Below are 288358 nucleotides of genomic sequence, written 5' to 3' on the forward strand. Positions count from 1 at the left end.
GTTGAAGACGAAATGACGAAACATCAAAATGAGTCGCTTCAAAAGAATCAGATTTGAACGCTGCCTATAGTTGTCGAAATCTGACAGTTAGAAACGTAATAAACTTATAAAAGGTTGCTTCCTTTAGTAAGAATTTTATGCTCTTAATTTTTGCTTTGGTTTCCTTTAGACATCGGATTCACATTTAAATAATTTCTATGACTTTTGAGTAAATATTTTATTAATGTCACCTTTTTTAATTCCTTCAGGAGTAAATAACAATTTTGTAAGATTTTAAAGTAAAATGTCGCTTCCCTTTAGCTGTCAATTATTGAGAATAAAAAGATTTGAATTCGTTGGTTCCTACTGAGAATTTTATATTATAATTTTTTTAAAGGTTCTTGTTAATACATTTTTGTTTCCCAAGAAATCATTTCAAATCTAAAATTCATAAAAAATAAAAACATTTCTGATGTAGATCATCAACTCATATGTCAGTATACCAAAGTGTTTGCTGTCATTTCTTACGTTGACAGATTCGTTAAGTGTCATTGCATTTTGATTATACAATTCTTATATAAAAATATCAACGTTTAAGAATCAGTATCGATATTTGTCTCTATAGTTTTTGAATTTGAATTTAAAAGAAATTTATAGTTAAAATTTGTTTGGCTTCATTCTCAACTACTTATGCATATTTTAACACCAATTGTTAACTCATTTGGAAAACCATCATCATCATGTGATGATGAACATTATTTTGTTTTTTTATTAGACACCAAATGCTTTCAAAAAATTGTAACATTTTGTTTTTTTTTTCTGAATACGTATTGTTTGACTTTTCAGTTTGTTTCTAATTCGTCTCCCCCATCTGAGAGATACGAGATTCCATCATTTTATAGAGGTTCTATTGTTTGACTTTATGTAGATACTAGTTATACAATGAAAGTCTAGTTTAGGCGATGAGAGAAGGTAAAAACAACCACAATAACAACAAACATAACTTTAAAAAAAAATCAAAAGAAAAAAATTGAAATTATTCTTTTGTCATTCAAATAAAAAAAAGACGTAGAAAAATAGAAAAAGATATGTAATCAAAATGAGAAGAAAACTCAAAGAAAAGCGAACATACATCGCGCAATGCGCGCTTCTTTTTATTTTCATTCTTCAACTTCAAACAGCTAACCATCATGGTTGCCACTCGAAACTCTATCGAGATAAGATATCATACTCAAAAACCCTACAGTATCAAGACTTATAACAGAACATACTATTTTAGTTTAAATTTATTTTACGAGTTTATAACCTACATAACTGCTTGTGTCCTTCAGATTAATCCCACTTCTGATCCATTGTAGACTGACGTTTAAATCTTGTTGATCGCTCAATAAATATATAACTGAACTTAAAACCTCAACCAATTCCTAAGCAATTCCTTACTTTAAGCCATACATTTGACTTTTGAAACTTTTAACTTAAAAATTACTTTTAAATTAATTTTTAAGTTAGAAATTATGTTTTAACTTATGGCAACCATACTTTACACCATCCCACTATCAGCAAATATGGTGTTCTAGATATTTTCCACCTCTTTGTCCACGTTACATATTTATACATATTTTTACAGAAGAAAAAAAAATGTTTCATTCTTAAGAATTTTGTTGAAATATCTTCTATAATATTTTCTTTCAAATAAACTTTTGAGTAAAATTCACATGATAAGAAACCAAAAGGAGAATTTCACAAAAATTTAAAATAGAGGTACTAATATAAATTTGTTTGGAACTTTAAGGATTTTTACTAAAAATGTATATTTTGTGAGGGAAAAGTTATAGTACTTTTTTAAGGAATCTAATATTTTAAATATTGACATTTCCGGAGGTTGCAAAGTAACTTAAACCTGAAAATGTTTCTGTTCGAATGTACCATATATCGTCCATAACTCAACCAGCAGTTATTTCGGCAGGAAATACATTTTGTTACACGAACTTGCTTCTGTATTCAAAGAGTGTTTAATATTTGAACCTCTATTTTAAGATTTAAAAACATACAGGCAAAATAAGATTATCTTCAAAAGAAAATGCCATTCAATTTTCTAAAAACAACCTTAATTTACAGTTATTCGGTTAAAAATAATTTTAATATTTAAGGTGATTCCAGGAGAGATGCTGCATTGGGAGAGAAGTCGCACTCAACCAAATTCCTACTTCTGATCATACAGACAAAACCTTTTGTTTGGTAAGTATTCAACCAAACAGACAAGGCTTAAACTAAGTTATATAGGATAATATGTTCCTATGTATTTGTTTTGTGTTTAGTTTTTTATATTACTACTAGCTGACCCGATAAACGTTGTTTTGTCATATTAAAAATTTCTAGAAATAAATAACTTATTGTAAATGTGTAAGAATGTGGTATATAAGTGGAAAAGGTACATATCACTGTAAACGGTGACAAAATATTAAATTAACAAATCACCAAACAAATTTTTTAATTTATTAAAATTAATATACTACAAAATAAACAATATCAATCCCTTAATGCAACAGAGTATACAATATTTTTTGTGATCCCATTTTTCACCAATACAAACAAATTAGATGCTTTGCCCACTCCAGAGCACTAATTGTCCGTGTTAAAAACTTTAAGTGCTCAAATCTAAGCCGCAGACAGACATCGTTTGGCCTTGAGACATATTGAAGGTTAGCGGGATTTGCGGAAATAACATATTTTCCCCTCGGTAGTAGCCATTTGGAATGTTTCATAGATTTTTTAATTACTAATCGCGTGCCGTTGCACAACCGTGGTAGGGCTAAATTACCGGAGATCCAACCTTCAATTGTAAATTATGCGGGGGCATTCCTGATAAATTAAAGAGTTCAAAAACTCATTTTAATAATTTACAGCTTCGGTAGCATCACAAACTTTATCAATAGATTTGTATGACACCAAAGTCTTCTGATAAAAAAATGTTGTATGTTGAGATTTAATTCGTTGACATTTACATTTTTTGCTGGTAATATTGCTCTTTCTGCCGGCCACTCATGATTGTCTGTGTACATCGGGAAATATCCAGTCAATGAGAGCATCTTGTGAATCAATAAATGTGCAGGAATCGACCGGTAATTCGAAGCATCTAGTTTCATCTGTAGTAACTTTTCCGTCGCCGATTTCTAAAAGTTGTTAGAGAATGTTTCAAATGATGGATCTTGAAGCATTTAAACACGCATATTTACTTTCAGTTCTACTTTTTCAATATTACGCCCCAACATAAAGTCCACGCGAAAAATCGTTAAAGAGTGTTTTGTCCACGTTCAGATTATATTTAATTCTAATTAGCTTCCCATAGGAAGTTATTGTAATGGGTCCGGTATGTCAAATTGAAAATTTTGACATTTCTCGACGTTTCAACTTTCAAGGTACCTAGAGTCGAAATAAAAGATTTTTAGAAAGATGTCTGTGCGTGCGTGTGTACGTACGTTCGAACGTGCGTACATCCGTAAAATCGCGACGTTTTTTTCGTCGTGCAAAGCTCAAGAACCAGAAGTGATATTGATTTCAAATAAATTTAGTTATACAGATAATAAGGCAGAAAGATGCAAAAAGGGCTCTCAAGACAATTGCGTCGGTATTTTTTTACCATAGCAGTCTGAAAAAAGGTGAAAATTTTGGTTAACCCTTAATATCTTACGAACCAAAAACGCTAGAGGCTTGAATGAAGTTTTATGTAATATATTGTAACGTGATATCAAAGAAGTATATTTTTTGAAAAAAATCCATTAAACGGTTTTTTTTATAAATCAAAAAAACTGAAAAAATAATGTTTTGACATCTGATAAAATTTTGAGAAAAATCGAATTGTAGTTTTATTTTATAAAAAATTAAAATCTAAGAAAAACATTACTCAAAGTTAGTAAAAATTGAATATCGATTTGAATATCTTTTCAAAAACTCGAAATTTAGGCTTCAAATTTATTTTGTTTTATAAGAAATATTGTTTTCAACATTCTGTAAAATGTTGAGAAAAATCGAATTGATAGTTTTTTACAAAAAATAAAAACGTAAAAAAAAATTAATAAAAGTTGGTAAAAATTGATTTTCGACTCAAATATCTTTTCAAAAATTTGAGATACAAGCTTTTTAATAATTTTTACTTATAAGAAATATTGTTTTTATCATTAGGACAAATTTTGAGAGAAATCGAATGGAAATTTTTTACAAAAAATAAAAACCTAAAAAAAATATGAATAAAAGTTGGTAAAAATTGATTTTCGACTCAAATATCTTTTCAAAAATTAAAAATATTGGCTTTAAACTTATTTTATTTCACAGAAAATATTGTTTTCGATATTCAGTAATTATTATATAAAAATCCAACAGTCCGTTTTTTCATAAATAATAAAAACTACAAAAAATAGTACGCAAATTTGGTAAAACTTGATACGAGTACATATAGACAAACTTTTAAGCAAGACAAATTGACCGACTTTTAAATTGTAATGCGGCATTTCCCCCTCATATTGTGGAAAGTTTTTCATAAAAACACATACAATTCAGAAAAATGCATGAAATCTTTATTTGAATCGATAGTACGGTCCACATGGTCTAATGTTTGATGATTATTTCATGCAAATGTTGACCTTGACTGCGTCTTAAATGGTCCATCCGCTTAGTCAAATTTTGGTATATTTTCTCCAACATTTCGGCCGGTATCTCACGAATAAATGCTTCAGTGTTGTCTTTAAATGCGTCAATTGAAGCGGGCTTTTCTGTATATTCATGACCTTTTACATAGCCTTACAAAACATGGTCTAAAGGCGTTAAATTACACGATCTAGGCAGCCGGTCCCGAACGTGAAATAAAATGTTCACCAAACTCGCCTCTCAATAAGGCCATTGTTGAGCTGTGTGGCATGTTAAAGCGTTTTGTTGAAACCATATGTCATGCAAGTCAAGCTCTTGCATTTTGGGCGAAAAATTGGATATCATTTCACGGAAGCGTTCACAATAATTAACAGTTACGTTAGGATTCGCATCATCATTGAAGAAGTACGGTCCAATGATGCCACCAGCCCATAAACCGCACCATACTGTGACTTTTTGTGGATGCATTGGTAGTTCTTTCAATACTTCTGGCTGATATTCACTCCAAAATCGACAATGCTGCTTATTAACGACACAAAAATGAGCTTCGTCGCTGAACGGAAGACCACGAATTTGATAATAAAATTGAAACATTTGCAAGCATTGTCCGTTTGTATGACGATGGTTAAATTATAGATCAAACTGAAGATGTTTGGCAGTGAAACAAAACACGAAACGTGCGCAGCTGTTTAAACCAGCGTTGTCAAAAAGATAATAGCTAGAAAATCACCCTTTATTTAAATTCAATGCATTTAATATGCGGCATTTCTCCCACACATTCTTGTTTACTTTACTTCTGTATAAAAAACAAAATTGAATTTTGAAAAAGCGTGGCATCTCCCCTGCAAGCACCCTACAATTTCGTTGGTAAGTGCTTATAAATATAAGTTTAAAATATGAATTTTGCTATAAATGTTGATTTGTTTTTAAAGCAACAAAAATAAGCACTTTTGATCAAAAAATGTTACCAACCACAATATGAAATATTTGAATTCTGGGAAAAGGTAAAATTAAAATAAAGGTTCTCTTTGGGGTACCCTTAAACACAAAAATGTGTTTTATATTGGAGAAACCAAGTTTTGAACAAAAACTTAGAGAAAATATCATAAAACTTTATGGGGCTGTATTTGAGAAGATTTAGATAAAAAATAGTTTGGAGGCTACTTTCAGTTTTGTTCCATAACAGCACGAAAAAAAGCCTAGCGTGAATTTGCTTTAAAACTAAATTCCCAAATTTGAAACCAAAGGTTAAAGCTGTATGGACGACAATAGACAGATAAACAGAAAAAAATCGCTCAACCTTTTCTTTTCGACTTTTCTACCATCATCTTTACATGTTGTGCATGAAATCTATTTTTGAATCGATACTACGAGTATGGTCGATATATTTCAATTTTTTAATATTGTCGAATAAAATCAAATTTACTGTTTTGTTTATAAATCAAAAAAACTGGAATACAAATTTTTAAGCTCGAATATTTTACGAACAAAGAACAATGTTACGAACATTACGTTTTTGAAATCTTGTAGAATTTTGAGAAAAATCGAATTGAAAGGTTTTTTTATAAAAAATAAAAACCTAAAAAAAAAATTTCTAAAAGTTAATAAAAACTGATTTCTGACACAAATATCTTTTAAAAAATTTTGAGATTATGGCTTCAAACTTATTTTGCCTTATAAGAAATGCAGTTTTCAACATTCGGTAAAATTTTGGAGAAAAATCGAATTTACAATTTTCTTACAAAAAATAAAAACCCAAAAAAAAACAAAACTAAAACTTGGTAAAAATTTATTTTGACTCAAATTTCTTTTTAAAAATTTAATTTGGCTTCAAACTAATTTTGTCTTACGGAAAATATAGTTTTCGACACTCAGTACAGTTTTTATAGGAATCCGAGAGTCCGTTTTTTTCATAAAAAAACTAAATCTGCAAAAAATTTGGTAAAAATTGATGTTCGGTTCTTGATATCTCTTGAACAATAGAATATATACTTCAAATTACTTTCATCCATGAAATTCGTTTTTTGTTTAAAAGAAATAAAAACTTTTGAGGAAAGGTTCTAAAATTCGTAAAAATTGGTTTTTGCCTAAAAATTTTGTTAACAAAAATAGATTTTGGAATCAAACTATTTCAATATATGCAAAATATTGTTGACAATTTGTAAAATTTTAAGAATAATTCAATTGACAACTTTTTTTAACAAAACACGAAAACCTACGAACTCTTAAGCAAGACAAATCGACAGACCGGATTTGAAGGCATAAGTGTGGGTCGAATCCCACCCTCTTTTTTTTATTGTGAATTGTCCTAATTTGTATGTTGTCTGTAGTAAACTTTAGTATATTTTGAGATTTTTTTAAAATTTAAGTAATTATGTTTTCATAAAACCATATTTATTTTTCTATTTTTATTTTCAATTCCAGGATTTATGATTTTGAGAGGGTTGACGTCTTTGATCAAGTAAATCAGAATTCGTGATAAATTCAAAACAAACAAGAAAGATACCCTGGAGAAATTCACCTGAACTGCATTGGTACAAACAAGAACCATAATCGCTAAGGGAAATCTAGAAAAGATCACGAAGAAAGCACTCTAGGCTCATGTGACGACAACGATTCTGAATCATGATGGTAAATATTATTCGCAGCTTCATCATCCATCCACCATCACCACCACCACCGCTGCCATCGCGTCGTCGTTGTTTTTGTTGCTCTGCTGATGCCGGTCTTGAAGCCATCCCATCCACATAAAGAAAACACAAAGGTCGATAAAAAGAAGTATCTCTATCCCTATACATATTTGTATGATTGTGTATGAATCATATGGATGCTGGGATGATGCTGCCTTCAGTTGCTTTGATGTTGTGCGTTTCCAAAAAGCGCCCTCTATACAATAAGAAACTTCTTCATCATATTTTCAAACAACTGGAGCTCCACAGAGCTGAGAGAATAGGAGAAGAGTGGTTAAGGTACCTAGGAGTTCTTTTGATATTATTTTTCTGATGTTTTTGTTGCTCCATAACGTTTGAATTTCCCGAATCCGAATTTAAACTCTAACTCTTCATATTTGGATCATGAGTGATTCTTCGTTTGGCAGAGGTTGTGTTGTTTTTGTTTTTGTTTTTGTTGTTATTGTTGTCTTCGTCTTTTTGTTCTTGTTGTCTTGTATTTAAAGTTCCTTCAAATCTCCCTCGCTATGCCATGCCGGCCTTCTGCGATGTCTACTTACTATGATGTCTGGGATTGTTTGGACTTTAATTGAATTTGTAGGGTTAACATCCTATTGTAGTCGCACAGAGGAGCACCACATCAGGGCGTATTCGAGTATAATGTATTATGGTGTAGTGTTGTTTTGTTGGCGGCAAAGTTTTCACAAGATACCGAGATAATTCTCATGTAGAGAAAAATTATGGCTCATTAGATGGTCAGTGGCATTTTTATATAGAATCCAGAATCACATTCAGAATCATCAGAATCTGAATCTGAATCAGAAAAAGAAACAGAACCAAATAATCAGACATCAGACGGACAGAAAAATTTTATAAACGCGAGATGAGACAAATTTTTAGTACAATTTTTGAGGGCGTAGGTATGAGAGTGTATTAATGTGTGTGAAGGGGAGGGAGTGGTTGAGTTAATTTTATAAATTGGTTGCTGTCAAATGCCCTGAAAATTTGAATAGAGAAATCGTATTTATGTATTTTCTGTTCTTGAGTATACGAGTAGTATAATTCTTTGAACCTTTAGTTATGTACAATAAAAGTTCCTGAATCTTCTTTTTCTTTTTTTGTAGAAATGATGGAATGAAATGAGTTGTTCTTTTATTTTGGGTTTTGTTTTGTTTTTAAGTCGGGAAGTGTTTATATATTTTGTACGAGTATATGTTTATGTTAACATATACGAGAAGTGAGCGGAGAGGGTGACCACTTGAATATTTGACCCCGATAAAGGGATCAAGTGTATATTGATTGATTTGTTTTAACTGATAGAGGTTGGGATAGAATGGAACTTTAAGGCGTTGTGGATAAAATTAAAGGGATAGATGGAAGAGTGTAGAAGAAATTGATAGAGGTTTGGGTGATATACTAATTGGCATTTACCAAATAACAACAAAAATATGTATTTTAGATCAAAATAAGTATTATAATACAAAAATACACAGCAGGAACTCATTCATATTGAAAAATTTGGGTCTATTCTATATGTCGAAAAAAAAACGTATTTTATGCGATGCTCAAATGTTCCACAAATAAAAAGTGCTGGGCTTAAAATAAATAAAGAAGTTTGGGGGTAAAAATACTGGCTCCCAAATTATCCGATACAAATTTTAGGAACAGATGAAGAACAACAATAATTATGAATTTTGGGAGTATGTTTTTTTGTTGCAATATTGGAGTAATTTTAAAGCCAAGTTTCTGACCAAAAACAAAACAAAAAGTGAATGAAAAATTGTGTACATATGCCACTTTTTTGAGTCTATTCAATACGATTTTAACGAAAAATTACGGATTTATAGTAAACATTAAAAACAACGTATGCTATTATATTGGAGTTTCTATATTGAAGCAGTAGGAGGTGTAGGCCTGTCATGTCATGAAACTGGCTAATCCTCAAAGAGTAATTATTGCAATGAAAAATGCTTTCTCAATTTATTTCGGATTCGGCATAAAAACTGTAGGTCCCCTACATTCCTGAAATGATCCGAGCACAGGAATGCTTGAGAATTGTAAGTCACTCAGCTTTAGTTTTGTACGGACTTTTGCGTCGGTTTGTCAAATTGAAAATTTTACTTTGCTCGACGTTTCAAGATCCCTAGAGTCGAAATAAAAGATTTTTAGAAAGATGTCTGTGCGTGTGTGTGTACGTACGTTCGCGACGTTTTTTCGTCGTCCATAGTTCAAGAACAAGAAGAGTTATCGATTTCAAATAATTTTGTTTTACAGATACTAAGAAGGAAGAAAGATGCAGAAAGGCCTTTCAAGAAAATTGCGTTTGTGGTTTTTTTTTACCATAGCAGTTTGAAAAAAAGGTGAAAATTTTGGTTAACCCTAAATATCTTACGAACCAAAAATGCTAAAGACTTGAATTAAATTTAATATAATAAACTGTAACGTGATATCAAAGAAGTATATTTTTTGAAAAAAAAAATCCATTTAACCGTTTTTTTATAAATTAAAAAAACTGAAAAAAAAATTTGTCACCTCCAAAATTTTACGATTAAAATATGATTTCATCTCCAAAACAATTTTGTTTTTTGAATAATGTTTTTGACATCTGATACAATTTTGAGAAAAATCAAATTGAAAGTTTTTTTTTTTTATAAAAAATAAAAATCTAAAAAAAAATTACTCAAAGTTGGTAAAAATTGAATATCGATGCAAAATATCTTTTCAAAAACTTGAAATTAAGATTTCAAACTTATTTTATCTTATAAAAAATACTGTTTTCAACATTTTGAAAAATGTTGAGAAAAATCGAATTGACAGTTTTTTTACAAAAAATAAAAACTTAAAAACAAATTAATAAAAGTTGTTAAAAATTGATTTTTGACTCAAATATATTTTCAAAACTTTGAAATATTAAATTTAAACAAGTTTTATCTTTTCAAAAGTATTGTTGTCAACAATCAGTTAAGTTTTGAAAAAAAATCGAATTGACAGTTTTTTTACAAAAAATTAAAAACCGAAACAAAATTAATAAAAGTTGGTAAAAAATGATTTTCGACTCTAATATCATTTCAAAATTTTGAGATAATAGCTTCTGAAGCTGAAACTTGTTAAAAGTTTAATTACGACTCAAAAAGCTTTTAAAAATTAAAAACATTGTCTTCAAACTCTTTTTATTTCACAGAAAATATTGTTTTTTTTTTAAATCCAACAGTCCGAGAAAATAAGATTTACAAGATTTCGCAAATTTGGTAAAAATTGATGTTCGTTTCGTGATATCTCTCAAATTAATTATATTTATCCAATTTACAAAAATTTAGGAAATGCTACTAAAATTGGTAAACATTTGTTTTGGACTAAAAATCTGTTTAACAAAACTAGATTTTCAAAATAAACTATTTCTTTATATGAAAAATTATGTTGGTAATTTTAAAATTATTTAGAATAATTTAAGTGATAACTTGTTTATCAAAACACGAAAACCTACAAACTTTTAAGCAAGACAAATTGACAGACGGGATGGCAAGTTATCAGTGTGGGTTGCATCCGAGCCTCTTTTTTAATTTTTTAAATTGAACTAATTTTAAAATATCCTAAAATCAGGAATCTTTGTTCTTTGAGTTGACATTCAAAGGAATCAATTGGAAGACACGAACATTTTTCTGATAAAACTTTTCTCAAGGCCATTTTTAAGTAATATTTTAATTTTTTTTATGTTCATAAATCGAAAAAAAGAACATTCAAACAGAAAATTATTAAACAATGGATTTTTGAAATAACGTCATAAAAACACGAAACCATTATTTTTGATTTCATAATTTTATCTTATCTTTGATAGAATGGTGTTTTCGAAACGTCATGTACAGACATTCTCCGTAGAAATTTTATTTTGAGTTTCAAATTTAAAAATTGGTCAAATTTTGTCGGGGTAATGCAATAAAAAAATGTTTGAACTTTTAAAATTAATTTCTAGGGGGAAGGGATTTTTGAACTGAATCGGATAAGAGCCCTTAACTAGAATAAAATGAGCCCTAAATTATCCAATCATTAGATTTTTAAATTTTTTGTTGGTTTAGAAAGTCTCCAAAAATTTCAACATTGCAACGTGATTAAAAGGGTAAGGGCTTGAGATACCAAATTCGGTTTCACTAACTTAGGAGCAGAAAAAGAGCACTAAATTCCCTCATCATCAGTTTTTTTCAAATTACGAATTTAAAGGTGTGGTGTTTCCAGCTTGACGTCAAGCTAGGAACACAACAAGTTTAAGGGAGAAAGAAATTTTGAACCAAGTCGGGATTAGAGCATAAAATTAGCAAAAAAAGAACCCTAAATTTCTTAATCGTTAGAATTTAGAAATTCAATTGTGGTGTTTCCAGCTTTACGGGCCTAGGTACTTGATCATAACTCTTGTATCTATCACATCTTTAGACCTTAATAATAATAGTTTGTGATAGACACAGTAAGGAAACATTTCAGGAAACGGTATTTAAAAAAACGTTTTTAAATTTCTTTAATTAAAAAAACATCTCAGAAACATTTCTAAAATATTTCTCCAAACCAAAAAAACAAAACCAGTTCAGAAACAATTAAAAAAGATACGTTTCAATGTTTCTGAAACGTATATTAAATGTTTGTTCAATGATTCCTTGGTCTGGACAAACTTTAAGCAATAATTATAGTTTATTTTTATAATTACCTTGTATTTCGCTTAGATTTGAAAACGTACCGAATTAAATGCTAGGAAATCTTCAATTTAAATGGAAAATTTAATGGATTATCCAGCCAGACCAAAGACACATTTATATGTTTCTAAATTGTTTTCTTTGGTCTGGACGCTCGCGAAACATTTCTGAAATGGTTCTCTGTTTTCTATTCTGTCTGATAAAATGTATTTGTTTTCCAAGCATTTACAGAAGTTTTTAATACATCTTGATATAAAATATTGCAGAACTTGTGAAGAGTATGTTATCCAATTGATAAAAATGTTTAAAATCAAAAAAGGTTTGAGGGATCAACTTGCCGAAAATTTAAAAGAACAAATAAGAAATTTCTATAGTGCGGCTGAAATTTCCGAACAGTCCTTTTTCAAGCACAAAACTGGATACACTCAGTCCAAAAACTCTCCGTAAAGCAGCCTTATTTTTTTTTAAAGTACTAGGAGTATAGGTAAAAACCAAAGTGGTGACGTTGAAAAAAAAGTAAGTTTCCACCTTCACCGTTTTACCAAATTTAAAAAAAATTGTGATTGTGATTTTCAAAAACCCGTTTTTAATATATTGTTATAGTTAATATTTTATCTCGAATCAACAAAGAGAAAGCTGCTGTATGGAGACTTTTTGAAAAGTTCAGAAATGTTACTCGAAAAATCCTCACCAGAAAAACTGCGTTTCTTAAAAAATGTTTCCTGAAATATTTGTTTGGTGATAACCCACTTTAAAATTGTTAACAGTCAATAGTGTTACCAAAAACAAAATAGAGTAATTTTCCAAAATTCTTAGTAAATACAAGCAGCATTTTGGTACTGGTTCTTATTTTGGATACCACGGTTTTTTCAAAATTTATTTCCATATTCGTAAAAAAGTCCTTTTTTTCCTTCAAAATTAGGAAGATTAGTATAGTTTCGCCTCCGGTATTTTCTTAAGTATTCTCACTTTTTTGTTATTATGTTTTGTTGGATATAGAAACAGTTTAATATTAAAATTAAAGCAAATTGGTTTAATTACTAAATTTCGGAATGTTTTTGTTTTTGTTAATTTTTCTGAGGTTTTTCATACTATGCAGAATTTCATCAAGTTTCAGTTCGATAAATGAGATTGTGTCCATTTCTAACAGTTTTTCTTTGATAACTTTTTGAAGAGAATCCCCCTTTCAAAGTATTCTTTATTATTTAGAAACCCATCGATTAATCATGTATGTAGTTTTCTATTGATTACGATACAAGAATTCTGAAACCTAATCGTTCAAAAACTTATCGTGATGGATTGACTGGACATTTTGTTAATTTTTTTTCTGAGGGAAACCAATTGTTTATTAACATTCAATTTCCAAATATTGGTGATGTTTCCTAAGATCTTTCTATTAGATAAGCCTAAATTGTTGCATATCCGCTTCTAAATTGATATCATCGTGTAAAATCAAACCAAACCTTTTCTGTTTTCAAGACAAATTTATAAACATCTCACTAAATATGTTTATTTGTCTAAAGAACCCCCGAAAAAAACTAAACCAAATCACTTTCCCCCTATTACAATTTTATCACCAGCAAACTTCATTCGATTGACTCCCCCATCATATCATAAAAGATCATTGAACCCCTCTCTCAAACGATTTATCACTGTAACCTTGTGCTTGTATGTTTTTAACTGCATATCTTGCCTCCACCCCCACCTCATCCAAATAATTTTATTTCGAAAGTAGGTATAATAAATTTTAAAAATATCTCACAGATAAGGCGTGCGATGGGGGAATCCCCCCTAAAAGTGCACTTCTCCATTTAAACCCAAATGAATATTATGTGGCAGACATCCCCATATAGAAAAAACACAAAACTCGAAATTCCCAAAAACGTTACGCTTCTGTGCCATGAATGGTGCACTGATTTATTGATCGTTCTCCCGCTTCACCACCACCGCACTGATATTACTCCCTTTATCAACACCATGACACACATGATCGACTCCAAAGTTGAGGGACAATGGCATCTCCTAAGTCATGAGTCTGTTTGTTTGACGTTTCTCCGAGGATTGCTCTGGTGTTGCTTCTCAGACCACATTGTTTTACTGTTGCAATGTCACCACAATCGAGTCACTTTGTCGATATGACGTCTGTTGTCATCGGCGGCGGCGTGTGTTTTGCGGCTAAATTTAGGATTCAACTACAGTCAACAAATCCATGCGACACAATCGGAAGCAAGTATACGAGTCGCAGTCTCGAGTATTCGTAGTAAACATGTGCTTAACAGATTTCCTGATTTTTAAGACCGGAATTATTTTGCTGCTGTGCATTTTTGTGTACTTTGAGATTTGTTTTTCTCGGGGATTGTATTTTTGGAACTTTGGTCCTTGTGTTCCCTTTTCCACTATAGGTATCTATAGGTACGTATTTTGTCTGAGTTGGGGGAGGATGTAGTCTGCTAATTTTAGATATGTTTTTACTATTTTTAAATTTATACACAGATCCTGTCTAGGAAATGATATTTTGTGTTCCAATATTATTATAAAGACTCACCTTACCGTGCGGTGGAGTCGCTCCGAACGATAAGATGGATAATTTTAGGATGAGTTGAGTAGCTGATGCACTATGACTGTGATTATGAAATGGGGGAAATTGGAGTTAAGTGATGACGCAGACGATTGACATTGAGATGCAGCTAATTTTAGGACCAATTTTCAAATACTATAAGCAGATGTTTTATTGAAGCGAGGTATAAAATTACCGCTTACCATTAAAATTAATTTTTAATTATTGAAAAAAAAGCACGGATTTAGGAATATCTAAAAATAGAAGTACCTTCGAATAGTCATGGTGAGGAAAATTTGTTTTCAGCAAAACGAACTATTACTTAATTTTAAGTGTTCCTAATTAAACGTTTTTAAGAACGGGTATAAAAATAACATTTTAGATTTATGAACAATGATTTAATAGTAGTGATATAAAATATCTCAATCACAAAAAATTAAAGATAAATTTGAATATAATGACTTTTTATCAAATTTTGAAGAACTCTGGTAAAATGCTTGGAGGTATTAAGTTTTTGCAAAAAGAAATAAGAGCGATATGAAGAGGCATACAAATGCAAGTGAGAGCAGTTATAAACATGGCTAAGCTAATTGATAATGTTAAAAAGTTCCACCATTTAAATAAATGGGAAAGTTTATTAGGAATTCCTTAAGTTAAGTTTACATTGATGAACATTAAACAATTTGATCTTATTTTGATATGTACTTACCTAAAGTCATTTCACGTCAAAACAAAATTTCTTAACGAAATTTTAAAATATGGAACTCTTAACTGATATGTTTTTTTTTTATTTTTAACAAATTGGCGAAGTTTTGGCACGGTACTGATTGAAATGGCGCCATCCTGCAAAAAAAAGGATTATTTATTTAGTTTTTTCTTTAAATTTTAGTATAATTTTTTAACAAAAAAATATTTAAACAACTTAAAGGGAGTACACTTTCTTATAATATGGGGTTCTCAAAAAAGATGACCTTTTTTAGGGATTCTTTAGGATTCTTTTCTACGACAAGAGCTTTAAGATAATTATAATTTATTAAAAAAATATTTCGAAATTACTGATATAAATTTCTGTATAGAAAGTACCTATAAACGATTTAAAAATATCCCTGATAAATAAGTTTGTCTTCAAAGATTTAAATGACATTTGATTTGTTAAAAACCCGCGCGATTCATCTCAAGACACAACACATTATAGAAAAACTCATCCCTGAAATTAAAAATACTTGTAAGCATACTTAACGGAAACAATTGTTTGTATATTTAACTTGTTCGTTCAAAGCTTTTTTTCTTTGGATAGCTTTATTTTAATTTCATATTAGAAGAACGAGGATGGAAGGTAAATTATGTGAAGATTGGAAAGAGAAAGAACATGTATGTTTCAAATTGTAAAGCGATCGCCCTATGGTTGTGTAGTTAGAAAGGTGTCTAAAACGAATAAAGAATAGTTCATTGGCGTGGTCAGCTTTATGCAGATAGACAAATGAAGACATGTTCATCATGATAATTAAGGAATGTTATGGGTAAGAAGAATAGAATAGAATAGAAAGTACAAATACTCGTTCTGGCCCGTTTCTTTAACTTGTACTACGTATTTATTCTTTTATATAGGCGAAGGCAAATAAAATATGTGTGAAACAACCCTATTCCTAAGGAATAATATTTTAAACTCATATACAAAGGTACCAAGATAATACGTCTTGATATACACTTTAAAATAGATTGTTGATTAAACACGGCCATCGTTGGTACTAACAATAGTTATCGTCATAAAAATACATAAATAGTCATTAATTTCGATAAAAGATAGGAATGTTATCAAAATAATGCACTTTTTCGCAATCATGCATAGGGTTTGATCTGGTGAGATGGAAGGAGGTTACATTTAACACACTTAAAATAATAAAAAAGAGGCTGGGATGCGACCCACACCTATAAATTCACATTCCGTCTGACGATTTGTCTTGCTTAAACGTTTGTCTATATGTACTCGTATCAATTTTTACCAAATATGCGTACTATTTTTTGTAGATTTTATTTTTTATGAAAAAACGGACTGTTGGATTTTTATATAAAAATTACTGAATATCGAAAACAATATTTTTTGTGAAATAAAATAATTTCGAAGCCAATATTTTTAATTTTTGAAAAGCGATTTGAGTCGAAAGTAAATTTTTACCAACTTTTGTTGAGTTTTTTTAGGTTTTTAATTTTTTGTAAAAAAAATTGTCACTTCGATTTTTGTCAACATTTTTCAGAATTTTGAAAACAATATTTCTCATAAGACAAAATAAGTTTGAAGCCTAAATTTCAAGTTTTTGAAAAGATATTTGAATCGATATTCAATTTTTACCAACTTTAAGTAATATTTTTTTTAGATTTTTATTTTTTATAAAAAAAACTGTCAATTCGATTTTTCTCAAAATTTTATCAGATATTAAAAACATTATTATTCGTTGCTCAAAATTGTTTTGGAGATGGAATCATACTGTAGTAGTAAGATTTTTGAGGTGACAATTTTTTTTTTCTCAGTTTTTTTGATTTATAAAAAAACGTTAGATGGATTTTTTCAAAAAATTAATTTCTTTGATTCACGTTACAATATATTACATACAATTTAATTCAAGTCTTTATCATTTTTGGTTCGTAAGATATTAAGGGTTAGCCAAAATTTTCACCTTTTTCCAAACTGCTATGGTAAAAAAACTGCCCATGCAATTTTCTTGGGAGCCCTTTCTGCCTTATTATCTGTATAACAAAATTTATTTGAAATCGATATCTCTTCTGGTTCTTGAGCTATGCAAGAAGAAAAAAACGTCGCGAACGTACGGACGTACGGACTTACGGACATACGGACATACGGACGTACGGACGTACTAACGTACGTAAACACGCACGTACAGACTACTTTCTAAAAATCTTTTATTTCGACTCTAGAGACCTTGAAACGTCGAGAAATGTCAAAATTTTTAATTTGACAAATCGGACCCATTACAATAACTTCTTATGGGAAGTTAAAAATGTTTTTTTTGAACATTCTGAAAAAATTTGAGAAAATCGAATTGACAGTTTTTTTTACAAATTTTAGAAACCTAAACAAAAAAATTAATACAAGTTGATATTGAGTTATTGGCTTTTAACTATTTTTATCTTTTAAAAAATCATGTTGTTAACATTCATTTTTTTATACGAAAAATACAAACCTTAAAAAAAAACAATACTAAAATTTGGTAAAAACTTACTATTTACAAATAGCTTTTCAAAAATTAAAATTATTGTCTTCAAACTCTTTTTTTCTCAGAGAAATGAAAAAATTCAGTATTTTTTTTTATAAAATCCAGCAGTCTGTTTTTTTTATAAAAAAATAATATCTACAAAAAGCAGTAACCAAATTTAGTAAAATTTAATGTTCGGTTCTTGATATTTCTCAAAATTATAATATTCATCCAATTTATAAAAATTTGAAAAATGATACTAAAATTGAAAAAAATTGTTGTAGACTAAAAATTTATTAAACCAAACTAGATTTTCAAACTAAACTATTTCTTTTTAATGAAAAATATTGTTGATAATTTTAAAACTTTTAAGAATAATTCAACTAGCAACTTTTTTTATCGCAAGACGTAAACCTACAAACTTTAAAGCAAGACAAATCGACAGACGGGATGGGAAGTTATCAGTGTGGGTTGCACCTCAGCCTCTTTTTTTAAATTTAAATATCATTTAATTTCTCAAAAAAAAATTAATTTTTAAAATTTTAATTTAAAAATCGTGAGCGCCGTTTTTATAAATAAATATTTAATATATCTTTGAAAATTTCAGTTTCATTTTAAACACAATTTAAGTATAAAGTTATTTATGTATATTTCAATTTTGAAAAAAAATAACGACCTATTTTTGAGATATCGAACTTCGAAAAGAATGAACAAATTAATGGGGACTGCAGTTATTTTTGGTCTAAAAAATGAAAAAAGCTTAAATCGATTTGGCTAAAAAACTTAATTCCCAAATGTGAAGTTAATCGTGGAAAGGACAGGCAGATGGACGAACAGAATCGTAATGACGAGTTTGATTAAAATTTCTAGTAAGACATTTTTTACTAACGCAATACTTGCCATAAAGTTCCTTTATGTCGCAAATAAAAAGTAGCGAAACTTTAATCTGTCTTAATGAATATACCAACAATTTGACTTTTGGTAGAATATGGAAAAATGGACTTTTGGTAGACATTTGAAAAAAACTTGCGAACCTTATTTTTTTTAATTTTTGGAATTTTTGATTGATAAGTGTTTCATTTCATGGGTTTAAGTTCTGAGTGTATCCTATGCAAATTTTGAGTCATTCGGTCAAGTCGTTTTTGAAATACGATGGGTGAAAGTTTGAAAAACACGGTTTTGAAAAAAAGAAGTTTCAGTTCAAACTATGACTAAACTTAAACTCAATCGGCGATACGTGGTCCATAGAATTTTCTTTCCTCTTGCCCTTGAAACTCTGTTCAGATCTTAAGTCAATCTTGGCTTGTTTAACGGCATTACTTACGAGCCGCTCAGAACGTAAGATTCACTTTTCACCACGTTTCTCAACATAAGTATGAGCTTCATGGCCAATCGGGCATCCCATAACCGACATCACTTTTAAAACACCTTAAAAACCTTCACTAAAGATGATAAATGATAAGTAGCTAGAAATTTCAACTTCTTGGGAGCCAGAATGGATATGCTTATGAGCAAAAGTCCAATTTAACAAATTCAAGGGTTCGTTCTTGTTTTGTGTCTCTGCTTTTTACAACGAACTAATACTTCGTCTTCGATAAATCTTCAAAAACAGATTTGAAGGCTACTTGTACTTTTGACATTAGAATGCGGTTCATCGAGATAAAACTAGTTGATTTAATTCTTAGCTTATGCCTTACGCCCACCGCTCAGAGCAATTGTCTTTGTTTTCTAGAAAAAATTGATGTTGAAGGTTTTCATTCGAAGAAAATTTGTTTTAATAGGTTGCCCAAACTTCCTTTTACATATCTTCAGGAAATGTAGATGATTTTGTTACAACAGTATTTCCATACGGTTAAAAACCTATGATCCACTTTTAACTGCAGTATCTTTAAGAGGACTTTGAATTGTTAAAAATGAATATAGCAATGACTGAAAAAGATAGAGTGTGGTCAAGCATTCCACGTTCGCATAGTACGACTAAAGAACGAATATATGTACCTTGCAGTACCTACTATCGAAGTTGGGTTCGAGGGTAAGCACGCCTCGCCGCCGTGCCGATTCAATCTAAAGTTATAATGGTGTAAAGTTAAATTTGTATGTGGACTCAGAAAACGTTTGGTAAGATGGAAAAAGTAAATTGGAGATACTATTTTCAGTATTTATGATATTTCCATTTTCAATTTTCGGAACTTTGTGGAAGAAGACACTTTTGAATACATTTTCCTGGATTGGTATATTAAGTATTCAAATCTAGTTTGACATATTTTCATACTTATGCTATCCTCATTTTTAATTATGCTCAGTTACAAGTTAAAAATTTTCTTAATACAAACCAATTTACTAGCTATTACCATAAAATTGCCATACAAGACATAAACAGAGAAAACAACGCCAACAAACTTAATTCTGGGAAACTGCTGTATAAATATAAAATTTTAAAAACTCATAGATCATATTGGTAAGCCAAAATTATTAAAAGTTAAAGCAGATTTTAACTTAAGTTAAATGTTAATAGATAATTAAATACTTAATTCTTTTACCAAGCTTTATGATCTTGTCAAAAGATTAAAAAAATTTTAAAAAACAACAACGTTTCTCCAAAGTTTCTATATTTTTCCAAAAAAAGGAATACAAACCACAAAATTTAAAAATTGTCACTACTGGAAAATGACGCTAAGACTACTTAAAAATTCTTCCATATTTGCGCAACTAAATAAGCCGACTAACGTCTATTAGTTACCTTCTAATTTTCATCAATATTTCTGAATCCCATAATAATTTTAATACTCCTCAGTGATAATCGCCTTGTTAACTGCACTACCAAACATGACCAGCTAACATCGTACCTATACATACCCATAAATCAGATATCAATACAAAAGTAAAACATATCAAACATTCTATAAGCCTATAAGAGAGTTACTCAATTGCAGTATCCACAAATCTTGAGGTCTCTCATGCTGAAATGATATCGCGGTCGATTTCGTCACGCGAAATCATTGTCGAGCGAGCGTAACGCACACAAATTATCAGCTGCCGCGCCGCGCGTCAGTTAAGTGATTACATTTGGGCATTGGACAACAACAACAACTAAAAACAAAAATAACAGAAATACCCACCGGACTACAGTGGTGGTTTGTTGAGGTTGTACTGTCTGTTAATAGAGCTTATATGCTGTACCTTACCTATAAGAAAGATATTTGCGGCTGATGCTGCGTTCCACATCTGGGATTATGTCATAGGTAGTTAGTTTTGTTGTTGAAGTTGGATCGCTGCTCTTTACACACATAAGACATATCACCAACATTGACAGCTCCCTCGGGGCAGAAGTGAAAGTAAAAATCTCTGTCGAACTCAATCTCAATCACTTCCTCAAAATGGCGCGTACTATATACGAGTAAGTTGTGAAGTACTTATTTCTTCATTTCTTTTTTCGTGTAAATTCATTCCGCCATATACTGTGCCTGTGAATACCTTAAAGCGATTGGGAAAAAAGTAGGCAGCAGCTAATGGATTCAATTCATTGCGATCGACGATCGACGAACCCGATCGAACGCAAAAAAGTTCGATTTCAGTGTCTGGAAAATTCCAAATTTAGCTTACGAGAAAATGTAAGCATCCATGTGGTTAGGCTACCGCGCTTCACCGCTCCGCCACTCCGCGTCGCTGGTGCTGCTACTTCTGGCTGTTGGCTGATGCTGTTGCACGCACCTTAAATGGTATTCTATGTGCGCCACAAGATCAGTATAAATGCTGAAGCTGAATGCTGGCGCTGTGGCTGGGTGAGGGAATCGAAGCGACATATCGGTGACTACGAGACGACGACGACGTAACAAGGGGATAAAGAGCGAGGATCTCATTCCCTGCTTAAGTGTTGAAATTCGTGTAGTTTTCCATGTTTCCCTCGAGCAGCACAAGTCGGGCCGAGCCAAACCGATCCGATCGCTTGGTAGTTCGCTCGATCAGAGATCTTCAATGAGAAAATGTCGTCAATGTGCTCTGGCTGGGGGCTGGAACTGGGGCCGGAGCTGAAGCCGAAGCCGGGACAACCAAACCACAGCAGCACGTGATGTGAGAGTATGCGTATACACCGATCCACCGATACCGAGTGGTGTTTATATGAGGCCCTATCGGTGGAGAATATCTATGATCACTCCAGATGTGGTTGATTTTTCATGCCTGATTAGAGGGAAATGCCCTGACGTTGTTTAACGTTCAACGTTACGTTTTCATGCGATGATGCTGTGTGCTGAGGCACTCTCTGTTATCTGGAGGAAGCAGATCTTTGCCCAAAGATCAACTAACTGATGAAGATGCAACACAAATTGAATGAATCAGAGTGATTGGGGCTTAATGTATGAGCTTCACGACGATGACTCGGAAGGAATTTCTGTGAGTGCGAGCAGCAGCAAACTTGTCGGATTAAAAAAAAAATGTTGCTCGCACCAACTGACTGCTGCGCTCTCTAAGAATGAGGCGCTCAGAATCGTGGATTACAAATTGTTAATAAATTTCCTGATTACCTTTAGATGAGATTAAAATCAATCAGGCATATAAAAAGGTGTTTCCTTATTAATTAAGGATTATTTAAACTTAAGGTTTTTTGTGTTGGTTTCTTAATTTTTTGATTTGTTAATTATGTATAACTTTCAATAATTTAATCATTTATAGTATTTTTGGAAATTTTTAGATGAGTTTTTTAAAAAGTTAACAGATAATTTTTCGAATGTTATTGTTTGGAAAAATTATGCTTGCTATTTTTATGAAATTTAAAGCTAAGTCCTTTTTGGAAAAGATCAAATTTATAGGTGGATTTTTTTCAAATCCAATTATTTTCGTTAAGTTTTTTATAAAATTCTGTGAGTAATTGAAATTGACCAACAATCTAGTATTTTAAACTTAAATTTAAATTATGAGCGCATTCATATCTAAAAAAGAGACTGGGATGCGCCCAACACTGATAACTTCCCATCCTGTCGATTTGACTTGCTTAAAAGTTTGTCGGTTTTTTGTGTTTTGTTAAAAAAAATTGTCAGTTGAATAATTCTTAAAAATTTAAAAATTACCACAATATTTCGCATATAATAAAATAGTTCGATTTTGAAATTTATTTTTGTTAAAGAGATTTTTAGTTGAAAACCAATTTCTACCAACTCTAGTACCATTTCTTAAAACTTTTTCTTATATAAACAAATAATAATTGGATGAATGATATTAATTTGAAGCCAATATCTTCTTTTGTTCTAGAGATATCAAAAACCTATATTTGAGTCGAAAAACAGTTTTTAACATCTTTTATTATTTTTTTCAGGATATTATTTTTTGTAAAAAAACTGTAAATTCGATTTTCTCAAAATTTTACTGAATGCTGACAAATATAGTTTTTAAAATACGAAACTAGTTTAAAGCTAAAGCTCAAGTTTGAAAAGATATTTGAGTCGAAAATCAATTTTTACCAACTTTTGTACATTTTTTTTCAGGTTTTTTTTTTGTAGAAAAACTGTCAATTTGATTTTTCTAAAAATTTTACTGAATGTTGAAAACAATAGTTTTTAGAAAATAAAATTAGTTTAAAGCCAATATCTCAAAGTTTTGAAAAGGTATTTGAGTCAAAACTCAATTTTTACCAACTTTCAATATTTTTCTTTCTTGGGTTTGGTATTTTTGTAAGAAAACTGTCAATTCGATTTGTTTCAAAATTTTACTGAATTTTAACAACAATAATTTTAAAAAGATGAAAGTAGCTTAAAGCAACATCTTAAGTTTTTGAAAAGATATTTGAGTCGAAAATCAATTTTTACCAACTTTTATTATTTTTTTTTAGGTTTTTAATTTTTTTGTAAAATAACTGTCAATTTGAATTTTATCAAAATTTTACGGGATGTTAAAATTGTTATTTTTCGTTGCATACATTTGTTTTGAATTTGCAGTTTTTATTCGTAAAATTTTCGAGGTGACAAATTTTTTTTTTTCAGTTTTTTGCTTTATTAAAAAACCGTTAATTGGATTGTTTTCCAAAGAGCCCTTTCTGCATTTTTATCTTTATAAAAAATTTATTTGAAGTCGATATCTTTACTGGTTCTTGAGCTATAGACGACGAAAAAAACGTAGCGAACGTACGTACACACACACGCACTGCCATTTCTCTAAAAAATCTTCTATTTCGCCTCTAGGGACCTTGAAACGTCGAAAAATGTCGAAATTTTCAATTTGACAAATCGGACCCATTATAATAACTTCCTAAAGAAAGTTAACAATGGCTGTTGTCAGTTTTTGTTATTGCACAATTTCAGGGCTGAAATATACAAAAATTAGAGTAAAATCGTTTCAATCAAGAAACAAGAAGAAGAACACCGGTGACGCCTTTAACCCTTTATATTAATAAGGAACATTTAACTTTTGAAACCTGATTTACTTTAGCATTTTAATTTATTTCGAAATCATTTTAAAATCGCTTTCGTTCATACATATTATTTAGTTTCTTTAAAAATAGTTGTATAGCAAATCTAGTTTTAAAATGGTTTCGAGTTCTCCGTATTTTAGAAATTATATTTGTTGAAAACTTTAAACTCAAAATCCTTTTAATTTAGCCTTACGTAGTTTCAAAAATAAAAATATTTGTGTTAAATATGTTTGTATTGGGAATAAAGCAGAAAGTATTCTTTGCTTTTCTTATGTTTGTAAAACAACTGTTTTTGTGTTTTTAATAAATCGCAGATAAGGTTGTTCATGCATTATTATTGAATTTCTTTAAAATAACCAATGTATTGAAAACATTTGCAAAAATATTATATTTCATTTCCTTTGATTTGGGAAAATTCATGACCGAAATCTTAGAAAACATAAAAAGAATTAACACGGAAAATTTAATCTTCAAGAAAAAATTAGGGTCAAATGAATAGACCCTAAATTTCTGGGAGTTGGTTTGTAAAGTTGACATCAGTGTACCAAAAAATACTTAACAAAATAAAGTACGACCAAAAGACTCAGATTACAAATAGCCCTTATGCTTTAAAATTTAAAAATATACCTATTTAGGTCTGTCTTTATAAATTTAAATGTCATTTATTTATTTAAAAAAATACTTAATTTTTTTAAATTATTTTTCGAAAAAGTTAAGAGGGTTTTTTTTTGATGACTAATTTTCGGGAAGCAATTTTCAAAAAAAAATTGTAATATTTTTTTTAAAATCCAAAAAATAATATGTTGGGTACCCTTCTGGAGTAATACAAAAATATTTTGTAAGATAAGAAAAAAATGATTGAAAATTTAATAAAATATCTATCGGTTCGTTTTTGATAAAAATTCAAATTTTGAATTTTTTTACCATAGAAATTTAAGACTTCTGTCATTTTTAGTCTTAAAAAGATGATAAAAACGCCTAACACGAATCTGCTTAGAACCTAAGTTTTCAATTTTGGACTTAATCGGCAAATAAAAAGCTTTAAAAGTTCACAACAAATTAATTTTTTTCACAAATAATTCACGACTTACAAATATCAATTCATTAGACAGTTACATATTCGAGATATGATATAAAGTCGTATTTGGGAATTGGAATCAAATTGGAAAATAAAAAAAAAAAATAGAATGACCAATTTAGAGAATGAAATATATCAAAAAATTAGATAATGTTAAAAACGGATATTTTAAAGATTTCATTAGATAGACTGTAGATAGAACTTTGAATTTGGAATCAGCACTAAAAATTAACTCCAACAAGTATATTTTAAAACCTCGAAAGTGCAAAATTCAAGATTTCTGAAAACTTCATTTATAGATTAAAATAAAGACTCAACAATGATTTAAACTTTAGAAAACAAAAGTTTGTACTTTACATAATATTTAAAAAAAAAATAAAATAAAACCACATTTATTTAACTTGAAACTTGCATTTAATATTTTTTTAATATTTTTCTAAAAAAGTTTATTAAATTTATTATTCTATTTTAAACATGAATTGAAGAAACTTGTTCATTCTTATTTTGAAGAATTGCTTAGGTTCGTAAAAATATGTTATAGAACGAGCAAATTGTATAATGGTGGATTCTTTGAGAATTTCATTTACCAGTTTGGGGACCGATTATTACCACATATGGTATTTAAGTTTGAAGTCTTATTAAGGAGAGAAAGTGCTGTTATTGTCAGGGTTAATAAAGCAGGAACACTTCTTTGCTTAGAAGTACATGATAATCAACTGCATCATGTACGTATAGCCAATACAGCTCAAAAAGCTTAGAATAAGTTTTAAAATTACCATGAAAAAGCGATATGAGTGATAAAGTAAAAAGTTATGCCAAAAGAATGGAACTTAAGGCTTCAAGCCTTCGAATCCACACCCACAGGACAGCGCAGTAGAGGAAGATCGAGAATCAGGTGGCGCTCACAAGTGGAAAGTGACCTCATCCAACTTGGAATGCAAAACTGGCGACATCTAGATAGGGACATATCAAGATGGAGAATTTTGCTGGGTGAGGCCTTAGTTCACGCAGGACTGTAGCGCCACCTTAAATAAGTAAGAAAGTAAGTCTTTCATGGCAACATGGAAAAACATATCCTGAAAGTAGAAATCTTCTTTGAAGAATAAACTGCCTAACGTAAGGATGGACCTTTCGATAATTTGTTGATTGCCGTGTTACTAATCAGCTTAACGCAAAAAAATTACAATCTGGTAAAAGTATTACAAACTAGAAATTAATCAAATTTGACCTTAGACCTAGTTGAAAACAAATCGCTTGATGAATTCTATGTTAATAACATATATTTAATAATCTTTAAGGGACATATTTTAATCTTTAAAAAAATAGTTGTTATGTTTGACAGAAAAAGAACCTAATTTTGTCGACCACTGTTACAAACTATCAGCCTACTAACTTTTTGATAGGTGAATGTTTTTTTTTTAAAACATAGTAAGGGCAATATCAATGTCCCTCAATTATTGCAAGACAAAGAAAGGGCACCAAGTGGTTTGGATCCCACAGTGTCAACAAAACTTATTCAAGCCAAATTAAAAATTTTAGCGAAAAACCTCCTGAAGGTTGTCAACTTTAATCAAGTAACGGTTTAATCTATTTTTGTAGGTGCTTTGTTTTGCAGACAGTATTGAATTTCTGGCCCTAAAATCCTCCAACAACACCACAACGATGCCAATTCAATAACACCAACAAAAAAGAATGCAAATATTTTATTCTGTCCACAAAATGAACAACGAACGGCGAAAATAACAATAAATTATAAATTCTCCCGCTTAAAAAACCGTTCCTTCCTCAATTACCTTCACCTTCGCCTACAAATCTTTCAAGCTTTGTATAAGACCTTAAACATTACCATCAACAACAACAAAGACAACAAAAAAAGGAGGCGTCATGATTAACTCGCATTTACGCGTCGTTGTCCTCCATAAGATTTCTTTTATTTTGTTGTTGTTGTTTTTGTTGTTATTTTTGAGTGCGATGCGATGCATAATGTACGTAGGATGAAAATTGATGCAAACAAAAATAAAGCTAAAACACCCTGTGCGTCATCATACTGCACTCGCCACACATTACCCGTACACATGTACACATTTAAATAAATTTGACGGCCAACAAAACCTGATAAGGCCCGTTTCCTAAGCCGATCTAAAACAAAAAAAAAAAACAAATCCCACCAATTCTCTGCTCCGACCACTGACCGGCCATCTCCGACGACGAGCGAAGTCGACTTTGTGTGTTGTTCACAGTCTTCGGTGTAAAAGAACCATCGCGTTGACATAAAAGAGAGGACGAATTGGTAGTTCGTTCAATCTGGTCCACGGAAGATGCACAAAAGGCAAGAAGCACCTCTTGACTCGAACTCTCTTCCCGCTTACAAAAAGAAGAAGAAGAATCAGAAGCAGAGGATGAAAGAATCAAGAAGTATAAAAATGTGGAAGTTCAATCCCGTCCAACTGGATACGGCCATCGTCACATGGTGGTTCGACTTGTTCTGAATATGGCTCTTTTTCTCTCTTACAAACCTGATTCCCGGCTTACAACAGGCTCCGCGACAAGAGATCGAGAAATTCCCTTCATACAGCACTGCTTACACCACCACCGCACCATACCGCCATCTGCATCTGCATCTCCGTTGTCGTTGGTCGTCCGCCACTAACTGGTGCTGGTGCAATACCTTATAGCACCTACGCAGCAGCAACAGTAACAGCAGCAGCTTCTCTGTTGTCTGTGGTTTTTCTTGCTCGCGCATTTGCACTCCCAATTCCAACTCCCAACTCCAGTCTCCCGGTTGCATAGTCCCAGAAACTGGAAACCTGTCAGTGTGGCATTTGTTGTTGCGTCGTCGCGTCACAAGCTCCGCGCTCGTTTCATTGATGTCTTCGTCGTCGTCGTCGTAGTCATCTTGCAGGAGACTTATCCCGGCCCAGCTCCAACGAAGTGTGCACAATTTACACACCCAACCGAGTAATCGTACGACAAAACCAGAATCTGGTCACAAAGGCTCTCCCCCTTCCCATCATCGCAGCAGAGTCTCACTGCATGATGGAGCTTGGAGTTGGAGTTGAAGCTGGTGTGGTGCTGGTGCTAGTGCTGGTGATGGTAAGCAGCCTCAAAGCAGGAAGGCGAGCGAGGCTCTTGTGCGATGTTTACTGCTGATTCTGCTGCTGTTGCTCTTACTGTGTTGCTGCAATCGATGCCGTTGCGTGTATCGATAGTGATATCGATAATAATCGAGGCAGATTGGATTTCAAGTAAACAACTTTATAGTTTTTTTGTTTTGTTTTACTTCTTTCTTTTTGTTGCGTACATATTTAATTTTTGTTTCTCTTTGTTTTTTGTTTTATTTATTAACTGTTTTTTTTTTTTTGCAATTCCAGGGAAGACACTGCTACTCGGTGGAAGAAGGGCGTGCGTGAATTTAGCTTGAATTTCGAATCGACAGAGTATAATCCTCTTAAAGAGGTCTGCCTTGACAAAATGTCTATAAGCACTGATGGCGATCATATGCCTTCAGGTAATTTCAGCAAGTCAGCGGGATGGGGGTTATATTTTGACAGAATATGTCCGAATGAAATTACTCTTGAAAAATAAAAAAGAAGATGTGCGATGACAAGAAATTTTCTGCTAAAGTAAATTAAATTAAATCCTCATAGGGCTCGTATGTTCTGTGGCTCTGCTATAGAAGAAGGAGTAAGAGGAATGCGAAACGAGGTGCAGCAGAAATTTACAACCGGTTCTATCTTTTGTTTTTGTGTATACAAAAAAAAATTGACAGTTGATCAACAACGTGGGAGGTAATGAGTGTCCAACGAGAAAGACGACAGTTCTGATGAAGTTGGAAGTTTGTATTGGTTTCTTTTCACAATAAAGCTATTGTATGGGTTCCATAAAAGATATCCTGGTTGCGAAACAAAACAAATGGAACCAATTATCAAAAGCATTCAGAACGGAAGAAACCGATTTCAAGGTTACTGCAAAAAAATGCTTAGTTTATGTATTTCACGTTGGGCGCCATTTGATATTTTTTACTGTCATATCTTCTAGACAAACCAATCAAATATTTGCTGAAGATTTTTAAAAAGGATATTTTTTCAGAAAATGCTCGTTTGTTTGTTGGATGCATATGAAAGTTTACAAATTAAATGGCGCCCAACGTGAAACTTGTGATTCTTTTTGTTTTTGCTTGATAAGTCCTTAATTCGTAGAGTGTTGGAATTCCGTAGGAAATTACACATAAAATGTACATTCCTATTTTTTTTGTGATAGACTTTAGTTGATTTACCCATTACTACGGTTCTGTCCTTTCGTCTACGGAAACCAAAATTGTTTTAATTCCGAAGGATTTGTTAAGGAATTGGACCAATTTTTCTTTCCGTAGACGATATATTAAATTCATCAAACAAATATTTGCTAGTTTCAACTTATATAAAGAGAAAAACTTAAAAACATTTTTTTTTTAAATGGCGCCCAACGTGAAATTCGTAGTTCATTTTGTTTTTGCCTGATAAGTCCTTAATTCATAGAGTATTTAGATTTCGGATAATATTACAAATAAAATGTATATTCTTTTTTTTTTTTGTGTGTGAAATAGTTAGGTTGATTTACCCATTTCTGCGGTACGGTCCTATCGTCTACGAAAAGCGAAATTGTTTTAACTGCAAAGGATTTGTTAAGGACTTGGAATAATTTTGCTTTTCGCCGACGATATATTAAACTCATCAAACAAATATTGGCTAAATTGAACGGCGACGACGAACCAAATTTCGCTGTCAGGAAGGATGATTCATTCAACAAAGACGTCGAAAGCTAAGAATCCGTCCTCCCGACGTAAACGAAATAAAGATTGCCATATCTAAGCTGAAGTATAGCTCTTTGAAGCAGCTGGAGATAAGTTGGTAAGAAGCATGCACCAACTTATTTGTAAGATATGGTCAGGAGAAAACATGCCCGATGAATGGAACCTCAGTATTTTTTGCCCGATCCTGAAAAAAGGAGACCCTCTGAACTGCACCAACTATAGAGGAATCAGTCTACTTAACATCGCCTATAAAATCTTCTCTGCCCTAATATGTGAACGTCTAAAGCCCATCGTCAACAACCTGATAGGTCCTTATCAGTGTGGTTTTAGACCAGGAAAGTCCACAGTTGATCAAATATTCACATTACGGCAGATCTTAGAAGAAAACCAAAAACACCAAATCGACACCCACCATCTTTTCATCGATTTGAAGGCCGCATATGACAGCATCTACAAGGACGAGCTGTAAAGAGCTATGCTTGGTCGTGGCATCGCTGCGTAACTAGTCCGTTTGCGTAGGATAACAATTGAGAATTAACGCTGCTCCAAAAAGGTTGGAAACAACTTAACAGAGCCTTTCGACGTTAAAAAAGGTTTTAGACAAGACGATGCGCTGTCACGTGCTTTTTTTAACATCATACTTGAAAGAATAGTGCTGACCTCACACGTCAACACCAGAGGCACTTTCTTTCAAAAGTCTGTCCAATTACTAGCATATGCTGATGACATTGACATAATCGGAAGAACTCAACGTGATGTCAATGGGGCTTTTGTGAGTATTGAGGCAGAGGCGGTAAAAATGGGTTTGATGGTTAATGAATGCAAACAAAGCACATGCTGTGTTCAAGAAAGGACTTACAACCCGACGATGTCTCAGTCAAAACGTCACTATCGTCAGACGTAACTTTGAGGTAGTCAAGGACTTCGTCTAGCTAGGCTCCACTGTAAAAGCAGGAAACAGCACCGCTGAGAAGAAACGAAGAATAACTCTTGCCGTTTCTTTGGGCTAAGAAGGCAATTGAGTGGAAAAGTCCTCTCTCAGAGGACCAAAGTGTTGCTATATAAGACCCTTATTATTCCCGTTTTGCTATACGGTGCAGAAGCATGGACTATGACAAAAGCGAATGAAAGCACGTTGGGTCGTTTCGAGAGAAAAGTTCTTCGTGTGATTTAAGGTCCCGTATGAAGGGGAGTGGAGGAGAAGATGGAACGACGAGCTGTACGGGCTGTACAGCCACGTAAATTTAGCCAGAAGGGTAAGAGTCCAACGACTAAGATGGTTAGGTCACGTAGAGCGCATGGAAATCATTCAAATCCACTCCCCCAACACATAGCAGTAGAGGAAGACCGCGAATCAGGTGGAGCGCAAAAGTAGAAGGTAACTTCAACCAACTTGGAGCGCGAAACTGGAGACATCTAGTTTGTTAAGGACTTGGAAAATGTTGCTTTTTGAGAGCAAAACAAAAACAAAGCTTTTTAAAAAATGGCGCCCAACGTGAAACTTGTTTGTTTCGTCTTTTCTATATTTGTGATAAGATTTTTGAATCATTAAAATACGTCCAAAGTAAAAGAATATATAAAAGTTGATGTTACCATCCAGAAATCAGATTCTGAGTAAAGAATCCTCTAGTTTTTTTATTGTGTGGTGTTGATAGGGTTTCAATTGACATAACAATTTCTGTTCTAATTTCATGTATTATATGAATCAAATAAATATTTTAACTGAATTCCTATAAATTAAAAAAAAATCAAATGGCGCCCAACGTGCAACTAATTGGAATTACCCCTCTAGAAATAATTTCATGTGACTGTATAAATATTTCCTGATAAATGAATAAATTGTGAACAGCAAGCGGCTAACCTATGTGACATATACGTGTCAAACCCAATAAAATGTGCGACACTAATATTTCATAATATTTGTTACAAATAACATAATATGACTGAATTATATCGTTTATGTATAAATATTTAAGCACTTTCAACTTTTGAATATATAGAAAGCCTATAGGTATTTACATATCAATAAAATGTGTATAGAAGCTTCCCTCATACTCTCAAAATACGAATTTCATTCCCAACCGAAGGCATAATCATCATCATCATCGTCGTTGTTGTCCATGTCCAGTCCATGTCCATAGCCAATACCATCAGCGATAATACATCGTCCAGCAGCAGCAGCAATAGCAACTAAAGCAGAACCATCATCTGGGTATAGGAGGTACTGATATGTGTACTTCGTACCTATACCTTCCTTTCTACTTTATACTTTATTTCCAAGTTGCAATCGAACTACATAGGTATACTAACTATACAAGAAGAGTTAGGTATAGTTTTGTGTATATGACCAAAGCAGGCTAAGTTGGGATATCACTGACAGACTGGTAGCGAGATTGGGCTCAAATCCAAACGAATGCAGTGTTATTACATTCTTCTGGCGTTTATCGGCACAAAATGCCTATTCACCGCTTACCACCACCCCGAGGGTGCATGCTGCATATTCTACCAACTATATGTAACTATATAGAGGATTCCCAGCCCAGTGCCTATAGGTACCCATATTGCTTATACCTTTCGTCTCTGTACCATATAACTCTTGTGCTCCATTCTTTCTGCCATTGCACTGTCCATTGGATTTTTTTTTTTAGACTGCCTGCCTGCTTGCCTGATGCTGAAGCTGATCCCCTTATGGTGGACACGCAGATTTTCGCGTTTTGTGTTGTTTATTCATTCGTTCGTTCATCTATAAACTTATGTATATATGTGCATATAGTGTACAGTGTACACCACATGACCACAATATAACAGCAGAAGTAGCAACAGCAACAGCAGCAGGAGCAGCAACAGCAGGAACAGTGACGAAGTGAGCGCCATCAAACCTAATGTGTTCTCCCTCTGGGTTAACTCACTCTGTGGGCCAGGTTGGGAATAGTTTAATTTAAGGCCTAAATTTCACTAGATATAACTTTTAAAATTTGACTTCCTCTTAGTTTCATAAAGCTTCCTGTTCATCGTGACATCAAAGAGACTTCATATTCCGTAATGAAGTCTGACAGTTATGGTGAGCCTACACCCACAGGAAAACGTAGACTATTGATTCGTTTAGATTAAGAAATGACCATTAGATAGGATGTTATCTACCAGATTCCCACTATTGATCATCATCGATCTTCATATTCTGTAATGAAACCCTGTCTTTTTAGTTTAAATTAGAATGAGAGACGTTGACTGTTGACTGTTGATTAGTTAAGGTTCAAAAATAACCACTAGATACATTGTTATCTAATAGATTCGAATGTGTCACTTTTGTTTTTAAAAAGACTTAAAAATAGTTTAGCATGTTTTAAAAAATCTTTTAAACGTTAAAAATAAATATGGTCCAACTTTATCTGGAGGTTAACTTCGGAGAATACGTACTTATCTTGGTTAACTAAATTTCTCATAAAATTCTTTGATAATGTGACAGCTTTTGGAATTACTAAATATTTTGGAAACCCCGGTTAGTTACTTCTACTTAGAGAAGGACATATCAACAATGAAACTTAAATACTGAACTATGTGGTTCAAAAATAACCTCTAGATAGATTGATATCTGACAGATTTGCATTATTTATGTGTCACTTTTGTTTGGTTAGTGTCACTTTTGTTAGGTTAGTGACTTCTACTCAGAGACGGACATGTCAACAATGAAAGTAAAATATTGAACTATCAGGTTAAAAAAAAAAACCACTAGATAGATTGTTATCTGACAGATTAGCATTATTTATGTGCCACTTTTGTTTGGGAAAAGAAGACTTAAACATATCGAAGTATCGAAGAATCTTTCAACCGTTAAAAATAAAAATGGTCCAACTTTATCTGGAGGTTAAGTTCGGAGATACTTATCATATACTAAAGGTTAAACAAATTTCAGTCACATAAAAGCCTTTGATATTTTGACAATTTTTGGGAGTTATTGAATATTTTTGAAAACCCGGTTGGTGACTTCTACTCAGAGACGGACATGAAACCAATGAAACTAAAATACTGAACTATCTCTCCGGGCTTACTATGTTTGTTCGAAGTTTGGGCCATTTTCCAACAAAACAAGTTGCGGCCTGGAAAATCTCATGCTCTCCACTCACACAATCGCATACAATATACCTACCTGCCTGCTGTTGCTGCTGCCGCTGCTATGCTACCTGCTGTGGTAGTAAACAGGAACGAAAAATAATGCAAAGACAAAAAAAAAACTGAATGAAACAGAAAAAAAAAAAACAAAAAACAACAGAATGAGAGGTAAAATGGATTTTTGGTTTTTTGGCGGGAAAGGACGATGTTGCACATTCACTATACTGTACACTGGCTGCTCTGCGCGCTGGCTGCCTTGGCTACGAACAACAAACGAGCGACAACGACGAACAGATAGCAGCAATGCACACGAGTGCAATGAAGTACTGAATACGCAACATAATCCCATATTCCCGGGGGTTTGGGGATGAAAGTGGAGAGAGGTGATGCAATGGAGTGAACTAAGTACGTTGCAATAATAATAAATTGCAACCAAAACGGATTGACGATGGTGGTGTTAGAGGAGTGGAGGGGCGGATGACGGAGGGCGGCTATGGTAGGTGATCGAGGGAGTTTTGTTCAGGTAGTGTTGTCGACGACAGCGGCAACGACGAATTTTTCAGTATAAGCTTCAGTGTATGTGTGTTTTTGTGTGGCGAAGAGGGATGACGGGGGATGTGGTAGGAGTATTGTGTGGTACTCAATAGGAGGTAGGTATGTATGTGTATTTATATCAAAAATGTGCAACACACATGGATTTGCATATGTGGTCTGCATTTGGTCAAATCTTTTGTATGTGCGGCTCTGTTGGTGTTTTTAGAGGCTTTTATTTGTTTGTTTGTGTGTGTGTGTGTGTTTTGTCGTAGAGATGTCCTGCGTTTGCAATGGATTTTGTTTCGATTCAATTCGTGAGTGTTGTTTGATCGAATGTTTGCTAAATTTTTCATCATCCTACGTAGAAGTATATATTATACCCGATAAACATGCAAAGAGTAAAATGGCATAAAAGTATAAGGGAAGAAGGGGGAAGGGGGGTGTTTAGATTTTCAACAATAGAAAATTATTAGATTTTGTTTCCAACGTTTTATGTTATGTTTTTTTTGATGTAATATTCGAAACCAATTAGATACACATTCAAATTTTAGAGCATTCATTGTTTTGTTGGGCGCCACTTTTTGATCAGATAATATTTGTTATCATATGTTTTGTAAATTTTAATTGTATAGGAATTATTGAAAAAAAAACGTTTCCATATTTTTAACCAAAATGTTTTTGAAAACGACTGTGAATGTTATTTAATTTGGGAAAACATATTGAATCAAACAAGGAACTGAGGAATTTTTTGTAGGTTTTTAAATTAAATATCCTAAATAAAAGATTTTACAGCGTTTAAAATAGAGCATCAGGTCCTGATGTGCATGTTCTGGATGTCCTGGTTCTTCTCGTAAGTTAAGAGAGTTTAGGGTTATGAAAGGTATCTAGGTATGGAAAATTTTTGACGGACCTTTCTTTTCGGTATGCTTTAGCATTCGTTGTGAAATTATTTTACAATTTTTCATTTCTTGATTTTTGAATAAGTGCATTGTTGTTTAATAAAGCGATTTTCGAAAAATTGGAATTTAAGATAATTCATTAATCTTAAAAGTGTTATCTTATATTCATACGAAAAAAGTTCTATGAGCTTTTTTTTTCTTTAATTGATCCGCCATTTTTTATAAACTTCCCAGAGAAAGTTATTGTAATGGGTCCTATTTATCAAATTGAAAATTTTGTCATTTCTCGAATTTTCAAGGTCCCTAGATTTTTAGAAAGATGTCTGGGCGTGCGTCTGTCCGTAAGTTCGTGACGTTTTTTTCGTCGCCCATAACTCAAGAACCAGAAGAGATATCGACTTCAAATAAATTTTGTTATGCAGATAATAAGGCAGAAAGATGCAGAAAGGGCTATCAAGAAACTTACGTGGTTGTTTTTTTTTTACGAAAGCAGTTTAAAAAAAGGTGAACATTCTGGTTAAACCTAAATATCTCCCGAACCAAAAAATAATAGAGGCTTAAATTAAAATGTATATATTATGAATTTTTTGAAAAAAAAATCGAATTAAAGTTTTTTTATAAATAAAAAAAAACTGAAAAACAAAATTTCTTACCTCGCAAATTTTACGAAAAAAAATTATTTTATCTCCAAAACAATTAAGTGCAACAAAAAAAACGCATTTTTAACATCTGGTAAAATCGAATTGAAGGTTTTTTTGATTTTCCATTCAAGTAACTTTTAAAAACTTGGAGAGATTGGCTTGAAAATAATTTAGTTTTTCTCAAAATATTGTTGTTTTAGTTAAGTTCCATTTTGAGAAAAATCGAATTGACAGTTTTTTTTTACAAAAAATTGAAAACCTAAAAAAAAATTTTGAGATTTTAGCTTACATCTAATTTTATTTTAAGAGAAATATTGTTTTGAACATTCGGTAAATTTTAAAAAGTCGAATTGAAAGTTGTTTAACAAAAAATAAGAAGCTAAAAAAAGCATTTCTAAAAGTTCGGAAAAATTGATTTTCGACTCAAATATCTTTTCAAAATTTTAAAATATTGGCTTTAAAATTGAAATTGAAGTGACAGTTTGTTTGCAAAAAATAAAAACTTAAAAGAAAATTTAACAAAAGTTGGTAAAAATTGATTTTCGACTCAAATATCTTTTCAAAAATTTGAGAGTATGGCTTTTGACTTATTTTATCTTATAAAAAATATTGTGTTAAACATTCGGTAAAATTTTGAGAAAAATAGAATTCATACCTTTTTGGACAACAAATATAAAATTAATAAAACCTGGTAAAAATTTAATTTCGACTCAAATAGCTTTTCAAAAATTAAAAATATTGTCTTTAAACTTTTTTTATTACACAGAAAATATTGTTTTCGATATTCGTTAGTTTTTTTTCATATAAATCCAATAGTGCGTTTTTTTTGTTGTTAAAAATAAAATCTACAAAAACTAGTACTCAAATTTGGTAAAAATTAATGCTAATAAAATTAATTGTAAAAATTAAAGAAATGCTAATAAGATTAGTAAAAATATGTTTTCGAATAAAAATCTATTTAACAAATCTAGATTTTCAAACTGAACTATTTCTTTATATGAAAAATATTGTTGGTAATTTTAAAATTTGTAAGAATAATTCAACTGACAAGTTTTTTAACCCACGAAAACCTACAAACTTTTGAGCAAGACGGGAACTTATAAGTGTGGGCCCCTTCCGAGCCTCTTTTTTTTTATTTTGTTTTTGATTGATTCTTGTAAACTTTTCCGCTTGAATTATTGTCTTGAATTTTGAAAGTCATGTTTTGAAAGAAGATTTTATTTCCCACAGAAAAACTCTAAATTTTCAAGTTATACCAAAAATATTAAAAACTTACTATATTGTTTTTCAGAAATAACGGGTGTTTGTTGAGCATAGAACTTGAAGTTGGCAATTCTATTTTAACTGGCGCCATTTTGTCAGCTGTCAAGTGAAATTTAAATAAATGAAATAGGTGGTGCACCAGTGCGTTGAGAACTAGGGCCTAGTGACTTTCAGCTCTTAACCATTCCTTTGTGGCAGTAATGTTGTCAAGAATGTAGGGGACCTACAGTTTTTAAGCCGAATCTGAACGAATAATTTGAGAAAGCACTTTTCATGAGAATAATTACTCTTATAGATTTTGTCAATTCCCGTTTTGAGTACTTTAGATGGCCCAGGCAGGGATCGAACCCAAGACCTTTAGCATGACAGTCCAACGCACTTACAACCATGTAACGGTTTCTACAAGCAAGAGCAATGGGGGTAAGAGAACCCGTGAATTGATTTCAAGAATCGTGTGCTTTAACGCCACTTTACTATTTTTAACGGAGATGTAAAGTCTCTAGTTTTCGCCGATATCCCCAAAACTATTGGGATGTGAGTTGTCTTGTCCGTTAACTGATTTAGCTTAACTTATTGAGATAGGCATTTTTGCATAAATCAAAGCTTGAAATTTAAGCGCCAAAATGTTATTCCCACACAAAGTATTGCTCCAAGCGAATAACTGTCGCACCGAGCTGAGTTTTTGTTTCTAAAAACAAAACTGTAATTTGATTCGACTGACAATCAAGAGCACTTAAATTATTAAGGATTCAATTTTTTTCCTGGGATATTTCTTTTTTTTTTGTAATCATATGTCTGAGTAAAATGTGCGTATCCTCACATGTTATATATTTAGATAGAAGCCAAAAAATGCTTACTTAAGACGACCGACGACGATGACGTTTAACGTTGGACGTTGGTCGATGGACGAAGGAATCCGAAGTCGACGTCGAAGAAGAAAAAGAAGAAGAAGGCCTTGCAGGTGGTTTATTCTTGTGTGTGAACTATATAATAAGTTTGAATATGTCCTGATGGTCAAGGTCCACTTGCAGGCGCTGCTTCTGAGACACACAAGAAACCAACATAAGAAATATACCTAAACCGTCTTCTCTCACCGGTCGTTGGTCGTTGGTTGTCGTTCCATCAGCTTTTTGTGATGGTGGCTATTGGCCTTTCTTGGGTTGGTTGGCTCAAATAAACGTCTATAAGTAGGTATATTCCTCTTTGTTCTTGCCAGGGTGATGTTGAATACCTACAGACATACAGACATACATATATATAGACTGCCCGAACCCCACTTGGTCTGCGTAGCACCTACTGTCAATGCTTGCCCAATTCAACTTCGTTTATACAGGCAAGTGCCTTCGTTTCATTTTAAATTATTTTTAGCACGATATTCGTCATTAAATTTATATATTCGCTGTCCTTGTTGCTGTCGTCGTCTTAGTCTTCGCCTTCGTTTTCGTCTTCTTTGTAAATGTGGTTTTGTTGTCTTTGTTATTATTGTTTTATTAAAGTTCTAGAAACATTATATCCTTTTCCCCACTTGCTGCTGTGTTTTAAGTCACTTGGTGCTCCTTTAAGCAAGATTATTTGTTTGTTTGTTTTATTTACTTTCGCCCGCCTGTATGATGTCCTTTATGCCCTCTTTCTGATTTTGTTATGTGTTTGTTGTGTGTTTGAATATTTTGTTGTTTTGTTTTTGGTTTCAACTTTTGTCTATTTTCAAAACCTTTTTATCATCATATTTCTGTGTTTCGTTTTTCAGTCTTTTCCTTGATTTGTTGCAAAATCCTAAAATCATTTTAATACCTCGAAAAGACAAAGAGAACAAAAAGAGATCAATATGACCATCCAGGATCCTCCTGATCCCTGAGTGAAGAGTCTCATGATGTGTATCTCCTGGAGTTGGGGGATCGGTTCAACATACCTATAGACGTATCACCGCGCTTAACTCGTATATTAAATTGCTTCAGGGGGTGGCGGTGACGTTTGGCGTTTGGCGTTCGACGTTGGACATTGAACGTTGGTGGTGGTGGTGCTGGTGGCGTTGCTACTTTGCGGCTTTTATGCTTTATTCCATTATCTCTTGACATTTCTTTGAATTTATAATTTTGTTGTTTGTTGAAGAGTTTTGTTTCATAATGATCGCGATTTTGCTGCCGATGATGACGGGGATACGGCTGACTGCTGGAACAAAACATCAGACTGTCAGAAGTCATACCGACGACGCGACAACGACTGCGACTGCAACGGCGGCGACGGCGCGCGGCGTTGACGAGGTAAACTTTGTGTGCGAGATCTTTTGGTTTCGTTCCGATCGCTATCGATTGATGTTTTCGCTCGATCTGTTAGTATTTTATTTGAGTATTCTCGGAAAATATAATATAAACTTGTGTATTATATATTTTATTATTTTATTCCTTGCATTATTGTTTATTTTTATTGCTGTTAGTTTGTCTCTTTGGGAGGGATTTTTTTGCGGTTGTTTTTTAGCTTGAGCTTATTTATTATAGTTAAGATGCTTCTGGGGTTTTAGGGTGTGTGTTTGTTCTTTACTAATTCCGACATCCATTAAGACGACTTGACTTGACTTGACTTTGACTTGTATATAGATATGTGCTGAAAATTGTGTACGAGACTGACTAACTTATTCATACGGTTCTGATTGATGATAACTAATTTGTTTTGAGTTCATGATTTATTTATCAAGATAATTCTTTTGATAGGGAATTCGTGATAGTTTTACACAAATATTTTATTATTTTTTTCTTTAAAGAAAAAATATATTAAATTGATATTTTTCTTATGGATTATAATTTATTGCTTATATTTGTATGCATGATGATAAATTATTAAATTATAGAAATAAAAAATACCAATACAGTTTTTTTTTGGCAAATATAAAGATTTTTTGGTTGGTGTCCAATTAAGTTTCAATTGATTTATTTCTTAATAATACTCTCGCATAATAAAACCTTAAGAAGTCTCGAATTAATTCAACAGATTTGTTTTTATATTTAGTACCGAACAAAAACGAGATACCTTTTTTAAAAACTTCGAAGAATTTTTCTTAATTAAATTTGTTCAATTAATGTTTTGTGATTTTCAAATTTCCGTTTGGAAGTTATTGTAATCCGTTTGAATATTTTTGGTATTTTAAAAGAAATTTGAAAGTTTGTTGGAATAAAAACCTTTCCTTTTAAAATAAGATGCCTATGTGTGCGTGTGTTTTTTTAGGACACTATGCTAACTTTTTTAAGCGATTTATTTTCAGCTTAGTTTGGTATTTCAGAATCACAGAATCAGTTATAGATTCGATGAATAATTCGTCCATACTACTTTAAAAACAATTATGTCCAGAACGTTACGGTTAGAACTTTAATGGTGACCGAAATTGCAATGATTACTGAATTTTTCGTTCATCTGCAGAAACTGTGATTTTAACATGATGGCCAACATATCGCAAAGCTCGTTTGAAAATTGATTTATTGAAGGCAACTTTTAGTAACCGCATAGTTTCCCGATATGGATACGGATTCAGACACATGAATAGGCCACCAGCATTGTGCGGCATTTTTTGTTCTCATAAATGCTTAATATTTAATGTTTGTATTTAAATCCAATGGACATATTTTTGAGAAATTAATAAATACTCAAAAATTATCCCCAAAAAACTTAGCAAAATAACAGCTTCAATTTTTGCTAATACAATTCTTCTTCTTAAGATTATATTTTTTTGCTTTTCATAGGAAGTTATTGTAATGGGTCCGATTTGTCGAATTGAAAATTTTGACATTTTTCGAAGTTTCAAGGTCCCTAGAGTCGAAATAAAATATTTTAAGAAAGATGTATGGGTGTGAACGTACGTTCGTAAGTCCGTATGTCCGTACGTCCGTACGTTCGCGACGTTTTTTTTGCCGTCCATAGCTCAAGAACCAGTAGAGATATTGACTTCCAATAAATTTTGTTATACAGATAATAATACAGAAAGATGAAGAAAGGGCTCTCAAAACCACTGCGTTTGTGGTTTTTTTAATATAGCAGTTAAAACAAAGGTTAACATTTTTGTTAACCCTGAATATCTCACGAACCAAAAACGCTAGAGGTTTGAATTGACTGTTTTTTTAAATCAAAAATGTGTCACTTCGAAAATTTTACGAATTAACAATGATTTTATCGCCAAAATTATTTTGTGCAGCGAAAAATAACTTTTTTAACACCTGCTAAAATTTTGAGAAAAACCGAATTAAGCGTTTTTTATATGAAAAATGAAAAACTAAAAAAAATGGTAAAAATTGAATTTCGACTTGAATATCTTTTCAAAACTTTGAGATACTGGCTTTAAAATACTTTTATCTTTAAAGAAATATTGTTGTCAACATTCAATAAAATTTTGAGAAATATCGTATTGACAGTTTTTTTTACAAAAACAAAAAACATAAAAGAAAATTTAACAAAATTTTGTAAACATAGATTTTCGACTCAAATATCTTTTCAAAACTTTGAGATATTGTCTTCTAAAAAATGTTGTTGTCAACGTTCAGTAAAATTTTGAAAACCATCTAATTGAAAGTTTTTTTTTTACAAAAAATAAAAACCTTAAAAACAGAACAATACTAAAACTTTTGACTCAGGTTAGGTTAGGTTAGTTTAAAGTGGCTGTTGGTTGGGAAGTCTAACACACTTAGACCATAGTATGGGCCGTTGTGATACCACATGGATCAGCTGATCAGCTTAACTCGTCGAATCAATTGGAGCTCCGAATGAAGCGTAGGAGACAAATAATGTCAGAATTTTTTAGATAGCTGGTATCGTTGAAGTAGTAGTCTCCAAGGTGGATTTTAAGTCTTTGTGATAAGGCAGGACATATGCACAGAAGATGAGAGACTGTCTCCTCCTCCTTCTCGTCCATGCAACTCCTACAAAAATCATTTGCAGGGGCTTCATGTCGAATAGCATGCCTTCCTATCAAGCAGTGCCCAGTCAGGACACCAATAACTTAGCTAATGTGCAATCTACTCAGAGAGATTAATTGTTTTGAGCACCTGGCGCTAATAGCCAGCAAAGGTAAAGTTGAACCGCTTTTTGCAAGTTCGTCAGGTCTGCAGTTTTTTGGAATGTTTCTATGGTCCGGCACCCAGAAAAGGTGAATGTTGAACTGTGTAGCCATCTCCGTAAGAGATGATCGAAAATTTAGGGCTGTTTGTAATTTTGTGGAGACAGAGTCTAGGGACTTTAACGCAGCTAGGCTATCCAAGAAGATGCGTATATCATTAGTTGATATAACGTTTTCTCTAAGCCATGATAGGACTTCTTTTATAGCCAGGATATCAGCTTGGAACACGCTGCAATGATCGGGTGGACGAAAGGAGAGACTTAAGTTTAGTCTATGTGAGTATACGCCTCCACCAACCCCATCCTCCGTTTTTGATCCGTCTGTATAAAAGTTTTTAGGATCATGGGTCAAAAATGATGTATTCTCCCAAGAAGACCTGGGAGGTATAGTCACTTTGAAGCTATAGTATTAAACTGAGGATGGAGTATGGTGTAATCAATATTACTGTGTATAGTTGTGAACGAGTTTAAAATAGCGGTGTGGCGTGTGTGGTGATCCACAGAGAGGAGGCTTGAAGCCGTTTGCTTGCTGAAAATGTCCAGCGCTATTAGATGTAACAGAAAATCAAGTAAGGCGGAAGGGGTAGATCGAACTGCTCCCATACACAGACAGGCCGTTCGTTGGACTTTGCTGAGTTTATCGCGATTTGTAGCTATATTTAGCGCCGTCCACCATACCGCTACTCCATAAGTAAGGATCGGCCTTATGACCGAGATATATGGCCTTTTTACAGGAGAACAGGGCTACTGTGGCTTCTCTTGAATATTAGGTTTCCAACTTAATTTCTTATCCAAAATAAGACCCAAGTTTGTTGCTTGTTCAGAGAATTTAAGTGGTACACAGTTAATGAGGGAAAGGTCAATGAGTGGGACTTTGTATTTCCTTGTGAAGTGAACAAGGTCGGTTTTTTGTGGGTTAACGTCTAGTCCACACCGATTTGCCCATCTGATGAGCGTATTTAAAGCTTTTTGTAAGAGTTCTTTCAGTATATTGAGATGTTTACCCGTTACTGCAATATCAATATCGTCCGCATAATTATAATCGGAGCGGATACACTCTGTATCCCTCTCTTTCATTTATTACTAAGTTCCAGAGGAGATTGATAGGACACCACCTTGTGGGGTACCTCTGCCGACACCCCTTGGTGCAGTAAAATCGAACAGTTTTGAATTGATAATCCTGCTTATCAGCATCTGATTAATTAATCGCTGATCGACTTATCTACCTTCAGAGATGCCAATACACGTGATGATGACTTGTTATTTCCTTGTTTTATAACTAACGAAAACTTTACTTAAAACTTACAATATATTTAATTAAGTAACAAATCGTAAAATAATTTAAAAGCTTAAACGGCGGAAAATTAATCAACCAATATGCAATAAAGTTTTTTAATACTATAAAATCAAATTTTGCACTTTTTATACATGATTACCATAGTCATAAAATAAAATGCCGTTAATCTTTATGCATTATCTTACACCTTGTGCTTAGTTAAGCACTTACTTCTACTCCTACATTATAAAACCCATCGTCAAATTAGCACTATTTTTGTTTGCATTTTTTCAACTATCTCAGACATCACGCCATGCGCGCGAAAGATAATCAACCGAATCCTAAAGATTACGCCTACATTTTATTAGTTCATGAACTTTTATTGGCCAGGATTTTACAACTCACTTAACGATATTACGTCGTCCGTCGTCGTCATACCGCTCAATGTATTTGGATGCAAAACTCTCAACATCAACATCACTGACCGCGGTTTACACTTCTACCTACTTATATGCCCCGCTGCAAAATATACAAATTACCATAATTATAACCACGATTTGTTTATGTTTATAGAAGTGCACCAAGCCAAGAGTCATGCTAATAATAATTTTATTGAATTTAAAAGCATCAACAACAGCAGCAACAAAACAGAAGAAAAAAACCAGAACTACTAAAACAGGTGTGAATTAATTGCAGTTTAATCGAAATCCAAACAAGAATGTTAACCTGTGGCATACCTTCTATGTATCATCATCATCATCATCAACATGATATGCCACCTTCACGCTTTGACTAATCTATGTGTCGCTCACCTTTAGCCACTCCTGGCTTCTAAGGTGGCACATTGCGAGCATACCTTAAAGACTCAAGTATGTTATCATCGACTACCTGACCGACCAACCAACCAACCAACCAACACACCGACACACTCGCCTCCCCTTTAGGAGCGTGTTTATATTCACACAATACCATCACAGCACAGCATGCAATTTAAAAAACAGACACAAAAGTTCCAAAGCAAAGCCAAAGTCTCAGACTCTGAGCAACAAGTCCGCTAACAATCCGCGCGAAGCGCAGCGCAGTGCCGCGCATACAATAAACAAATTGGCAGTCAATAGTGCACGAAGGTGAATTGTTTTTGTTTTATTCGTTGTTTTCGAATTCGATAAGCTCAAAAGCAGAATAGCATCGTTAAATAAATTCCAATAAAAGAATTTATTTCTGAATCTGAATCTCTGAAGTGAGTATCAATATACATATTATAAAAAGTAAATAAAATAAGACCTCGATGATCAGAAATAGAGGATACAAAATTAAAGAAATAAAATAAGAAATCGGAAAGAAGATGAAGAAGAGCAAAGAACAACGAATTATCGCTAAATTTAAACACAGAATCCGATGAAGAAGAGCGTTATCCCAATTGAATTTCTTTTGACTTTATTCGAAATCAAATCGTTGAAAATGGAAACACAACAAAGGTCGATAAAAATATAATAAAGCGATTGCACGCCATCGCCATCGCATCGCCATATAACGCTGCTGCACTGGTAGCATATTACAAGGGAAGTGGAAAAATTTCAGCAGGAGACAAACAAAAATATAAAAACGCAGGAAACAAAAACGGATGACGACAATGACAAACGAAAAAGAAAAAAAAACCTGAGAATCAAAAACAAATTGCAAATTGATATTTTTGAACTTTTCTTTGTGGGTGGGTTTTCAGCGAGGGGGCTCTATATGGTAATTTGATTTAAAAAACAGAACTTTGTTGATTTGGGTCCTTTTAGAAGAACCTATGTACCTACTATTGGACTATTGAATCCTTCCAAAGAATCTGAAAATTAGCTAGCATCGGACTTTCTGTTATGAAAAACCTGCTTTAAATTTATGACTTTTAAGCTGTCAAATTCGGAATTTCCTGAGAATTTTTAATCGAGCGTACGTTTTATATATTTACTTTCACAACATGTCATGTTTCTAAAGTCGTTGTGTAATATGACACTTATAATGAGGTCCTTCAGTCTAAATTTTCTTTTTTTTTCAATATCTTAAGATATTTGGAATAAACCCATGTTTGAGGAATGCTGAGTTTCATGTGTGAAAAGTAAATAAAATATTATCAACAATAATTTAAAAGATAATTTTAAAAATGATAGGTGACTATTGACTCACTATACAATTTGTATCTTTTAAGCAATGTCTCCTTTTTACCACTATTTTTCTTTCACAAAATTCAATAATTCTTTTAGAAATACCCTAAAGTACAACTTCGACCTAAGTAGAAAAAAAGAGAGTTTTTCACAAGCCGCACTTTACGAATGTGGAATGCCTTAGTCAGGTCAATTTATTTCTTATACGCAACCTTTCGATTTCGTGCATAACGTATCTAAAAATAAACATTTAATATTGCATGAAATTTCTAACAACTTTAAAATGTACCCTTTAAAAAAATATATAACCCACGCCCCTTCAATTTTTTTGATTTTTCTTTGTTATTAGACCTTAAATTTTTTTTAAATTCTGTGTTTTTGGGAAGGGTTGCATTTAAAAGATATCTTATTCAAAAAGTCTGTTAAGTATTACAATTTTTGTGATTTCTCAATTTAGAGAAGCCCATTTACAATCAGGTACAGTTGACGTACTACAGCTTACAATTGGCGTGTTTTCTGGCTACGAAACTATATAAAACGAGGACTTCTTAATCATATAATCAAATTGATTAGAGAAATGATCATTTGAAATAAAGAGAGTAACGAATTCATTGCTGAGGCTCAATTATTTTAATTTGTATTTAATTCTCGCGTACCCGTGGCGTGTTAGTTAGTGCGTTGGACTGTGATCATTGTGGACTGGCTGCTGTAATACAGATTCCGAACGAACGCGTGAAGTTGGGGGAATACATTGCAACGCACTCTTACAATTACAGTAAGATGCATTGGCCTCATTTCACCAACGCCCTAGTGAGAGAACTGCGTTCGAGTGACATAGCCCCACCAAACAACAGAAACCTGACAAATACAGAAATTGACCAACATTTACAACAGATGGACAAAACAATAAAACGAACGATGGAACGGACATACCAAAGTACAAAGAACGCGAGTGGCTTACCGACAAGACTCAAAAACTTGTACAGACGACTTACAGACCCACTCGACTTGGAGGTTAGGACAATGAAGTCTTCAATAAAAAATGTCAATCTGTTGATTAAGGAGAAGTACAGGTTATTAATAAACAAGTACTGGGACCGCAAGAACCAGTCAGTAAATACCAGTGACCCTAGTATGTTCCCCAAAATTAACAAGATATTCAGGAAAAAAACGATAAATACCTTTTGTGTCTGAAACTCCAAAGAACCGAAGAGTACAAAGACGTACTCAGGATAGCGCAAATAGATCAAGAAAAGGCCATCTTTGACGATGACTTTTATATTATTGAAGATCCGCAGGAAAAAGTGGAGGCGGTGGGAGCTGCTTTCCAGCAAGTGTACAAGGTGAATGTTAGCATTCGCCCCAACCACGACCTGGAAAACAGAGCCCTACTTAATCACTTTTACCTTCGAAATGATATGACTCAATGGTGATCTGAGAACCGCGGATTCATGTGGTTCGTAACGATTTCTTGGCAAATGCCATAATTGCAGAGCAAACAGGATCAAGTCCCTTGTAAGTGACGAAGGTTGAGCTTCAGCTCATCTTCAATTCAAGAAAAAATAAAAAGTCAGCAGGTGTCGATGGTATATCCAACGTTGTACTAAGACATTTACCAATGGAGGCAATTGACATTTACACCACACTCTCCAATAATGGAAGACCGCTGTGGTTCATCCTCTCCCGAAAAAAGGAAATGACAACTCCAACCCGTCAAATCTTCGGTCGGTAAGTCTTCTTCCGAGTATCAGCAAAGTTTTCGAAAAGATCATCAATAGGACTCTGACTAAGTGGGCTGCGGACAACAAAATAACTTCAGATAAACAGTTCGGGTTCAAGGCGGGACATGACACAATCCATGCTGTGTCTAAACTCGTTTCTGATATCCAATGCAATAAATCAAAACAACAATACACAGGTGCTGTTCTAGTTGATTTGGAAAAGGCCTTTGACACCGTATGGTTAGAAGGTCTTTACCTAAAACTGAGCAGGCTTGGCATAAGCAAGCCATTGTTGTATATACTTTATGATATGCTTAACGGTAGAAAGTTTGTTGTCAAAAGTGGCAATGTAACTTCTACTACAACATTCTCAATTAAAAATGGCCTTCAACATGGAGCAGTGAAGTCGCCGATTCTCTTTAGCATTTACAACAGCGATCTGATAGGTAGTCTTACAAAGTCAATTGTGTACGCCAACGATCTAATTGCGTAAAGAACGGTCCGAAAGTTTGAGGTTATTAGAATTCTCTTGCAGCGTGATTTCGACAAAATTCAGAGATATTGCGACGATTGGAAACTAAAAAGAAATGTCCAGAAGTCGAAGAATTCTGTTCCGGACTCCGTTGGCTAGGGCCACGAGGGATACGATACGTGCGAGAATTGGCGCAAGATGGTCATCGTTGATCTTCACGGTCGGCGATTAGCGGGCAAAAGTGTAGTGAAGTACCTCGGTATCTGGTTAGATCAGTATTTATATTTCGACAGACATAAATGGTGCTCTGACCCGGGTCAGAGGAACCTTGTTTTACAGCAGTCAGCTTGATCCTAGAGTGAAAGTAATTTGTTTATGGTTGTCCTGTGTGGTTCAACGTTGCTCCTTTCCAGATGGAGAAGTTTCGGTTGTTCGAGCGGCAGTGTTAAGGTCGTTGTACCGGCTTATATCGAGTCTTCTTACGTGCATTACTATTCCAACGAGATCCTATACAACGGAGCTCGAATCAACAGAATTGACAATTTCGTGATAAAACTCGTTCGAGGTCACATTGCAAGAGCTATATCTTCAAACAACAGTTTAATTTTCGGAGCGTTCTATCCGAACGACAAGTATTTGGAGAGTGCACGCTTTAGCGGCTTCATTCCACCAGAATCATTCCTTTTTGTAGATAGATGCGGTCTGATACTGGATAGATTGGCAGTTCCGCTAATTTACCACGTCAGACGACGAACCGTGGATAGGCAACTCCTGTACAATCAGGACGTCATGGCACAAGGTGGAGTAGACCTCCTTCGGTTCAGTAGGGCTGTGTCCGAATGGGACCGAACTGATAGGGTGAAGCAGGAGAACCAGTTTTGGTGGCTTTAATCGGCACTTGATATTGAGTTATTGAGTAGTCGGGATGGGGTTTTAAGCCTTAGCTGGCTTACATACTTGTTTTATAAGTTTTTTGAAAGTTATGGTTATTTAGGCTAGTTTTATGAATTTTAAAATGAATTTACAAAAAAAAAGTGCGATGGACTGTCATGCGAGAGGTCTTGTGGTCGATCCCTGCCTATGCCACCTTAAGTTTTTTTTTTACGGGTATTGCCTCTTGGGAGGAATTGACAAATTCTCCAAGAGTAATTTTTGCCGTGAAAAGTGCTTTCTCAAATAAGCCGTTCGGTTTCGGCTTAAGAACTGTTGGTCTCCTCCATTCCTGACAACATTACTCACACACAGGATGTAAATCACTAGGCCCTAGTTCTCAACGAACTATTGCTCCACCTTATTTATTTATTTTCAATAAAAGAGCCATAGAACCTTATTAGTTAACCATAGAATCGTTTTTTTGTTAAAGCCAGTAAAAACCAAATTCAAACTTATTAATAAGAACAGAGTCCTATCTGATTGGCATATGCACAAAATTCAAGACCTGTTTTTGAGATGTCAAATTTTGGATCAACTTGGTCTATGTTCAAATCAAAACGTTTTTAACAATCCTTAAATTCAGTCTATCGCTTTGGAAAGGGATGGTTTACTAAATAACTCGGCGTTTCGCAGACTTCAACTTTGCGAATTTTTCGTGTTTACTTGGGCCTACACCCGTATATTATCAAACTGACCCAGGAGCTCAGGAGCTCAAAGTTCATCACTATAGACAACGCTGTTTGTTCACTGACTGGACTTCGAGTTTTTTATAAGAGGACCTCAATTTTGGCCGAAAAATCATCTTTATAGTGAACAGGTGCATTTTTGGATGAATGGCTGTGTGAAAAAGCATGATAATGACATTCGTTGGTCCCAAAATACTTGACTTTAGCCCCTGCGTAACAAAAACTTAAGTTCTTATTGTAGTGCTCTGTCAGGTTGAACTCTTCTGAGTCCATATTCAGTGGGGTTCCTTCTATTGGGTTCTGGGCGAGAGGGGGACTCTTCAGTTCTATCTTGACTCGCAGCTCACTGGTTGGTATTCCGGGTGGGTCTCTTGAGAGTTCGCAACTCCTCGAGCAATGGCCGGTAGATGGTTTGAGCGGGTGGGGCCACAGGGTCAGGCCTCAGCCTTACCTTGACCCTGGCTCTGTCAGTTGTCCTGTGACTATTGTACCTTGCTATGTTGAACGCGCCTTTTGCTCCAGGTGGGAACCTGGACAATTAGGGCAGGATCCATAGAACAAGGACAAGCAATAGAGGGAGTGTCTGACATGTGTGCTTGGATTACCTGGGGGTGCATAGTGACTGCGACTGTGCGCGAACTATCCAGTTGTAACCGGTAGTATTTGCTTTTGTGTTGTGTTTTGTTGTAGTGTTGGCCGCGAATCGTCGTTTTTGGGAACTCGCAGCATGCATGAGTGCATGCGATGTCCGTTCGCACTCCCCAACAGGGAGTTTCTGCTGCTGGTTTGAACAGCTTGGCTCGTGCTTGCTTCGAGCCCATCCGTCGAGAGTCTGGGTAAAAAAGGGTGGGAAAATTGGGGGAGGTGTGCACATTTGGTTGTGGTTTCCTCCTCGGCCTTAAGACGGTGTGTGCATGCCTGAGCCTGCTAAGCCTCGAGTCTTAAGGGACTCATCTAGAAGTGACCTTAACGGTTGCGAAAGCTCCACCGGAAGCTACATTCTGGTACCACGGGAGACAGGAGCCCCTGGGCCTGGCCGTTTCTGGTGTCTCATTTTCACTGGTCGGCCATGTCCAGCCTGTCTGAGAGGTAGGCCCCCTTGTGGGAGTATCGTGGTGGCTGTGGTTACCCAAAATCACGGGAACGAATGGTATCCAGGGTTCCTTCCAACATCTAGGAATCCTGGGTACAAGAAGCGTAAGATAGGTCTCGCTCCTCAGCAAGGGGTGTAAACATGCCTTAAAATGTTCACAGAATTGTACTAGGGGGGCGCGAGCTCCCCTGGGGCGCTGGTCGACGCTTTCCTTCGACCCGTCGGAGTGGGTAAGCCCACCGTGGAACTAAGCCATAACAGGCAGGGGTCCACGTTAAGCCTTTACTTATCTGTAGTGCGAAATCTTTGTAAGCCTAAAATCTATTGCATATACACTTATCATAAAAAAAAATTAAACTTTCTTTAACAATCACACCAATTAGTCAAATAAAGGGTGACTTCTTCGATTAATCCTCATCATCAGTTTCGTCCTTTTTTAAAAGCAAAATATTAATTACTAAGGTGTTGTTCAGGTTGATTTTTTGAATACTTTTCAAACTTCTTAAGCACTTACTCCACTTTTTCAATAGCGATTGACTTAAGTGATTCTTCGTTTGATCTCTGAAGTTTTTCAAAAAATGTTGTCTTCATTTCTTTTTCTTTTGACTTCTGAGGTTTTTTAAGGTCCTTACAGAACTTCAAAGTAATATTTTCTTATTGTTATGTCTTGTCCCCATTAACAGTCTAGATTGTACTCTAAGTATTGTCAAATTTGTCTGGGGATGAAAAAACCAAGCGACCGAAAACAAGATAAGTACAGGTGGAGTAAAGTTGTGAAAGAAAATTGCACTAACTTATGGGATGACTGTAATTTATAGACAGCTTGAATCTTAGAGATCTAAAGGCTCGCCACAGTCGCAGATGCCACACCCGGAGAGAAGAGTTTTCACCCTTAAATTTTAAGGATTAATTTTCTAAAGGCATTTTTTGTAGCGTATATTCTTGTGTTTCAGTCTTTTGAAATAAAATAGAAAAATCCAATGACTTGGGTGGTTTTGTGCGATGCTTCTGTGTGTTTATTACACAGCAACACAACAAAAGAAACACCTTTTTTAACAGCAATAAAAATGCTTAAATCAGACTTCTTATTTTCTTTATACATAATGTATGTTTGTATGTACGAGGTATATCGTCGTTGTAGCCGTTCGTCGTTGACATTGTCGTACAGAGTACCCGTACACCCTCCGTTTAAACACTTGAGTCTGTTTCTGCTGCTGCAATAATCATGTTTCTTCGTCGTAGTCAGAGTCGAAGTCATCGTCGTCGTCGTGGTGTCGTCGGAAGGGTGGTAAATTTAATGTGGGGGATGAGTGGAATGTCTAAGGAGACACACTGTTAATAATACTTCACCCGTTTAGCCGCTTAAATACGCTGTTGTGTCTTTCGTTGTCTGTTTTTTGTTTTTGTCTTATTGTTGTATATGTGTGTCGGTATTTAAAGGTTGAGGGCGGGTGTAGTGTATACAACAATTGGTATATAGAGTCTTAATTATTTTTGTTCTTCCAGTTGTTTGGTTTGATTTTTTCCTTTCCATACATTTTTGTTCAGTTTTCATTCACTTTCGGTTTGCCTTTTTTTTGACTTCTCTGACTCTGATGATGATGATGGTTTGTCGTGGCTTTTTGGGGGGTTGTTTTTTTTGGTGTTGTTGTATTCTTTTGTTAACTCATTTTTGTCTCGTCGCTTCGATCGCCTTTTTATGCGCCTGCAAGGAAAAAAAATCGTTTTGTTTCAATTTAAACTTTTTATTTAGCGTTTCCATTTCTTCATAATTTGAGCAGTGATGGGTCGATGGGTCCTTACTCTTTAGCTTATAGCATGTTTCCTTCTTGCAGCGGAAATGTTTTTATTTTTTCGGATTCAAGATGTTGAATGGTTAAAATATCTGTTTGTCATTTTTGCACGTTTTCAAAAGTAATGTCCCTAAATAGATGCCAAATATATTTCAAACCTGTCAGTTTAAAATCTATTCAAATAACATCATCAACAATCAAAGAATTGACAAAAACCAAAACATTGATTTATTGTACTAGATTAGTATCATACAAAATCCTGCCATGCATACATATTTGAATGATATGACCAAATATATAGAAGTTTAAGTCAAAATACTGACAAATTCATCAAATGTCCTTCATAACTTAAAGTGCTAATTTATTTTTGGCACATTCACACCATCTCGTGTCATAGAAACTGTCATAAGCAGTGGCAGTTGGCTGGCAGTTTGCGACACCCACATCATGCTGAGCTCAAATGATAACATCAGGGATAGCTGCTATCGTTGACTATATTTCATGTACCGTATGTACATTCATACATACAAACATAAATGTAAATGAATACATTGATTATTTCGTATTTCGTTTATCGATCTAATCACATTTTGATTTTTGTTCTCTTTTTGTGTTGATGTTGATGGGTAGGCAGTGGACTGTGGATAGGCATTTTGATTTAAATGGTGGTCACATCAATCAATGGTTAACAACAACAACAACAATGATGCACGGTAAGTATTTTGATTCAAATTTTAACAATTTAAATTCGAGTATAAAAACATTATGAAAACAAAATTTGCTCGTATTTTTATAACGATTCCGGTTAAATGACAAATCAATTTTATCATTTATGAGTTGAAATTAAAATAATTTGTTGATTTTATTTTCTATAGTCATTAACTCATAAAATTTTATGATTGCAATAGACAAAAAGTTTAAACTTTAGTAGCCAACAAAATTCCAAATTGGTTGTTTTTTACAAGCATTTCAACTTTAAACAGGATCAGAGTGGGCTTGAAGTGCAAGTTAATCATTTTAAAACTACGTTTTTTAAGGGTAGTTTTGAATTTTACGTTTAGTGAAAATAACTTACGAACGGTTGATTAATTCTTAGCAAATGTTAAGGTATTTTTATATATTTGACATATAGAAACCATATGGCAAGTTTTACATTCGTATAAAATTAATAAGTCGAGCTTTGAATCAAACATGACATTATACAATGGTAAAGAAGTCGAAAAAATTGGGTCCCCCGATTCCGTCTGTCTGTCTCACTGTCCTGGCCCCTACATCCTAAAACATTGGGTCGATAACTTCAAATTTGGAATTTAAGATTATAAGGCGATTCGCGTAAGGAGTTTTTTAAGACTTAGGTCCCGCCTAATTTTTTGGGCAAAAATCGAAAATCCGATTTTTCTCAAAAACGAACCGATTGGTTACTTCTTAAAGGAAGTTATTGTAATGGGTCTGATTCATCGATTTGAAAATTTTGAAATTTCTCGACGTTTCAAGGTCCCTATAGTCGAAATAAAAGATTTTTAGAAAGATGTCTGTGCCTGCGTGTGTACGTTCGTCCGTAAGTCCGTACGTTGTTACGTTTTTCGTTATCGATAGCTCAAGAATCAGTAGAGATATCAACTTCAAACACATTTTTTATACAGATTAGAATGCAGAAAGATGCAGAAACGACTCTCAAGAAAATTGTGTGGGTGAATGTTTTAACAAAGCAGTTTAAAAAAAGATCAATATTTTGAGAAAAAAACAATTTGACAGCTTTTTTATAAAAAGTAAAACCCTTAAAACCTTCATTTCTAAAAAAGCCTGATGGAACCTGGACAGCCTCTCCAGCCGAATCTCTTAAGCTACTGAAAAAGATGCACTTTCCGGGTTGCGAGAGTGATAACCCCAAACCACTTAAAACCACAGAGCTAAACGTAGCTCATGTGGAGCAAGTCAATTCCGTTATAACCAGAGAAAATATTTTGTGGGCCATCAATACTTTTTCTCCATATACATAAATCCCCAGGCATGGATGGAAAACTGCCAGTTATGCTTCAAAAGTCGCATTATGTGGCAGCTCCATGGGTGGAACAAATTTTCAAAGGATGCCTCCTTTTCAAACATGTGCCTATGTCGTGGAGACAGGTCAAAGTAGTTTTTATCCCGAAAGTGGGTAGGCGAGGTCACGAATCCGCGAAGGATTTCAGACCAATAAGCTTAACATCTTTTGTGCTTAAGACCTTGGAGCGTATTCTTGATTACCATATTAGAGAAATCCTAGTTGGATGACCTTTCGAAAGCTCTTATCTTAAGGGCAAATCTAGACTGCCCTCCATGAGGTAGTTTGTACTGTGGAAAAAACAATCCATGCCATGCTTATTTGCTCAACGGACGCCTTAAACGTTATTTTGGATCTTCTACCAATCGACCTTTCTATTAAATACATAGTTTCCTTGAGCGCTATTAGGATGAAGGAATCAAACAGCTTTTTGTCAAAACCTTATGGTCACATCAACACAACAAAATTGATTCCCTCAGATATTATCTCGGTATACACTGACTACTGCACTACTACTTTGAGTCTTAGTAAGGGTTTTAAAGTTATTTTCCCATCCAGAGAAGATTGGGAGGATGACACCGTGTCGATGGGTTTCGACACAACCATCTTTACTGACGATTCAAAGAGGGAGTGCGGAACTTTTCTGAGTCCCTAAATGTAGCTAAATCCTTTAGGCTTCCTGACTTTGCAAGCGTTTTTCAGGCTGAATCGCTGGCAATAAGGGAGGTATGTAAGATACTTAAACAAAGCCCAAATCAAAACCGAAATGCGGCTATCTTAACCGACAGTCAGGCAGCTGTCAAAGCCATTAACTCGGCCACATTCTCATCTAAATTGGTCCAGAAATGTCGCGATGAGCTTGCGAGAATGAATTTTAACCTCGGTGTCACCCTGATCTGGGTTCTGGCAAGGATCGGCCATTTATAGCTCACTTGGTTAACATTCCTCTTGGTGCTATGAAGGGTAAAATCTTTTCTATCTACCAAACTGAATCAAACCGAAGGTGGAGCAATTTACCCAACTACATTCTATATAGGAAGATTTGGCCACCTATAATAAGACCCGTACAAACGATCTTCTATGCAGGCCAAGGCAAGACATAGCCAGGAGTTCATGCAGAGAAGTTTGGTATCTCTTTCAACACCTTTTGCAGTAGTTGTAGTGACCAAAGAGAAAGTGAAACGATAATCCATTTCCTCTGCAAATGTCCTGCTTTGGCAAACACTAGAATGAAATACTTTGGAAAAGCATTCTTTCACGAACTTGATGAGCTATCTGAGACAAAGATTAGAGACCTAATCTTTTTTTTCAATGCGACAAAATGCTCTAACATAATCACTATGAAGTTTCTCTTTAAATCTTTTCCTTTCTATCACAGGTCAAACGAGTTTTTGGTATCAAAACGGCGCACTACAGCGCTTATTGGATCTCAGGCTAGGTTGCCCTGAGATCGCCATTTCTACTTACGTTCAAGGTGTCAAGCTCTAGCACATCAGCTAGTTGCATTCCTCTCCCGAAACATTGCAAAAAACATTTTATATCATTTAAAGTTCAACTTCGGTGGTCCTAATTCAGAGATTCATTCTTTAACCGTACTACGTGAATGTTTAATACTTAATAAAAGTCTACCTTCCCTAATATGGAATTTCAAAATTCAGTAATTTTAAACCTTTTTTTATGCTAGAACTTTGTTTGGATTTAATTTTTTTGTGTCTTAATTGTATTGGACATTTTAAGGAAGTTCAAACAATAGCATACAATTATTTTGATAGTGATACCAGCACGGACTTAAGAATTACCATATAAATGGAGACACAGATAAGTCCTTCTAGAAACACTTAAATTAGATTCTAGGTTCTTTGAAACGCCGTTAAAAAATGTCAAAATTTGTAATTGGACCAATGACAAGAATTTTCAATTTTTAATAAATTAAAACAATATTTCTTGTACTGTTTACTTAATTTTTTAGTTTTTCTATCGATTTTCAACACAAATCAATGCCTCTCACTTATTATTATAAAAAACAATTGAGTAACGTCAGCATCAAGATCGACTAAGCATCATGTTTTATTTCTATTTAATAGGAAACAATTGGAAAATGTTTTGCAGACCACTGAGGCGTATGAGTGATTTATTTTTCTTAATTTTGTAAACTTTATTTAATTATTCTAAGATAAGAAACCATACCGTCCAAATTTCCAATTTATATAAAAAGTGTCCAAAATTAAACCCTTAAATACTTTATGTACTCAAATTATGTTTCTGTAATGTTCATACATACCTCAAACACACCTAATAACTTTGAATCATGTCGAAATATCCCCTTAATACAGTCATTCCTCAAAGTCGATAAGCAAACTACACAACATACACCATTCTGTAAATATGTAGGCATAATGTATTTATACTAAACCACATTTATGGAAAACCATAACGCATTTAAGTCTGAATGGAATATGGTGATGGTGACTAATGCTGTTACCATTTACTTCAGTTTTGTTTCTGCTAATATTCTACGACATACAACACAAAAGTTTGTTTTTATCTAACTCTTGCTTTCATGTTACGTAAAAATTTACTTAAAGAAAGAGACACACCCTTCGCCCCCGCGTATTATAATGCCGCCGATTATACGATATACTGGTGCTAGTGCTCTGGCACCCAACATATCTCGTCGACCTGCCACCGCGCTATAGTACCTTGCCACCATGCCACAATCACTGTGGGCCTTACTTTAAGTTTGTTTACTTACAAAATAAATTTATTATATTTCTCAAAGTTGAGGTGAAATAATAAAAAAAAAATGGAAAAAAACGGTACCATACCCTGAAACAACCAACCAACTAACAACGTGTGCGCTTTATGCAATCACGGTTATGGTTACGGTTGGAGATGGAGTAAGTTCGACACCGAGCCGATATGAACCTAACAACGACACAACGACCGACCAACCGACCAACCGACGACTACAACGACAAGTCACCAACATGAGTGTTTGTTTCACAATTTTCGTCTCCGTTTTTCTTTTACTTTGTTAATATCAACATAGATTTTTACTCCGATTTGTGAAGAACCCTTTTTTTCTCCAGAGCCGTCAACAATCTCATGAGGTGAAATAATAACTTCGACAGCCGCGTCGTCATCGTCGGTAGAGGGAGTGAGTGCAGATTTTTCGTGACATCACCAAAATAGTAAAAATATCACCATCATTGTCACCATCACCAACTCCATAGCCATACAGCCATCGTCATGGCCGTAACGCCAGTTGGATACCATTGTTAGCGAATTTTCGTAAATGTGTTACCTTCGTTTTGTATGGCTCTTTATTCACATACATACATCCAAACCACCATCAGCCACTTGCTTCTGTCGTCTGATACAATTTAGTAGAGTTGCCTCTTTTGTTGTGATATTAATATTGATCAAGATGTCAATCAAGGAGCTAAAGAAAATAAAGCAACACGAAAAAAGAGCAAACAACAATAATAGAAAAATGACAGATATGGTTGCAACAATGTATGAAAGTGCTACTTTATGTAAATGTTTAACAAAAAAGGAGGTAAAAAGGGGAAATTTGCTTAAGTTTACTGTATATGGGTTAGGAAAAGAAGAGAACAGGTTACAAGAAAATTATAGATCCAAAGTCCTAATAATACTCGTAAATAGATGGTTCAAAAATGTCATTTCGATTAAATTAGCTTAACAGTTGGGTAACTTAATTGAATGTTTGTATATAGGCAAATGGAAGATCTATGAAAATATTTGTAGGTTCTGAGAGCTTGTTAGGGTCACTTCCTTAGAACCATTCATCGGGACTATGAAGATAAGCATATTATGCAGGGATACTAAAGGTACTCTAAAGTAATCAATTATTTTTCCGGATAGAAAAAACATGCCAATTTCTAAATACAAATCTTAATTAACTTCCCATAGGAAGTTATTGTAATCGGTCCGATTTGTCGGATTGAACATTTTAACATTTCTGAACGTTTCAAGGTCCTTAGAGTCGAAATAAAATATTTTTAGAGAGATGTCTGTGCGTGCGTGTGAACGTACGTTCGTACGTCCACACATTTACGAATGTTTTTTTCTTGGCCAGCTAAATAACCAATAGAGATATTGACTTCAAATGGATTTGGTTATACAGATAATAATGCAGAAAGATGCAGAAAAGACACTCAAAACAATTGAGGGGGTGGTTTTTTTATAATAGCAATTTGAAATTTGAAAAAAAGGTGAAAATGTGGGTTAACCCAAAATATCTCACGAACCAATATTACTAGAGACTTAAATTGAATTTTTTATTGTTGGTTGTAACGTGATGACAAACAAATATATTTTTAGAAAAAATCAAATTAATTTTTCTTTATAAATATGAACAAAAAATATATGAAAAAAAAATTTCACTTCGAATATTTTACAAACAAAAAATGATTTGATCTCCATAATAATTTTTTGCAACGAAGAATAATGTTTTAAACCTACAAGAAATCACGCCTGGTTAAATTTTGAGAACTATCGAATTGAAAGTTTTTTCTAAAAAAATTGAAACCTACACAAAAATTACGAAAACTTGGTAAAAATTGAGTTTGAATTTAATTATCTCAGTAAAAATAAGAGATATTGGCTTCAAACAAATTGTATCTTATACAAAATATTGTTTTTAACATTCAGTACAATTTTAAGAAAAATCGAATTGATACTTTTTTACAAAAAAATAAAAACCTAAACAAAACATTACTAAAAGTTGATAAAATATAATTTTCAGCTCAAATATCTTTTCAAAAATTCCAGATTAGGACATCTTAAAAGAAATATTGTTTTGAACATGCGGAAAAATGTTGAGTCAAATCAAACTGACAGTTTTTTACAAAAAATATAAACAATACTAAATCTTGGTAGAAATTTCCTTTACACTCAAATATTTTTTTTAAATATAAGGTATTGGCCTTAAACTTATTTCATCTTAAAAAAATATTGCATTCAGTGAAATTTTTATAGGAATCCGGCAGCCAGTAAAAAATAGTACGAAGAATTGGTAAAAATTGATGTTCGGCTTTTGATATCTCCTGAATAATAGAAGATATTGACTTCAAATTAATTTAATTTATCCAATTTGTATTTGTTTACATAAGAAATATAAACATTTAAGAAGTGCAACTAAAATTGGTAAAAATTGGTTTTCGTCTAAAAATCTCGTTAGCAATAATAGATTTTGAAATCAAACTATTTCATATGGAAAGCATTGGTGGTATTTTTCAAATTTCTGTGAATAATTCAACTCACAACTTTTTTAACAAAACGTAAAAACCTACAAACCATTTAAGCAAGACAAATTGGCGGACGGGATGGGAAGTTATCAGTATGGGTCGCATTCCATCCTCATTTTTTTTTTATTGCAAAACTAACTATAGGTATTGCAAGCAATCACAAACAATTCGAACACAATACTTGAATCGATTTCAATTAAATATACCATCATGATTGTGGAAAAGTTGGGTTGATTAAGTTTAAACTAAGAACTTAAGGTTTATTTTAGTTTAGTTTTATTTCCTTATAAAAATAATAATAAGTTCAAACATTCTTTGCTTATTTTAAGAAAAAGTCTATTGGTTTGGCATAAAAGCCGTCTACCAGACTGACTTACTTTAAATTCTTATTAATTAACATAGATATAAACATTTTTCTTTCTTGTTTCAAAAATTTTCGTTTACAATGCAATTTCGATATTTTAATGCTTTTCTAGTGAAATTAAAAAGTCCTTCCCAGCCACAAGATCCATTTAAAATTTTTAGGACTTTTTCTAATTGCCTTCGATTTTCCTTTAAAACGGGACAGACTGCCATAAAATTAAACACATCTTGTCTTTCATAACGGTTGCATAAGTTACATATAATTGGTAACTCTGGTCGGTGTGGTATGAAATTGAGGTTCAATAATTCACCCCTTAATCGAAAGATTGTACTTATTAATTCCGTAGAATGGTTAGCTAAAAAGTATGTTCTTTTATTTGAGTAGTGGTCCAATTTGCTCTATACTATACAACCCGTACTGCGAATTCTGCGTTTCTTCCATGAATTTATGAGACATTCGTTTTTTTTTTTTCTTTAGCAATTCATCGAATTTGGATTTTAGCGATTCCACTTGCTCTTCAACTGTAAATACCAGGTTTACTCCACTTTCGGATGCCAGTTTTTTCCACTCTTAGACACATCCTCCTTCAATCGACAATAAGTGCATAAGTGCTATTTTTGGTGTTCTCTGCTCATGCATTGCTAATACTCGTGTTATGTAGTTGAAATGAAGCTTAAGAGTATCCAAATACATAGGCGGAATACCAGTCTCCAAATGAATCATATAGTTTGGGGAACCCGCTTGTTTTTGTATTCTAAAAAATCTAATTCTAATATTTGTTCAACAGTCGAATAGCCTCTCCTGAAGCCAGCTTGGAACTCATGCAAAATATGATTCTTTTCCACCCAATGAGTAAGCCTTTTCTAGAGAACGGATGAGAATAGTTTGGCGGTTGTGTTCAAAAACGATATATCCTTATAATTAGCTGGATCTTCGAGGTCTCCTTTTTTATGAAGCGGATATATAATTTTTTTCAGAAAGTTTTCAGGAAGGTACTTCAGCTTTCTCAAAGATTCTGTTGTATGGTATTTCGAATAGGTTCTTGAACTCCGGTGTACAGTCTTCAACTGGTGCTTTATTATTTTTGGATTTGTAAATAACCTCTTTTATCTCAAGCAGTGATATTGGCGAGTCCAACTGGACAACCAATGTAAAAGGCGCTTCGTATAGAACGGCTGGTGAGAATTGTTCTGCGTTAAGCAGCAGCATGAAGTGAGTTTTGAGCTGTTCTGCAGAAAGACTAACTGCAATAGAATTTATTTTTCCTACAACCACTGTGTTTAAATGCTTTGAAATTTTCTTTGCGGAGCATAAGTTTTTAAAATGTTTACTTGCTGCTGCATAGTTTGCTTGTATAAAGCTGTTATTCATTTTCCGAAACAGTCGTAAAAATGCAAAGGAAATATCTCTTACTCTTCTGCATTAATCATTAACCTACTTTTGCTTAATTTTTTTGGTTCTGTAAGCCAGATTGTTGAACTTTGGGGCAAGTGTTTTTATCATTTCAGTTAGTTTTTCGACCTTGATATTTTCTATACACCCATTTGAAGCACTTAACAGCTCGATTTCCTTGTTTTAATTTCGTTGAAAAATCGCACGATGATCCATAATAACTATGAAATTAGTTCAAGTTGTGTTATCAGCTTGTTCTCTGCAGCCAGAAAACTCAAACAGTACTTTTAAGGGCATATGATCGGAAAAGGATTTAATCGCTAAGCGAAAATCACATAAATGTGTTAGCCATTTTAAAGATAAAAAGTAATAATCGATAACTGAACTCGCTGAACCTCTTATAAACGTATATTCACCAAGCGAGTCAGTAAAAAGCGTCTAATAGCTCTTAAATCTTTTCGCCTTTAGCATCATTTGATTCATCTTTTGATTTGCTATTATAGTGCATTGGTGTTACGGCAAAGCTATTTTGAGACAAAGCTATTTGATGATCCCAAATTGTTTAAAGAATCCCGTAGTTTATCATAATCTGGCTGCCAGTGACTACAATTAAGGTAAACTGGTGTTATATGATGAGTTATGTCATTGATTTTAAGCTCCAGAATGCACATGCCTTCGATTATAATAAAATTAACCTGTACTCCGCCTAGTTCCTTACGATATCCATAAAGCTAGCTACAACTTCCTCTTTCAAACAAGGAACTTTTCAAAGCTGGTATATACTCTAATTTATAGTTTGTAAACACATTTTTAAATCTATTAACTCCGTTGTCTAAGACATGAGTTTTAAACAGAACAAAAACATCGATTTTATTTATATAATTGAAAAAATCAACATATAAAAATTTGTTTTTAAGCTCTGCAACATTATAACTTAAAATTCTTAACGTTGAAAGCTTGGAAGTTGTCTGGTAGACGGGTACATGTCAATGTTTTGCAGCCCCGTCTAAACTTGACAACGATGCTCGAACATCCCCATCCATTACAGCGGTTGTTTCCTTTGTGTTTATTCAAACAACTTAAACCATCTTCCATTCCACATTTTAGCCCGTCCGCCAAGGTGAAACTTTAGGTGTTAAGCAGATCCGCGATAGGCATTTTTTTACGACCAAAAATAACAGTGTTGGTTAAAATCGAAAATTCGAATTTAGTCAAAAATGGCTTAATAAAGCTGTTTTAAGTTTTCTTTGAAATTCTTTTTGTTAACTTGGCTTCTTTCGATATAAAAATATATTTTTGTATTGGGTTTGGTAGAGAGTTTTTCTTTCGAGTCCTAAAACTATGAATGATCTTTTGACTCTGATATGTAACTTAAAAAAGGTATTTAAATATTTACTTCATCAATAATAATATTTATTTCTGAAAAAAATATTGCAGTTTTGTTTGTGAAATATTCGCTCTGACAAATAATTTTTTGTAGTTTAGTAAAGTTAAGTTTCTTTGCATTATAACAATTGCGCATGACGTTACAAACTTTTTAATAAAATTTAATTACAGTAAATATCATATGTGTACCTATACGTTGTTCCATCTTTTTAAAAAAAACATGGATTTAGGTTCTGAGGAACTTCAAACGTCAGATTTATTCAAAATTTGCAATTCAACAAATCGGACCGATTCTAAAAATTCCTTAGTAAAGTTAAAAAAGTAGAGATTCTTTTGTTTAAAATTACATGAGCTACGATTTATAATTCTGCGCTTCACACCCTCTCACCACTTTTAAAAAGATTTGCTCTAATCCAAATTTAAGTTATTTTTGAAATAGCTTAGGACAAAGCATAATAAAGCTTTTAACCAAATCTTGCTCCTGTCGTAATTTTGTTTGCAGTGAATGATAAGTACCTAAATTATGATTTCAAACGTCCCATAATTTTATAAAATTAAGTCCGAATTTTCCTGCAAGAAATCTCTTGAAAAAAAAGAACCTTAATTGCATAATGCGTAGTACCCAGGGCATGATGGTTCGTGCGTTGGAATGGTCATGCCAGAGGTCTTGGGTACAATCCATGCCTGTGCCATCTAACGTTTTTCTTCTTGCGAGATATTCACATATCCTTCAAGAGTTATTCTTGTCATGAAAAATGCTCGCTGAAGTTATCGTTCGCTATCGGTTTAAAACTGTAAGTCTCCTCCATCCCTGATAACAGTACTCGCACACAGAATGGTTGAGACTTGTTAGTCAATAGGTACTTAGCGGACTGTTGCGAAATCTAATTCATTTCATTCTTAATAGCAACATACTTTAACCATTTAATTTTCATTAGGAGCTTCAGTTAAATACAATCAGCCTAACTATGAGTTCGCAAGCAAAAAATATTTTCGTATGGGCTTATGTATAACTTATTCGAGGCGTGCCAAACCGTCTTTTGCTGCATTTTGTGTTCCTTTAAATTGGAATATGGGATCTTTTGAAGGTGAAAACTTAATCGTTTTGTTTGCTTTACCTGCTGCACCTTCTTGATGCACTTTATTTGCTGATGTCTTTTTTCGAACGTTGCCTTTCTGATCTGTCCAAAGAACATGCATGTTTTCATTTCAAGAGGTTACAAGCATAACAAACTTGGTTTTTATATTTGTCCACTCAAACTCAATCTTTACAGGTGCAGTGTTGCAGGACCACTATTAAACTCTAAAGTAAACTTCTTTCAAAATTCTTGTACTTTCTCCCGATTTGCTTTAATGAAATTCTTGACAATTTTAGCAGCATATTCATTTCATTTTCACAAAATATGTGAATGGTCATTGTGGAGCGTTCTGGTTACATAAAGACATACATTCTAAATAAATATAAATTATCCAACGTTAGCAGTAAAAAAAAGTTCTGTTTCAAATGTCTCCAAAGTTCTACAATTACTACAGAGTAAAATTTCTAAAATAACTTGAATGAAGTAAATCTTCAAATTTTCGAAGTTTTTCCAAAGAAATCTATATCGAAAATATAAACAGCTAAGAAAATTGACTAACAAAACTGCAAAATTTATAAAAATTGTTGTTCATGGACTAAATTGAAAGTTATTGAATTCCAAAAATGTTGAATAAAATTTTGAAAAACAACGTTTAAAATGCAATGCGTTAATATTTATTGGTACGATAATATTTTTAGAATATATTCAGAAATAAGCAAATCCGTTGAACACCCTGTTCGAAAATATTTTTAGATATTTTTTTATAGATGTAAATCATTTTTCATTTCAACCTCACCAACTTTTGAGCACATTTAAAGTTGTAAAGATAAGTAAATTACCTGAAATTACCACCCGGTAAAAACATCTAAGCCTAAACAAATAAACAGTCGTTGAAACTATTTTTCATTTTTTCTTCTTTTTTGTTGTTGTTGTGTCCAAAACTAGGCACATACCCTCATACTAAACTATGTGACCAACAAGGTATTATGTACATACATAGCTATATAAAAAGGTAGATATCATAGGTACGATTTGGAATATACTAGCTTTTCCCATGGGCAAGCCTCAGCTCAACTCAACTCAGTTCAATTTAACTCCAGTTCCAGTGTGAAGTTTGTCCAAGTTCGATCGGCTGATGGACCTGGTCCTGGTCCTGGACCTGAAGGAAGGGGTTAGCCTAGCTGTAGCACACACAACTAGGAGCATAACTTTTGTATGTTTTTTCGTTTTTGTGGATGCAACTATGCACAGATGCACTCCATCGATACAAATTCTACAGAGTAGCTGTATATAGGTAGGAAGGTAATAATAACCAGAGGCATGCCTCTCTATATGCTTGGCTAGGTGAATAATATCTGTTTGAATTGTTTTGTTTGTATCTCTCTGGCCCTGCTCTATGAACGAACAACGAGACTCTCCGAATCCGAACTATCCTCCGTTCCATGCGATTCTGTATGTTGTACTCGTATCTTGGTCCTGAGTATATGCTCCGGGGTTAGGTAGGCCAAAGCGCACATATTGAGATACATCTCATTCACTGTATATCTAGATGCGTGTACTTGTGGACGAAGGAAGGCTGTGGACTGTACAGAAACAGAACTGGTGATGATTGTGGGGGATTTTTGTTGATGCAAAGTGAAAAGTTTTTAATGTGCTCACATTTGATCATCATGTAGATTTGGGGTGTTAGGTGGGTGGATGGGTGAGATGATGATGATGACGATGATGACTATGATGGTTGGCTTCGGATTGGCATTGGCTTGGCTGACTATACATATCTGGCTGGCTGACTGGCTGGTATGGCTAGCTAACTGGTGTGGTGGTTGTGGTTTGCATCAGGCTATAAAGGAGGAATGGGTTGAGATATGAGTACTGTTGGAAGTTTTTGGAGTTTTGATATTTTGTGGAAATGGTTTCCCATTGCCCCATCAGTGAAGTTTTTGTGGATTTTGTTCGTTTTTACTTTTTGTTTTTAATTTTAGTTTTTTTTGTAATTCCTTATTTTCTTGTTTTACTTTTTTTAGAAAGAATCATACAGAGTTTCATCTTTTGCATTTGGGAAAAAGAAAAAGTATTTATATACACACAAAATATGTAATGTGTGTATGTATTTGAATGTAGTAAAAAGTTTTATATAAAATTAAACTTTATCGCTCTCTGTGTTGTCCTTGTCAGTGCAGAATATTCTACTTGTGTGGTGTAATTTTGGTACTATATTTATGATATATACTTTTTTGTGTATATAAAAGCTTTTGTAACAAAAATAAAAATAAGTAAACAAAAAAGTATGGTTTAACATTTTTAAACAAATATTCAACAAATTAGAAATAAAATGACACAAATATTTTAACTGGACTCAGAAATGATATGAATACGTTTTGTTTCTGTCAGACTTTTTGTTTATGTTTATTTGATTTTAAAGATGATGATTGCATTAGTTTTTAACTTTTTTTGTAAACATATATTTGTTCATGATAAAGGAATATATAGGTATGTTTATTAAACAAAATACAGGGTGGTCAATAAAAAAAATGATTTTCACTTTTATACTTATTTTATTATCCTAATTTGCACTTAAAATTATCCTATCCCGTCTGACGATTTGTTTTGCTTAAAAGTTTTATAGATTGTCGTCTTTTGTTAAAAAAAAGTAATCAGTTAAATTATTCTAAAAAATTTAAAATAACCAAAAATAATCTCCATATGATGAAACAGATAGATTTCATGATCTATCTGTGTAAACGAGATTTTTAGCCGTTAATCATTTTTTACCAATTTTAGTAGCATTTGCTACTGAACTAGTCCCTGAATTACTTCCAGAGCAAAATCATGTTTTCCGTCAAGTTTTACGTAAAATAGACTCCGGCAGTGGTGGACTTTTCTTTCTTTAGAATTCAGAATTATTTATTTTTGTTACGGTGAAATATATTTTAACATTTGTTGCTGCATTTTAATAAGCATATATTAAGGTGTTGAAACTTTATTGTCTGTAGTAATTTTTAGAAATTGTTGATTTCAGCCAAGCAATAAAATTTAGTAATTATATTGACTCATTTCTATTATTATACCCTTACCCTTTATCTCTAATACTTATTTAATTTCTCCACTGCGGGCGAAGGCACGGGTAAAAAGCTAGTTTTTTTATAATACAAAATTATTTTAAAGCCTATATCTCATTTTTTTTTAAAAAGATATTTGAGTCCAGAATTAATTTTTACGAAATCTTAGTAATGGTTTTTTACAGTTTTAATTTTTTGTTTAAAAAATGTGATTTCGATTATTTGCAAATTTTTTGCGAAAACAACATTTCTCATAAGATCAAATTAATTTCAAGCCAATATCTCAAATTTTTGAAAATTTTCGTTTTTTCTCAAAATTTGACTAGATGATAAAAACAATATTCTCCATTGTACAAAATTGTTTCGGAGGTAAAATCATTTTTGAGGTGACAAATATTTTGTTCAGTTTTTTGATTTATAAATAATCCTTGATTTTTTTCGTGAGATATTTTGGGATAACCACAATTTTCACCTTTTTTGAAAAAAAACTATGGTAGAAAAGCACCCAATCAACTTTTTTCAGAGTCCTTTCTGCATCTTTCTGCCTTATTATCTGTATAACAAAATTTATTTGAAGTCGATATCTCTACTGGTTCTTGAGGTACGGACGACGAAAAAACATCGCGAACACAGACATCTCTTTAAAAATCTCTTATTTCTACTCTATGTACCTTAAAACGTCGAGAAATGTCAAAATTTTCAATTCGACAAAAAGGACCGATGGCAATAACTTCCTATTTGAAGTTAATAAGAAGGAGTATTTTGTAAAGAGAAATGTATGGATGGCTATGTTACTGTAAGCTGAATGATATGCTTTTAAAAATAAGGAAGAAGATGGCTGCCGAAAAAAACAATTCGCACATTTTTGGTTGCATGTCCTCGATAACTTTTAAAGTTACACCTGGAATTGTTTTTGGAGCATTTGCTTTGATACTTATTTTACATAGATTCAAATAAAAAATGCTGAATGCGTTATATCAGAAAATTTGCAAGAATTATCACGAACAGAAAGCTTTTCTTAAAATATTGATTGCCGTTATATTAATATCCTCTCATTCCATCCATAAATAATCATTAACCATAGCTCGTAAGAAATCTAGTTCCGCAACAGTTGCACACGCCTTATTTTAAATAAGTGAGGCCCAATCACACCACCTGCCAAAAAGCTGCATGAAAAGTGACATGTTGAGAATTGAGGAGCATTGCAACAAACATTGGTAAATTTTTCGACTTTAAAATATGACAATTTTTCAAATTAAAGTGAGTTTCGAAGTGAAAATAAGTAAAATCTCTGTTTATAGTTTTTTTTATGAACAACCGCTGGAGTTCTTGGGCTAAATATAAATAAATTATGTGGAGCAACAGTCAACCATTCCTGTGTGCGAGTAATGCTCACAGGGATGGAGGGCACCTAGCGCTTAAAGCCAAACCCGAACGTCTTATTTGAGAAAGCACTTTTCGTGACAAGAATTACTCTTGGAAGATTTGTCAATTCTTCGCAAGAGGCAGTACCCGTAACAAAAAAAAACTTAAGAGCAGGGTTTGAACCCAAAACCTTTTGCGTGACAGTCCTGCGCACTAACCATCGCAGCCTTTTAACTTAATTCTTTAAGCAAAATACGGTGAATTGTAGTTTGTGGAATGCTTTATACCAAAAATCGACTAGAAATCGACACACCTGGGCTTTTGTCAACACATGGGCTAAAGTTCCAATTTCTCAGTTTTCGATTCTTCACAATACTAATTTTTTCAAACAGCAAGTTTTCAGTAGTGAATTTTAACAATTTCAAGGCGTTGTCGAAGTGTGTAGCGTAACATTTTTGGTAACGCCGTAGTTTTTATTTGTCAAATGTCATAAGATGATAGCTTCAAAAGTGACAGAAGAATCTTGTTTATAAAAATTGCATTCAATTTAAAAAAGATATTACCCTTGTTTTGTTGGAAAATCTATCCATAGCATAAAGGGATTTTACAAGAATAACAAATGTATGAATACTACCGATAAAAGTTGAAGTAAAATCTTACTACGGATGGGTTTATGACATTTATACGAGTCTCGAATGGATGTTATGTGATTTCTTTCTCAAATGTTTGTACGATTGATATTCCATTTGTATCTCGATGGCTGTGTTCGTTGAGTAGTTGTGTATTTGTTTTCCATTGGGGACAAAAATCAATCTGTTACTGTTGATATTATTTAGTTTTGTTAATGAAAATGAGCTAACGGGCTTATTTTGCAAGGGAAAACAATAGAAAAGATAATTAAGTTCTGCTATATTTAAAACAAAGGTTAATTTCAGTTTAGATTAAATAAATCTTTTTGGTGTTTCCACTACACAAGAAGAATTTAAAATGATTAAGTTTGATTCTTATGAAGTGTGAAATAGTGTGATTCGTGTTGAACAATAAAGAACTGAATAGTTCAGCAATATGTAAGAATAAGGTGCCTACTCCATTTGCAATTTTTGTGTAGTTTGATTAAAACAAAACTATATTCTTTGTGCACAGCCAAATCCTCCACACAGGTTTTCCTTCACTAATTTTGACAAGACTCCAGCTTCAAGCTCGATTCAAAACCACCTGTTAATGTAGGAGATTACGAACAAACTACCTTCCTGAAGTTTTTATTTTATGTCAAAGCTGCAATTGTTAAATTAACTTTTTTTATAGAATCTCAACTTCTAAATGTTTTCTTAGCATTTCTTTTTGAAAATTGTCCATTTTATTAGTTTTAGTTAGTTTTCAACGTTTGATTTTCACAAAACTTTCTTCTATTTGTGTGTTTTTTATTATTATTCTGACAGGTCTTCTTTCAGTTGTACTAATTTTTAAATACAAAAATCCGGCTACTGCCGATGGGTTTTCTCGGGAACTTTCTACTTTACTATTTATAGAATGCCAAAAAAACACTGGTATTAAAATATAATCTATGGTAGAAGTTTCACCTTAATATTACGATACTATTTTTTTCACCAAATTGTAAGCGTTGTAGATTAATTTTTGTTAAACCGTTCGATCTTTTTCTGAGATAATCAGCAGTTTTAAGTAAAATGGGTGCTCAAACCTTTTTTATCCCTCCAAAATTACTATATTAGAGTGGATAGCAGCTTCCTTTTATTCTGGCACTTTAAAAATACTTTTTATTAGTAACGTCATTTAAGCAACTCTATGGTAATATTTTATTTATATAAAACTTTTACAAAATGTTAAAATCCTTTTGTTTTAAAATTTTGTGTATGGTTACGTAGTTGTTTGTCTAACATCGCTCTAGAAGCCAAACTAACGAGTTTTTATGAAGACTGTCAAGTTTTTATGGTTAAAAACGTCAATTTAAGTCCTTTTTATTACAATTTGTGTTAGGTCAAGCTTATTTAGTTTCAGTCCTAATATTCGTATCAAAAGGATATTTTTGCAACAATTTGGACCAAAAATTGAATCATATCGTATTTCTAGAAGCTTAGGTTGTGTTTGAAATTCCTTAAATGTTCATCTTTCAAATCGATTCGATATAAATAACAAAAGGATCAAGGACCTATTTTTCTTGTTTCTCCTTTCATCGTTTGCTCTTCTTTCAACTTAGTTCGTTGTTTATAACTTTCTCGCAATTTTCTATTCAGAAAAGGTTCAAGTAGGAATACGAAATCAGAAAAAAAACAAAAATAATAAAATAAAAGAAAACCAATAAACTGCTCAAGAGTGTAGAAATTATCTATACAGATGCTAAAAGACTTAGACTGATGCTGAAACTGATGCTGAGGCAGCTCTCTATGTTTAAGTCCCTGCGCAATGGTGTCGTCGTGTGTATGTGCGCTTGTCTGTCCTGCCTAAGAAGCGCGGCTTATAAATGCTTAGCAAGCAATCTTTATGCATTCGTCCGTTTCTGGGCATCTATGGCTACTCCTTAGCTAGTGGCTATGACTATGACTATGACTGTGGTTGGTTATACATAGAGTCAGAGTCAGACTCAGAGCTAGAGTCAACTGCCTGCTTGGCTAGCTTATGTTAAGCGTCAATAGACAAATCGAGCATTCAGATTTACGCGATATTGTGTACGCAAAATGGTACGGCATATCGATGTGTATGAAGGTATTTATACAAAAAAAATGGTTGTGTGTTTGCTTTTGTTTCTTGCTGTGTATCCGTATCCACCTTTTTGTTGCTGTTGTTGTTTTGGTTCGACCATTCCTACTTATGGATCAGTTGGTTTAGTTTGCGCATTTCCATCTATTTTCTTTAAAAAAAAGATATTTTGTTTGCTGTTCATATAATTGCCTCTTTGCGCTTTGCTGAACGAACGTACTTATTCGTATTCATCAGCATCAAAAAAAAAAAAGATACTTACATATGGCGACCTCTATAGCGCCTTGTTTTCATTTGTATCTTTGTATCTATATATTTATCTACTATAAAATAGATACACATAGTTTCAATAATATTATAATAATGTGCTTCTTCTTCTTCTATACTTCTTCTTTATTTTATGTTTTTTTTTTTTCTTCTTATGTTGGTCGTCGACGTCTTTTGGGTGCTTCTCGGATGGATCAGGTTGGTTAATGTTTATTTTTTGTTTCTTATGTGCTTTCTTTTTTTATTTTATTAGGTATATTGTGTGCTTATAAGAAGTTCGTTTGTATCTTATAGCTGCCTTTGATTGAATTATATTTTTAGCGCAATAGATGTTTGTACAATGTATGTACATACATAAACGTGCATATGTACATAATATAATACTTTTGTCAGTGTACAAAAATTTAAAAAAAAAGAAGAAAAAAAGATGAAAACAAAATTGAATTCAGAATTTATAATGTTGAAATAATAGATAATAATTTAAGAAGTAAACAAACAAAATCAAAAATAATATCATTTTAAACTTTAAAAAAACTTTTCGGATTACCATTTTGTTTGTTTTCTAATTTAAAAATCACGTTAGCAAGTGAAAATTTTCTGGAAAATTAAATTTTAATGTTTTTCAAAAAGATCAATAAAATCAAGACAGATTTGCTTAGTTATTTAATCTTAGTGTTTATGTAAATATGTAGTACATATAGAGCCTCTGTTAAGTAAGTTTTATTCGTATTGCAATTGATTAAATTTAAATAAGTTATTAAGTCTTAAAAATCTTTTAATATTTTGTATACCCTGGTTAGTGTGTTTCAAAAACGTGAAAATCCTATATATTTTTATTGGATTTAAATTTAATTAAAAATTATAAGAAAAGAACATATTAATTGCTAACAATATTTACTCTATTGCCATTGGCAGTGTTTGACAGTCATTGTGTGCACTAGTTCCAATGCGTCGTCAAATTATCAACCAACTCCTAACCTCTGAATCACAATTCTTCTCTTCTTCAGTGCTGTAATAAATAATTAAAAAAAAACAAACAAAGCAACCTGCAAAATTGCAACAAAAAACGACAAAAATGAAATCAATAAAAAAGTACGTATACGCCTAGGTGTACAATTTAATAGTTTTCTTAAATCAGAGGATATTTTTACGGCATCTTTATTAGCTTCACAAACTATAACTACAAAAAAACGATCGAGAAGATGATAATTATATTAAATAAGTAGACGATTTTAATTCAGTCAAAAAACAGTTCTTGAATTTTTAGTTGGATACTATTTTAATTTACTCGAATTTCCTAGAATATGAATCCATCATTTTGTGCACGGGTTTGATACCTCATTCTGTCCTGCATATCTCAAGAACGACAGAAATATCAACTTTAAATCAAGTTTATTTTACAGATAGTAATATCGAGACGTGCAAAAAGTTAAACAAGATTGAATATTTTGAGAACTAAGAATATTATAACCCTCAGAATATGTCGTTGCTAAAAAATATAATGCTTTTAACATCTGGTAAAATGTTTATAAAGATTAAGTCGATAGTTTTTTATGCAAAAATTAAAGCCATTCTAATAATACTCCCAAAAAATGCTAAAAATCGTTTTGTGACTCAAATGTCTTGAGCAAAATTATTCAAACTTCTTTAATTTTATTAACTTCCCATAGGAAGTTATTGTACTGGGTCCGATTTGTCAAATTGAAAATTTTAACATTTCTCGACGTTTCAAGGTAACTAGAGTCGAAATAAAAGATTTTTAGAAAGACGTCTGTGCGTGTGTGTGTTCGTACGTCCATACGTCCGTACGTCTGCACTTTCGGACGTTTTTTTCAACGTCGATAACTCAAGAACCAGAAGAGATACCAATTTCAAATAAATTTTGTTACACAGATAAAAAGGCAGAAAGATGCAGAATGGGCTCTTAAGAAAGTTGCGTTGGTGGTTTTTTTTTACCATAGCAGGTGAACATTTTGGTTACCCCTAAATATCTTACGAACAAAAAACACTAGAGACTTGAACAAAATTTTATATAATATATTGTAACGTGATATCAAAGAAGTATATTTTTTGAACAAAATCCGACTGACGGTTTTTTTATAAATCAAAAAAACTGAAAAAAAAATTTGTCACCTCCAAAATTTTTCGACTAAAATACGATTTCATCTTCAAAACAATTTTGTGCAACAAAGAATAATGTTTTTGAAATCTGATAAAATTAATAGAAAAATCGAATTGACAGTTTTTTTTATAAAAAATAAAAATCTAAAAAAAACATTACTCAAAGTTGGTAAAAATTGAATATCGATTCAAATATCTTTTCAAAAAATTGAAATTAAAGCTTCAAACTTATTTTATCTTATAAGAAATATTGTTTTCAACATTCTGCAAAATGTTAAGAAAAATCGAATTGACAGTTTTTTTACAGAAAAATAAAAACCCAAAAAAATGAATAAAAGTTGGTAAAAATTGATTTTCTACTCAAATATCTTTTCAAAACTTAGAGATATTGGCTTTAATTTACTCCTGTTTTTCAAAAAATACTGTTTTCAATATTCAGTAAAGTTTTGAAAAAATCGAATTAACAGTTTTTGTACAAAAAATTAAAAACCGAAAAAAAATTAACAAAAGTTGGTAAAAAATGATTTTCGACTCAAATATCTTTTCAAAACTTTGAGATAATGGCTTGTTACTAATTTTTTCTTTGTTTGTTATTGTATTTTACATTCTGAACTATTTTCAGAAGAATCGAATTGACAGTTTTTTTACAAAAAAATAAAACTCTAAAAAAAACAATACTAAAACTTGGTAAAAATTTACTTTGAACTCAAATAGCTTTTCAAAAATTAAAAGTATTGGCTTCAAACTTATTTTATTTCACAGAAAACATTGTTTTCAATAGTCAGTAATTTTTATATCAAAATCCAACTGTCCGTTTTTTCATAAAAAAACAAATCGACAGACGATATGGGAAGTAATCAGCGTGGGTCGCATCTCAGCCTCTTTTTTACAACAATTTTGTTAGCTTTCTATTACTTTTTAATTATATAAAAAATAAAAAGACTTTTTAAAAAATAATTAAAGCACTATAAAAATACAACACAAATTTTAAAAATTGTAAAAACTAGAATCATTTTAATGAAAAAATACGCATATAGTTATGACTTGAGCTTCAAATCATTCTGATTTGTCAAATCGAACATTTTGAAATTACCCAGCCGAACACCGACGTTTCAAGTTCCCTCAAATTTAAATAAAAGTTTTTAGAGATATGTTTATGAGAGCCTATGTTCTTACGTTCGTGTTTCATACTGTGGAGAAGAACGTAATAGAAGACCAGAATGATATTGACTTAAAATATTTGTACCGACAAAATTAAGAGGGGTATTTTTTTTTAACAAAAGCAGTTAAAAATAAATTGCCCGACTGAATTGCACAAGCTTGCTCCGGTATCCAAAGAGTCTGTTTAGAAAAATGCCTTTAATTCAAGATTTAAAAATATAAATGCATAATAAGTTTTTCTTCAAAAATTTCAACGACATTTTATTTCTCAAAAAATTTTCAGTATTCTTTTCGAAAAACGTTAGATTGTTTTTTTTTTTAATAATTTTGTAAACATACAATTTTTGAATTGTTGTTTTAAAATAGAATATAAAAAATAAAATCTTTCATACTCAGAAAAAAGTAAAAGTCCTATATTTTTACGGATTTGAATCTATGCATTTGAATATTAAACATTTAAGCTTAAATCCACACATCAAGCACAAGATACGATAATGGATAACTATTCTTAGCGTTTTGCAATTAATTTTCGTAAAAAAAATGTCCGCCCGTTTTCGAGATATCGAATTTGGAAGACAATGTAATATTTTTATAAATCCAAAACAAATATGAGGACTTTTTTTTAGTTATCAAATATTATTTAGACATTATGAGAGCTTGTACATACAAACATTAAAATGGGTTTATGAGTTCCTGAGAAAATTAATTGAAAATGAAAAATAACGGTTCTATTAAGAGCGTCCTTTGGAAGCATTACAAAATATTTGTTTTCTATTAAAAGAAACCAGTTTAGGAAAAAATAGATTTGAGAAAATTTAATAAGGATATATTGGCTTAATTTTTAAAATCCAATTTTAGCTTTTTGACCAAAAAAAAATGTGTGGGGACTACCGTTATTTAAGATCTTAGAAACGAAGAAACGCCTAACGAAAACCTGCCTAAAACCCTGATTTCCAAGTTTGTACCCAATCGACTCAATGGGAAGTAGGGGCGTTAACAGACAGACTGATGGAATCGGGAGACACACTTTTTCGACTTCTCTACCTTTGAAATGTTATGTTTGATTAAAATCTTGAGTTTGAATTGTTTACAAATGCAGAACTTGCCATATTCACATACATATGTATGTATTTCCTGCATGCTGCAAGTAAAAGATTAATATTTCTCGAACCTATATTGCTAGCGACATCAATTAAATTGTATTCTAGAATTGTGACGTGATACCAAATTAATATAATTAATCTCGAATATGTCGCGGAAAAAAGATATTATTTACAAAATAATGCTTTTCCATCTGGTAACGTTTTTAGAAAAATCATTTTTTTTTTAAGATAAAATAAAATCCTTAAAAAAACTATTACTAAGACTTGTTAAAAATTAATTTTCAACTTGGATAAAAACTTAAGATACTTCCCTTATCTGATTTGATATTATTAAAAATATTGTTTTTAATATTAAGTATTTTTTTTTACAAAAACTATAATCGTCTGTTTTCTTATAAAAAAAATAAGAATCTACAAGAAAAACTGCACACGATTAGAACAGATCTTCGATTCGAATATCTTAAAACTAAATGAAGGGATTGACTCCAAATTTATTTAATAAGTAAAGTAAAGTAAAGTAAAGTAAAGTAAAGGTATTAAAAATTTGTTTTGTCCTTTATTGAGAAAAGTTTAAAGTTTCTGGGAAGAATAAATTTTTTTTAAAAATGATATAAAATAATTCAGTACGCACCGAAAAAATTGGAAAATGTTATATTTTTTTAATTTTCACCTAAGCTCTAAAGTCCTATTTATTTTATGTTTTAAATTTTCAGTTGATTTATTTTTCAGTAGCTACATATGTACGCAATACATGTGTACCCTATAAACATACCTACTTGCACTCTTTGCTAACATTTTTCCTAGAAACCTTACTTATGCCAGAATGCGTTGCATCAGCTTTTTCCCCTCAAACCCTTAATTCTTCGAAAAAACAGTAGTCAACGTACCTAACAAAAAAGTTTTGTACAGGAAATCAAAAACATCTCAAAATTACTCATATCTGCTACCATTCAAGTTCAGCAACAAATTCTACAGCAAAAAAAAAAAAAACAAAAATATTCTTTATTGACATTTCTCATTACGCAAGCAATAAAACAATCAAAAAGATAAGAACAAACCTACAATTTTTTGGCCCTTTATAAATATTTATCTATCTTCATAAGTAAAGTTATAGGTAAGTTTTTAGATATCTATATCGTTATTTTAACTTTTCTAGAAAAAAAATCGTGTCTCTTTTTTTCATAGCAAATATGTTTATATATGTAGGTATTTATAAACAGAAGAAAAAAATATCAAAAATTAACTCTCCTTCAAAAACATTTAACAAAAACATACAATTATCATCGCAACCTACTCTATAATAAAAACAAAAGAAAAAAAAAAAACAAATCTACATATAAGTAGATAGGTATTTAAAAGAAACAACACACAACCTATACAGTCCGTCCATTTAAAGAAATCATATAAACATTACATTCCAACGTTGCCACAGCCGAGCCGCCATATCGCCATCGCTACTCGCCGCAACTTGCTACATAGCCGCTGCTCACAACTCACAATTCGTAAATCGCCACCGCTCATACAGTCTGATCTGCTGTTGCTGCTGCCGCTATTACCCTTCGCCTCCACTCACCACCGTCACTTCAATTTAATTCCAATATATTGAGTACTTTTCTAAAAACGGAACAGCATCACACAAACGTACCTACTTAAACTATCCAAACAACAAGTTTTCTACAATTATCCCTCGCTATTACGTATGAATTTATAAATATAGCTCATCCGTGCTGAAAACATAATAAACCAGCAAATCACTTCGTTCACGTTTGTTCATACCTATCTTGGCGTCGTCGTCGTCGCCATCGTCGTAGTTGTCTCACGCGTACGCAAAAATTTAGCTCGATAGATACTAACTTATACATTTCTGTGACCCCTTCTCCACTTCTACTATCCTCATCATTCGCACCATTTTCACCCTACCTCCCACTTGCACCGTCTTCATCATCCTCATACACCGTCATCATTATTGTGTTAGCAACTGACAACTAACAATTGCGGCAAAAACAACCATGCAGTTGGCCAAAACCCACCAAGTCAGTCAAAATCAATCGTTTTAGGTAAATATCTAAGCGTCCAAAAACAAAAAACAGATACCTTCTACGAAAAACTGCAAAAGTACGAAGGAAAATCAAAACGCAAAACATAAAAAGAAATATTAAAATAATAAATAGGTATAAATAAAAAACATCCACCATATCAGTCTAATAAACCAACCAACCAACCCTCCCACGTTCTCCTGCCTCGCAGCACAACCCCCTCCCCTTGATCGCGCGTATCTTTATTTCTACACCAAATTCTCAAAAAGCCCCATATGCAGCACAGGCACACACAATCAGACCCGGCTAAGTGACTTTGCATTAAAACTGCGCGAATACGGCCGACCGATTGAACGGTCGGTTACTTGGCTAAATAAACTTTTCAAACATACAATAATTGCAGCGCGTCTTAGCACTGCACTGCACCGTGCTTCTGCTCAATCTTCCGCTCCCTATCGTCTCCCCCCTTTTGGATTCAAGCAGAGCAGGGCAGCACTTCCCCCCTTGACGATATTAATCCCCCCTCTGCCTTGAACTGAAACTTTAAAAAAAAAAACGACCTCTTTGTCTTTAATAAATTATCATGTCATTACATTTGTATTAGTTCGACTTTTCGGATCAGAGTGTGACACTCAAACTAGCCGAGTGTACAACCGCATAATTCCATACATGAAAATCACAACACACAATCACTGAAAAACAGAAACAAAGATACAAAGATACAATATCAGAAGCGGGACAAGCTACGCCGCGCCGCTCCACGCCACACACCGCACCGACCAAAGACGACGACGACGGGAGCGTGTCTTTTTTGTTTTTGTTGTACCCGTACTTTAGCTACCAACCTCACTTTTTCCCTAAACGATAAGAAAAACAAAAGCAAAACAAAACGAAATAAAATCACAAAATCAAAAACACAAGATGAAGATGAAAAATACAAAATCGAAAAAAGTGTGAAAGAGAGAATACAAATGAGAAGATATAAAAACAAGTACAAGAAAAAATGTAAATAAATCAAAGAGAACACAACAAACCGTGTGTATTATGAGCTCAAAGCAGACAAAATCATCCAAAATAAAGAGAAAATATCACCACAAAAAGGAAAACCGAAAAACAATCTTATACACACAACAGTTGTATCTACTGAATGCACACAGCTTATAGAGAAGATAGAATACAATTAAATGTTCACATCTCTGCCACCGTACTGTACCGCTCCATCTCACCACCCAAACCCCAAGCTGAGAACTAAACTCAGAGATGCCAAACGAAGCGATGCGATAGTGCGCGTAAATGAAATAAATACACGAGTGTAGTGTATCTATCTATCTATTGGATACCTAGCTTAGATACAATTGAAAGAAAAACAAAAAAAGAAAACAAATCGTAGAAAAGAACAACAACAAATACTGCTTTGGATACATATACCTACTTATGTATATCTTAACATTGGAAGCTATAATGGGTGGATGTGAGGGTGGAGATGGAGATGGTGATGGAAGTGAATAAAGTTAATAGCTGATATGAAAAAGTTAGTGTTGCCAGTTGCTCGGGAAAGTAGGAGATTTTTAAAGTGATTTTAATTGTGTGTATGCTTGAATAAACTATAAAGAGAGTCGTTTTTGATGTTTTCAATTGATTTATTATGTTTTAAACTTTGTACTATTTTGTTATTTTAACAAAAAAAAATAAAAACAATTTATATGGAGAAAAAAGTACACATACGCCACAGTGACCCAATATGAAAATTCAGCCCTAAATGTCACTTCTATTGCATTATTTATTTATAATGTCAAGAAATGTAATAAGTACATGCATTATCTCTAAATTGACATGATAAATTTTAAGAATTTACAATTAATTACGGTTAAAATGAAACAAAATACTTAAATGGATACTACAGAGTTAGATGAAAAGATACAAAATTTCAAACATTTTTTATTAAAAAAAATATATTATTTATTTGAACGTTTTAAAACTATTAATGAGTAAGAGAAGCCTAAAAGAAAAACCAAAAAAGCACTATCTTTCTTTCACTTAATCGGGTTTTATTCTTTAACGATCCCGGCTTAAGTGAAAAACATGTCATGAAAGCGGATTTATAAATGTAAAAATGTAGATTTAAAGCTAAAACCAATTTTCATTTTCATTTGAATGTTTAGAATGAAACAACAACAACTTGTGTGTGCTACCACCAAGTTCATAGACTGGAGTTATAGCTATTTCACGGGGACCAACCCGATCATCAGACTCCTTTAGTGGTGCTTAATCGCTTTATGTTCAATTTAATTTTTGAAGAACTTTTTGCCCCAGCTGGGCTTGAAAAAGCGATCTAGCGTTCATTTTCATTTTCTTTCGAAACATAGCCAAAAATTGGAATGACTAAAATTAGACTGAAAATTATAAAATTATGAATGGGAAGGTCAAATTTTTGAAATGTTCTATGAATATTAATTTTTTTTTAATTAAAACATAAAATTGTTCACTTTATCAAATTTTGGTAAATCATAGTGAAGGTAATTGTTCGGGTTTCAAATTTTGCAGGTTAATCACTAACGAGTGTTATGTTAATTTTTTTTTAGCAAATAAATTATGTATCGACAAAAGTACGTGTAATCTAATATTTATATCACTGGTACGTACTATTGAACATTCCCTCGAATACAAAGAATATAACCTAGTAGCGTTTCTAGATATTGAAGGAGCTTTCAACAACGTCAGTAACCAGGCGATCACTACAGCAATGGATAAGCTGAAATTAGAGAAGTCACTCATAGATCTTATAAGTCTCATGCTCAAAAGCAGGACGATAATTTCTAACATGAGAAGTTTTACTACCACCAGATCGGTGAATCGAGGCACTCCCCAAGGTGGAGTCCTTTCGCCTCTTTTATGGAACATGGTAGTAAACGACTTACTTACAACATTGGAAACAGAAGGTTTCAAGGTGATTGCCTACGCTGATGACGTTGCGATATCCGTATCTGGGAAGCACCCCCAAGTTCTCTCGGAACTCCTACAAAATGCCCTAAACAGGCTAACTAAATGGGCTAATCAATGTGGATTGGACGTCAACCCACACAAAACAGAATTAATACTCTTCTCGAGAAGATATAAAATTCCTCAGATTAGCCCATCCAAGATTAAAGGAATACCATTAAGCTTTTCCGACCAAGCTAAATATTTGGGCCTCATTTTAGACAAAAAACTAAATTGGAACGCAAATATTGATGAAAGAGTCAAAAAGGCTACTGTAGCGCTTTTTACTTGTAAAAAGGCCATAGGATCAAAATGGGGCTTTTCCCCAAAAATAACCCACTGGCTATACACTTCGGTAATCAGGCCGATACTTATTTATGGAGCCGTCGTATGTGGACCGCACTGGATAAGATGGTAAATCTAAATAAACTCATTAAAGTCCAGCGGTCAGCAGGTATGTGCATCACAGGAGCACTTCGCACAACACCAACCGCAGCATTGAAAGTGCTTTTAAACCTAACACCACTTGACATCTTCTCTAAAAAGGTGGTTGCCAACTCATGTGTAAGGCTTAGAGCCACTTCTTAATGGAACAGTAACAATACTGGACATACTACTATTCTAGACAGTTTCAGATCTATCCCACATCGCTTAGACTATACCCCCCCAAAAATGGTATTCGGTAAAAGCTTCCATGTGTCCATCCCTTCAAGATCCTCCTGGGAAGAAGAGAGACCCCTGGAAGACGATGCGGTACACTTCTATACAGACGGTTTAAAGACCGATCACGGAGTTTGGGGTGGTATCCAATCGAAACAACGGAATCTCAGTCTATCATATAGACTTCCCAATCAATGTAGTGTATTCCAGGCAGAAGTAATGGTGTTTAAAGAAGAACTATCCTGGCTCAAAGAAAACATTATATCTTGCAAGGATATACGAATTGTCTCGGAGAGGCAAGCCGCTCTTAAATCTCTCAAATAGTCCACGATTGTCGATCATCTCTGAATGAGATGACGGAACAATTTAATATTCACCTCATTTGGGTGCCGGGCCACAGCGACATTCCGGGAAATTGCAAAGCCGATGAGCTCGCCAAAAACGGAACACTTCTGCCTTATGTTAGACAAAAACATAACATAGGAACACCACTTGCTACATGCAAATATCTTTTTAAGCAATATGCTTTAGAAACAACATATACTAGATGGTCACAAAGTACCACCTGCCTGGCAACCAAGCAAATATGCCAAGTATTGACTTAAAACGGTCAAAAGGCTTGATATCACTAAGCAGACAAAGTATAAGCTCTACAATTGGAGTAATAACGGGACACTGCCTCATAGGTAGACATGCTCTGAGGCTAGGGGTCTACACAAATGACTTCTGTAGAAGCTGCATGGACGAGGAGGAAGAGGAAACAGTCCAACACCTTCTATGTACATGTCCAGCACTCTCCATTAGAAGGAATTACTTTCTCGGTAATCCCTTCTTCGATAATAACAGTAAACTGGCAACGATTGACACAAAACGTCTCTCTAACTTTATTAAAAGTTCAAAATGGTTTGTTTAAATTCATTACTCTCCCGAATAACCTCATTAGTGGTATCACAATGGACCCTTGAGGTCTACGTGTGTCAATGATATCTGGACAGCCACTCAAACCTAACCTAACCTAATATTTAAATTTTGTTTAAATACATTGTCTACTATCTAAAGTTTTTTTTGTCAACTAGTTATTTCGTGAATGGTAATACTTAGCTAATGTCTGATTTGACAGATAATTAGTTTTATCCTTCCGCTGAACGAATATTGTTGGTTTACGCTTGAAAAACGCTGGGAAATATTGCGACATTACTTTGAAAATTTTGGCCAAAAATCATCTTTTGAGATGAAGCTCATTTTGGTCTTAGCGGGTATGTAAACAAGAAAAACTGTCGGATTTGGGGCACAGAAAACCTACACTGAAAGGCCACTACACTCAAAACGAGGCACTGGTTGGTGCTGATTTTTGTCCAGATGCAAGTTCGTCAATTTTTTTTCGAAATTGAGAAAATAGTGGCCGTTACAGTCAATAACGATCGTTATCGGGTCATGTCGAACGAATTTGTTTTCACAAAAATTGAAGAGGACGTTATTGGCAACACTCGGTTTCAACAGGACGGCGCTACCGGTTACAAAAAAAAAGTTATGTTATGCGAAAAATTTCAAAATGAGTCCATAAAATAAATCCCAAGGAAGTACCCTCCCCCCCCTACAAAAATTAACTTGCATTCCAAAAAATATTATAAATGGGTGTTTTTTTCTTATTTCACTTTGTCAAAATGCAATACGACTAACTTTCAAAAATTCGCGTTACAAAGTATAATAAGTGTAATACTTAATATTTTTGCCGGCAGCCAGAATGCTGGGTACCAACGTCTAAAACGAGTAACAACACCGGTACTCCCTTTCCCCTCTCGACTGAAAAACGCAGTGGCAAAGAAATTTAATATTTGGGCAATTCTTAAAACGTCGGTGACTTATTTCATTATTTTAATTTTTTTTGGGAACTGATTTCATACCTCTTTGGGAATTTATTTCAATTTCGAACTTAGGTATAAATATCATTTGCAATAAAGCCTCAATTTTCGGGTTATTTCGAAGAAAGATATTTCACAGGGTCATTCAAAATAAAAAGAAACTTATAGTTGGGGTGGTACTGATATTTTTGTAAAAAGAAATATGATTATCTCAAGAACTTTTCAAATTAAGCCCAAAACCACAATGTTTTGTAGACTTTCTATGAGAGTGTGTTTTCGTTATCTAATATTATCAACATTATGGTTGATATCTCCAAGCCGCAACTTATAAACATGTGATTTTAATCAAGTTGGGAATACGACAAGTCTCACAAACTTAAGCCACCCTTGGTACAAGAAGAATTGCGTTTGTTGCGTAAAACAAGAAATAAGTCATATGAAACTTTTCTCAAAACTCTGTCTCCAATTAACTTCTTTTTTATGTTAAACTTTTTAACGAATTTAAGTCTCTTTCTAATTGTGTATATGCTATTTATGTTACTGATAAGGACACCTCTTTGAAAGAGAATCCTAAAAAATTTTGGAAACTTGTAAACTTAAAGAAAAAATCAGATGGCTTTCTAGTTAACTTCACTTGCAAGAACCTTTCGTTAGACAAAACTGTTGATACCTGTAACGCTTTCGCAACAAATTTCCGTGAGTCATTTGTTAATAGCCCTGCAAGAAGTTGATGAAGTATATTTTCATAATCTTCACAAACTAGCTGTTGTCACATCCCTGTGCTACAGAGTACGGTCCTTGATCTTTTATCCGCGTTGAATGATGACTGCTCAGCCGGTCCCGATGGCTTAATTTAACGTTCATATTCAAACTTTCTCTAAAATAAAGCAAATTTCCTAGTGTATGGAAGAAGGTAACAAGTTGGATACAAGGAACTACAGACCTCTTTGCAAATCTTTCTTGCATTCCTAAAGTGTTTAAACAAGTTTTTTATGAGAGTGTAGCATTTTTAGGAAGAATCTCATTTGTGAACAGCAACATGGTTTTGTGAAAAAAAGATCAACTGTTACATATCTCCTTACATTTTCAACCAGTGTTCAAACGCGTTAGAACAAGGTTATAAAGTTGACTGTGTATACATTGACTTTTCTAAAGCTTTTGACCAACTTAGCCACGTTATTATTTTATTTAAACTTAAAGCACTTGGTGTTCCACCATTTTTCTTAGCTTGGATCAAATCATACCTTGAAACCCTATGAGGTAAAATTTAGAAATTGTCTTTCAGAACTTTTTGTTGCTCAATCTGGTGTTCCTCAGGGAAGCCATCGTGGCCCTTTTCTGTTCATCCTGTATATTAACGACGTATCCATGTCCATGCTCATGCGAAGTTCTCAGTTTTGCTAATGACATGAAAATTTTTAAGATACTAAAGTCAATACAAGAACATATCCTTTTCCAAGCCTTACCCTCAACCCTTTAAAATGCCAGACAATTACTTTTACTAAAAAACGAATTGCTAGTGTATTTGATTATTGTATAGTACAGGAAAAACTTTTTGGTGTCTCCACATTTAAAGATTTAGGTGTACATTTCTGTTCCAACTTAGAGTTTACACATCACATTAATGTTATTGTTAATAAGGCAAGTTCTATGCTTGGTTTTATAAAACGCTGGGCAAAGGAGTTCAATGATCCCTATGTTACCCTTTCTTTGTATAATTGCCATGTTCGTCCTCATAAGCTTCGCAGGTATGCATTCCCTATTACGAAATTCATAAAAAACGCATTGAATCAATTCAACGCAATTCTAATCGCTTTGCCCTAAGGTGTTCCAGTATCGTAAAAGTTCTAATATTATTTTGTGTTCTTTAATAGTTAAATGTTAATCATGTTTTGTATTTTGTGCGTGTGTTAGGCTCGTTTCACACTACACGGTTTTGACTGTACGGCTAAAAACCGGACTGCGACATTTTGTTAGAGCCGTGAACAAGATCATATACGCATTCATATTATACTGTCACTGCAAAATGCTGGCGCCGCGCTGTGTAGCAACCGTCTACTGCTACTACGGCGGCACGATAAACTTAGTCGCATACGTGACAAAATGCATAGTTTCACAGCATACGATTTTATTCGTGCAGCAGAGTTCGATCGGCCACTTCAAGACACGATTACTAACCTGTGAAAAAGTATACTAAGCACTGGAACCCTGCATATATCGTGATTTAACGTACGGTTAAAACCTTATAATATGTAATTAGCCATCGATCCGGTTTATGCCGTCCGATTTTTTGCCACGCTGTCAAAACCGTGTAGTTTGAAACGAGCCTTAGGCTAAAATTGGATTTTTTTTACTAATAACTAAAACACGCACTTATAATGAGCCTCTGATGGTAGTTTGACGCTTGCTGTAAGCTTACTACTCTCTGAAAATTCTGAAGTTTAAGTCTTAAGGAAAATAGGTTAAAGTTCCTAACAAATTCATAGTTGCACTAGCACTTTAAAAAATTTAATAGGAGGTTAAAACTTTTGTGTCAAAAGTCATTCTAGGCAGCTTATCGTAGATGATATTTTTAGTCCAACTAACTTTTCCTAGTATAATCTTAAACTTAACAACCGTTCTTTTCAGCTTAAATATAAATGTTATGAAGCCAATAAAATCAACTTAGAATAAAGATAAGGCTAATAATGTGCTCTCAGGAATCTATGACGTGTTTTGTCTTATAAAAATCTCTTTTACTTTAAAGTTTTTGTATTATAAAACTAAATTTTTGAATGATCATGAAAAGGATTAAAAAAAAGCAACATCAACCATTCAGATAGCCAGATTTTCGTTTGTTTAAGCTTATTTCACGACTTTTAACGGACAAATTAGTTTAACTCCTGTAGACTGGTCAACATGTATTTTCAGACCTTTTAAACCACTGCAAGGTAAAGATTTTTCAACTTTAATCAATAACGATTTCCCAAAAGTAAAAATTGTCTACCTTATAATATGTCTTAAATAAGCATAAGTTTTAAGTTTTTAATTGAGTATACCTTACAAATTCACTCATTCATTAAAAACTTAAATGAGATTAAATACAGGCTTTAAAAAAATAGCCAACTTAATAGTTCTAGAATTTATTTTAATGGTTTTGAACAAATTACAAGCGATCAGTTCAATACACTATTTCTCAGGATCTATCCAGGGAATGCTCCTCATTTTGAAAAACGCATGCTTAAGGATAAACATTTTAAAAGTTTTGTGAACATACAATTTTTTCTATTTATCTACAAATTTACTATGAAATTTCACTAACTAAAATAAACTGAGGTGTTTTATAATTAATTTTAATTGAAAGTTATTAAAAATGTACAAACACAGCAACACTCTCTTAAAATTAAATTTATTCAAAAACCAAATTAAATTCCAGCATATCCTTAAAAAAAAAACATCTAAACTAAATAATCATACTATACAAAATATTTATGACACTTTAACAAAACTCTTTGCGTGTGTGTGTGTATTGATTGAAATCTATAAAACCTAAAAACAAATAAACCTAAATTATGAGAAAAACATACATTCACAAAATCATATACTGTGTGTAAGTAAGTACCTATAAATAAAGAAAATCCAATAAAGCAGAAAACAGCAAATAAAATAGAAATCAAAGAGGACAAACTTAACACAGCTAAAACAACAACAAAAAATCATATGAACTAATTCCAGCAAAGGAAAGAAAGAAATCTTCGAGAAACACAGAGAAATCATAAAAAAATACAATAAATAAAAACAAAACACACAACAAAAATAAAATAAAAGAAAAATAATAATAATAATGTATTATCCACCACACTTACTTCACATGCTTATGTTTCACCTATAAAACTAAATATTCAAACACCATGCTCAACGGATGAAGAACGTTAATACTCGTATGCGGGGCAGGAGCAGGCAGACGGCTGCTGGGGCTGGAATGGCCTGGCCTGGCTTGGTCAGGCCATTGCTTGCTACACGGCAGCAGCAGCAGCTTGAAAGCAGATGAAATCAACCAAGCGGGGACCGTTTGTGTGCACACGTACATACCGTTTGACTAAATGTCTACTGCACCCCCAGACCCAGCTCGCTGTTCAACCCCCCTGTTCCATGAAACCCCCAAAAATCGTCATCATCATCATCATCACCATCCGTTTATACCTACCAACAATTCGTCGCGTATAAATCGTTTGTTTCAGGTGGAAGTGAATTGGTGTGTCTTCCATGTCCATATATTGCTCCCTTCATCGAACTGATGATAACCACCCCCCCCCCCATATTCGACCAACATACAGAAAACGATCCGAGAAACATAGTCCGCAAATCGAAGCTGATTATTCGAAAATTATTCACATCGAACATAAATCATTCTCTCTTGCGCTGGCACATCAACACAACACACAGCATACACCGATCTGACCGACCCAACACTGGCACTGGTGGCACAACCGTGGTGAACTGGCAGGCAGGGGCAGCAGCACTCGACTTAGCGTTAGCACAACACAGGGCTTCATATCAGCTCGACATGGGCATATGGGAGGCGAAACCGAGAAATATTTAGCTGCAGAAGGATGTTGATGGCGATGGCAGTAGGGAATATGGTGGCAACAAAATACAAGGTTTCACCATTGCATCGATGGACGACGCGACGCGTCGCGGCGGTAGTGTGTAGCTTGTAGTGTGTATAGTGAGACGAATGACCAACAAGCAACAAGGACTGCAACTTGGCTCGACACGGCGCGGCCCCAACTTTGGTATTAGTATAGAAATATGGGAGCAACAGCAGGAGCATTGGTTTGGTATAATGGTGTCATAGCGCAAGGGAAGGCTACAGAGAAATTAATAAATAAAATTATTGTTACAGTGATGCATTTAAAGTGTTGCCAGATTAAAAATGATTTTTCCTCTTATTTAAGCTTGAAAGTTGCACAAAATAAAAATAGGATTTTCCTTGGCATTTTTCCTTGAAAGATTTTAACTATAAATCGGTCCCTAGATAGCTGCTTCTTAAGGCTCAAAACTTGAAAACCAAATTAAAAATATCAAAACACCCACAAAAAGATTAGTCAAATTCAACTGGTGCAAAATTTTGGTTTAATAACCTAAAAATTGAGTGTTTTGACATTTACTTAAGATGTTTTGACGTCTTAATTTTTAAACATCAGAATGTCTTGTTCTTAGAAGTAAGGCAAAAAGGACTTTGGTCAGAAACTGGTCACAAGGACTCACTAAACTTAATAATTTTAAAAGAATTCCAGCTTAAATTTTTGAACCAGCTACTAGAACTTCTACATGAGCTTTAAGTAATCATAAATTGCCTAAAAATATATGTAGGTATTTTAACTAAAAATTATAGTATTAACGTCAATATCAAAACAAATTTGTTTGTCTTATTGTTTAAAGACTGATGTAATACGATATTAAGCAGTTGTTCTAGGCTCAAGTTGTTAGTATTAAAACAAAATAGATACAAATAAATGCTGTTACAACAAACCAAAAATCTAAAACGCAGTTTTTTGACTTAAGACCATTTAACCTACAGCCAAAGAAATTTTCGAAAAATACAAATTTCAAAGCATCCAAAAACTTACACATTGACCAAAATTTTATTAAAAAAATTGACAATGCTGTAAGTAAATGTCTAAGAACAGAAGATAATTTTTAAATATGGTCCAAAACTTATCATGGCACCAAATTATTTTTAAAATTTATATGATAATAAAATAAATTCAAATTTTGTTGCGCAAAGTTTTTGTTATTTCACAATTATTGTTCTTAATTTTAAAGAGTCTTTTTTTTAAAGCTATGGAAAGTTTAAAAAACCACATGAAATTCAGAAAAATGCATGAAATCTTTATTTGAATCAATAGTACGGTCCATACAATTCAATGTTTAAAGATTATTTCATTCAAATATTGACCTTGACGGCGCCTCAAACGGTCCATTCGCTTAGTCCAATTTTGGTGTACTCTTTCCAACATTTTGGCTGCAGTCTCAAGAATAAATACTTCAATGTTGTCTTCCAATGACCAATTCGTTAATTGAAGCGGGCTTGTCTTTATAGATATAAGCTTTAACATAGCCCCAAAAAAAAGTCTAGAGACCAATCCCGAATGTGGAATAAAATGTTCACCAAACTCGACTCTTAATAAGTCCATTGTTGGGCGTGCTATGTGGCATGTGGCATCGTGTAGTTGAAACTACATGTCATGGAAGTCAAGCTATTGCATTTTGGGCAAACACAAAGTTGGATACCATCTCACAGTAGCGCTCACCATTTAGAGTTACGTTATGATTCTGCTTATTTACATACCCATTGAGCCAAACATGAGCTCCGTCGCTCGCTGGAAGCAGGGCGTGATGAACTTTTTTAACAGGGCACGCATTTTGATCATACAATTCAATAATTTGCAAAGGTTGTTCGTTTGTAGACGGAAGATATTTGACAGTGAAACAAAACATGAAACGTGCGTCAGCTGTTTAAACCAGTGTTGCCAAAAAGATAATAGCAAAAAAATCACCCATTGGTGACGATTCAGTAAGGTTTGTTTGGGACTTTCGATTGACCGATTGGTGTCACCATTTTAACTTCTAAACGTGCTATACTTACTCACTTAAATTGGCGCTACAGTCCTGTGTGAACTAAGGCCCCACCCAACAAACTTCTCTATTTAGATCGGTCTCCTGCTAAATGTCTCCAGTTTCGCGCTCCAAGTTGGGTGAGGTCACTTTGCACTTGTGCACGCCACCTGATTCGTGGTTTTCCTCTACTGGGCTGTCTTGTGGGTGTGCATTCGAAGACTTTCCGTACCGGAGCATTGGTTTCCATGCGCTTTACCTTACCCAGCAATCTTAATCGTTGGACTTTTGCCCTTCTGGTTAAGTCTACGTGTTCCTAACAGCAAGTACTTTTCCTGGTTCCATCTTCTTCTCCACTCCCTTTCTATGCATACGGGACTACAGATCACACGAAGAACTTTTCCCTCGAAGCGACTCAAAGTGCTTTCATCCTCTTTCGTCATAGGCCATGCTTCTGTACCGTATAGCAAGACGGGGATGATAGAGTCTTATATAGTGACACTTTGGTCCTTCAAGAGAGGACTTTTAAATTCAATTGCTTCTTAGCATAAAGAAACAGCGGTAAGCAAGAGTTATTCTGCGTTTGATTTCAGCGCTGGTGTTGTTTTCTGCATACATAGCAGAGCCTAGGTAGACGAAGTCATTGACTACCTCAAAGTTGCGTTTGTCGATGGTGACGTTTTGACCAAGACGTCGGCGGATCTGCCGTAATGTGAATATTTGATCAACTGTGGACTTTCCTGGTCTAAAACCACACTGATAAGGACCTATCAGGTTGTTGACGATGGGCTTTAGACGTTCACATATTACGGCAGAGAAGATTTTATAGGCGATGTTAAGTAGACTGATTCCTCTATAGTTGGTGCAGTTTAGACGGTCTCCTTTTTTTAGGATCAGGATCGGGCAAACAATACTCAGGTTCCATTCATCGGGCTTGCTTCCTTCCGACCATATCTTACAGATAAGTTGGTGCATGCTCCTAACCAACTTATCTCCAGCTGCTTTAAAGAGCTCGGCACTCAAGCCATCCGCTCCAGCGGCTTTATTAGATTAGCTTAGATATGTCAATCTTTTTTTCGTCTAAGTCGTGAGGACGGGATTGTTGGCTTTCCTCGTCTATGTTGAATGGATCATCCTGCCTGACAGCGGAATTCAGTTCGTCGTTGCCGTTATACAATCTGTCGAAGTGGTCCTTTCGTATCCTCAGCATTGACTGCGGTTCCACTATGATATTTCCACTTTCGTCTTTGCAGCCTTCGGTTTTAGGTTTATGTACCTGTGAATTTCGTTTCACCTGTTCATAAAACTTTCGAACTTCATTCCTGCTTTTAAACCTCTCATCATCTTCGACCGCTTGCTTCTAATCCCCTTTCTTTTTCCTTCTGAGAATTCGACGTTCCTCTCGTCTCTTCTGCTTATAGAGGTCATGAGCAGCTCACGTTATTTTATGCAGCGCTGCTTTGCGTGCCTGTTGTTTGGCTGCATTTGCCTGCCAACATTCCTCATCAAACCAGGGGTCTTTGTTGGTGTCTGTTTGAAACCAAACCCAGCACATCAGAGGCGGCTTCTCTGTTTGCATCTTGGCACTATTGGCACTGGTTTTCGATACATTGTGTTGGCGGCAGAGAACTTCGAGAGAGGTTACTTGTAACTCGGTTGGAAAATGATTTGGCGATCTCTGGCGATTGTAGCCGTTCGACGTTGTATCTTCTCCCAGCACCTCCCTATTTTGCCTTGGGTCTGGAAATTCGAAGTGATACCTTGGCTACAACGAGTTCGAAGTCGATGTTAGCTCCTCAGAAAGTTCGTACATCCATAATGCTGGAAGCGTGTCTGGCGTCGATCGCAATATGGTCAATCTGGTTGACGGTAGATTGATCTGGAGAAGTCCAAGTTCCTTTGTGGATGTTGAGGTGTTGAAAACGCGTACTAGCTACCATGACGTTTCACCCCGCAGCAAAATCTAAGAGCCTGAATCCGTTGTCGGAAGTGTTGTCGTGCAGGCTGTTTTTCCCGATTATTCCACCAAAGATGTCTTCCCTTCCTAGCTTGGCATTAAAATTGCCCAGGACAATTTTAATATCGTAGCTAGGGCACTGCTCATATGTTTTGTCTAAGAGCTCGCAGAACATATCTTTGATGTTGTCGCCTTTCTCTTCTGTGGGGGCGTGCGCGCATATCAGGCTAACGTTGCCGAATTTAGCCTTGATGCGTATGGTCTAGCCTTGATGCGTATGGTCATGAGGCGCTAATTGATGCACCTATAGCTCAAGATTTCTTGCCTAAGTCTGGCTCCAATGACGAAGCCGCATCCAAATAAGAGCTGTTGGTTTTCGTGGTAGCAGGCACCATAGTTTATATCGCAGTTTTTCATCCTATCGTATTTCCTGGATGGAGGTGATATCTGATTTATAGCGGTCTAGGGCCTCCGTTAATTCTTCGGCCGCACGTGGTCTGTTAAGGGACCTAACATTCGACGTGCATATCCGAAGTTCGTTGTCCTTTATTCGTTTGCGTTGGTTGTCAACAGTAAGTCCATCCGTATCAGGACCTAGTTTAGTATTGCATGAAAATAAGTTTTTTAGCAAATAGACATATTAGAATGTGTTTCATGGTTTTGGACATTTAGTCCTAACACTCGTTCCAAAAATCAGAACCTTTGTTCTTTTGTTCCAAGATACCTCAATTCTCTTATTTCTATTCAAATAGGATCAACTACCTAAGTGGATCTCATTTAATTATTAGGGGCCATTTATAGCTATGATTGGTTCTCATTATTGAAAATTTTGTTTCGAGATTTGACTCTCTTACTCGCTTTTAAGAGTCAAATTTTTAATCTTTGGTGTTGTTTTGATGCTGATGTAAATCGTGTTTAGTTAAAAAAAACACAAATTATTTAACTCCAAAAATTTCTGTTATCTTATTTTTAATTTCTTAATAATGAAATGATTTTTAATGAACAGTTGATTATTGAATTCCCATTTTTTTGTGTTTCCATCTGTTGGTTTAAGTTTCAATGATCAACCTCAAATGTTTGGTTCTAATCAGGCGTCGCTTGACAGACATAGTCAATGAAATCTGTCAAAAAATTCCAATGATTGGTTTCAGCTGGCACTTTAAAAAGCCGACAAATTTTTGTTGACTGAATTTTGGTTCAGCTTAAAACAATTAACTAAAATGTAAGCCAACTATGTCTAGCTCTGTGCAAACTCGTTAATTTTTCTAAAAAAGCATTTGTGTGCACAATTAAGAGCAATAACCCTTTTTCAGTAGCTTTTTCGATTCCATAATTGTAATCCCTAAAACAAGAATTTTTAAACCCGAATACAAACCGGGCCAAAGGCTCAATCTCCATGATTTATGGCTAAAACTTGTCCAATGGTGTGGACAGGATATTCATCGGTGTAAAATTGTCAATTATTGATCAAATAAACTGAGAATAATTTATGACTCTTTTGCCTTTGTTTATAAATTTTAACACACGGTCAAGAATTAAGCAGAGTAAGAAATTGAGTCATTGTATGTCAACAGCCTTTCGGGGTTCTTCAAAGTTCAAAAGTGGAAATTCCAAAAAAAACATAATTAATTATATAACTTTTGAAAAATCCCCAACCAACAAAATTCCCATATTAAATCTTGACAAAATCTTGATAAACAAAAATTGCTTACTTAAAACTAACAGACAGAAAAAAGTTCCATTTTGAATATGAATTTGAGCTTAAAAGAGTGAATCCAGAGCCCACCCATATCAATCTAAAGAAGAACAACAAAGCAAAGTGGCAACAAGAAAAATTGAGACCATGCGTCAGTACAAATAAGACTCCGTGAAATGGTCAATTTGGATTTGTCTTCTTTTTGGGAATCCCATTCAACATGTACACAAACATAAAAGATCTCTCTTTAGCAGTCCCGCGGCCGGCGGGTGGGACGATAGTAATGTTTCCTTTTTCCGGTCATCAATAAACTTAGGTATCATCATCGACATGGTTGTAGGGCTGCCTGAGACCCACTATGTCAACGACTTTAAACTTTTGTTATTGTTCCCCTCTCAGTCTCACATATCGTCTTTAAAGCATTCTTTTCATCCCGTTTCTAACTTAAGCTCTTATAATATGAACAAACACACGACACGCATGTCACGATGCGTGTACACAAGTCCAAGAAACCCCCGAACTATGTATCTACACTGAGCTGACCAAACCCAGTCTATAAAAAAAAATCCCCAAAAATACGTCATCTTCCCACGATTAGATCCGACAACGAAGACGATGAAAAAGAGTAACAGAAGAAAAAGATACTTTACGGTCAAGTTGAAGAAAAGATAATTTAATGGAGGTAAGATCTCACTGGAATTCGATCTTAGTGATTTTAATCTGAGACCTGAAAACTCACCAACTGCGAGGAATGTCAGATGTCACACAATCCCAAAAGACAACAAAAAAGAAACTGAATAAAAAAATAGAGACACATTTTAATTCCGTGCATTGACTCTGCAGGATCCCTATGGAGAGCGAGCCTCTAAATACCAGAAAAACCCAAGAACCCATTAAAGATCCGGAAAAGCTTGTTCTTGATTTTTTTTTCGTTCAAGTCTTCAGTTTTCTTATAGAAATACATTTTGACTATTAACTGTCAAGTCAAGTTAGGTTGATTCAGAGAAAAAGAACAAACCAAAAAAAGACCATCAAAGTTAGAACGTTCGTAAAACATATTATACTACCTTTCAGCAGCGAATTAGATTTATAGATATTGTTTGTTTAAACATTTGCGTTAATTTGTTACGGGCGTTTGTCGGCGAGGAACACATAAATTATCCACTCCGTTGGGGTTATTATAGGATTTCTATGCTATTCCGAGTCGAGTTGAGTCTCTACAATATTTTACTCAATTCATGTATTGTTGGGTATATTGTTTTTATTTCATTTTGTATTTATTATCATTTAAAAAAGATATAGAAAACAATTTTATTCTGACAGTTAGAGAGAGATATACTCGTACCTTATAGCTAACCTACCTACATTTGCACTATGCTCTGATGGGTTGTTTTTGGTGAATAATAAAGCAATAAATTATGAAACTCGGTCCAAATTAAATAAATTAGCGTCTGAGTGACACGTCATTTAATGTAATTTACACCTCGTTTCAAACCAGGTTTATTGTTTTATTAATATGTATTTATTTATTTTTTTTTAGCTAACTTTAAATTTATTTGTACATATAGAAGTTTAAAATGAACAGGAATTGTTTAAAATTATGTACATACATAAAATGACAAAGAGCATTTATCTAATATGGAAAATTTTACAAGCGTGTAATCTTTTGAAGAGAGATAAGCTTATCGTGAAAACAGGTGTTGATGGCATTTTTATCTGATAAAGTTTTTGACACGTTCGTTTGAGTATAAAATTATGTTTGTTTTAACATTTTTCGTGGTGGATTTTAGATTGTAAGACAAAATCAGAGAATTAATGGCTTTAACAAAAATATATCAAAAATATCATTTTCAATTTGCTTCAGTTAGCTTATAAGGTTACCAAAATCAATTTATTGTGTCTTTTATTCAAGGGTATATTTAGAACTATTCCTAAGCTTATTGATCTTCCGTTTTTGAATATCACTGCTTCAAATTTAAGTTTTAATGCTGAATCACTTCATTATTGTCTACATTATTGGCGTCAAAACATTATAAAAAAGAGGCTGGGATGCGACCCACACTGATAACTTCCCATCCCGTCTGTCGATTTGTCTTGCTTAAAAGTTTGTCTATATGTACTCGTGTCAATTTTTACCAAATTTGCGTACTATTTTTTGTAGATTTTATTTTTTATAAAAAAACGGACTGTTGGATTTTTATATAAAAATTACTAAATATCGAAAACAATGTTTTCTTTGAAATAAAATAAGTTTGAAGCCAATATTTTTAATTTTTGAAAAGCTATTTGAGTCGAAAGTAAATTTTCACCAAGTTTTGGTATTTGGTTTTTATTTTTTGCAAAAAACCGTCAGTTCGATTTTTCTGAAAATTTTTCCTAAAGTTAAAACAATATTTTTTATAAGACAAAATTGGTAAGAAGCCATAATCTCAAAGTTTTGAAAAGATATTTGAGTCGGATATCCATTTTTAGCAACTTTTAATTTTTGTTTGTTTGGTTTTTAATTTTTGTAAAAAAAACTGTCAATTCGATGTTTCTCAAAATTTTACAGAATGTTGAAAACAATGAGATAAAATAAGTTTTAAGCTATAACCTCAGCTTTTTCAAAAGATATTTGAGTCGAAATTCAATTTTTACCAACTTTAAGTAATTTTTTTTAAGTTCTTATTTTTTTATAAAAAAAAACTGTCAATTTGATTTGTATCAAAATTTAACCAGATGTCAAAACCGTAATTTTTCGTTGAACATAATAAGTTTGGAGAAAAATCATTTCTGTTCGTAAAATATTCGAGGTGACAAATATTTTTTTTTCAGGTTTTTTGACGGACGTACACACACAAATTCGACAAATCGGACCGACTACAATAACTTCCTTTATGAAGTTAAAAACTATTCATAATAAAATTGAAAAATATTGATATTGAATATTTGGTTGGCCATATCTAGAGAACCATCAAAGATATCGACTTCAAAATAAGATATCATTCATTTTTGAAATTTGGCAGTTTTTGTAGAAAAATCGAATTTAAATTTTTTTTGCATCGAATAAAAATCTATGCAAATGCTGTTGTTTTCGGCTGATCAACTTGACAATCATTCAGTTAAAAGTGGGATTTTTTTTTTAAAATAGAAGCCTTCACGAAAAACTTCTGAAGATAATTTAAAATTGATGCTTTACTGGAATATTTCGGGAATAAAAACGTTGCTGTTAACGTTACAAAAAAAACGAGGTGGCGCAACAGTCCGAGATCAAATCCAGAAGTCAATACCCGTAAAAAAACTTTTGATGTCACGCGCGTGGAATTATACCCAAGACTTCTGGCATGACAGTGTAACGTACTAACTATCACGCCATGGGTACTACGCTGTTAACGTTAAGTAATTTTCTTAGGAAAAATATAACTGACACCTTTCTTATAAAAAGGCCCTACCAGGATACTACTCAACGTTTTTGAAGGAATGATTTTCTACTCAAATATCTCGTTAATAAATTAAGGTGTTGAATAATTGACTAACTTTTTTTTCTTTTTACATAATTTTTGTTTTGATAACTGGAGGTGTTTTTTCTAATAAAAAATAAAAACCTCTATCTAATATCTCGGGAAAAAAATAAATTGAAGTCTAATTAACTAATTTTATCAAAATACTGTTGTTAATGTTAAATATTTTTTTTTTTTTTGAAAAATCCAATGGGCAATTTTTCTTACAAAGATCGAAAATTGACTTAAATGTCTTGAGAAAGAAAAAGATATTGACTTTAAACTAATTTCATTTTTACTTAATGTTATTATTAATAGATTGTAGAATTTTTTAAATATATTATTACAGTAAAGCAAAGCCCTTTCAAACCTCACATGTCTCATATTTAAAAATTGGAAATAGTTTACTGATTTGAGTAAAATGTTTCCCAGTTCTTAGTTTGACAGTTTCTTCTGATTTTGTCTTACAAGAAGTGAAGTAACATACACAATATTAATGATTTTTGTAAGGTGGCGTTGTATGTCAAAAATGTTTTTAAAAAAATACTAAATAGTACTCAAAATTAAATTTCGACTGTATATCTTGAGAACAAAGAATATTATTGCTTAGGTTTTGTAACTTTTCAAGACATTTGCCCATGTTTTGCATTTTACTTATTGTGAATATACTTTGCGAAAGTGAATTTGGGTGTTCCACAATTCGTAATTGTGAATTGGATTTTCGAACATTCAAATGGATGTTCTGTATTTCGGTTTGTTCCATTTTTTGAACGCATTTAACTCACATTTTTTATTCCTGTGAATTGATCTCTGATAACTTTATTTTCCTAGTAATCGTAGTTTTGCAGCAAGTTTTTGAATTAAAGGAATCGATGGAGCTATTACAAAAGGCTCTATTTCCCTCAGAACATATAAAAAAAGCGTCTTTTCTAAATTATAATAAATGCTTAAAAGAGGAAATCAAGAATTTACTTTCTTTATCAGAACATTCTACATAATTGTCACACATATAATTGCTTTATATTTTTTTCTTGAGTTCTACTTTCTTTTTTCACTTAAAATTGCATCTATGTATCTTCAAAACAGCAAAAATTTGACTTCAAAAACAAAATAAAAATGGATGATCCTTTAGTTGTAACAGTTCGCAGCAATTTCGATGTTTTCGAAACCGATCGAATTGAAGAACATGCAATTTCATTTCACGTGAAATTGTAAAGGGATTTCAATTCACTTTCGATCGAAATTCGGAACATAGGCGATTGATTTTTACAAAAACCAAAGTTCTGTCAAAAATAATATAACAAATATTGATTTAATTTCTCGAATTTTAACGATAAAAACAGACGAAATATAAATTTTTGATTCCATATTCTTTCTTTTGTATTTATTTATTTAAATAAACAAATTAACAAGCTACAAAAATTGCAATTTTCAGTTGACACTTGGAAGTTATTTTTGTGGATCGTATCTTAGCTTCGTTTTACTTTCGAAATATAGAACCTATATGACAAGTATTGCATTCGAAAAAAAATATCAAACTCAAGATTTTAATTTATCCTGATATTACGATGTTAGAGATGTCGAAAGATCGTCGATATATATGTTTGTGTGTCTGTCCTCGTCACTACCCCCCAAACTTTTTCTTCGATTAAGGTTTAAAGTAGATTCGCGTTAGGCGTTTTATTGTTTTTTTTTTTTTTAAGGGTACAAATAACAGTGGTCTCGATACAAACTTTTTGGTCAAAAATCGAAAATTCAAATTTTCTCGCAAACAAATCAATAGATTTTTATTAAATTTTCTGTAACATTTTTTTTCTTAACTTTGCTTTTTTAAATAAAAAAGAAATATGTTTGTATTGCTCTAGAAAAGTATTTCCATAGAACTATTATTTTGTTTTAAATTTTCCTCAAAAACTAAAAAACCAATTTCTCTTATACTTTCTTAAGAATATTTGATGACTAAAAATTTCCATTTTTTTTTTTTTTTTTTCGGATTCCATGAGCTGTAGGGATAAATGCTTCAAATTAGAAAAAGTAAATGAAGTCAAGTATTTGGGATTAATAATTGATTCGAGAATGAGTTTTCATAACCACACAGAGAATCTTAGACAATATTTTCGGTGCACTCTTAGAAACTTCTTCTTTTTGCGTAAAGTTTGCTCTTCCAAACTGCTACTTAAAATTTATTATAGCATTTTTCATTCGAAACTAGAATATGGAATTTCTTGTAGAGGAGGTTCATATTATAACAAAATACAACCTTTATTAGTTTTGCAAAAAAGTGTTCTAAAGAAAATATGTGGTAAGCCTCGCCTGTACCCTAGTTTTCCACTTTTTAGAGATTTGAAAATTCTTTCAGTGAGACATATGTATGTATTGTTATAAAGTTCTAAAAATTTTCTTTAAGAGATCAGGTAATCTTAATTTTAGAATAATTGATAATTATATTTTACGTGTACATTTTTTAAACCAAGTTTCTATACCGGTATATCGAACAACCGCTTTTAGAAATTTTTATAATGTTTCCTCCCCATTCTATCAGGGTGCAAACTTCTCATTTGTTATTTATGAAACAAGTTTAATATTGGCTCCTTAGTCTTGATAATGAAAGTATTGAATTTTTTGTAAATGCAGTGGCCACAAACCATAACCGCCTAAGTCAAGTTATGACGAAAATAAGTTTTGTTCATAACCCTGTTCATAATATCAAGATCTATACACTCTCAATTTTTTACGTCTGTATCTCTTTTCAAACAGAAGTTATACGCAAAAAACCTAACAACCTATGTTTCTTTTCAAAAATTTTCATTTGCCCTAACAACTTAACTCAAGAAAAAATAATGTTTTTATAACGTTGGCTTCATAACTCAACTTATGTTCTTTAAGTATCTTATGTTTGCTTTGCCATACAAACTTATCTTTAGATAGGTTAATATTACTTTCTTATTTTCTTAAAAAATGAATAAGGAATAGAAACTTAAGTCAAGATAAGAAAATTATTTTCTGCCCATAATTAAAAACTGCTGTTATTAAATTTTTCTTAAGTCAACAAAGGCTGTTATGCCCCAAATAGAAGAAAAATTAAATTTTCTTAACTTAAGATAGGCTGTTATGGAAAATCACGGTTATGATAGTTGATAGATTTAACTTGACTTAAGCTCTTTTGGCAAACCAGAACACATTTCTTTTAAAATGATAAATCGAGTTTGGCCGTTATGGCATATTTGAATTTCAAAAATCGCAAATCTAAGTTTACTTAGGCTCCTCTGCCTTTACCAATTTAATATTAATTTCGCGAAAATCCGAGTCATAAGTTGATTTGTGTTGTTGTGACTAGTCATATCTGCAGTGAAGAGTAATAAAAAGTTATTTTTAGAGTGAAAAGTTATTGTAAAAGTGCGTGTGAAATGTCTAATAGAGCAGTGAAAATGGTGCAATTAGCGAGGATGCTTTCTGAACGTGCTAAAGCCAAAGGTAAGTTCGTCCTATTTATATTTAGCTGTCATAAATTAATATTCCCGAATTCGAATTTTGTCTTGTATAAACATTTATTTCTTTATCTACTAAATTACAATTTTTTGAGCAATGTACTTTTGAACTCTATATAAATAAATCCACGTATATGTTTTTAAGCAAAATAGTAGATAATAAGAAAAAGGGCATTTATTCGTAAGATTTTTCCGGAGTGAAGAAAAAGAATAATTGGAGGCATAACTTTTCATCTGCTGTATAAAAATCGATTGCTTTCAATAATTGCAGTGGTCCTTTTCTGTTTCAATCTTTCGTTTTTACCAATTGTTCACTTTAAAGTGCATTTTTTATCATTTTTTTAATAAGCAAATGAATAAATTAACGCTTTTAAACTTCTAAGTTTACGTGAGTTTTCTGTCTAAAGTGACATTTTAGAATAAAAATAAAAATTGGAAATTTGTGAGCATGTCATTATTTTGATATTTAAATATTAAGTTAAAAAATAAAATAAAATGCGTATGCGCAGTATGTTAAATTACTTTTTCTTTGAAACAATTTATCAGAAACTTTTCTACGATTTTGTATATATTTTTATTAAAATTGTATTTGTGACTGAAAATCCAAGGTGTGGTGAATAAATCGTAGAAAACTGTGCGATAGCTATTGTAGAATAAAAAACTACCTATTACCTATTAATATGATGTTAGGTATGTATGTATGTATATAATACTTATTACGTTTATAAAATCCACAACAAATTAAACGTCTCACAAAATACCTTAAAAACGCCAGATTTTTCGTTTTTTACCTCAAATATCTTCAAATCCTGACACAAAAACAAATAAAATACACATATATATGTATATGTATTTACATAGCTGTAGGCAGATCACATTTTTTATATTATTGCTAAAATGATGAAGTTCTCACTCTTCCATAACTTTTACTACAATTTGCTGCAGAAAACGTTCGGGGTTTTGAAAATGGAAGATTCCAGGGCGAAACGGAAACGTATCGTGCAAACAAGAGTAATCAAACATCAACAGAACAATGCACAAGAAATGAAGAGTTGAATTACGACCTATTGCCAAATTTCAAACCGAGCGTACTGAACGAAACACAATCATCAATAAACGGGCTGTATTTTGATGTTGGCTTGCTCCAAAGTAAGAAAAATAGTAGTTATAGTTACCCTTATTAACGTCTTTTAAGATACGTTATTTTATAGAAGAAAAATTATTAGGTATAAAATGTTGAGATATACGTAAACATAATTATTATTTCTATTAAGGTAAATTTAAATTAACTAACAACATTGAAACTGATTCCGAATGTGATGATAATTTTTTGGATAAACCTGAATGGATGAATAATTCTGATGATTCAGTGATAGATCCAGATTTTAACTTATCTAATACGAGTAAATCAAGTGATTCGAAATCTGAGAATGATGAAGAAATTATTGTTTTGGGAGCTCAATTGGAAGAAGCTTTAGCAACACCAAAATGCAAGAATAAGAAAAAACTTCGTGTTAAACTTCGAAATAGTGGGCAGTCATATCAATCAGTCAAAGGAAAAACAGTTGAGGCCAGATCCTGCAAGGCGTTTGGTAATTGTCGGAGTAAATGCAATGAGAGAATAGATATTGAAAAAATTAAATTGCTGTTCAAACACTACTGGTCCCTAGGAACTTATGACCAAAGAATTCTATACATTGAATCTATGATAAACATAGGGGATAAGAAATGTGACACCTTGGTTAATGCAACTAACCGAAAGCGAAAACGCGAGCATACTATGAAGTATACGCTGGAAGTCGACGGAAATATTTGCAATGTATGTAAGAAACATTTTGTCCAGTGCTTTGGAGAAACTGATAGCTTCGTTAAATCTGTTATAAAGAAAAAAATTGGCTGTCCATCAATTCCATTTAAAAATAGGAGAGGAAATCATACTCCTGCTAATAAGTTTGACGTAGCTGTAGAAGAAGAAGTGAGGAATCATATTTTAAGGTTTCCAGCGTATGAAAGTCATTACAGTCGAAGGGACACCTGCAAAAAATATTTACCAGCTAGCCTCAATCTCTCATCTATGCACCGCCTCTACAAATCAGAGTCCTCAAATCCGGTAAGTCTGTCCAAATACTCCCAAATTTTCAAAACGATGGGCCTTAAATTTAAAGCACCGAAAGAAGACACGTGTTCTACTTGTGATACGTATGTTTCGAAGATCAAAGTTGCTGAATCTGAAGACGAAAAGTGCATGTTGATTCAACAAAAACAAGAAATGCCGAAATGGCATATGAAGCAAAACGCAATGATAAAATGGAGGCAATCAATTCTAATTGCATACAAACTTACGCCTTTGACCTCCAACAATGCCTGCCAACACCATTTTTAAGAAACTCAACTATGGACCTTTAATTTAACGGTGCACGATTTAGAGTCAAATTACGCAAAATGTTTCATGTGGCATGAAGCTATGGCCCGTCGTGGAGGAAACGAAATTTCATCTTGCATCTTTAAGCTACTGAAAAGTTTACCGGAAGAGACTAAATGCATAACATTCTACAGCGATTCATGCTCTGGCCAGAACAAGAATTCATTTGTCGATCACAAATTCCTGGAACCAGGACATACGCACATGGAATGCGACAGCGACCATGCCCTAATTGAGCGTATGAAAAAGAAAACAAATGTCCAAATTGAAACACCTAGAGATTGGTATCAGTTCGTCAATACAGTTGGATCCAAGATTGAAACAGTTGAGATGAGGAACGAAGATTTTTTTGATTTTTCAAAATTTTCTAAATCTAAATTTTCCTGGAAACGAGTTGATGAAGATGGTAATAGATTTGTTTGGCATGAAGTTCGGTGGCTGCGATACACAAAACGCAACAATCAAGTGGAATATAAAAATTCTTTGGATAAAAATTAGTCTTTTAAAATTTTAAAAGTAGGAAAGAGAGGAGCTTCTGTAAATGTCCAAATTTCCAACGTAATAGACTTACCAAGTATTTCTCAAGAAAAAAAAAGAGATCTTATGAGTTTAAAACAATTCATAAGTCCTGATTTTCATTCCTTTTATGATAATCTTAAAACAAATATAGACGAGCCAGATACCCATACTGATTTAACGGAGCCTGACAACGCAGATGATTCAAACGAACAGCGATTTTAATCACAAAAATGAAAAAATTTAAATAAAATTTAAAAAAGAAAATGAAATACAAATATAAATATAATAATCATATATTTTTCTCAAAATTTAATTTGTTTGTTTATTGAAATGGTACATAATAAGTAACGTTAAAAATTTGTTCCAAAAACAACTATTTCTTGACACGTAAGTACAAATCTAGGAAAAGTAACTTAAAATATGGTTCCTTATTGGTAAGTAAAAGAACTTAACTCATTATAGAAAATCATATACCACATTGTAACACAAAGATTATCGACCTGAGTTGACTTAAGAAATTTGAATTGTTCTGCCAAAATAGCCTAACTCAACTTAAGCTTTTTACTTTTTTCATCCTAAATATGCCACAAAAGCCTAACTCGAACTAAGATTTTTATTTTTTTCAAGTTCAATAAGCCATAACAGCTTAAGTGTTTTTTTCTTAAATTACTCATTAGTTGTCTTTTATAAAAATAATTTTATCTTAATTTCTAAAAAAAGAGTTAATTTTCTTCAATTTTGCATTAAATTTTTTTTGAAATTCCCATACATTTTTTGTCAAACACGATCTAAAACTTCAAACTGCTCTCCTGAAAAGTATAAAAAATTGACTTAGGCGGTTATGGCTTATGACCACTGAATGGATCTACCTGATGTTTTCTTGAAATGTTTAACTTCAATTTATAAATTTATGATATTTTAACTTTATTTTTTAAATTTTCGTTTAAGGGTCACCCCACCTATTTTAACTAATAAATGTAAAATTTTTCTTAGAGTGGCAATAACTCTATTTTTTATAAAAATATTTTTGTCACTTATTTCTTTTCATCTTATTGTTTTTATTTGGATTTTAAGAAATAAAATGTTTAATCTAATCTAGAAAAAATGATTGAAGATTGGCTTGAAACTTATCGTGAAAGGATCATCTTCTTCATAAGAACACAATGTGCTATTACAGTAACAGTTTTATTTATTATAATTTTCAATAAGGTACCATTTTTGTCCAACTGTGCTTCAACTCCGGTAAGTTTGCTTACTTCAGGCAGCCAAAGTCTATTGGTGAGCATTATAGTTGATCGTTAAAAATACTTGTATACTATTGTTACAATTATTTTATAAGAGAGATTGACAAAACACTAACAGTTGATTAAAAAATCCATTTGCTAGTTTCTCAAACACAAAATTTTCAAAATGGAATAGAATGAGTTGTGGCTCAGATAACTAAATAAAATTTTAATTTATCAGGAGATTTTTAAAAAGTCACTGTTTCATATAAAAATACAAAATAGTTGGATAACATTTTTACTAAAATTTTAATTTGAATTCTTAATATTAGTGAAATATTTTTGTATGAAGTATTTTAAGTTTTTTTTTTTAAGTAAATTTTTTTGCCAAGGCTTAATCATGCTTTAGTTCTAAGATCACAATTTAAAGTTATTTTTATTACCCGTAAAAAAATTTCAAAATTTATTCAATCGATTAAGTGCATTTTCTATAAATTTCGAAAGGAAAAGTAGTTTCAGCAATTTTTCGAAAATATAAAAGCAACAATTATAATTTTCTGATGGATGATTTTAAACATATCTAAAACCATAATTAGTCAAACCTTTTAAATTTTGTCTCTATATGTACACATAAATTATTTCAGAAAACTGCTTTCCGTTTTCTGAACCATTTTCTAGTATTTTGCTCAAATCTAGATGACGGCCTCTCAAAAGAATTTGTAGATCCTTAAAAAAAAATAACCTACACGTGTCAAAAATTAGTTCAAAAAATTGCTGTACATACTGTAAATTCGCTTTTCATCGCACAATTTTACGTTATATTTAAATGATAAATTATGATTTTTCTTTTGGCTCATTGCAAAGAGTTTGCAGCATGTAGCAAGCAAGGCACCATCATCAGAGTGATGTGTATTTGTTTTCCTCTTTCGCCCATAAATACGATGATCTGCCAAAGATACTTTCATTTCCATTTCTTTTTTATTTTTGTTTTATAAAAGAAACGATTTGGTAGTGTGATGCCTTTCTTTTTGTTGTTTTTGTTGTTGTTGCTGTTTTATGTTGTTAGACTACGCTTTCCACTATTTGATTTTCCTCATCATAGACATAGCACAAAATACCTAAAGTAAAAACCATCTATAAGAAGTCGTAGCTTGATTTCGGTGAGAGGTGTGCTGCTGCTTCTGTTGCTGATGATGATGGTTTTCGTTTTGAGTTCCAGGGGAATTGAAAAGCCAACATCGCATCGCATCACAGCCCAGCACAGCACAGCACCAGAATCAGAATCACCATCAACAGCCAGATGAAGAGAAGAAACAGCAAGCAAGAATCTTAATTTATTTTCCAAGATTTTTCATACAAAAATAAGTAAAAATTACCAACAAAAAGATATAAATGTACAAACCGTAGGTAAGCTATAGATACAGATACACAAGAATCTTTGCACGCTAAGGAGCAGATGAGATACTCCCTAATTTGTATCTGTTATTGTTGGTTGAATGTACATTCAATGAAAATGCTTTACGAAAATAGATTTCAGTTTTCCTAAACCAAAAATAAATTCTTCTTTTTTTCTTTTTCTTAAATTTTGTTTTATTTTATTTTTCTCATCAAAAAATGTGCCGTGAAAATAAATACATAGGATACAACATTCAATTCGTCGTGTTTGAATGAGGCGCACGAGGTGGGCGGGCGGTCGGTCGGTCGGTTGTTGAGAGTCAATCTTGAGGTACGAATACAAATCTAGAGCATCAGGAGGAATATTTTTGGATAAATAATTCAATATTAATGCGAGATGGAGAGGGAGAAGTTCTGGAAGTGTGTTGTGGAGGCGGTGCGGCGTTGGAGATAGGTGGGTGGGCAGTGTGCTTAACTAAGAGGCTATATTATTTTTTTTTTCATCTAGTTGTTGTTGCTTCTGATTTTAAGATACTCTTATTCACATAACATATAAGTATGTTTGTAGGTAGATAGGAAGGTATACCTATAGCTTATAGATACTTTGGAATCTATCTTTTGATTATTGATTGTTTACCCAAGTATCGAGGATGATGATGATGATAATATGCGGTTGTAGTGGTTTTGTGTGTGATGGCAACCATCAAACGACAACAACGACCATGATATAAGTATATATGTCGGTACCTACACATAATACATATATTTTATATGTAACTATCTAGAAGCTTTTCCAATCGGTGTATTTTTAATTAGATTTAAGTTTGCAACTGTAAAGTTAATTATAAGAAGGTTCATATTAACATGACTACACTTGTATAAGTACCTACATATGTACATAGACTTTATGTAAGTTGGTTGATGGTCAAATCTTTATAAGGGAGGAAAACAATATTATTCAACATCAAAAAGGTGGTTGATGTTTTTTTAATTGTTCTATAAGAACATGTTGCTAAATATCTGAAGTAAATTTAATTGTTTTTTTTTTTAGTAATTTTATTTTAATTTCATTTAACTTAGGAACTTGCAAGAAGATATATTGCCCATAGCTTAAAGGTGACTTATGGTTTTTTTGTAAGTTCTTAATGGGGGTGGTATGTTTTGTGCCATCAACTTAGGCTTTGAATTATCAAATATGTTGTTAATCATATCTATGGGAGAATCAAACGGAAGGACAACGATTTTGATATCCGATAAAGGGTAATTATTTGGTTTATAATGCAAAAATTTCATCAATAGAGAAAATGTTTCAGGCTTCAAATGAGCCTTTTTTGATTTCTTAACAAAATTTGAGAAAAAAAAACAAAGTAACGTTTTTTACAACATGTAAACTGATTTGCGACTCGAATATTTCTTTAAAACTAATTTTATCTTAAAAAACTAATATCATAAGAACTTATATACAAAATTCGAATATTTCGAGAACACATGGAGGTATTGTCTTAAAAATTATTTCATTCTATTTAAAAGTTTTTTTTTTGTCTTAACTTATGTTGCAAGAACAATCCAATCTATGTTTTTTTAAATAAGAGATCAAAACCTTTAAAAAAAGAAGCTGGGATGCAAACTACTTTGATAACTTCCCATCCAGTCTGTCGATTTGTCTTGCTTCAAAGCTCGTATAGCTTTTCGTGTTGGTTCAAAAAAGTTGTCAGTTGAATTATTCTTAAAAAAATTTGGGGAACGAAATTAGGGGTTCTCCTTCGAATCGAGGACAAGACAGCCAAGGACGTATTCCTATACATGTATGTGGGAGGGAATCCTCCTCAGAGAGCAGACTCCATCGAATGCTCTCCTAAATCCTACGAAGTCAGATAAAAATGGGCTCATTGTTTTTTGAACCCAATTCCATATTATCTTCTGGCATGAATAATCATAACAATCGTTCAGCTTTACTTAAGCAAGAACCCCGCCCATCCGACGAGCTAGGACGTACAAAGCTAGCATGCGATGCCTAAAGTAATCTGAACACCCTCCCTTCCCTGCTGGCTGAATAGCCCCGCTGATCCCATAAGAAGTAGGTCGTTACGGTGGTATAGCGAGAAAGTATTGCGTCTCTTGAAAGTTCGAAAGGCGTTCAAGAGACATATGCCGACAACACCTCGGTTCGTTATAGATTAAAAATTACCTACAGTATTTTTCATATAGGTAAAGAAATAGTTTAGTTTGAAAATCTAGTTTCAGATTTGTAGTCGAAAACAAATTTTACCAATTTTAGTAGCAATGAACTCGCCAGGAATCGTACAGTACAGCCCATCCTACCACGTTTGGCAAGTACTGGCATACCAATCGCTACTTGTAAACTGTTGCTAATGCAAGACGCTGCGAGGAGGGCAGGCACCAGGTGGAACAACATCTCCACGTGTCAAGCCACAAAAAACATCTGGCCAACACTGGATTTAAAACATTCAAGATGCTTGCTCTCTCTAAGCAGATCGCATATAAGCTCGATAATAGGTGTCATAACCGGACACTGTCTAATTGGAAAGCACGCCACGAGAATGTGCGTATTCTAAAATGACTTTTGCAGAAGCTGTACCTGCTCTAGCTCGAAAACGCAAGAATTACCTAGGAGAATTCTTCTTTAACGATCTAAACGATCTAAATCATATCGGTATAATCAGCCACTCACGTTTCGTAAGGGACTCTAGCTGGTTCCATTGACCTTAGGAGGAAGCCTCAAGATTCATGTTGTATCACAATAGGCCATTAAACTGGCCTAAGTGTGTCCGTTTAAATCTTGGACAGCCACTATAACCTAACCTAACCTAGTAGCAATATTTTTAATTTTTGAAAATCTATTTTTTTCAAAATGTTGAAAAAAATATTTCTTGTAAGGTAAAATTAGCTGAAAAGCAAAACCTCAAAGTTATCGATAGAAATTTAAGTCAAAAATTAATTTTTACTAATTTTTGTTTTTTTTTTTGTTAGGTTTTTAGTTTCTTGTAAAAACTGCAAATTATATTTTTTTTTTTTCAAAATTTTATTGAATGTTAAAAACTATAGTTTTAAAAAGATAAAAGTAGTTTAAAGCCAATATCTCAAATTTGTGAAAAGATATTTGATTCGAAAATCATTATTTAAAAACTTTTATAATTTTCTGTTTGGGTTTTGTTTTTTTTTTTTTGTAAAAAACTATTAATTCGATTTTTCTCAAAATTTTACCAGATGTTAAAAACGTTATTTTTCGTTTCACAAAATTGTTTTGGATGGAATTATTTTCATTCCTACAATTTTCGAGGCGATACATTTTTTTGTTTAGTTTTGTTTGACTTATAAAAACAACCGTAGATTGGATTTTTTTCAAAAAAAATAATTGTTTACTATTACGTTACATTACATAACATTAAATTTAGTTCAAGTCTCTAGCGTTTTTGGTTCGTGAGATATTTAGGATTAACCAAAATGTTCACCTATTTACTTGCGACATATAGGAACTTTATGGCAAGTTTTGCATCCGTGCAAAATTCAGAACTCGAGATTTTAATCAAACATGATATTGCGATGGTAGAGAAGTCGAAAAAAGTATGTCCCGCGATTCCGTGCGGTCTGTTTTGTCTGTCTGTCCACGCTCCTACAGCCTAAACCATTGGGTCGATTGAGTTCAAACTTGGAAGTTAAGCTTTTGAGCTATCTAACTACACAACCAATAGGCGATCACTTTACAATTTAAACATACATGTTCTTCCTCTTTCTTATCTTCAGATAATTTACTTTCCATCCTGGTTCTTCTAATATGAAATTAAAAAAAGGCTATCCAAAGAAAAAAGCTTGAACAAAATAGTTGAATGCACAAACAAATGTTTTCGCTAAGTACGCTTACAAGTATATTTCACTTGCGGGATGAAATGTCCTAGGATGAGTTGTGTCTTGGGATGAATTACGCGTTTTTTTTTGACAAATCAAATGGCATTTATATCTTTGAAAACAAACTTATTTGACAGGTGCATTTTAAAATCTTATAGGTACTTTCTTAAACAGACTTTTTGCATACAGGAGCAAGTTTGTGCGACCCAGTCGTGAATTTTATTTTAAACTGCTATTGTAAAAAAAACACACACGCAATTTTCTTGAAAGCCCTTTCTGCATCTTTCTGCATTATTATCAATATAGCAACATTTATTTGAACTCGATGTCTCTACTGGTTCTTGAGCTATGGACGACGAAAAAAACGTCGCAAACGTACGTACACACGCACGCACAGACATCTTTCTAAAAATCTTTTATTTCGACTCTATAGGCCTTGAAAGGTCGGACCCATTACAACATACAACTACATATGGGAAGTTAAAAATTAACAGATATTGTAAACGATATCCTTCAATGCGTACAAATATTACGGAAGTAATAATGAATGAATATACATAAGAGCTTCAAAAATATTTCTGTTAGTTCCCAGATTTTGTAAATGAAATAAATCAGGTGCAATTTTTACGCGAACCTATTATAAGTTAATATGTTGGGTCATATCAAAGTTTTTTTAGTGTGTTCAACTAATTTATGCATGTCCAAAATTTCACCATAATCGAGAATTGGCAAGGAGAAGAAGATGGTAAAATATCGTTCTTCTCTTCAAAAATTCCATTTTGGACACTTCTTTTTTAATAACAGAATTTCAATAAAAGATGTATATATTTCTGATAACCCAACTTCTTAAGAAGCTTTTTGAAACACTTTTAATGTACAGAGCAAAATTAATTCGCTATGAAAAGTTTTAAAATCTTTGACTTTCGACATTTAGCTGTCCCAAAAAGTCTGAATTCTTAAATTTTGTGCTTCGATTTTTTTCGGTATTTAGAGTAATAAATTAACAAAACCAACTAAATACATACTACCGAAGTATTAAAAATAAGCTTTGTTTTACTATGCCCCTTCTCTTTCCCCCTTATTTCCTATCTTAAATAACCTCTTACCGACAGCGAAGGCGGCGGCCGTAGCGTGCTGTGTTTATAGCGACTTTTACGGTCTTGTGTTATTTATTAAGCCAGTGTTTGTTTCAGTTTAAAAAAAATCATCTTTTTTGTGGCTGCCCACCTTACTTTCAATCACAAGCCCACAGCAGCTTTACTCAAAAGATATCTTCCTTCATTCACCTCTAAGATATCACACATTTTTATCTAACCATTTATGTTTGTGTTTACCTATAGCCTGTCTTTATTGGCCCCATCATCCGATCCGACGACACTTCATTAAACCACATTTTGATTTATCAACCAAATACCATTTAGCCATTAACTTCCATCAACCAGTTCTTGTTATGACCAAAAAATAAATCTTTAACACCAATGAGAAACTCTAAGCTTAGCTGGCCTACCTAACATATGTAGGTATATTGAAAGAAATAAAAAAACTTGCCGGGCTCGAAAATTCTCCGTTTTCCAATCCAAATTCCAGAAACCACATACTTACTCACAGACATACACTCATTCCGTCCTCTATGTATGATTGTAGGTATGTCTAAGATTTGAAACAATAAATTTAATTATTTCACTCCTCATGTCCCCACATCCCTGTTCTACCGACAGCCCTGCTGTCACCACGGCCGTAGCCGCAGCCGGCCGGTGTGTGTGCGCGGTGTTGTTGACACTCAACCAGCAACCACACTCGCCGCAGTTAAAGAATTAATTAGATATGAAAACATGGCATAATCACTCACCATTCGCGTCAAGCAAAAGACCGAAAAGTTGTAACAAACGAACATAAATACAACAACGATGGAAACTCGAACTGAAGCTCGAATTAGCAATTCAATGCGATCCGATCCGATCCGCGCTTCAATCTATCGCTATCTCTCTCGCTCTCTTTGTTACTCGTTCGGGGATACACCATAACTCGATACAGTCGCACGTTTTATGCAAATGTGCCGTCAAGTCAAGCGGTTTGCCGTTGCTTGTTAAGTTAAGGCAGCTAGGTTCGCCGCGCCGCACAGCGCGCCGGTGACCTTATCAACTATTTTTTTTTTATTTTTTGGGTGAAACAACGAAAAAAAAACATACACGAAAAATACTGCTATACGACGCGCATTTAATAGTATTGAAAAAAGTTTTAGCGTTTTATATGGTTCACAAAACTGATCGTCTGATGTTCTGTTCATTCCAATCGGTCATCGATCTTCAAAAAAAGGCCAACCTAATTGAAATGTGCTTCTTGCCTTGCTCCCCATCGACTTTAAAACTAAAAAAGAATTATTTAGTTTGTTTTTTTGTTGATTGGGGCGGCTGATTCAATGACGATCAATATTTCATTTTTAGGTAGGTTTTGAAGTTAGTTTGTTAGAAGATTTATGACCCGAACAGAAATTCCAAACATTTTAACTATAATAGAGATTGAAGTAATGTTTCATTAATTTTTGAATAAGACACATTTTATATCATCAAAAGAAGTCGATTGACGTATGACAGTCACACTAAATAGGGGATCAAATAGCTTTTAAGACTTATAAGAGTTTCGAAATCGATTAAAAAACGATTCATCTCTGAAATGAAGAGAAACAATTAAATAAACAGGTCAAGTTAATTTTTAGTTAAGCAACCAAACTAAGAGAACGTAAAATAAAGAAAGGCTTAAAATCAGAATAAGTAACATACTCATATTTGACAGATTTTACACTATCGTTTTGAAAGTGTCAAAAATCAGGTGCAGCTGTTTCATCAGCAGAAGTAATTTTTATATATGTTGGTTTCTTTCAGAAAATGTATGAGTTTTACTTAACTTACATATGTGTATTTGGCAGCATTTTTTTAGTTGAAAAACTAAATATGAACGAAACTTAACGAAAAGTAGTTCCTTTTTATTGTAAAGTGAGAACGAAAAACAGATTGACACAGAAAATGACTTTGACAACCACTCCACACTTTTTACAGCTTATGCTTTTAAATGTCTTTGTAAACATTAAAACAGCAAAATAGACTTCAACGTTAGACCCAAAACCTACATTCGATGTAGCTGTATAAATGCTTAAGTTTATCAATACTCAAATCAAAATGTAACAACCATATTCTTTTTTCGTCTATAAGGACACTTCTTATAAAATTAGTAAAACAAAATTCATTGTTGTACGACAAGAGGTGCAAGTTTTGTGAAAACGTTTACGACATTCAAACAAAATGGAAGGACGTTTTAATTTATTCAACATGACCTTAAAGACAAAGTTGTTAAAGTTGCCTTTGAAATTGTTGTGTCAATATTTGTCCCGTATAAAGGCTGTTATCTTAGAGGTATTTTTTTAAAATGGCAACACTATTGCTGTTGTTTGCACCAACTATAGATGAATCAGTTTCCCATCGCTTACAAAATATGTAAACGTCTAAAGCCCATCGTCAACAACCTCATAGGCCCTTATAAGTGTGGTTTTAGAACAGGTCCACAGTTGATCAAATATTCAGATTACGGCAGATCCTGGAAAAACCCCAAGAACACCAAATCGACACCCACCATCTTTTCATGGATCTCAGAGCCGCATATGACAGCGTATACAGGGACGAGCTGTATAGAGCTATGTTTAGTTTTGGCATCCCTGCCAAACCCGTCCGTTTGTCGGAGAATAAAGGTTTGAAACAACTTAACAGAACCTTTTGATGTCAATAAAGGTTTAAGACAAGGTGATTCGCTGTCATGTGATTTTTTTAACACCGTGCTTGAAAGAATAGTGCAGATCTCACACGTCAGCACGAGGGGCACTATCTTTCAAAAGTCTGTCCAATTAATGGCATATGCTGATGGCATTGCCATAATCGGAAGAATTCAACGTGACGTCAATGGGGCTTTTGTGAGTATTGAGGCAAAGGCGGCAGGAACAGTAGATGAGGGCAAACAAAGTAAAGGGTGATTTTTTTGAGGTTAGGATTTTCATTCATTAGTATTTGATAGATCACGCGGGATTTCAGACATGATGTCAAAGAGAAAGATGCTCAGTATGCTTTGACATTTCATCATGAATAGACTTACTAACGAGCAAATCATTGAATTTTATTACCAAAATCAGTGTTCGGTTCGAAATGTGTTTCGCGCTTTACGTCCGATTTATGGTCTACATAATCGACCAAGTGAGCAAACAATTAATGCGATTGTGACCAAGTTTCGCACTCAGTTTACTTTATTGGACATTAAACCAACCACACGAATGCGTACAGTGCGTACAGAAGAGAATATTGCGTCTGTTTCTGAGAGTGTTGCTGAAGACCGTGAAATGTCGATTCGTCGCCGTTCGCAGCAATTGGGTTTGTGTTATTCGACCACATGGAAGATTTTACGCAAAGATCTTGGTGTAGAACCGTATAAAATACAGCTCGTGCAAGAACTGAAGCCGAACGATCTGCCACAACGTCGAATTTTCAGTGAATGGGCCCTAGAAAAGTTGGCAGAAAATCCACTTTTTTATCGACAAATTTTGTTCAGCGATGAGGCTCATTTCTGGTTGAATGGCTACGTAAATAAGCAAAATTGCCGCATTTGGAGTGAAGAGCAACCAGAAGCCGTTCAAGAACAGCCCATGCATCCCGAAAAATGCACTGTTTGGTGTGGTTTGTACGCTGGTGGAATCATTGGACCGTATTTTTTCAAAGATGCTGTTGGACGCAACGTTACGGTGAATGGCGATCGCTATCGTTCAATGCTAACAAAAATGGAAGAACTGAACTTGGTTGACATGTGGTTTCATCAAGATGGCGCTACATGCCACACAGCTCGCGATTCTATGGCCATTTTGAGGGAAAACTTCGTAGAACAATTCATCTCAAGGAATGGACCGGTAAGTTGGCCACCAAGATCATGCGATTTGACGCCTTTAGACTATTTTTTGTGGGGCTACGACAAGTCTTAAGTCTACACAAATAAGCCAGCAACTATTCCAGCTTTGGAAGACAACATTTCCGAAGAAATTCGGGCTATTCCGGCCGAAATGCTCGAAAAAGTTACCCAAAATTGGACTTTCCGAATGGACCACCTAAGACGCAGCCGCGGTCAACATTTAAATGAAATTATCTTCAAAAAGTAAATGTCATGGAGCAATCTAACGTTTCAAATAAAGAATCGATGAGATTTTGCAAATGTTATGCGTTTTTTTTTTTTAAAGTTCTCAAGCTCTTAAAAAATCACCGTTTACATATGTTTTAATCAAGAAAGGATCTACAATACCGAAGTCTCGGTCAAAACGTCACCACCGACAAACGTAATTTGAAGTAGTCCAGGACTTCGTCTACCTAGGATCCGCTGTAAGCGCTGAAAACAACAGCGCTGATATCAAACATTTGCTAACCGCTGTTTCTTTGATTTGCAATTGAGTGGCAAAGCCTTCTTTCGAAGGACCAAAGTGTATATAAGACCCTTATCATTCCCGTCCTGCTCTACGGTGCGAAAGAATTGGCAAAAGCTGATGAAAGAATCTGGGTCGTTTCGAGAGAAAAGTTTTTTGTGTGATCTAAGGTCCCGTATGCATCGAAGGGGAATGGAGGAGAAGATGGATCGACGAGTTGTACGGGCTATACAGCCACGTGAAAGTCCAACGAATAAGATAATTGGATCACCTAGAGCGCATGGAAACCAATGCTCGAGCCCGGCAATTCTTCGAATCTACACCCAAAGGACAGCGCATTAGAGAAAGACCGCGATACAGGTGTCGAGCACAAGGACTGTAACGCGTCCTTAAGTTAGTACGTAACACCATTGTTGGCGGAAATTTCGTCAGCTTTCAAGTTATTAATTTTTTTTAACTTTGGTTTGACATTTCAACCCAAATAAGCTGACGCTCTAACAATGCTTCCAAACTGTCATTATTTATTTTGAAAATCATTTTACTGTTAAAGAATAAACTGCAATACTTATAGTGATGATGATTCTCAAGCGTTGGAATGTTGAAATCCCGTTACATTGGTAAAAGTTTTAGAGCTATGATTCCTGACTTTTAAGTTCATCAATTGAACAACCATAAAGCTGAGATTCTAACTATACGGTGCACAATGGAACATAAGTCGTGCTACAATTGATATATTGAAGGAAATGTTTAGAAGACCCATAATTACCATTACAGAGAACTGGCAAGATCGTGTGATTTAATGGCGCTTGAATATTTTATTTGGGAATATGTGAAATAGCACACTAGCAACGCACTATAGAATACTCCTTCCATCATGGAGAGTTCCTTAACATCGAAAGTGCTAGGACACATCTGCACTGACATCTCTAAACGTAGAGAATTCTCTTGGGTAGTTAATTCATTTAATGCTGACTAGCAGAATAATTAACTAAAAACTCGGAAATTCTTCTGCTAGAAGGTTCGTTAGTAGAGGGACAACACAAGGTGGTGTTCTTTACCCTCTTCACTGGAACCTAGTGGTAAATGACATCCTAGCTAGTCTGGATGCCGAGGGTTTCAGCGTGATTGCCTATGAGAATAACGTTGCTATAGAGGTTTCAGGAAAGCATCTTAATACCTTAAAAGAACTCTTACAAAATACCTTAGAAAGACCAATACCTTATGCTAATCCATTTGCTAACCCTCTCTATATTAAAGGCATCTAATTAAAATTTTCAGACGAGGTTAAGAACATCTGGCTCATTTTATACAAAAAACTAAATTGGAAACGCAATGTACATGAACATGTCCAAAAGCAAAATAACTATTGGTAATAAATGGGGCTTACAACTTCTAATCACGTATTGGAAACACACATCGGTAATCAGACCGAATTTAATGTACGGTGATGCAGTATGCTGGGCTGCTTTTAGAGAAAGCTATAAATAAATTAAAAGGTTTGTAAATATAAGTGGATCGCTTCGCACGACCTCTTTTTCGGAAGTGGAAACCCTACTCTACCTAACACCTCTTGATATACTTAGCAAACAAATAGCTTCAAGCTCTGCTATTCAAATCGAAGCTTCTTCGCAGTAGATTAACAACAGCATTGGCCACTCTGTAATTCTTAGGTATTTAGAATCAATTCCAAAGCACACAGACTTCACCATACCCTAACTGCAATTTGACAGAAAATTTCCAGATTTCTATGCCTTCCAGATCATACTGGGAAGATAAGGCATTCCTAGAAGACAAGTCAATCCACTTTTTACAGATGGATAAAAACAAAAGAAGGGTTTGGTGGAGTTGTGTTCTCTAAACGACGGAAATAAAATCTCTCAATCCGCCTTTCCTATCATTGTCACGTGTTCCAGGTGGCACTTTTGGCGATAGAAGAACTCTTGTCCTGGTTTAAAGAAAACGTGATATCAACATCTGATATCCGTTTTTTTCTCAGTCTCAGTCTCTTCAAGCTCTATAACAGTGCATTACTTTCGATCATCTCAATTGGAGATGGCACATCAGTTTAATATTCGGCTTTGTTGGGTCCCGGACTGTCATTCAAGGGGTCTTAGGTTCAATCCTTGCTTGTGCCACATACATTTTTTCACGGGTACTGCTTCTTGCGAGGAATTGACAAATCCTCCAAAAGTTATTCTTGTCATGAAAAAGTGCTTTCTCAAATTAGCCGTTCGGATTCCACCTCCGACAACATTACTCGCACACAGGAATGGTTGAGAGTTTTAAGTCACTAGGCCGTGGTTCTCCATGGACTGTTGCGCCACGTAATTTTTATTTATAAGTCCTGAATTCAACTTTTTTTATTTGTTATGACTTCCTGTTTAGCTCATTGATCTTTTTGTTCTTTGCTAAGGGTCACTTATTTATAATCGGTTGATTCAATTGTGAAATCAGTAAGAAATGTTATTTTTTTTTAAGTTTTTGGGGGATTTGACGTTGATAAAAATATCAAATTTTGGGAGAAAGTAGACTAATATATTCTTTACATCATTTGCTTTCCCTGTTCTAAACAGATATTCAGTCTTCTAAAAACAGTTATTTTCTTATCAGATTTTTAAATTAAAATTTAGTAATGAAATAAAGTGCACATAATCTTGGTGTAGATTTAAAACTCTTTAAGAAGATCTTTACCTTCGATTGTATGAGTGTTAAATTCAACTTCTTAAAGCTTTCAAAAGTCTATAAAATAATTATCTATGTATATTCTCTTCTTAAATTTGCATAAGAATATCAAATTTCCAAATTACCTTGAAATTATGTTATTGACAAAAGATCTATTCCTCATTTGCAAAAGTCCAAAAACCCAGTCGATATTTTTTTGTCTTTATTTTTGCCACAAAATTTTGCACAAATAAAAATAAAACAAGATTGAAAGGTATTCAGTCATTTATTTTGGCTTTAACCTGTTTCGCATGAAATTAGCAGACATTCCAAATTTTAGTTCCCACGCTATTAATATATGACGCGATCGATAGTTAAAATAATCAAAATTATTCATCGATACTTTCAGATTTTTCGGCGGAGATGTGTATAACTTATATACCGGTCCAAATATCATAACCATCACATATCGATTAATATGGCGGCCTCCAATGACAATAAATTTGTTTCTAGTTTTATAACAATAAAAATCACAATATTCGACCAAAAATTTGCTCTTTTATTTTATTGAATTCTTATTGTTATTTGTTTATACGCGCATTAATAATCTCATAAAAGAAGAACACGATTTATTGCTCAGTAGGTGGCGCTACTGGCTATTCTTATTTTATTCAATAACTAATTCTTATTTTATTCAATAACTAATTAAAAAACCAGCGTGCAGTCAAATTTTAATTATTATTATTGTGCGGCTAAAATTTAATTATATTATCTCACAACAATATAAACTTCAAAAACGCTAAATCCCTAAAATGATTACCCATCAAAAACTCCTCTAAATATACATATGGTCTCTCAACATCTCAACACCTGGATCGTTGTTTGACTTTTAACTCTTAAACAAAGCTTCGAATGTCACATAAGTCAAATGGTCGAGTAGCGACGCGAAGCGGACGCGGACGTGAAGGTGTGTATTTTTTATACCTTCGAGTATAGCAACCAAACGATCCGGTTATCGATTTGACAGAAAACAAAAATAAATATTGTTTCCCCAATCAAATTATCTCGAAATTTGAATTAAATTTCAATTTATTTAACCCCGAACATAAATACCCGGATTAGATGCCAAAGCAAAACAAACACGAACTTAAGGCGAGCTTTTGACCAAGTCCGCTGTTATAAAATTTATTGACTTTACACTTTGGATCTTTGGTCAAAAGTGTTGGTTGTTAGGCATAGTTTAGAGTGTGGATCTCTGTGTCTGCACAACATGTGGTGGTAAACATGATCGGATCGCCGCCGCAGTGGTGTGAGGCTGTGTAATGATGATTTGTTCTGCCAACAACAAAATTGATTCCGGATGGCAGCAGGGTGCTCTGGAAGAGTTAACTCTATAATAAATTGTATCTCTATTTTGGCCTGAACACATTACGAGCGCCAGGCAGCGGTTGGTACTTTGGTGTTGCTAGATTATGCGGTGGTGTTATGTTGGAGTGTTATTTTGGCGGTATATTTTTTGGGCGTTATACCACAATTAGGGGTCCGTCGGTTGAACAACTTGCGAGTTTTGTGGTGTTTATTAACGAATTGAAATTTGAAGATTTCGCTGTGAATTAAATTGAATTTAAGATAAAAGGAAAGAGTTTGTTTCGACGGCGATTGTCGTAAGGTGTCGTTAGGGTGCTTTTTGTTCTCCTTAAAAAGATCATGGCAGGTGGTTCTATATAAAAATAACTCCAAACGTCAACCAATTGATATGCCACTCAGTCAAGGAAGTTTTACTTCCGAAAAAAGGACAATTCGACGAATACGTTCTTGATTAGTCAAATTCTCCTTTAGGTTATTCGGAATTTCCTGTCCCCTTATTTTTCATCAAGGTTCTATAAAAATGTTAAATAAAAGTCTTTGTCTAATTTAAGCTCTCGAAGGCTTTCATATATACTTAACTAAGCAAATTTTGGTATTACTTCAAAGATTTCTTATACCTTTCGTTGGGCGCCATTTAAAATATAATTAAAACTTACAAAATCTAAATAAATTGAATTTGCGTGTGAGCAAAGTGTTTCAGAATTATGCGTACAATCATCAAATATTTCGTAAAGAACGGCTTCTCGAAGACACAGACTTTATGCCAAAACTAGACATTGCTCGGTAGAGCTCTTCAGTATAGGTGCTGTCATACGCGGCTTTAAAATCGATAAAGGGATGGTGGGTATCGATCTTAAGTTCCTGGGTTTTTTCCAAGATCTGCTGTTGTGTGAATATTTGGTCGATAGTGGACTTTCCTGGTCTGGGTTTTTTTTCCACTGATAAGGACCAATCAGGTTGTTGACGAATAGCTTCAGACGTTCACATAATACGGCAGAGAAGATCTTATACGCAATGTTAAGCAGACTGATGCCTCTGTAGTTGGCGCAATTTAGAGGATCTACTTTTTATGTATCGGGCATACTATGCTGAGATTTCACTCATCGGGCATGCTTTCTTCCTGCCATATTTTGCAGATAAGCTGGTGCATGCTCCCTACCAAGTCATCTGCTGCTGCTTTGAATGGCTCGGCAGCGATGCCTTCAGCTCCAGCAGCTTTGTTTGACTTAAGTTAAGATATAGCTATCTTCACTTCGTCAAGGTCGGGTAGGCGGAATTGTTGATCTGCGTCGCCGAGGTTGAGTGGTTCTATCTCCCTTCCAGCGGAATTCAGTTCATAGCCGTTATATAATTTGGAGAAGTGGTCTTTCCATATTCTCAACATCAACTGCGGTTCTACAACGATGTGCCACTTATCGTCTTTACAGGTTTCGGTTCGTGGCTGGTAACCTTGGGAGGTTCCTGTTGTGACATCCCTTTATACCCTCGATCGCGCGCTTCTCATGCTTTCATTTTGTCTATCTAAGAAGCCGGTGTTCCCCTCTAGTTTTCTGCTCGTAGCAGCTGTGGACCTTTTGTGCAGCGCCGTTTTGTTTGCCTTCTGTTTCGCTGCGTGCGCTTGCCGGCATTCGTCGTCAAACCAGGGGTTTCGCTGTGGTGGCCGTGTGAAACCTAGCACTTCAGAGGCGGCATCTCTGATGGCTGCAAGGCAATGTTGCCACTGATTTCAATGCTTAATATAGGCAGCATAGGACTCCTTAAGAGGTTGTTAGAGACTTGATCGGAAAAGGATATGACAGACTCTTGCGATTGTAGCCGTCTTAAGTCAAATCTTCTTCCTTGTTTTGGCTTGGAACGGGATATCCGTAGACGTACCTTGGCTACAACTAGGTAGTGATCCGAGTCAATGTTGGCCTCTTGGAATGTTCGGATATCCTGTATACTGGAGAAGTGTCTTGCGTCGATTGCAATGTAGTCAATCTGGTTGAAGGTTGGGGGGGAGGTGAGAGTAGGAGTTGATAGACAGAGGTGGGTTTTGAGAAAAACCTGTGGACGCTTGCATCCTCTTGAATGCACATGTCTACCATTTGTGTAGGCACAAGTAACAACCCAAAATTCGCCAAGTTCAAATCTTCGAAAGGCCGAGTCCTTGTGCACGGCGAGTAATAGACTGCATAGGGTTCTTCTGTACAGTTTCACGGACAGCGGCGATGTTCCTTAAACGTGCTGATTGTTTACTGAATGATCGTCTTAAATTTGGCCACCAAACGTTGATGAGTGGAATTTGAAGGACCACCACGTATACCTTAAAATGGGCTCAATGCGGGCAATATTTGCGTTAACGAACTCTTATTTCATAATAAAGTTTTAATATTTGAACGTGCTGTTCAATCGTGTAACTTTCCATGATGAGTTGGCATAATATTGCCAACTATATATAATATATAGTTGGCATAATAATAACTTATAAGCACAAGATTTACAAGATGTCACCAGAACAAAACGGCTACCCAAAGAGAGCCAAAATCTACCCGTGCCGATTGAAAACCCTTATAGTGAGTTTTAAGATGAATCGTTCTGTTAAGTTGATTCTCCCTTAATAATTTTCTTCAAAAAATAAAAACATATTTATTAATGAAGAAATATTTTACGTTGGGCGCCATTTAAGCAAGTTGCATTTTGTTATTAAATCCCTATAAAATTGTTCTAAGAAACAATTTGTTATTCAAATAATTTAAGATTTTTAGAAGAGATAGTCTTTAGTAGATTTGTTTAAGTTTTCCCAATTCTTAAAACAATAGAACCTCACGTTGGGCGCCATTTTTCCAAACTTTTGATATCATAAATTATTCACTGTTTGACAATAAAGTGTTCAATAATGGTCAATTATGGTTGATTGGTGAGTCCTATAATACATATAAATATATTAATTTTTGAAATTTCGCCCATGGGCCGTCTTGTCATATTAAAAACAAAAAAAAGAAGAAGCCATCATCATCCTCTTCAAAATCATTTCATCATACTTCCTGATATTTCTACTCAGACTGTTTTATGTATTCAACTTATAAATCTCTGGATGGACTTCATTGAAAAATCATTCCACTATACTATTAATCATTGATTTATGAAAACAACACAAAAAAAAGTACCTACAGTGTAAGACTTCGGTAGCTAAATTCCTTGGGGTTCGACTCCAGATCGATCACGTGGAAACATTCCTGTTTACATTGCTGTGAACACGTTTTTATTTTATCCCCCATTTAACCCTCATCAGCTTCTACATCATTATTTGCCACCACCACTCTGGCTTCACTGATGCTGTGATGCTGATTCTGCCGCCATGCATCGCATCGTCGCGTCGCGTAGCGTTGTTGGTCGCATAGAATGGCTGGATGGCTATCCTTTTCCACTCGCACACTCATGGTGCACAATCGAATCATAATCAATTAAATCATTAATCCAGCTAACCGAATCCACTTAGCGGTTTTATGCATTTTTTATCATTTTCTCTCTTTTACCCACTCAATCTCTGTCTTTTTCTCTCTCTGTTGCATTAACTACAGCTACTGCCATCTGGTGGATTCTCTTAATCAACATAAGAGCAAATAAGTTCGCAGTTCTTATGCGAGTTTATTTAAATTGTTTTCGAAGTTTTTGTTTTGTTTTATTTTTATTTTTGTTAAGAGTTTGAGCTCCTCTTGGCTTAATTTGTAAAATTAGTCGCTTCGCTTGGCGTGCGCACACACATTGAATAGAGATGGCGATGGCGTTGTTTTTTCGTTATTTTTGTCCTCTTTGGCTGTGTTTTTGCATCCATCGTCGTAGCGTCGCGTCGCGTCGGGTGCACAACTCACACTCGCAAACGCAACAAAACAACAAAAGCAAAAACAAAAATGACTAAAAACCAGATTTCTTCTTGGAATTATTGTTTTTTCTTCAAAAAAACAACGAGCAAATAAAATGAGACACAAGTCTTGTTTTTGCCTTTTTCGCTGTTTTTTCGCTAAGTTTTCGCCAAGTGTATCTAAAAGTACCGCAGATGAGGATAAGGGGACCGTTTTTGATTCACTTTGTTGGCTGGATTTGTTTTCTCCTTGTTGGGTGGATTTCATTTGTTGATTAATTTGTCTGAAGGGTATTTAGGACGTGGTCGTCGTAGTCTTCTTCGTTTACTTCGTCGCATCGCGTCGCCATCCTCACAGTCATCAGCTCGGTTTTCTTGTTTTGGATGTTGTGTCGTCTGTCGTCTCTGCGCTGCGCTGCGGAGGCTTTTGCTATATGCAAACTAAAGTAAAATGACTTCGACTTGGGCTTCTTTTGTATGCTGTGTGCTGATGGTGGTGTACCGTCGTTGTTGATTTGTTGTTGTTTGCACTTATGTTCGCGAATTATCCAGATATAGATACTGGGTACCGTACGCGCGCATACCGGTGGATAAGTGTGCGTAACGAAGCGTTCTCAATCGGTTTTAATGTTGTTTTTTTTTTTGATTTGTCGCTTGCTGAGGACGAGGGGTAGGCTGAAGGTTGGTTGGTTGCTTGTGGTTGATGATGCTCGGTTGTCGAGTTGACTCCTCTCCTCTTATATTCGTATAAAGATACGTGTATTTTGGCAGCTTATGAGGCAGGCCTGCAAAATAAGATGAGCAGGCCATTTAGATTGTCATTTATAATTTCAGTTGCTAGGTGATGTTGAGTTGTTGTTGATGTTCATTTTGTAGGATCGTTATATGGATCTGATTTTTTACTTATAGGCACTTGATTTTTTTTTTATTTTGATTTTTATGTTTGTTTCGAAAAAGAGGAATTTTTCTTTCCGTGACGTTGTGGGTCGGGCGGTGCGCGTCGAGGCAATTTAACGCACACCACGCGCTTTGCGTTTTTGATTCTTCGTAGTGCATTACATGATCGGCTGCAGCTTGTTGACAGTTTTGTCGACAAGCGATGAAAATTGCTTAAATATACGTCGCCGTCGTCGACGGATGCTGGTTTTATATATGTTTTTTTTTTTTAAGTAAGTACTTCTTGTTGCAAATGCGAGTTTGCATGCATAGTGCACATGCGAAGCTGCAAAATCATGATCTCAACATAATATTGCATATAATATTGGATGAGTTGATTAAATGGGGTTATGTTACAGTATTGGTATATGGATGTAGATATGCGCATGTTGAAATCTTTATTTAATATTGTTTTTGAAATATGAGGGTTAATAAGTACCTGCATAATTAAGATAATTAGTCAGCATAGATGGTTAGAATTTTAAGTATTGTAAAGAAGATTGTTTCTGTTTACATCGGTTTTAGAGAAATACAATACAAATTTGAAGTTTAATGTTACGTTTTTTAGTACCATTTGTAAGGTTACAATTAGCATGTCTTGAAAGACCACTTTAAGTTTAATAAAACTCACATTTCAAATTCAATGTTAAAGTTTATCCTTTTTGTATTTATGATTTGCGAAGCAGGGAAAATGTTCCACCAAATCTTATTCTCTTACTTCAGAAATTATTAATAATTGTTATATTTCGTTTAATAGATGGTTGTTTATAACCCTCATAATAATCATTGGGATTTATCTTTTTGGTACATTATCTGACTGAAATCATCTACTAATGTTATTTTTGCTTCGATATGAACGTATGTAATATTGAGTAGGGTCTAAATTAATACATTTTTTTCAGTCCTTTATATTACTTTACTTAATGCAGGATCGATAGCGCAATTGGATTCGGTTAACTATTACTTTGGGTTTACATGACTTACTTATTTACTTAAGGTGGCGCTACAGCCCTGTGTGAACTAGGGCCTCACCCAACAAACTTCTCCATCTATCTCGGTCCCTTGCTAGATGTTTCTAGTTTCGCGCTCCAAGTTGAGTAAGGTCACCTTCCACTTGTGCGCGCCACCTGATCCGCGGTCTTTCTCTACTGCGCTGTCCTGTGGGTGCGGATTCGAAGACTTTCCGAGCCGGAGAATTGGTTTCCATGCGCTCTACTTGACCCAGCCATCTTAGTTGTTGGACTTTTACCCTTCTGGTTAAGTCCACGTCGCTGCACAGCCCGTACAGCTTGTCGTTCCATCTTCTCCTCCACTCCCCTTGCATGCATACGGGACCGTAGATCACACAAAGAACTTTTCTCCCGAACCGACCAAGGTGCTTTCATCCGCTCTTGTCATAGTCCATGCTTCTGCACCGTATAGCAGGACGGGGATGATAAGGGTCTTTATAGCATCGCTTTGGTCCCTCGAGAGAGGACAGGGGTAAGAAAGAGTTATTCTGCGTTTGATCTCAGCGCTGGTGTTGTTTTCTGCGTTTACAGCGGAGCCTAGGTAGATGAAATCCTTGACTACCTCAAAGTTACGTCTGTCGATTGTAACGTTTTGACCAAGACGTCGGTGTTGTAGGTCCTTACTTGACGACATCATGTAGGTACTTTGTTTTGCTTCATTAACCGTTAAACCCATTGTTGCCGCCTCTGCCTCAATACTCACAAAAGCCTAATTGACATCACGCTGAGTTCTTCCGATTATGTCTATGTCATCAGCATATGCTAGTAATTGGACAAACTTTTGAAAGATAGTACCTCTAGTGTTGACGTATGAGCTCTGCACTATTCTTTTAAGCACGATGTTAAAAAAATCACATGTCTGCGCATCACCTTGTCTAAAACCTTTTTTGACATCGAAAGATTCTGTTAAGTTGTTTCCAACCTTAATCTAGCAGCGTTAATTCTCCATGGTCATCCTGCACAAACGGACGAGTTTGGTAGGGATGCCAAAACAAGACATGGCTCTATACAGCTTGTCCCTGTAGATGCTGTCATATGCGGCCTTGAAATCGATGAAAAGATGGTGGGTGTCAATTTGGTGTTCTTGGGTTTTTCCAGGATCTGCAGTAATGTGAACATTTGATTAACTCTGGACTTTCCTGGTCTAAAACCACACTGATAAGGACCTATCAGGTTGTTAACGATGGGCTTTAGACGTTCACATATTATGGAAGGGAAGATTTTATAGGTGATGTTAAGTTGAGAGATTCGTCTATAGTTGGTGCACTTTAGAGGGTCTCCTTTTTTTCAGGATCGAGCAAACAATACTGAGGTTCCATTCATCGGGCATGCTTTCTTCCAAACATAGCTTGCAGATAAGTTGGTGCATGCTCCTTACCAACTTAACTCTAGGCGATTTAAAGAGCTCGGCATTCAAGCCATCCGCACCACAGGCTTTATTAGACATTAGCTTAGACAAGGCAATCTTTACTTTGTCTTAGTCGGGAGGGATTGTTGGCTTTCGTCGTCTATGTTGAATGGATCTGCCTGACAGTGGAATTCAGTTCGTCGTCGCCATTATACAGTCTCAGAAGTTGTCCTTCCATATCCTCAGCATTGACTGATGTTTCCACTTTCGTCCTTGCAGCCTTCGATCGGTTCTAGGTTTATGTACCTGTGAATTTCGTTTTACCTGTTCATAAAACTTTCGAACTTCATTCCTGCTTTTAAACTTCTCAACATTTTCGACCGCACGCTTCTCATGCGCTCTCTTTTTCCTTCTGAGAATTCGGCGTTCCTCTCGCCTCTTCTGCTCAATGCTCATAGAGCTCATGAGCAGCTCTCGTCCTTTTATGCAGCAAATGTTTCATAACATTTAAAAGTCAATACGAATCTACTTCTTTTAAGATAACAAATATTAGAACTTAGTTAAATTTGGTCCTTTAAACACGAAAAAAAAACAATTAATTGTACACAGGGGCGTATACGCACTTTTTTTTTAATTTAATTGTGATTGAATTTTAAAGGCCGAGGTTGATTTTGAATAAAACACAAGTTATTTAGGAAATGATTGTCATTTTATTTTATTATGATAAAACTAGTATGGTTCAATTATGTACGGAACAAAATATTGACCAAATGGCTGTTGCGACCTCGACGTCGGCGGACCTCCGTTCGATGGTCAAAATTTTCGATGGCGATACAGCATAATTGAGCTTTTGTTTGTCAATGTACCGAATTATCTCATTCTTAAGCTCTTGAATTGTTACTGGCTTATAGACGTACACCTTTTCTTTGAAATAACCCCAAAGAAAGAAGTCCAACGGTGTCAACTCACATGATCATGGTGGCCAATTGACATCGCCACTAAGTGAGATAACATGATTGAATTTGTAGCGCAAAATAGTCATTGTTTCGTTAGCTGTATGGCACGCCACTTGGCGTCGTCCTGTTGAAACAACCCATCGTTCACATCCACATCTTCCAATTTGGGTTGTAAAAAGTTCGTTATCATCTCACGATAGCGGACACCATTCACAATAACTGCCACTGAACAGTCACTCTTTGTGGATGCAGAAAGTTTTTCGACAATCAGTCTTTGATTGACGAATTGACGAATCCAATGAGTTCAAGATATGCTTCATTACTGAAGATGATTTACTTCGAAAATCATCCACTTTTGCCATTTCTTGTCACCATTCTGACAATTGACGACGCTTGAAAAAGTTACGAGGCTTTAGTTCTAGAGTCAGTTGCATCTTGTAAGCGTGCAAAGCAAGTCCTTATGCAATAATGTTGATCAACGATAAGCATAGGAGGGGTAATTGTTGGACACGCCGACGATTTGAGGTGGACAGCACTTCAGTCACACTATCGCGAACAGCAGATATTTTTTTTTCAGTACGAGCTGTACGAGCATGTTTTCACATATCGTACAGACCCAGTTTTTTTTGTTAATTGTTTCGATTGTATGCACATTTATACGATTAAGTTGACCTTAAAATCAAGAAATGCACTATATAAATTTTGATTTGAAGTTGCTCCTGCAACTTTCTTAAGCCTCTTGGACAGTATTGAATGCATTTACATTCATTGTTGATATTACCATCATAAAATCATTTACGTCGCTTGAACATCGTCCAAATTTGTCTTATCTCACCCTCTTTATCTTCGTTATTTTAACGGTTTATGCTCTAGAGAAATAGCCCGTTACATTCTTTCCCTCAAACCATAATACTCTTGCTTCTAGGAATGATCCTCAATATACCCTCGAGCCCAACTTCGGTCGTCCTGCCAAATACAGAGATTCGTTCTTTAGCCGTACTATGTGAATGTGGAATGCCTTGCCACACTCTGTCTTACCCAGCCATTCAGTGATATTCAAGAATTCAAAACCAATGTGCACCGGCACCTCCTTCCAACCCCTCTCTTCCTTTCAAAGTGCTCACACTGTGTATACATAACAAGGGTAGTATTATCCCTTTGAGTGTGCGCTCAATATAGTGTATCTTTCCTTGGTTCAAATAGAATTAGTCTGAAATTGGGAACTGTCAAATGAAATGCAGGATTGAACTTAACGTTTGGGTCTCGTTCACATTCCACATCAGCCCTTAAAATTTAACCAGGGTTCATATTATCAGAGGAAGTTCTGTAATCGATCCAATTGATAAAATCGAAAATGTTGAAATTTTTATGTTTCCTAGAATCTAAAGTCATGAGTTTTTAGTTTTTGTCTGCCAAATCTCGAAAACGAGTAGAGATATCGATTTCAAATAAATGTTGTTTTTCAGAAAAGAATTTCAAAAGATCTCTTGTGGATGATTGATGGTACTTTCAGGAAAATCGTAGAAAATTTGAATCTAAACTTTTTTTTAATCTTGCAAAAAGTACTTTTAAATTCGTTTAAAATATCTCTGCAAAAAAAAAAAACAGTTTTTGAAATTTGAAAAATCACAAATTGTGTATTTGCTTAAAATATCAGGCTAAAGTTTTAAGTGAACTTGGAAGTGTAAAACTCATCCCTGCTTCTTTTTTTAAATATTTTTCCCAATCTTTCCGATTTTTATCGACTTGATTATATTATATTTTTAAATCAAGAACTTATACAGAGTCAAACATGGATTTCGTATGATTTTAGTTGTTTTAGAAAGTAAAAAAAATCGATTGGCATTAATAGGTGTATGAATTACCTTGGTTCAACATTTTCAAATTTATGAAGTATTTGTGATTTCTTCGCACACTATTTTGAATCTAGTTACGCTTTTTCGAATGTAAGACAGGTATTGGGTGTTTGGAATTAAATATTTCCGAAATTGAAGATGGTTTTTTGAGTTTAAATGATGACAATAAACCAGGTCCAAACGAAATTCCACCTATTGTTCTTAAAAAATGTGCTGCTTCCCTAGCTGAACCGCTTTTAATAATTTTTAATAGGTCTTTAAGGAACTGCAAATTTCTTTCAGCATGGAAGAAATCATTTTTAGACCCTTTTCACTTTCAATTTGTAAATTCTTGTGTATTCCAAAACTTTTCGAGAAATTTATGTATATATGAAACACTAAAATTTTTAGTTAGAGAACACATTTCAACGCTACAACATGGTTTCGTTGCATAAAAGATCAACAGCGACTTATCTTTCTATTTTCCCCAATTTCATTTTAAATAACCTCGAAGAAAGCCATTAAATTGATGTAATTTATACAGATTTTTCAAAGGAATTTCATAAAGTAAGTCACTTTATTTAAATGAAGAAATTAAATAACTTTGGTTTTCATTCTAAGTTTTTGAAATGTTAAAAGTTTCTTAAACCCAATTTTGCTTTCATCTGGTGTATCCCAAAGAAGTCCTCTCAGACAACTTCTTTTCCTGATTTTTATAAATGATTTATCTAGTATTTTCCTCAATTCTAGTCAACTTCTTTTCGCTGATGACTTAAAGTGTTTCGTTGTAAAAAATCTATTAATGACTATCATCTCTTACAAGACGATATTTCGAAATTATCCCAATAGTGCACCAAAAACCAATTATATTTAAATGTCGCTAAATGTATTTTTTTTTTCTTTTTGCCAAAACTTTTCTGAAATCATCTTTAAATCCAAAATTGAGAATTAAAGTTCTAGAAAGAGTAAGGCAGAAGAAAGATCTTGATGTAGTTTTTGACCCTAAACTAAACTTTGTTAAGTATATTGAATTTAGTGTATCAAAAGCAAATAATTTGTTAAACAATTCAATCCACCATAAGGAACTATATATTGAAATAAAATTATATACATATTTAAAATTTAACTGTTACAATCCAAAATCATTTAACTTCTTATAATCAAACTTCATGGAACTCGATAACTATCTTTTAACTGTAGACTGGAATACTGAATTTTTAAACCTAAACTTGAAGAACATGCTTAACCGTTTATTGATATTTTAAATACAGCTTTTAACTTATTTGCACCTAATAGGACTGAAAAGGATACCTCAAAACCTCCGTGGCATACAAAAATAATTTGCCAAGTATAAAATAAAAAACGCTTTAGATGACAAACATTCATTTTATAAACATAGTAAAGAATTCATGGTTCTCAGCAAATTCTCGCACAGGAATTAGATTTCGAATATTGAGCCTAATTTAAAAAGTGATCCGAAACGATTCTGGAATTTTATTAATTCTAAAAACAGATCAATTGGCATTCCAACTGCTATGAATTTTAGAGGGGATAATTCTACTGACATTAATAAAACTGTTGATATTTTTGCTCAATTTTTTGAATCAGTTTATTCAACTTCACAAGGTAACTTGGAATTTCTTTCAGATATTGGCTCCATACACTAAGAATTATCTAAAGTATTAAATAGTCTTCAGAATCTTAAACCAAATCACATTGCAAATTATATTCAACTTAACATTATCGTCCGGAATTCTTTCCTAATCCTAATTTATAATTTTGGTTCGAAAAATAAAAATAAATATATAAATAGGGTGGCGCAACAGTCGTTTCAAAACTAGGGCCTAGTGACTGACAACTTTTTACCATTCCTGTGTTCGAGTACTGTTGTCAGGGATGGAAGTAACCTACAGTTTTAAGCCGAATCCGAACGGCAAATTTGAGAAAGCACTTTTCATGACAAGATTTACTCTTTTAGAATTTTCCAATTCCTCGCAAGAGGCAGTACTAGTGAAAAAAACTTTAGATGGCATATGCAGGAATCGAACCCAAGACCTATCGCATGACACTCCAACGTACTTACCATCATGGCACGGCTACAACTACAGTTCGAAAAATAATGTTGAAAATTACAAAGGCATTTCTAAGCTGTCCACAATTTATAAATTCTTGGAAAGTTTAGTAAAGATCAAACTGGATTTTTTCGTGAAAGAACTTGTAAGTGATGCCCAGCATGGTTTTATATCGGGTAGATAAACTGTCTCTAATCTCGCATGTTTTTCCTCTTTCCTTATTAATTGTATGGAAAGTCAAAGTCAACTAGACGCTATTTGCACGGATTTAGGTAAGGCATTTGATTCTGTATGCCACAACATACTGCTTCGTAAGCTTCATAAATTTGGGATTCACTCTAATCTCCTTCAGTGGATTCCATCTTTTTGAACTGATAGGGTACAAAACGTAAAACTTGACAATCAAACTTCGAGATCAATTAAATGTACCTCAGGAGTTCCCCAGGGCAGTTATCTTGGACCACTTTTATTTATAATCTTTATCGATGATATTTGCAAAAACATAAAATTCAGCCAATGCCTCATTATTCTGATGACCTTTAATTATTTTTAAAATTGAATTCCATTTATGATTGCTTTAATCTCCAAATAGACCTCGATCATGTATCAAACTGGTGTTTGGTTAACTGTCTAAAACTTAATGTCAAGAAATGTTTCGCTATCCCTGTCTCTAAGAAACTTTCAACTTATGAGTTTGTACTCTATTGATCGTATCCCTCTTCAGAGAACTGCTACACTGAAGAATTTGTGTGTCTCCTTTGATTCCAAGTTTACATCTGTTCCGCACATGGATGCTGTTGTCGCTAAAGCCAACTTAATGATTGGTTTCATTAAAAGATCGATTACTGGGGACATGTTGCAACGCTTCATAATCCAATCGATCTAGCGTCCAGGGGTGTGTTTCCATCTAAATTGGAGTTATTAGAAGTTTGGTGGACCGGTCCGGAATACTTACGGCTACATTGGGATTTCGAGGTCCCGCATAAACCCATTCAAATCGACACCGAAGACGAGAAACGCACGGTAAACGTACTTACCATACAGGTACACCACAATGACTGTTTCTTGCAGGCGATTTACAACTGTTCGAGACTACTCAAAGTTGTACGAGTCATCCGTATTGCGGACGGTATATCCATAGGTCGCTGTTTCATATCCGGCTCGAAGGACCATTATGTTATGTCTAAGTTTTTTGTTATAAAAATTAGTAAAAAAAAGAACAAAGAAATAAAACATCAAGCACTTTGTAGAAATCAATTTTGAATTATATTTTTAGTCACAAGACTATGTATAATCGATTATACAACAATTCCATTAATTATTTGACATGTAGCTCATTTGTGGACTGTATTTGATAATTTTTAGAAGGTTTGTTTCCTTCAAATGTTTAACTGTCCTCTTTCCGTAAATTTATTCCTTTTTGTAATTGTGCTTTCGTACAGGGTCTGAAATCTCTCAAATCGCTAAGAAATATTCATGATATAATATTTGTGCGAGGTATTTTATGTTACCATGTAAAGTGTCCTAACCTTCTATCGTTAATTTGTTTTTATGCCCCGATTAGACTTTTCAGAGAAAGATACCATCTTTTTCAACCTAAGCATAATACAAATTTTGGAATAAATGAACTAGTTTTAAGGTCAATTAAGAAGTTCAACGAAGTAATTAGTCATATCTCGTAAAATTAAAAAAATAAATAAATGAACTCCATGCTTGTTTTTATCAAACGCAATAGCATAGACTTTAAAGTCCCTTTTACGCTCAAATCGTTTTTCACCTCATATGTAAAACCAATCTTGGAATATTGTTGTGTAATCTGCAACCTTTTTTATAACATTCAATCTAAGAGAATTGAAATGGTCCAGAAAAAGTTAACAAGAATTACTATTCAAAATTTTGGGTGCAACATCGAAACTCCATCATACAAAACTAGATACCAACTCTTAGCTATTCAATCACTTGAAAATAGACGTAAAATGTTTTCTGTGATGTTTGTAAAAGACATTTATCATATCATTTCAAATGCCCATTATGCGTGTAAGTTACACTAACCTTACCTTGTTTTGACATAAAATCTATACTAAAATCAGATACAAAAAGTTGAAACAAATCTATTTATTTTTGTAAGAACTAAAATTCCAAGAAACTTATCATAAAACAATCTTATACATCAACCTAAACAAGAATAAACAAAAATCCAAAATTTAAAATTCTATCAGTTTAAACGTAATTATTTAATGTTTTCCAATAAATTTGCGCACTATCAAATATCTTCCTATAATAAATTCACATAAAATATTTCAAAGCAAAAACCAAGAAAAAAAACCCAATGACACCTCCAGAAATACACGAAAAAACATATATATCAAAAAAACAACAAATCAAATAAAAGATTATTCATAAATACATTCGCCATCCATCATCTTCCCCATAAAAACCATGTACACAATAATTTTATTTAAATTTTATTTGAGGCCCCAAATAGTTCATCAAAATGCTTGAGATGTGTGTTCTCCTTTTTACTTATAGCCGATATAAAATATAATAGAAGCACGAAGCGCACAAACCAATTCAAAAATTAACTAAAAATTTAAAATTAAAAAATAAAAACAAGAAGAAGAAGAAGAGAAAAACAAAAATTAAACCATTTTGTTGGTTGAAATCCAACAAATTTATTATAAATAACATCCGAAATAGATTCGTTTTGTTATTTTATTCAAAGATACAATTTTTCCTATATTTACCGCTAATAATAACTCAATGAAAAATCACACAGCTAACAGAAAGGAATCCCAATTCGAATCTGAATCTGAATCCAAATCCAAATCCAATCCGCCAGATATCTCGAAGACGCAGCACTAAACGCTCCGCTCGCTTGCCAGTCCGATCGTTCCCTATAAAGTGCTATAGTTTTGGGTGTTGCTTCTGCTGCCTTGAGAATCCTCAATTCGAAAGATAGTGCGCGATGAAAATGATGATGTTGATGTTGGTTTGCTTTTCTGCCGCACGATCAAGCAAGATGAAGATGATAATGATTATGAAGGTAGGACAGGACAGCGTTTAGCGGACAGCGGACAGTAGACAGCGGACAGGCACAGGACAGTGGTATCGCATCTGAAATTGCAATCGGCTACAGTGAGAGAGAGGTGAAAATGAAAACGACAGCAGTGAGATCTCTTTAGTAGCCATCTCTCGATTGCTTTGGCAAATTTACACGACGAGGACGTTATGTTATGTGTGCACTTGAAAATTAGGCAGAGCAATATTTTGTTTACACGAAACGTCAAACGTCACAATTTGTGTGTGCCAGATGCCAAAAAAGCTAGAAAATGAAGACGATGATGGGTTGTTTGGTATTTGCCATATATTCGCTCAGGGTTTGGGGGAGAATTTTTAAAATGCGTCAAAAATTATATTAAAACTGAAAGAGGTAAAATTATCGTCCACCAACCGACCGACCCCACCGACAAAAAATTAAACCAACAAAATAGAAGCAAAAATCGCCCGTAAGTACTTGCCAAATTATTTTCGCGCGGTACAAAAATAGAGGAGATGATGATCAGAACGATCAGAAGGAAATTGTTTCATCATCAACATCATCGTGATCATTGGTTGTGGTATAAAATTGCGGTGGCAGCAGCAGCAGCATTTTTAGTGGATGTGTATATTATTTATATTTATACTGATTGGATTTTTTGTAAAATTAAAATTTGAACAAATTTAGATCAATAATTTCGAATTTTGAATCGATTTGAATAAATTTTGTAACTTGTAAGTATTTTTTGATATGAATTTGAATCTGGCGCAGGAGAGATGAAAATATTTGTCAAATGTTTTATTTTTTGAAGTGTTATTTGGCGCCCGGTCAGGGACATTAATATTATTATTATTCTTTTTTTTTTCTTAAATATAATTTTAAATTCAGATTAGCGTCAGAGAAAATATTATTTAGCTGAAGTATGTTGTGAAAATCTTATAAACGAAATATATATGTATGTGAATTGGTACAGGTAGCTTTATAGATTTTGACAGGTCGAAAATAGTTTGAAATTGAATTATTTTAAGCTAGCTAAGAATTTTTTGAGAAAAATAAAATGGTCATCTAAAAATGTAATTACACAATAAAATAAATATTAAAATATAAAAATAAAGTCAAGTATTATATTTGTACCCCTTGTAAGGCTTGATTGGTTAAAAAATATAACTAGAAGTCATTGAGAAATAAAGTGTTATGTCTTAGCTGTTTCGTTGTTACCGTATGAGATAGATATTTTTTATTACATGAGGCATTTACAAATTATAATATTAAAATTAAACTTTTAGGTACTTCTCCATACAAAGTGTTTTCCTCTAGTAAGAGAATTGTTATTTTTGTCAAATATCTTTTCAAAATTATGTTAGATCTGAACTCAATTGTTTTTTTTAAATATCCTTATTTTATTAACTTCCCATAGAAAGTTATTGTAATGGGTCCGATTTGTCAAATTGAAAATGTTGCCATTTCTCGACGTTTCAAGGTCCCTAGAGTCGAAATAAAAGATTTTTAGAAAGATGTCTGTGCGTGAGTGCGTACCTACGTTCGAACGTTCGCGACTTTTTTTTCGTCGTCCATAGCTCAAGAACCAGAAGAGATAGCGATTTCAAATAAACTTTGTTATACAGATAATAAGGCAGATAGATGCTGAAAAGGCTCTCAGGATAATTTCGTGGGTGGTTTTTTTACCATAGCAGTTTGAAAAAAAGGTGAAAATTTTGGTTAACCCTCAATATCTTTCGAACCAAAAACGCTAAAAAAAAAACTTGAATTAAATTTTATATAATATATTATAACGTGATATCAAACAAGTATATTTAAAAAAAAAATTGAACGGCCTTTTTTTAAATCTAAAAAAAATGAAAAAAAAACTGTCACCTCCAAAATTTTACGACTAAAATATGATTTCATCTCCAAAACAATTTTCTGCAACGAAGAATAATGTTTTTGACATCTTATAAAATTTTGTGAAAAATAAAATTGACAGTTTTTTTTATAAAAATCTAAAAAAACATTACTCAAAGTTTGTAAAAATTAAAAATCGATTCAAATATCTTTTCAAAAACTTGAAATTTGGGCATCAAACTTATTGTATCTTATAAGAAGTATTGTTTTCAACATTCTGAAAAATGTTGAGAAAAATCTAATTGACAGTTTTTTTATACAAAATAAAAACCTAAAAAAATTAATAAAAAGTGGTAAAAATTAATTTTCGACTCAAATATCTTTTCAAAACTTTGAGATATTGGCTCTAATTTACCTATATTCTTTTCAACATTCAGTAAAATTTTTAAAAACATCGAATTGACAGTTTTTGTTACAAAAATCTAAAAACCGAAAAAAGATTAACAAAAGTTGGTAAAAAATGACTTTCGACTCAAATATCTTTTCAAAAATTTGAGATAATAGCTTCTTGCTAGTTTTACTCATAAAAAATATTGTTTTCAACATTAGGAAAAAATTTTGAGAAAAATCGAATTGACAGTTTTTTACAAAATATAAAAACTTAAAAATAAAATTTATAAAAGTTGGTAAAAATTTATTTTCGACTCAAATATCTTTTCAAAAATTTTAGATATTGGCTTTAAACTATTTTTATCTTTAAAGAAATATTGTTTTCAACATTCAGTAAAATTGTGAAAAAAATCAAATTGACAGTTTTTTTCCAAAAAATTAAAAAGCAAACAAAATTTAACAAAAGTTGGTAAAAATTGATTTTCGACTCAAATATTTTTTTCAAAATTTAAAATATTGGCTTCAAACTAATTTTATCTTATAAGTAATATTGTTTTCAACATTCGATAAAATCTTGAAAAAAATCAAAATTGTAGTTTTTTTACCAAAAATTAAACTCTAAAAAAACAATACTAAAATTTTTTAAAAATTTACTTTCGACTAAAATAGCTTTTCAAAAATTAAAAAATTTGGCTTCAAATTTATTTTATTTCACAGAAAATATTGTTTTCGATGTTCAGTAATTTTTATATAATAATCCAACAGTTCGTTTTTTCATAAAAAAATAAAATCTACAATTTTCGCAAATTTGGTAAAAATTGATACGAGTACATGTAGACAAACTTTTAAGCAAGACAAATTGACAGATAGGATGGGTAGTTATCAGTGTGGGCGCATCCCAGCCTCTTTTTTTTAAATGCATTGGACTGTCATGCCAGAGGTCTTGGGTTGGATCTTTGCCGTTGCCATCTAAAATTTTTTGTTCACGGGTATCTTGTTAGAAATTGACAAATCCTCAAAGAGTAATTCTTGGCATGAATCATATTTTTTAAATAATTTTTGGAATGTGTATTGCTTTGTTACGTTATAATTGACTGTGACGGAGGCGCTACAGTTATTTGAGACCCAGGGGCATTGCTTCCTTGCGTGGATCAGTCATCTCTTGGGCTTTTATCCGTCTGGCTAACCAGACATCGCTGTATTGCCCGTACATTTCCTTGTTCCACCTTTTTCAAAAATTTTGCTGTCGAGTCGACCCAAGGTGCCCTTATCCGATTTTGTCATAGCCCATACTACATATGTCGCTATAGCAGAATGGAGTTTGTGAAGGTCTCTTACAACGAAACTTTGTTTGCATAGGATTCATTACTCAATTGATTTCTTAGCCCAAAAAAACAAGTTATTCTTCGTTTGATCTCAGTGCTTTATTGTTCTCTGCATTTAAGGCGGAGCAAAGTTAGACAAAGTCTTTAACTAATTCAAAGTTAGGTATATAGATAGTGACGTTTTAACCGAAACGTGTCGGTTTTGAAGTCTCTTGCTAGATGACAAAAAGTACTTTCCACCTCTTTCTCAATACTCTCAAAAGGCTCATTAATATCACCCTTCCGATTATGTCAATGTCGACATAATATGTCTTGTTGGACAGATTTTATAATGGTAGTGCCACTAGGTTTGAAAAAAATAATGTAATTGCCCTCAATCAATCACTTTTAAACACGGCCGTAGTACAATTGACTACCTACTACATATTGACGAATTTGTCACTATTTATATTCATTGATTTTGTAAAAGTCTTCGACCGTATAGGCATCCATGTTGTGTTGAACAAAATGGAAAATTGGGCCAAAGATATTCAATTTTGTAAAATCCTTTTTAACGAACAGTAAGTTTAGAGTTAAAGCAAATAACACCTTTTCAGGCATCTACAACCTGAATTACGGTATACCTGCGAAATCCTATATCCAGCCTACAGTCCAACGCACTAACCATCATGCCACGGGTACTACTTCTACTACTACTACTTCAATCAGCATATCATGCCGTAATCAGAGCCAGCCTCAAAGCTTTTAAGACAAGTGCTTTAAAAAAAATGTTAGCTGAGGGAGGTTTTTCGTCGATCAAAAAAGAAAAGAAGTCCTTACATTAAGACTTGTGGGAAAAGTACTTGAATCCTATGACTCTCCAAATCTTTAAGACTCTACGAAAATCCTAAAACGCTTGAATACACCTAAAAAACCATCAGCTCTCTGCATAATTTTAATTTATGCGAGAAATCGGCATTGAACCGAAAATAAAAAAAAAGATGTCGAGTGTAGCACCTTGGCTATGCCCGAAGGAATCCATCAATACTACACTCACTCAATTTAAAAAAGATTCAACTCCGAAATAGGTATATCTTCAACATTTTCAGAAGTTGATGAGTCCTTTCATCAGAAATGATTGGAATATTCTCTTTACCGTTGGTTCAAAATGTGACCACCTCTTTCACAATTGTTGATTCAAACAACAATCTAATTTCTACAGAAAATCTACCACCATTCTTCTCTGTTTTCTTATCTCAAGCCTTAGCGGTCTTAAAAGCCACGCAATTTGCCTACAAATCCAAGAAAAAAAACTTCAACAATCGATCATCCTACATCGGATAAATCAGAGAAAACGTCATCAAACTTGTAAAAGCGTTAAAGATCTTTTGGGTGCCAGGTCACATCGGTGTAAAAGGCAATGAGCCCGCAGTAAAAAAGGCGAACTAACTATCGTCCAATTTCACTTCCATCCCTTCTTTCCAAGGTCATGGAAACACTGATCAATTTTCAGATTAAGAAATATCTTGAACAACGGAAGCTTCTTAATGATCGGCGGTATGGCTTTTGTTGCAATAGGTCCACCGATGATCTCATGGTTATATCACCATGATATTGTTTGGCACCAAGCTCTCTGATTGAAAATGCTTTTGGTATTAATGAATCCCTTCTTCGTTGGGGTTAGAAATTACCTTTCGGAACGTTCAATTGATGTAGTATTAGACGGGTTCAAATCTAATATCCACAAAATAAACGCTGCAGTGCCCCAGGGCTCCGTTTTGTCTCCGACGCTTTTCCTTATTTTTATAAATGATCTTTTTGTCTAAAACTACTTAACCACTAAATTGTTTTGCTGATGACAGTACTCTTAGATTTTCATATTCGTTTGAAGATTGTCTTACTTGTTGTGCGGATGTGGATTACCAACTTCAGCGTAAGATCATTATATTCTCACCTTGACAGCATTGTAGAATGGGGAATAAAAATCGGGTAGAATTTGATGCTTCGAAAACTTAATGATAGGAATGCCTATCATTTTCCCCATGAGCCGAATTTAAGTCGAACTGTAAAGCACAGAGATTCCTTTTTTTAGCCGCACTGCACGAATGTGGAATGCTTTACCAGACTCAGTATTTCCCACTCAAAACAATGTGCAGGCATTCAAAACCAATCTTTCCTTCCTTATTACTCGCACTGTGTATAATCATTATAAGGGTATTCATATCCTCTTGAGTGCGCGTACAATATAAAAAAAAAACCTAAAATTGCCTTAGTTTTGTGATCTATGCTGAAAAGAGTCTATAATAATAAATATGATTTAAAATCATGAAAATAATATTTTTATTTTTAAAATCATTAAATGATAATAAAAATAAAAATGAACCAGCATAGTGTTCAAATATGCGTTTCGCCCCGGTGCAATGGTTGGGCTCATCAGAAGATGACCATTGCACTTTGTCTTGACGCATATTTTCTCGAATAAATCGAGATTCCATATAATATGAGCTACAGAGAGCTACTGCGAATTATATGGTTGCTACAAGTCTTCATAGAAGATAAATTGTAGCTGTTTTTATTTCCTTGCTAAGGGATTTAAGAAGATGAAATGTTAACAGTCGAACTGTTTGTTCCGAACACCAATTATTTTAATAAATATGATTTAAAATCATCTTGGATTGATAATTTTTTTTTTGAACAATAACAAAAATGTAAGCCTCATATTATCATCCTTAAATCCTCCTCATGAGCTTTAACATCGCCATTAAAAATGAGATTTTTTTTTATAATTAATGGACACTCAATGCGTCCATTGTGCGAGCTTTAAGAAAATAGGGAAGTATTAAAGAGGAGGTACCGATGCACATTGGTCTTGAAATTTTGAATATCAAAATGATAGGAAAAAACAAAGCTGGGTTAAGGATTCCACATTCTCCATGTGCGGTTAAAAAAGTATGTTTTTAATACTTGTGTGGAATTTTATGAATTTTCCTTTTTAAATGGAGATTTCCAATCTAAAATTGGTTAAAAATGCTTATTTTGAATAGAACGAGTTCATAAATCACATCCCAATCACACGCGTACCTAGATCACTTAAAATCCAATAAAAATTCCAAATCATTACCATTTTTTTCTCGTCTTCCTACTTCTTAATTATAACCAAAAAAACAGAAAAAAACGTCCTCTTAATCATGGTTCTAATTAATTGCGTCCATGGTTTTGATTTATTTTAATCATTTAGCCACTTTTTTAACGCCTCCTGCTGGATAGTGCCAATTTTTGTGGCTTGTTTTTATTTTTTCATAAAAAGAAAAGAGAGTAAAAGCTCCGATGGGCTGATCTGACAAATTATTGTACAAAAACACATTCATTACACCACTCTTAGTGTCTCAACTTAAAAAAGATTGATATGCCAAATGACAAATTAGTGACCAGAGTTCGCACAAAAAATTAACACCAAATGATACTTTATATACGAAGCGGTGGAAGCGGCTGGCGGCCGGCGTGGTGGCGGCGGTGGCAGCAACGGCGAGCGGCCGAGGTACAGTTCAAATAAATTATTATTATAATACAAGCATCAAGCATATTACTGGGATTGTGTTATTGTGTATTATATTTTATGACATTTCAAAACAACGCAACGTGGGTGGTATTTTTTGAAGCGATAGTGGGAGGTGGAATATTATGTTGACAATTATGGTGGTTATAGAGAAGCTTGTTAACACTGTTTTGTTATACTAATCCAGTATTTACAAAAAACCTGCGATAAAAGCACCAACTGGCTGAGAGCTCTATTTTTGAGCTTCCCAGAATTCGGCATTCATCGGAATTTGTGGATTAATTGGGAATATAATTCCATTGAAAATACTTTTGATTTAGGAAAAATTAATTTTGATAAAATAATGTTAATCAGTAGATTCGAGCTTTTGAATGTTAATTTCACTTTGACACAATTATTATTGAATTTCCTTAGAAATTTTGGTTGTTTTATGAAACAAATATTTAGATTAATATCAAAAGAGTTCAGAGGTTGAAAAATCGATTTTCTAATGTTATTCTTTAAATTAAATTTATGAACCATTATGAACGGAGTTCTTAAAAATTCCAAAATAGATTCGTATGATTTTGCCTCAACACATGGTTTTGAATTAGTTTTGATTCTGTTTAATGTTTTTGCTTATTTATTTTATTCATAAAGTTTTGTAATCATTAATATGCTCGATGTATTATTTTTTTAAGTATATTCAGATTTTCATGTTGATGTTGATAGAAGTTTACAGATTTATATAAAAAGTTTATTTTAATGTGAAAGTTCAAATGATTATTTGCATACATGAGCATTTTCATAGGTGAGGTTATTGTGTGTTAAGTTCAAAGAAATATTGAAATTATATTTTCAAAATAGCTTTTATTCCAAGAAATTTGAATATGCATGTAGGTTTAATTTAACCTCAACAGTTTATATTTAGTTAAATTACAAATGTTGAACTTTTGTTTTTAATGAGAAAACAATGTGGGATGAAAATGTAACTAATTACTTCCTACTACGTTGACCGTTAGAACTTTTAGCTGATAATTTTTGTTAATTCCAAAAAACTGCGGAAAGTTTTAAAAATCAAGGTTTAATCTGTTTTTCAATAGGAAATTCGAGAAAGACACTATTTAAAAAAAATGTTTATACACTTTTTGAATTAATTATAACAAAATTTGTTTAAATGCATGACCGATAGGTCTTAAAAACTTGCTTCTGAATTAAAAAAGTTGGTTCAAAAATGGGACATTTATCTTTAGTTATAAAAAAGCCCTGCAAAATAAGTTTATCTTCAAAAAATCAATTGCCATTTAACTTTTCGTAAACATAACCATTTTTGTGCAGAAATATCGTCGGTATGCAGTTATGAAGTGCTTACGACACTTTTTAAAATTAAAATTAAATATTGGTAGAAAATGTTGATCAGTTTTAAGAACATTGCATTTTGGAAAAAAAAGAATAATATAACTTTTTTATCATTAGCCATTACTTTGTTCAAGAATTTAAGCCAACAAAAAATATTGTAAGACAAAAAAAAGAACGTGTGAAAATGCTGTTTTTTAAAATACTGTGTGGTTTAAATTCTGTATAAAACTGTGTGTCTAATATTCTCATAATACTGTTTCCCAAAATTCGTCATCTCAAAATACTGTCAAATTGAAAAAATTGACATTTCTCCACCTTACAAGCTCCCAAGAGTCGATTTTTAGAAACGTCGCCCGTACGTTCGCGGCGTTTTTTTCGTCGTCCACAGCTCAAGAACCAGAAGAGATATCGACTTCAAATACATTTTGTTATACAGGTAATAAGGCTGAAAGATGCAGAAAGGGCTCTCAAGAAAATTGCGTGGGGGGGGTATTTTACCATAGCAGGTTCACCTCAAATATCTTACGAACTAAAAGCGCTAGAGACTTAAATTAAATTGTATATAATATATTGTAACGTGATATCAAACAAGTATATTTTTTGAAAAATTTCAATTAAGTTTTTTTTTTAAACAAAAAAACTGGAAAAAAAATGTTGTCACCTCGAAAATTTTACGAATACAAAATAATTTTATCTCCAAAACAATTTTGTGCAGCGAAAAATAACTTTTTTGAAATCTGGTAAAATTTTGAGAAAAATCGAATTGACGGTTTTTTTTATTAAAATAAAAAACCTAAACAAAACTTTACTCAAAGTTGGTAAAAATTGATATTCGACTCAAATATCTTTTCAAAAATTTGAGATTATAGCTTCCAAATAATTTTATCTTATAAGAAATATTGTTTTCAACATTCTGAAAAAATTCAAGAAAAATTATATTGACAGATTTTTTTACAAAAAATAAAAACCTAATCAATAAAATTAATAAAACTTGGTAAAAATTGATATTCAGCTCAAAAATCTTTTCGAAACTTTGGGAAGTAGTTGAAAACTATACTTTTATCTTTTAAAAAGAAAAAAAAGTGTAAATAAAATTTTGAGAAAAATCGAATTGACAGTTTTTTTACAAAAAAATAATGTTAGGTTAACAAAAAAACAATACTAAAACTTGATAAAAATTTACTTTCGACTAAAATATCAAACAATAAAAATATTGTCTTCAAACTTTTTATTTGTCAGAAAATATTGTTTTCGATATTCAGTAATTTTTTTAATAAAAATCTAACAGTCCGTTTTTTCATAAAAAAATAAAATCTACAAAAAATAGAACAAAAATTTGGTAAAAATTGATGTTCGGTTCTTGATATCTCTCAAATTAATATGAAAAAAATTCATAAACATCTATCGGTTCCTTATTGACAAATTTCTAATTTTCAATTTTTAGCCAACAAATTTGTATGGAGACTACTGTTACTTTTCATCTTTAAACAAACGAAAAAAGGCAAAATGATTTAAATCCTTAAAATCTAAGTTTGAACTTAATCGAGCAAATGCGCTTTTTTGACTTCGCTATCATCGTAATGTTCTGTTTGATCAGAATTTCAAATTCTAAATTTTTAACGAATGCATATTTTATCATATCGTTACTATATGTCACAAGTGACAAAAGTTATATAGACTCCATTGACATCGTTTTTCTTTGGATATTTGTGCAATATAAAAATTATGCGAAATTTTTAAACAAAAATCCAAAAATCAATGTTAAAAATAATAATCCATTCAATTTTTGTTGATTAAATGCTCTGCACCCTTTGTTTAAGAATATAAATGGTATCACAATGTTTATTGTGCAGAGCTACATGAGTTGAAATGTGTATGCCCACAATTTCGTTCTTAAAAAAACTTAGTTTTTGGTAAACATGTATGAACACTCCAAATTTAGGGTACTTTTGAAGAATTGTTAAGAAAGCTCGCCGCCTATGTCCAGCTTTTTAGGATTTTTTTTCGAATTGAATATCTAATACGATAGTTATTTTGGAAATACTAAAATTGTTGCTACGTTTCAAAAATCCAAAGGATAACCTGGATTCAAAGAATCAAAATAAGAACTTCATTTGGTATTTTGATTCATACAATTGATGTCGATGTACAAATGGTTTCATTTCCATCGTGTCTCATTGTGTCTCATCCCTTAGACAAACATTCTTTTGCTAAAGAAAAAGTTAAACAAAAAACACTTAACTATAGTTAATACAGCTTAACAAATTGTTCTTTATTACTTTTTAGCTTTCACGTGTTAAATACTTACACACAAGCTAAGACTCACAACTAAAACTGTGTACCACTACTTTTTCGGCAGCGTAGTCCACCAATTTTCTATTTACCCCCTAACCTCAACTCCATGATTTTTGTCAAAAAACCTCAAATAAATGTCCACTATCTCTAAACGCATAAACACTTAGTCAAGGTGACTTAAGAAATGACAAATAAATGCTATAACATCTATCTCAGCCTAATCGCATTAGACTCTTTGCCATATTATATGTACATAAGCTTTAACTTGTCGTAGGTAAAGTCGTATTGTATGTAGTATACATTTTAGTAGTAAATGCTTATGTTTCAATATACGTTATGTTATTATTGCCGTTGGCTGTTGTTTTTCTGTTTTTGGAAACCACTCTGTGTCTATTGCTCTGGACAAATGTGTTTTTGGAAAAAGGCTCAAAGCCAATTCAATACTTTATGAAGTTGGATTTCGGAAAAAATCATAGGTAAGAAAAAATTATAAAACCACTGAAAGAAATACACGTGCCAAATAAAGTCAATACACCATATTTGGCACAAAAATACATAACTTTTATTTTTGTGTTGATATTTTTTGTACCTATTGCTACTTTATTTAGTATTTTGCGGTGTTATGTTGACTTTATTGACAAAAATCAAAAAAGATTAAAAGGTTTGAAAATGTGACTAGAAAACTCTTTAATTTTAAGTAATAAATGTAAAATGCTCCACTTTTTCTTTTTTACAAATAGATAGTTTCTTTATTTTCAGATATAAATTATTAACAAAAGTTTTTTTTTTAAGAATATGGACAAGGCAATTCTGCCTGATCGACATTTCAGAACAAAAACACAATTAAAATGTAAAGAAGTTAAAATTCAAATAATGAACATAAGTTCAACTAATTACACAACAAAAAAATGAATAGTTTGTTAAAGCATGAAGTGCAAAAACAATAATTTTGAGATGAAACAAAAAATATATCAATTTTAACATGATTAGAAACACAAAATAGTAGTTAGGAAACTTTGTTTGAATCTTCAATTGTAAAAACTGGTTCTAGAGTTATGGAAAACTATTTCGGTAATTTAGACCATTTTTCAAGCATCTTTAGGCAGTTGACCTTCCAAAATCTCCATTAAGGATTTCATAGAGCCGAGTTGGGGGAAAAAAAAAATAGTTCTAAATACAGCCGTCAAATCTCTTGGAGTAGAGGACACGATGCAAAGAAGTTTACAAATAATCCTCCAACTATGCAAGGAATTGGAAAAAATTTAAAGAAATTTTAAGAGACTGAATTGATTACAGAATTTTTATTTTTTTTTATAATAAACACACACTCAAGGGGATATTACTATTATGCAAAGGCACAGTGTGAGCACTAGGTAGAGGAAATAGGGTTTAAAAGGAGATGTCGGTGCATAATGGTTTTGAATTCCTGAATATTGCAATGAGTAGGAAAGACAGAGTGTGGTAAGGCAATCCACATTCACGTAGTACGGCTAAAGAACGAATCTCTGAATTTGACAGTACGACCGAAGTTAGGCTCAAGGGCATACTGATGAGCATTCCTTAAAACGCGAGTATTACGGTTGAACTGTTTAAGGGGAGTAATGCAACTGGCTATTTCACTAGAGCATAAGCCGTTAAAATGACGGTAAAAAAGGGCCAGACAAGAGACCTTACGACGATGTTCAAGCGAAGTAAATGAACTTATGATGATATTATCATCTATCAATTTAAATGCTCTACGTTCAATACTATCCAAGAGGCTTAAGTAGGTTGCAGGAGCACCAGCCAAGAGATGGGAGTTACACTCAAGCTTTCAACGAATGTAAGTCTTGTAGATAACAGATAGATCAGAAGTGGTGAAATATTTCTTGCATCGCCTAAGGAAACACAAACACCTTGCCGCATTTTTGGCGACATCACGTATGTGATCATTTCACAAGAGGTGGTTGGTGACACACATACCGAGAATATCGAGGTGTTCAGTCTCATTGATGCAAGTGCCATCCATGGATATTGGCAATGATGGTATATCTCGCTGTAACGATACAAGGCAACATTGCGTTTTTGAAGCATTAAATTCCACGTGATTTTTCAATCCCCATTGAACAATGCTGTTTAGGTCGGAATTTAATGAGCTTATTATATTTTTTCGTTGCAGTTCCACATCCGAAGAAGACGGATGTGAGTCTGAAAACGAATATGAAAAGCTAAGAGTACTATCGTCAGCGAAACAATGTATTGGATTAGAAGTTGCAGACAGGAGATCGTTAGTAAAAATGAGAAAGAGTGTTATAAAAAAAAGGTTCCCTGGGGCACACCAGCATTTATTTTGTGGTTTTTAGACTTGAATACATCCAATACAACTTGTATTAAACGATCCGAAAGGTAAGTACTATTCCAACGAAGAAGAGATTCATCAATACAAAAAGAGCTTGGTGCCAAACTCTATTAAATGCTTTTGAAATATCAAGTGAATAATCTACCTTTCTCCAGAACTATGTAAAGATTTGTTTCACTGTTCGGTGAGATAAACCATGAGATCACCAGTGAACCTATTGCTCCGAAAGCCGTATTGCCGGTCATTAAGAAGCTTTCGATCTTCAAGATATTTCTTGAGCTGAAAATTAATCAGCGTTTCCATGACCTTGGAAAGAAGGGATCGGTAGTTAGAGGTTGAAGAAGATTCGCCTTTTTTGGGAATAGGTTGGACAAATGCCGTTTTCCATCCGCTTGGAACGAGACCTGGAGAGTAGGATAGATGAAAAAGCTTACACAGTGGTTTTCCCAGCATTGAAGAACACCTCTTCAGAACAATAGCGGGGATACCATCCGGACCAGTGGATTTATGTGTGTTTAGATCTCTTAGGACTCTTGAAACAGTACGAGTGCGAAAAAAGATTGGTCCCACTAACTCAATTGAAATCACTAACTCGCTCAAGTACAGGCGCAGTCATAACACTCACTGGCAGCGTAGAATTGACGGCGAACTTCCTAGTAAAGAGATTTGCTTTTTTTAAAGAGCTAACGAAAGGACTGTCATTGATAACGAGCGTAGGAACCGAAGAAGAGGAAGAATTCCTCATGTTTTTTACAAATGACCAAAAATTTGTACTGCCTTTGGGACATTGCATAATTTGTTGCCGTAATTTTTGGTCATGTAAAAATTTCGTTTGTCGAATATGGGTGTTGCAGGCCTTCCTGGCTTGTTTGAACTTTTTCCGTCTTTCCTCAGTACGGTTGGCTTTATAACAACGGAAACCTCTTTGGCTCTAATAACCTCCTTACAGCTAGCACCAAAACAAGCGTTTTCTTTGGGTCTGATACTTTTAACCCTGTTCGGTATGAAAGTTCTCATTCTCAGGGGAACTAAACTTGTGATCATATAAGCGCTGGCGTCAACGTCACTATCGAGGAAGCATAGTCACCAGTTAAAGATTCTGAAGTAATTATTGAGACTGTCCCAGTTGGCTTTCTCGTATTGCCAAACCGTTCTCTTAGGAGCTCTTTCTTTAACTGAACAGTTTTGACACGAGAAATTTGCTGATATAACACAATGGTCAGATGTGCCTAGAGGAGATAGAACGCTAACAGTGTACTTATCAGGATCAGAGGTAAGAAACAAGTCAAGGGTGTTTTCTCCTCGACCTTCAATGTCCGACATTCGGGTGAGCTCGTTGACTGTCGAAGTTAGGTGGTTCAACTCAGCGAAGATTTCTGCACACACTCCCTTGGGTGTTGTCTGGCCTGAATGTTGAAGCCATGAAGAATTGTGTACATTTAAAACGCCCGTAACAACGATTTCAGTGCGTGAAAAGGACGAAACAATTCTTCGTATGGAATGAAACAAAGCATCAAATTGACGAGAAGTTGATACTCTGTCTAAACTTTTGCTTCGATTAAGGAAGCAGTAGTAAATGGTACCCGTGGCATGATGGTTAGTGCGTTGGACTGTCATGCTAGAGGTCTTGGGTTCGATCCCTGCCTACGCCATCTAAAATCTTTTCACGGGTACTGCCTCTTGCGAGGAATTGACAACTTCTCCAAGAGTAACTATTGTCATGAAAAAGTGCTTTCTCAAAATTAGCCGTTCGGAGTCGGCATATAAACTGTAGGTCCCCTCCATTCCTGACAACATTACTCGCACACAGGAATGGTTGTGAGTTGTAAGTCACTAGGCCTTGGTTCTCAATGAACTGTCGCGCCACCCAATTTATTTATTTATTTTTAGTAAATGATTTGCTTATTTACGGAGAATTTAAACCACATATAATTAAAAAAGGAATTGGTGGAAAGACCATATTGTGGTAAGAGCTGATAAGCAACATCACTCCTTCTGTATATGGCGAGGCCATGGTAGGAAAAGAATAAAGAATAGCAATTTTAAACAAAGGTGACAATTTTGGTTAACCTAAAAACCTACAATATTTCACAACCCAAAACGCTAGAGACTTGAATTAAATTTTATATTATATATTGTAACGTGATACCAAGCAAGTTTTTTTCAAAAAATCCAATTAATTGTTTTTTAATAAATCAAAAAACTGAAATAAAAAATTTGTCACCTTGAATATTTTACAAAAAAAAATTATTTTATCTCCAAAATAATTGTATGCTAGGAAGAATAACGTTTTTGACATCTTTTGAGAAACATCTAATTGACATTTTTCTTATACAAAATAAAAACCTAAAAAACATTACTAACATTTTTTTTAAAATTGAATTTCGACTAGAATATCTTTTCTAAAATTTAAGATATTGACTTCAAACTAATTTTATTTTATGGGAAATATTGTTTTTAAAAGCTGTAAAGAGGTTATTAGGTTCAGAGATGAAAGTATCCGTTGCTATAAAGCCAACCCGACTGAGGAAAATTGGAATAAGTTTAAACAAACCAGTTAGACCTGTAATAGTCATATTCGACGAACCAAATTTTTGCATGATCAGAAATTGAGGTAAAAAATACTACAATATCCCAAAGGTAATACAAATTTGTGGTTATTTGTAAAAAACGTTCACATCATCCGCGGTTCCAACGCTCGTCCACAATGACACTCCCTATGTAAGCTCAATTGATAAAGCCAATTTGCTTGCAGCACATTTTGCTCTTAATTCTACGCTACCGGAAAGTGTAATTAGTCCTCCTGTTCTTGAGAGCGTAAATGATTCTATGGGACGAATCTTGTTTCGCACTCGTGCAGTCGCAAGAGTACTGAAAGACATTGACATACACAAATCCACTGGCCTCGGATAGTATTCCCCCAATTGTTCTGAAGATGTGTTCTTCAAGGCTGGCAAAACCACTGCGTTAGCTTTGTGCCCTATTCTATAGGTCTCTTCCCGAGTGGATGGAAAACTGCATTTGTCCAGCCTGTCCCTAAAAAAGGCGAATCCTCTTAACTCTCAAACTATAGTCCAATTGCACTTATGTCCCTTCTTTCTAAGGCCATGGAAACGCTGATTAATTTTCAGCTTAAGAAATATCTTAAAGAACGGAAGCTTCTTAATGACCGCAGTATGGCTTTCGTAGCAATAGGTCCACTGGTGATCTCATGGTTCATCTCACCAAACAGTGGAACAAATCTTTATATCGTTTTAGAGAAATTAAGATTATTCACTTGATATTTCAAAAGCATTTAATAGAGTTTGGCACCAAGCTCTCTTTTTGAAAATGTGTGCTTTTTGTATGAATCTCTTCTTCGTTGGATTAAAAATTACCTTTCTAACCATTCAAACACAAGTTGTATTAAATGCTGTCAAGTCCCCCAAGGCTCCGTTTTTTCTCCGACTCTCTTCCTTATATTCATAAACGATCTTTTGTCTCTCACTTCTAATCCATTAAACTGTTTCGCCGACGACAGTACCCTCAGCTTTTCATATTCGTTTCTAGATTAACATCCTTGTCCTTCGGAGGTGATCTTGACAGCATTGTCCAATGGGGAATCAAAAACCGTGTAGAATTTAATGCTTCCAAAACTCAATGCTGTCTCCTGTCGTTAAAGCGTAACTCAACCCCGAAACCAATCAACTATCAGTACTCGGTATGTGTATTACAGATCACCTCTTATGGAATGATCACATATTCGATATCGACAAAAATGCTGCCAGGTGCTTGGGATTTCTCCGACGATGTAAGAAATTGTTCACCCCTTCTGGTCTGGCTATAATCTACAAAGCTTTTATCCGTCCAAAGCTTGAATATAATTCGCATATCTGGGCAGGTGCCCCCAAAACAAGTTTAAATCTCTTGGATAGAATTCAAAAAAGGGCTTTTAAAATGATAGGCGACAGAACTATAATCGAAACATTTAGATCACTAAAACACCGTCGCGCAATGTTTCATGCCTTTCTTTATTTTATAGATATTCTTACAAAAAATGTTCTGTCGAATTAGCCAGTTGCATTCCACCCCTTAAACAATTCAGCCGTAATACTCGCACTTCTAGGAATGCTCATCAGTTTACCCATGAGCTCAATTTCGGGCGTACTGTCAAGCATAGACATTCTTTCTTAAATTGCACATCGGGAATGTGGAATGCTTTGGCCAACTCTGTTTTTTCTCATCATTTTGATGTTCAGAACTTTAAGACGAATGTGCACCGGTATCTCCTTTTAAATCCTTCCCTATTTTCCTAACGCTGGCACTGTGTTTAAATATAAACATATAAAGGGTACTAATAACCCCTTGTGTGCTTGTGAATTTAAAAAAAAAATTCTGTAATATTTTGAGAAAAATTAAATAAACTGTTTTACAATAAAAACAAATGCTTAAAAAACATTACTAAAAGTTGGTGAAAATTGATTTTGGACTCAAATATATTTTCAAAATTTTAGATATTGTTTTAAAAATAATTTTATCTTCTAAAGAAGTACAATTTTGAGAATCAAATTGACAAAAATTGATGTTCGGTTCTCGATGTCTCTTGTATAATAGAGGATATTGACTTCAAATTATTTTCAATCATCCAATTTGTATTTGTTTGTATAAGAAATTAAAACTGTTAAGAATCCCTACTAAAATTGGTGAAAACTGGTTTTCGACTAAAAATCTCGTTTAAAAAATAGATTTTGAAAAATAACTATTTCATCATATGCAAAATATTTGTGGTAATTTTGAATTTTTTCAGAATAATTCAACTGACAATTTTTTTTGAACAAAACACGAAAACCTAGAAACCTTTTAAGCAAGACAAATCGACAAACGGGATGGTAAGTTATCATCGTTGGTCCGCATTCCAGCCTGTTTTTACTTTTACTTTTGAAACCGTAAAATAGGTACCCCTGTATAAGTTGCCAAGTATGAACTCACTGACTCGACATAATTTGTCCTTAATTTGCATTTATTATTTAAAAGTTCGTCTTTATTTTCAAAGCTTAGCATTTACTAGACTTTGTACTTTTGACTCAACTTATTTATAACATTTATTTATAGTAAATAAGAAAATCAAAATTTCCTATTCATGCCCATTTTGTGTCTTTAATCCGAAAATAACATGACAGATTTTTGCAAATTATATTAAATTAGCCTAAAATTAATTTATATTGTTTTATTTCCATTTCAATTTCACTTTCATATATAAAAAAATAATACTTCCTGATGATTAAGAAGATAAAGAAACGCCTTCTATTAAAATAAATTTTATATTCATCTTTTTATAGCTTTTTTTATAGACCAAAAATTTGTTTGTCGCATATCAAAATTAATTTGCATAACAATAGGCAAAGCTATAAATTAGTCGGGGTCACATTACAAAACAGATTACCCACTCACGGCAATTAAATATATACATAATGCCCACTCCGAAAAGTCTCAAGTTTTTGCTCTTCATTAATAAAAAGACAAAAATATTACAACTTTTTTATAAAGCTCACCAGATAAACATAAATCAATTCAGTTTTCTACCCCCGTTTGTCCGGATTCTTACCGCAACTAAATTATAACACACACAAAATAAAACAACCCCCTCTCATTAGAACAGATAAACACACACACACACAGATACTTTATAAATTTTTGTTTTGTTTTTGAATTAACCAAAACTAATATTTTTTAAATTTACTTACGTATGATAAACATTTGTTTCAAAAAAAAAAAGAATGTCCCCACATAATTGTTACCTCATTGACAATATGTCAACTCATATGTCACAGTGGTTAAAACAAATTATTAAAAAATAATTAAAAGTGGAAGCTTTGATATTTATGAAGCCATCAAATCTCATCCCCTGACATTTAAATACACTGAAGCTCGGGCATCAAGGCCGCATCTACACAAAACAGGGCCTTTTGATCATCACAAACGTCACATATTTTCTGAGATTATATGAATCACTTTTTCACATTAAACTATGATTACAAAATTGACAATTGTGTCAAAAGAAGATTTTTTGTGTGAAGAGGCCTGAAGTGTGTCACTAAACACACAGAATGGACCGATACGGTCCTGAACTTAGCAGAAGATGTAGCGAGTGGCAGATTGATGGCGGTGTTGTTGGTTTAATATTAGAAGTGGACATTCATTTAGCCTCAAAGCTCCAAGCTGGTGGCAAGCGCCAACCTATAATTTGATGTACCTATATAATATTTTGACACACAAAATTACACTGCTAAACATAAATTAATGGGGATATAAGTATGTATATGAAAAAGGGTGGTCCCCTGGTGATGTGATGGTTGAGGGTTGAAAGAAGGAAAAATTAGCAGAGTGTATAATTTATAGCATATTTATGTATTCTCATACATAGATTGAGGAACAAACAAAACGATAATAAAGTATAGAAGACTTCTTTTTGAATTTTGAGATATTATATGCCACCTCCACTATTTAACGTTTATGTCATTTGTTTGTATATTAAGTGCTTGGAAGACGACAGCAACGACTACGACTTCGACGCGACGCGACGCGACGAATGGCCTCAATTTTATTTGTATACATATATAATATGTACGTTTTCCTATTTACATTATGGAATAGGCATTGGAAACTATACATATATACAAACATAACATAAGTAAATAAATGTATTTATGAATGCATTCGCATTGAATTTAATGCTCATTCAAAATGTGTACAATAAAAACAAAACAAAACGCACAGGAAAAAATATTAATTAATTTATGGAAGAAACCAATGAATTATTCTACTTGGTTTATTTAATTTATGATGTTTTTTTAGTTAATAGATACTAAATAGAAAAAAACAAATATTATTATAATTTATAAGCGTGATGACGGAAAATTGATTTATTGTATGTGAAGCAATTTTTAGAAATATAAATAATTAAGTGAAATTGGTTTTTTGCTTTTTATAAAAAAATACAATAACAATAAGTAAAATTTTTAAATTAATATTCATGCGATTTATTTAAATAAAAATATATTTTAATATATTTTTTTATCATATAGCAACGTGGAGTGCTGACATATACCCAAACGGGGATGGGTAAAAATACACAAACAAAATAATATACGGATTCAAATAGTAAACAAAATCCACATTCAAGCAACTTTTGTAAAATTTAAAATAGGGAACAGATTTGTAAAAAAAATTGTATAATATTTTCTTTAATGATTTTATGAATTATTTAAATAAGATTTTGTTCCTGACAATAAAAGGAGAATGACTTATTTCCATTCAAATTTGTAAACCTGGGTCAAATTTTACGCCCTCATCAATCATTAGACTAACTTAACTTGCCTAGGGAATACATTTAAGTGAGACCGGGTATTTAGATAGGGTATGAGAAAGCATTTATTTATTTATTCGTCTATAAGTACTAACTACTTTCTTAGACATATTTCCCTAATGATGAAATTAATAATAAAAATAGAGGCTGGGATGCGACCCACACTGATGACTTCCCATCCCGTCTATCAATTTGTCTTGCTTAAAAGGTTGTCTATATGTATGTACTCGTATCATTTTTACAAAAAACGGACTAATGGATTTTTATATAAAAATTACTGAATATCGAAAACAATATTATATATACAATTGTCAATTCGATTTTTTTCAGAATTTTACTGAATGTTCACAACAATATTTTTTGAAAGATAAAAGTCAATTAAAGCCAATATCTTAAAGTTTTGAAAAGATATTTGAGTCGAAAATGAATTTTTACCAACTTTAATTAATTTTTGTTAGGTTTTTATTTTTTGTAAAAAAAACTGTCAATTCGATTTTTCTCAAAATTTGTCCTAATGTTGAAAGCAATTATCTAAGCTATTATCTAAATTTTTGGTAAGATATTTGAGTGGAAAATCATTTTTTACGAACTTTTGTTATTTTTTTTTGTAAAAAACCTGTCAATTAGATTTTTTCAAAATTTTACTCAATGTTAACAACAATATTTTTAAAAAGACAAAAGTAAATTAAAGCCAATATCTTAAAGTTTTGAAAATATATTTGAGTTGAAAATCGTTTTTTACCAACTTTTGTTATTTTTTTTTAGGTTTTTATTTTTTGTACGAAAACTGCCAATTCGATTTTTCTCAAAATTTTTCAGAATGTTGAAAACAATATTTCTTATAAGATAAAGTAAGTTTGAAGCCTAAATTTTAAGGTTTTGAAAAGATATTCGAATCGATATTCAATTTTTACCAACTTTGAGTAATGTTTTTTTAGATTTTTATTTTTTATAAAAAAACTGTCATTTCGATTTTTCTCAAAATTTTATCAGATGTCAAAAACATTATTTTTCGTTGCACAAAATTGTTTTGGAGATAAAATCATATTTAAGTCGTACAATTTTTGAGGTGACAATTTTTTTTTCAGTTTTTTTTTGATTTATAAAAAACCGTTTAATAGATTTAAAAAAAAAAAAATATGCTTCTTTGATATCACGTTACAATATATTATATAAAATTTAATTCAAGTCTCTAGCGTTTTTGGTTAAGATATTTAGGGTTAACCTAAATGTGCACCTGTTTTTCAAGCTGCTATGGTAAAAAAACACCCACGCAATGTTTTTGAGAGCCCTTTCTGCATTTTTCTGCCTTATTATCTGTATAACGAAATTTATTTGAAATCGATATCTCTTCTGGTTCTTGAGCTATGGACGACGAAAAACGTGGGAACCGGACATACGGACGTACGAACGTACTCTTACACGCACAGACATCTTTCTCAAAATTTTTTATTTCGACTCTAGGGACCTTGAAACTTCAAGAAATGTCAAAATTTTCAATTTGACAAATCTGACCCATTACAATAACTTCCTATGGAAGTTAAAAATGATTAACCCTCAAACAACGAGTTGGAGTATGTGTGATAAATAGTTCTCGTAATTCCGTACAATCAATATGACCTGACCAATTAAAACTTCTCTTGCAAGTGAAATCAAGAAATAGGTTCTCCTAATCTCAAGATGTTTTATATCTATCAACGCTGATATAGATATAAAACATCTTGAGATAAAGGCAAGGTCCAATGAAGTTTCATAAGAGAAAACTTCTTAAACCTCTTTTGAATCTTTTCTATTCTGTTGGAAGCGTTTTTGTAGTAGGGAGACCAAACTACACAACAATATTATAGAATAGGTCGAACAAAACTGATAAAAAGAGACTTAATTGTATAAGGACATTTAAATTTGCTAGAAAATAGAAATCTAAGCATAGAATTACCTCTTGACTCAATGTAATCTACATGCATTCTAAAATCCATTTTGGAATCGAATACAACTCCCAAATCCTTATGAGTAGAAACTCTTTGCAGAACACTCGCAGATAAAGTATAGTCAAAGATAATAGGATTGAAAGATCAAGTAAGCATGAGAATACAACATTTTTTGATATTCAATCCAAAATAGTTGTTTTAAATCATTCTGGAGCTGTTTACAGTCAGAGATTGAATTTATGAGCCTGTTTATCTTCACGTTCTCTGCGAAAGTCAAACATTGTGAATCTAAAATAAATTTCGGTGAGTCGTTTTCGAAAAGTAAAAACAATAGAGGACCCAGGTGACTACCTTGGGGAACTCCGGAGTAATTTGAAATTAGCACTGATTTCATGGAACCGACTTTAATGATTTGAATTCTATTTAACAGATAACTCTTAATCCCGTCAAACACCTGAGAATGAAAACTTAGCGATTTGAATTTATTCAATAATAATTCATGGCTTACCCCATCAAATGCCTTTGAAGAGTCAGTATAAATGACACCCACTTGGCTTCTTTTTTCCAAAAATTTGTAAACAACGTAAGATTTATAGCAGTGGATTTCCCACTAACAAATCCATGATGAAAGGGTGAGATATGGTTTTTAACTGCATCATTCATTTTAGTTTTTACTAAAGATTTAAAAACTTTAGGGATCAATTGAAGTTTAAGCACTAGCCCAAAAACGTAATTCAAATAATTGATCATTTTGGATATGTTCCGGCATTGATTTCTTTTTCAAGCTTCCTATCTGGACGTGGAATTTTTTAGTTCGCTGCAAATTTCCAATTTCAAAGCTTTCTGTTTTAAATACGTGTTTTAAGAAAACTTTATTGTATTTTAAATTTATTTCCTTTTTGCTTAAGTTTTAAAATGTGGTGCAGCAACTCTCCCTTATTTCGAGAAGAGTTAGCGTAGTTTATTTTTGAGAAGATACGACATGTTAGAATTGCCACCAACAATAAAAAAAGTAAAAAAAACATCGATTTTCGATCAGTTTTTTGAGCAGCCATAACTTGACGAATGTTGGTTTTTAAGTGCTCAAGAGTTAAAGGTTTATCTGCATAAACATGGTCTTTGGCGTAGTCCCACAGATCATGAAGTGTCAAATCGGATAATCTTGGTGGCCAGTTGATATCACCACGACAAGAAATCAAGCGGTCAGGAAATGTCTCTTGCAATATTCGCTTGAGTTGTGTGCAATGTGGTACCGTCTTGTTGAAACCCCATATTTTATAAGTCGTATTCTTTAAAAGCACGCTCCAAATTGACATTGACAGTCATTGCATCTTCATCGTTTTCGAAGAAGTAAAGTCCAATCACACCTTCTGGCAGCACCAAACAGTGACTTTTCTTGGATGTAATGGCCTCTCTTCAATTGTTTGAAGATTCCTAGAAAATCACAACTGTGAAAATTGTTCTTCGCCGCTGTAGAAAATGTTGTTCGTAAACCGCCGTCTGTTGTTCAAGCACCCATTCGACGTATCAACGAAATAGTGAATTGTCAGCTGGCTTCACTTGTTGTATGAGCTGGACTTTATATGGTTGTAAGTGAAGATCCAAATGCAAAATACGCCATACGTCTTAGTTCCTAAAAACGACTGGGAATCGAAACATTCGGGTCTCAAGCAACGCTTTCACTTTCAGCAGCGATATTTTTAGTAGTATGAGCGAAACGATGATGCACAGGCCTTACAATATCTGTAACTAATCCAGTCTCTTGATTGGTTTAACAACTTGGTTTGACAGAGCATATCATTGGTACCACAAAAGTATACGAGTATTTCGTCACAAATTATTTCAAGATATCATCATATATGTAAATAAAAACTGAAATATTTGTTTTCCAGCAAAGTCTGACCTAGTAATATGAACTTATACTGAGTATATTTCAAAAAATTAATACTATCTGGAAGATATTTGTGTGATATTTCACTTAGTAGCAATATCATTCAGTCGTCTATTAGTCAAAAGATAAAAGCTGATATGGCAAAAAGCCTTGGCCTTGATTTACTACTTGAATTTAAAGCTCAAATATCAAAAAAACATGATATATTATTTGAAATCAATCTCAATGTACGCACTGGACCTAAAAATAGTTCTTGTCCTTTCAATTTTTCGACGGCTCTCATCCAAATCGGACTTCAAAATCACTTTATCACGTCAGGTTTTTAAGATACAACTATTTAAAATTTGAAACAAAAGTACTTATTTCAAGCTTTTTGAGGCAATCTAAATTTATGAATTAGTTAGTTATTGTCATGATTTTGCTTATGTATGAAGAGAGCCGGTTTAAAAACATTTTTTGTATTTTAACCTTCAAAAACATATTTGCAAAAAAAGTTTGTTTTCAAAAATTTCGATTCTGTTTGATTTTACAATAACACCTTAATTTTAAATTTGTTTTATTTGAAAATCGTTAGAGCGTTTTTTTTTAATTAACTTTTTAAATTTATGCTTAAAAATATTTTAAGTATTACGTTACTTAAAGCGTATTAATATACGATTGACACTTCAGTTTCGTTCAAAAATGAAGACTCATTTACAAAATATCGAATTTTATTATTTTTCAAAAGTCAAAAGTAAAATAAAAATAAAAAAATTCAATGACAATTAATCATAAAATATTATTGAGCTTTTGCAAAAAAAAATTATTGAAATCGGTTCCTTAGTTTTTGAGAAAACAAAGTAAAAGTTCTATGAGGGGTACGCTCCTAGAGCACTACAAAAAATAAGTTTTTTTTTTTTGTTGAAAGAAGAAAAATCAAGAAAAAATGTTTAGAGAAAAATGTAATAGAAATCTATCAGTTCATTTTGGAAAAAACTCGAATTTTCGATTTTTGGTCAAACAATTTGTATGGGGGCTATGGCTTTAAACTTAAGTTTCTAATTTCGATGGCTTGACTTACAAAAAAAAAACTGATGTGATACAAAATTATAGGGTACTGTGCTTAACATAGCACAGTTAATTTTTTTGTAAGACTTTAAAAAATGTCGAACTGGTATACTTAATCTGTAAAAACTCCTGCAAGTTGAAAATAATAATTTGTACATTTTTCGAATTAATACTTATCAAAAAGAATATTCTAGAACTTTTTTTAACAATTTATTTAAGTTATTAAATATAACTTATTGTTAAAGTTTAACCATAAAGCTAGTACAGTATGCAACAAATTAGTGTATTTTTTGGTTAAGTGTGTTCTTAATAAATTTTGGCAAAAAGCAATACCCTTAATACAGAAATAAGAACAATTTATATTGTTATTGGAAACAAAAGTACATTTTGAATGTTTTTACTATTTTTTGTATTCTTTGCCGAATTTATTAATGCCAAACTATTAATATATTGTTATATTTTATTTCATAATAGGTCCTTTTGTTTTAATCAAGAAAATCGTGTTATTGTCCCATAATTTCAACCAGCAAACTCACCTATTTCCTAAAATAATTTCAAAAATTCATGAGGAATAAAAATAAAACTCCCTCACCCTTAACGTTTTTATTGATTACGAGTAGAAAATGAAAACGTAAAACCAAACAAAAGATACAAAAAAAAATAACAAAACACTGAAAATATGCCTCCTTCGAATTGTGTGTAATAAAAAGCATAAAATCAATCGCCATCCATCATTCTACAAAACCCATAAAATATTTTGCATATTCAAACGAACACACAAACATTCACATCCAACCACCACCACCGACCGCCGCACCGCGCCGCACTGCCGACATACAACGCAAACGTATACAAATTTTATTCACTCCATCAGCGAACCTTATTAAAAAATCGAAGGATAGAATGTTCCAATTAGTCGCTAGCTTGACAAGTTGATCAACAACTGATAAACCTCCATTGTGTTCTCTGAGCTACTGGATTCATATAGAAATAAAAAAAAAAAAAAAAAATAGAAGGTACCTACTCCAAGCCAAACCGAAGCGAAGCGAACCCAATCATCACCCCCATTCCATTCAAACCTCCCCCAATATCTACCCATTAGGCAATGTTCGGTTCGTCTATAAAATTTATGCAAATTACAACGCATATTGAAGCGTTGAAAGAACAACAACAACTTTAGAAAAAAAAACAATCTGACGAAAAAATAAACATTTTTATAATTCCCATTTGAGAGTAGTCGGTCACTTAGAATTACTGAACCTATTTATAGACCAAAACCAACCAACCAACCAACCAACTAAACTAGCCAAACCCCTCACCATTCTATTCCATCATATCAAATCGACAAGCTTTAAACTCTGTGCTGCTTCCAACTACAAGCTATACCCAGCTACCAAGTGCCTTGAAACCGAGAACGAGAACTTATAAGTTAAAACTTTGAGACGTTACTTGCCGTCGCTCGTTGTAGTCGTCGACGTCGGTGGTTGTCGTAATCTGTGTTTTTACTTACTGCTTTTGACGACGACGATATTGACAACGACAACGACGCGCCACAATGTCACACTGGCTGCCATATTTAGATTGAATTGTCTGAGATTTGTTTTTTATTATTTTTGCAAATAAATATTATGTTCGTTGGTTGGAATGTATTTTTATATATTTACTTTTATAAAATAACAATATTTGTTTCTTTGTTCTTTTTTTTTTCTTCTGATGTGTCTGTAAATATCTCAGGGTTTTGCGAGTTATGAGATGACATACAAATAAATTCTAATTTTTTTTTTATTTTATTTTGAAAGGTGAACATTTTTTAAATTCTTGATTTTTTGTGTTTAGAAACAAAATACGATACTACAAACTTAAAGATCAATCGGTATTCGATTGTTAGAAGGGTTTTTGTATAGAAATCTCAAAGAGTTTTTTTTAAGGGTTGATTTAACGGTGTTTTTAACGAAATTTCGATAAAAGTCTCAGATGTAAAATATGTTCCGTTTAATTTCTGTAAACCTTATTTCTAAATATCTCTCGTCTCGTTTTGTTGTTTTATGAACATTATTAAAACTTAACAAGAAGAAAAGACCTTAAGTTCTAAGATAAGCTTGAATATTGCACATAAGGCAGCTGGATTTTCTATTAACCATTGAAGTGACAAATGATAAGAAATAAACTAGCTAAGACAGCCTAAGGCTACAATCATACAAATTTATTTGAGTTTTGTCATAACTTGAAAAGTTGGGTTCTAGTAGTTTACTTGCTTCAAAGATTTCTGGAAAAAGAAGATCTATTTGGCTAAAAAAAGATCATTTCGTTGCTAGATATAAATCAATTCTATGAAATAAGCTCTTTTTACCAGGAAGAGATAACATCTTTGCGATGGTTCAGTCCAGAACTACACCATGGAGAATGGAGAACTATTTGGGTAGGTGGTACTTTTAAAGCTGTAACTTTTTGACATTTGACAATTAAATGGTAAAAATTTGTCGACGATAGTCAAACTCATGAAAGTATTTGAGCTGATAAGTTGGAAAAATGAACATAATATAACGAATTGAAACACGGTTTCGTCGATCAAGAACAATTTATAATATTTCTGCTGTAGCCAGAATATTACACATCTTCATTTTTTTAAAAAAAGCATTCTAAAGACTAAGGTTTTAAGTCGTTTAAATGTCAGTCAATACAACAGCTCAAGCCAGTCAATTACCAGTAACGTCCCATCTTCGCTGATTTGGTCCTTGATATACATCAAAATTATCTTATTTTTCATCGAAAAATGATCTTTATTTTCTTTTAAGGGGGTAAGTTTATAAGCAGAATTGAAGCATTTTTATCTCGAAACATCTTTCAACGAATTGTTCATAAGTATCTGCATCCTGAAGTTATCACAATTCGATTTGGTTTTCAGACTTGTTCGATGCACGGTGCGATTATAGCTTATTTCTTGGAAAATTAGGCTACTGAGACAGTTACGTTGAATAAATAGAGCTGCCAAGCTCTGATACTTACTTACTTAATTGGGTCCTTAGAACTGTTAAGTCCGATGCGAACCCTTTAAGGGGCATAGGGTTTCCGGAGATATATTTCAGCTCCCTCCAACTCTTGCTTAGTGACGCTGATTCCTCTTCGATTGTACTACGCCATGTTCTTTCCAGTCGTCCAGGTCTTCTTTCTTCTTGTCTAAGCGGATTCCACTGCATTGCTTGGCCTGCAATGCAGGGTCGTTACCTTTGCGAAGCGTATGTCCAATCCATTGCCACTAATGACTTCGTATAATAGAGTCTATAGGTTCCTGAGCTGGCCTTCTATTAAAGACCTCATTGTATATTCGGTTTAATTAAAAAATCCTTAGGATGGTACGAAGACATTTATTTGAGAAGGTTTGCAGCTTCCTTGCAATGCAATTGCAATTCCTTGAAGTAACCTTCCAGGTGCTGCACCCATTAAAAAGCAAAGATTCGACATTTTTTGTGAAACAGTCGTAACAGCCAGCTTTAATTCCTTGTGGTGGGCAATGATTTGTGTATTCCTATAAAAATAAGTTAGCTAAAATTGAAAGGGAGACGTTTCCTGACTTTTCAGGATAGGCTTTGGAGATTAGAACTGAACTCCATCCCGCTTTGGAAACCGAAACGATGCCTCAGATAATTAATGATAACAAGTCTCTAATGATAATGATTTTTTATAACCGGAATTTTATGATATTGATGTGAACAGCATTTAAGCTTTAAGCATTAAGGTGTTGCAATTTTGCAAGAACAGTCTCCTTTACTTTAACTTTCCCAAAGAGTTGATCAACATTTTTCGCTGTGATATAGTTTAAAATCTTTGAACTCAAATATAAAAGGTTCATGCCGCTATTCCATAACTGATTCACAACCTTAAAGGTACAATTCGTAAGTGTGCAATTTGGTCGTTGTTATTTTATGGAAAAGATATTACCAGTGTTTTGTTGGAAAATCTTTCAATAGTAAAGTAGGATTTTACACGAATAACAAAACCAATATCGGCATTATGAATACTACCGATAAAAGTTAGAGTCGAATCTTACTACGGATGGGGTTTTGACATTTATACGAGTCTCGAATAAATCTTATCTGATTTCATTCTCAAGTGTTGGTACGATTGATATTGCATTTGTATCTCGATGGCTGTGTTCGTTGAGTAGTTGTGAATTTGGAATCAGTGCAGTTTTCCATTAGGGAAAAAAATCAATCTGTTACCGTTGATATTATTTAGTTTTGTTAATGAAAATGGACTAACTGGGCTTATTTTGCAGGAGAAAACAATAGAAAAGATAATTAAGTTTTGCTATGTTTCCACCAAAGGCTTATTACAGTTTAGATTAAATAAATATTTTTGGTGTTTCCGCCACACAAGAAGATTTAAAAATGAATTAGTTTGACAGCACTTTCTAAAATGCAAATGAAAAGCAAGTGAGATAGTTTAATTCGTGTTAAACAATGAAGAACTGAATAGGTCAGCACCATATAAGAATATGATACCTACACTATGTGCAATTTTTTTTTACTTAAACAAAATTATAATTTTTTTACACAAAAATGCAAATAACCAAACCATTATGCATTATCTGTAAAACCAACTCCTACAAACAGGTTTTTCTTCACAAATTTTGACTCGATTGTGGTTGGGGAAGCAATCTCGATTCAGGTATTTAAATAATTGAGGTTAGCTTCAAGCACGCTTTAACACCACATGTTAATGTAGTAGTCTACGAACAAACTCCCTTTTCAAGTTTTTATTAAGCGACAAAGCGACATTCCACACATCCGACCCATTACAATAACTTCCTATTTAAAGTTAATAAAATAAGTTATATATATGAGGTATCAAGAAGGTTGTATTTTTATTTGAAATCCTTTTCAATCGTAATATCGTTAAAATGGCTGCTGCTGCTTCAATGGGTGGCGCGCATTCAAAAGTTCCAGATTTCAATGACTTAGGCGTATAAATAAGCCTAAATTTGATTAATGTATCGATTATGTTGTTTTTAAGGGCCGAAGTGGTTTTCGGGCTTTTTTGCATTGACTTTTGACTTTAAAAGACCCCACAAGAAAAAGTCTAAACAAAACCAAATAACACGAACTTGATGCCAGTTAATTAACTTCACCTAGGCGCGAGGTAAAAGTGCCATGAAATCGCTCGCCCAGAACATTGATTGGGTCTTCATCTATGTGGCAGGGAGCGCCATCCTGTTCAAACCATAAGTCCTCGTTGACCATATCATCCTATTCAGGCCAGAATAACTTGTCTGTGATGGCCTGGCCAACATTACTTTCAAAGAAGTATGGTTCTATAGCGCTTTCAGCAGAAAATTGCGTGTCTCACGTGTATTGGGGGGTCTTCCCAAATCCGGTAATTTTGCTTATTCATGTACACACACATTCCCAAAATCCATCCCAACTAGAAAATCCTAAGAGAAAAATTATTTTTACTTTAATCCTCTAAAATTTTATAAATTGAATTTTTTCCCTCTAAAAAGTTCAAACATACACTCAAGCCGATTTACCTCACATATAACTAACTGTAACCGCCACTTTAAATGAAACGTGAAAAAAAATATTATTTTTTTTTCACGTATTATGCATTAACAAAAACCAAATTAATTTTATAAGTTAAAACATTTTGAAGATCTTAAGTTTATCAAACATTTTAATTTTTAAAACTTGTGAAGTTCTGCACATTTTATCACAACTTTGAATTGTCTACAAACTTCAAATAGGTACCAATTGGCAATTTATTCCAATTTTGAAACAAAAATAATAATCTGGCCAGACTTCTTCACATTCATTTATGTTTAAACGTAATTGGCTTTTGTAACTACTAAAGGTTGACACTACAATAAAATAACATTGCAGAAATGAAAGAATGACTGTTTTTTAGGCAATCGCTACTTTAGGCGCTAAATTTTATGACGCAGAAAAGATTGGCATTTTTCCTATTCTTCTTAAATATGAACAAAACCACATTGATAAAATATGGCCCAAGGATTTATAAAAGTCAATAGCTAAGAACATATAACAACCCTGCCTTTATAACAATCCTGGATGAATTCCTGTACTACATGTTTATATCAAAGGTACAATGACTCGCGTTTTCTTATCGTGGAAATTATATCCAATTACATCGCTGCAAAGCAAATGGAAACAAAACAATTATTCTTATATGATTATATACATATCTACACTGACTCACGCGCTGTCACAAATTGACTAACACTCACTCTTTTGCTCTCTCTCTCTATTAAATCTCGATGCCATTTTCCTTTCAAAACAAAAAAAAAAGATACTGACAAAACTGACAGACCAACTGACAGATATCTGTCATTAGCAATATGGGCGAAAATGGATAAATTATGTGACATTTAAGAGTACGCTGTTGCCGATGCCGTTCCATATCATTTTGTTTTTGGACTCCACGAAAAATCAACGAAAAACAAAAGCAAACTCAAAGAATGGAATCAATCATGGCATACGTATGTACATATGTACATAACGTATATATGTATGGTATATATACAAGTTGAAGTTTATAAACCGATTGATGTATTATTGTGTGAAAGACAGACGGCGCGCGTCCACCCACTCAATATATTGCAACCGAAATAACTATGCTGCCTATTTGACAGTCTTCATGACAGTTGGTTACGTTACGACGACGACTGTCCGTAATTTTGTCTCTTTTTGTTTTTCGAATTGAAGAATGGTTTTTTATCTGATTAGCTATAAAGTGTGGTTTGCATTCTTTTAATAGGTAGCTAGAAAGATAGATATTGGGATGGATTTTTTGATGAAGGCGGTGGCGGCGACGGTGGTGACAGGATGCGAAAAACGAACGAAGAGAGAGGAAAAACTTCAACCATCTATGAGCTTGAGCATAGAGATATGCATTTTAAAAAGACCTTGGTTAAAGCTTGTGATTAAAGTATTGACTCAGAAGTCTTTGGTTTTAAATTGCATTTGGTCATGAGCGAGCATTATGGTGTAATTTGTTGCAATAATAAAAAAAGCCAACAGCAGATTGAGTTGCTGCACCACCAGCATAGTGCAGCTCACAGCTTAAAATAGCTACAGTTGCAAAAAATAGTGATTGTAATCTTCGAATGTGATGAGGTCATGTGGTTTGACTATTATAGACCCAATCAACACTTTCTGATCAAATTCGTGGGAGCACTAAGTACTCGAATGTTTAAAGCAATAATACAAATAGTCCTTTCATTTTGGTGCGGCTTTTTATTTTGCAAAATGTTTTAGTCAATTTATTTAATTAAACAATTTAACATTTAAAGCCTGCAGTGTGATCACTAATGTTTCTCAAATGCTACCAAAATGTTAGATCTCATAAATTTTTGGGTTGACAAATATGTTGATTTAACAATTTGTTGATATATTGAGCATTGACAATTTTATAAAAATCACTTATAATTTTGACAAGGATAAAAAACTAGCAGTTTTTTAATAAAGTATGACAATGTTCAGCCTCATTTCACTCAACTTTGACGCCTTAAAATTGTGTTTCAAGCAAATTTGTGGTAAATTTCGTGGGAGGTTTTTTTATCATAGCAGTTTGGAAAAAAGGTGAAAATTTTGGCTTACCCCAAATATCTTACGAACCAAAAACGCTAGAGACTTGAATTAAATTTTATATAATATATTGTTACATGATATCAAAAAAGTATATTTTTTGAAAAAATCCATTTAACTTACTTATAAGGTGGCGCTACAGTCCTGTGTGAACTAGGGCCTCACCCAACAAACTTCTCCATCTAGCTCGGTCCCTAGCTAGATGTCTCCAGTTTCTCGCTCCAAGTTGGGTGAGGTCACCTTCCACTTGTGCGCACCACCTGATCCGCGGTCTTCCTCTACTGCGCTGTCCTGTGGATGCGGATTCGAAGACTTTCCGGGCCGGAGCATTGGTTTCCATGGGCTCTACGTGACCCAGCCATCTTAGTCGTTGGACTTTTACTCTTATGGCTAAGTCTACGTCGCTGTACAGCCCGTACAGTTCGTCGTTCCATCTTCTCCTCCACTAACCTTCGATGCATACGGGACCGTAGATCACACGGAGAACTTTTCTCTCGAAGCGACCCAAGGTGCTTTCATCCGCTTTTGTCATGGTCCATGCTTCTGCACCGTATAGCAGGACAGGGATGATAAGGGTCTTATATAGCAACACTTTGGTCCCTCGAGAGAGGACTTTACCACTCAATTGCTTTCTAAGTCCAAAGAAACAGCGGTTCCCAAGAGTTATTCTGCGTTTGATCTCAGCGCTGGTGTTGTTTTCTGCGTTTACAGCGGAGCCTAGGTAGACGAAGTCCTTGACTACCTCAAAGTTACGTCTGTCGATTGTGACGTTTTGACCAAAACGTCGGTGTTGTATGTCCTTTCTAGACGACAGCATGTACTTTGTTTTGCCCTCATTAACCGTTAAAACCAGTTTTTGCCGCTTCTGCCTCAATACTCACAAATGCCCCATTGACCACGCTGAGTTCTTCCGATTATGTCAATGTCATCAGCATATGCCAGTAATTAGACAGACTTTTGAAAGATAGTGCCTCTAGTGTTGACGTGTGAGCTTTGCACTATTCTTTCAAGAACGATGTTGAAAAAATCGCATGACAGTGCATCACCTTGTCTGAAGCCTTTTTTGACATCAAAAGGTTCTGTTAAGTTGTTTCCAACTTTTATGGAGCAGCGTGAATTCTCCATGGTCATCCTGCACAAACGGATAAGTTTGGCAGGGATGCCAAAACTAGACATGCTTGTCCCTGTAGATGCTGTCATATGCGGCCTTGAAATCCATGAAGAGATGGTGGGTGTCAATTTGGTGTTCTTGAGTTTTTTCCAGGATCTGCCGTAATGTGAATATTTGATCAACTGTGGACTTTCCTGGTCTAAAACCACACTGATAAGGACCTATCAGGTTGTTGACGATGGGCTTTAGACGTTCACATATTACGGCAGAGAAGATTTTATAGGCGATGTTAAGTAGACTGATTCCTCTATAGTTGGTGCAGTTTATAGGGTCTCCTTTTTTCAGGATCGGGCAAACAATACTGAGGTTCCATTCATGGGGCATGTTTTCTTGCGACAATATCTTACAGATATGTTGGTGCATGCTCCTAACCAGCTTATCCGCAGCTGCTTTAAAGAGCTCGGCATTCAAGCCATCTGCTCCAGCGGCTTTATTAGACTTCAACTTAGATATGGCAATCTTTACTTCGTCTACGTCGGGAGGACGGGATTGTTGGCTTTCGTCGTCTATATCGAATGGGTCATCCTGCCTGACAACGGAATTCTGTTCTTCATCGCCGTTATGCAGTCTGTAGAAGTGGTCCTTCCATATCCTCAGCATTGACTGCGGTTCCACTATGATGTTTCCACTTTCGTGGAGCCTTCGGTTCTAGGTTTATGTACCTGTGAATTTCGTTTCACCTGTTCATAAAACTTTCGAACCTCATTCCTGCTTTTATACCTCTCAACGTCTTCGACTGCACGCTTCTCATGCCCTCTCTTTTTCTTTCTGAGAAGTCGGCGTTCCTCTCGCCTCTTCTGCTCATAGATCTCACGAGGAGCTCTCGTCCTTTTATGCAGCGCCGCTTTGCGTGCCTCTTGTTTGGCTGCATTTGCCTGCCGACATTCCTCATCAAACCAGGGGTTCCTTGTTGGTGGCTGTTTGAAACCTAGCACATCAGAGGCAGCTTCTCTGATTGCATCCTGGCAATGTTGCCACTGGTTTTCGATACATTGTGTTGGCGGCAGAGAACTTCGAGAGAGATTTCTTGTAACTCGGTCGGAAAAAGATTTGGCGATCTCTGGCGATTGTTGCCGTTCGACGTTGTACCTTCTCCCAGCACCTCCTTGTTTTGCCTTGGGTCTGGAAATCCGAATTGCCACCTTGCTACAACGAGGTAGTGGTCCGAGTCGATGTTAGCTCCTCGGAAAGTTCGTACATCCATAATGCTGGAAGCGTGTCTGGCGTCGATAGCAATATGGTCAATCTGGTTGACGGTAGATTGATCTGGAGAAGTCCAAGTTCCTTTGTTGATGTTGAGGTGTGGAAAACGCGTACTGGCTACCATGACGTTTCGCCCCGCAGCAAAATCTATGAGCCTGAATCCATTGTCGGAAGTGTTGTCGTGCAGGCTGTTCTTCCCGATTATTCCACCAAAGATGTCTTCCCCTTCCTAGCTTGGCATTAACCTCCAACCTCCAACCTGGAGGGCCAGATCCTAAGTATAACTCCAAGGATGGGGAGCCGGATAAAAACGCTCCTTACAGGCCTGGGCTTCGAATAAGTCGAGGAAGCCCTATAAGGTGTTCACTAAGTAGTTCAACCTTACTGGAACTGTAGACGCCACCGTTGATTCCATCTCGGGAATTCCTCCGCTGCCGTCTGAATAAGGAGAGTTGCCTTAGTGGAAACACCTCTTCCCACCTCTCTCGTTTGCAGGCCTCAACAACTTTCCACTGGGGTTGGAACCCAATCTCCAGTTGAGGTACTAGGCACCCGATGTTCACCACATGGAGGTGAGAGTAGGAGTTGATAGACAAAGGTTGGTTTTAAGAAAAACCTGTGGACGCTTGTGTCCTCTTGAATGCACATGTCTACCATTTGAACATCAAATCCATTTAACGGTTTTTTTTTTTTATAAATCAAAAAAACTGAAAAAAAAAAAAATTGTCACCTCCAAAATTTTACGACTGAAATATGATTTCATCACCAAAACAATTTTGTGCAACGAGGAATAACTTTTTTGACATCTGATAAAATTTTGAGAAAAATCGAATTGACAGTTTTTTTTATAAAACATAAAAATCTAAAAAAAACATTGCTAAAAGTTGGTAACATTTGAATATCGATTCAAATATCTTCTCAAAAACTTGAAATTTGGACTTCAAACTTATTTTATCTTATAAAAAGTATTGTTTTCAACATTCTGAAAAATGTTGAGAAAAATCGAATTGACAGTTTTCTTACAAAAATTAAAAACCGATCAAAAATTCACAAAAGTTGGTAAAAAAGATTTTCAACTCAAAAATTTGAAATATTGGGTTTAAACTAATTTTATCTCACAGAAAATATTATTTTCGATATTCAGTAATTTTTATATAAAAATCCAACAGTCCGTTTTTTCATAAAAAAATTAAATCTACAAAAAATAGTACGCAAATTTGGTAAAAATTGAGACGAGTACAAATAGACAAAATAAATAGATGGGAAGTTATCAGTGTGGGTCGCATCCCAGCCTCTTTTTTAACTTTAAAATCGACCCGCCTTTAGTGGGATCCCTATATAACTCCCTCATTATTGAATTGTTTCTAAATTAGTTACGTGGGAAAACTAAATTCAAATATCGTGCTTTAAGTTTAAAGATATTCAAAAATTTTATTTAATTTTAAACTCAAAACTATTTTAAAAATAAAATTAATTTAGATTAAAAAAATAATGTGGGCATACTAAAATAAATTGTAATAAAGCAAAGTCAACTACAAGGTTTAAAAGGCTTTTTTTTTAATTGCTGAAAAGAGGCTTATGTGTACATAACATACATAGAGAATTAAATCGTCGGATTAATTGTGAACCTTTTGCTATCGGACATGGACGGCTTAGCATTCACCCCGTGCTCAATATAAAAATGTCTTCCAATAGCAAGATTACTAGTAATTTTTTGACTTAGATTATAGATTTTTTTTTGTCATTTCTAACTCTTATGATAAAGTATTTATTTAATATTTCTTTTTATTTATAAAAATTAATCGAACAAATTAATACAAAAATATGTTCTCATTTTAAATGGTTTCAAATTTCATACAACAATAATTTACTTGATTATACTCGCATCAATCGTTATTTTTTGTCAACACTGACAATTACAGTCAAATCCAGTTACTTAAATTTTATTAAAAATCATCGTTCACTCAATATGTTATGGCTGCTAACAAAAATACGTTAAGAGGATAATAAATTTTGAGGGCGTTCAAAAGTTTTAAAGTTTTGCATATACTACTAAGTATTAGAAAAAAATAAGCTCAATTTCTGACAGCTTAATTTGCATTTTATCTAATGGATCAATTTTTTGTCAGAAAAGATAAATTCAAATTTGGGTTATATGAAAAATACACTATTTGTGCTTTAAAAACAAATATGGATTATTTTCGGATTTCAGTTAATTGGAATCGACTGTATAACACGAAAAAGGCTATAGCATGTTACTTGGTGGCCAGCGGCATTGCTATCCTGTCGAAATAAGCAAATTAAAACCAATCAAGTGATTCGGTTGTGTTCATTATTTGTCCACGATTATCGGTCTTTCCATTTCTTATTGCATGTCAACGCTAAGCAATGCACGCGCTGCACTTTGTAACAATTATCATAAATTGTAAACAAAAATGCCTTAAAAATAATAATACAGTAAAAAAACAACAAACTCAAGCAAAACAAATACAGAAGAAAAGAATTACAAAAAATAATAACAAAATTATTTTTTTCTGATATACAATTTTTCAATTTTAAAGGTTTTGCCGACTCATTGCTCGGCGCTGAAGCCGCCGCCGCCGTTGCCGTTGCCGCTGCTGTTAAGCTGTGTTTTCATAGTTCGTATTCAAATAGGTTCACCTTCGATCTGATGGAATGGAAACTCAACTCAGTAACGTCCTCTACCGCCGCGCCACGCGCTATACATCGATTGCTTACGAAGGTTTATCTACTAGCGATATGAATATGAACGAACGCTTTAGAGAGCGCGCTTTCTGTGATCTTTGGGCGGAAATCTCTGATTTAACCTTCGAGTGATAAATTCGTTTTAGGCTTGTAATTGTTTTATATACTTAAACAAATAAAAAACAAAACTCAATTTATGTTAAAGTGTGCGATTGTGGTGTTATGACTTGGTTTTGGATATATTTGTATTTTTGTAGATATGTTCAAAACGGTATGGATTGTCACTGATGCCAATATGAGAATCACGTAGATAGACGACGACGGACGGACCGAAGTCAATTGGTTTTAATTTATGTCTCCCTTCATCGTCACTGGGTGTATATTGTTTGTTGTTCTCGACTTCATAATAATTTTTATTTAATTTTTGTTTTTATATTGAGGGAGGTTTATATTGGGTCTTAGTCACGACAAGGTTCAAATTGGACTTTACTTAATTTTAAATTAATCACGAATGTCAATTAAATTATGCTGAATAAAAAGAAGAACTGGCGAAAGCGCCTTTCGATGTTAGGTTAAGTTTTGATGATGTTTTATTAAATGATTGAGAAATTATACAAAATGTTTTAATTTTATCGAAGATTCAATACACCTTCTTAAAAGCACTATATTCGTGTTTCCAGTTGATTTGTCAGTGGTTTAGGATAATATACAGTTTAACAGGGTCTTATGAGTTTTAATGAACAGTGACCCAACATCAGGGAACACAACATTTTAGGATTTACAATTTTTAGGTTTATGTACAAGGTCTCTCATTAAGAGCTGACTTCATCTTAAACGGTTATTTTTTGAATTCGTAAAGTACTGAAAAATCTTAAATGAACAAGTTCGAAGTTTTCGAACCGAAATTTCCATCAACGCGATTTTAAAATAGAAAATTCACAACCTCATAGTGCAAAAAAAAATCGCCTAAGTATGGAATGATGTATATTAATCACGGGAAGGTAAGGGACATTTTTTTTCTTGACATTTCTGTCCAATATTGATTTTTGTTTTAGGAGATTTCATTTAATAAGTTACTCGTAGGTTTAATTTGGCCGAGGGTATAGTAAATTTTATTTAGTAGGGACTTCACTATATGCTGGGACCTATTTGAAAAGACCTACGAGTTTAGAAAAACTCACAAGAAAAAGTCAAATGGGGTCTATCCAAACGGTCTCTATATGGTCAGTTATTATCACCTCTCCGTGATATAACCAATCGCTCGAACTTTCTTGCACGTGGCCTTTTTCAGTTGAGACCACAGATGGTAATTGTCTTTCAATATCATGCAATTGAGGCCAAAAGAAGTAAGTAGTCATCGACATATCGAACTTCTGGTTAACGCTGATGGCTTATCATCGTTGTCGTTCTGAGAGAAAGAGTTAAAGATGATACTGAGTTGGCGGCCAAAATCAAAGGTTAAACAACCAATCTCGAAAAATATCCTAGCGGTGTGGTGACGAGGACATTTACGATATGTTAGCAGAAAGGCAAAACATTGCTGAAAAAATTAGGTCATGTGGCTATTACTACCTCGTTGGTAAAAATAAGGTATGAACCGACGTCCAGAGAAATTTTAAATTTAAAGCGTAATGGTCAGCCTAAAATGTTAAGTAATTTGATTGTTTCACGTTTTGTAAAGGAGGTTAAGGAAAATGTTCAAACCAGTAAAATAAAAATAGCAGAAAGAAGTACCTAGGATACGGAAACATTCATCAGTGCGAGTACACTACGCTGACAGCTGCGTAAACAGAGTTTCGCATCTAAACCTCTTCATTCAACATTCTTGAACCGAGTGTTTCAAAATTGAATTTGCCAAACACTTACATGCGTTTCAACAAGAAAACGATCTCAAGCATACAGCTCAAATTGTCAAAGAATGGGTGCTTAAAAGAACACCAAAACATCTAGATCCACAATCACCGTGGGGTATTTGGACGGTGGAATTTCTCAGAGGCAAATTTCTTACAATGAAATGAAGATTAGAGAAATATTAATGAAGAAAAAGGGGACGAAAAGGCGTCCTAAAATAGTTACGCTCAAAAATAAAAACGAAAAAGAGGCTGGGATGCGACCCACACTGATAACTTCGCATCCCGTCTGCTGATTTGTCTTCCTTAAAAAATTGCAGGTTTTCGTGTTGGGTTAAAAAATCTTACAAATTTTAGAATAATCAATAATATTTTTCATATCTAGAAATAGTTTAGTTTGAAAATTTTGTTTTGGAAAATAGATTTTTAGTCGAAAACAATTTTTTACCAATTTTAGTAGATTTTTTGACTTTTTACAAACTTGATAAATGAAATTAATTTGAGAGATATCAAGAACCGGAAATTAATTTTATTTTTTTTTGAAAAACGGATTCTTGAAAAAAACTACTCAATATCGAAAACAATATTTACTGTGAAATAAAAGAAAGTTTGAAGAAAATATGTTTAATTTTTGAAAGGCTATTTGAGTCGAAAGTACATTTTTACCAAATTTTAACATTATTTTCTTGTTAAGTTTTTTTTTTTTGTATTCAAAATTTGTCCAATGTTGAAAACAATATTTCTAATAAGTAAAAATTGATTCGGAGCCATAATTTCAAATTTTTCAAAAAATATTTGTGTCGAAAGTCAATTTTTAAGAACTTTCGTTAAATTTTTTTTTAAGTCTTTATTTTTTGTAAAAAAAAACTGTCAGTTCGATTTTGGTTAAAATTTAACCGTACACTGCCAATCACTAGGATGAGGCCACATATTTTACAACCGATTTTCGTTCTTTATACCTGCTGGAAATTTCGTACCAATACAAATTTACTACATTTGAGTAGGTAGATATTTTCTTTAAAAAAAGTAATAAAATTAAGGGGTTAAATAGAAAAAACAGTTGGAATTTCCCTACATTAATTAAAGAGCTACTTAAAAACAGTATGAAAAAGTGCGTCACTTGGATGAGGCCACATGAAAAATCTTATAAAATATCAAAAAAATGAAAGAAATGCTTACAGTTTTTGGTTTTCAAACATTTATTTATTAAGTTTTTCTCAATTAATAATGAGTATGCCCCCCATTTTTCGATATGACCTCTTTTAGACGGTTTGGAATGAAATCATAAAGTTTTTTTAAATAGTCAAGTGAAATCTCGTCCCAGGCATCACGGATAGCTTCAATTAAGGAGTCCTTGTCTTCAAATTGTCTACCACCTTCATAAACTTTTCGAAATAGCCATGCCCATACGTTTTCGATTATGTTCAAGTCCGGTGAATAGGGTGGCCATGGCAAAAGCTCTACGTTTTCTGATAAAATCCAGCTTTTGACAACCCTGGAAGTGTGGATGGGGGCATTGTCTTGTTGGAAAATCCAAGGCAGAGGTCCAAAAATATTTTTCATCTTCGGAAATGAGCGTTCCAGCAAGTATTTGTAGCTGTTTCCGTTCATTGTTGGAGAAAGAAACTCCAATTCGATTTTGCCATAGTAGGTGATAGCTCCCCACACCATAACACCTGATGTACGGCTGTGATGTCTTCCCAAAATTAGTTTTTTTTTTTTAAATCATGGAAATAAAAGTTGTAACCATCGGGGCCGTCAAGGCTAAACTTTTTTTCATCCGAAAAGACGACGCGTTTCCACTGACTGCTCCAAGGGACATGTTCTGTTGCAAAGTTCCTTCGCAGCTCCTTGTGTACTTGCTTTACAGGTTTCTTTTTGAGTTTTCTTCTCTGGATAGTACCATCTTTTCTTATTATCCTTCGGACTGTTCAAGTCCGGTATATACTGGCTGATACTCCGCTTTTGGACCTTATTTTAGTAGCTGATTGAGTAGAATTTGAAGCAATATGTAAAATTAACCGCTTTTCTCGGGATGTTGTTGCTTGGGCTGTGCGTCCTTTTTGGTTTTTTTCCATAGTTTTGAGGATCAGCAAGATAGTTGTTTACAACTGTCTTACTTCTGTTCAGCTTCCCTGCTATTTCTCGGCTTGAGAGTCCCATTTCCTTGAAAGCATTGATTTTTCCTCTTTTTGCTACTGTCAACGTCTTTCCGGAACCCATTTGTAGTTGAAATTTAATAAAAATAGTTATTTGTAAAACGTTCTTAAATATTGTAACCCAAATTTTGAAAAAAATTGCTGATGTGAACTTCTACAACGAAATATTCGCAATCGCCTCATCCTAGTGACTCACTTTTTTATATCCTTTTTAGGTAGCTCATTCATTATAAATAAATAAATTGGGTGGCGCGACAGTCCGTTGAGAACCAAGGCCTAGTGACTTACAACTCTCAACCATTCCTGTGTGCGAGTAATGTTGTCAGGAATGGAGGGGACCTACAGTTTATATGCCGACTCCGAACGGCTAATTTTTAGAAAGCACTTTTTCATGACAATAGTTACTCTTGGAGAATTTGTCAATTTCTCGCAAGAGGCAGTACCCGTGAAAAGACTTTAGATGGCATAGGCAGGGATCGAACCCAAGACCTCTAGCATGACAGTCCAACGCACTAACCATCATGCCACGGGTACCACTCATTCATTAATGTAGGGAAATTCCAACGGTCTTTTCTATTTAACCCTATAATTGTATCACTTTGTTTTAAGAAAATATGTACCTACTCTCATGTAGTAAAATTTTCCGGGTTAAACAAATTCCAACACGTATCGGACCGAAAATCGGTTGAAAAATATGTGGTCTCATCCTAGTGATTGGCAGTGTATGTTGAAAACAATATTTTTTATAAGATCTAATAAGTTTGTAGCCATAATCTCAACATTTTGAGAAGATATTTGAGTTGAAATTCAATTTTTACCAACTTTGAGTAATGTTTTTTAGGTTTTTATTTTTTATAAAAAAAATTGTCAATTCGATTTTTCTTAAAATTTTACCAGATGTTAAAAACGGTTTTTTTCGTTGCACAAAATAGTTTTAGAGATGAAATTAATTTTTATTCTTAGAATTTTCGAGGTGACAAATTTTTGTTTGGCTTTTTCGATTTATAAAAAAACCGTTAATTGGATTTTTTTCCAAAAATATACTTGTTTGATATCACGTTACAATATATTATATAAAATTTAATTCAAGTCTCTAGCGTTTTTGGTTCGTAAAATATTTAGGATTAACCAAAATTTTCATCTTTTTTTAAACTGCTATAGTAAAAACCAGCCACGCAATTTCCTGAGAGCCCTTTCTGCATCTTCCTGCCTTTTTATCTATATAACAAAATTAGTTTGGCGTCGATATCTCTTTTGGTTCTTGCTCTATGGACGACGAAAAAACGTTGCGAACGTACGGACCTACGGACGTACGTACACATGCACGCGCAGACATCTTTTTAAAAACTTTAATTTCGACTCTAGGGACCTTGAAACGTCGACAAAAGTCAAAATTTTCAATTTGATAAATCGGATACATTACAATAACTTCCTATGGGAAGTCAATAAGCAAAATTGTTGCAGTTGGGCCACAGAAAACTCGCAAGCATGTATTGAAAAGCCGATACACCGAAAACATGTTTTGAGCGGATTTTGGTCCACAGGCCTAATTGGGACATTTTTCGAAAATGAGCAAGGCCGTTACAGTCAATGGCGATTGTTATCAGGCCATGTTGAACGAATTTTTTTTACAAAAGTTGGAGAGGAGGATATTTGCAACATTTGGTGTCAACAGGACGGTGCTTTGTTTTCTTCGGTAACTTCTGTTTTGTTTTTAGTAAAAATTAAAAGTGAGCTCTCATTTTTGACGTCTTAATTCAGCCCTTTTAAAATTTTTATTTAATACGTAAAATTTTATACATTTCTGTCCTGCGCTTAGATTACTCTGACAAACAAAACTTGCGTGTGTTCACTTTTGGAATGAAGTGCCTTCATAACTTTGGAGCTCATCCCTTGCGATAAAGATAAGATTTAGTTTCCGAATGCTTCACAGCTCTTTGAACGGTTGCATGTCATTGTTTATGGTCGTTTACATTCACCTCTTATAAGGCTCGTTTCTTACGTCATAAACCGGATCAATGTCCAATTACACATTACACGGTTTTAGCCGTACAGTAAAATACGATATATGCAGGGTTTCTGTGCTTAGTATCATGTCTTGAAGTGGCAAATCGAACTCTGCCGGACGAATAAAATCGTATGATGTGAAAACTTGCATTTCGTCATGTACGCAACTAAGCTTATTGCGTCGTCCGGCTGCCGTATATTGTAGTGGCTGTAGGCGGTTGCTACACGGCTGGCGCGGTGCCGACATTTTGCCGTGACCGTATAATATAAAAGCGTATATGCTCTTCTTCGCGCCTCTAACAAAATGTCGCCGTCCGGTTGTTTGCCGTACGGTCTAAACCGTGTAGTGTCAAACGATCCTAAGTCTGTTGATTATTGTACAGACGCACGGCTCATTTAGTAAAGGACAAAGCTTATTGAAATTTGATTTTCCAAACATAGGCCATGATTCTTCATTGCAAGTGTTATTGAATGCTTCATTCTACCTCCATGACTTGGCAGTTAAACTGCACTGATGATGATATGACTGCCAATTTGGAGAATGTGGTCAAAATAAATAAGAAAAATTAAAGAAGTTATACACGTTACATGTTACAATATGGCTCTCAAAGAGTTCGGAAAATCCTATCAAAAGATTATATATAACAACAAGTTCATGCGACCTATTCGTCATTTTAAATTATACTTTCCTGAGAGTCTACGAACAAGACCGTAGTGCGTCGTTTGGTCCAAAAAACAATCGTAGGTATGTAAAAATTTCAATTAAAATTCCTGAGCAAACCACCCAAACATAAACTATAGCCTTTGCGTTTTCCAAACAAACATAATCAAATTCGCAATTGTCATTATTCCCAGACCAGCCCATGTAAATTCCTTAAAACCTTTCAATTTGTGTGGACTTTTGAACGTGGGTGCTCTAAACTGCGTTCCTTTAACGACATCATAAAATAATATATTTCCTTATTCGTCTGTTTATAAAAACCACCCGAAAGCCACCCCACTTCCTATACATCCAAAAAATGTAGCTATACGAAAAAATCAAAGCAAAGTCTAAGACGACTTTGGACTAAACCTGGGCTCAAAAATAACTCAGACAAAATCATTCCAATAAACAAACCTCTATACAGGTATCTATGTATCTGCATAATATGTAGACTAAGTTGTAAGCCTTATGTGTCCCTGAGTCTGAGGTGGAACTATATAACAAAAACCATACCTACCTGGAGCTATACTTATACTGGCTAGACAATGTGTCCACTCAAGCGCACAGCCATATGGCCTTTGACCAAACTATACACGACTAATTTGAAATCATTTATTTACTCACACAAAATTATAAAAATAGAAAACAAAAATGTTTAAAAAAAAGTTAAAACTTTTATTTACACGAGTTCGAGTATTTTGTACCGCTCTGGCATGCAATTCATATTGTAATTTTCCATTAGGCAAACAGCAGCAAGCACAGCAGAATATTGCCGCGATTTACGTAGATAAAGTGCGACGTTATGATGACGACGAACGCGAGCGGTGATTGTGATGGTGATGATTTGGATATAATAATTTTTACGTAGATATATTTACATAAAACGTTTGCTTTTTGTTATACGAGTACTCGGCTGCGACTGTCGTAAGCGCGCATCAATGACGACGATGACGAGTAATATTGTTTTGACAGTGGCAATGGGAGCTTACGAAGTTTGTTGTTATTCTATTGTATCTTTATAGATATTCACTTGTGGAAGGTAAAATATTATAATCATGTTGAAGGGTAAATTGCAGTGTTGCCAAATTAGTAAGGTTGGTTTTGGCCAAAATCTACAAAAGTTGAATAAAACAATAAACCTAACGAAGTAAAGATGGCTGATACTAGCTAGAAGGATTCAATATTGTGTCAAGCTTAACAATCAGTTTAAAAACATCTCTTTAATCATAACGCCCACTGACACGCCTCCTTTCTGTCAAATCGTTAGAAAATCAGTAGGTAAAATATCTCATGGATACCACCACAGAAGAAAATTTGGGGTTTATGAACTTATTTTGAGTCAAAGAGTTTAATTTCCTGTTTTGACAATTAACGATATTCAAGGCATTTTGTTCTTCTATGGTTGGTACTGTAGAATACCCTTTTTTGAGTTTTTTTTTGATCTGGCAACCCTCCTAGGTGTTAAAGTTATATCAATCCAGAATAGAGTATCACTTTTAAGTACCTACAACAACAAAAAAATACAAATAAACAATTAGGTATCTACAAACAATACGACAGGCACAAAAAAATAATAATCTGATGCGATTGGAAGCGGTGGTTTACACGCCTTTTGACTCTCCATACAAAATTTCTACATCTATATAAATTATGTATTATGAGTGGCATTTATTTGAATAAATTGCACGGTTAGTTAGATCAAATATGACGTCCATATTTATAAAGATTAAAATCTAGGTTTAAATAGGTTTAAATAAATGATTACCTACGTAGGGCTTTACAGTTGAGTTGAGAGTTTTTTTTTTATTTTTTCAAATTTGTATGAATAAACTTAAAAGTTCATTATTCATTTGGGTTGTTGTTTTTGTTGTGGTTTTTGAATTGATGATTAATTTAAAATTTTCCTTAGAAAAAAATGTAGACAAGTCTTAAAAGTGGATTTGAAAATGTGTTAAGTCGATTTGATTATGACAAGGTCAACCATCACATACTATCCTTAGCCTATTATGAGATGAGGGTTTATATGGTAGCAGACAAAATTAGTTAACTTCAAAAATTGGTTGAAGAGCTAAAACTGTTATTATCAGAGCTATTAAACGTCACTATTTTTGTTTTGTCCACAAATTATAGAAGTACGAGAAAGTAGCAGTTTCTATAATAGCAGTTGTTCTTAAGCCTATACTGCAACTTCGGCTTCGTTTTTATGAAAATTAGAAACAAAAAGGACTCACTTCGAAAAAATTCCAACAAAGTTAAATTTTAGTTTACAGAGAGAGGCCTAAAAAGTCCTTTGATTTATACAGAAGCAACAAATTTGGCAGGGGGTTAAAGGGGATTAAGTACATTTTTTGCCACTTACTTGCAAAATTTTACGTACACTTTATCAATGTAGAGCAGTTTATTATGCCAAAAAAGTGTCAAAACAAAAGTTTTACATCTGATGTGACAAAAAAGTCCAAAAGTTCCATCCTTCTTGACGAAAAAAATAAAATATTTTGCTACCGTTTTCTCGTATCAATTTTTTTCAATTTGCGTACAATTTTTTGTAGATTTAATTTTTTATGAAAAAACGGACTGTTGGATTTTTATATACAAATTACTGAATATCGAAAACAATATTTTCTGTGACATAAAATAAGTTTGAAGACAATATTTTTAATTTTTGAAAAGCTATTTGAGTCGAAAGTAAATTTTTGTCAAGTTTTAGCCTTATTGTTTTTTAGAGTCTTATTTTTTGTAAAAAAACTGTCAATTCGATTTTTTTCCAAATTTTACCGAATGTTTAAAACAATATTTCTTATAAGATAAAATTAGTTCGAAGCCAATACTTCAAATTTTTGAAAAGATATTTGAGTCGAAAATCAATTTTTACCAATTTTTATTAAATTTTTTTTAGGTTTTCAATTTTTTGTAAAAAAATTTCAATTCGATTTTTTTCAAAATTTCACTCAATATTAACAACAATATTTTTTGAAAGATAAAAATGGTTTAAAGCAAATATCTAAAGTTTTTGTAAAGACATTTGAGTTGAAAATCAATTTTTACCAACTTTTATACATTTTTTTTAGGTTTTTTTTTTGTAAAAACTGTCAATTCGATTTTTCTCAAAATTTGTCCTAATGTTAAAAACAATATTTCTTGTAAGCAAACATTTTTTAAAAGCTATTATCTCAAACTTTTGAAAAGATATTTGAGTGGAAAATCATTTGTTACCAACTTTTGTTATTTTTTTTCGGTTTCTAGTATTTTGTAAAAAAAACTGTCCATTCGATTTTTCTCAACATTTTTCAGAATGTTGAAAACAATATTTTTAATAAGATAATATAAGTTTGAAGCCTAAAGTTTATGTTTTTTAAAAGGTATTGAAATCGATATTCAATTTTTACCAACTTTCAGTCATGTTTTTTTATATTTTTAATTTTTTTAAAAAAACTGTCAATTCGATTTTTCTCAAAATTTTATCAGATGTCAAAAACATTATTTTTCGTTGCACAAAATTGTTTTGGAGATGAAATCATAATTAAGTCGTAAAATTTTGAAGGTGTTACATTGTTTTTCAGTTTTTTTTTTTTTTAAAAAAACCATTAAAAATATACTTTTTTGATATAACGTTACAATATGTTATATAAAATTTAATTCAAGTCTCTATCATTTTTGGTTCGTAAGATATTTAGGGTTAACCAAAATTTTCACCTTTTTTTCAAACTGCTATGGTAAAAAACCACATACGCAATTTTCTTGAGAGTACTTTCTGCATCTTTCTGCCTTATTATCTGTGTAACAAAATTTATTTGAAATCGATATCTCTTCTGGTTACTGAGCTATGGACGACAAAAATAACGTCACGAACGTACGGACGTAGGGACGTTCGAACGTACGTACACACGCACGCACAGACATCTTTCTAAAAATCTTTTATTCTTGGCTCTAGGGACCTTGAAACGTCGAGAAATGTCAAAATTTTCAATTTGACAAATCGGACCCATTACAATAGCTTCCTATGGGAAGTTAATAAATGAAGTTCCTCTATTACAATATAAAGTAATTAAAAAAATCTATGTAGATTTCTATTTCGCGAAACTAACTAAGATTCTAAGAGGTTTAAACTGTGTCTAAAATGAAAACATTGGTTGTTGAGAGCTCTATCAGGGGTTTTAATAGACTTAAAAATGTCAGCTTTTTATGAATTCTAAAGATTTCTTAAAAAACTTAACTGCATAATGACTTTAATGTACAAAATGCTAGGAATTCAAATACCTCCAATTATGAAACAAAAGATAACAAACAACGTTTTTTAATAACCTTGAACATTATTTTTATAAAATTTTTGATATTTAACACTTTCACAAAAAAATAAAAACAAATATTAAAAATTAAAAAATCATATTTGCATAACAAAAAACCTTTAACCAAACCGGAAGCAACTTGTTTGCAATCAATCAATTAAATTATGGCCATGATCTTAGACAGCGAGAGAGTATAACATTTCATTAAGCCACACAAAAGTCTCAAATTCCAAAAAATTCCAAAAGCCTAAGTTTCCATTTCCACCCCTTACCCACGATATTATTCACTTTAAAGTAAACAATAACACATCAAAATAGTGATCTAATACTTCACGTTAAAGTCGTTAACGTAAACATCAACTTCCGGCGGCTGAGGCGGTGGCGGTGGCGGCAGCGAGTTAAAGTACGCTAAATGGGAATCACAGAATTGGGATCGATTTTTATTATTATTCTTATCTATTATCTTTTGTTCAGTTTGATTTCATTCTATTAGCAAAATGTTATATTTTTGTTCTAACTTGACTTCACGTGCCTCATGGCACGCCACCTATTAAGGTTAAATAATGAAATTAAAATTATATTACTCGAACGACATGAGTATGAAGTACTCGTAGTTGTTGACGTTTATTTACGTAATTATTACGTATGCGACGTAGTTGCTCCATCTTCGGGTAAACAATATCATTTATTTATTGCGTCGGTCGGTCGCTTGGTCGTCGGATATATTCGCTGTCTTATCTGTCTTTGATTTCTGATAGAGAGATAGCGGAGAGTGTCATCAGACGTGTTTTTATATTATACCTGTAAACTTTACACAGAACATATGGGTAATTATTCTGTCAGAGAACAGGTGTAACAACGACGACCGACGACGCACGTTGGTGGTGGCAACGGAGTCGGTACGGTGGTGGTGGTGTCGGTAATCGTCAACGTTATGTAACATTGTAGATAGCGGCAGCTTGTTTTGTTTCAAATTGTCAATGTCAAGTTCGCCTTCGAAAAACTTTGCTTTTTTTGAACTGTGAAAATTCGCAGAAAGGTGATTCGTGATTAAACTATCAGTGGCAGTGTCTGCTAATAAAATAATTGACTCTGTCTCGCTTGTTGTGTGCCTTCTTCCATCGCATCATCTCACAGTGGCAGGCCGATCGGCTTCGCCATCCCCATTGCTTCAAGCGCTGCTGTGTCGGTGCTACAGTGCTGGTGATGGTGCTGGCTTCACTCTTCCGCTTGACACTTGTTTGTCATTTTGATAATAATTATGAAATTTGTAGTCAAGTGGCGGTGCACAATTTTTTAACGCGTGCCGAATGTTTTTTTTTCTTGGGTGTTTTGGCTTGACTTGGCGCGTTGCGTCGCGTCGAGTCGGCCACCACCACCGCCATCCACGCCACTCACCACCACCAAATGATGATTTATGATGTTGCTAGTTGCTGGTAATGGCGCTGATCTGTTGCTGCGGTCGCTGTCATGTTGTGTGTTGCTGGTGCTGCCGGGATCGGGATGTCGCTGTCGATGTCGAAAGTCTTCCAAGTCGAAGTCGCGATGGCTTGGCTCTGTATGGTGGTTGATGTGATGATGTTGCCAACAATGACGATGATGATGATGATGCCGATGATGGGAATGGGGTGTGTATGGCTAATTTGATTGAATATAGTGGCAATTTGTCAGAGACTGTAATAATATGTAGGCGCAGTATGAAAGCAACAACATTTCTTATACGTTAAGTATAAGGGCGGTAGTTTTCGAGTTGCTGCAGAACAACATCTCAGTGGTGCTGTAGGTTGGTGGTGGTGCGGTGAGTTCAGAACCCGTGCAAGTGCTTAATGGAATCGAAACAGTTAAATGGAGTGCTACTGTCAAATTTATTAATTGTCGCATTTACACACCGCAGCGATTCACTGTGTCTGGCTAATTAGCATTTGAATTGACATCTCTCAAGATGACTGTTTATGCGAAAAAGTCTCTATCCACATGGAACCATATGGAAGGTTGACCTTTAAGAAAAACACGGTTAGCAGCGGTGTGACAACACCGACGCGACATGTTGCGCGGTAGAGGCAGCGCAGCGCAGCATTACACGGTATACGTATTTCATTATTAATAGTTGGAGACATTTTTCATTGAGTTTATTAGTTTATTTCTATGCAGGAATTTGAATTGATTGCAAGTGATGATTATCAATCACTCGGCATGGGTTTGACGCAAGATGACGCGAGATTGTTTGTTGTTTTTGTTTTTTCTTTTATTATAAAAAGTTGACATTCTCTACTGACACATTGCTGCTTTGGCGTAGGTATAGTAAAATATCACGTAATGTCTGTATTTAAAATTATTGTTTAAAACTAATTGAATTTTTGTAGCTATATCATAGAATTACAATAACGTGATTTGAGAGTTACAACAAAAATGATCTAATATGGTTTTTATAGAATACTAGATCATAGTATGAGATATAAAAAGATTTGTTTGTATTTTTCAATTAGATTAATGAGAAAAGATCAATTTGATAAAAAATTGAAAAATACACCTTAACAATAAGAACTATTAGTCAGGCTAAGGTTAAGTTAAAATTTCATGATGCAAGAACGTTATCTTTTGTTCTTATTTTTTAAAAACCTACACCTCAAGAGTATTAATTGCTACTTTATTTGAGTTCATGTTTTTCTATGAGGTGCAGATAAAACAATTCCAAAAAAGGCAAGTTAGGTTTTTATTGTTATAATATTTTTTGTAAAGTAAATTTCGATTGCCTTTAAGTATTGTGACCTTAGAACTTCTGATTGTTATAAATTCAAATTCAGTTGCATTAAAATATTGTTACCTAAAGAACTATTGTTTAACAAATAAATTAAAAGTAACATAGAAACAACATTTTGTAAAAAATTTAAAGAAGTATTAACTCAAAATTGATACGTTAGTGTTATTTGAGTGTTACGTAAGCGACAAAAATATGTTTTTTAAATGTTTTTTATTAAATTCTGCAAAATGTTTTAGAATGTTTCTATAAATTATTGTATATGTAGTACGATGTTGACACTGTGGATGTTGACTGCGATGTCATTAGCAAACATCGCTATTTCGCAGTTCCATATTTCGGGGAAGTATTAACGCATGTAATACATATATAGTAAGGGACCCAACACCCATCTTTGTGGTACCCCCGAGGTTATATTTTTTAAACGGGAATGTAAATTATTAAAATTGTTTTAAAAATTTGTACTTCCCAGAAAACTTTGTTTAATTTTGATAATATAACAAAAAAACCAAGGACACTGAGTTTATGAAGAAAGCCATTACATCATGCCATATACTATCAAAAGCCTTTTTAAGATCCAAAGGACAAGACCAGTAGAATCTTTTGCAGTTAGTAATATGGTTACATATTCTGAGCACTTGATGGATGGTACTACGAGCTTCCTTTTTTTTGTATAATAAGCGCACACTCAAAGGGATAATACTACCCTTAATATCTAGAACAGTGTGAACACTAGGAAAGGGAGAGAGAGGTTGAAAGGAGATGTCGGTGCACATTGGTTTTGAATTCCTGAATATTGCAATAGCTGGGAAAGACATAGTGTGTCAAGGCATTCCACATTTGCATAGTACAGCTTAAGAACGAATCTCTGTATTTGACAGTACGACTGAAGTTGGGCTCGAGGGTATATTGATGAGCATTCCTAGAAGCGCGAGTATTACGGTTGAACTGTTTAAGGGGAGGAATGCAACTGGCTATTTCACTAGAGCATAAGACGTTACAATAACATTAAAAAAGGAACAGACACGAGACCTTACGATGATGTGCAAACGAAGTAAATGACCTTATGATGATATTATCACCTATAAATTTAAATACTCTACGTTAAATACTATCCAAAAGGGTTAAAAAAGTTGCAGGACCACCAGCCCAGAGATGGGAGTTATACTTAAGCTTTGGACGTTTATAAGTTTTGTTGATAACAGCAAGATCAGAGGGGGAGAAAAACTTCTTGCATCGCCTTAGAAAACTCAAACATCTTGCTGCATTTTTGGCGATGTGATCGTTCTACAAAAGGTGGTTGGTGATACACCTACCGAGAATATCGAGATGTTGTATTTGTATATTTCTGAAAATGAATATGAAAAGTTAAGAGGACTATCGTCAGCGAAACAATGTATTGGATTAGAAGTTGCAGACAGAAGATCATTAATAAAAATGAGAAAGAGTGTTGAAGTTAGAACAGCGCCCTGGGGCACACCAGCATTTACTTTTTAGTTTTCAGACTTGAATCCATCCAATACAAATTGTATTGAACGATCCGAAAGGTAACTACTAATCCAATGAAAGAGGGATTCATGAAAACCGAAAGCACGCATTTTTGATAAGAGAGCCTGATGCCAAATCCTATCAAATGCTTTTGAAATATCAAGTGCAATAATCTTACTTTCTCCAAAACTATGCAAAGATCTGTTCCACTGTTTGGTGAGATGGGCCATGAGATGGACGGTGAGATGCTACGAAAGCCGTATTTTCGGTCATTAAGAAGCTTTCGATCTTCGAGATAATTCTTGAGCTGATAATTAATCAGCGTTTCCATGACCTTGAAAGAAGGGACGTAAGTGCAATGGGTCGGAAATTAGAGGGTGAGGAAGATTCGCCTTTTTTGAAAATAGGCTAGACAAATGCAATTATCCATCCGCTTGGAACGAGACCTGAGGAGTAAGACAGATGAAAAAGCTTACGTGGTTTTTCCCAGCGTTAAGGAGCACCTATTTAAAACAATAATGGGGATACCATCCAGACGATTTATGTATTTTAAGATCTTTTAGGACTCTCGCTACAGTACGAGTGCGAAAAAATATTTGCACCATAGAATCATTTACTCACTTAAGCACAGGCGGATTCATAACACTCACTAGCAGTGTAGGATTGGCGGTGAACTGCCTTGCAAAGAGATTAGCTTCTTCTAAAGAGCTAACAAATGGAGTGTCAACGAGTGTAGGAAGAATTCCTCATATTTTTTTACAAATGACCAACAATTTTACTGCCTCTGGGACATTGTAGTATTTTTTGCCGTAATTTTTGGTAATGTAAAAATTTGGTACGTCGAATATTGGGTTGCAGGCCTTCCTGGCTTACTTGAACTTATTCCTGTTTTCCTCATTTGGATTGGCTTTAAAACAATGGAAACTAACCTTTTTGACCCTAATGACCTCTTTACAGCTCGCATCGAACCATGCGTTTTCCTTAGGTCTGATGTTTTTAAACCTATTCGGGATTAAAGTTCTCATTTAATGTAGAATCAAACATGTGATTATATCAGCGCTTTCTCGTATTGCCAAACGGTTCTCTTAGGAGCAGAATGACATTTGAGGTCTCAAGAAAGTCGACAAGTTTTATTTTAAAAAAATTTTCTAATATAAAAGTTTAGTGAGTGGACTTATTGGACGATAGCTCAATTCGGTTCATTTTTCGATTTTTCCATATATGTAGCTGGAAAATGTTGTACCTATAAGCATATTAAAGTAACTCCAATGAGTTCTTTAAAATACGAGTTTTTGAGAGTGTCTATTCCTGTTGCTTTATTGTTACGCATATTTTGAAATATTCACAAGATATCTGCGTTTGAAACTTAAACATTTGTTAACAAGGGCTTATTGAAAATATTGTTAGACTTATTTACTGTGTTGTTTTCTGAGTTTGCAAAAACTTCTGCCTTTACTTCAATAGTTATAAGCAAGGAATCATTATCGTGTTTTAATAGTTCATTTCATTAATTATTTTCTCTGTCTGTATCTTTTCCACTGACTTCTTAATCTTAGCCTAATTAATTTAAAAATGTACTGTGAAAGAACAGTTTGTTCTTGTCGCTTCTTATTTTTTGGAACAAACTCATAAACACTTTCAAGTAAGGAATTTGTAAAAATATCAATTTTTACATTTTAATTTCGTTAATTTGTAAGACTTCGAATTTCAAAAAAAAAAAACGAATTTATGACTTGTACCAAAAAGAAACCAAATTAAGAATAGAAGTTTAAGTGAAAATTAATAAAATAATCAATTGATTTGTGTTTGAGAAAATTCTTGTTTTTGATTAAGCATTTTGTATTATTCGCTTAAGGCGAATCGGCTCAAAACGTTATTTTCCAAATTTGAAGAAAATCGACTCATGGTTTGTGCTGAAGGTGAGATAAGGGTCCAGTAAAAAGTGGTTTTGAAACTTTAAGTTTCTGATTTAATATAATTGAAAATTTTGACATTTCTTGACGTTTCAAGGTCCCTAGAGTCGAAATAAAAGATTTTAAGAAAGATGTCTATGCGTGCGTGTGTACGTACGTTCGTACGTCCGTACTTTAAGAACCAGAAGAGATATCGATTTCAAATAACTTTTGTTATACAGATAATAAAGCAGAAATATGCAAAAACGGTTCTTAAGAAAATTGCGTGGGTGGTTTTTTTACCCTAGCAGTTTGAAAATAAGGTGAACATTTTGGTTAACCCTAAATATCTTACGAAACAAAAACGTTAGAGACTTGAATAAATTTGTATATAGTAAATTAAATTGTGATATCAAAGAAGTATATTTTTTGGAAAAAATCCATTCAAGGTTTTTTTTTTATAAATCAAAAAAAAACTAAACAAAAAAATGTCATCTCCAAAATTTTTAGACTAAAATATGATTTCATCTCCAAAACAATTTTGTGCAACGAAGAATAATGTTTTTGACATAAAATTTTGAGAAAAATCGAATTGACAATTTTTTTTATAAAAAATAAAAACCTAAAAAAACATTACTCAAAGTTGGTAAAAATTGAATATCGATTCAAACATCTTTTCAAAAACTTGAAATATTTACTTCAACCTAATTTTATCTAAAGAAATATTGTTTTCAATATTCAATACAATTTCGAAGAAAATTGAATTGACAGTTTTTTTTACAAAAAATAAAGCTCTAAAAAAAAACAATACTAAAACTTGGTAAAAATTTAATTTCGACTCAAATAGCTTTTCAAAAATTAAAAATATCCAGCAATCCACGCGTACTCCATGAATCATCATTGCATCCCGAAAAAAATACTGTTTGCTGGGCTGGCGGCTGAATGTAGATCACTACCGTTCAATGATAACCGAATATTTTTTTGGCCAATCGGATTATATGGACTTGATAGACATGTGGTTACAACAAGACGGTGCCACAAGCCATACAGCGAATGTCACAATCAAACCCAGTTTGGAGAACGTGTGTTATCTCACGAAATGATCCAGTCGCTTGGCCATCTGGGTCGTGCGATTTGACGCCGTTTAATTATTTCCTGTGAGGCTACGTTAAATATATGGCGTATGCGACAATCGATGAACTTCGTACTAATATCAAACGTATAACTCCTGCAAGCGTGCCTATGGTGGCCACGTAAAAAAATCGAGAATAAAGAATTTCATTGATATCCAAAACCGTTTTTGTTTCATTTAAAAAAAAAAACTTTTGTGGCGCTGTTATTGAAAAATCCGATGTAATTAATTATAAAAAATTCACTGTCCTTAAAACTACATATTAAAAAAAATATATTTATTGCAATCAATACGAGTACCAAAGTAAAAATAAATAAATTATGCTTCTCAACAGCTCGTAGACAACCATGACTTAGTGACTTAAGACTCTCAATAGTTCCTGTCTACGTGCAATGTTATAAAGGAAACCTACAATTTTCATGCCGAATACGAACGTCTAATTGGAGAAAGCATTTTAAATGACAAGACTAACTCTTTTATAATTTTCAATTCCTCGTAAGATGCAGTAAAGTGTAAACAAATCTTTGGGTGACACAATAACGATTGAACCCAAGACCTACAGCACGACAGTCCAACGCAATAACCATCGCGCCACGAATATTACTCTTATATCATATTATATCCACTAAAAACAGCATTTATAGGAATGTTACCCTTGTGCATATTTTCCATCCGTTAAGGTTTATTCTTGATGACGCATCTGGACGCAGGAAGAGAAGGTACGCACGATGCCATATTCTTCCAATTAGACAGAGAATTAATGCGGTACAGGAAAGATACCTTGGGGTTAAACGAAGTGCGATGGTTAGGATCGGCAAATACAAGTCACTGACACGTTACACTGTACTGCTCTACTCTGGTCATGATCCAGGAAACGCTCGAGAAGCTCCAGTAGGGTTATTCCTTACAAAAAGACAATCAGAAGCCTGATTTCGTGGGAGCCCCTTGGGGAAAGGCTTATCAAAGCTAGGCTTCAGAGTAGAGTACGACCCTTCACCATTATACAGTGTTACGCCCCGACGACGGAGCTCGTACCTGATGAAGAGAAAGAAAGCTAGGATCCGCCTACAACAACACCCCCACGCAGATATTATTTTGGTTATGGGAGACCTCAATGCTAAGGTTGGCAGTAAGAACAACGGGCTAAGGCATGTGATGGGTGTTCATGGTGAATCCAATTTGCAATGATAATGGTGAGAGGTTCATTGAATTCTGCAACGCCAATTGCCTTGTGATTGGTGGCACTATGTTTGCACACAAACAGCGTAATAATATTACCACTTAACGATACCTACCTTGAGATTACGTACAGCTACAGTACGAAGATCCAACGGAATAACACGACCCCCCACATTCAACATCGCCAGACTAAAGGATCCCTGTCTCACTAAATGAGAGCAATCAGCAGCAAAGTACATGACGAAATCGAAAAATATTGGAATGCTGTGAAAAATGTTTTCATTTCGGGTGCTGACAGAATGGTCGGTTGAAAAGATGTAAGCAACAACACTTCGCTTTTAGAAGAATCTTGGACAAGGATCAACGAACGCAAACTGTTAAGGGCTCGAATAACTGCTGCACAAGAAGAAGAAAGAAATGAGCTGGAGTCCTCGTACGACATGAAAAAAAAAAAAAAGATTCACCGCGGTGTGGGCCGTGACAAGCGTAGCTACATCAACGCATTGGCGCAAGAAGCAGAAGATGCTTTAGATGCGACAGCAGTACCTTTTACCAAAGAGCTGATCGGTGCACACAGCTCAAAGCAATAACTGGTGAGAGAATTAGACGGTGGATGAGCAAATCAGAATATGGATAGAGCACTTTTTATGGGCCTGAAACCGAGTTTTTGCAACCAACGTGCAGTCGATTCCTTCTGAACTGCCTGAACAAACTAATCCCTGAATTCGCACCGCAACTCCTATTAAAAATGGGATAGTTGGCGCAATTAAGGCACTAAGAATGGATTGGACATACGTTTCGAAAAGGTAACGACTGCTTTCAGGCCAAACAATGCAGTCGAATCCGCTCACGCAAGAAGAAAGAAGAGCGATGGCGCGTAGGCGTAGTTGAGGCCCAATGACTTAACAGGTCTGAAGACCTTAGTAAGTAAGTATTTGAACCTCTGTCACTGTTACATTATTTCTCCGAATTGTATCGTAATTCCTGTATGAATGATTTTCATTTTATGAATACGAAAAATAGTACGTATACGCCTATGTGTACCATAAGCTTTTTAAAAGAGGATAGGACTACTTAATATTAAAAGAAAATATTTGTATTGTTTGACCACGATTTAAAAGCTGCAGGACTAGGTGGAATAATACCAGCCGAATTACAAAAGACTTCTGATAAAATTGCACCAATCCTTGAGGCAATTTTTACCAGCTGTCTTTACCTGGTCCATGTTCCCTCGGCATGGAGAGAAGTTAAACTTGTTTTTATACCTAAAGCAGGTAAATGCTCCCAAGACAATCCTCTACGACCTATAAGTCTATCATCATTCCTTCTTAACACCCTGGAAAGATTGATTGATATCCATTTAAGGGCACGTATCGATACAAGACTTCAGTCTTCGTCTCAACATTATTATTGTAAAGGTAAATCGGTGGAAACAGCGTTACACACTTTAGTACGCACCATCGAACATTCCCTCCATCATAAAGAATTGCTATGGTTGCTATCCTTGACATCGAAGGTGCCTTTAACAACGTGTACACATCTGCAATCACATCTGCACTAACATCTCTAAATGTAGAAATTCGCTTCAGGAGTAAATTCATTTAATGCTTACTAGCAGAATAATTAACTCAAAGCTGTGCAACTCTTCTAGCAGACGATTCGTTAGTAGAGGGACACTGCAAGGTGGTGTTATATCCCCTCTCCTCTGGAACCTAGTGGTGAATGAAATCCTAACTAGTCTGGATGCGGAGGGTTTCAGAGTGATTGCCTATGCGGACGACGCGACGTTGCAATAGCAGTTTCAGGAAAGCATCTTAATATCCTAAAAGAGCTCTTACAAAATGTCTTGGACAGACTAATACTTTGGGCTGATCGGTGTGGACTGGATGTCAACAGACACAAAACCGTTGTGGTCTTATTTTCGAGGAGATACAAAATTCCATTAAACCCTCCTTATATTAAAGGAATCAAATTCAAATTCTCACACGAGGCTAAATACCTGGTTCTTGTTTTAGACAAAAAACTAAATTGGAAACGTACAGGAAAGAATCAAAAAAGCTACTGTAGCTCTCTTTTCTTGCAAAAAAGCTATTGGTAATTGGTATCGTAAGATGCAGTAAAGTGTAAACAAATCTTTGGGTGACACAATAACGATTGAACCCAAGACCTACAGCACGACAGTCCAACGCAATAACCATCGCGCCACGAATATTACTCTTATATCATATTATATCCACTAAAAACAGCATTTATAGGAATGTTACCCTTGTGCATATTTTCCATCCGTTAAGGTTTATTCTTGATGACGCATCTGGACGCAGGAAGAGAAGGTACGCACGATGCCATATTCTTCCAATTAGACAGAGAATTAATGCGGTACAGGAAAGATACCTTGGGGTTAAACGAAGTGCGATGGTTAGGATCGGCAAATACAAGTCACTGACACGTTACACTGTACTGCTCTACTCTGGTCATGATCCAGGAAACGCTCGAGAAGCTCCAGTAGGGTTATTCCTTACAAAAAGACAATCAGAAGCCTGATTTCGTGGGAGCCCCTTGGGGAAAGGCTTATCAAAGCTAGGCTTCAGAGTAGAGTACGACCCTTCACCATTATACAGTGTTACGCCCCGACGACGGAGCTCGTACCTGATGAAGAGAAAGAAAGCTAGGATCCGCCTACAACAACACCCCCACGCAGATATTATTTTGGTTATGGGAGACCTCAATGCTAAGGTTGGCAGTAAGAACAACGGGCTAAGGCATGTGATGGGTGTTCATGGTGAATCCAATTTGCAATGATAATGGTGAGAGGTTCATTGAATTCTGCAACGCCAATTGCCTTGTGATTGGTGGCACTATGTTTGCACACAAACAGCGTAATAATATTACCACTTAACGATACCTACCTTGAGATTACGTACAGCTACAGTACGAAGATCCAACGGAATAACACGACCCCCCACATTCAACATCGCCAGACTAAAGGATCCCTGTCTCACTAAATGAGAGCAATCAGCAGCAAAGTACATGACGAAATCGAAAAATATTGGAATGCTGTGAAAAATGTTTTCATTTCGGGTGCTGACAGAATGGTCGGTTGAAAAGATGTAAGCAACAACACTTCGCTTTTAGAAGAATCTTGGACAAGGATCAACGAACGCAAACTGTTAAGGGCTCGAATAACTGCTGCACAAGAAGAAGAAAGAAATGAGCTGGAGTCCTCGTACGACATGAAAAAAAAAAAAAAAGATTCACCGCGGTGTGGGCCGTGACAAGCGTAGCTACATCAACGCATTGGCGCAAGAAGCAGAAGATGCTTTAGATGCGACAGCAGTACCTTTTACCAAAGAGCTGATCGGTGCACACAGCTCAAAGCAATAACTGGTGAGAGAATTAGACGGTGGATGAGCAAATCAGAATATGGATAGAGCACTTTTTATGGGCCTGAAACCGAGTTTTTGCAACCAACGTGCAGTCGATTCCTTCTGAACTGCCTGAACAAACTAATCCCTGAATTCGCACCGCAACTCCTATTAAAAATGGGATAGTTGGCGCAATTAAGGCACTAAGAATGGATTGGACATACGTTTCGAAAAGGTAACGACTGCTTTCAGGCCAAACAATGCAGTCGAATCCGCTCACGCAAGAAGAAAGAAGAGCGATGGCGCGTAGGCGTAGTTGAGGCCCAATGACTTAACAGGTCTGAAGACCTTAGTAAGTAAGTATTTGAACCTCTGTCACTGTTACATTATTTCTCCGAATTGTATCGTAATTCCTGTATGAATGATTTTCATTTTATGAATACGAAAAATAGTACGTATACGCCTATGTGTACCATAAGCTTTTTAAAAGAGGATAGGACTACTTAATATTAAAAGAAAATATTTGTATTGTTTGACCACGATTTAAAAGCTGCAGGACTAGGTGGAATAATACCAGCCGAATTACAAAAGACTTCTGATAAAATTGCACCAATCCTTGAGGCAATTTTTACCAGCTGTCTTTACCTGGTCCATGTTCCCTCGGCATGGAGAGAAGTTAAACTTGTTTTTATACCTAAAGCAGGTAAATGCTCCCAAGACAATCCTCTACGACCTATAAGTCTATCATCATTCCTTCTTAACACCCTGGAAAGATTGATTGATATCCATTTAAGGGCACGTATCGATACAAGACTTCAGTCTTCGTCTCAACATTATTATTGTAAAGGTAAATCGGTGGAAACAGCGTTACACACTTTAGTACGCACCATCGAACATTCCCTCCATCATAAAGAATTGCTATGGTTGCTATCCTTGACATCGAAGGTGCCTTTAACAACGTGTACACATCTGCAATCACATCTGCACTAACATCTCTAAATGTAGAAATTCGCTTCAGGAGTAAATTCATTTAATGCTTACTAGCAGAATAATTAACTCAAAGCTGTGCAACTCTTCTAGCAGACGATTCGTTAGTAGAGGGACACTGCAAGGTGGTGTTATATCCCCTCTCCTCTGGAACCTAGTGGTGAATGAAATCCTAACTAGTCTGGATGCGGAGGGTTTCAGAGTGATTGCCTATGCGGACGACGCGACGTTGCAATAGCAGTTTCAGGAAAGCATCTTAATATCCTAAAAGAGCTCTTACAAAATGTCTTGGACAGACTAATACTTTGGGCTGATCGGTGTGGACTGGATGTCAACAGACACAAAACCGTTGTGGTCTTATTTTCGAGGAGATACAAAATTCCATTAAACCCTCCTTATATTAAAGGAATCAAATTCAAATTCTCACACGAGGCTAAATACCTGGTTCTTGTTTTAGACAAAAAACTAAATTGGAAACGTACAGGAAAGAATCAAAAAAGCTACTGTAGCTCTCTTTTCTTGCAAAAAAGCTATTGGTAATAAATGGGGTTTACAACCCAGAATCACGCATTGGCTATACACATCGGTAATCAGACCGATTTTAACGTACGGTGTGGCAGTATGGTGGGCTGCTTTAGAGAAAGGTATAAACAGAGATAAGTTAAATAAAGTCCAACGTTCAGCCTGCCTATGTATAAGCGGATCGCTTCGCACGACCCCGTCTGCGGCACTGGACACCTTGCTCTACCTTACACCTCTTCACATATTTATCAGACAAATAGCTGCAAGCTCGGTTATTCGCCTCAAAGCTTCGTTGCAGTAGACTAACAGCAACATTGGCCACTCCGTAATTCTAAGGTACTTAGAATCAATTCCAAAGCACACAGACTACACAATCCCCCAACTGCAATTCGACAAAAACTTAAAGATTTCTATACCTACCAGATCTTTTTGGGAGAAAAATACATTCTTGGAGGATGAGTCAATCCATTTTTACACAGATGGGTCAAAAACAAAAGAAGGGGTTGGTGGAGGTGTGTACTCTGAACGACTGAAATTAAGTCTCTCATTCCGCCTTCTCAATCATTGTAGCATGTTACAGACGGAACTTTTGGCGATTAAAGAAGTCTTGTCTTGGCTCAAAGAAAACGTGATATCAGATGGAACTTTTGGCGATTAAAGAAGTCTTGTCTTGGCTCAAAGAAAACGTGATATCAACATCTGATATCCAAATTTTCTCTGACAGCCAGGCCGCTATCAAATCTCTGGACTCTGTCTCTACAAACTCTATTACAGCCCACAAGTGTCGATCATCTCTAATGGAGATGGCGCAACAGTTTAATATTCACCTTTGCTGGGTGCCGGGCCATAGAGACATTCCAGGAAATTGTAAGGTAGATGAACTCACCAGGAACGGTACAGTACAGCCCATGCTACCACGTTTGGCAATTACTCGCATACCAATCGCTACTTGTAAACTGCTGCTAATGCAAGACGCTGTGAGGAAGGGAAAAACATCACCACGTGTCAAGCCACAAAAACATCTGGCCAACATTGGATTTAAAACTTTCAAGGTGCTTGCTCTCTCTAAGCAGATCGCATATAAGCTCGATAATAGGTGTCATAACCGGACACTGTCTAATAGGAAAGCACGCCACGACACTAGGCGTATTCTCAAATGACTTTAGCTGGAAAACGCAAGAATTACCTAGGAGAATTCTTCTTTAACGATCTAAATCATATCGGTATAATGAGCCTCTCACGTTTCGTAAGGCACTCAAGCTGGTTCCATTGAGCTTAGGAGGAATCCTCAAGATTCATGTGGTATCACAATGGGTCATTAAACTGGGTGTGTCCGTTTCCATCTGGGACTGCCACTTCAACCTAACCTAACCTAACCTTGACCACGATCATTACAACACTATCTACTGGAATAAGTTTTGTCGACTTCATTTTTCGAGTCAAGATATAAAATAGAATTTTCTGTTATATCGACCTAAATTAAAAAAAAAAAAAACAATAACAAACAAATAGCAATTTGCAATAAAATTATCTTGAAAAAATCAGCCTCAATCTTGAATTAATGTCCAGATTTTATTTAAAACAAAAATATTCACACACAAAAATGACACAACTCATTATTCCAAATACATGATGTATAAGTTTCGCAAGTCATACGTCAAAAGTTCACAATCTAATAAAATCAAGACGAACCCATCCCTCATCTATTCATGCGATTAAATAATTTAAAGTGACCACTTAATTAATTTAAAATTAAATATAATCCCAAAACCGCAAACCAAATTCCAAATACATACATATGTATATTTATAGTTGGATATGTTTATATGGATGTTTTTACAAATATCCCATTTATAGCAATAAATCATTTCTTCATCTTTTTTTTTAAATAATTTGTTTGCTTGCTAAGCAAAAAAAAAATTAAAAAACAATAAACAGCAAAAAAAAGGTCACATCGCGATCATAACGTGCGATCACTCTGGATATGTGCTCGTGGCATTATTTACGAGCATTTTTCCGCTGACATTCCCATACCACGCCCTGTCAAAACACAAATTAACATTAGAATTTCGCTATGATATATATTCGTACGGAATGAATGCTATAAGGTTTATATCATGGCATGACACGGACTCTGTTGGACATCATCACACCGTGTTTTTTGTCTGCAGGGAGACACCCGAAATTCCCCTAAAACATAAGGGCTATAAAATGATAAGCTCTTGGCATAGTTTGGGAAGTTGTGTTGCAGGTTGTAGAATATAATTTTTGGAAAAGGATCTCAATATATTTGTATTAAATTTAAGATGGACTAAACGTAAAATTCATGCAAATCCTGCCGAATTACATTTATAAAATTATTGTAGACTACAAGTTAGTTGTGTTCAATTTTCCCATGAAAAACTATTGTAAAATACTCAATTTATCAATAAACCGTTTTCTTTATGAACTACAACAAGAAAACTTCACTTCATGAGAAAATATGAAACTCAGTTTGCATTTTGAACGGTAAAAACTGTCAAAATAATATCAACTGTCAAACTTATTTGTAATTTACAAGTTTTCCGTGGACTATGAAATTCAACTTAACCTTGTTGACTATTACTCCCTAAGTTCATATAAAATTCATTTCAATCTCTTTTTCTTGTCAACGAAAATGTACGAAAACAAAGAAAACAACAACAACAACTGTCATTTAAAAGTCAGAATAAAAGAACAACATTGCCGACAGCGAAACGACCACAACACGACAATTTAATCGCGCCTCTGATCATCATCGCAAACTATACCAACAGAATCCCGGACCAGCCCAGCCCGGCCCGGCTTGGCCACCGCTACCGCCACCGCCATCACCATAACCACCACCGCCGCCGTCGGATAATACCGGCCGGTCTGTCTTTTCTTTTTTGGATTTTACTCTGGTTCGTGTCACAGATGATTGCCCATCACCCAAACAAATTTGTTGTCAGCCGTCATGCTAATTTAACTAAAAACTTGAAATTTTTACTCAAAAAACAACAAGAAAAAGAAAAAAATTAAATTAAATTAAAATAAATAAGCAGAAAATATGTATGTATGAATTTATATGCTTAACTATAAAATAGCGCAATAAATATTAAAACGTAATTCTGTTATCACCGAAACATATCATTTATGTCATTTAATTGTAAATGAATTATAAATTAGATGTAGTTTTTATGGTTTTAAATTTATTAATTGAGAAGTTAAGGCGGCGGCGGCGCGGCCGGCGGCGGGCGGGCCGGGCTGTCGTTTGCTCGATGGTCAATGGTTGACCGGCAGCCGGCCGGTGGATTCATTTAGTATGTTATGGTGATATTATAATATTTAATCCATAATGCCGGACGACTGACGGTATGGCTCTAGACCGGAAAGAGAGGGCGCTACTATGATGGAAAGTGGCCATTTAGCCAAGTTGATGGATTCTTTCCCGTTGTGATGTTGACGGAATGGTGCGCATTGCATTGTGCGCACTTCGCCATATGCTAATGGAATGCGCGTAAGTTAATGTCACTTGCGTTTTTTTGTTTCGTATTGTTGTTGCGTTGCGTTTTTTTTGTTTGTATTGTTTTCGTGACACTCATTCTGTGGAGCGATGGTGGTGTGATCGTGGTGTTTGCAACTTGTCACACGTGATTGGATTTATTAATTTGTAGCTTTTGTCGGCAAGACTATATTATTATATGGCGATTGCACGATTTTATTTTGTATTTAAGAGAGAATTTTTGCTGGAATATTCTCAAGGACTTTGTGTTTTTGTCTACATGGTGAAGTTCAATGATCCTTGATAATGTAAATTGCAAGTCTGCGTTTAAAATAGAAAGTGATTTACAACTGGGTTTCATAAAGAGAAGACTCAAGTTCTTAGGATTTTGGAACATTTTTTGAGTAAGAATACAAAATTTAACATCTAAAAAGACTACGAGGTTGAGGATTTTTGAAAATCACTCGGAATAATTCGGTTAAAGGAATGGAACATAGAGATCGGAAGTATTGGAAAAATATATAATTTTATTTTATATCACTAGTAAAGAAATTTAAATATTGAATTCGTTGTCCTGAATTGGAATCTAAAATAAAAATTTCTGTATTTCTTCAAATTTTTTAAATATACATACTTATCCTTTAAAACTTACAAGAATAAATAATACTGTGTTTTTAAGGCTCGAATCAAACATCACGTAGCGGTAGGTACAACATTCATGATATAGTTCTAACCATTATGGTATCTCAGTTACCTAATAGGTTATGAGATGACCTTAAGGTCTTCATTTGACTTTATTAACTTACGATAGGAAATTATTATAATCAGTCCAATTTGTCGAATTGACATTTAAAATGTTGACATTTCTCAACCTTTCAAGGTCTTTAGAGTCGAATTCAAAGATTTTCAGAGAGATGTCTTTGCGTGCGTGTGTACGAACGTTCGTACGTCCGTATTTGTATTGCTATTTATTAACTTCCCATAGGAAGTAATTGTAGTGGGTCCAATTTGTCAAACTGAAAATTTTGACATTTCTCAACATTTCAAGGTCCCTTCAGTCGAAATAAAAGATTTTTAGAAGATGTCTGTGCGTGCGTGTGTACGTGCGTCCGTACGTTCGCAACGTTTTTTTCTTCGTCCATAGCTCAAGAACCAGAAGAGATATCGATTTCAAATAAATATTGTTATACAGATAATAAGGCAGAAAGATGCAGAAAGGGCTCTCAAGAAAATTGCGTGGGTGGTTTTTTTACATAGCAGTTTGAAAAAAAAGGTGAAAATTTTGGTAAACCCTAAATATCTTACGAGCCAAAAACGCTAGAGACTTGAATTAAATTGTATATAATATATTGTAACGTGATATCAAAGAAGTATATTTTTTGAAAAAATCCATTAAACGGGTTTTTTATAAATAAAAAAAAAAACTGAAAAAAAATTTGTCATCTCAACAATTTTACGACTGAAATATGTTTTCATCTCAAAAATAACTTTGTGAACGACGAATAATATTTTTGACATCTGATAAAATTTTGAGAAAAATTGAATTGACAGTTTGTTTATAAAAAATTAAAATTTAAAAAAACATTACCCAAAGTTGGTAAAAATAGATTATCGATTCAAATATCTTTTCAAAAACTTGAAATTTACGCTTGAATCTTATTTTATCTTATAAGAAATATTGTTTCCAAACTTTTGAAAAATGTTGAGAAAAATCGTAATGACAATTTTTTAACAAAAAATAAAAACCTTAAAAAAAATAATAAAAGTTGGTAAAAATTGATTTTCAAAACATTGAGATATTGGCTTAAATTTACTTTAATCTTTCAAAAAATATTGTTGTCAACATCCAGTAAAATTTTGAATAAAATCGAATTGGCAGTTATTTTGTACAAAAAATTAAGAACCAACAAAAAAATTTACCAAAGTTGGTAAAAAATGATTTTCAACTCAAATGTCTTTTCAAAAATTTGAGATGAAAGTTTTTACTAATTTCTTCTTATAAGAAATATTGTTTTGAAAAATTGAATTGACAGTTTTCTTACAAAAAATAAAAACCTAAAACGAAATGTATAAAAGTTGGTAAAAATTGATTTTCGTCTCAAATATCTTTTCAAAAATTGTAGATATTGGCTTTAAACTACTTTTATCTTTCAAAAAATATTGTTTTCAACATTTGGTAAAATTTTGAAAAAAAAATCGAATTGACAGCTAATATACATAAAATTAAAAACCTAAACAAAATTTAACAAAAGTTGGTAAAAATTGATTTTTGACTCAAATATCTTTTCAAAAATTTGAAATATTAGCTTCAAACTAATTTTATTTCACAGAAAATATTTTTTTCAATATTCAGTAATATTTATATAAAAATCCAACAGTCCTTTTTTTCATAAAAAATAAAATCTACACAAAATAGTACACAAATTTGGTAAAACTGATACGAGTACATATAGACAAACTTTTAAGCAAAACAAATCGACAGATGTGATGGGAAGTTATTAGTGTGGGTCGCATCCCAGCCTCTTTTTTACACAAGATTTCACACCCATACAGCTCAATTGGTAGTATAAGTGCCTTAGCAAGTAGCAGTTTAGTTTTGATTGGGATGACATTTCCAGTAACTTGAAGAAGGCGGAGACTTTCATAGACTTTACCAATTGCACTATTAAGGGGTCATTCCAAGTGATAGTGCTATTGAATACTACTCCTAAGTTTTTAGTAGTGCCAACATATTCAAAGTTTTCGTCGTCAATTTTCAACGGGTTTAAACCCGATAGATCAAAGTTTTTTTCGATAGATGGGGAGGGATATTTATTTGACGGGGTTAAGGCGGAGATCGTTCTTTTTTGATCACTGTGAAATGCGGAAAAGATCCTCGTTAAGTAAACCTACGGCATCATTTTTAACCCCAAGAGGTCGATTTATCAGGAGCTGCACATCATCAGCACAAAGATGAATTAAACAGCGTTTAGCAACTTATGGTACATCAATTATGTAAAGTGAGAAGAGCATTGGTCCAAAGATAGATTCCTGGGGCACTCCACTCAATACATTGGAAAATGTGGACGAGGCATCATTGGGCATCACGCATTGTTGCCTTCCGCTGAGATACAAAAGAACAAGCTTACAAGCCTCCAAGCCTCCAAAGAAAAACCAAATTAAATTCGCAGCTTTCTACAAAGAATTGAGTGGTTAAGAGTATCAAAAGCCTTTAAATAATCTTACAGTGTTAGCAATGTAACATGATCACTGTCAATTGCCATTCTTATTTCATCAGTGACAAAAATTACGCCGGATTTGCAGCTAAGCTTAGATCGAAAATCCAGACTGCCGTGTACTTAATAAGTTATTGGTTATAAGATATTTCTGCTCAAAATAGTTTTTTCAAACACCTTCGAAAGAAATGGAAGAATGACAATCGGACGAAATTCTCTAGGAGTACCTGTTTACTTTTTGGTATGGGAATAATCTTAGCCTTCTGTCATTCTAAAGGAAACTAGAAAGTAGTCAATATTCTGTTAAATATGAAGGTTACATAGCGTACTATATAAGGAAGCAGTAGTCTCAAGAACTTAGGGTCCATTTGGTCCAGGCCACAATCATTAGATTTAGCAATCTTGTATTCTTATAAGACTCAGAAAGCTGTTGATAGCAGTTGGTTCCTCCTCAGTAAGGAAATTAACGGGTGAAGCAACGTTTAAGGGCATGGAAGTAAACTTTTTGTTGAGAGCATCAAAATCGACGTCACCAACAGGCTTTTAAGATTCTTTGTCAATACCGATTTCACGCAGGTTTTTCCATTATTTTTTTGCAAGAGGTTAAGAACCAAGTTTATTTTCATAATAAAGTCTTTTTGCCCTTCTGACCATTACGACAACTTGATTACGCAGTGTGCAATACAATTTGTGGAAGTGCTCCAGTTTGTAACGTCCCCATTGACTGTATGCGGTGTCTCGTCGTGCATTGTACAGAGATGTCGCTATTCAGCCAAGGTAGAGCCGTATGCCTAACGAGAAGGGTTTTAATAGGAACATGCCTCTCAAAAAGCTGCCGTTTGCAAATCGCACAGTGAGTTCCATTCTACGCAGTCAAAATCACGCACTTAATCCAAACATATAAAAAGTAAATCGTGCTTGGAAAAACCAGGTGCTAAAAGCTGGCTGTAAAGCAGAACCTCACCAACATTGCTGGCAAAGATACAGATCTACTAGCGGAATTGAATCAAACTTAGCAAAGTTATTCCTGAATGTTCGTTCGTGTGTCTATCTCTACAATTAAAATTACTTGATTTTCTTTTTTCCTATGACTTGATTTTAACTCTTAAGCAAAATTTTTTAGAGAAAAATTAAAATTCGACTTTAAAGAAATAAAAAATCGGTATTTTACATAGATTTGTAAAGAATCGTAAAAATATTATATCACAATATTTTGACTCAAAAATTTATAAGTTTCGTAGTTTTTTTATTAAAAAATGGAAATTAGAACATTTGAAATAATGCTGTGCATTAAAATATTTGAAATGTCTGATTTAAATCTGATACAAGAAAAATAAACGCTGGTGAGCCCCAGGGCTCTGTTTAGTCTCCGATATTATTCCATATTCTTATTAATGACCTGAAACTTTTAACCCACTAAATTGCTTCGCTGATGACAGTGCCCTCAGCTTTTTTATTCGTTTTTTAGATAATGTGAACTACTAACGGCAGCGTAATATTATATAAGCTTATTAAGTTCTGATCTTGACTGAATTTTTTAATGGGGTATCTAAAACAGTGTAGAATTTATAACTTATAAAGCTCCCCAAATGCTCGCATATAGTTCTCATATTTGGGCTGGTCCTTGAGTCTTTTGGATATAATTGAAAGAGAAGAGCTTTTAAAATTATAGCCGATCGTTTTTATTACCAGAGACATTTGCTTCTAGTGACGATCTCCGAAAGGTTTCATGCCTATCATTGTTTTATCGATATTTTTACAAACAATGCTCTGTCTTGAAACAATCCAACTTACATTTTATATTAAGAGCATGTGTGTGTCCTACAAAATAAGGGATATGATCAATATGATCAACAAAATGTTGATTAGAAAAGCTTAGCTTCTTTTGAACATATGTGAAAATGATCAGTTCACACCAATATCAGCCCAATTTCAGACGAACTGTGAAGTAAAGAGGTTCTTTCTTTAACCGCACTACACGAATATGCAAGCTTTTGCAAGGCTCAATATTTCTTACTCATTAAAATGTGTAGGGTATTCAAAACACATTAGCATCGATATCCATTTATAATCCTGTCCTCCCTACCTAAATACTCGAACTGTGTTTGGTCATTATAAGGGTATTCATAAAACCTTAAGCACTCAGTAAAATTAAAAATGACCGATTTCTTCAAAACGGTTTTGTAAATTTTCATAAAAAATGTCTCTATGCATAAATATGAACAAATTTAAAATTCAGTTTTGGTTTTTATTTTTATCTAAAACCGAATTTCGATTGATTAAGTTGTGTATTTTATTTTTATATGACTTAAAAACTCAGTTCTGAAAAAAAGTCCATATTCTTCTTCACGTGCTCTAATTTTAAACCTTTTAGCTTTTAACTAAGAATTCTTAAGAAAGAATGAATAATTAAAGCTTTTAACTTCTGTGGTATATTATGACTTTCTAACAATTAATATTCTGCTTGTATCTATTCACTTAGCATCTCTCACGTTTTTTTTTCTTGTTACTTTATGTTGTTTTTTAAATGAAAATAAAAAGAAACATCTTAGTGATTAATGACATATCCAGATCAAAACAATAAACATCTAACACATAACTATTAAACAAAAGTTTATCTTAAAACATTTTTTATTGTCCAACTAAAAATTCTTACACCTCTTCATCATTATTGTTCAATGTAGGTATATATGTATAAAATAGAATCTCAAAGCAATTTAGGGCAAACCTACAAAAATTAAAACACCTTAAATTCGAAAAACGTGCCATCCCACAAATTTTTTTATTTAAGAAAAAGAAATAAAAAATTCATTATTATTTACCAAATAAATAATAAATTGAATACAATTTGTTAAAACTGATTTGATATGAATATTTAACCCAAACCATATATCCATATATTTGAAAACAAAAAAACCCAAATGTTTTTGACCATTTCAACTCAATTTCTCATCTCGCAATACAATTATTATTGTTTTGAATATTGTTTCTTTTTTTGAAAAAAATTATATGTATATAAATAAAATCGATAAAATCAAAGCAAAAGAACTCATAAAAAATATCTTTTAAGAAATTAACGAGTTTGATTTTTTTGTTCGTTATTTTCTAATTCCTCCCGAGGGCACATTATGGAAAAATGCCTATATCGGTGTTTTTTTTTCGAGCCTCATTTGCGGTTTTGAAATGGTGTTTAGTTTGTGTATAAAAAGATATCTACTGATCGGTTACTTCGTAGGTAATGGACACCGATCCCATAACTTAATTGAAATGATATGCTCTTCACATCAATTTTGCTAAATCATAAGAAAGAAAGAAAGAACACAAAATGAATTAGAAAAGATCATAAAAAAGAATGAATCTATCATTCTGGATTGACTTAGTTTAGATTTGTAAATATTTCTTTAAGATACCAATCTATCTAAAAAGTTTGCTCCATTCAATTATGTTGAGAGTTAGGTCAACGAATTTAGTATATTTATCTTCTTATTTGCTTGTTTGTTTTTATTTCAATTTTAATAAACTTTGTTGAGTTCAATAATCTAAAACCCCTTTGAGAAGATCTATCAAGTGAAGAATCAGCATCAATTAATGTTTTAGAATGGACGATTGGTCTGCTTACTACTAATATCTCCCAAACAAGACTTTTTAGGGATGGACAAGTTTATTTTATACTTTAAATCTTAAGTTTTAAACCCTAATTATTAATTTTCAGTCTTTATCTTTTGAGTGGGTTAGGTTTCAGGTCCAGTTTCAACATTTTAACTCACAACTGCTTTAATCTTGAAATTTAAGAGGATAGTTTCGAACAATATGCATTTTCCAATCACTCCATTCATAGTTACTAAAAACACGCATAAGCGATTTGAACGTAATTTAAATTTTTCTAGGCAGCTTGCTGCCACAATTTTAAAAATATTATGCAACAATAGGCGTGTTTTTTTAGCATCGCTATCTGCAGCCAAATTCGTTTTTTTTGGGAAAACGTATCCGCAGTTGCTAATCCGCAGCTGTTTTATTTTATTTTTAAGTTGGTAGACTTGTCTAGCTGTCAGATAATAAAACAAAAAAAAGGCTGGGATGCGACCCACACTGATAACTTCCCATCCTATCTGTCGATTTGTCTTGCTTAAAAGTTTGTCTATATGTAGTCGTGTCAATTTTTACCAAATTTCCGTATTATTTTTTGTAGATTTTATTTTTATGAAAAAACGGACTGTTGGATTTTTATATAAAAATTACTGAATATCGAAAACAATATTTTCTGTGAAATAAAATAAGTTTGAAGCCAATATTTTTAAGTTTTGAAAAGCTATTTGAGTCGAAAGTAAATTTTTAATAAGTTTTAGTATTGTTTTTTTTAGAGTTTTATTTTTTGTAAAAAAAACTGTCAATTCGATTTTTTTTCAAAATTTTATCGAATGTTGAAAACAAAAAAAAAAGCAAAAATTAGTTTGAAGCTAATATTTCATATTTTTGAAAAGATATTTTACTCGAAATTCAATTTTTACCAACTTTTGTAAATTTTTTTTTTAGGTTTTTATTTTTGTAAAAAAACTGTCAATTCAATTTTTCTCAAAATATGTTCCCATGTCGAAAACAAAATTAATAATGAGCTATTATCTCAAATTTTTGAAAAGTCGAAAGTCATTTTTTACCAACTTTTGTTATTTTTTTTGTCGGTTTTTATTGAAAAAAAAAACTGTCAATTCGATTTTTTTTTTAAATGTTACTTAATGTTGACAACAATATTTTTTGAAAGATAAAAGTAAATTAAAGCCAATATCTCAAAGTTTTGCAAAGATATTCAAGTCCAAAATCAATTTTTACCAACTTTTATTAATTTTTTTTAGGTTTTTATTTTTTGTAAAAAAACTGTCAATTCGAATTTTCTCAACATTTTATCAGATGTCAAAAACATTATTCTTCGTTGCACAAACTTGTTTTGGAGATGAAATTATATTTCAGTCTTAAATTTTGGAGGTGACACATTTTTTCTCAGTTTTTTTGATTTATAAAAAAAACCGTTAAATGTATTTTTTTCAAAAAGTATACTTCTTTGATATCACGTTACATTATATTATATACAATTTAATTCAACTCTCAATTTGACAAGTCAGACCCATTACAATAACTTCCCGTGGGAAGTTAATAAAAACTTTTAAGAAATTTTACTTAAATTTGTAAAAATGGTTTAATGACTAAAAATAGATTTGAAGTTAAAATATTTTATCATACAGGATGGGAAGTTATAAGTATTTTTTTAATTAATTTTGTGTATATATTTTTTTAATATGAGCTTAAAATAATTGTTTGCGTACAGCCAAGCCAAGAAACAAAATTTTAGAGAATATTTAATAAAAATTTACTGGCTAGTTTTTTCAGAAAATTAAAATTTTTACCAACAAATTTGTTTGGGGACTACTGTTATTTTTAGTAATAAGGAATTAAAAAACCCCTAAAGCGAATCTGCTTAACACCATAATTTTAAAACAATCTAAATGTTCAGACTGTAGGGACGAGTACATCATCATCATCATCTTAATGCCATGTCGGATTAAAATCTTGAGTTCGAAATCTTTTACGTATGCAATACTCGCTTTATAAATAAAAAGTGAAATTAACACAGGTCGACAGTCCATTATGTCTAAGTTATGACTATGGGTGTTGCAACAGTCCGTTGAGAACTAGGCCCAAGTGCCTTACAACTCTTAACAATTCCTGTGGGTGAGTCGGGTCAGGGAGAGAAAGCACTTTTCATGACAAGAATTAAAAACTTTAGATGGTTCAGCCAGGGATTGAACCTTAGACCTCTAGCATTAGCACTAAACATTACTTCTAAACTTGAAGATATATACAATTATACATGTTTTTTTTCGACATAAGAATTTTATTTAAAAAAAAAATAATTTTATTTAAAGAAAATGGAGCTTAGATAATTGTTAAAATAGACTTAATTCGGGGAAATTTTCTGCTTCTTGTTCATATTTGAGGAAACAACATTTTGAGCAAACAATAGTTCCTTTTTCGGCTTTGTTTCAGTCTTGTCCTATATTTTAAAACTCTCTTCCACAAAGAAACCTGAAAACAATTTTACTCGATTCGATTTCATTTCATTTGATTTTGGGAACCTAGTAAATAGTCATTTCAATACTAAGACAAATCACACAAATTTTAATGAGACGTCAAAGAATCAATCATTTTTTGTTCAACATTAGTAAAAAAAGACTTTTAACAGAAATTAAATTCCTCTTCATTTGTGTTTTGGAAGACGCTCTACATCGCCTTTAAATATGAATAATAATCAAAATTCTCTCTTCAGCTTTGAAAACTGTGCAACTGCAATTAATACAAAAAAACAAAAAAACATTTAGATAGGTTTTGGCCGTTTTTCTATACATTTTGGTTTTATTCAATAGAAAAATCGAAAATTCAACATACGACAGATTTTTTTCAACTGTGCATTTTTGGTTCATACAATAAAAATGTCATCAAATACCAAAATCGTTTCTGAAATAAGAAATCATCCTTTTTTCATCTTAAGATAAATTATGAATTAAGTCCACATATAAAACTACACCACTGTTTCTTCCATTATCCCGACCATTTCTTCAATTCCACTTTATTGAAAACAATTTTAGAGGGCTTCCCTAGAACTGTTTAATAATGGTCCAATCATTTCCCTGTTAAAGTTAAGTACCATAACACTTCTTCAGCAAGCACATATTTGCATTTCATCATGCTCTAATCAACTAATTACTGATTTTTTTTTTTAAATTTTGTTGATCTAATTCTAACTCGCCAATCAATGAAATAGCTGTCAGCTACCTTTTAATTATTATTTCAATATCTTATTTCTTAAGTTGTAAAATGAATTAGACTCCCGAATTAACCAATTCATCGACAATCTGTTCTTATATTATTATTGAGGGAGCTCAAATTCAATAATACCAATTATATAGTAGGCAAACCATCAGCGCTGCGCTACTACTTAAAACACACTTCCAATTATCCGTTTCAAGTGCATGTTATTGCTTTGCGCTACTCCAAAGACAAGAAAATAAATCCAAACCGATGATATATTATGCCATTCGACTGAACTATGACGACTTGATAAACTTCTACAAAGCATTAGAAGTGAAAGAGCCTATTTAAGCCACCTCAAAAGAGGTCTTATACCGCGGCTTTTGGCGCGGTGGCGGCAACGAACGGCGGCGGCGCGGTGGTGGTGGTGGCGGCAGCGTGTTGCTGCTGCTTATAATACCACTCTCTTGGTCCTGAACTGAACATGAACATAGTTATTGTGTTTGGCTTCATTCTACACCTCATGGCACTCGACTCGAATTTGAACTCCATATACTCACCTCGTTCTATGTTATTATGATATCCACCATCCCACCCTGCGCCACTTCCACTGCTGCTCCCCCTTGCCCCTTCGGTAGTCTGTTCACTTCGAGTATCATCGAGAACCTCTCAAAAGCCGAAACATTTAGTATGAATGGCCTCAATGGTGTGGTGAATGAATGAATTGGCGGTGGTCTTCGGTCGTTAGTCGTTATTATGAACCATAAGAACCAACCAAGACCAACTCGACCAACATCTTGTGTACCGCTCCGATGCGATTTAATCCAATCCGACCCGACCGACCGGCCCAATGTTTGTTAGGTAGGTAAGGTATAATAGAAGAACATTTTTGACAGGTTCAACATAACTGAACCGAACCGAAAGTAGAACAATGTCAGTGAACTATGAGCGCTTGTTTCTTGTGCTAAAGCTGGAGCTTAGAGCTAGAGAATGCCTTATGCCTCGCTGTACCGTAATACGGTTTTTGATGTTGTAGTTTTTTTGTTGTTGTTGTTGTTGCCATTGGCTGCGTACGCAGTCATAGAGTCAACAATTGAAAATGGCCAAAAGGTGAGAACCGAGTGGGATAGTCGGGAAAACCTGCTTTGGCGGTTTCGAGAACACACCGCTATGGTCGGTTCGGTTCGGTGCGGCGGCGCAGCAGTGGCAGTGCGGTGGTGACAGCGACGGTGGCGGCGCGGCGCACAAGATGTGTCGGATCGAATTAGTCTCGTTTTCTGCTCACTTAGCACACAGAGGAACGAACCCATGTGAGCTTTTCTCGTTTAGATTCTTGAGTCCGAATCAGAATCCATCGTCTTGGTCGTCGAGCTATTTGCATTCCGATTGTCTTTTTCTTGTTGTTAGATATTTTTCTCTTTATATTGCTTGCTGCCCGGTTTTTCGCTTCGGATTCTTTATTTGCTTTTAATTTGGTTGCCTAGTTTATTATTGGTTGTTGTTGAATTATAATTGAATCGAATGGATTGTGGCGAGTTGTAAGAGATTTGCTCTTTCCATAGTCTTGTTTGGTCCATTTTCTAGGATGATGATGATGGATCTGGTAAATATTGTGATTCTTTACGATGATGATCATGATGAGGAGAGGTTTATTTTTGTATCAAAAAGATTCAAACTGGCTGGAAGCTGGAGACTGGCGAAGAGAGTTTGTTTTTGTTTGTTGGCATAATTATGTTGATCTGGACGTTATGGAAGGTGTAGTATACTGTAAATAATTCTTCTAAACCTATTCGCGCATCGCTCGCGCAATGATCATTCAAAGTGACCTGAATTTTGAAATTCTATGCATCAGATAGGCTTGTTTTGTGGTTGTTGTTGTTTTTTTGAGTGAGGAAAGCAGTTAAGCGAGGAATGCAATTTTTGTTGCATCTTATATGATTGTGTTGCCATTTGAAGAAAGCATACTTGAAGAGAGAAGATTATCGTAAGGCCTATATAGTTTATCTGAAATTGAGTTAGTTATGAAGCGATTATTTGTTATGATGGTTACAGAATATGTTCATCGGAAGGTTATGAGGTGAATAAGGTGAAAATTATGGGTTTGCGTACATATTTTCAGATAAAAGAGGTGTTACTGAGACTAAAACAAGTTTTATTGATATGGGTTTTCAAATACTTAAAGTTGCAGAGAACTATGGTTTCAAATGTGGCATATCAGATTTATTGTTACATTGATTTTTCGATAACTGGATAGATTAGTGTATATTATGCATCTAGGAACTTGTTTGAAAACAGGATGATTGCAAAGTTGCTTTCATTCGAAATAATAAATTAGGTCTATGGGGTGTGTTTTTGGGAGATACCCAACTTTGTATTGGCAACACTTTTTTAACTGGTGGCCATGTAGTGAAGTGATTTATTTGAAGTATTGCTCGGGATTTCTAGAATTTAAGAATTTGATGGTAATCATCAAGTGTAAACCCTTTCAGTCACAAAATCTGACTGTTCATTTACAGGTGGGTGGAATAATTGGTTCGTGCTTCTCTAAGAACAATGCTGACCAATTTCAGTTAATGATGACAGACACGAATTTTCAGGAAAAATTTCTATTTTACAGTAGAAGCTACTGGCTTGATTTTCTTTGTCAATTCTATTTTATTAATAGATAAATGTAATGTAATACCCGTGACGCGATGGTAAATGCGTAGGAGTGTTATCCTAGAGAACTTGAGTTCAATAGCTGGCACGGACCTACAATTCTTTTCTCGGATACTGCTCCTTGCAACGAATTGAAAAATCCCCCAAGAGTAATTCTTGTCATAAAAAGTGCTTTCTCAATTAAGCAGTTCGGATTTAGCATATAAACTGTAGGTCCCCTCCATTCCTGACATCCCTAGCACACAGAAATGGTGGAAAGTTGTAAGCCAATAGACCATAGTTCTCTATGGATGGTTGCTTCAACTAATTTATACTTTATAGACAAATGTGCTGAATTTCTCCAATTAATGGAATTAAGCTCATATGAAATTTAAAATCCTTAAAAAAAAGATAAGGCTAAACTTACTGGAACGAAGAAGCAAATTATTGTATTAACGATGAAAAACAGGAAGCATTATCGAGGCTATAGACTTTCAAAACTATCATCATTTAAGTATATACAATTTTGACAAGACCTTGTTACTAAACTTTCTAAAAAGTAAGCAACTTTTGAAACTGCTCCTTAGATTTCGTAACAGTTAAACCACAGGTGATCTTATGGTTTATATGGCCGAAATATTTAGCGAACCTCACCAAGATTTGTTAAAGTTTAGCATCAAGCTTTCTTATCAAAAATAAGTGCTTTTGATATTGAAAAACATCTTTTTTACTTTGTTAGAAATTACTTTTCGGACCTTTCAATTTAAGTTGTATTGAAGGGGATGAAATCTAACATTAACAAAATAAACGTCTCTATTTTGTCTCCTTATTTTTATAAATGATCCCTAGTGTGGGACTTCTAATTGATTAAATTGTTTCCTGGATGATAGTGCTCCAACCTTCTCATATTAATATCGGCAACGTATGATGTCTGTCCAATGAGAAATCAAAAACAGTGTAAAATTTAATATGTCCAAAACTCAATGCTTTCCGGCTTTAAACTACTTTTATCTTTCAAAAAATATTGTTATTAACATTCAGTAAAATTTTGAAAAAAAAAATCGAATTGACAGTTTTTGCACAAAAAATTAAAAACCTAAACAAATTTTAAAAAAGTTGGTAAAAATTGATTTTCGATTTTCACAGAAAATATTGTTTTCGATATTCAGTAATTTATATATAAAAATCCAACATTCCGTTTTTTTCATAAAAAAAAATCTACAAAAAATAGTACGCAAATTTGGTAAAAATTGATACGAGTACAAAAAGACAAACTTTTAAGCAAGATTAATTGACGGACGGGATGGTAAGTTATCAGTGTGGGTCGCATCCCAGCCTCTTTTTTCTTATACATATAAACAAATACAAATTGGATGAACGAAATTAATTTAAAGGCAAGGGTTTCTATTATTCACAAGATATCGAAAGCCGAACATCAATTTCAACCAATTTTGCATATTATTTTTTGATAATTTTATTTTTGTATTTAAAAAAAATACTAAATGTTGAAAACAATATTCTTTATGAGATAAAACTAATTGGAACCCTATATCTTAAATGTTTGAAAAGATATTTGTGTCGAAAATCAATTTTTACGAACTTTTAGTTATGTTTTTTTTAGGTTTTTAAATTTTTTAAAGTTATTTGAGTCGAAAATCAATCCTTACCGACTTTTATATATTTTGTTTAGGTTTTTATTCGATTTTTCTCAAAATTGTACCGTTTGTTTAAAACAATATTTCTTATAAGATAAGATAAGCTTAAAACCATAATCCAAAACTTTTGAAAATATGTTTGAGTCGAAATTCAATTTTTGCCAACTTTGAGCAATGTTTTTTGTTAGGTTTTTATGTTACACTGTCAATTCAATTTTTATCAACATTTTACCACATGTTAAAAACGTTATTTTTCGTTGAAAAAAATTATTTTGGAGATAATTTTTTCAGTTTTTTTATTTATAAGAAAACTGTTAGTTGGTTGTTTTTTCTCCAAAAATATATTTGTTTGGTATCCGCTACAATTCATAACATAAAATTTAATTCAAGTCTCTAGCGTTATTGTTTTTTATTTTCTGTATAACAATATTCATTTGAAGTCGATATCTCTATTTGTTCTTGAGCTAGGTTAGGTTAGGTTAGGTTATAGTGGCTGTCCAAGATGGAAACGGACACACTTAGGCCAGTTTAATGGCCCATTGTGATACCACATGAATCTTGAGGCATCCTCCTAAGCTCAATGGAACCAGCTAGAGTCCCTTACGAAACGTGAGAGGCTGATTATACCGACATGATTTAGATCGTTTAGATCGTTAAAGAAGAATTCTCCTAGGTAATTCTTGCGTTTTCGAGCTAGAGCAGGGCATGTGCAGAGAAGATGAAGAACCGTTTCTTCCTCTTCCCCGCCCATACAGCTTCTGCAAAAGTCATTTGAGAATACGCCTAGTCTCGTGGCGTGCTTTCCTATTGGACAGTGTCCGGTTATGACACCTATTATCGAGCTTATATCCGATCTGCTTAGAGAGAGCAAGCACCTTGAACGTTTTAAATTCAGTGTTGGCCAGATGTTTTTTGTGGCTTGACACGTGGTAATGTTGGTCCACCTGGTGCCTGCCCTCCTCGCAGCGTCTTGCATTAGTAGCAGTTTACAAGTAGCGATTGGTATGCCAGTACTTGCCAAACGTGGTAGGATGGGCTGTACTGAACCGTTCCTTGCGAGTTCATCTGCCTTACAGTTACCTGGAATGTCTCTATAGCCCGGCACCCAGCATGGGTGAATATTAAACTGCTGCGCCATCTCCATTAGAGATGATCGGCAGTTATGGACTGTTATAGTGTTTGTAGAGCTATGGACGACCAAAAAAAAAGTCGCGAACGTACTTTCTAAAAATCTTTTTTTTCGACACTAGGGACCTTGAAACGTCGAGAAATGTCAAAATTTTCAATTTGACAAATTGGACCCATTACAATAACTTCCTATGGGAAGTTAAAAAAAAAACGATTTTTAAATACAAATTTTAAAAAATTAAGGATTTTTCGGGAAAACAAATAACATTCTAGTTTTTGAAAACTTATTTTTTCTTTTACAAATAAATTTTAAATTTTAGAATACAGGAAATATCTTTAAACAGAGTCTTGTAAATTTTATTTTATTTCAAGTCTTATCGTAAATGAATTCAATGGTAAGGGGCTTAAGTGCACCAAGCTTCCTGCCCAAGTCACTTAGTTGCTGGTTTTTAAAAATGTTATTAATGTTATTTGATGGAGGTGCATCACAGAGTAATGTAACTTGTCTGATTTTTTAAAGTAAGAATTTTATACTTCTTAAGGACTTCCAGGTAATAGTATCAATGTATATATAGTTAATCGCAAATAAAGCCATGAACAAATAAAGCCATCTACTTAAAGTTAATTCTAATCCACTCAACACTGAAACAAAACAGAATGATTTATGTATGAATCAAGAATCCTATTAAAATGATTTCGCAAATCGAAAACTTTAAGTAAAAAATACTTTAAACGTCCGAATAGTCTTATACTACGAACTAAGGTACTTTTGATATTTCGTAAGATTTTATGAAAACTTGAATGAACAGTTTATGTTTCCAAAAAATAAGTTAAAAATTAGAAATCTTGACCTATTTTTTTCACAAAACATAATAAATACAAAAATCTAACCTATCTACAAAAATTCTTTTTCAACTCTATCATCTTAAGAAAACAGAATTTTTATAGAAACAGTTGACAGATTTGTATCCCAAACTATTAAACTTTAAAAATATTACCAAACTCTTTAAATGTCGCCAAAACCAAAACAGCTTCAATTTTGATTATTAAATTTCAAATTATGTTTATTTGTACATATTTTTAAGTTTTTTTTTTTCTCAAATGATGAACGATTTTGGTCTACTTCAAAGTTATTTCTTGGAATTAATTCCATCATCTTTTTAAAATTCAACTTAAAAAATCCTAACCCAGTCTTGTACAGTTCCAAATAAATTTGAGCAGGAAGGTAATACACACATTTAAAACCTTATATACTTATTTTAAGAATGTTATTTAATAAATATTTATTAATATTTTAGTAATATTTTAATTTTTAAACTTAAAAACTTACCTATTTTCAAATTTATCTGAAAAAAATAACGAAACAATTAGTAATATATTACTATTTGAAATTTTTCAAAATAAATATTAAATTGATAAAAAATACTTAAGAATTTAGATGATATATATACATGTAAAAATTCAAAATCTTTTTTTCATATGGAACATTTATTATATCAGACCAAATATAAAATTATGAAAAATTCTTCAAAGGTTTTACATTACAATGGATTCCTGCAACAAAAAATCAAAACTTTGGTAGAGCCAGGGGAGGATGTTTGTTTGGATTCAGTAAGAGTATAGAATCTTTGCATCAACTACACTTCGTAAATTTGTATGGAACTACAATTCTGCGCGAAACTTTTCTCGGAACTACAATCAACTTCGTGCATTGCTACCTAAACTGCAACCATTGGATTAGTGATTTTAATGGGTTAACAATTTTTTTTGATGAGCTTAGGTCGGAAAACTTCATGTTATTAGGTGATCTCAATGTCAGAACGGGTACAATTGGTTTTATAGACATCCAAGCAATATCCTAGCACCCAATTATTGATTCAAGATGTTCAAAAGATTCCACAACCGATAGAAACTGCAACACATTTCTTCAGTTCTTAGTGGCAGAAGCTTTGGTGACAAAAATGGAGAGTTTACTTTTGTGTCAAGCAGAGGATCATCTATAATAGACTACTGTTGTCCATTTTACAACTCTGTTGGAATCATAAGTGATTTTTCTGTTTTTTTTTAAGGCATCTGCAGACATCACAAGAAATTTTCCAATGCAAATGCTACCTTTACCTATGCTAAAGTTTGTTGATAGCAAGCGTTTGGATTTTGTATTTAAACGCAATGCAGCCGTAACAACGAATATTTGTCGTGAGAAACAATATAAAATTCGAAAAAATGAAACCTTGCTTTGACTTACATTGTCATATTGCTAGGTGAGATTCACTAAAAGCACTGAGAATCTTTAAAAAAGACAACCTGGAAGTGAGCAGATTAAAATATGCTGATACAAACAAAAAATACAAAGCCCTGTTAAAAGCAAAACAATATGAATATTACCAAAACATCTCACGTCAACTTGTATCTGTAACCTCATCAAAAGAATGGTTCAGAATCGCTAGAGAAATTCGTGGAGAATCAACAACAAACGGCATAGAAATATCTGCAGATGTGCTTATGGCACATTGACAATTTGCGATGCCTTTACTTAATTTTGAAACCATTTATCAACAAGAGCTAGATAATAAAATAGAACTGGATGAAGTTATCTTAGCGATAGAAACATCAAAAGATAACAAAGCACCCGGCATTGATGGTATTCCAAACGAGTTTTACAAAAACTCTAGTACTACATTTATAGAAGAGATTCACATTCTGCTCAGAGATATATTTGATACTGAAACTATACCATCATCCTTCAAGAATTCAATTATCTTCCCTCTTTACAATTAAGGTGATGCAAGTCTTCCCTCAAATCACCGAGGGCTTTCCTTTCTTGACACACTATGCTAAATATTTACAACAATTTTGGTAAATAGACTTACTAGTTGGATTGAAGAAAACCAAATACTTAATGAATACCAGGCAGCATACCGAAGTCAGTATTGTACAGTTGACCAAGTTTACAACCTATCCTGCATCATTCAGCTTCAACTGAGTCAAGGAAAAAAGCTTTATGCATTCTTCGTCGATCTGTCAGCAGCTTTTGACAACATTAATAGAAATGCACTATTTTACAAATTGCAAAATCGAGGTATCTCAACAAAAATGGTTTCCGTTTGAAGATCCCTATACAGGGACACGTCAGTAACAGTTTGAAATGGAAAGAGTACAACAAGCTTCTTCGAGACCACCAAAGGAGTCAAGCAAGGATGTGTGCCTTATTATTCATCTTATTTCTTGAGGACCTTCACTGCGAACTCCCAACTAGTCTCATCGTGAACAATTTTGAAATAAATGTAAATGGAACGGCGGCAGAAGGGTGGCAGCTGAGAAATTATACTTTAACGGTGGGGAGATACAAATATCAAACCATTATAAATATCTCGGTGTTATCTTTACTTATAACATGTCATGGTCTGAACACCTATCAAAACGTCTCGCTGCATCAAAAAACTCCATAAACTCGACATGGTCTCGAAGCTCCATGCTCAGAATGGAATCGAATGCATAAAATACTGCTACCAAAGCTTTCCGAAAAAATGTGGGTTTAGTCTACAGGAAAGGTCACGAATATTGCAACCTTCTTTGTTCTGAAGTCCCAAACTACTTTGAAGATAACAACCCCCGTGACATGATAAACCTTATCTTCAAAGCAAGATGTGATCTTCTTAACTTAAACGCAAGAGCTTTTTGTAATGATATTGTAGGCATATGCACTAACTGCAATATAGATGCTACAAAAAATACGTATCACTTCGTTGGTGTCTGTCCCATTCTAAAAGGATACCGCCAACATTATCTAGGGAGCGAAATGCTAGAATGATCAACATTCCTCAATTTCTTAAATGGCTTAAATTACCAAAATCTATACAACTAAACGGTGATTTTTTAAGAGCTTGAGAACTTTTAAAAAAAAAAAACGCATAAAATTTGCAAAATCTCATCGATTCTTTATTTGAAACGTTAGATTGGTCCATGACATTTACTTTTTTTAAGATAATTTCATTTAAATGTTGACCGCGGCTGCGTCTTAGGTGGTCCATTCGGAAAGTCCAATTTTGGGTAACTTTTTCGAGCATTTCGGCCGGAATAGCCCGAATTTCTTCGGAAATGTTGTCTTCCAAAGCTGGAATAGTTGCTGGCTTATTTGTGTAGACTTTTGACTTGACGTAGCCCCACAAAAAATAGTCTAAAGGCGTCAAATCACATGATCTTGGTGGCCAACTTACCGGTCCATTCCTTGAGATGAATTATTCTCCGAAGCATTTCCTCAAAATGGCCATAGAATCGCGAGCTGTGTGGCATGTAGCGCCATCTTGTTGAAACCACATGTCAACCAAGTTCAGTTCTTCCATTTTTGGCAACAAAAAGTTTGTTAGCATTGAACGATAGCGATCGCCATTCATCGTAACGTTGCGTCCAACAGCATTTTTGAAAAAATACGATCCAATGATTCCACCAGCGTACAAACCACACCAAAGAGTGCATTTTTCGGGATGCATGGGCAGTTCTTGAACGGCTTCTGGTTGCTCTTCACTCCAAATGCGGCAATTTTGCTTATTTACGTAGCCATTCAACCAGAAATGAGCCTCATCGCTGAACAAAATTTGTCGATAAAAAAGCGGATTTTCTGCCAACTTTTCTAGGGCCCATTCACTGAAAATTGGACGTTGTGGCAGATCGTTCGGCTTCAGTTCTTGCACGAGCTGTATTTTATACGGTTTTACACCAAGATCTTTTCGTAAAATCTTCCATGTGGTCGAATAACACAAACCCAATTGCTGCGAACGGCGACGAATCGACATTTCACGGTCTTCAGCAACACTCTCAGAAACAGACGCAATATTTTCTTCTGTACGCACTGTACGCATTCGTGTGGTTGGTTTAATGTCCAATAAATTAAACTGAGTACGAAACTTGGTCACAATCGCATTAATTGTTTGCTCACTTGGTCGATTATGTAGACCATAAATCGGACGTAAAGCGCGAAACACATTTCGAACCGAACACTGATTTTGGTAATAAAATTCAATGATTTGAATTCAATTAACTTTATTAGCTTTGCTGTATTAAAGTAAATATGTTTTTTTGAACCTGACAGACAACTTAAAACAAGTTATTGCCAAATTCAATTTTAAATACCGCATAAATATGATTTTGTTAAAATTTAATTGAAAATAAAATTACTTTATCTATCTAACTATCTATCTACATGTAATAATTGAAAATATTAAAAAAAAATTGATAAGCTCCGATTAACCTCAAACCTTATTGTACCATTTGTCTTTTGGAGGACTTTACTTCTTCATACATAAAAAAGTACGAAAAGAAACGTATCTTATCTAATAAATACCCCGTTTTCATTAAAATATTGAATAAATTAATGACTTTAGGAAATACCTTCTATATTTAATTCTGACAATTATGTACATCCCTTCATCCTAAAGTGTTAATATTTTTTACTAACAAAAACAAACATTCAAATTTTAATACAAAATTATACACTTCGACTTCGAAACAAAAAATCAAACAAAAAAAACAACAAAAACAATATTTCACCAAAATACGAAAAAAGAATTCAAATCTCATGGATAAGCTCAAACTAAACAAACAAAATACCACAATTTATCCACCTCCTTCGAATATTAGCAACGGAAAATACCAAATAAAACAAAAATTAACTACCAAATCAAATTCTAAAAATATTCAATAAAATCTTTGACTGTTGAAAGTATTTTTGTTGATTTTTATTTTCTTAAATTTTGATCTTGTTGTTGTTGTTTTATTTTCTAAATTCTATTTCTAAATTGAATTTATACACCTATTTTATAATGTATCTACATAGGTAGGTAGATACAATGTACATACATATAGACTTTACTTCAAAAACAAAAACACCAACCAAAGAAAAAAAAGTAAAAAGAATAACAAACGAATCGAAAATTATTAAAACAACAAACAAGTGAATAAATCGCAAGTGCTAAATTATGTACCAGGAAAGATGCCCACGGCAAGCAAAGTTAGAAAAATATTTTCCCTCGCGATCTGGCGCAATTACATTCCCATTGCTTGTTGCTTTGCCTTACGCTTAGCTCTGCTCTACTCTGTTCAGCTCATAGCTAGTCAAAGACGTATTCATAGGTTGAATTGAAATCTCAAGCAAATATATTTAGGTATAGGAAAATGAGATTCAAATAAGAATTATTCTAATTTCTGTTCATTTTGCTTCTTCATATTTTTTTTCAGTTTCAGTTTGTGGTGCTAAATGATATGAAGATACAAAACGGTCTTATTAAAATAATAATAATTGTTTGTATATTGAGGAGAGAAATCAATGGAATGAGGAACGAACATACAAATATACCCTGAATACATAAGATTTGGCATTTAGTCGGAAAGTCCCCCAGTTTTGGTCTTGTATTTTGGAATATTTTTTAAAATTAATTCATTTTGTAAATAATTGAAGAAAAAAAGGTTTACTTGAGTAATATTACTGGCGCCAAAAAATTTCTAAGAATAATTTCAAAAGAAAACAAAATGTTTGGTTTAACTTTTTTAGAAACGTCGCAATGTAATTTTGTTTTCATTTTTTCAATTTCTCAAGAACTAGGGCAAATGTACATACCTTGCAAATTTTGTTTAACTAGCTTTCTAAACAACTTCAAATACAGCTGGTCTTTTGATTTGAAAAGTAATAATCCTAATTGTATATGATACAGAATTGTGAAAAATTCAATAAAAAAAGTACGTATACGCCACAGTGAACTTTTTTTTTAAATATACATAATATGTAATGTACAGAGATTTTCACAGGAATATTGTTGTTAGTTACCTTAGCATGAATTCAGCAGAAAATATTCAAAAGAAAAATTAGCTTACACTTTGAATATTTCATATCTTTTTTCAGAATCTCTTCACAGTTAGTTTCCAAGAATTTAAGGTACTTCAATGTAAGCTAAAACGAGCAACTAAGTGAGAATATGTGTGAAGTTGATATATTGTGTTTCTGTTTGTTATAGATTTATGTTTTTCTGTTTTTGACATAGGAGAATATTTTCTTTTTAACTTTTATTCTGAACATCACATTTAGATATTTTTTTACTGTTAAACAAATACAGTGGACGTCCAATATAACGAATGCCCGATATAGCGAATTTTCGATATAACGAACGCTTTTGAAATTTACATTAACATCTCTAAATAACGAACGATGATAAAAATTTGCTATCCGATATAACGAACGCGTATATATATTGCCTTAAAACGATTTTTTTTCTTGCCATTGTGATTTGTGCATATATTTTTATGACAACACATAAGTTTATTCTCGTACATATGTATGTGTGTGCGCCAAAGGTTCAAAACTGTAACAAGCTTTCTGTTTTTCGTTTAGTCTTCGCATCGCCTACTAAAACATTTTTGTTAGAATTCTTTTTTTTTGGTTTGTCTATCGCTATGCAGTTTTGAATTGTATGTACGGTCTTACACACACATATTCAATGACACGACGGCAAGATAATGTTAGCAGTTAAATACTGTTTTTGTTGTTTAAAGTCTCGTCTGGTTGAAACGCTCCGTAATAATTTTGTAGATTTAGTTTTGTGTACAAAATATTAAAATGAATACAAAATCTCAACGTACTCGGCTTTCATTAAAGGACAAAGTCAAAATTATTGATGAGTGCAACAAAGGCGTTTCACTTAAGGAAATTTCAATAAAATTCCGTGTGCTAAAATTATTAATAAAATAAATAAATCAACCACTTACTTAAATTTTTTTGAATGGAAAAGTCGATCGATATAACGAACGCTCTCGATATAGAGAATGACCTCGAACATTATATCATTCGTTATACTGGACGTCCACTGTATTTAAAACTTTATTTTAAATTGACAATTTTATATTCCTGTAAAATGGCTCTAAAGGTTTAGGACCCAAAAAAATATGTACATATAAGATAATGGATAAGATCATTTGTTTTCATGCTGTTTCCTGTCAAGATATTCGAGATCGCTAGAATTTTAGTTCGTAATTCTAATGATTTTGTTTCGTAATTCAAAATGTACATACAAACTTTAGCATATCAAACCACCTTTAATGTAACTATTGATTGTAGTCTTCGTAGGTTTGGATTTCGTGTAAGAGAAAATATGTCGATTGATATTTTATATAAAATAAAAAAAGTTTGAAGGTAGTACCTTAATTCTTACTTACGAAATACATAAATATAGGAAATATATAGAAACTGTGTATTACGTTCCGTGGTAGTATCCGTGGCGTGATGGTAAGTGTGTAGGACAGTCACGCCAGAGGTCTTGAATTCGATCCCTGCCTGTGCCATCTGAAGCATGTTTCACGAGTACTGCCTCCTGCGGGGAACTGACAATTCCTACAAAAGTAATTCTTGCCATGAGAAGTACTTTCTCAAATTTGCCGTTCGGGTTCGTTTTCAAACTGTAGGTCCCCTCCATCCCTGACAACATTACTTGCACAAAGGAATGGTTGAGAATTGTATGCCAATAGTTCCTAGTTTTATTTTCGTAAAATATATCAAACTCTAGACTTAAATCCAACATGAAAAATAGGTCATGCAATTCCATCCCCATTAACTATTGGGTCTATTGAGTTAAAAATTGGCAATTAAGGAAATTTCGTTACGCGATTTTTGTTCATATTTTTAGATTATAGAAGTTCCTATACACAAGCATTCCGTTGAAACAATATTTGAGAACATTTTTCTAACTGATGAAATAATTATTATTGTTGAATTTCATTATCTCTATATAAAGGGTGATTTTTTTGAGGTTAGGATTTTCATGCATTAGTATTTGACAGATCACGCGGGATTTCAGACATGGTGTCAAAGAGAAAGATGGTCAGTATGCTTTGACATTTCATCATGAATAGACTTACTAACGAGCAACGCTTGCAAATCATTGAATTTTATTACCAAAATCAGTGTTCGGTTCGAAATGTGTTTCGTTCTTTACGTCCGATTTATGGTCTACATAATCGACCAAGTGAGCAAACAATTAATGCGATTGTGACCAAGTTTCGCACTCAGTTTACTTTATTGGACATTAAACCAACCACACGAATGCGTACAGTGAGTACAGAAGAGAATATTGCGTCTGTTTCTGAGAGTGTTGCTGAAGACCGTGAAATGTCGATTCTTAGCCGTTCGCAGCAATTGGGTTTGTGTTATTCGACCACATGGAAGATTTTACGCAAAGATCTTGTCGTAAAACCGTATAAAATACAGCTCGTGCAAGAACTGAAGCCGAACGATCTGCCACAACGTCGAATTTTCAGTGAATGGGCCCTATAAAAGTTGGGATAAAATCCGCTTTTTTATCGACAAATTTTGTTCAGTGATGAGGCTCATTTCTGGTTGAATGGCTACGTAAATAAGCAAAATTGCAGCATTTGGATTGAAGAGCAACCAGAAGCCGTTCAAGAACTGCCCATGCATTCCGAAAAATTCACTTTTTGGTGTGGTTTGTACGCTGGTGGAATCATTGGACCGTATTTTTTCAAAGATGCTGTTGGACGCAACGTTACGGTGAATGGCGATCGCTATCGTTCAATGCCAACAAACTTTTTGTTGCCAAAAATGGAAGAACTGAACTTGGTTGACATGTGGTTTCAACAAGATGGCGCTATATGCCACACAGCTCGCGATTCTATGGCCATTTTGAGGGAAAACTTCGGAGAACAATTCATCTCAAGGAATGGACCGGTAAGTTGGCCACCAAGATCATGCGATTTGACGCCTTTAGACTATTTTTTGTGGGGCTACGTCAAGTCTAAAGTCTACACAAATAAGCCAGCAACTATTCCAGCTTTGGAAGACAACATTTCCGAAGAAATTCGGGCTATTCCGGCCGAAATGCTCGAAAAAGTTACCCAAAATTGGACTTTCCGAATGGACAACCTAAGACGCAGCCGCGGTCAACATTTAAATGAAATTATCTTCAAAAAGTAAATGTCATAGACCAATCTAACGTTTCAAATAAAGAATCGATGAGATTTTGCAAATTGTATGCTTTTTTTTTTAAAAAAGTTCTCAAGCTCTTAAAAAATCACCGTTTATAAGGTTCGCCAAATAACTTCTGTTTGAAACAGGGCGCAAAACATGGTGTGTAGCTTCGGCTGTGTGCCACGTAGCGCCCTCCTCCTGTTAAACCCAAACTTTTCCAATATCCTCCTCTTCAATTTTTGTGAACAAAAACTCATTCTACGTGGCACGATAACGATCGCCATTGAGTGTAACGGTTACTACTTGCACATTTTCGAAAAATGGGCTAATTATGCATCTGGACCAAAATCCGCACCAAACAGTGACTCGTTTTGGCTGTATCAGCTTTTCAATGTATGCGGGTGGGTACTCTGTGCCCCCCAATGTGACAATTTTTTTGTTTACATACCCGCCAATACCATATTCGTTCAGTAGGAGGATACAACTAATTGTCTGTCAAATGAGACATGAGCTAAGTGTTACCATTCAAGAAATAAGCACTAGTTGAAAAAAATGTTAGACAACGGACCCTATAGAATGGTGTCCATCAATTGTTGATAGTGTATACTTCCGTGCTCATGCTTTGAGTACAATAGATGTTAGAACGGGTATTCCAGGAAGTCCAATTTATAAATAAGAATTAATTTAATTCAACATAAATTAAACAAGATATTTATAGTTCAAGAAAATAGGATCGAATAATATCAAAACTGAAAAATATCGAACTTCAATATTGTTCGATATTAAAACTATAAAAATTAATATAGCAAGTGTTTTTATAATGAATTATATATATACAAATAGTGAACCATATAACCTAACAATAGATGGAAAGCCAAATTATGTTTCAAATCAGCTAAATGGTATTAAAAATGGGAATGGAAGAATATTGGATCTTATCTATTTCTCTGATCTAACGAATATTGATGCTGCTGTTATCCCATCCAATTCAAAGCTCGTACATGAAAATTTCCACCATCCCGACCTAACTATTCCATTATATATATGTGTACGCAACGTTCTTAACAAATGTAAAAATCATATAGAGTTTGTTTTTAAAAACTGTAACCTTACTAAACTATTAAACTTATTGCTCGAAATGAACTGGGGATGCATTATTTTGAAATTTGTGTTTAGATGAAATGATCTAAACGTTTTTTTGTAGTCTCAACTGACTTCGAGTATTGAATGTGGTCTAAAAATCAAGCCCAATATGTTTTGGAGATACTTTATTAATAAATGTGTATTCTAAGGATATCCAGACAGAAGGACCTTTCAAAATTCTTCAAGAAAACTTCCAGAGTCGATTACGAACATGTACGCAGATTAATTTAAGACTACCTTAGAAGATTTTTCTTCTGCAAGTACAACTTCACCTATTTCGTCTTAAACACAAAAATATATTTTAATCAATTTTTCGATTGCTGAAGCATTAATATGTGACACTTGTTTCAAGCTAAATAAATGTTTCACTCCTAATTCTGACGGAATATCATCATTTTTGTTAAAATATAAATGTGTTTTATGTTTCTTAAATATTGTTTCTTCTTTTCAACAAGTCTCTTAAATGTTATTAGTTTATATATCTAACAAATACGAGTCCATAAAAATGGTTTTAAAAATGTAGCTACAAATTACCGTCCATATCAAATTAAAGTAAATTCTGATGTACCTCAAGGGAGACACCTTGGTCCACTGTTGTTTATTTTATTCTCTATGTTTAAAATAGTTCCTTATTGCTACTCTGTGCAGATGATGATAAAATATTTCGATTTATTAATTCCATTAAGGACTGTAAGGAGCTACACGAAGATCTGAATCAATTTTGGGAATGATGCAGTGAAAATCAAAAAAAGTAAGACAATGTGTTTCCAAATTTGATATTACAAATTATCACTATACTCGTATGTTTAATTTATCACGTTTGAATGAAAAATCATATTTTCTTGACCTTAGTGTGGGAGTAGACTAAAAATTACGTTTTGGATGTTAATTATGTTATAAAAAGCTAACAAAACCCTTGACTTCAACAAAATATTTTCCTGAGAGTTTCATGATCCAAATGTAAGAACAAATTTTGAATATTGCTCTTGTCAGGCCAATTCTTGAACACCTCTGGGTTGTATTGGTACCATATTATCCCATTCATATTAATAAAATAGATTAATAGATTTTGTCTTTGTTTTTTCTTCTAGTCTTTTAAGGGGTTATCCATTTTGCGGTTTTAAAAGTATAGGGCTGGAATCGACATCTGTCAAACTAGGTTCTTAAACCAATTTTATATTGTTAGTTGAAAGTCTGAGATTTACAAAAATGAATAGCTTAAAAATCGAGCAACGCATAATAATTGTTAAAACCACAGTTGCACAGCCTAATTTATGTATCAATTACAATTGGAATTGGTGCATATGCTAATCTGTGTTTCAGCAGAATATTTGAATTGAATTTACTGTTTTGCATCACAGGGTTGGATCGGTTCTCGTCACTGCTAAGGCATAACACTAGCATTGAAGGGTATTGATAATTATTCTGCGTTTCAATTCAGTGCATTTATTTTCTCATCTCTATCTGTATTGGTTTTAGACATTTTTTTTTATTTTGCAATGACTGGACAATTCAGAGTAGATTATTGTAATATTCGTGGGCTAAGGGCACATTTTTTGTTGGCATACCGCCATACTGTTTCATACAGCTGTTTTGGCACTTAGTGAAATCCAAGGATTCCGATACTGCTGATACTGAATTTTTTATTCATGGGTATAGCTTTTTTTTGTTCCTTTATTCTTTTCCCACCATGGCCTCGCCATACACATTAGGAATGATGTTGCTTATCAGCTCTTACCACAATATAGCCTTTGCACTAATTCCTTTTTTAATTATATGTATTTTAAATTCTCCGTAAATAAGCAAATCATTCACTACTGCTTCCATAATCGAAGCCTGAATTTAGACAGAGTATCAACTTCTCGTCAATTTGATGCTTTGTCTGATTCCATACAAAGAATTGTTTCGTCCTATCATCGCATTGAAATCGTTATTACGGGCGATTTCAATGTACACAATTCTTCATGGCTTCAACATTCAGGCCAGACAACACCCGATGGAGTGTGTACAGAAATCTTCGCTGAGTTAAAAATCCTTACTCAGCTAGTCAACGAGCCCACCCGAATATCGGACGTTGAAGGTCGAGCAGAAAACACTCTTGACTTGTTTCTTACCTCTGAACTTGGTAAGTACAATATAAGTGTTCTATCTCCTCTAGGTACATCTGACCATTGTGTCATATCAGCAAATTTCTCGTATAAAAACTCTCCAGGTAAAGAATGATCTCCTAAGAGAACCGTTTGGCAGGTTAAAAGTATCAGACCCAAAGAAAACGTTTGGTTTGATGCGAGCTGTAAAGAGGTTATTAGGGCCAAGAAGGTAAGTTTCCGTTGTTTTAAAGCCAATCCAATTGAGGAAAACCACATAAATTCGCTGGTCCGAATGGTATCAACGCTATTGTTCTGAAGAGGTGTTCTTCAACGTTGGCAAAACCACTGCTTAAGCTTTTCATCTGTCCTACTCCTCAGGTCTCGTTCCGAGCGGATGGAAAACCGCATTTGTCCAGCCTATACCCAAAAAAGGCGAATCTTCCTCACCGTCTAATTATTGACCGATTGCACTTACGTCCCTTCTTTCCAAGGTCATGGAAACACTGATTAATTATCAGCTCAAAAAATATCCCGAAGATCGAAAGCTTTTTTATGACCGGCAATACGGCTTTCATAGCAATAGGTCCACTGGTGGTCTCATAGTTCATTTCACCAAACAATGCAACAAATCTTTACATACTTTTGAAGAAAGTAACATTATTGCACTTGATATTTCAAAAGCATTTGATAGGGTTTGGCATCAGGTTCTCTAATTAAAAATGCGTGCTTTCGGTTTTCATGGATCAGTGCTTTATTGGATTAGTAATAACCTTTCGGGTCGTTTAATACAAGTAGTATTGGATGGATTTAAGTCTGAAAACCATAAAATAAATGCTGGTGTGCCCCAGGGCTCTGTTTTATCTCCAACACTCTTTCCAATTTTTATTAATGATCTTCTGTCTGCAACATCTAATCCAATACATTGTTTCGCTGACGATAGTGCTCTTAGCATTTCATATTCGTTTTCAGATCCCTCTTATTTGGATGCGGAACTGCAACGACAAAATATAATAAGCTCATTAAATTCCGACCTAAACAGCATTGTTCAATGGAGATTAAAAAACCGCGTGGAATTTAATGCTTCCAAAACCCAATGCTGTTTTGTATCGTTAAAGCGAGATATACCCCTTTTTTGCCATTATCCATTTATAGCACTTGCATCAATGAGACTGAACGCCTCCATATTCTCGGTATGTGTGTCACCAACCACCTCTTGTGGATTGATCACATACGCGATGTCGCCAAAAATGCCACAAGGTGTTTGGGTTTCCTTAGGCGATGCAAGCATAATTTCACCCCTTCTGATGTGGCTGTTATCTACAAGACTTACATACGTCCAAAGCTTGAGTATAACTCCCATCTCTTGGCTGGTGCTCCTGCAACTTACTTAAGCCTCTTGGATAGTATTGAACGTAGAGAATTTAAATTCATAGATGATGATATCACCATAAGTTCATTTCCTTCGCTTGAACATCGTCGTAAGGTCTCTTGTCTGAACCTTTTTTATCGTTGTTTTAACGGCTTATGCTCTAGTGAAATTGCTATTTCCATTCTTCCCCTTAACAGTTCAAGCTTAATACTCGCGCTTCTAGGAATGCTCATCAGTATACCCTTGAGCCCAACTTCGGCCGTACTGTCCGTCGAATACAGAGATTCGTTCTTTAGCCGTACTATGCGAATCTGGAATGCCTTACCACACTCTTTATTTCCTAGTCATTGCAATATTCAGGAATTCAAAAGCAATGTGCACCGACATCTCCTTTTTAACCCTCTCCTCTTCCTAGAGCTCCCCTTGAGTGTGTGTTTATTATAAAAAAAACCTACTACAATAATGGTGATTCTGCTACAGCCACATATCGTGCTTTAATAGGAGATTATGGTTTACATACTCATCCAATTACGCAAGGAATTGTGAATAAATTTGAAGAGGCTGGATTGATCATCGTTTCGCTCGTACATCTGAAAATATCGCTGCTGTAAGTGAAAGTGATTCCGAAGACCCAAAAGTGTCTATTACTCGTAGTTCTCAGGTGTTGGGACTGTTTTACAGTACAATATGGCATATTTTGCATTTGGATCTACATAAAGTCCACCTCAGATAACAACTGAGGGCAGGTGACCATTCACAACGTCGTAGATACGTCGAACGGTTGCCTTAACAACAGTTCAAACTAAAAATAAAAATCAAATTTAGACTCGGTGGATATGTTAATAAACATAATGTTTGTAATTGAGGCTCTGAGAATAATCAAGTATGTAATGGTAAAAAGGCCAATACATCCATAAAAATCACTGTTTATTGTGCTTTTTGGGCTGGAGGTGTGTTTGGACCTTATTTCTTTGAAAACGACGATGAAACGACTGTCACCGTCAATTTGAGGCGTTTTGGTCATATGATAACCAATTTTCGTTTGACTACTATTGAAGAATACGACTTGGAGAATATGTGGTTTCAACAAGACGGTTCCACAAGTCACACAACTCGAGGGAATATGGCTTTATTACAAGAGACATTTCCTGGTTGGTAATTTCTCGTTGCGGCGATATCAACTGGCCACTAAGACCATGGGATTTGAAACCCTGAAATTTTTATATGGCTACATAATTTCAACATTCAAACTTTCTAATAAAAGGAAATATCATGAAAAAAAAAATAGTTTATATGTTATTTATTTCCGTTTACTTTTGAAACCGCAAAATGGATAACCCAGTATGTATAAAATTAATTTAAAAAAACCCTCTAACGATATTCGTAAAACAAATTTAAGAAGTCAAGATTTTACTTAAAAAAACAAACAAAAATTTGAAGATAAACTTGTTTTGTAGGTAAACTTTTAAATTTTAAAATAAATTACTTATTTTCGAACAGACTCTTTCGAACGTTGGTTTGACCTGAAGTTTTGCTTGAAGAAGGTATTAAACTATTTCGAAGGTTATGATATATATTATACAACGTTTTTGATGTTATTATCTGAAAGTCAAAATGTTCTGTAGTTCTGTTTTTAACTTCTAAAGTAACTTGTTTTAAGTAAAATATAAAGAATAACAAATTCTCAGATATTAAACTTTCTATAACACATAATACTCTTATCATTCTCAGAGCTCTATACTTCATGTGACCAAAAAACTCATCATCATCACCATCTATCATAATAAATAATAAAAATATATGACATATCAAAAATAGAACTCAAGCTTTTGTATAAATCTTGCATCCGCATCCAAGGCCTCAAAACTACGAGAATAATAAAATTTTAAAACAAAAACACACAGAAAACGAAACAACAAAACTCAGTGCCAAAATGAAAATACATATATTGTCACGTAGAATATAAAATCGAAGTAAAATGCCAGTAAACTATATGCATGGTTCTTGAGAGGACAGATATGTATACCTACATTCGTAGATACAGGCAGAGCTCCAATGCTCCGGAGTAACACACTCTTCACAAAGTGACAATCGAACAAGAAAGCCATCACTTGCTTGGGAACTCACTTCATTGCATTGTGCGACGGACTTCATTTGCCGCTCTGTCCAATGACAGTCACAATTCTCCAACTCTCCACATGATTGACACTCGAACAGTATGACAACATCTCGGCTCGGTAACTATTGAAGTTTGACCATCCATCCATACTCCTCCTATATACGTAACGTATGTACATTCTTGTTTCACGTCTAGAGTCGAGATACACCCCTTTGCTTCGGGATTGAAGCTAAAGGAAGAGAAAAAGATCGATATCTCTATAATATAGCCGAACTTAATATGGTCGATTCTCACATGAGAAAAATGCCATCCATTTTGATACGTATCTTAACATAACGTCAAATAAGAAATAATTAAAAATTAGAGTTCTGTCATGAATTATGTTAAAAGAAAAATTATTACAGTCTCACCGGAAAATGCTGATGGAGCCTAATTATAAAGTCGGTATATCCAAAACAAACAGGGTGATCCAAAAATGACCAAAACTTAAAATATTACAAATCAAAAATATTTTCCCGCCAAAAATAATAATAATCTATGGCTTCAGTGATACAAATTTTTCTTCGACTTCGATTTCAACTTGGACAGACAGTTTTCCTCATCGCGGCTGCGCAACTCTATAGCTGGAATTTGCTTTGATTTCCACCGCAGTGCAGCAGCGTGCGGCAGCTCAGTGTGTCCATAGTTCTGAGACTTACCACGCTGCGCTTATACACTAGCGTACCACCATACTCTGGTGCCGGTCAACAGCAGCAGCTGTTGCTGATAGTATATAACTTTAACTAGCAATTGTCAGGCGGCCAGATTTCAAATGAGGCCAACTTCAAAATGATCAATATAAGTAGTAGAAGGCATAGTTTGTATAAATAGATACAACATATGTTGGTTCAGACCACTGTAACTCATAGATACTTAAGTACAGTGCAACATTAGGTAGATGCAGCAAAGAACTTGATGCACATAACAGTTTTTTTTTTTTTACAACTGATTTTGGAGCAAGTAACGTTCAATTGAATTTGACGTCGGCAACAACGGTAACGGCGGAGTGGCGTCTCGGCGGTGGTGGAGATACTTAGTGGTGGTATAGCAGTAATCACAAGCATAAACAGAAAATTGGCAGAATGGGCTGAAATGGGCTTGGCCCGACTTAGTTCGACTCGGCTTCGATGCAGTGCGGTGGGTGATTGCAAAGCAACGAGGTGTAAATGGAGAAGAAAACAAAGTTCGATGAATTGAAAGTCAGTTTTTGGTGTGTGTGAAAAAGAAAATCTTTGCAATGAATATGGATATGGTATACTTGTGTATAATATGGTTTTTAAAATAAGTTTCACTCAGTTTTTTTATTTTATTTTTTTTTTTTTTTTATCTTGCTTCATTAAATTTATTTACAAGCTTGATCCATTTTAAGGAAATAATTATAATTCTTCTAATTACAATTAAAGAAACAGCTTTTAATTGGTAGTTCATGAGACTTTTTATTGCCTCAGTTGCTTGTTTTAATTTGTGACGAAGGACAATTTGACAATACAAAAATTATCATGTGTTAAATATGAACATTTAAAATACACATCAATTTTGAAAAAGAAGCTGGGATTCGACCATCACTGACATCTGACATCTTGTATGTCGATTTGTGGGTTTTCGAGTTTTGTTAAAAAAGTTGTTAGTTGAATTATTCTTATCAATTTTAAAATTACCAACAATATTGTGTCGTTTGGAAATAAATTTTTGTTAAATAGATTTTTAGTGCAAAAATGTTGTTAACCAATTTCTTAAATATTTACAAATTGGATTTACGAAATTAATTTGAGACATATCAAGAACCGAACATCAATTTTTACCAAATTTGCGTCCAGTACATTTTATATTTTTATGAAAAAACGAACAGTTGGATTTTTAAAAACAAAACTAATGAATACCGAAAACAATATTTTCTGTGAAATAAAACAAGTTTGAAGACAATATTTTTAATTTTTAAAAGCTTTTTGAGTGGCAAGTGAATTTTTATCAAGTCTTAGTATTGTTTTTATTTTTTTGTAAAAAACATAGATTTTCCTCAAAATTTTATTGAGTGTTGGCAAAAATATTAATTAAAACGATTAAAGAAGTTTAAAGCCAATATCTTAAAGCTTTGAATAGATATTTGAGTCTAAATTCAAATTTTACCAACTTTGAGTTTTTTATAAAAAATACTGTCCATTCGATTTTTCTTAAAATTTTTCTAGATGTTAAAAACGTTATTTTGCGTTGCACAAAATTGTTTTTGAGATAAAACCATTTTGTGTTCGTAAAATTTTTGAGGTGACAATTTTTTTTTAGTTTTTTTTTTATTTATAAAAAAACTTTTAACAATTGGATTTTTTCCAAAAATATACAGATTTAGTATCACGTTACAATTTATAATATAAAATTTAATTCAAGTCTCTAGCGTGATTATTTCGTTAGATATTTAGGGTTAAACAAAATGTTTACCTCTTTGTTTAACTACTAAGGTAAAAAAAAACATCCACCCAATTTTCTTGCGAGCCTTTCTGCATTTTTCTGCATTATTATCTGTATGACAAAATTTATTTGAAGTCGATATCTCTTCTGGTTCTTGAGCTATGGACGACAAAAAAAACGTAACGAACGTACGGGCTTACGAGCGTACGTACGCACGATACAGACATCTTTCTAAAAATCTTTTATTTCGACTCTAGGGACCTTAAATCGTCGAGAAATGTCAAATTTTGAATTTGACAAATCGGACCCATTACAATAACTTCCTATGGGAAGTTAACAAGAAAATGAATAAATGTTGGTAAAAATTCATTTTCGACTCAAATATCTTTTCAAAACTTTGAGATATTAGATTTAAACTACTTTTATTTTTAAAAAAATATTGTTTTCAACATTCTGAAAAGTTTTAAGAAAAATCGAAATTACTGTTTTTTTTACAAAAAATAAAAACCTATACAAAAAAATGTATAAAACCTGGTAAAAATTTACTTTCGACTCAAATAGTTTTTCAAAAACTAAAAATATTGTCTTGATTTTTTTTATTTCACAGAAAATATTGTTTTCGATATTCAGTAGTTTTTTTTTATAAAAATCCAACCGTCCGTTTGTTCATAAAAGATAAAATCTTCAAGAAATTGTATACACATTTGGTAAAAATTGATGTTCGGCTCTTGATATCTCTCAAATTAAATTCATTCATCAAATTTGTAAAAATTTAAGAAATGCTACTAAAATTGTTAAAAATTTGTTTTCGACTAAAAATCTATTTAACAAAACTAGATTTTTAAACTACACTATTTCTTTGTATGAAAGATATTGTTGGTAATTTTAAAATTTTGAAGGATAATTCAACTGAAAACTTTTTTAACCCAACCATACAAACTTTTAAGCAAGACAAATTGACATGCGGGATGGGAAGCTATCAGTGTGGGTCACATCTAAGCCTCTTTTTTTCAATTTTTAAATTAATAAGTCTCTTATCAAACCATTTAAATTTTTTAAGTGGAACAAATCTTCGTACAGCTTCATTACTAATGGTCAAAAAAGATGCATTTGCGTTACTTAAATTGACTTTAAAAAAATATGAATCCCAAGGAAAACAAGGAAGATATTCGTTCATTGCATCAAAGTTCGCTTTTTAAAGTTTGGTACAGAAAGACTTTTGTTATTATGATTTTTTATGTAGCTGTAAAAACTAAGGTTCCTTCAAAGCAAATATGATGGATTGATTTTTGTATACTTGGGATAGCAGGCTTTTCAACTTAAATATTGAATTCCTTATCAACAAAGATAAGATCGAGAACTATATTTAATTCGTTGGCATTAGAGTTAATTTGTTATAAGTCAAACGGACTTAAAAAAACAATTAAATTAATTTCAATATCAGAAGTTACATCAAATGGAATTAAATATTTATCTTCTAAGTCCAATATCCACTTCAGTAGAAAATATATTGACTTTAAATTTATTTCATTCATCCAATTTACGGGATGAGAAGTTATCAGTGTGGGTCGCATCCCAGCCTCTTTTGTTGCTTTTAGAATCGACGCAAAACTGATGAAGATGAAATAAACCCATGCGGAATTCCAACAATAAAACAACGTTGCACTTCCAATTTTGATGATAAGTTAGGGTTGTAAGAAATTTAAAAAAAAAAAAAAACGCATAAAATTTGCAAAATCTCATCGATTCTTTATTTGAAACGTTAGATTGGTCCATGACATTTACTTTTTGAAGATAATTTCATTTAAATGTTGACCGCGGCTGCGTCTTAGGTGGTCCATTCGGAAAGTCCAATTTTTTGTAACTTTTTCGAGCATTTCGGCCGGAATAGCCCGAATTTCTTCGGAAATGTTGTCTTCCAAAGCTGGAATAGTTGATGGCTTATTTGTGTAGACTTTAGACTTGACGAAGCCCCACAAAAAATAGTCTAAAGGCGTCAAATCGCATGATCTTGGTGGCCAACTTACCGGTCCATTCCTTGAGATGAATTGTTCTCCGAAGTTTTCCCTCAAAATGGCCATAGAATCGCGAGCTGTGTGGCATGTAGCGCCATCTTGTTGAAACCACATGTCAACCAAGTTCAATTCTTCCATTTTTGGCAACAAAAAGTTTGTTAGCATTGAACGATAGCGATCGCCATTCACCGTAAAGTTGCTTCCAATAGCATCTTTATAAAAAAAAATACGGTCCAATGATTCCACCAGCGTACAAACCACACCAAACAGTGCATTTTTCGGGATGCATGGGCAGTTCTTGAACGGCTTCTGGTTGTTCTTCACTCCAAATGCGGCAATTTCGCTTATTTACGTAGCCATTCAACCAGAAATGAGCCTCATCGCTGAACAAAATTTGTCGATAAAAAAGCGGATTTTCTGCCAACTTTTCTAGGGCCCATTCACTGAAAATTCGACGTTGTGGCAGATCGTTCGGCTTCAGTTCTTGCACGAGCTGTATTTTATACGGTTTTACACCAAGATCTTTCCGTAAAATCTTCCATGTGGTCGAATAACACAAACCCAATTGCTGCGAACGGTGACGAATCGACATTTCACGGTCTTCAGCAACACTCTCAGAAACAGACGCAATATTCTCTTCTGTACGCACTGTACGCATTCGTGTGGTTGGTTTAATGTCCAATAAAGTAAACTGAGTGCGAAACTTGGTCACAATCGCATTAATTGTTTGCTCACTTGGTCGATTATGTAGACCATAAATGGGACGTAAAGCGCGAAACACATTTCGAACCGAACACTGATTTTGGTAATAAAATTCAATGATTTGCAAGCGTTGCTCGTTAGTAAATCTATTCATGATGAAATGTCAAAGCATACTGAGCATCTTTCTCTTTGACACCATGTCTGAAATCCCGCGTGATCTGTCAAATACTAATGCATGAAAATCCTAACCTCAAAAAAATCACCCGATAGTTTATGATAAGGCAGCAAAACTTCTCCATTTAAACATGCGAAAAAACGTAAAGTAAACCGTAGGCCCTTTCAAGTCTATGAATATGAGTGGATTATTAAGGGCCAAATTTTACAAACGTGTTCGAGGACTTATTTGACAAATTATACATATAAAGTTTTAATGGCATAGTGATCTCGGAATTCCCTTCCAAATCTTTTTAAAAAGCCAAGAGTTGTATAAGATTTTTTTTTTTCAAATATAGTAACTACCTAAAGTTAACTTTGCGTCCAAAGTGATGCCTAGGTTTTAGAAGTTGGAGAGTTTTTCCAAGTTTGTAGAGTTTAAAATGTAGTCACGTTTATTTTGTTTGTGTGTAAAACTCATTGTTTTTGCCCTTGTCAATATTCAACAATAAACTATTTGTATTGCGGCATTCCCATAGTCAAAGTAGATAATCTTGTCAAAATTCGCAGTCCCCAAATGAATTAACTAGCATTGTTCGCGTAAATAGGTCAATCTTTTGTGGAAGCATTACCCTCCAACTTTCGAAAAACAATTAAAATATTTGTAAGCTATATTATATTAGTTCTTAAGCCCCTCCTTACTCATTTTCTATTCACTTCCTTTGTCAAAATTATGTAAAACCATTAAACACATGTTTTTAAATTTAAAATTTCTGCTAAATAACTTTAAAAAAAGTGTTGCACTTTATTCAAAATTTGCTTTAAAATTTATAAATTGTTTGAAAATCTGTCAAAATCTGAAAGAAATTTGTCGGTTAATGTCGTAAAGTAATTAAAAAATTATTTAAAAAAAATACTACACTACCGACATTTATTTTCAAAAAACTCGCCTGCACTACCCCTGGTCATAAACATACTTACGAACTACATGTTTGACAGAAATCTAAAAGAACATCTTATTGCGTTTTAGACCTTTAAAAACGAACCAACACAAAAACTAAAACCTGTGTTCTTTATGTTGAACGTAATTTCATCTACGTATCTCTTTCTTCACAAAACCATAATTTGTTTAACTTAAGAATATACACAAACGTAATGCGATTAATTGTCATAAAATGTCAAATCTTCTATCAATAATCTTTTTGATCCTATGACATTTTTAACAAAACCAAAAACCAAACAAAAAAAACAACAAGAAGAAAACACTCACAAAAGACCCAATGAACTCGACACCCTAGGCCATATCAAAAAATTATTATTAATACTCAAAGAAAAAACCCTTCTTCTTCGAAAGACTTAATATGCTTAAAATGTGTGATGACTGATGAATATTATGTTTGTATTTATAAAAGGGGTTATGAATAAAGTGAAATAACCACTAATGAAAAGTCGCATAAAAATCAACTCTTCTAATGTTTTTCTTATTCTTTGACTTTTATTGGCTTCACTGGCGGCTTGGCGTTGTGTTGTGGCATTCTCCTTATATGTTCATTTAGTGTTATATTCATTTTATTTATTTCATCAGAGTTCACCCCTTTTAGACAGTTGGCAATGTACGTAGCTATACACGACTTCTCGGTACTCAGGATGAAATTTTACGCATTTCAAACTTTTGAAAAGGTTTTCGTGATCCATTTTGACGCACACACATCTATGAAATTATTATTAAATGAAATGTAAATGGGGATGTGTTCATTAGGGGTTGTTCGCAACGCAAAAAACACCTCAGAAGAAAGAAATGTCAGTCAATAAAAGTGAAAACCAGTTTCACATAAATTCACATAGAAATGTCAACGAAATTCACCTCTTCTTGTCATTTTTGTGCTGATGCGCAACTTTGACCTGTTCTTCTTTCTTAAACTTTTCCTATCATCGATAAATAAAAAGAACTGTAAAAAAGAAAAGAAACCTCATAACAAGTCTTCAAAACCGAAAGCAAAAATGTGATTTATCGTCTGATTTGTTTCTTATTTGCTTAACACTCACCCATCAAACAATTAATCAACATGAACGTCATCACTGTCATCGTAGTCGTAGTCGCGTCGTTGTCGTCATCGTATTCGTTGGTCGGTGTCAGTATGGGGTATGTCAAATAAAGTAAAGTCTTCCGAACATGCCACCGTTAACATTAGCAGCCAAAGTTGAACTTGTTGGCAAGATAAACAAGTTTCAATCACACAATAAAAGAGACTAAAAAAAAAGAAACAAAAACAAGTTAACTCAAATACTATATTTCAGCTATAGACAAACAAACTGTCAACACTAACGCCCTCTATGTGTACAGAACAATCTTTTATTTTTCAACTTCACTTTTTTTTAGGGTAGCTTGAACTGTCAGTGGCAATTAAAACAACACGATCTTTATTTCCTCTCGTTAAATGTGTTTCACACTTTAAGGAATTTGGCTTAGAAGCTTAAACTATACACATTGGTAGGTAAAGATAATGAGAATGACAGATTGGGTGGGATGGTGGTGAACAAAGTGACAGAAGTTTATAATAATCCGCCAAAAGGTGAGGTTGCTTAATAATGAAAAATTATTGTAATTGCTTGGTCAATAAATTTAAAAATCTGGCATTTATCGATATCGACGATCGAACGATGGCGGTGGCGGCAAAGACGACAAGACAGTTTATGAATTTGAATAAAATCGAGTTAATGTCAAAAGTTAAATGCAAAAGTTTAACTTAATTTTGTCTGCAGGTATTATTTGTGAATTATACCAACACTTAATGTGACAAACGGTTATTTTATTGATCGTGCATATAAACATATGAACACGGCCCCAGCTGTCATATTTTGTTTTGACATTTTTAACCGTATGAAAATTTCATAGAAGAAAAAAAGAAGGAGAAAAAGCCGAATGTATGTTATTTTTATTTAGCGCGTGGTATTTACACAGTGGTAGCGTCACAGTTGGCAGATTTGACGTTAAATCGTACACACCCCCAACTGACAGCTAGCGAACGGCTCTCTTGTGCTAAAATCTATTATAAACACACTTATGAGGCATTATGAATGATGTGTTAAGTTTCTTAGTTTCACGCATTGTTTGTCACTTAAGCATTTAACGATGTGGTGCGTTAAGCCGATAACTTATGTGTGGGAATTCTGCTGCTTAACGACGACGACGAGGCTATAAGGGATCAAGCAAATCTAAAGAAAAACAATAAGATTCGTTGTAAAAGTTTAGTAGATATGACAGAAGATATTAAAGCGTGATGTTAGAACATATTATTTACAAACATCAGAAAAGTTGAAAAAACTGATCTTTTATACTTGTGTAAAAAAAAAAAAACAAATAGAATGAAAAATATGGCCAAGAGGAGTTCAGAAAATGTGAGTGTACAAAAGAAGGGTAAAACTTTTGAAAATCCAATAAAAAGGATTTTTGGTAAACTTTGTAAGCTCTGGTTCCAGTTTTGAACTTTCTAAGGAATAGCTACTTGCATAAATATTGTCAATGGACGCTTACTTTTTCTTCAAAACAAAGATATCTCTAAGGTTTGAAAACAAAAATCGTGAAAAAGTAAAGAAGCATTCACATATCAACAAAAATCTACGGAAAACGTTAAAAAGAACCGTGCTGGTCTTAAGGCTTTCATTTTGTCCTTTTGGAGAGAAATTAAAAATTAAATTGTGTTCTTTGAAATGATGATTTTTGATTACTTTTTAAAAAATCTTAAGTGGAAAGAATTATTAGTAAAAAAATGTCAAAGTAAAGCATGTTTCAAGTGTCTAAAGAGATTACTGTTGTAGCGGATAAAGAACCAATATTTGATGATATCCTATGGGAAGTTATTAAATAAAATTGATTGCTGCCTACTTTTTAGATTTCCAAGACCTGATGCTTCTTACTTGAATTGGTTTCTTAATTTGATAGGAAGTAACAATATCGGAGGCATTAAATAAATTAATAAATATCTCTTAAAATATTAACCAAACTTTTTCTAAAAAAGCCATTATAAACATTATCAAAGATTTAAGATTTAATTTTAATGCCTAAAGCTCTTTAAAATGGATATCTTATACAAATAATCCTTAAATTATCTGATCTTTCTATGATGTGCTTCACCAATTTTAGTTTGGATAGTGTTTGCGTAGAGCTTGTTTTGTTTGGAATATTAAACGAATTACAACTTTTTTTAATAATTAGAATTAATCATTATTTTATTTTCTATTACTCCGACGGAATTCCAGCTAAATTCTACAAGTTTTCTACTAATGAGCTGATAAAAAATATTACTTCGGAGTTCAACCATATTTTGAATAGTGGATATAAATATACCAGAAGGGTTTAAGGAGTCCTTAATCTTTCCGATCTAGAAAAAAGGAAGTACTCAAAACCCAGACAATTATCGTAGAATAAGTTTTTTGAACGCTTCGTACAAAATTTGTACGGCAGCGATTTTGTAAGGACGACTTTATTTGTGGATTGCCCAGAATAATTTATTGAAAGAGTTTCAAGCAAGTTGCAGTGCTGATTACGCCACGGTCGATCAAATTCTTGTCCTTAAGAGAATTGCTGAGAACTTTCTACCAAGCAAAAAGAATTTTTATGGTTTCTTCGTGGATTTTATAGCAGCGTTTGATGCGGTGGATAGAAATGCGCTATTATACAAGCTTTTTGGAGTGGGGATATCCAAAAAATTCGCTAAAGTCCTCAATAATATATGCAATGATAAGAAAGAAACGGTTTGGAATCTAGAGTAAATCTCTGAATGGTTTCAGACCGAAATAGGTGTTCGGCAGGGGAGTGCGTTGAGTCCTCTTTTATTTACGCTCTTTGTCGGGACAACGATCAAAGCAGTATTCTATGCTGATATAATTGTGCTGTTGTCTAATTTACCCCAATCAGTGCACTTGGGTACTGAGTAACGTGGAATCTAAAGGTCAATTGAAGTAAATTTAAAATATTGGTATTCAAGAACTGAAGCCGAAGAAATTGCCCAAATGAAAGATTGAGCTACAATTCCAACTTCATTGAGGTGGTGAGAGAATTCAATTACCTAAAAGTGTGCTTTACAAAGAATCTTTTGTATGGAAAGACATCTTAGTGAAAAACTTATGAAAGCAAAAATTGTAATTGGAACTTCCCAAGCAAATTGTTTTTCAAGCAAGGACCTAGCACATAGTAGCTAATTGTATGTGTTTGAAGCAAAGTTATGCTTTACGCAGCATAGTTTTGTGTGTACAAACAGGACGAAAGTGTGGAAAAACTGATAAGATTATTTATTAAAAGAATATTTCATTTACCCTACAACACACCAAATGACATGGTTTTGAGGAAACTGGACTATCACCGCTTTTTATTTAAACCTTAAAACTAAATATAGACTACAATCATCATAATTATTTCTATAATACTGAGACTTCAAGGGGAGCTCCTGCATCTTTTAATTAGATACCGCGTAGGCAGGATCAACCTGAGCAATGCAGTTTATATAATCGAGAATATGTTTTTAAATTCTTAGGAAAATTCCCTATGCTTGTAGAATGTAGAAGAGCCTTTCGCAAGAGGAAATGATAAGACTCTTAAATGAAATGACGGTGGAAAAACTGTTTATGTGCTGCAAAGTGGCTAAATCTTACCGGGACAGAAAAATCTACGAAAGCTTCTGAAAACACATCGAAGTTAAAATGTATCTAGATTTTTTTTTCTTTTTTTTGATTTATCATGCAACTTATTTATTTTATTTATTTATTGAAGTAACTTACTAACTAGATTTATAAATTACTTATTTAAGGCATCAGGGTATCCATACGATGCGATGCCGTTTTTAATTTACTAAGGCTTAAAGAAAAAATTGTTTACATTTTAAATTATTTTACATTTTTATAATTGAAAAGATACCAATTATAGGAACTATTTAAAGAACAAGATTTCATATTACATTAAATTTTACCTGGAAGACGGCATTGCCATGCTTATTGTGATTTTGTTAATATACAAGTATTTTAAGAAATAAGGAAAATAAATCAAATATAATTTATATTATTTATGTGACAAAACGACAAAAAAATCTGAAATAAAATACAGTTCGTTCTCGATTATCAAAACTTATCAAAACAAGGGTGGTTGCAATAACCGAGTAAATATTTTTGTAGGTTCAATTCGAGATGCAAAGAGAAAATCAGAAAACCAACACTAATTGAATGCAAAATGGATAAAAAGAAACAAAACTAAAATAAGTTAGTTCATTATAAGATATAAAAGTAGATACGTAAATACATAATATGTTTACATACTTACTATTTTTGGAAAAATTGGACTTTTTGGAAGTTTAAAATTTTTTAAATCGTCATTTTTAGAAGTTTTTAAAGACTCAAAATTTATTCACTAGGGGCTCAATTCTGTTCTGTTCGTACCTTATAGACAAAAAAGACGTAGGTATGAAAAAAGACATACCTGCGTCTGGTTTAATTTTGTTAACTCATCGAATGCAACCATTGTTGAAGGAATGCTAATGTCATCCAAGCATTTTTATTTGCCTTGTCAAAATTTGTAATTGATCTTAGATTTACAGATTTACCGGTGACGAATAGCTTAACTTTGTTTATGTTAATACCGGATGCGTTGGTGCAGGCTAGAAACGTGACTCTTTCTTTGCTTGTATTTCCACCAGGAGCTGTCGATTCCTTAAAAGCTACAAGGTATTTGTTAAGCATTAGTCGGTAGAATAACCCAGACTCATCAGCGTTATAAATTTGATTGGGAGTCAAATCGAGCTTTCTGACTTTTTCCTTAAATTTAATCAAGAATGGATCTACAAGTGGTGGTTTCCTTCCAAAAAATTACTATATTTAAGTATGTTATTTGTATGATGTTAAACGGTGGTTAGTGGGTACAAAGCTGGTTAAAAAAAATAGGTGTGAGAAAATGTTTGATATCCACTCTTGACTTGTTTTGACTTGTTGCAACCACAAAAATTTTTAAAAGAAAGAACAGTTATTCTCTCTATAAGGACGCTAAACTTTTTGCATTTAAGTAATGTAATGCTTAGCAGAAAAGTTTTTTGTGTTGGAATAAGGTTCTGTGTGCTCTAGAAGTTGGCCCTTAAAATAGTTGTGCTCCAAATAAAATCCAAGCCTCTTATAATATTCTTTATTTTATGGTATAAATTCTTAAGGTGGGTTTTTTAAAATCATTTTATTAGCTTCAAACAAAACTTTTTCATTCATTATTCTTTAATTATGGGGCTTAAAGTCCACTGCTCGCCAGAGGAAAGGAAATAAGTTCGTCGGCTTGTAGATTGTGCAAATTTATTGAAGAGGTCCTAGGTTAGGTTAGGGTTAGGTTATAGTGGCTGTCCAAGATGGAACGGACACACTTAGGCCAGTTTAATGGCCCGTTGTGATACCACATGAATCTTGAGGCTTCCTCCTAAGCTCAATGGAACCAGTTAGAGTCTCTTACGAAACGTGAGAGGCTGATTATCCCGATATGATTTAGATCGTTTAGATCGTTAAAGAAGAATTCTCCTAGGTAATTCTTGCGTTTTCGAGCTAGAGCAGGGCATGTGCAGAGAAGATGAAGAACCGTTTCTTCCTCTTCCTCGTCCATACAGCTTCTGCAAAAGTCATTTGAGAATACGCCTAGTCTCATGGCGTGCTTTCCTATTAGACAGTGTCCGGTTATGACACCTATTATCGAGCTTATATGCGATCTGCTTAGAGAGAGCAAGCACCTTGAACGTTTTAAATCCAGTGTTGGCCAGATGTTTTTTGTGGCTTGACACGTGGTGATGTTGGTCCACCTGGTGCCTGCCCTCCTCACAGCGTCTTGCATTAGTAGCAGTTTACAAGTAGCGATTGGTATGCCAGTACTTGCCAAACGTGGTAGGATGGGTTGTACTGTACCGTTCCTGGCGAGTTCATCTGCCTTACAGTTACCTGGAATGTCTCTATGGCCCGGCACCCAGCAAAGGTGAATATTAAACTGTTGTGCCATCTCCATTAGAGATGATCGACAGTTATGGACTGTTATAGAGTTTGTAGAGACTGAGTCCAGAGATTTGATAGCGGCCTGGCTGTCGGAGAAAATACGGATATCAGATGTTGATATCACGTTTTCTTTGAGCCAAGACAAGACTTCCTTAATCGCCAAAAGTTCCGCCTGGAACACGCTACAATGATTGGGAAGGCGGAATGAGAGACTTAATTTCAGTCGTTCAGAGTACACACCACCACCAACCCCTTCTTTGGTCTTTGAGCCATCTGTGTAAAAGTGGATTGACTCATCCTCTAAGAATGTCCTATCCTCCCAAAAAGATCTGGTAGGTATAGAAATCTGGAAATTCCTATCGAATTGTAGTTGGGGGATGGTGTAGTCTGTGTGCTTTGGAATTGATTCTAAGTACCTTAGAATTACGGAGTGGCCAATGTTGTTGTTAGTCCACTGCGACGAAGCATTGAGGCGGATAGCAGAGCTTGCAGCTATTTGTTTACTAAATATGTCAAGAGGTGTAAGGTAGAGCAAGGTGTCCAGTGCCGCAGACGGGGTCGTGCGAAGCGATCCGCTTATACATAGGCAGGCTGAACGTTGAACTTTATTCAACTTATCCCTGTTTATACCTTTCTCTAAAGCAGTCCACCATACTGCCACACCGTACGTTAAAATCGGTCTGATTACCGATGTGTATAGCCAATGCGTGATTCTGGGTTGTAAACCCCATTTATTACCAATAGCTTTTTTGCAAGAAAAGAGAGCTACAGTAGCTTTTTTGACTCTTTCCTGTATGTTGCGTTTCCAATTTAGTTTTTTGTCTAAGACAAGACCTAGGTATTTGGCCTCGTCTGAGAATTTTAATTGGATTCCTTTAATGTAAGGAGGGTTGACAAATGGAATTTTGTATCTCCTCGAAAATAAGACCAGATCGGTTTTGTGTGGGTTAACACCCAGTCCACACCGATCAGCCCAGAGTATTAGTCTGTCCAAGGCATTTTGTAAGAGTTCTTTTAGGATATTAAGATGCTTTCCTGAAACTGCTATAGCAACGTCGTCTGCATAGGCTATCACTCTGAAACCCTCCGCATCCAGACTAGTTAGGATTTCATTCACCACTAGGTTCCAGAGGAGAGGGGATAGAACACCACCTTGCGGTGTCCCTCTACTAACGAATCGTCTACTAGAAGAGTTGCCCAGTTTTGAATTAATTATTCTGCTAGTAAGCATTAAATGAATTAACTCCCGAAGCGAACTCTCTACATTTAGAGATGTCAGTGCAGAAGTGATTGCAGATGTGTCCACGTTGTTAAAGGCACCTTCGATGTCAAGGAAAGCAACCATAGTGAACTCTTTATGATGGAGGGAATATTCGATGGTGCGTACTAAAGTGTGTAACGCTGTTTCCACCGATTTACCCTTACAGTAGGCATGTTGAGACGAAGACAGAAGTCTTGTATCGATACGTGCCCTTAAATGGATATCGATCAATCTTTCCAGGGTCTTAAGAAGGAATGATGATAGACTTATAGGTCGTAAATCTTTAGGATTAACTTGGGAGCATTTACCTGCTTTAGGTATAAAGACAACTTTAACTTCTCTCCATGCCGAGGGAACATGGACCAGGTAAAGACAGCTGGTAAAAATTGCCTCAAGGATTGGTGCAATTATATCAGAGGCTTTTTGTAATTCTGCTGGTATTATTCCATCTGGTCCTGCGGCTTTAAATGGTTTGAAGCTGTTGAGAGCCCATTGTAACTTATCCTTTGTGATCAGACCTTGTGGATATGTTGTATTTGAACTTGAACGTGCAAAGCTGTTGCAAGTTTCGGTAAGAGAACTACCAGGAAAGTGAGTGTCCAATAGTAGGTTCAGTGATTCATTACTTGAATTAGTCCAGGAGCCGTCTGCATTTTTCAAGCAGCTTGGCATAGCTGGATTAGTTGAAAGAATTTTCCGTAACCTAGAGGCTTCAGAAGTTTCTTCTATCATGCCACAGAAGGATCGCCAAGAAGATCGCTTGGATTTCCTTAGTGCCTTCTTGTAGATTCTTAGGGATTCTTTGTAGGAGTCCCAATAAGAGGCTAGTCTTGCAGCTTTGGCTCGGTTGAAAAGTTTCCTGCATTCCTTCCTGAGCGAGTCAAGCTCTGAGGCCCACCATTGTGGTTTCCTCTTTCCTCTTATGTGTATAAGTGGACAAGAAATTTCTAGCGATCTGTTCATAGCTGAGGTAAGGTCATTGACTTTGTTGTCAAGTTCGTTAGCGTTAGAGGAAGGACTAGATAGTCCAGGTTCTAGTAAACTCTGTAATAAGTTCCTGTATAAAGCCCAGTCAGTTTTCCGATAGTTTCGAAAAGTCAATGGACTCGGGTTATCATCCACATTTATATTGAACTGGATATATCTATGATCAGAGAACGAGTGTTCTTTGGATACTTTCCAGTCCAAGATCATATGGTGTATACTATCTGAGACAAGAGTTATGTCTAAGACTTCTTGTCGAGTTTTAGTTATGAAGGTTGGTTCATTACCAACATTACTTACTAAGAGGTTAGTACCAAGAATATAATCAAAAAGAGACTCACCTCTGTCGTTGATATTTGTACTGCCCCATACAGTATGATGAGCGTTAGCATCGCTCCCAATAATTAGGCGGATCCTTTGCCTTTCCGCTTCAGCGACGACTTTCTCCAGGGTTTTTCCAGGGAGAGGGCCAAGGTGGTCATGCCCAAGATACGCCGATACCAGCCAGAAACTTCCTTTGGTTGTTTCTAGCCTAGCTACGGTGGTATCTTTGTCACTGAAACGATGGAGTAAAAATACATTAATGCTACGTTTCACTAGTATGCAAGATCTAGGTTCACCTTTATCTGTCACACAAAGTGTGTAGTATCCAGGAGTCCTGAGTCCTCGAACAACGGATCCTGCAACCCATGGCTCTTGGATCAGGACAATATCTTCCCCGTTAGTCGCCAGACGGAGAAGAAGTGAGGCCGAGGCCTTTATGGAGTGTTGGAGATTAATCTGTACTAACTGCAGCATTTTGGCTACAATTAGGCAGATCAACCTCCACCACGGTTTTGTTTTGATCCTCTGTGTCTGAGGATGAACCCAAGAGTTCGTCCTCGCTCAGAAGGATCATGTTAAGGTCGTCCTCAGTCTCCATTAAGGATGGACTGTCCACGACTTTTGTAGAGGGTGCATTCGCGATTGGAGAGGACAAGAGTGCATCGTCACCCTCTGTTAGGAGAGAAGACGACGTCCCAGGTTCAGAGGTCCTAGGCAGATCTCAAAATTTAGTAACAAATGCTCTCCAGCCCAGAGGAATACGCGTACGTCCGTATGTCCGTACGTTCGCCACGTTTTTTCCGTCGCCCATAGCTCAAGATCCAGAAGAGATATAGACTTCAAATAATTTTTGTTATACAGATAATAAGGCAGAAAGAAGCAAAAAGGACTCTCAAGAGAATTAAGTGGCTGTTTTTTCCATAGCAGTTTAAAAAAAGGTGAACATTTTGGTTAACCGTAAATATCTTACGAACCAAAAAATATAGAGACTTAAATTTAATTTAATATTATATATTTTAACGTGATACCAAATCAGTATATTTTTGGAAAAAAATCCAATCAACGGTTTTTTTTTTATAAATCAAAAAAAATGTGTCACCTCGAACATTTTACGAATACAAAATGATTTTATCTCCAAAACAGTTTTGTGCAACTACAAAAAACGTTTTTAACATCTGGTCAAATTTAAAAAAAAATTAATTGACAGTATTTTTTATAAAAAATAAAAACTGTAAAAAAAACATTACTCAAACTTGGTAAAAATTGATTTTCGACTCAAATATCTTTTCAAAACTTTGAGATATTGGCCTTAAGCTAATTTTATCTTTAAAAAAAAAATATTGTTGTCAACATTCAGTAAAATTTTGAGAAAAATCGAATTGACAGTTATTTTACAAAAAAAAAAAACCTAACAAAAAACCATACTAAGACTTGGTAAAATTTGGCTTCAGACTCAAATAGCTTCTCAAAAATTAAAAACATTGTTTTCAATGTTTATTTCACAGAAAATATTGTTTTCAATATTCAGGAGCCCTGCTATGTAACTCGATTCTACTTTTGATTCTATTCGAAACTCATTTCCGATTCTACTTTTAAATCGTACTACGTATGAAAGTAGATTCGGATCCCGGTTATACCAGCCTGTTTTCAAAAAAATTCGTACTTTCGAACGAGTATCGAGTTTGTTTGACAGTTAAAAAAAAAAAAAACAAATCGAAACATACAATTTTTAGACAAGAATAATTATTACAAAAATGGACACCGTTGGAATTGGGTTCAAGCAAATTTAACGCAGAAGAATAAGAGACAATTCCATAATAATGGAGCTGATTGAGAAAAGGATTGTGCATACAGTCATACACATACAATATACGGTAGAATATTTAAACGCATTCTGAACGAAAAATAAATACTTTTGGTTTAATTTTGTTAGAGCTATCGTCTTTCTAAAGAAGGATTTACGTTCTTACTTAACACCATATCGTCCGACATGGCTACTCGCAGAAGACAAAATACTGTTCCGATTATCATTTAGTTATCAGCAGCATTGAATTTGTTGGCAACAGGAGGTTACCAAAAGTAAATCGGTGGTGACAAGAACGCTGGAATTGCAAAGCAAACCATGTCAAAAATACTTGCCGAAGTTTGACTTTAAGCGAAAGAGTCATGTGCCCGCTGATGATTAATTTTGAAATTAATGAGGAAGATAAACGAAATTCCAAACGCTATTTTTGGCAAAAATTACGAATTCCGGGTGTAATTCGGTGCTAGATGGAACTCATTTTCAACACTTTACTTACACTTTGCCAAAAAAAACTTCACTCCCAAACACATTTGGTGTAAAGTGATTTTTTCCATTTTGCATTGTTTTGAATTCTACTTTCGAGTAACGTAGTTCTTCTTTTATTCGAAAGTTCTTAGGAATATAGTTGGCACTACTAGAACTATTCGATTCTCGTTGGTTCGAAAATAGTCAAATAGATACATAGTACCAATTTTTCGAATTCGAACAATTTCATTGTAGAATCGAGTTACATAGTAGGGCCCCAGTAGTTTTTTTTTATAAAAATCCAACAGTCCGTTAAAATCTACAAAAACAAGCACACAAATTTGGTAAAAATTGATGTTCGGTTCTTAACATCTCTTAAATTAATATCATTCATCTATTCATGGGTACAAATTTGTTTTCGAATAAAAATCTATTCAATAAAACAAGACTTTCAAGCTAAACTATTTCTAATATTGTTGGTAATTTTAAATTTTGTAAGAACAATTTAACTTACAACTTTTTTAAACCAACACGAAAACCTACGAATCTTTAAGCAAGACAAATAGACAGACGGGATGGGAAGTTATCAGTGTGGGCCGCATCCCATTTAAGTTAAATTTAAAAACTTAAAAATGTAGGTATACAGGCCACAAAGGACTAAATTTACTTAAAAACAAATTTATTTGTAAACTACTTTTCAAATTAATCCATCTTTTTGTAATAAAATTCAATTTGTATTTACAACATATTAACGTGCTTTAAAATACTTCAAAAAATAATTTGAATATTTTAATTTCATTATCAACTTTTAAACAACTAACTAACTGCAACAGAAGCTGTAAGAGTCGCTCTTCCCAGTCCCCCTTCCCCTCCCACTAATTCACATTCCCAAATCATCATTAATTTATTCGTCTTCTCTCTGTTTGCCTTTCTATTTTTAGCCATCAACAAAAATTATTCACTTCTTTATAAAAATCACTTAAAACAAAATCAAAAAACCAAAATAAAAATAAAAACAAACTAAATAAATGAAATGAAATCTTCTCACATATGTACATACATATGTATGTAGGTACCTAAGTTACGAATATGTACGTAAGTACAGTTCATACATACTTGCATTATATGAATGCACATTTAAACATGACAGCAAATTAAATCGCTCTCGCACAACAACAACAAAAAAGCGAAAAATAATAAAATCTTTGAGCGTTTGATCCCACCACCAGTCTCTACCCTAAACCCACCATCGTCGCCCTTTCATCTATCATATGGATATGCATAAAAATGTATACAAAAGTACATATATACAATATTTATCTACCTTATCCCATTCCCCTGTGCCCTGAAAACAAAAAAAATATCGCTCAATTAAGCTTGCTTTGACACATGAGACCTACCACACACCTAACTGGTCAGCATGAATGTCAAACGTAAACTGTGCGAGACTATGAAACTGAGCAGTCATTGCACAGCATGTGTAAACAACTGCAGGTAGTGTAGTGTTTTAGCGTGTAGACTGTAGAGTAGACGTAGAGCGTATAGAGCGTAGACGACGAACAACGGCAACAATCCAACAACCAAAACCCCAACCTATTCAACCTCCTCTCGATAAACAGAGTTGCCAACACATCAATTGGTAAAACACTTTTTGATGGATTCAAACAATATTCTAGGACTTAAAGGATTTACCTCTTGACCTAAGCGATATCCAAAACTCCTGACAACTCAATTCAGCGTTTTAGAAAAAAAAGAAATTATCATAATTTCCGAAATAAAAACATGTGTTGGCAACCCCAAGTTTAAAAGGCACAGACTTGTGCTGTGGGGTTAAAGAGCCTCATAAAACATGGTAGTGGTGTGCACTTGGTTCGATTATCGCCATACTTTGCTAAAGCATTCAACTTATCGTTCCCAGTCACATGAAATCTCAAATCTCCTCCTCTCTGCCTTCACTCCAAGCTCCAAAACCCAACATCATTGACTAAGAGAGTAGGAGTAAAACTGATGAATACAATGTGAAGTGAAATCCACAAATACCCATGGAATAAAACTCCTATCCATGATTCCATCTCACACTGTATTCACAGGTGCATAGATACAGTTTTTCAAAACATTTAACTGTATGTGTCTTCTGTGTTTTTAGCTTTAGCTTCAGCTTCAACGTTCAGCTCAGCAGATTGCTCTCATCTTTTTTGCCCGTCCGTCGTCCTTCGTCCATCATACGTTGTCCGTCGTTCGTTGGGTCGTGGGTCTTGGGTGGCGTTTTTAATACATTTTCATCACTTCCATTCCACTTTACTCTTTGAACTAGTTTCGTAATGCTCATTTTATTTACTGTTTTGTTTCCCTTTCCACTCCACACCTTCGACCAACCAACTCTCACTCACACAAATAAGGCATAGTTTTTTGATTTTGCTTCACACACCGTTCGAAGAGGAGCGCTTAGTGTCAGTACAGTGTACTCTTGCTTTGTGTGTGATGAGAAAAATGGTTATTTCATTCGTGGTGTGGAGGAGAATTATTTATTTTTAACGCTATTTGTGGATACCTCTCCTCTCCCTGTGCCTTTCACCGCTCTTCATCAACTTTCTTGGGATCGTCAAATGAATTAATATTTTTCTTTTATTCTCTTGACTTTTTTTTTCTCAATTTTTTTAAAAATTCTTTTTTTGTTTTTATGTTGTTTTTGTTGCTTGTTGCTCTTTTGCGTTTTGTTTGTGTTTCTTATTGTTGTCATACTTCGTCTTCTTAGCGATTAAATTTTATTAACGGAGCATAAAATATCACATAAGTAGTGAGCAGTGGTGGTGGTGGTGTATTGGGGAGTATTATAAGTTAGTAGCATTTTGTTTTGCGGGAAGATAATAATTTTGTGTCTGTTTTTTTTTTTAAATGGGTATCGGTGGCGTATGAGTGATTTTTTTCTGTTTGCATTTATGTAGGTAGATATGTGTTTTGTATTTGTTTTTTTTTTTTTGGTTGATTTGTTTTTGTTTTCATTCATGAAACTAAAGGTTGCCAATTTATTTATTTGATTTTAACAACTTTGTTGACATATTTGATTAATTTTTAGTATGAAGTGTATTAAATGTTAATGAGAACAGTTATTTATAGCTTTTTTTTAGAATGTTGGCATTTTAACAAAGTTGCCATTGATAAATTAATTAGAATTACATATAATTTTTATTTTATATTAGATTGGATGGATTTTAAGAAAAATATTACGTTCGCAAATTCAAATATGAAAATTTTTTTAGTCTTAAGTTTTGGAAACAATTAAGGATTGATGGGAAAATGGATTTTAAATACGTTTCCATCATTAAATATTGGGAAAATGTATGTTTTACGACACATCAAGGACATTAATTTATTTATGATGGATGAGAATATCTTCTTTTTCAAAGGCTTTTGTAGGTTTTTAATAGTATTCGGTGTCGTTTGTCACATTAAGATCAATATTTTACAACTATGTGTTTTTCATTCTTTTAAACCTTATGTGCTTCTAAGAGCTCAAAATGTGTTTTTGGCTTTAATCGATGTATGGGAACGTTCATCAAGTAGATTTGCAGTGCATCATGGGCATACAAAAGAAATATGGTATTTAGTCTTCTGAAGAAACGCTTTGTTGAGTTTCTGTTTGAAAATTCCGAATCTTTAACTTTTTTAAATAATAGAATTACAAGTCTTGATTTCCACATTTTAAAAAGCTTTTGAAACTTCTAATCGATTTTATTTTTATGTTCACATATTTAGGGCTTAAAACTCGTGTTTTAAGATTCAAAAAAATAAAAAGAAGCTGGGATGCGACCCACACTGATAACTTCCCGTCCCGTCTGTCGATTTGTCTTGCTTAAAAGTTTGTCTATATGTACTCGTATCAATTTTTACCAAATTTGCGTAATATTTTTTTTATATTTTATTTTTTATGAAAAAACGAACTTTTGGATTTTTATTTAAAAATAACTGTATATCGATAACAATATTTTCTGTGAAATAAAATAAGTTTGAAGAAAATATTTCAAATTTTTGAAAAGGTATTTGAGTCGAAAGTAAATTTTTAACAAGTTTTAGTATTATTTTTTTAGAGTTTTATTTTTTGTAAAAAAACTGTCAATTCGATTTTTCTCAAACTTTGTCCTAATGTTGAAAACAACATTTCTTATAAGTAAAAATTAATAAAAAGCTATTATCTCAAATTTTTGCAAAGATATTTGAGTCAAAATCAATTTTTACCAACTTTTATTACTTTTATTTTTAGGTTTTTATTTTTTGTAAAACTGTCAATTCGATTTTTCTCAACATTTTTCAGAATGTTGAAAACAATATTTCTTATGAGATAAAATGAGTTTAAAGGCTAAATTTCAAGTTTTTGAAAAGATAATTGAATCGACATTCAATTTTTACCAACTTTGAGTAATGTTTTTATGAGATTTTTATTTTTTATAAAAAAAAACTGTCAATTTAATTTTTCTCAAAGTTTTATCAGATGTCAAAAACTTTATTCTTCGTTGCACAAAATTGTTTTGGAGATGAAATCATATTTTAATCGTAAAATTTTGGAGATGACAATTTTGTTTTCAGTTTTTTTTTTTGATTTACAAAAAACAACGTTAAATGGATTTTTTTCAAAAAATATACCTCTTTGATATCCCGTTACAATATATTACATAAAATTTAATTCAAGTCTTTAGCGTTTTCGGTTCATAAGATATTTAGGGTTCACCAACATTTTAACCTCTTTTTCAAACTATGGTAAAAAAACCACCCACGCAATTTTCTTGAGAGCCCTTTCTTCATCTTTCTGCCTTATTATCTGTATAAACAAATTTATTTGAAATCGATATCTCTTCCGGTTCTTGAGCTATGGATGACAAAACATTGTTGCGAACGTACAGACGTACGAACGTACGTAAACACGCACGCACAGACATCGTTCTAAAAATCTTTTATTTCGACTCTAGGGACCATGAAACGTCGATAAATGTCAAAATTTTCATATTGACAAATCGGACCTATTACAATAACTTCCTATGGGAAGTTAATAAATCAGGTGGAGGGGGTTCCGTTGAGAACGAGGGCCTAGTGACATACAACTCTCAACCATTCCTCTGTGCAAGCAATGCGTGTAGGAATGGAGGGGACCTACAATATTTAGCCGAATCCGAACGGCTTATTAGAGAAAACAATTTTCATAGCAAGAATTACTCTTGGAGAATTTGTCAATTCCTCGCAAGTGGAAAAATAAACTTTAGATGGCGCAGGCAAGTTCTGAACCCAAGACCTGTGGATTGACAGTCCAACGCTTTTTTTTTAAATAATTTTTATAACATCAATCTTTAACCTATTTTAAAGCTAAAATTCCTAAAATAGCCTTATTGACCCAAACTTACAACTTACTTACTGGTCTCATACGAACACTCTTAAGTTAAACTTACACACTTACTACTAATGCCTTTCGGCCCTAAGATCTATTTACTTGAAATCCATTTTATTTATTTTTGTATTCATTAGAAATTTTAGAAAAAAACTGATATCAATATCCTTTTTGATTTTTGGTTAAAAACTGCTTAAAATTACTTCTTTAATATAAAACTGGAAGCTAGCTAAGCTACCCATTCTACCTCGAAACTACTTAAAACTAGAACAACTACAGAAGCAAATCTAACTATCTAACGTTTTTGTTTTTCAGATTTTGTTGCTTTTTTTAAATTTTTTTTTAAATTTTTTTTTGCCACCATGCCTATTCTACTTAAAACTTCAAAACTAAGCCCTTAAATTAAAAAACAAGTATGTAATCCGGCCAAGGCTTAAAACCTCATCTCGACTACCTACTATCAAGTACCGATTGAAGCCACCAAAACTGGTTCCCTGCTTCATCCTATCAGTTCGGTCCCGTTCGGACACAGCCCTACTAAACCGAAGGACCTCTGCTCTGCCTTGTGCCATGAGGTCTCGTTTGTACGGGAGCCGCCTATCCATGGTTCGTCGTCTGACGTGGTACATTAAAGGAACTGCCAATCTATCCTGTATTAGACCGCATCTATCTTAAAAGAGGAATGCTTCTGGTGGAATGAAGCCGCTGAAGCGTGAACTCCCAAAATACTCGTCTTTCGGATAGAATTCCCAGAAAATTAAATTGTTGGTCGGAGACATAGTTCTTGCAATGTGACCTTAACCGAGTTTTATCACGAAATTGTCAATTCTGTCGATTCGAGCCCCATTGTATAGGAACTAGTTGGAATAGTAATGCACGTGAGAATATTCGGTTGTTCGATATAAGCCGGTACAGCGTCGTAAACACTGGCGCTCGAATACCCGAAACTTCACCATCTGGGAAGGGGCAACGTTGAACCACACAGGACAACCATAAATGATTGACCGTATGAGGGCCACGTAGCAAACTACCTTCACTCTGGGGTCAAGGCCACTGCTAAAAAAAACAGCCGTTTCGTCAGAGCAAAGGCTCTTCTGGCCCTGGTCAGTGCAGCATTTATATGTCTATTGGAATATAAACACTGATTTAACCAGTCCAACGCACTAACCACCACACCACATTTCTTTTAAGATCAAGATTTTTTTTTATTTACCATTAATCTTACAAGCATTCTTAAACTACAATTTTTTTAAGCTGAAAACGTATTAAAGATGCCGTGAAATAAAGCAAAAATAAATAAGTCCATCTTTCAAAAACTGGCCTGTTGTACTTTATTGGAGAGAAATAAGGCTATTTTCAGTAGTTAGTCAAACTGCATATTTAAAAAATGAAATAAGGCATAATTATTTTGAGAACTAAGACAAACTTATTTGTATGCTAAATATAAACACTGAGGTGTGTAAAAGTGGGTAAACTGACCTTCCCATCTACTTGTACACACTATAGGATTTGTAGTAGGTTCGAATTTCAGTGTAAGTGAAAGAGAAAAAATACCAATTTGGCTTTATCTCACCTTGTTTATGTGTAATAAAACCATATGCTAAAAATTGGTCTTGTTACACTTTACAAAATGTATTTACCCGGCACCCAAATTAACTTAAATTTTAAATAAAAGTATTTCATCTTTTCATATTTTTAAGGTACCAAAAACATTTGTCAGCCCCACCGTGTATTTTAAAATTCAAAATTGTTTTATTAGTTTTATTTTTAATAAAAAAAGAACAAACAAAACAGTGACAAATATTTATGTTAAGAAAAAATCATAAAAAAGTATTAATGGCAACACTCCTACATAAGTATCATATCTCGGATGAAAAAAAAAGTATTAGAAACAAGCCAATCATCTCATCTCAACACATCACTGTTTAGCGCTGATCAACCGACAAAAATGTGGTTAAAATAAGAACAAAGTGAATTAAATGAAAAACATTAAACCAAAGCTGTGAAGCAACCACAAAGGTGATTTTCGTTTTCGCTTTTGTTGTTGTTTTCATTTTTCCTTCGCTCTCTCTTACTTTGACATGAATTTAAGAACTTTCATGTGTTGGTTGTATTTTCTCTTTCTCTTTTTGTTTTTCATTTTGCTATCGTAAAATTTATTTGGCTTTTATTTCATTCTACACTGTTTATACAGTGTATGAATAGAAGGTTTAAATGTATTTGTTTGTAAAGTATGAAGTAAATACAATATGTGAATTTTGAAAGAGAAAAATGAAAGAGAATTTAAGTTTTAAGAGAGAAAACTAAAGAAGCAGCTGGTAGTGGCAACTGGCAGTGTGTTATAACAGTGGCAGGTAAATTGGATAAATGTGTATCAGTTAACATTAAGCGTATTTTGTGTTTGTTGTATCTTGTATAATTTTATTTGTTTGTTTGTTTGTGCTCTTGTTGGTATAATATTGTCATGTCACATATAGCCAGAGCTGTGTGAGACTGAAAGTTGAGGGCTACAAGAGCTGCCATTTAGAATTTAAACAATACAAATGTAGTAAATTTATTGAAACAAAATACTACATTTTTTAAAATAAAATAAGAATTTAACCAAATCATTTAATAAATACATATCTAAGAAATAAAATAAACAAATACAAAATGAAAAAAAGTCTGTGTGTCTGTCAAAATCTATTTTGTTTAAGGAGATTTGTATTCGAAAACCAATTTTTACCAACTTTAGTAGCATTTCTTAAAAGTTTTTATTTTTAATATAAACAAATACAGATTGTTGAATGAAATTAAATTAAAGCCAATGTTGTCTATTATTCACGAGATATCAAGAACCGAAGATCAGTTTTTAGAAATTTTGCGTACTATTTTTTATGAAAAAAACTGACTGATACATTTAAAAAAAAAAATTAATTTTTGAAAAGATAATTGAGTCACAAATCTTTTTTTTTCAACAACTTTTATTAATATAGTTAAGGTTTTTATTTTTTTGTAAAAAAAATGTGGGATCATGACGAAATCTGGAATGCCAAAAATCTCGAATGAGGAAAATCTCGAAAGTAAAAAAAATTATCTAGAACGCAAAATTCTCGAATACACAAAACTCCAGAGTTAACAAAAATCACGAAAGACTCTATCTAGAAAAAATTTCGAAAAAAAAAACAAAAATTCGAGATTTTTAATTTAAGTTTTAATATCTCAACGTTTTGAAAAGACATTTAAGTCAAAATAAATTTTTACTAACTGTTGTTAATTCTTATTAAGTTTTTAAATTTTTGTAACAAAATGTACAGTTCGATTTTTTTTAAATATAACTAAATGTTGGCAATAACGTATTTTTAAATTAAAATTAAATTTAAGCCAATGTCTTGAAGTTTTAAAGAGTTATTTGAGTCGAAAATCAATTTTTACTAACTTTCATTTGTTTTTTTGTAGGTTTTATTTTTTCTAAGAAAAACGCTCAGTTCGATTTTTCTTAAAATTTTAACATATGTTGACCATAATATTTTTTTAATGATAAAATTAGTTTAAAGCCAGTATCTCAAAGTTTTGAAAAGATATTTAAGTCGAAAATCATTATTACCAACTTTTGTTAATTTTTTTAGGTTTTTAATTTTTGTTTTAAAAAACTGTCAATTAATAATAGTCTTAAGGCAATATTTGAATGTCTTGAAAACGTATTAAAGTCTAAATCTGTTTCAACTAACTTTTGTTAATTGTATTTTAAGGTTTTAATGTATTGTAAAAAAAACTGTCCATTCGATTTTTCTCAAATTGTTACCTGATATCAAAAACGTTATTCTCTGTTGCACAAAATAGTTTTAGAGCTAAAATCATTTTTAAATCGTTAAATTTTCGAGGTGAAATTTTGTTTCTCTTTAGTTTTTAACTTCCCATAGGAAGTTATTGTAATGGGTCCGATTTGTCAAATTGAAAATTTTGACATTTCTCAACGTTTCAAGGTCCCTAGAGTCAAAATAAAAGACTTTAAGAAAGATGTCTGTGCGTGCGTGTGTACGTACGTTCGCAACGTTTTTTTCATCCTAAATAGCTCAAGAACCAGAAGAGATATCGATTTTAAATAAATTTAGTTTTACAGATAATAAAGCAGAAAGATGCAGAAAGGGCTCTCAAGAAAATTGCGCGGTAGGTGGTTTTTTTACCATAGCAGTTTGAAAAAAAGGTGAACATTCCTAAATATCTTACGAACCGAAAACGCTTAAGACTTGAATTAAATTTAATATAATATATTCTAACGTGATATCGAAGAAGTATATTTTTTGAAAAAAAAATCCATTTAAAAAAATTTGTCACCTCCAAAAATGTACGACTAAAATATGATTTCATCTCCAAAACAATTTTGTGCAACGAAGAATAATGTTTTTGACATCTGATAAAATTTTGAGAAATATCGAATTGATATTTTTTTTTACAAAAAATAAAAACTTAAAAGAAAAAATTTATAACAGTTGGTAAACAATGATTTTCGACTCAAATATCTTTTAAAAACTTTGAGATAATAGCTTGTAATCAATTTTTTCTTATAAGAAATATTGTTTTCAACATTAAACAAATTTTGAAAAAAATCGAATTGACAGCTTTTTTACAAAAATTAAAAACCTTAAAAAAAAAATGTAAAAAAGTTGGTAAAAATTGATTTTCGACTCAAAAATATGTTCAAAAATTTTAAATATTGGCTTCAAACTAATTTTATCTTATAAGAAATATAGTTTTCAACGATTGGTAAGATTTTTAAAAAATTCGAATTTTCTTTACAAAATATAAAACTCTAAAAAAAAACAATACTAAAACCTAGTAAACATTTACTTTCTTTACTTTCGGCTTAAATAGCTTTTCCAAAATTAAAAATATTGGCTTCAAACTTATTTTATTTCACAGAAAATATTGTTTACAATATTCAATAATTTTTATATAAAAATCCAACAGTCCGTTTTTTCATAAAAAATAAAATCTACAAAAAAACGTACTTAAATTTGGTTAAAATTGATACAAGTACATATAGACAAACTTTTAAGCAAGACAAATCGACAGACGGGATGGGAAGTTATCAGTGTGGGTCGCATCCAGCCTCTTTTTTTTTGATTTATAAATCAAATCAATCGTGGTACCCGTGGCATGATGGTTAGTGCGTTGGACTGTCATGCTAGAGGTCTTGACTCTAGGGTTCGATCCCTGCATATGAAATCTAAAGTCTTTTCACGGGTACTGCCTCTTGGGAGGAATTGACAAATTCTCCAAGAGTAACTATTGTCATGAAAAGGTGCTTTTTCAAAAATTAGCCGTTCGGAGTCGGCATATAAACTGTAGGTCCCCTCCATTCCTGACAACATTACTCGCACACAGGAATGGTTGAGAGTTGTAAGTCACTAGGCCTTGGTTCTCAACGGACTGTCGCGCCACCCAATTTATATTTATTTTATTTTTTTTATTTTATTTGTGGCGCCAACCAATTTATTTATCTTTTAAATCAAATTAATCAAATAAATAATAGAACAAAAACTATAATTTAATTTTTTTTTCCAAGAAAACGTGTTTGGTATCATGTTTCAATGATTCTTGAGTTATTGATGACGAAAAAACTTCGCGAACGTACGAACGTACATACGTACACACGCACCCACAGACATCTATCAAAAAAATATTTTATTTCTAGTCTAGGGACCTTGAAACGTCGAGAAATGTCAAAATTTTCAATTCGACAAATCCGGCCCATTACAATAACTTCCTATGGGAAGTTAATAATATTTAATTAAACAAAATAAAATGAAACAAACTTCAAAACCAAATCAAATAACATTGAATAAAATGACAACAAAATTTAAAATAAGATTTATTTTCATATATATAAAATAAATTTTAATTTAATGTAAAAATTGAGCAACAAAAAATAAATATTTTAAGATCCAAAATTAATCTTTTAGTATTACTAATATCGATTAGTGGATACAAATTGTATTTAAATGCTTCAAAAATTTCGACAACATTTTTTTGTTTTGAAAATATTGGAGAAAAAAAAAATTCATAAGAATTTAAAGAAAAGATACAAATTGCTACTGTACCTTTTTAATGAGAATGTTGTCACTTTATCATTTTAAAGGTGATGGCAACACCACCATTTTTAAATTAACAATACAAATTTGTTGTGTATTAAACTTTACAACATATGCTACCTTGTCTGAATGTATACAAAATTCTTAAAATCTTTCAAAAATTAAATATTCCAGGACCAAAATAACTTTTTTTTGGAAAAAATTGTATTTTTATTTTGTTTTATAGATGAATAAGTACATATAAAAACACCCTTTTTCTTTTGAAATAAGACTCAATTTGAAATTATATTTTTTCCCATGCTCCACACAGAAAAAAAAGTTTCAATATTAACAATCGTTGGTAGTCAACTTGAAATTTGGCCAAATCGCAATGACAACCTTATTTTAAAAAAACTGACTACTGGGCTACTGAGTCAATAGAACAATTTTCGTTTGTTAGTTTTGGATAGTCAGTATGACAACAGAAGTAGTCAATAGAAAAACTTTGGTAGTCAATATGGCAATTTGGTTGTCATATTGTTTACCAAAATTGACTATCGAGGATTGTTATATTGACTACCCGGTAGTCAAATTAGATTTCGGTTTTCAACAAAAATTGTCATATCGACTTGCGCAGCTGTCCTATTTACTACCGCAGTTTTCGGGTTGACTGTCGATGTTATGATTTTGACTACCGCAGTTGTCATATTGACTACTGGAGTTGTCATGTTGACTTCCACATTAGTCAAAACAACAATCGTAGTTTCAACTTTTTTCAACCAAAGCTGTTATATTGACTACCGCAGATGTCATATTGACTACCAAATTGAAAAAAATGTCAGATGACAAAATTGACAACAGAAAATTTTTCTATTGACTATCGCGGTTATTGGCTGAAAATTGACTACCAAATAGTCAATAGGATGACTTTTTTCGTTCTGTGTAAATTGTTTAATGATCTCTTCTATAAAATAAAACCTTATTTAGACCCCAAGTGAAATATTCAATGTAGATCTAATGTAGGCTTTTACTCTTTTAAAAAATTACTATTAGGCATATTGCATGTTTATTATATTCAATTATTTGTATACATTATTTAATATTTTAAATAACTTCCATATATTTATTATATGAGTAATAAATAAACCTAACCCCTTAAAAGACCCCTTTGAGTTGCAACATTAAACCCATAGACTGAAAGAGTAAATAAATCAAACAAGAAGAACACACAAATTTACAAACAAACCCCTTTCCCCCTGGACAACACATAATTTAAGTTTCCTTTTATTTAGATATTTATATAGTGCAGTTATCCCTTTTGTTTTTATTTTCTTGGTTTTCATACCTTCCCCCTTTTTTTTCTAAGTGCAATTAAATTACATGCTCCAAATATCCTGTAACATCCACAAAAATATCCCTAAAAACGTTACAAAAACAAATATATACAAATACATACTTGTACATACATATGTCGTCCATACGTATAGCACACATGATAGTACTCTATTCAAGTTCCGGTCCTTGGCTTTACGAACTGTTACTGTTTGTTTTTTTTTTCTCACCACCATGTCACTTCTATACTATACCTATTCCTACCCTTCAACACACTTACACAAACTCTTACACTTATGTATACGTTTAAAAAGAAAAAAAAATAAACTTCAGAGGATTCTTCTCAAAACAGTTTATGAACAGAAGAGTAGCGGATGCCCACCACACATACCATCCAAATCGATCCAAGAGTCCCGTCCGTTTTCGACGTATCTAGAGCCTCTATCTAGATTAACAAAGAAGCCATGAAACCAGGGAAGAGGACGACTGTTATACTCATCGTCGTCGTCGTCCTACCTGTAACAGAGAGAGGGTAGTTTTTTGTACTTTTCTGAACTGATGCATCCAAAATGTGATGTATTTGATAATTCTAGAAGCCTTATGCACTTTTTTTTAGAAAATACTTAAGTCGATATTTGTTATTTACAAAATAACTACGTTTTTGGAGTTCATATTCATGGATTTGAAAATAATTTAACTTAAGTTTTTTCAAGGAAGAAGAATGATTGAATATCAAAATTTGTATTCTTTAAAAACAACACATAACTTTTAATGATTCCAAAAACAAGATTAAGTAATTTCGTAGAAGTATGCTTCGTAAAATTTTTAAAAAATCTACAATTGCCTTCAATTTGAAATTTGATGAAGACTTCATTACAAGTCTTACTATTATTTAAAAATCAAAAATGAACGAAAATTTAATATACAAAGTTCCAACTTCAAAGCACTTGATTTCGAAAATGAACTTTTAAATCGGGCCTTCGATACCAAAAAGATCCCCTCCTGTACTCAAAATTCATGAAGCTGGGTTGTTGCATTGTACAGAAACATTCGCAATACAAAAAGAAAATAAAGTAAAAATAAAAATAAAATAAGAAACGAATAAAAAATGGAAGCAAAAACCAACTAAGGCGAACACAATTTTATTTTAGCAACTTCCGCTGTACAGTTTATCTTCTCTTGTGCCCATACCATACGCCTCTCACTGTACCAACCTATCTATATCTACCCTTACCCAAACACCCATCATCAACCCCATCGCCAACAACGTTGCCGCCACAAACTGCGAATGCAGTTGAAAGAACTGCAACAGGACGACGACTATGACGACGAGTACGAGGACGACGACGACGATGTCGATGTCGACTAGGACGAGTATGAGTACGAGGACGAGGACCGAGAACCGAGAACCGAGGACGACTATATAAGCTTGGAATTGTGCGCGCTATTCATTTGTAGGTAGGTACCTATCCTGGTTTGAATTGCTGCATCCCACCATCACTTTCCTTCCCATACCCGGCACGACCATTGCCACCAGAATAACCATAATCAAGGAGCACAACACAGAACATTCGCATCCTTCCATCTAGCTATCGTTGGATCTCATGAGACTCCCCGTTTGATGGAGGAAGGGTTGTAAGTTCTAACTATATACATAAACATACACATATATATTTGTTGGATTCTCTAAATCTTTCTACCGTATTGTGCACCCGCTATAATATACGAGGATACAAACATTATGTATGTATATATATATATATGGAAAAAGGCAACCTCCTGGCATCTCTGTCCTCCTGTGTGACCTCGTTCTCAGGACTTTTTGTGAGAGTGTAGAGTAGATGGATGCCTACACGTGAGAGGGTACATTTATTGAGGTTGAAATGAATGTTTGGTTGGGTTTTATAGTTAGGGGTATGGGTTTTTTGGGAAGATCGGCTGTGTCGAGTAGAGTTGCGGTGTTGATGGGTGGCCATGGTTATAGAGTACGAGTGTATCTATATTTTATGGTGGAAGGATGGAGACACGAAACCCATTAAAAAATTACATCTCACATGTGGAAGGTATGGTAGTTACCTATGTATAGTTTATCATATGGTCAGTGCTGCCATCATCATTGTCATATTAGTAAGTGTTCAAAATATTTTATTTTGCAAATGAATTTACCAATACATTTATGTATTTTTTAGACCAAAGTATATTTTGTATTTTATTTAAAGAAAATTTGTTTGCTTGAATTAGACCACTTTATCAACAAATTATACCATTTAGGTAAACGCTATGAGTTCACATGTAACTCATATCCTGAAATCTTATTTATAAGACTAAACAAACCTAAAATTAAATATAACTTAAGTACACAAATATGTTTGTGTGTTTTTGAATGGTATAAAGAAAATAATCTCAAAAACTCTTTCGAATCATTGGTCAAAAAAAATTAATTGGCGAGGGATATATTCTTGCTAAATTAAGCAGTATTATATTTTTAATAACTTGTTTTCTTGTTGGTATAAAACTGGTCTAAGCACACAAATCTAAATTTCCCACTGTTTATACAAAAAAAAACTTTAAAAAAATAAGTGAATCCACAGGCTCTTATTAACATTTTATTCTAATTTCCCTAAAACGTTAATAATAATTGGTATAAAATTTAAAGAAAGTACTTTACGAGAATATAATTGCATAACATCTTTTGGTCGAATAAATAGGTAAGAGATGTCTTTTTTTTAAGTAACCGAAAACTATACTAAAAAGAGGCTGGAATGCGACCCACACCGAAAACTTAAAAGGTTGTCTATATAGACTAGTATCAATTTTTACCAAATTTGGGTACTATTTTTTGTAGATTTTATTTTTTATGAAAAAACGGACTGTTGGATTCTTATACAAAAATTACTGAATATCGAAAACAATATTTTCTATGAAATAAAATAAGTTTGAAGCCAATATTTCGAATTTTTGAAAAGCTATTTGAGTCGAAAGTAAATTCTTAACAAGTTTTAGTATTGTTTTATTTTTAGAGTTTTATTTTTTGTAAAAAAAACTGTCAATTTGATTTTTTTCAAAATTTGTCCTAATGTTGAAAACAATATTTCTTATAAGATAAATTTAATTTGAAGCAAATATTTCAAATTTTTGAACAGATATTTGAGTCGAAAGTCATTTTTTACCAACTTTTATTAAATTTTTTTTAGGTTTTTAATTTTTTGTACAAAAACTGTTAATTCGATTATTTTCAAAATTTTACTGAATGTTGAAAACAATATTTTTTGAAAGATAAAAGTAAATAAAAGTCAATATCTCAATTTTTGAAAAGATATTTGAGTCGAAAATCAATTTTTACCAACTTTAATTAATTTTTTGTTTAGGTTTTTATTTTTTGTAAAAAACTGTTAATTCGATTTTTGTCAACATTTTTCAGAATGTTGAAAACAATATTTCTTAAAATATAACATAAGTTTGAAGCCTGAATTTCAAGTTTTTGAAAAGATATTTGAATCGATATTCAATTTTTACCAACTTTGAGTAATGTTTTTTTTTAGATTTTTATTTTTTATAAAAAATCGATTTTTCTCAAAATTTTATCAGATGTCAAAAACATTATTCTCCGTTGCGAAAAACTGTTTTGGAAATGAAATCATATTTCAGTCGTAAAATTGTTGGGGTGACAAATTTTTTTTCAGTTTTTTTGATTCATAATAAATACTGTTAAATTTATTTTTTCAAAAAATATATTTCCTTGATATCACGTTACAATATATTATAAAAATTTTTTTGCAAGTTTCTAGCGATTTTGGTTCGAAATATATTTAGGGTTAACCAAAATTTGCACCTTTTTTTCAACCTGCTATGGTAAAAAAACCACCCACGCAATTTTTTTGAGGGTCTTTTCTGCATCTTTCTGCCTTATTATCTGTATAACAAAATTTATTTGAAATCGATATCTCTTTTGGTTCTTGAGCTATGTACGACGAAAAAAGCGTACGTACACACGCACGCACAGACATCTTTAACTTCGAATCCAGGGACCTTGAAACGTCGATAAATGTCAAAATTTTCAATTTGACAAATCGGACCCATTACAATAACTTTCTATGGGAAGTTAAAAAAAACTGTACTATCAAAAATTAATATTTATTGATTCGCTGATTGGTATAAAAATTGAGAAATACACAGACTTGGTTTCTTATTCAAATGTTAAATTGAAAACACAAACATTTTATCTCACAATTTATTGATTACAAGGTACGTGTTGGTATAAAATATGGCGATACTTCTTAAAGGAGGTTGTAGGTTGATAAGCGGTCCACTGCCACCATTGACAGGATGAGAACAGTTTTAAAAATTTGTATTCATTGGTTTCCTAGTTGGTACAAAATTTTCTGCAATTTAAAATGAATATTAGTTTCTTGAATATTCTTTCTCAACAGCATAACCAAACTTGGACTGGTATTAGAACCAAACATTAATTTTGACTTTTGAATTATTACATCGATTGGTCTTACCAATTTAATAAAAATTGAGTCCAGTTTACTTGTAAAACTTATCAAGGATCTTGAAAATATTGAATACTTAGTTTAAACATAATGGATATAACAATTGGTATAAACTGTTAAGCGACAGTCTTTTAAAATATAAAACTCTGTATGGCAACACTAACCTTGATAAAAGTTCGCTCCTGAATCAAAATGAAAAATATACACACATACATATGAGTACATTTAAACTTACACTATATCAACAGACATACATACCTACATACATACATATCTACTAAATAGGGAAGAGGTAGAGTATTTCGAAGGACGAACACTATATGGTAGCAAGGCAAGGCAAAATGACTCCCCAGTTGTGAAGAGCTTGGCATGAAAGTCAAATATTTCTTATCTAATTGAATGTGATAGTATGAGAAACGAGGATGGCCTAGAGTAAGAGTTTTAGTATAGAGGTCCCTACCTATAAAGTCTATGTGAACATTGAACAGATTGTACAATGTTCAAACATACATTTATTAGATATATGCTGTTGTTGTGTTGTATGCACAAGGTTCAAAAATTCAAGCAAGTTATAAGTTTATTTTTTTTGTCTTGGTTTTTTGTTTTTATTTTTATTTTTGTGGGAAAAATATATAAGATTATTAAGAAGTTTAGGTTTTTTTCCTGATTTTGTAGTTGTGTGTGTGATTTGTATGTTTATGGGAGAATATTAGGATCATGTCTCTATATGTATACGAAGTTAATGTTGATATCAAACAAATTAAATGTGGACAAACAAATTATATAACATTATAACTGACTGTTAAGAGTGATACTTTTTGAAACTGAATTAAAAATAAATTAAAATTCATCTAAAATGTTCAATTGAGCTGAAATTAAAACATTTTTCAATAACGCAAACTTCTTAAATCGAAATTTTACATTTCCTTTGCTGTTGAACGCTTTAGGAAGAGGAGTTTGTGGTCCTTACTTTAAAAACAACCTACTCTGAGAAGAAATTGTACATATGTATATACTAACTTCAAAATAAACAACCAAAAAATAAGACAACACATTTAACAACTCAACTCTAACAATCTTACAAAATTACAGAAATAAGTTTAAAGTTGCTGAAAAAAAAACAAAGTTTTTGCGAATCCAAAATGTTAAAATTCGAACGGTTTAAAAACATTAAAGTTTTTGGAAAGAGATTGGGCTTCCAAAATGAAATAAATTTCACGATATTTCCTGTATTTTGCAATATAAAAATGTATCTGAAAAAAAATTGTATTTCTTAGAATTTAAGAAACCTTTAGTTTCTTAAAATTTGTATTTAAAAATCGGTTGATATAAATTTTGCATATATAATTTTTTTTAATTTTAATTTAAAAATATTTTTTGGTACGCAGTTATTTAGAGCATATTAATATACGTTTTAATATTCGTTTTACGTTTCAATTTTGAATTTCAAAAAAAAACTTTTAATGCGTTTTTTTAAAAATCAATAATATTTTAGATCTTAAAATATTATTGAGAGAGTATACCCATCTGGAGGGTACCCTTTTGGTGCAATCCAAAACGATATTGAAAGAAGTCAAGTTCACAAAAAACTTTTTCGAGAAATTTAAAAAAAAAATCTATCGGTTTTGGAGAAAATTCGTAAACAAATTTTTATGGGGACTACCATTATTCTTAGTCTTAAACAAAATGAAAAAAACGCCCAAAAGTAAATCGGCTCAAAACTTTAATTTCCAAAATTAAAGTCAATCAACGCAATGGTTTGGGCTGTATCCCCTAGGACACAGAGACGGACGGAATCGGGGGACCCACTTTTTTTACTTCTCTACCATCGTCATGACATTACATATATTATATTGGGTGGCGCAACAGTCCGTTGTGAACCAGGGCCTAGTGACTTACAACTCTCAACCATTCCTGTGTGCGAGTACTGTTGTCAGGAATGGAAGGGACCTACAATTGTTGGCCGAATCCGAACGGCTAATTTAAATACAAAAAGAGGCTGGGATGCGACCCACACTGATAACTTCCCATCCCGTCTGTCGATTTGTCTTGCTTAAAAGTTTGTCTATATGTACTAGTATCAATTTTTACCAAATTTTGCTTACTATTTTTTGTAGATTTTATTTTTTACGAAAAAACGGACTGTTGGATTTTTATAAAAAAATCACTGGATATCGAAAACAATATTTTCTGTAAAATAAAATAAGTTTGAAGCCAATATTTTTAATTTTTGAAAAGATATTTGAGTCGAAAATCAATTTTTACCAACTTTTGTTAAATTTTTTTGTAGGTATTTAATTTTTTGTACAAAAACTATCAATTCGATTTTTTTCAAAATTTTACTAAATGTTAACAACAATGTTTTTTGAAAGATAATAGTAGTTAAAAGCCAATATCTACAATTTTTGAAAAGATATTTGAGTCGAAAATCAATTTTTACCAACTTTTATAATTTTTTTTTTAAGGTTTTTATTTTTTGTAAAAAAACTGTTGATTCGATTTTTCTCAACATCTTTCAGAATGCTTAAAAGAATATTTCTTATAAGATAAAATAAGTTTGAAGTCTAATTTTCAAGTTTTTGAAAAGATATTTGAATCCATATTCAATTTTTACCAACTTTTGTTAATTTTTGTTCTGTTTTTAATTAAAAAAAAAACTGTCAATTCGATTTTGTTCAAAATTTTACTGAATGTTGACAACAATATTTTTTGAAAGATACATGTAAATTAAAGCCCATATCTCAAAGTTTTGAAAAGATGTTTGAGTCGAAAATCAATTTTTACCAACTTTTATATATTTTTTTTAGGTTTTTATTTTTTGTAAAAAAACTGTCAATTCAATTTTCTCAATATTTTTCAAAATGTTGAAAACATTATTTCTTATAAGATAAAATAAGCTTGAAGCCAAAATTTCAAGTTTTTGAAAAGATATTTGAATCGATATTCAATTTTTTCGAACTTTGAGTAATGTTTTTTTTAGATTTTTATTTTTTATAAAAAAAACTGTCAATTCGATTTTACTCAAAATTTTATCATATGTCAAAAACATTATTTTTCGTAGCACAAAATTGTTTTAGAGATGAAATCATATTTCAGCCGTAAAATATTGAAGGTGACAAATTTTTTTTTTCAGTTGTATTGATTTATAAAAAAACCGTTATATTGATTTTTTTCAAAAAATACACCTGTTTGGTATCACGTTGCAATATATTATATAAAATTTAATTCAAGTATCTAGCGTTTTTGGTTCGTAAGATATTTAGGGTTAACCAAAATTTTCACCTTTTTTTCAAACTGCTATGGTAAAAAAACCACCCACGCAATTTTGTTGAGAGCCCTTTCTGCCTTATTATCTGCATAACAAAATTTATTTGAAGTCGATATCTCTTCTGGTTCTTGAGCTATGGACGACGAAAAAAACGTCGCGAACGTACGGACGTACGGACGTACGGACGTACGGACATACGGACGTACGGACGTACGAACGTACGTACACACGCACGCACAGACATCTTTCTAAAAATCTTTTATTTCGACTCTAGGGACATTGAAACGTCGAGAAATGTCAAAATTTTCAATTTGACAAATCGGACAAATTACAATAACTTCCTATGGTAAGTTAATAAAAATCTCGAGTTCGAAATGGCTTACGAATGCAAAACTTGTCATTTATGTACGTAAAGAGTTAGTATAGGACGCAAGTTACAAAGAAACAAACAATTAAACAAAAATTCGGTTAATAAACCAAAACCATTGTAACCTAATACTTTTTTGCATGACAGTTTCAAGTTTTTAGAAAAGTAGAATTTTTAATTTTCTCTTTTGAAGCAGCTTTTTTAACCTTATTGGTTAAGTATTATTTTGTATGGTGCTATGTTTTGAAAAATGCGTTTCCAACTTCCAGTTTGAAGAAGCCAAAACAAAAAAGACGTATTGAATAAGAAAAGAACGAATTGAGTCACAAAATCTACAAAGTCCTGCACATACACATATAATAATATATTCCTTGAATTGCTCATTTCTTTGGACTTTAGAAACTTACATTAAATTTAATTTTTTTTTTCACAAAACTTGAATTCAAAACCTGACATTTAAAAAAAAGGAAGATTTTTTAAAACTTTCCCCACTGCTTTGAGCGAACCGAAAGTGTATTTTTAACCCTTTAAATTGAGATTAAAATGTATGAAAAATTATCATTTAAAAATCTAGAATTTTCGAATTATAAAAAAATGTTGTTTTTGTTTATTTTTCAGTCTTATTTGAGGGGTATTTGGAATGAAGAATAAACGATTTTGGCTAAAAAAACATTAGTTTACAACTTAACTGAATTTTAAAAACTACAAAACTTGAATTCTAACCAAAATTAGCTATTCATTAAAAACTGTCTTGTAAATTCGGACTAATTTAAAGGGAACAACAAATTAGTCATAAAACCACTCTAGCATCATATTTTTAACTTGTCTATTTAATTAAGTATAATTTCAGAAATTATAATGTGTTGATTCAGCCAAAAAGATATAAGGACGTCTAAATATGTTTAAATTCGATACTATTCAAAAAAGATGGTAAGCACGCAGTTTTAACTTATGAAAGAGAACTGTTTTTAAATTATGATTCACCCATGAATTTATTCTTGAAAGCTTAAGAAACATTAAGACTACTTTTCAAAAACAATAGATCACGTCATTATTAGGATATTTATTTTGGTTGGGGTGGCATTTAAAATATTGTTTGTTAAATTCTTTACAAACGAAATTATCTATGCTCAACATTCTGAATTTCAAAACTTTGGTTGGTAAAACTTCTGGATTTTAAAAAGCTGAAAATCTAATTTTCTTATATTAATTTTAATAAGTGCTCAAGTATTAAGCACCTTTTTTATGAAAAATTGTTTTTACTATTTTTAAGAAGTTATTGTAATGAGTCCGATTTGGCGAATTGATAATTTTGACATTTCTCGACGTTTCAACTTCCCTAGTGTCAAAATAAAAGATTTTTAGACAAATGTCTGTTTGCGCGTGTGTATGGTAAACTGGGCCAAATTTGACGCCGGGCACATTTTACTTTGTGATTTTCGGTGTGAACACATCCTTTAAGAAGAAAAGTTGTAATGGTGAACGAAGCCTCAATTAATATAAAGAAACGTTATGAACTTCGGCAGTTTTGCTTTAACTCGTCTTCGAGAAAGACGTGTTTTTGTGATTTCAGGATTTTTGATGAAATTTTTGACTACAGGTTTGTAAGAGATTTGTGAACAAAATACAAAAGCTTTTGTTATTGTGAAATAATGTTATGATATCATTGTTCCTAAATTATTAATATTTTAAAACCAATTTTGTTTAATCAAAACATTAATATTAAAAAAAAACATTACAAATCTAATGACAACATTTTGGGGAACCTTTGACTTTCGCAGAGAGGGCACATTTGGATGATAATAGGAGTACATTTGAAATTTCTTAAATGTGCCCCAACATGATGAGTTCTGCTAATATTTGTGTTTTTTTTTTTTGAAAAAATGGTGACAAACTACAAGAGAAAGATAAAAAGGATTGCAATCGATGAAGAAAAGGTGAAGAGGGCTATTGGAGACAAACGGAAAATCTTGAAACGCAAACATCAGCTGCGGAAAAATATGGGATAAATAGAACCACATTGATCATGCGTATGAAAAAAACAGGAACCCTTAAAATATTGGTCAGATTCGGGTAATGAAAGTAGCTCCGTTGAAGGTTTCACATTTCAATCGAAATATACGCCACGCAAAACCATTACAAAGCTGCAAGAAAAAGAACTGGTAGACTATGTGGAACAATGCTCTTTTCAAGCGTACGGATTGTCAAACGATTCTTTAAAGAAATTTGTGTATGACTTTATTATTGCCCACCAACTTGGTAAATTTCGAAGAAAGCAGGAGACGATAGGCTTTACGCATTTTTTAAACGAAATACTCTCGCTACGTAAGCCCGAAAGTCTGAGAAAAGCCAGACTTAAAGGTTTTACAAAATCAGTTTTTTATATTGTACATATAAATCGTTAACACAATTGTTGACATTTCTTTCCATTCAAACACTAGGCGGAATAGAAACGCTAATCCTTTTTATGCATACGATCATGAGATAAAACTGCAATTGTCAAATATTCCCGCGTAAAGTCAAAGGTCCCCTATGCCCGGGTCACTTTAGACAAAATGAATTTTTTTTAAACAAATTAAAAAAATTGATGCAGTTGTTATTACAGCGAAATGTATCAATAAGTCTTATCTAGAATAGTCAATGCATCTTATAAATAAAAAAGTGTTGGAATTCATATATAATCTTCGGAAAAACAGACTTTTAAAAATTAAGTGTCAAATGAGCCCCAGGGCACGTAGGGGAAACTACGTACGCTTGTACGTCCGTACGTTCGCCTTTTTCGTCAGCCATAGCTAAGAAACCAGATGAGATATTGACTTCAAATAAATTTTTTATACAGATAATAATGCTGAAAGTTGCAGAAAAGACTGTCAAAAAAAATTGCGTGTTTAGTTCTTTTTACTATTGCAATTTGAAAAAAAGGTAAAAATTTTGGTTAACCCCAAATATTTCACGAACCAATAACGATAGAGACTTAAATTAATTTGTATCTTAGATATTGTAACGTGATTCCAAACAAATATATTTTTGGAAAAAATCTAACTAACGGTATTTTTATAAATCAATAAAACTAAACAAAAACACTATTTGTCAACTCGAAGACTATACGGGTAAAAAAAAATGATTTTATCCCCAAACAAAATTTTTCAACGTAGAATAACGTTTTCAACATCTGGTAAAATTTTAAGAAAAATGTAATTGATGGATTTTTTTACAAAACATTAAAATCCTAAAAAAATAACAAAAGTTGGTAAAAATTTACTTTGGACTCAAATATCTTTTCAAATCTTTGAGATATTAGCTTAAAACGAATTTTATCTCACATAAAATTTTGTTTTCGATATTCATTGTTTGTTTATAAGAATCCAACTGTCCGTTTCTTCATAAACAAAAATCTAAAAAAAATACTACTCAAATCTGGTAAAATTGATGTTCGGTTCTAGATATCTCTTGAGTAATAGAAGACACTGACTTCAAATTAATTTCATTTATCTTATTTGTTTTTGTTTACAAGAAGTAAAAAACTTTGAAGAAATATTAAAAAACTTGGTAAAAATTGGATTTCGACAAAAAATCCCGTTAACTAAAATAGATTTTAAAATGAAAAAATTTCATTGTATAGTTGGTAACCTAAAATTTTTAAGAATAATTCAACTAACAACTTTTTTAACACCAGACGAAAACCTACAAACATTTAAGCACGACAAATCGACAGACGGGCTCTGAAGTTATTCGTGAGGTTCGCATCCCCACCTCTTTTCAAATTTGTCTCCACTTCGAAAACCAGTGACAACATTGCCAAAATGCAATCAGAGAAGCCCCCTCTGATGTGCTGGGTTTGCCACCAACAAAGAACCCCTGGTTTCATGAGGAATGTCGGCAGGCAAATGCAGCCTAACAACAGACTCGCAAAGCGGCGCTGCATAAAAGGACGAGAGCTGCTCATGAGCTCTATGAGCAGAAGATGCGAGAGAAACACCGATTTCTCAGAAGTCGAAGGTCGAAGATGTTGAGAGGTTTAAAAGCACGAATGAAGTTCGAAAGTTTTATGAAACAGGTGAAACGAAAGTCACAGGTACATAAACATAGAACCGAAGGCTGCAAAGACTAAAGTGGAAACATCATATTGGAACCATAGTCAATGCTGCGGATATGGAAGGACCACTTCTGCAGACTGAGACCACTTCTCACAGAGGCAGGATAATCCATTCAACATTGACGACGAAAACCGACAATTCCGTCCTCCAGACTTAGACGAAGTAAAGATTGCCATATCTAAGCTGAAGTCTAATAAAGCCGCTGGAGCGGATGGCTTGAATGCCGAGCTCTTTAAAGCAGCTGAAGATAAGTTGGTTAGCAGCATGCACCAACTTATCTGTAAGATATGGACCGAAGAAAGCATGTCCGATGAATGGAACATCAGTATTGTTTGCCCGATCCTGAAAAAAGGAGCCCCTCTAAACTGCACCAACTATAGAGGCATCAGTCTACTTCTCTGCCGTAACATGTGAACGTCTAAAGCCCATCGTCAACAACCTGATAGGTCCTTATCAGTGTGGTACCTAGAAAGTCCACAGTTGATCAAATATTCACATAACGGCAGATCCTGGAAAAAAACGCAAGAACACCAAATCGACACCCACCATATTTTCATCGATTTCAAGGCCGCATATGACAGTATCTATAGGGACGAGCTGTAATGATCCATGTCTAGTTTTGCCATTCCTGTTAAACTCGTCCGTTTGTGCAGGATGACCATAAAGGTTGGAAACAACTTAACAGAACCTGTCGATGTCAAAAAAGGTTTTAGACAAGGTGATGCGCTGTCATGTGATTTTTTTTAACATCGTGCTTGAAAGAATAGTGCAGAGCTCACACGTCAACACTAGAGGCACACAGGACTGTAGCGCCACCTTAAGTAAGTAAGTAAGTAAGTAAGTAAGTAAAATCCCATTTCTACCCCATTTCACCCTGTTTTGTTCATTGAATGAAAGAGAATGTAAATCAAATATTGTCTACAGTCATTTTTGCAGAATTAAGTGAAATGTCCGTTAATTATATTGAAGATGATTTCCAACAGTTTTTGCATACAAAATTTTCAAAACCTTTCGAAGACCTTATATTTTGATTATCAATAATACCTTAATAACATGAAACTCCCAATAAATACCAAGTCAATTAAAATCAATACAAACAAAAACAAAAAACGCCTTCAAGTCAAAACAAAAAGTCATTTCGTCCTTATGCCTAAGCTTTGCACAAAATTGCGTTAAAATATTCTCTTTTGGGTGTTTGTTTATGCTTTATATATGTATACAATACAAAGCCCGCATATTTAATTGAGGGTCACATTTGATTGCAGGGTTTTATACTATGTTAGTCCTCTATAGAAAGAATTTTGCTATAGAAAAGGACCATAAAAAAAAATACAAAAAAAAAATTAGGTACATTAACTTACCTACTTTTACTTAACACAAAGAAAAGGACAACAAATAATGTCGTTTGTTCATGCTAAAATCAACCCTTAACTGCATGTTATAAATGAAAAGAAAATAAAGCACAGTTTCGAGCTATTCGTATACTTATTTCCTGTGTGTAACATTAGAAAGGACATTTTTCATATTGTAGCAGTTTTTGTATGTCAATATTTCTTATATTTTTTTTCTTAATTCACTCAAAGCAGCGCAATAAAAGGTATGAACAGAAATAACAATTTTATCCATTTACAGGGATGAAGATATAGAAAGGGATATAACAACAACAACTAGTTTATAGGGCTGCTTTTCCAGGGATGTGAAATGAGTCCGACAAACTCCTAAACATACCCACAAGAAAAACACATAAAATCTAAAGGAAGTTTTGTATACTTGTACAGGACATTTTCTTAGTCTTTTGTTATTTTTTACTTTGGCCGCCACCACCACGGCAAGGATATCACAACGACGACGACGACAACGCTGATGACGGTCAGGAAATGCGTGAGGATTTTTTTATACGGCTTCTGTTTTGAGAAAGAAAACAAAAACTCACAACAGAGAGTTAAATAAAAACTTTACTAGAATAAGGACGAAAAGTATAGTTTTTGTATTTGATTTGATAAATATTAAGGACATGGACAAACCAAAGGAGAAATACAAAAACTGAAAACAACTTCTTCAATTAACTTAATTAGCTTCGTATACTAGTGTATATTTAAATATATGAGGAAAGTAAGCGACACTCCTGTTACACATCAGAAAAATGGCCAAAATAAATAACAATTTGCTGTGGTTGGGGGTGGTGTCAGTGTTGGTGACTAGGACGACGACGATGATGGCGGAGCAGTAAAGAAATCAAGTAACTCAATAATGGAAAAATACTAAATTGCGTGAGAGAATAATAGATTTCATGTCCTGAATTTTAGCAAAATCTCACACCTTTTTATTTTGTATGGGAGAAGTTTGTGCGGTCTTTCTTTTTATACAAACTATAGTTGTAGGTACATAACATTGGCTTAAGGATGGGTAATATAATTTTTGCTAATTTGTTTCAAGCGATCAATATTTTTTCTGTATTTTTATACTAACTTGTGAAATTTATGTTGGCCTACATTTTTATAAAAGTCGTTAAAAAAGAGTAAAATGCTTAATCACACGAAATTGCCTTTTTTTAGTTCAAGGTTTACAATGGCTGAGCATTTAAGAACTAAGAAATTTTTTATTAGAAATTAAGAAGTTGGGATGAAACCCACACTGATAAATTGATAATAGATGTCCTTAAAAATTGCTACTGGTAGTTTTTTAATAATGAAAATTTTCATTTTTAGGAACTTCTAAAAGTACGGAATTAAAATTTGTATTGATTTTTAGACAATTAAGTAATATTTTTGTAATTTGTATTTTTTAAACTTAAGCATGTTTTTATAATACAATTGCTTATGAAATAATATTTGTGTGGAAGCCAATATCACTGGCTTTTTTTAAACATTTGAGTCGGAAAGCAATTGTTGTCACATTAATGCAGTATAGGGTTTCCAATGAAAAGGATATAGTATTCGAACTGCAGTTTCTTTGATATTTCAAAATTACAAACTTCGCTATAAATAAAAATTGAATGCAGAAGCAAGTAATAAAATAATTGTAGTTTTAAAAGATAAGTTTCCTGACCGTGTTGTAACATTTGGCCACCGAGATTTTGTGATTTAACACCTTTTTACTTTTTTCTCCAAAGCCACTTTAAAGATGAAATCAATGCTTATGCTTCACAGTCGATCCAAGATCATATAAAATTGAAATTGTGAAGTTGTAGAGGACATGGATAATTTCATGAAAGGGAATAAAAATGCTTTTTGTATCAAAATGAAACCTTTTATCGAAAAATCCTATATTTTCCACCTAGATTTCTATTTTTACTTATGACATTTAGATTAAAAAGATTTGGGTTTAACACTTTTAAAGACCAAAATTAAAAGAAGATACCATCCAAATTGTTTGGTATTCAAATGAAAACTCCAATTTTCACAAAAATGCCCCGATAAACTTTTAGGAATTTTTCTCTAGTTCTTTTCTCCCATTATAAAGTTAACAGAGGAAGTTTTTGTAATCGGTTCGATTTGTCGGATTGAAAATGTTGAAATTTCTAGACGTTTCAAGGTCCTTAGAGTCGAAATAAAAGATTTTTAGAGAGATGTTTCTTCTTGCATGTGTACGAAGTTCGCGAAGTTTTTTTACGTCGTCCATAGCTCAAGAAAAGAGTAGAGCTATCGACTTTAAATAAATTTTGTTATACAAATAATAATGCAGAAAGATGCAGAAAGGACTTTTAAAAATTGAGTGGGTGATTTTTGGTAAACATTTTGGTAAACCCGAAAAATCTTACGAACCAATAACGCTAGACATTTGATTACAATTTTACAAACAAACATAATTTTGGCAAAAATACAATTGATGTTTTCTTATAAGTCAAAAAAACTGAAAAAAAAAATAAAATTTTAAGAAATCAAATCGACGGTTTTTTTTTACAAAAAATAAAAACCTAAAAAACATTACTAAAAGTTGGTAAAAATTGATTTTCGACTCAACTATCTTTTCAAAAATTGTGGCTTCAAACTAATTTTGCCGTATAAGAAATATTGTCTTTAGCATTATTTGGGAAAAATTGAAAGACAGTTTTTTCACAAAAAGTAAAAACCTAAAAAAAAAAAACATTACCAAAACTTTTTAAACATTTAATTTCGACTGAAATATCTTTTCAAAATTTAAAAATAATGGCTTTAAACTATTTTTGTCTCATGGATATTGTGTTCGACATTCAGTAAACTTTTTATAAAAATCCAACAGTCAGATTTTTGTATCAAAAATTAAAATCTAGAAAAAAATAGTACAAGATTTGGTAAAAATTCATGTTCGGTTCTCGATATCTCGTGAACAATGACAGATATTGACTTCAAATCAAATGCATTTATCCAATTTGTTTAAGATATAAAAACTTTTAACAAATTCTACTAAAATTGGTAAAAATTGGGTTTTCGACTAAAAATCTAGTTATGAAAACTTTTTTAGCAAAATACGAAAACCTACAAACTTTAGAGCAAGATATATCGACAGATGGAATAAGAAGTTATCAGTCAGGGTGTCATCCCAGCCTCATTTTTTCATTTTAAATTTACTCTGTAATTTATCAACTGATTAAATTTAAATGTTAATTTATTATTTTGAAAATTCAATGTCTTAAAAAACAGTCAACATTTTTTTAACGATATTCAAATGTAAAACTTAAAGTTATAAGCGGGTTGGGTTCAAAATATTGTATTGATCATAATAAATAAATTTGGTGCCGAATTTAAAATACCGTGTCTCAAAATTCTGTATTTCAAAATTCTGTAATTCAAAATGCTGTTAATAAGGCTAAAAATCAAATATCATTTTCTTAATGAAAAAAGGGCGATTTTTTTGGCATTATCAAAAATATTTTTATTTTTCAGTTTTTTAAAACACAGAATTTCGAAAACAGAATACTTATGTTAACAGAATTTTTTTTTTAATAATTAGCGAACACTTGAAGGATTTTGTACACCTTTAGATAAAGCAAGAAACCTTACTACGAAGTTTGAGTGACGTAATCAAGTAGATGATGTTAATGTCACCAATAATTTTAAAAACTCTTCTTTGTATACTGTCTAGAAGGGTTAAATAAGTTACTGGAGCACCAGCCAAAAGATGAAAGGTTATATTCAAGTTTCGGACGTAGATAGGTTTTGTGAATTGTAGCCATATCAGACAAAGAAACATATTTCTTTCATCTGGGAAATCGCATAATATGCGATAGCTCCACAAAAGGTGGTTGCTGATGTACATTCCGAGGATGTCAAGATTTTCAGTTTCATTCACGTAAGTGCCACTCATAGATAGTGGGAAAGACGGTGTATTTCGCTTTAACGATACAAGATAGCATTGGGTTTTCAAAGCGTTAAATTCCACACTGTTTTTTATCCCCCATTGTACAATGCTGTAAAGGATGAAATTTAATGTGCTAATCAAATTTTGCCATTGCATTTCGACTTCCAAATAGGAGCGTTGTAAGTCTGGAAACTTCTATGAAAAGCTAAGAGTACTATCCTCAGCTAATCAATGTATTGGATTAAAAGTAGCAGATAGGATATGATTTATAAAAATGATTAAAAGTGTCGGTGATAAAACGGAGCCATGCGGCACATCAGCATTTATTTTGTCGGTTTCAGGATTAAATCCGTTCAAAACAACTTGTATAGAACGGTTCGAAAGAAAATGTCTAATCCAACGAAGAAGAGATTCGTCAATACCAAAAGCACGCATTTTCGATTAGAGAGCGAGATTCCAGACTTTATCAAATGCCTTTGTAATATCAAGTGCAATGATCTTACTTTCTCCAAAACGATGTAAGGATTTGTTATACTGTTCGGTGAGATAAACAATGAGATCAGCAGTGAACCTATTTCTTCCAAAGCCGTATTGCTGGTCATTAAGAAGCTTCCGTTCCTCAAGTTATTTCTCAAGGTGATAATTAATCAGCGTTTCCATGATCTTAGAATAAAGTGACATTAGTGCTGTCGGTCGATAGTTTGAGGAAGAAGAAGATTCACCTTTTTTAGGATTGGCTAAACAATTGCAGTTTACCAACTACTCGCAACGAGCCCAGAAAAATATAATACATAGATGGAAAAGCTTACGCAGTGGTTTTGCTAGCTTGGAGGAACACATATTCAGAATTATAGCGGTGATACCATCTGGACCAGCGGATTTATGAATGTAGAGATCTTTGAGAACTCCGCAACAGTTCGATTACGAAAGTAGATTGGTCCCATAGAATCATTTACGCATTCAAAAACTGGGGGTGTGTTAGACACTATCTGATAAGGTGGAATTTTCGGCGCAGTGCCTTGGAAAGAAGTGAGCTTTATCAAAAGAGCTAACTAAAGGTGTGTCATTGACAACAAGCGTAGGAACCAAGGAAGAGGAAGAATTCCTCATGTTTTTTATGTTTTACCAAAAATTCGTACTGCCCTCGGCACAGAGCAATATTTTAGTAGTGTAATTAGAGTAATTTTTTGTCATTCAAAAATTTGTTCCTTTGAATATGAGCTATGCAAGCCTTCTTAACTTGGATAAACCTTCCCCGGTTTTTCTCAGTTGGGTTGACTTTAAAGCATCTGAAGCTTACCTATTTCTCCTTGATAACCTCTCAAACTAATTGAACTGTAAAAATGTCTATAATTATACGTACAGTATTATGAAATACAGTATTTTGACAGTGCATCACTCGTTTTTATTCTGAACAACGGTAAAATATGTGAAGCAAAATAGTATATTCACGAGAAATTTTGGGATCTAAAAAATTGAGAAAAAACGCTCACTGCATTTTTTTCGATGCTCGTTCCGCCAAGAAATGCTCTGTTGAATGTTGAAAAAAAGATTAACATAAATGCTGTCTTGTTAGAAGAAAATTGTGTTTTTTTTTATAAACTTAGTCAGAAGATATTAGCAAAAAAAAAATTCTTTGATTTATAGAAACGTCTTACACCACCTTTTTTGACGTTTTTTAATAGTGCAATAATAAGAATGACAGATTTTTTAAAGACATTTCCACTAATCGGAAAAACCTAACTTTCCTACAAAGATCTTCCTCCCCAACCTTGTTGAATACCTTATTGATGATTTCTACGAGTTTGTCAATAATTAACAACAGGTTTTCTGTTTAAATTAATAAGATGTCATCGCCCGGATCTGTATTCAGACCAAGAACTAAAGAACTAGAACCATAGAATTAAATGAATTAAATTTTGCAGCAGATTATTACTATAACAGAAGTTAATCCTTATTACGGAACAAAGGCACTCAAACCACAGCTTTCAAATAAAATTTCAAAACACAATGTCAGACTTAATAAAAATCTGTCAAAATAAATTAATAAATTCAACAACAGCTAATTATTCAAATGTCGATTCTAAGAACCTAACAAAAGAATTAGACAAAAAACTTACAATTATTTAAAATCTGATAAGAAAAGAATATTTAAATAATTTTCTACTTGTGTCTTAACTTATTCAAGGTATGTATAGGTAATAATTAGTTAAAAATGTAAAAACCCTATTGTTCTTCAACTCGGGTGTTGACTGTTTCAACAAACGAAAATCATACTTAAATACTAAATTAGAAACCCATTAACAATATGTCTTCCTCCAAAAACACAAATCTCACACATCAATACTAATTTGTCTATAAAATCTAGCTTGACCTTTCCATCACCCTTAAAAAGCTTATATCGAGGTACAAACATATCAATCTCACATTAAAACGCTACAGAAAATAACAAAAACAACAACAATGAGCGTGCATAGATTAATTAGCGTAATCTTTAATCTGTCCGATTAATATGCCGTTAAACATCTTTAAGTGCGCGCTTCCACAAGGGATTATGCTAATTTTGTTTTGCTCCCGACAAATTGAAATAAGATATTATACCTATGAACTTTTGATTTCAAATGAGTTAAGCTAAGCTGAGAAGGAGAAGCACAGACACAGGCAAAGGCACTTAGCGGGGATTGCCAAATGTTTTGGTCAAATTATTGCCCTAATGATTTGGTCATAATACCAAAAATAGCCAACATAAAAAGCCGGTTGTTTCGTTGGTTAATCGGTGTGGAAGGTGTCGGTTGGTTGTGTCCGATTCCAAGTCCAATTCCAGAACAAAATCCCATCAGTGTGTAGTGAATAAAGGGAAACTCGTTTACCGCCCAAGGTGGAGGTCCAAAATACATAACAAGTGATTACTCAAGAAGTCACAGGCTTCGAGGCTAAACTCATTTAAAACCTCTGGCTATGGCTCTGACTCGAGCTCTGGCTCTGGTTTCTGGCATCTTAGCAACTCACCAAACTAAGCTGATGGGGTTCTTTATGATTTATTGCCATCGGTTCGAACTCGACGAACCCGAGACCGAGAGCAAGTCTTTTACACCACAAAGGCTTGTCACTTAACGCGGTAGGTAAAAGCTGACAACTCTATAGAAATATTTTCAATGTTCGAAACGGACGGAATGGAGTTCCTTGTACCCCTGCATGATGATGTTGATGACGATGATGGGTGAGAAGGAAACAAACAACATGGAATTCGTGAAGTTGAAGTGGCGTAAAAGAGTGTTTATACCTCACGAGAATATTTCCGAGTGTTTTCTTTGAATGTCTCATCGACATTCCACAATCGTAGTAAACTTTTTAAAGTAGCTGAAGGGTGATTGTTTCTTTTTTTGTTGTTTCTTATAAGTCTGATAGCCTGGTTAGGTTATAGAGAGAAGAACTATGGTCGGGCTACACTGCTGCATTGCAGTGGGGAGTCTGGTCTAGGTATTTGTTTTGGTGGTGGAATTTTTCAGATGCGACAAGTATTTTCGGGTTCACTTCACACGATGGCTTTGAAGACGGTCGGTATCGTGAGATTGTTGGTGCTTCGTGTGGTGTATGGTTTTGTTGTTGGTCGTTGTTGGTTTTGTTGCAAAGTCCCACCCAATAACTTTGCCTCACATAAAATTTAGTACATATTGTCAATGGCTGGATTAGTTCATTGAATTGTTTATGAAAAAAAAGTATGCAACAACAAAAACATAGAAAGGGATTGGAAGTTTTGCTGTTTTTGTGCGAAAGAAAAAGGAGATGCGCATTGTGGATGTGGATATGTGCGATGACAAAATTCTGAGGCGTATGTTTCAATGTTCACTTGAAAAACCATCTTGAAACCAATCTATGGAAAGTTAGATGGGGGTGTCTAGACAAAATGCTAAAATAAATCGGTGGAATAATACTTGATTAGAATTTTATGAAAGTCGAGAGAGCAAGACGAAATAAAAGCTGGAAGAAAGAAATTAGCTCATTATTAGGAAAAATACATAATATAGAAGGTTTAAGGACGATTTTTTTTATTTATTTCAGATATTCAAAAATTAGGAAGTTTGAATTTTTGTATAAAAACGGGAAGGAAATAAGAAATAAGATGGCTGTGTTAGTTGAGTAGTTGTGCTTTTAAAAATCATGTGTTTTTCATTGGGGAAATAATCAATCTGTAACTGTTGATATTATTTAGTTTTGTTAATGGAAATGGACTAACGGGGCTTATTTGGCAAGAGAAAACAATAAAAAATATAATTAAGTTTTTTTTTATTTATCTCAGTTTAGGTTAAATTAATCTTTTTGGTGTTTCCACCGCACAAGAAGATTTAAAAATGATTAGGTTTGACAACACTTTATAAAATGCAAATGGTGTTTTGATGTTTCTTATGAAATGAAAGTGAGATAGTTTGATTCGTGTTAAACAATAAAACACTAAATAGGTCAGCACCATACAAGAACATGCTATCTACTCTATGTGCAATTTTTTTGTTTTTTGATTTGTTAAAACAAAAATATATTTTTTGTATCCAAACATGCAAATAAACAAACCATAACATATTATCAGTAAAACCAAACCGGAACCGAGGCGAATCAAGCTCATTTTAACTCGGTTCAGTTATACGAAGAATTGAGGGGAGCTATAAGCTCGCTTGAACACCACATGTTAATGTAGTAGTCTACGAACAAACCCCCTCCTTGAAGCAATTATTGTTAAATTAACTTTTTTATAAAATCTCAATTTCCAGATGTTTTCTTACCATTTCTTCTTGAAAATTATCCATTTAGTCAGTTTTAGTTAGTTTTTTTTGCTAAGTTAATATAAAGATTTGATTTTCACAAAACATTTTTCTATATATGTGTTTTTTGACATATTTTCTTTTAGTTGTACCAATTTGTAAATACAAAACTTTGGCTACTGTGGAGTGTGGATCCTACTGGGTCGCACGAAAGAGTCTGTTTTAAAATACGGCCAGTATTTTAAGATTTAAAAATATACCTGCAACAAAGAGTTTTTTTTTTCAAAATTTTAAATTCTAATTGATTTCCCAAAAAAAATCATAATTTTTTGAAAATCGTTAAAGCGGTTTTTTTAATTAAGTTCTTATATATAAATTTGTTGAAATTGAGTTTTTAAAATATCAAAAGTATGTAGTAAATTAGAACTTATTAATATATGTTTAACGTTTAAATTTGGAACCAAAATAACAACCCATTTTCGACATACCAAATTTTGAAAAAGAAAAATGTTTGATATTTTTTTAAAGAAACCATGTCGCAAAATTTTAAAAGTTTTGTAATTGTTAAATCCATTTTTAGCAATTTACTAGGCTAAAAAGGTGATTTAGCTAATTTTAAACGATTTTTACACCTTAATATATCTTAAAAATTTGTTAAAGCTAAAATCACAATATCGCTAATTTATCTTTTAGCAATTCTGTCACTTTTAAAACATGTTTGGATGATTGTTTTTTTAATAAATGGCAATAAGCAATTTTGGTAGTTAACTAGTTGCTAGCTAGTAAATTGTTAAAACCTGAACAATATGTTCTTTAAAATTTTTGGAAAGTGACATTTTTGATCATCTAATATTATTGAAACAGTGTAAGAGTTTTTGCAAACAAAATTATTGCAATCGGTTTATTAGTTCTTGAAAAAACTTAAAACAAAACCACGGTTTTATGGGGGTACCCTTTTGGAGCAATACAAAAACACATTTTTTTATTGAAAGAAGACAAATTAAGAAAAAAAATTTAGAGAAAATAAAAAAATATCAGTCGGATTGTAATTAAGATAATTTGAATTTTCGATTTTGAAAAAAAAAAATGAAAAACAAACGTAAATCAGCTTTAAGCTTTGATTTCCAAATTTGAACTCAATAGACCCAATCATTTGGGTTGTGTAATTATAGTAATTCAAAATTTTTTCCCGAATTCAAAATTTCAAAAATTTTAATTAAATCAGTATTAGTTTGGTTTGAAAATCTTTAAACGTTTTTATTTTAAATTTGTTTTTATATAGAGAATTCTTGAATTCTTTTTTTAACATTTTTGGTATGTAGTTATTTAATGCTCTTATGTACTATCAAAAATTGATATATTGTTACTTTGGTTTAATCTGTAGGGGGATCTATTTTTCCCGCATGTAACACCGTAATGTTATGTGTATTTTTAATCTCAAATTCAAGATTTCTGACTAATGCAATACTTGCCATGTACAGTAGACCGGAGCGATTTCCAAAATTTTGCAAAATCAAAATTATACCACCCGCAAACTTTGCATATGGTCTTAAAAATAATTTTAATTTTTTTTTTATTTTAATATCCGCCACTTGGGGTCGCGCAATGCAAATTAAAAACGTTCGATTTCATGATATTTTTTTGTTTTTAATTTTTTTATAGCGTCAAAGCTGTTAAATCTATGCAAAAAATTACAGTCCCATTTTCACTACAAACTATTTGGAATATCGGTGAAACTTAATTTTTTGTAAATTAAAAATGCTTATATATTTTATTCGGCCCTTCTAAAAAAAATTTTCTAGTAAATTAAATAATTTGCAATTGACCATTCATTAATTCAAATAAATGTTTAAGATCATAGTAGGCTCTGCATTTTGTGCAAATTTTAAATCAAATTATTTTATTTTGTGTCTCTGTTTGGTTTTCCAACGTTTGTTTGCCTAGTGTTTTGTTCAAGACATTTTTATATTGTTTTAAATAAAATACTTTATTTGTTAAAAGGTAAGTTTGTAAATGTATTGTCTACAAAGAACGCCAAACTCGAGAAAATTTAATAAACTTTTTTTTATCATCTTTTTTTCATGGAAATGGAAACGCGTTCCCAAAACAAAGTCTGTCAAATATTTGGAATGGGGCAAACAATATCGACGCGTTTGTTACCGACTTACATTACAAAGATATTGTGCTTCATCTTACTTTTCTAGAAAACGAAGAAACTTCATCGAAAAAGCGGATATCACTTCCAGCTGCAAGAGTCATGGAAATGTATAACTTGTCTTCAATTCCAACAGTTGGTAAGTTCTGTGTTGAAAAAGCCATTATTAAATTCAATGAAAGAAGAACTAGTCTTCTTAGAACGCCCAAGGGCAGACGAGTGCCCGAAGTTTTTAAGCTTAAAATGGTTAAATTTAAAAGCGACGGAGAAAAACTGTTTGATATACATAGCTGCTTGTAAAAATGTAAATGCAGTGAAAATGGAGTTTGTCGAAGCCCTAAGGAAAAAAAAGTGCCAGTTAAAGAACATTCGTTTTTGAAAGACCAAAGGTGTCAAAGAAAAATGGTTATCGGGAA

General features: G+C 33.3%; 3 long non-coding RNA genes across 4 annotated transcripts; all 3 read left to right on the forward strand.

Annotated features, from left to right (window-relative positions):
- Positions 1-27119: 27119 nt before the first annotated feature.
- On the forward strand, positions 27120-28832 carry LOC129946828 (uncharacterized). Its single transcript, XR_008781649.1, has 2 exons — positions 27120-28466; positions 28593-28832. It is a non-coding gene; the product is annotated as an uncharacterized LOC129946828 (long non-coding RNA).
- A 15926-nt stretch (positions 28833-44758) lies between these two features.
- LOC129947809 (uncharacterized) lies at positions 44759-173274 on the forward strand. Of its 2 annotated transcripts, none has more exons than XR_008781768.1 (2): positions 44759-45073; positions 172511-173274. It is a non-coding gene; the product is annotated as an uncharacterized LOC129947809 (long non-coding RNA). The 2 variants fall into 2 exon arrangements; XR_008781767.1 differs by lacking the exon at positions 44759-45073 and adding an exon at positions 172104-172374.
- Positions 173275-183862: 10588 nt separating this feature from the next.
- LOC129946329 (uncharacterized) lies at positions 183863-186267 on the forward strand. Its single transcript, XR_008781564.1, has 2 exons — positions 183863-185743; positions 185797-186267. It is a non-coding gene; the product is annotated as an uncharacterized LOC129946329 (long non-coding RNA).
- The last annotated feature ends 102091 nt before the right edge of the window (positions 186268-288358 follow it).

The sequence above is a fragment of the Eupeodes corollae genome, chromosome 2, assembly GCF_945859685.1.
Source record: "Eupeodes corollae chromosome 2, idEupCoro1.1, whole genome shotgun sequence".
Classification (NCBI taxonomy): Eukaryota; Metazoa; Arthropoda; class Insecta; order Diptera; family Syrphidae; genus Eupeodes; species Eupeodes corollae.